This window comes from Drosophila hydei, unplaced genomic scaffold (genome assembly GCF_003285905.1).
Source record: "Drosophila hydei strain 15085-1641.00,03,60 unplaced genomic scaffold, DhydRS2 tig00000330-arrow-arrow-pilon, whole genome shotgun sequence".
NCBI classification, from domain to species: Eukaryota; Metazoa; Arthropoda; class Insecta; order Diptera; family Drosophilidae; genus Drosophila; species Drosophila hydei.
Window position 1 is genome coordinate 135,188 of NW_022045710.1, and position 288,358 is coordinate 423,545.

At 37.3% G+C, this 288,358-nt stretch overlaps 13 protein-coding genes across 69 annotated transcripts in view; 5 read left to right on the plus strand and 8 right to left on the minus strand.

Moving 5' to 3' along the window:
* The first annotated feature begins 31,307 nt into the window (after window positions 1–31,307).
* LOC111593720 lies at window positions 31,308–49,848 on the plus strand. The gene is made up of 10 exons (XM_023306691.2): window positions 31,308–32,306; window positions 35,795–35,872; window positions 42,507–42,795; window positions 46,528–46,712; window positions 46,915–47,080; window positions 47,262–47,549; window positions 47,616–47,683; window positions 47,909–48,589; window positions 49,016–49,054; window positions 49,139–49,848. The coding sequence occupies exons 1-10, from the start codon at window positions 31,320–31,322 to the stop codon at window positions 49,772–49,774; spliced, it is 3,417 nt and encodes a 1,138-aa protein (XP_023162459.2). The 5' UTR covers window positions 31,308–31,319; the 3' UTR covers window positions 49,775–49,848.
* Window positions 49,849–51,505: 1,657 nt separating this feature from the next.
* Window positions 51,506–60,434, minus strand: LOC111593702 (host cell factor). Of its 4 annotated transcripts, none has more exons than XM_023306650.2 (14): window positions 60,301–60,434; window positions 60,132–60,205; window positions 59,606–60,072; window positions 58,335–58,644; window positions 57,876–58,087; window positions 57,621–57,809; window positions 57,396–57,541; window positions 55,859–57,013; window positions 54,555–55,793; window positions 54,258–54,489; window positions 52,915–53,078; window positions 52,594–52,848; window positions 52,147–52,507; window positions 51,506–52,063 (listed from the first exon to the last, which is right to left on the minus strand). In XM_023306650.2, exons 3-14 carry the CDS (start codon window positions 59,952–59,954, stop codon window positions 51,921–51,923), a joined length of 4,755 nt encoding a protein of 1,584 aa, XP_023162418.1. In that variant the 5' UTR covers window positions 59,955–60,072; window positions 60,132–60,205; window positions 60,301–60,434; the 3' UTR covers window positions 51,506–51,920. The 4 variants fall into 4 exon arrangements, with proteins under 4 accessions (XP_023162418.1, XP_023162416.1, XP_023162417.1 ...); XM_023306648.2 differs by having other exon boundaries at window positions 57,390–57,541; XM_023306649.2 differs by lacking the exon at window positions 60,132–60,205 and having other exon boundaries at window positions 57,390–57,541.
* Window positions 60,435–62,065: 1,631 nt separating this feature from the next.
* LOC111593718 (plasma membrane calcium-transporting ATPase 1) lies at window positions 62,066–91,557 on the plus strand. Of its 14 annotated transcripts, XM_030223966.1 has the most exons (19): window positions 62,408–62,496; window positions 68,391–68,559; window positions 68,636–68,830; window positions 68,912–69,198; window positions 69,319–69,529; window positions 70,132–70,173; window positions 70,881–71,278; window positions 71,349–71,591; window positions 71,869–72,110; window positions 72,190–72,634; window positions 72,755–72,842; window positions 72,912–73,225; window positions 73,401–73,599; window positions 73,664–73,875; window positions 74,384–74,535; window positions 77,145–77,283; window positions 81,070–81,081; window positions 89,519–89,587; window positions 90,829–91,557. In XM_030223966.1, the coding sequence occupies exons 2-19, from the start codon at window positions 68,403–68,405 to the stop codon at window positions 91,048–91,050; spliced, it is 3,627 nt and encodes a 1,208-aa protein (XP_030079826.1). In that variant the 5' UTR covers window positions 62,408–62,496; window positions 68,391–68,402; the 3' UTR covers window positions 91,051–91,557. The 14 variants fall into 14 exon arrangements, with proteins under 14 accessions (XP_030079821.1, XP_030079826.1, XP_030079827.1 ...); XM_030223961.1 differs by lacking the exons at window positions 62,408–62,496; window positions 89,519–89,587; window positions 90,829–91,557 and adding exons at window positions 62,066–62,123; window positions 86,692–87,198; XM_030223967.1 differs by lacking the exon at window positions 81,070–81,081.
* A 65-nt stretch (window positions 91,558–91,622) lies between these two features.
* LOC111593710 (zinc transporter ZIP9) lies at window positions 91,623–93,587 on the minus strand. The gene is made up of 3 exons (XM_023306673.1): window positions 93,435–93,587; window positions 93,019–93,361; window positions 91,623–92,963 (listed from the first exon to the last, which is right to left on the minus strand). Exons 1-3 carry the CDS (start codon window positions 93,531–93,533, stop codon window positions 92,446–92,448), a joined length of 960 nt encoding a protein of 319 aa, XP_023162441.1. The 5' UTR covers window positions 93,534–93,587; the 3' UTR covers window positions 91,623–92,445.
* Window positions 93,588–93,954: 367 nt separating this feature from the next.
* On the plus strand, window positions 93,955–95,168 carry LOC111593712 (RING finger protein 11). The gene is made up of 3 exons (XM_023306677.1): window positions 93,955–94,052; window positions 94,501–94,612; window positions 94,670–95,168. Exons 2-3 carry the CDS (start codon window positions 94,511–94,513, stop codon window positions 95,021–95,023), a joined length of 456 nt encoding a protein of 151 aa, XP_023162445.1. The 5' UTR covers window positions 93,955–94,052; window positions 94,501–94,510; the 3' UTR covers window positions 95,024–95,168.
* A 1,068-nt stretch (window positions 95,169–96,236) lies between these two features.
* Window positions 96,237–98,278, minus strand: LOC111593709 (UV excision repair protein RAD23 homolog B). Its single transcript, XM_023306672.2, has 6 exons — window positions 98,104–98,278; window positions 97,925–98,003; window positions 97,163–97,846; window positions 97,008–97,102; window positions 96,605–96,937; window positions 96,237–96,435 (listed from the first exon to the last, which is right to left on the minus strand). The coding sequence occupies exons 1-6, from the start codon at window positions 98,167–98,169 to the stop codon at window positions 96,325–96,327; spliced, it is 1,368 nt and encodes a 455-aa protein (XP_023162440.1). The 5' UTR covers window positions 98,170–98,278; the 3' UTR covers window positions 96,237–96,324.
* A 610-nt stretch (window positions 98,279–98,888) lies between these two features.
* Window positions 98,889–133,486, plus strand: LOC111593704 (protein unc-13 homolog A). 11 transcript variants are annotated; one of them, XM_023306658.2, is made up of 25 exons: window positions 98,889–99,084; window positions 100,281–100,465; window positions 100,561–100,924; window positions 101,171–105,633; window positions 116,221–116,352; window positions 116,599–116,607; window positions 118,262–118,336; window positions 119,011–119,230; window positions 119,287–119,407; window positions 120,003–120,109; window positions 125,064–125,205; window positions 127,236–127,560; window positions 127,625–127,897; window positions 128,002–128,160; window positions 128,229–128,354; window positions 128,736–128,903; window positions 128,986–129,267; window positions 129,845–130,066; window positions 130,185–130,351; window positions 130,414–130,705; window positions 130,770–131,127; window positions 131,195–131,293; window positions 132,013–132,175; window positions 132,786–132,912; window positions 132,982–133,486. In XM_023306658.2, the coding sequence occupies exons 2-25, from the start codon at window positions 100,460–100,462 to the stop codon at window positions 133,141–133,143; spliced, it is 8,562 nt and encodes a 2,853-aa protein (XP_023162426.2). In that variant the 5' UTR covers window positions 98,889–99,084; window positions 100,281–100,459; the 3' UTR covers window positions 133,144–133,486. The 11 variants fall into 11 exon arrangements, with proteins under 11 accessions (XP_023162426.2, XP_023162431.2, XP_023162429.2 ...); XM_023306663.2 differs by having other exon boundaries at window positions 101,225–105,633; XM_023306659.2 differs by having other exon boundaries at window positions 99,009–99,026.
* Window positions 133,487–138,575: 5,089 nt separating this feature from the next.
* On the minus strand, window positions 138,576–178,835 carry LOC111594139 (transcription factor SOX-6). The gene is made up of 8 exons (XM_023307306.2): window positions 178,821–178,835; window positions 165,908–166,352; window positions 165,477–165,655; window positions 165,126–165,422; window positions 163,223–163,337; window positions 140,530–141,069; window positions 139,909–140,487; window positions 138,576–139,639 (listed from the first exon to the last, which is right to left on the minus strand). Exons 2-8 carry the CDS (start codon window positions 166,349–166,351, stop codon window positions 138,770–138,772), a joined length of 3,024 nt encoding a protein of 1,007 aa, XP_023163074.2. The 5' UTR covers window position 166,352; window positions 178,821–178,835; the 3' UTR covers window positions 138,576–138,769.
* A 7,219-nt stretch (window positions 178,836–186,054) lies between these two features.
* Window positions 186,055–187,896, minus strand: LOC111594143. The gene is made up of 2 exons (XM_023307312.2): window positions 186,877–187,896; window positions 186,055–186,792 (listed from the first exon to the last, which is right to left on the minus strand). Exons 1-2 carry the CDS (start codon window positions 187,894–187,896, stop codon window positions 186,094–186,096), a joined length of 1,719 nt encoding a protein of 572 aa, XP_023163080.1. The 3' UTR covers window positions 186,055–186,093.
* A 13,445-nt stretch (window positions 187,897–201,341) lies between these two features.
* Window positions 201,342–211,906, minus strand: LOC111594135 (GIGYF family protein CG11148). Of its 3 annotated transcripts, none has more exons than XM_023307301.2 (9): window positions 211,821–211,906; window positions 210,379–210,828; window positions 210,136–210,309; window positions 209,789–210,071; window positions 207,040–209,715; window positions 204,476–205,450; window positions 204,327–204,401; window positions 201,662–201,816; window positions 201,342–201,595 (listed from the first exon to the last, which is right to left on the minus strand). In XM_023307301.2, exons 2-9 carry the CDS (start codon window positions 210,784–210,786, stop codon window positions 201,470–201,472), a joined length of 4,872 nt encoding a protein of 1,623 aa, XP_023163069.2. In that variant the 5' UTR covers window positions 210,787–210,828; window positions 211,821–211,906; the 3' UTR covers window positions 201,342–201,469. The 3 variants fall into 3 exon arrangements, with proteins under 3 accessions (XP_023163069.2, XP_023163067.2, XP_023163066.2); XM_023307299.2 differs by lacking the exon at window positions 211,821–211,906 and adding an exon at window positions 211,402–211,494; XM_023307298.2 differs by lacking the exon at window positions 211,821–211,906 and adding an exon at window positions 211,122–211,136.
* A 700-nt stretch (window positions 211,907–212,606) lies between these two features.
* Window positions 212,607–219,072, plus strand: LOC111594136 (mediator of RNA polymerase II transcription subunit 26). The gene is made up of 7 exons (XM_023307302.2): window positions 212,607–212,728; window positions 213,283–213,430; window positions 213,536–214,439; window positions 214,506–214,850; window positions 214,924–215,214; window positions 215,286–215,375; window positions 215,689–219,072. Exons 2-7 carry the CDS (start codon window positions 213,365–213,367, stop codon window positions 218,874–218,876), a joined length of 4,884 nt encoding a protein of 1,627 aa, XP_023163070.2. The 5' UTR covers window positions 212,607–212,728; window positions 213,283–213,364; the 3' UTR covers window positions 218,877–219,072.
* Window positions 219,073–219,798: 726 nt separating this feature from the next.
* Window positions 219,799–276,968, minus strand: LOC111594130 (twitchin). 29 transcript variants are annotated; one of them, XM_030223934.1, is made up of 48 exons: window positions 276,877–276,968; window positions 273,469–273,834; window positions 272,957–272,987; window positions 272,356–272,518; window positions 271,979–272,120; window positions 270,281–270,422; window positions 269,824–270,024; window positions 269,395–269,696; window positions 268,399–268,622; window positions 267,757–268,159; window positions 267,023–267,684; window positions 265,056–265,697; window positions 264,810–264,851; window positions 263,489–263,611; window positions 263,344–263,403; window positions 263,079–263,177; window positions 261,946–262,260; window positions 261,696–261,821; window positions 261,419–261,457; window positions 260,748–260,921; window positions 258,498–258,725; window positions 257,042–257,215; window positions 255,613–255,648; window positions 254,350–254,382; window positions 253,462–253,500; window positions 252,060–252,207; window positions 251,168–251,541; window positions 250,522–250,599; window positions 249,258–249,383; window positions 248,292–248,991; window positions 247,859–248,212; window positions 245,432–247,144; window positions 241,913–242,812; window positions 241,084–241,847; window positions 240,841–240,976; window positions 239,693–240,583; window positions 236,961–239,627; window positions 236,374–236,655; window positions 235,927–236,226; window positions 226,387–235,860; window positions 225,258–226,236; window positions 224,335–224,676; window positions 223,218–224,260; window positions 222,868–222,924; window positions 222,073–222,203; window positions 221,866–222,010; window positions 221,187–221,489; window positions 219,799–221,106 (listed from the first exon to the last, which is right to left on the minus strand). In XM_030223934.1, the coding sequence occupies exons 2-48, from the start codon at window positions 273,779–273,781 to the stop codon at window positions 220,472–220,474; spliced, it is 27,255 nt and encodes a 9,084-aa protein (XP_030079794.1). In that variant the 5' UTR covers window positions 273,782–273,834; window positions 276,877–276,968; the 3' UTR covers window positions 219,799–220,471. The 29 variants fall into 29 exon arrangements, with proteins under 29 accessions (XP_030079794.1, XP_030079793.1, XP_030079792.1 ...); XM_030223933.1 differs by having other exon boundaries at window positions 263,079–263,174; window positions 264,810–264,854; XM_030223932.1 differs by having other exon boundaries at window positions 264,810–264,854.
* A 1,518-nt stretch (window positions 276,969–278,486) lies between these two features.
* LOC111594134 (paired box protein Pax-6) overlaps window positions 278,487–288,358 on the minus strand; it is a 17,356-nt gene continuing 7,484 nt past the window's right edge. The window contains exons 4-9 of the mRNA XM_023307297.2: window positions 288,081–288,261; window positions 284,914–285,673; window positions 280,488–280,661; window positions 280,105–280,368; window positions 279,394–279,730; window positions 278,487–279,324 (exon numbers count right to left, since the gene is read on the minus strand). Of these exons, the coding sequence (XP_023163065.2) occupies window positions 278,751–279,324; window positions 279,394–279,730; window positions 280,105–280,368; window positions 280,488–280,661; window positions 284,914–285,673; window positions 288,081–288,261 (2,290 nt within the window). The 3' untranslated portion in view covers window positions 278,487–278,750. The remainder of the gene's footprint in view (window positions 279,325–279,393; window positions 279,731–280,104; window positions 280,369–280,487; window positions 280,662–284,913; window positions 285,674–288,080; window positions 288,262–288,358) is intronic.

Below are 288,358 nucleotides of genomic sequence, written 5' to 3' on the forward strand. Positions count from 1 at the left end.
CTCGACTAGGAGATACGATGATCCCAGTCCTATCTGCGTTTTTTATTATTTTTCGTAGTTTGTTTCGAGTAGATTTAGAGTTAAGTAGCAGCTGATAATTCAAGCAGTATTCAATCGTGACGCTGCTGACATATGCTTTTGCAAATTGGCCAAACGTTTTGTTTAATAATGGATTTCACTTTATAGATTTTAATGAAATGGTTTGGTTGAGATGCAAAGGCCCTCATATAATGGCCCTATTTCCAACTGAACTTAAATTTTAAGAATTTGGGGAAATTTGGAGCTGGTATCCCAAATCCAACAAAAACCAAAATTTCATAATATATGCATAAAACTAAATACAAAATTTGGAGGCTCTAGCTATTAAGACGTCAATTATTTAAGACGACAATTTATTAACGGCTTCTTCAGGAATTAATCGCACACCACCCCGGCAATGCGCATCTTCCCTACCAACACCGCCACTGCACTGCACTGAACTGCTTGCACGCTAAAGGAGCAGCCGGCAATGCAAACACAATTCAATCGAAGTTGCGATTCTATTAATAGAATGCGAGAGAGAATTCACTCATTTGAATGCATATATGTATGTATGCACACGCACAGAGAGAGATAGAGACTGCGTGCGCTTGGCATTTGCTTTTCTCTTCCATAACTTCTGTGTTTCTAAAGTAAATCCAATCAATCAGCAAATGATCCATGTACTTATTGTAATGAATATCTGTCAATTTAGTCAAAATGGAACTGTTTCACACAAGAATTGTTTCACCATTCGTGTCGTATATCCAAGATATACAAAAAGATCAAAGACCAAATATAGAGACCTAAGTGAGAAAGATGAACAAGTTAAATTTAATTTGAATTGATTACGTTGAAAGGGGACCCTTATATGCGTCGCCTCCTTTTGACGGCACTCATATTCAAGAAAACTATTATATACTAAATTCCAAATCACAAAATAAATATATCAATTATATTTCAATTGCAGTTCCTAATTCTGAGTCTAATTAAATTCAAATTGAAGTAATTGGATAAATGAATTTTACTTATTTGAAACATAAACTATTAAATTTAGCTTAAGTTTGCAATAAAAATTATATACATTTCTGATTTGTATTTTGTATGTGAGTCAAATTGACTTATTGAATACTTTGGAAGCGCCTCGAAGTTGACCGATATGAGACAGAAAGAAGAAACGAAGTTGCCGACGCAACTTCAAGCTTCGAATACAAAATAATGATTCGAATTATCCACGGATATGCCACTTCCTAATGTTGGAGAGATCATAATCATATCTCGCAGATGAATAGAGCTGCTAAACAGCAACACAGTAAACAGCAAACAGCAATAATCGATCTGCCACGCCCCCGTGGGCGTACATATAGACACGTAGGATTTTATTATTATTAATATATTATTAATATTATTAGTGTTCATGTGGCAAAAGATCTTACACTTTATAAGTCGAGGGGCATGCGGACGAACAGACACTGAGAATCATATTCCACACAAAGCATACAATATATAATATTATAGAATTCTTTTCACTTGAAAGTATACATATATGAAAAACAAAACAAAACCGTCAATGAGCAAATTCAAAACAGCAAAAGCACTACAAAATCGAGTTTCATCTGTAAAGGAATGCCCCAAGCTGGCAAATATAATCCGAGAAATCGTAAACCTATATATGAATACCTCATTAGCTACATCCCCCAGCAGGCGTGGATGGATAGAAGATTCATCTGACGCAGGTGTACTGAGAAGGAGGATCTATTTATACGTAATATAGGATATATGTGAAGTCGTCAAGTTAACAGTCTTTAGCTTCAATAGCGACTTATGTAAGTATCGATTTCCGTGGGCACCACTTTAACATAACTGAATATAGTGCACGATGCGTATACGTTCTCTAAGAGTCTCTACAGGCAGACATCTTTATCTATTTATCAGGTAGGCAAATCAGTAGTTGACGATATGATGATAAATTATGCTACGACTATATTTAATCAAGTCAAAGTTCCCCCAACGTTAATATAAAACTTATACTGAGATAAGCTCGTCACATCGAAGCAGACAACACTAAAAAATATAATTTTTAATTAGTTTTTTATGCACGCTTCTCATAAATATAGACAAATGTATACACCTATACAGACACAAACACATATACAAAAATCTATATATATGTACATATGTAAATGAACCTCGCACAGAGCCATGTATTCTACATGTATAAACACATACAAACATATATGTTTGTATGTGTAATATTATCCTTTTCTTATCCCCAATGCTTGCGTTAATTTTTCAAAAGTTCCGTTTTCTGTGCCTTTTCTATGGTTGTATTTTTGCCTTTGTCGCTGAGTTCGCTGCTCGGAAATAGTTCGTTCTCTCTCTTTCATACTACCACAGCGCTAGCCCGTTATACACGTAGCACAACTCGTTCCCACTCCCGCTTCACCATTCCCATTCCCATTCCCATTCCCATTCCCATTTACCATTCCCATTCCCATTTCTAGTCCCATTTATATCAGCATCTCTTCGCCCCACCCACTTCTCGTCGACACCATCAGCGTCTCCGCCATCGCCCATTTTACTTTTGGCATTTTGAAACTTAAGCTGCCACTTGAGTGGGTTGTGTTCCATTAAAAAACGAAAAAAGACCAAAAACAAAAAAATAGTGTTAACTAAAGATTGACGACTAGCTAATACCCTAGCAAATGCCTAATCGGATATAGAACTTATATTGTTCAAATTTTAATAAAAATAAATTTATTAGGATATTCTTCTACATAAATTGTATGCATATTCAAGCGTACCTGTATTTCACGTGTGTTTATTAAATATATTAAATATAAAACTTAAGCAACTTACCTAATCTTGAACCTTCGTCATGCCAAGACGCAGTTGCTCACAAAATGAGAATTTCGCTGCTATGCAAGACTGTAGCGCAAGAACAGCTCCCACATATACACACTTACACCCACTCACTCACTTGCTCACTCGTAAACGTATATGTACACGAGCTGTGCATACATAAGCAAAGCAGCATGGAATGAGCGCAATGAGAAACGATGAAAAAACTCTAGCTGGCGGAGAAATTGAAGAAAAGTTCAAAAATATTCAACAAAAATTCAGCTACGGCATCTGGAGTGTGGTAACTGTGTGTGTTTTTGTGTATGGGGCTAGGGCTGGGCTGGGGCCGGAGGCTGGCGCTGGCGCTGGCGTTGGCGTTGGCGGTGGTGCTGGGGATGGGGCAGGGGGTGGTTTAGGCAAAAGGACTTGTCGAAGGAACTAGTGGTTGGCTCCAATGGCTGATTCTGGGGTATGCGCAGTGTGCGTGCCTTTGTATATGGCACCGTCACCATTTCCGTTTTTGCGCGAGAAATTTAGTTGCCGGGACACCAACATCTTCTTACTTGTATGTTGCTTCCAAGAGACCCAGTGGAAAAAAAGCTTACGACACTTGACATAAGTGATATCAAAAAGAATCCGGATATATTTTCTTATTACTTAAAATTTATCTTTTGTAATCAATGTTAGGAACTAATATTTAATTCTTAATGAATGAAAACTTTCATTCAAATGTTAAGATTGAAAATTGTTTATTTTATAATACAAATTTGAGATATTTTCAGTTAATTGTGTTAGTTCTTGCTCATGTGATATAAAATATAGCTATTAAATCCGAATAGTTTAATTTTACGTATAACATTACCTTAAAATTTATATTCTTATAATTTTCACAGCATCTGACAGCTTGTCAGATCAAATTTACCACTAGGTGTATCAACCGAAATTTGAAACTTCTACTATGTGCTATTCCGTATTCCATATTTCGTATTCTGTATGTATCTTGCTTACTGAGTTCAAAAGGAGCGGCTGTGGGCAGGAGCTGAGATGGCAATGTATCTGTACATAATGGAGCTAAGGGTTTTCTTGTAGCTCAGGTCTTTTCATATGGGCTGGCTGTACATACGTACGATGCTACGGCACAGAAGATGCTTGGGTGGAGGCTACAAGTGAAGCAGTGGGCCTCCAATTAAAGACTACTTCTCAAAAACGGGCTTGCTACAGGAGAAAAATACCTTCAAGATTTGTTTTATAATATTTCAAATGAAAATATTCAGTTGTCATATACCTGTATTTCTTCAGGTACTAATTCCAATTTCATTCAATATTTACCAGTATTTGTCTGAGATATAGAATTCGATCTATTGTTGACTTCAGAAATCACATACACAGAATTATAAATATTTTAATGCAGTTATTAAAAATAATAAATAATGCACTTCTCGAACCCATCGAAGTACAAAGAATGGGCCTACTGGAGGTCAGCTTCCACTTATAGCTATTCCTGAGATGTTGGAAACCCCCTGTTTAAATATTTGACTCCTTAGAGAACAGTTTCATGTTCGGGAATGCCTGGGTCACTCATGATCCACAGGAGATCTATTGTTTTGTAAATGTGCTCAAGCTATACAATTGATATCAATGGTAACACGACAAAGTATAGAAACGAATAGTGCTGTTTTACTTCTATACACTATAACTATATGTACTATATACTAGATTTTCAATGCTTAAAGCAATAGATGTCGCCCATGGCCTGTCGAGTTTTAATGTCACAATCGTCGAATTCCTGTTTACTCTGACCCCACACAGTTTATACTCGCGTCAAGGTTTTGACCAAGTGTCCAGTGTTCGTTAACTCTCAGGTACTTAAAGCTCAACATGCACACATTTATTACCATATGGCCTCGCGCTGACTTGAAATTGAATATATAACAATGTGTTTATATGTATGGCTTGCTAGAGCTAGAGTCCTAAAGTGATGGAGCTCCTTTACAGAGAGACCCATAAATCCATAGATTCGTCTATTGCCTCTGATAGATCGGAAAACATATATTTTGAATAATTGTAGAACGCTTTTCTGCAATAGAGCTTGAATAGATGGAAAACATCTAAGTAGTCCTTAACTACGCACAAACTGTACTCACAAGCTGCTGCAGACGGTTGAAAAGGGAAAAAATTGTTTTCTTAATTTTTAGCATAAAAAGAGAGACGTATGCGAATCGCAATGGAGAGTTGGTTGTGGTGGTGGTGTTGGCGGTGGTGGTAGGGGTTGGCTCTTATTGCTGCTGGTGACACCCCCTAACTACATGAAAATGGCGGCTGCAGCACAATAGTCGCTCCGAAGGGTGGGTTGCGGGTGATTTTTCAATGCAGGGCTTCCCAAAGCCGAAAATAAGGCAGAAAACACAAGAGTTTGCCCGATAAAAACCAACCCTTAACCTAATGTTGATGCTTACTCACGAAGTAAGTAGCTGAAGTGAATATTATTTTGGGCTTGACAGTCTGAAGTCTGAAACAAAAAATGTATCGATCTATATATATATATATATATATATATATATATATATATATATATATTTCTATATGTTTATATATATATATATTTATATATATCTAGCTACGTATTGGGGACAAGCACTTTAAGGGCTTACTGCTGACCTACTGTGGTAGCATTCACAAATCGAAAAACTAGTATAACACAGTCGAGTGGATCCGGCACTCGCTGGCAATGTCTAAGGAAGAACGGGCTTTGCGCTGTTCCTCTGGGGGAGATATAAAAATCCACCCTCATATAATTAGAAGACACTATGTATGGTGACTTTCCTTGTGAACAAATCTTGAGATTATTTGCAAAATGTGTTGCCTTACTTCCCAGCCCATACATATCCATCCCAGCTCATCTACATCTAGTTGCAACCACGATGACTCTGACCCCATTGACGAGAGAAAGAGAGAGTTGGGTCAATGGAATCATTTCTGTTTATCTTTCTGCGTTTGGCTATCGATGACAACTATTTGGAGCTCTTGCGATTGAGATTGCACTCACTAAAAGTGCAACGGTATATTCCGCTTATACTTAAGGCATTTTGGGTTATTTCCCCACTGCCTCATCACACATCGGATAGCAATACTTCTATAAATCCACTTACGAAACTGAAGTTATAGAGAATAAATCAGCTCAATAACAGGTAATTAATAAACGAAAAATCCTGAATTCGCATTTTCAATGTTAAAATGTGTGTAACAGGCAGAAGTAGGCGTGGCAGAATCGATTAGGTTCTGTCCGTCAGTCCGCCTGTCTGTCTGTCCATTTGGAATAGCTAGAGACTTGAACGTAGACCCTTCTAAATATCAAATAATCGATAATAGTTAATAAATTATATATCGTACTGCTTAAGTGCTAAAGAAGAGTCGAAGCTGCGATTGCGATTATCAGCTGCCACTTGTGTGTCGGACGGACAACTGTAGCCTCTGCCTTTTTGATTACATTTATTTTTATTGATAGCAAATTGCAATTCAAGTATTCTTGTTTGAGTTGTCAGCTGCGACTTTCCTTTGGACCTGCAACTTTTCGCTCAATCAGTGCAGTGACAGAGTTCAGGGCGTCTCCTAGTCGGTCATCCCGACTTACTGGTGCCTATTTATGATAGATGGAAGAATCGAATTTTGTAGGACTCCCAAGATGAATTTAGTATACTACGTATTTCGTAGCTCCTGGTCGGCCTACCCCGACTAGAGCACTTCTACTTATAATACCCTGATCCCATTGCAAATGGGTATAATGGTTTTATGCAAATGTATGTAGCAGGCAGAAGTAGACCCCATAAAGTATATACATCCTATATATATATCAGGACGACAAGCCTAGTCGATTGAGCCCTGTCCGTCCGTCTGTCCGTATGTGTAAACGCATCGATCTCAGCTTCTATATATAGAGTCTACAGTTTTTGTAGGTCCGTGTATAGCACGCGCTTATCGAGTTTGTTTTAAATATTCGATACCTATTCGCATTTAATTGTTATCGAAATGCAGTTAATAAATTATATTTCGTACGTCTTAAGAGCCTCCAGATTTTGAATTTAGTTGCATGTATATTTTATGCAATTTTAATTTTTTTTTGGATTTTGGATATCGGCTCCAAATTTCCCTAAATTCTTAATATTCAAGTTCTGTGGGAAATAGGGCCATTATGTGAAGGCGTTTGCATCTCTACCAAGCCAATAGAATATGTAGATCACATGCAGAAAATTTCATTAGAATCCATTAAGTGAAATCCATTATTAAACAAAACGTTTGGCCAATTTGCACGCATTTTTCCTATGCGTATATTCTTTTCTATTCGAAGAATCGAAATTGCGATTGAATCAGCTGCTACTCAACTTCAAATTTGCAGCTCTTCTGTCGTACTGTCGATTTTTTTTGTACAAACTATGGAAAATATTAAAAAACACAGATAAGACTGGGATCTGGGTATCTCCTAGTCGGGCACCCCGACTAGAGCCTTCTTACTTGTTAGAGTTCGTTTTGTGATAACCTTAATAAGTCATATTTTGTCTTCGTGTTCGGAGCACAACTCGTAGACCAATGAGAGTAGATACACTAGATTTGTTTTTGGATACCTCACGCCATCTGCTCGGGGCTTTGATATGTGAGCCGCAATCCAAATGCGACCAAATCGAATCAGTGCGTGCTGCCTGCAAGGCAGATGTCCACTCTGCCCGCTCTGTCCACTCTCTCCAGTCGACCAGCAACATAAGTTAATCCTTGTCCATGCGCTCGTGTTACACAAACAATTATGCAAATTAGAGCGAAGTCCCCTAAAAAATCCATACAAAATTGCAAAAAAGTGCAGGAAACCCATGGAAAATAACAGAAAAAATAAGCAAAGGGTTGTTCTTCGATTTTCAAAATTGAAAAAACCCTCCAAAATGAAAATGAAAATGAAACTGAACCAGAAAGCTCTAGTCGGTGTGGCCGACTACAAGATACTCTGATTGTATCGTAGACACGAGGACACCAAGACTCGAGCCGACCAACTCGAACCAACTCCGCTACTTCATAATAAGGATGTACGAGACATAATTCAATAACGGCATTTTGATCATGTTTTTAATCGATAACAATAAAACGAGAATAGCTAATTTTTATTTGAAACAAACTTTATGTCAAGTCAAGGCTCTGATATCCCATTTTCAATGGGAAGGAAGGAAGTTGGAAAAATATGTTTAAGCGCGTAGAAAACCAGCTGTGTGTACAAATATGTGGGAAAACGTGCCTTATTTTTGGGACAGTTTTTTATGTGTGTCCAGTAGCAAATTTTATAAACGGGTTTTCTTTCCCAGCGCTCTAAACCAGTTGGTCATTTGACAAGGTATAGTTGACCAAATGAAGCTAAGAGACTTGGATGGGCTCATGTCCACCATGTAGCGACAGCTCCGCTGGAAGGCCAGTGAGTGAACAATAACACAAAGGAATACTGACCGTTGGTCAAACAGGAGACCGGAATCCTTAATGATTACCCAGGCCACCTCTTCAACGGAACATAACTGAACAGAACACACCAGAACAACCCCTTTTTCTTCCAATCTGTCTAAAGAAAGCTATTGCGTTACATTCCCAATTATGTTCTTTACCTAAAGCCTGTTTTTCTGACCAGCTTGAATAGCGCCTTGACCTACGATAAGCCTATGCAAAGATATATTATGTCGAAAATTAAATTTGCTAGAGTACTTCAATATAGCTTAGAAGCAAAGCCACTTAGCGGCAAAGAAACAATGGAGACCAAACTGACCGGAAGTGGAAATATGAAATCAAAGAAATTCATCAATAAGATTCGAGCTTGCATCTGGACAATCAAATGCCTAATTAGGAACAGTGTTTTGAAGTCTCGTCAGGATTCAAATCTGAAACTCGGCAACCAGAGATGCCTCTACATACCCCCGCTGACAATCCAATGACAAGTCCTGCAATATATTCATGCAATCGTACACGTAGGTCTCCCTGAGGCACGCGCCAATTAAGATCGGTTCAAATAATCGATCTTTCATGTTGCAATCTTTAGAATTGAAGTTACGAAAGAAGAAGGGTTCCCTTTGCTCACAAACTTAAATACAAAGTCTCTATGGAGACTAATACGTGTACAGCTCGTTGTTGGTAACGTTATCGATATCCGTTGAGTAATTATAAAAATTGAAAAGATCACGACGAAAATATTATTTTTGTTCAGGAATTGTTTTATTCTATTTGAGTCGTGAATGATTTGAGGGTATTCCTAGTCGGGCATTCCCGACAGTTAAGAGTTCTGACTCCTCTCTTCTTCTCTGCTCTCCCCCTGTGTTTGAATCTTCTATCACCGACCTCGTCACTTGTCACCAGATACTTATCACTTATTGACCCCCACTTGAGCGCTAAAGCATCTGGATTAACGAGCGATTAATTAAATTAGCAATTGAAGAGCAACCAAAAAAAGGAAAAACAGGGAAACAAGCTAACAGATTGAAACCTGTTACGGCTCTTTCTCGGCCCAGTCACATTAATTTTGTTTCGTTATACTCGTTCAAAAAGTGGTCAAAGGAGGCTACACTGGATCCTTTTGTTCACTGGGAGTCACTATATCTTCCAAAGTTGTAAGGCAATTGGATTCACAACAAAATGGGAATTATAAATGGGAGATTCGGAGGTCGACTCCATGAGCAATTCAAATTTCAATAAGCCAATTCTATCATTTAGTCATATATGGTAAGGGTTGAGTTGCACTTAATTTATATCTAGTTGAGAGTAAATATAATGAAATAAGTAAATAAATATATACTTACTTATTTTAATATATATACTCTCAATTAGAGAACGACTTTCAACGGACGAGTATTATGCAGTCGACCACACCCGACTTGAACGTTCCTATTCCTTTTTTCTCCATTTGAGTCCAGTCAATGGCTGTGCCGGAATTACTGCTGAGCCAGGAACGAGCCCAATGGGTGTGCGGCAGTTTATGAGATAATTGTTGGCCAGATGTGCGGCTGCATTGGGGCTGGGGACACTTGGGAACGGGGATTGGTATGCCAACCATTTCGTGGGCAGCGAAAAAAACTGGAAAACTGGAAAAGCAGCGGCAAAAAAATGAAGAGATAATGGATACAAAGTGATTGACAACAACAACAAAAGCAAGCCAATAACTAAGTCTTCACTTGCCCGACTAGAATATACTCTGCAGATGAGATACATATTCCGGTAACTAAAAGAAATACACTTTCCCGTCTTAAGAGAAGTGCTGAACCTTGAATGTGGTTTTATTTTTGCAATTTTTAAGAAATAATATTTGAAAATACTTCTGATTTGAAATATAGAAATAAATATTTCCAATTTCAAACATTCAATATCATTATAGTTGACACCCGGCTTAGCGCTTTTACAGGGTAGTGCAATACACCGCAAGGGACATGATGGCTATGCGACGCCAACTACCTGTTGGCCATAGCAGTTGATATGGAGCCTTGCGGTCCCAGCTTGCAACTCTGTCGTGGTTAAGGTCGTCGTCATGTTCCATTCATTGCATCCATTTAATTTCTTTCAGTTTAAATTTTGGGACAGGGTATGGGGTATGTTTGGCTTGGAGGGGGCTATGGCGACAACTATAATACCGGAAGTTAGTTTTGTCACACAGCTCTGCGGCTCTTCGAATTCATGACTAGTTTAATTTCCTGACTCCGGTTTTTAAGACCTGATGGACCTTGTCAGAGGAGGTATTGATGGGGAAACAACTACCGATTGATCGGCACAAACTTGACAGCAAGATATTCGTCAAATACCACTTCCTTAGCGCAGGTCTTAGGTCGGGCATAACCCAATATTGCAGAGCATCCGGTTTCCCACAGGCCTCTACATTTTATGACCCGCCTATTGGGGCATAATATCGCCAATTGTTTCATTAATTTGTCAAAACATAATGTAGAAAATGATTTTCGATTTTTTAACAGAAAGGAGCCCAAACTTCAAAATCCGCCTCTTGTCCGTGCTTTCTTTAGTATGTATGTGTGTCACCCGCTGCCCGCATGTGGTGAACAAGCTTTGCAATCACTGATGCACTTTGTTCTAATGTGGTGAGTATGCTTTCACCCCACGTCTATATGGTGAATATGTTTTAAAATCAGCTGGTCAATGAGACTGAAAGTGGTGAGTATGCGTGAGAAACGAGTAGAATACCACTTGCCAAACTATTTCAATTGCAAAGAAAGAAAAATGAACAAAAATACTCCAGTGTAGCGTTAAGTATATATTGACCTTGTGCAATATAGAACCACCATTTCATTTGGAATAAATATATATACATATATATGTGCACATGTATATAAAAATACGATAGTGTATAGGATAAACATAAAAAGGTGATCATGCTAAAGGCATCTGTCGATCAAAAGCCAAACTAATCGTTAGCGCCATCTGGTACTCAAAATTAAATCACTTGTACTGGATCAGGGAAATTTGTCTTGTAAATTGTCTTTAATGAATTCGCTTAAATTGCTAATGATTCAAATCAATTAATTCAAATAATTAAATTTTAATAATAATTAAAGGGTAAGCATAATTCTTCTAAGTTGTCTCCGTATATGCTCGCTTTTCACAAGGTACACGGTATTTGCTAGTCGTTTCTGTTTTCTGTTTCCTTTTTTATTTTTTCGCTTTTTGCATTTCTTTTTGTGTTATTTTTTCCTCATTTTTTTTCGCACTTGCGAATATGTACAAAAGCAACAAGCAACAGGCGACAGGCAACAACTCGTATGGCAAATGGCAAATGGCAATTGGTTATGGGACTGAGATCGAGTCCAGCTCTAAGGTCCAGGAGCTTGAGCCCGAGCTAAAAAAATCGCTCCTGGCCGCATGTTAATTAACATGACTTTGTGGTCGAATGCCGGAGTGGCCGTGTTCGTGGCCGTGGCCGAAGCCATGGCCATAGCCATGGACGTGCCAGTGTAGCCCATGTAACCTGTGTCTGAGGTCCGCGCGGTGCCGCACAATATTTGTCCAACAACGTAATGTGTTTGTTTAAATGCCAAAGTGGCCAATCTGAATCCCATTCCGTTCCCATTCCCATTTCCATTCCCCCTCCCCCTTACCCTTCCCCTCCTCAAGTACAATGTGAGAATAAAAACAAGTTAAAAGGCGGCAAATCGCGGCAATTATGTGTCCTGATCCCCTGGGAATTTGCACGTACATTTTTTACGCATATGCTTGACGGTACTTTTATTATTTCTTCTTTTTGCTCAAATCTAACACTTTTTTCAATTACTTGCAAATTGTTTTTTCTGTTTTTAATACCTTTTTAAGTACTAAAGCGGATTCGTTTAGAGCAACCCTCTGGGCAAAAAAAAAATAAATTAATTGCCTTGCGGCTTTCTAACTTTTTAAATCAATTTTTTTTTTATATTATATTTAAGCATTTGATTGGCAATAGGACTTTGGCCTGAGCTGTTGAATATGATTATGGGAATTGGTTTGAGAAGGGGGCGGGTGTGCGGCAGTCTCGATCTGAGCGTACAGTGTACGGAATTCAACAATTAGTCACAACCACAAAAAGCAAATGAACGCAGAGTGGTAGTGCGACGGTTCGTTCATAGATGTCGCTATTGAAATGTACCAAAGGGGAAATTTATTATTTCAGCTCTCTCTTTCATTGTTTCCGCTCTTTTTAGTAAAGTTTCGAGTAAGACCACGTTAATAAATGATGAATTCCTAAATCAATTAATTGTAGTTAAAGCATTAATTAAAGAAAAATAATATATACATTTCCTTATAAGATCTCATTTAATTTGTATAGCTGTTATTAAACTTCTATGAACTGTTTTAGAGACCAGTGTTCCCAAACACCACAGCAAGCTACTGGTATATATATAACTATGTTTATATATAAGACTATGTAAGGTGGTTGTGTGTGTATGTGTGTGCTGGGGTGCGTAAATGGATAGGCAACACCTTTATTGATATTTGTTCACTTTTCAGTTAACCAAATGCCAATATCCCGAGGTCTATTAACCGAATGGGCAAATCAAGCAGCCCCGATGCACCCTTTGCCAATGGCCAAGTTACTCAATCAGTTAATAAAGAATAGCATAGAATTAGAATTATGGGACCCAATAATCTAATAAGTTATCCAAAACATCCACTTCTTCACCTCGAATACTAATAAACAATTAACAAGGCTCAACTCACAAAATGTGAGCAGATCGATAGTCAATAATCGATAGTGAGGTCTGCCGATGATACTCTGTATATACACTATATTTAAGGGAAGACAAGCCTTAAGATAATTGACTTTTACTTTATCATTAAATGATATATATATATTGGATATTACCAATTTGGAGAGACATGTATATAATTGAAGAAAGACATTAAGCCAACTAGTTATTATGCTTCAAAGATATAAAAACTATGTCTATATACCGCCGGCTTCCTTGAAAATATAAACAAATTCATAAATTCCATCTATAGTTAACCATTGAAATATATATATAATTGTATACAAATTTGTAAAAATAAAAAGTTTCAAATTTGATTTTGTCTTCTTTTTTATCTTGAATTTCCTTATACAGCTTTTCACACTGTCAACTTTTGAACAAGCTTTATAAAAGTTTTGATTACTTTTTGAGCAAAGCAATCAAAACCGTACGAAAAGCAGGTGAGCGAAAGTATCGAAGAATCAAAATACAAACACAATTAATTATAATTATATATATATATATATAATTATATAATTATATACATATATATATATATATATATATATATAAAAGCCAAAGCTTGCCAGAAGAATACCATCCAGACATAGACAACAGTTGTATTCTACGTTCGCTTCTTTCTTGCGAACTGCAAGGCTGTTCTAAGCCTACATCTCGTTACTTAGTTTGTGTAGTGATACGAATGCAATGCTTCAAGCTTCATAACGTAATTTATATTTTGTAGCTGATATTTTAAAAAGCAGCATATTTAGTGCTCAATAATACAATTGCAAAATATAAGCAAAACAGCATTTACCGTAATGAAATGGTATACGAAGCGGTCATGATATTTCTTTGCAACTGTTTATTGACACAAGTGTCAGCAACAAATACAACGATTGTCGATGCAGTGGCCGTTGCCGTTGCCGTTCCCGTTAACTTATTTCAACAAAGGGTGATGCAGCTTTAGTGAAACGGGCACCGACTGAAGGAGAGAGGAAGCGGGACAGAAACAAAAGTCAATCGGCGGCTGAGGCAGCAGCAGCGGTCGCGGCAGCGGCAGAGGCAGCAGCCGACGCGTCGGTCAGCAGACGTTTTCACGGTAGAATGCGCGATGCGACCGCGTTAACGTTTCAAACTCTGTAATTAACATTATATCATGCATTCACACACTCACACAACGCAGTCGATGGTATATATGTGTGCGTGTGTGTTGGTTTGTAATGTAAAAAGTGCGTGAAAGGGTTACAAAGCGAGGGCAAAAAAAAAATATAAAATAAAAACTCCACTTACCGAAAGGAAGGGTTTCGAAATTGTAATTTATATTATTATTTCGAGTAAGATACCAAAAAAAATGAAGTATATAGTTAAGTGGTTAAAGCTGGCGTTGTTTTTTCTTTTCTTTCCACTTCCACTCCTCTCACGCCAGTTACAAGTCCAGCCTTACGCACTATTTGGCAAACTTAACGGCGGTTTCAAATTGTGACCACAATTATTTGTGGCAGCTTCCTCGTTTCCAAATTTCTCAAATTTTCCCCTACAACATTTAATTAAAACAACTCTGAAATCTACTGTTTTCGAATATATATATATATATATAAGAAAATATATATATATACATATATATACGAGTAGATTTCTAACGAATATATAAATAGTAAGATATAATTATATTAAATTATAACACATATTTATGGTTTACTATTATTCTTATGGATAGATTTCCTACAATGTGTAGATCACAGTATTCACTTATATATACAATGGAACAATGATCCTAACTGTTTCTCTCCTACTTGATACTTTTGACTAATTCATAATACTATATATATTATTACTATATATATATTATTATTATTAATTTTCTCATAAACGTGTATATTTACTTTTTTTTATTTATTTACTGTATTTATTTGTTTCATTTTATGTCTATCTATCTATTATTTATAGCACTATACAGGGTAGCAGCTAGATGAATACTTCTTTATTGTTGGCTTTCGAATGTTTCTTTCTTCTGCAATGCAGTTATTATTAGCCACTTAAAGCTCTTTCTTCCTCTTCCTCTCCCACTTAAAGGCATACTCCCACTCTCACTTTAAGCCTTGCTCGGGCAATTAAACATGGCGAAAACAACGAGCAAGAAAAATAAGAAACGAAAGAAAAAAAATGAATTCGAATAACTGTCCTTTTCATGTTGCTTTACTGTGAAGACGAATCAGCAAATACCTTTTGCGAGTATATACATATATATATGTGTATATATCTAATACTATTAGGTTAATATATAAAGCAGTTATAATATTGCGTTCTCGAAAGTCCCAGGTCTTTTGTTCTCATTGAAAATGTTAGGTCTGTTTATACCTGATTATCTGCTACTGAATTAACCAGACTCAAAATGCTCGAAATATTTTGTTGCTCTAATAACAGTTAAGTTTGTTTATAGACAACGTATAATAGAAAGATTCAGAAAGAGTGGGAACGAGAGCAGCTTGCAAGCTTCTGTGCGAGTTGGATGTGAAACATAGTTACAGGCCAAGTACGGGTATTCGAAGCTGTAGGTATAGGTAATACTATTCTAACTATACATTTCCTTTTAATCAGAGGAGCCTTCAGTAGAATCTTTCAGAAGGAGGAATTCTATCTTATCCTATCTAATATCCATTAGAAATGCTGAGTTTCAGTTGAACTGATAACGTTATTATCTGGAAGCGGACTGGGCAAAACTATTATTATTAAGAAATATTGAAATTTATATAGTTAGAGCTATATGTAGCGGTATAGATGTAGAAGTAGGTTCTATTATTCGAACTATTCCGAACATTATTCATTTCGGTTTCAATCAGAAAAATTTGTAGATGAGAAAATATGGTCTTCAGTTACTTTGTGTGAAATTATTCCTAAAATCGCAAATATCACTTAGAGAGTTTCGTCTAAACAAACCAATTATTGAACTCAACTGAATAAGAGCGAAATATTAACACTTTCTCACATGCAGTTGGTATTTAACAGTATATATAGAGTATACATCCGACGTCCTCTGACTCCAACCTATCCCAGCCCCGCCCACCAACTCTGTCCAAGCGGGTTTTCCTTTTTATCACTTCAATTTTTGTTGATTTTCTTCTTTTCGAGAATATTAAATTCTAAATTTTTGTGCGCGTAACACAGAGAGACAGGAGTGAGAGAGAGAGAGAGAGAGAGAAAGGGAAACAGTCATGGAGAGTGGGAGGGAGAGTGTAAAAGCTCAGATCCTAAGGAAAACCAACCACCACATTCCACGCACATCTTGCACCTCCTTGGGTCTGGGCACTGGACGTGCCACATTCGGTCGGTTCTCTCCTCAATTAAATTGTATTTGCGCAGGATCTTTGTGTTCTGTTGCTGTTGCCGCTGTTGTTGCTGCTGCTGCTACTGTCTTTGCCCATAGCTATCCGCGACCAAAAACGAAGCGTGGCCATCGCTAGTCACCGTCCCCCGACCCCAAAGTTGAGGCGGATGCAAAAGTGCTATACCAAAATCAAGATACAAAAAAACAGAATGTTGCAATCGGGTGCGACCAACTACTCAATACTCGTTCTCAGTTAAAAGTATGCAAAGTTTTGGAAACAGTGGAAGTGATTTGTCAGGTCTTTATAATATATTATATTATATATATATTATATATATATTATTATATAAATATATTATATATATATTATTATATATATATATTATTATATTTCAAATGTAGAGTCTGTAGCACATGTTGCGGTCAATTTGTACTAAACACAATTGAGCCAGCCTCGATTTGCCACGCCCCTACATCATAGAATATTACAAATTGAGACCACTAACTAGTATACGTCCAAAATAAAACCAGAGAGACGACCATTGCACAAAGCCAATATACTATGTTCACTCTCTGAAAGAGTATGAGAATAACAAAAATAATAACAAAACGAAAAAAGACTAACAAAAAATGGGCAACAACTTCCTTCGGTGGCGACTTGGCGGGGGTGCCACAGCAGAAAATAAATAAAAGAAAAAGAAAAAGAACAAGAAAAAGAAGATGAAAACGGACGCCCGGGAACTTTAATGGCCAGCTTTAGCCATACGCCAGTGCTGCGAATTTAGCTCCCATTGTAGCATTTAACGGGAAATTAAGAATTATTTAGCTTCGTGAGAGAGAAACAGAGAGAGAGACTTAAGAAGGCAGTTTGGCCTTTTTTATGGAATAAATCTGGCCGTTTTAGAGAGCCAACAAGCTAAGTTGACAGCACAGTCATTCACACAAACAGCTATACAGATACAAAAGCAAAAATAAAAACAAAAGCAAACACATGTAAATGAAATGGCAACGTTTTCACTTTTCTTTCACACTTCTTGCCATGTTTTGTCTATAAGAATTTTTTATAATTATTATATTTCTTTTCTATTTTTGTTGTTTCCCAGTTTCAGATTGTTCTGAATTGTTGGCACCACCCACCCGAAAACGGAAGTACAAAAATCTCCATTCTGGACAAACCACTTTTGACCCAACTTCCCAAACCCTGGTCTTACTCCCTGCTTTCTCCTGCCATCGACTAAGCATTTCTTAGTTTTTGTTGCTTAACTTTCTGAATTTCTTTTACTGCCTAACTTGCCAAATGATTGATTATATTCATTTTTCCTTTTTCTGGGCAACACAATTTGAAGAGCAAAAAACACTTGAGCTGAACCGTAGAGATAGCGAGTAAGAGAGAAAGTGTCCGACTAGTAGATACCCTGTAAAGTATTATGCTACTTATTTTTGTACTATTTACTAATTAATAAATACAATTAAATAATAATTATTCGAAGTAGAGGAGGAAATTTACATGAAGTTTATTATTTATTTTTGATATTAACAAATGAAGATAGATGAGGAACAGGTCTATTATTTTCCCTATACATTGGGACTTTGTAATCCATTCTCTATCTACCCAGATATATTTAAATATATATATATATATATAGTATAGCAATGAAATGGTTTAAATTGATTAACCTATTAGAAACTGTTTTGAATTGTGTAGGTAATACAATGAGATCTAATATGAATCCACGCAATGTCTCAAATTTAACATAGTACTATTGATAATGCTAGGCATGCCACTAAGTCAGCAATTGTGCCTCGAGTAACTCATAAAAATGGTTATCAAACAAATATTTTGAAAGACATACATATATTTATGTACATGCGAACACCCTATGATCATATGAACCTAACGACTACGAGTCGGACAGTCGAACAGTTGAACAGCGGAACAGCCGGACAGGAGACAAACAAAGTTATGCAAATGAGACTGTAAGGGATGGGCAGGAATGGCGTGGCACCAGCTGTCGGCTAACCCGATCCGAATGACCGAAAGGTACAACGGCCAAATCAATGTCTAAACCCTTTTGCCGAGCGTTACCTGCTCGATTTGAGCTGAATGTCCTGTTCCTCTCTCTGTCCGTATGGATATGCCGTGCGTGAACTTAGCAGCTGACAGCGAGATCACTCGGTCCCATATACACGTTCTGCTCTTTACCTATGCAAATCACAGCCTCATCCGCAACATCTGTCAAGTAACATTATTCATATATATAAAGGACAGAGGACACAGTATAGAGGACAGAGATACAATATGATAGTTGATAACTTGGAGCTGCGTTGCGGCCCCTTTAGCTTTAGGGTTGACCACTGTTCAAAGCAGGGGTTGCAGTCCCTGCCGAGCTAGAAACCCCTGGAAAAAAGAACAGGCAGCGCGCAGCCACAGCTAGAAAAATCTTTTCACACAGTAGTAAAGTATAGCTGGTCCTGGACCTGAGTTTGTGCCTTGGGCCTGGGCCTGGTTGCTCATTATTATTGTAATGTGCGTAGCCAACACATACGTTAATCTTTGAGACAGACGACGAACACAAGCACTAGCACAAGCACAAGCACAAGCACAAGCTCAAGCACAGGTGTAAGTATACAAGCGGGTGTAAGCACGATCGTCTCTGACTCGTTGATACCCTTTCCCAAAAAAGTGCGTGTTCGCGTGGCAAACGCCTCGACTGGTAGTCAATAAATGATCGAGTCTATATATATATATGTGTATATTTGAGCCAGATCAATTATATATTCCGCAGACAGAGAGAGTCAGCTCTATTGAAACATGTCTAGGTACTTCTTACAGTGTCATGGCCAATTATGAGAGTATTTAAACTTCACTATGGCCCAGTGTCCGGCTCAAACTTGTCTTATGGCCTCCAGATACAAGATACAGTTGTGGCAGACGGGGGCGCAAATGCCTCTCACAGGTATGTGTATCACCTGTGCTACATAATGTATGCTTCTTTAACAAGATCTCCGGGCCAATTGAGTAATGTAAGCCATCTGCTTGATCGGCGCGATCGATTCGCGAACCCTCCTGAGCGGACAACAACTGAATGTAAATTGCATTCCCCGCACTCAATTTACTGGAGTGCCCTACTACCCCAGTGCCCCAGTGCCCCAGTGCCCCTATGACCCTATGAGCGGACCATGCAATATTAATAGCTCTGTCTGTGAGTCAAGTCAGGCGATCCGCTACTGACCCTTGGCGATTTAGTTCTAAAACTGATCAATAAATTTCTGCGACTTGGCATGGATCTATCAATCCCAAGAAGCAACTCGCATTAACTAAACTGACCTGCTGTAGAAGATACACATTATTCCGATTGTCAAGGCGCCTTTCCCAACTGTCTCATAAGAACTTTAATTCTTTCAAGTCTCTAGCTTGATTAGGGCTTCAAATTAAGACGTTCAAGTATTTTTGCCCCAACTAGAACAGATAGACTGATAGATAAATATGTATATATGTATATATATATATATATATATATATATATATATACACATATATATATATATATATATATATATACCTATATATCTATATATAGGATATTTCCAAGTTGCTTATTAACATTTTATTGCACCTTTTTGTTCTGGCTAATTTATATCAATAATGAGGAAAATCTAGCTACATATATGCTTAAGTATATATACTTATATACTTGTAGCAACCTGGATACATATGTGTACATACACTCATGTACATACAATTGTACAGTTTCCATTAAACATGCTGTCGCTAAGAGGGTAATTTTATTGCACGGACATTCGGAATGCATTAACAATAAATTGCATTATTATATATGCGTATATGTGTGTGTTATGTAATACATATAAACAAGACATGTGTGTGTGTGGGTGTGTGGGTGTTGGGTGTTGGATATATGCAGCAAATATGTATGCATAATGTGTGTTTATTCACGAGCTGCATCTCCATCTGCTTTGTTCAAATATCAGTGTGTCGTGCAGGTAGGCATGGCCATAATAATCGGCACATATACAACATATATACAACATTGATCTCAAATACTGAAGTCAAGAGAGTGCCAGAATTAGCTGTCTGTCGAGCCCTTCAAGTAAATTAATATTACTACTAAATTATATATATAATATCTCTATTTAATTGTGATTTTCTAGCTTATAGTATATAGTTTACAAGATCGAAATCTATAGGCTCATTACATACATATTTCCATAGAGATATCTAAATACTCCCTCCCCCCACACACACTCACAAATAAGCTCCAGCATGTACCTACTGGTTTGCCCATTGGTGTACGTATGTGTAAAGATGAATATATGTGCGTAACCTCGCCTCAGCCTACGCGCCAATTGCAATTTCCCTTGCCTGTGAATGTATATACTTATCTATATATACACACACATACATACATGCATATATATTTTACTCGTATTAACATTGTCAAAAGTAAATATATGCGTATGTATATATATATATTTATATATATATATGTGTGTGTGTGTGTGTGAATTTGCATATGCAATGCACATTAATTTGGATACACACAGGCACATATCCGCTTGAGTGTGTGTGCGCGCGACTGGACATTAATTTGTATACGTATTTAGCCATTTGTAATTCTATTGTATATTATGTGCGTGTTTATGTGCGCGTGTTCGTGTAAGTGTAAGTGTATTTGTATTTTAATAAATTCTATATACAAGAATCTCTCCTCGATAATTATGCCCACATGGCAGACAGAATTGGGAGTGAAATGGGAGTGAGTCCATTTGATATATATGTATGTATGTTTGTGTGTATGTGCCACGTACATCAAATGTACCCTATTCTCATCTCTTTCCTTTTCTTCCCTTGACACGCCTTTTTATGCTTTTCTTTTCGATTCCTTCGACTCTTCTCGATTGTTATTGGGTTTACTATATCGACTAGCCTTTGTCCAAATAGATAACTAAATGCTGATTACAAACAGGACATTAATCAATTGCTATCGTCGACTGTTCCCGCTGTGAACAGACAAGAAGATGCCAATGAAATAGCACTGAGAACAGTGTAAAAGGAACACATTCATGTTGCTCTTTGGACAGACAGTAGGACGACGGAAATGTATTGGCATTGGAAAGAGTTGGAGAATTCGCAAATAATCTAAAAGATTGAAAAAAGAGGGAGAGGGAGAGGGAGAGGGAGAGGGAGAGGGAGAGGGAGAGGGAGAGGGAGAGGGAGAGGGAGAGGGAGAGGGAGAGGGAGAGGGAGAGGGAGAGGGAGAGGGAGAGGGAGAGGGAGAGGGAGAGGGAGAGGGAGAGGGAGAGGGAGAGGAGAGGGAGAGGGAGAGGGAGAGGGAGAGGGAGAGGGAGAGGGAGAGGGAGAGGGAGAGGGAGAGGGAGAGGGAGAGGGAGAGGGAGAGGGAGAGGAGAGGGAGAGGGAGAGGGAGAGGGAGAGGGAGAGGGAGAGGGAGAGGGAGAGGGAGAGGGAGAGGGAGAGGGAGAGGGAGAGGGAGAGGGAGAGGAGAGGGAGAGGGAGAGGGAGAGGGAGAGGGAGAGGGAGAGGGAGAGGGAGAGGAGAGGGAGAGGGAGAGGGAGAGGGAGAGGGAGAGGGAGAGGGAGAGGGAGAGGGAGAGGGAGAGGGAGAGGAGAGGAGAGGGAGAGGGAGAGGGAGAGGGAGAGGGAGAGGAGAGGGAGAGGGAGAGGGAGAGGGAGAGGGAGAGGGAGAGGGAGAGGGAGAGGGAGAGGGAGAGGGAGAGGGAGAGGGGTGCATTCGGTTTTATTTGCCGCCTACTCCCGACTGTGCGAAATGCGACGCCATCTTGTGTGCTGCAAGGGTGCGCAGAGCAGTGGGTTGGGATGGGGGTGGGAGTCCATATTGCTAGTGCCGACCCCTGGCGGGTAAACATGGGTTGCGGTAGCGCTCGATATATTTGTTTAAGGGTGGGTGGATATATTTCTTTACTATTTGCTGTGCTCCTTTCTATACTTCTGTGGTCGTATTCCAATATACCTATGTATATAAAATGTATCTAAGATAAATCACTTTGCAGATACAGATATACATAAGCATACATTGTGGCAATTTGTATATGGATCCATGAATCATATATATTTATACACGTATATTTATAAGATGTGAAGATCGACGTTTATATGATCCTTTGTAGTGGATAGCATCGCTAGGTACATATATATTGAGCGCGATACAGGCTATATCTACGTTTTGGTTTTTATCAAAAGTTTTTGGTCTTGACCATGACTCCTTGTGCTTATTACAAGCCAACAAGTAAGAGTGCTCTAGTTGGGACGGCCCGACTAGCTAATACCTGTAGGCTTTCAGCTCGAGGCATACTTTATTTATGTACATAGTTTTCTTTTGATAGCTCTTCCCGTTTGTTTATTATTGTTACAAATCGATAACTTGATTTGGAATTGAAGCATTACTCAAATACCACATCAATAGTTTCCAGAAACTGCCCCTGAAGTTAGAAGCAAACGTATTTCTAAATATAGTAGAAAAATTAGTCAGACTAATTTGTTTGTGTGTGTGTGTGTGTAGAGGTAAAGGTAGAGGCATAGTATGATTGCAACACGCACTGCTTACGCAGGGTATATCCTGGTCGAGACTCTCGACTAGTTTTCAATTGAATCAAATGGAGGCTAATGCACACACATACACGCACGCACACACAGGCACACAGCCTCAGACACACTTAAAAGTGTGTTCTTTTGAAAACTAGCTAACTGTTCTTCACACGCATACTTTGAAGGGTTCCCTCTCTCTCTCTCATTGACTCTCTCTTACTAAAGGAGTTAACTGTTCTTCCATGCCATCCGCTTCGACTCGTCGTCTCTGTTGCTGCTGTAGCTAAACGGGTCAGCTGCTGCGCTCGGCTCCTTGCTAAATGTAGAATTTGAAAATCCGAATGAAAATGAGAAAAGAAGCAAAAGTTCGAACGGGGGAGATGGGGGCTGAGTCCGGCTATGGCGTCTTTCCGTTAGTTACCGGCAAAAGCAGGAGTCGACTCAACTCGACAACCTTGACATAGGTTTGGCCTTCGTCCTTCTAGCACGTCATTGCAAATCTCAATTCGATGCCTTTAGCTTTATTGTAATTCGAGTTTCTTTTTGCTCCTCTGCTTATGCTTCTTCATCTTCTACTGCTTCTGATTCTTTAAAAATAACATTCTCTCAGGCAAAGCACAAAGCTCTAAGCTTCCCATACGAACGGCACTTCAATGTATATCTGTTCACAATTGTGCATTGGCTATATATATATATACATATATATATATATATATATATTACACAGATTTATATGGTTGTAATAGTTCGAAATGAGCCTAAGCAGTAATAATAATAGTATTGAGGCTAAGCCAGGTGGCAATTCTTTAAGGTCTGTCAGCCTGGTCGTTTGTTGGGGCTTGCTGGCCGACTAGGAAAAATCGCTCTTCTTTAAGCATCTTTGTCTGCGGACATTCTTTCGAGTGGTCGGAATAATTTGGCCCTCGTTCGACCATCACTTGGCCGATGGAATCCTCAAGACTAGTGTGCTTTGGACCGATAACAACGGTCTCCACCTTCTGCTCGTATTTCACTCCCATATGGTAGATTTACCTACGTTGCCCACTATTTCCTGTAGTGGGTCCATCAACATTTCTTAGTCGACTCAGAGATCGAAGTTGCCCTGCAAGCTGAGCTTACCGTCTAGTCTGGCGCCTAGAGAGGTCACTGTTCTTTTATTCCGTATCATATCTCTGTTTAGTCGCAGAGGTAACTCTGTTTTTCGGGCGGCTGACTAAAAGCGTCGGGAGCTAGGCCACGTCTGAGTACATATCATTACTTGGTAAGATCAGCCACCTCCAAGATTTGCTAAGTCTACCTGGAGTAGTCAAGCCGATGGGGACGATAAGAAAAACCGTAGAAACCAGCAGAAAATACCCGCTCTAGTTGGGGATTGCTTGACAGAGAGTTACCCGGAATCTCGCACAGAAATATTGTTTCAATCATTATATACCAAAGCCTCACTATAAGAGCGGAGAGTGGAGTGTGGAGTGGTGAGATTCATTACTACGTAACTTCCCCTAAAAGCCCTAAGACTCGACTCGTTTGGTATACAAATAATTTAAAGTCTAGTTTTGGGCGAGGATAGATCAAATCAGCTCCAGAGAGTTTCCCTATAGGCTCTTTTACGTCTGCCTGAATTGCTACTTTCCACGGCTATACAAAGCATAGATGTATAGTATATATATTGGTTTCCCCAGGGAAGAATCGAAAGTTAAAATGTGAAATGTTTCAGATGATGTCCGATTGACCACTACGTTTAGCCATAGTCATCTATAGTAATATGGTCTTTCTTTATGATTTTGATATATTGACAGTGTCAGGTCCTGAACTGATATATTGTAAAGCCCATTCATAGCCCTCCATAGCGCTAGCAGATTATTTTGAGCAAATCAATAAAGAGTCGGATTGTCTAGCCGGCTAGTCGAAAATCGATGTCTAAAATGGACGTTAAGCATATACTGCATGTCCATGCAAGTATGTATGTCTGTATGTTTGTATATGTACATTAACGTAACGTATGTACAGCACCCTTATATATCTGGATACACGTATATGTATGTGAATGCATGAACATTCGTTGCATTTCGACATGCACATGCAACTGCAGACCTAAGTACGTGAATGCATCAGTATGTACATAATTAAGTATGTGTGTGTGTGCATGTGGAGAGAAGTGCAATTGCACATAAATGCAGTGCCGTAGAAACAAGCGGAAATGCATCGTGGCACACACACAGACACAGATACATGTGCATAAACATAAACAGCCCAGACAGCCGTAGAACGGGTGAACGACAGATAGATAGAATGAGAGAGAGAGAGAGAGAGAGAGAGAGAGAGAGAGAGAGTGGGCAGGAGCGAAAGCGTAGTAGATCGAACATGCAAGCGTGAAAGAGGCAGCAAAGCCATGGGAAGTAAACATTAAATCGTGCACAAATTCGCAAGCCAGCGACCTGCAGAGCAACAAAGCAGAGCATGGCGAGAGCGAAAGAGAGAGAGAGAGAGAGAGAGAGAGAGAGAAAGAGAGGTGGAGGGACAGCAGAGAGTATGAGCGCTGGAGTTGGGTTACGGTTGGGTATCGTTGCTGGCCAAATAAGGGTTGTTACTGTGTGTGTAGAAAGTGCAGCAGAAGCTGACTGCACTCGAATGCAACTGCATTCGGGGCTGCATTTGTCGTTGGCGTTGGTGTTGGCGCTGGCGCTGGCGCTGACGCTGGCGTTGGCGTTGGCGTTGGCGTTGGCGTTAGCGTTGGAGTTGGCCAAAAACTGCACTTGACACTGCAATATGGAAACGTGTGTGCACGTCGGGGTAATGCGTGAACCGGGAATGGGGCAGACGACTTTTGTGGTGTGCTGCTATAACAGCGCAGACATCTGCGGCTGAACCCATTCGCTTACCGAAATATACAACTGCATCTGCAACGGTAGCTGTAGCTGTAGCTGGCCAGCGCGACGTCATCGGCGTCGTCGTCAGCGTCAACGTCAGCGTCTGTCTATCGTTGGCCGTTATCATTGTTGCTGTTGGCCTTTTGGGACGAAATGTTTGAGCAAAATATCGAGGTCTGCAAAAGTTAGTTTGACTACCGAACTATTTATTATATTATTGTAATATATTATTATAATATTATTATTTTCCATTTAACCCCAAATACAAAAATACAATCTACGCCAGCGATAATTATTTGTGCTGGGGAAAAGCTTTCAACAATCAGGCCGACACCTCATCAGGCCATATATATATATATATATTGGTAAAAATCGATTTACAATTGGAACTCTTAATCAAAAGCATCTATAATTTTTCAACAATTCAACATTGCATGGGATATTGATTACATTGACAAATAACTGTTAAAACGACTCAGCATTGATACTCGAACGTACACTAACGATTCACCAACGAATGCCAGCGGCTATCATTTCTCACCAATGCTAGGGATAGGGACGCAGCCGGATCCAAGACCAGGCGCTGCTGCTGCTGCTGACGTCGGGGACGTTTTGGGGCGCTGTCACTGCAGCCGCTGTTCGCGCTGACGTTAACGTTGACGCCAACGCTGGCGCCGCTGCCATTGCTGGCGTCATTGTTGTTGTTTATCGCACACACCATTTTTATCTTATAATAAGCCCAACGAACGCTGCAAAGCTCTCGACCTGGACGTCGCACACATCGACGCATCCACTGCCAAATCAATACATATATATATATATATATATATATATATATATATGATATAATATATATAAATGATATATATATATAATTTGCAGTAACAGCAGCCAATTTTTATCCTTCTATTATTTCTTTGGCGACGCAGTCACCAAACGGAATAGTCTATGGAGTAGAACAGCCGACTGCGGATCGTCAATTGACCTCGCGGAAAATTTTTATTTCTCAAACGTGAATATCAACAGTGATTGTGAAACAACAACAACAAAAGCTTTATGATTTGAATATTTCCTCTTTGTTCTTGAATTTATTCAAAACAAATAATCTACAAGAATGGATCTATCACGACAGTTTCTGTGAAGAGTCCGACTCTACCTCAACTATAACTGAAATTACTATGTTGCAGTGCCCTGCACGTGATCGATAGGCGATAGACAAAGTATCGATCTTTCAAACAGAGCTGTGATAGAGCCATTCAAGTTGTTGCCAAGCTCCATTTACTCAAAACCGAAACTCCCTCCCCCATCTCCCATTTGCCACTCTCCTTCTTTCTAATTGCAGATCATCATAATTTAAAACAACAAAACAATAGACCAAACAACGTTTTCAAAGCCAAAAACATTTGCTAATCTGAAAGCAGATATAACAATAGAACAAATGCCAACTCAACCATAATTCAGTTTTGAAAAGCAATAGAACGGATACAGTTAAAGCCTCAGTTAACAATTTTCATAAAAACAATAATAACAAGCAACAACAATAATAACAACAATTTAATAACTCGAACCCAAAGCCAACCCAAAAAAAGCGACAACAAAAATGTGTTAATGAATTAGTAACTAAAATTATTAGAATATTGCAAAATTGAAATCAAAAGTACAAAGTTAAACTAACTACAGAACGCGAAACGAAACGAACAATTCACAATTAACAATTTTGATAACGAAACAAAATGCAAAAATCAAGTAAAAACTCAAAAAAAATATATATATTTTGAAAAACAACGAAAGCAATTTGTGTTCAATTTTATTTTAGCAAAAATCAGTCGAAACTTCGATCAAAAGGTCGCAAAAAATATAGATAATGAAAACTAAAGCTAAGGAAACAAATCAATTTAAATAATTAAAAGATGCAAAGCAAATAAGAAATATAAAAATAAACATTAATTTAAAAAATAATATATATAAAAAATCGTAAATTAGACAATAAATAAATATAATAAAATACAAATTCAACTCTTAATTAAAGAAAAAAATAAAAATAATAAATTCTAAATTAAACAAACATAAATACATATAGTTTTCATTATCGTTTAGAACTTTGTTTGACACGTTTTCTGTATTCGTTTACGAAAAGAAGGAGAAAGGAAATCAGAGAAAAGAAGAAGCAGCAGCAGCTAAGGTTAATACAAACAACTAGCATAAGCATCAGTAACTAACTAACTAATCAATAACTAACCATAGCTAAGCCCAGACTCTAACGGCAATTTGCAAGTGCAGCCCAACGATTAGCATCAAAATAACTCCACTCTATGCAGATCGAGAACACACTGACACCGGAACAAACAGTTTTCAGTACCATTTACCATATAGCTAGCATTTACACACACACCCCGCCACACCCTCTCACAGACACACACACACAGACAGAGGGTCATATATATATATATATATCTATATATATATATATATATATATATATATGAATGCAGAAGCATCGCTTGAAAAAACCATATTATTACTACGACAAAAAAATGAATTTTATACTAAATTAAAAAATAAGTCTAACTTAAAATACATAAAAAAATTAAGAATAAAACAAACTGCAAAAAGGAATAAATTAAACTAAAATTATAATACTCTAAAATATACGATATATAAAATATATAATAACATAGAAATAATAAGACTAAGTGCGTAAAGTAAACAACTTTCAGTTCAGTTTAACTAAGAAGCATAGTAAATGGGATATATCTAAATGAAGATTTATCTTGGTGAACATTGACAAGTTAAGGAACCGCAGCGAGAGACAGAGACAGAGAAACACGAAACACAACAAAGTCAAATAATTTGGGTGATATTTTTGGCCTAAACAAAATCAAAAACAAAAACAGAAACAAAAACAAATTGTGATCATAAATATAAAAGAGAAAAACTATCTAAAGTAAAGAAGAGAAATTTAAAGATACAAATTAAAAACGATCTTCAAATAATCAAAAACAAAACAACAAAAAACAGACGAAAATATGAAGAAATTACGATATTGCGAAACGCAACGTGTGCCTTATATTCCGGCCTTAAGTTCAAATTAGTTTCAATAAACCATAATAATAGTAGTACTTAAAAAAACAGTAACTCTAGTATGAGCCTCAACATATAGATGCAAGGTACTGCGATATCAAGGAACTGCGCGGCGCACTAAGGTTTAGGAATGGTTACAATTCCAAGGTAAGTTCCATTCACAAATGATAATTATATATTTTTGTACTTCTCTTTACTATAACGAATAACATGAAAAAACCTGATATATATAAATATATATATATATATATCTATCAATAGAATAGATATCCGACTAGTTTCACAGGCCGAGTGTGGGACTTTTTAACATGTTATGTTATCACGGAGATCACAGAGCACTGTTATGTTAATGCATACGAAGAATGCAGTCGAGTCTAACTTGCTCAGTTGTATTTAGCAGCTGCATTTACTGTTACCTTCCTTGGTGTTACTCTCTGCTAGTGGTAGTGACGCCGCTGCTGCTGCTTCTGCTGAGTAGCAAGGCCACAACAGTTGAAGCCAGTGGTCGTAACTGTGACTGTGCCAGCGCCAGCGCCAGTTGCCGGCTCGCAAGAGTAAAGTTTAAGAGAAAGCGCACGTGAGTCAAGACTCTTGACGTTGGCGTCGACGCTGGCGCTGGCGTTCGCCACGAAGACGTTGCGCCATGTGCCGAAGATGGCACGGAACATGGGCCACGAAGACGTTTGACTTACTTTGCTCTGCCGCTGCGAACGTACCAATATATAAGCGGCTCGCGTTTTGCTTTTCCTTTTGCCTTTTACCGTTAACGTTGCTGCTGCTCTCAAGTTCTATTTCTAAGCACGCAAAGATGCCTGTGTTTGTGCCTATGTGTGTGTGTCCTGCTTGCGAACCTTCAGCGACATTCATATTTATACTTGTTCGAGGCAGCGACAAAATTAGTTTTTCAATGACTCGCGCACCGCCAGGTTATCCTTATCTCCTGTCTCTTGTTGGGAACTACTGTATGTAAAAGAGCCCGTTAGCGAAACTCAAAACGCGTCTGTTCCGCAAGGACTGTGTAACTGTTCAGTTCAATTGAGTGTGTGAAACATGTTTCGATTTGCTGATTGCTGGCCGCACAGATCCATATCGTATTGCTACGATCTTCAGCGCGATTGGAATTAAATCGAATATCGTGTATCGTATATCAAGCGAGTATGTCCCAACTCCAATCAAAATAAACTCTCATAGATCAGTGTTCAATACATATTGTGTGTGTGTGCGTGCGCGTGGGTGTGTGCGTGTATGTTAGTGTGTGTGTGCGTGTGTGTGTGTGTGCATGTGCTCAAATATGAACTGACTAATAATATAATGTTATATTTCAAGCAATAATCTTATTTGAAACTTAATATTTTTCACAATGTATTTGATATATAATTTATTTTATATTATAATTTATAATTTTAGCTTTTATTATTTTGTTCCCTATTTTGAACCTTTTAAATTTACCTCTGCTTAATTAGTTACTTTTAAAATATATTTTTGTAATTTTTTTTATTTTCATTTTTATTTTAATTTAATTTTTTGTAATTTTAAATTTTTGAATTATTTTTCCATTTAATATACGAATATATATTTAATTAAATATTATTAATATAATTAATTTTTATTATTAATTATCATTAATTTTATTATTAATTATATTACCTTTTATCTGTTTTTAATAAAAATATATTTTGGTGAATGATCTTAAAAATTCGTGTAAACGAAACAATGCGGAAGAAACAATACCCTCCTGAGAGACTTATGGGTCAGAGACATACATATATATATGTAGAAAAACAAGGTGAAGTATATAAGATGGATGGAGATAATTTCCGAGGCGTGATATCCCAGTTTTGAATACGTAACTCGCTTCGCAGGCTTCCGCAGGACACAACTTCAAGAAAATCTTATAATAGATATAATTGGCATAATAATTAGAGTAGTACTATCGCAGTGGTAATACCAATACCAGTACTAGTAAGGTCTAAATAGTCTCTCAATCTCCGGGCAATACTATATGAAGAAAATAGAGTTAATAATTTAGGCATATATCATTAAGAGACTTTAGTGTATTCAATGTGATTATTTTTGGAACTTTTGGGGTTAACATATCGTAAAGTTAGCTCTAAGACAGAGTTTGTAACTGTTTTTTTACCTAATTGTATTGCAGGTCCTTGGAACATATCCAACCCAGCCCTGGATCCCGAGGAACTGATATTTCGATCGCAATTAAGGATCGACGAGTGGCTACTGCTGCAGTTCAACAGCGGCCAGCGGCAGGAGCAGCAACGCAAAGCCAGTCTCCGGTTCGAGGAAACCGACACGGACACGGACACGGACACGGAAACGGAAGCGGAAGCTGAAGAGCTTCAGCTAAGGCCGTTCAACAAAATTCCTTTACGTATGTTTAAAATGGATGCCGCTGATTTCTGGCAGCAAGCGCGCGCGCCCTTCTCCCTGCACCATCAGCAGCAACAGCAACAGCGACAGCAGCATCAACAGCAACAGCAACAGCAACAGCAACAGCAACAGCAGCAACAACAGCAGCAGCAACAACAGCAGCAGCACCATCATCAACATACGCACCCGCACCCGCATCCACATCCGCATCCACATCCGCATTCGCACCCCATAGCCGCTCAGCAGTCGTCGACCGCCAACAATAACCACCTGCCATTGCATAGCAAACTGGAGCAGCAGCAGCAACAGCCGCAGTCGCAGCTCTCGCCCTCACAACAACAGCAGCATGTCGATCAGTGCTATAGCCAAGAGGCGTTTGCTGTGCAGCAGTCGCTGGCAGCAGCGCCAGCAGCGGCGTCGGCGCACCTGAGCAATCATCACTTGCTGTTTAATGCAGCCGCAGCAGCAGCCGCTGCTGCGCACCTGAAGACAACGGCATTGAATAATAGCTCAGGCATTAATTCCGTTTCCGGTTCCGTTTCTGGCTCCGGCTCCGGCTCCGTTTCCGCAACCGATCAGCTGGACAATCCCAGCAATTGCAACAGTATCGGGAGCAGTCTTCTGCCCGTAAAAACCAAGCAGGAGCATCAACCGCAATCCCAGCAGCAGCAAAAGCATTCCGACGATCCGCATCCACGGCAACCGGAGCAGGCATATGCCACGAGCTTTTTTGCCGCCTCCAGTGAGCAGCATCCGCAACAGCCTCAGACGCAGCCGCAGGCACAGACGCAGCCACAATCACAGTCGCAGTCACAGTCGCAGCATCCACATCAGCATTCGCAGCAACCGCCGCATCAATCACACAGTCCGCTGATCTCCAAGCCCATCTCACAAGGTCAACAATCGCCGCAGCATTCGATAACGCCATCTGCCGGCAGCTCGACGCCCGATATTAAGTACAATAACGAAAAACTAGCCAATGAGATTCAGGTAAAACAATCAAAATGAATCTAAAGACAATCAAATTGGTAAGTTAGACAGCTAAAAGTTAAACAAAACATTCAGCTAAACCTGCCACACGACGTGATCCTGAACAGACTGTTGAAATCACAGGAAATTAAGCAAAGCTCTGCAAGAGCCGAGCCATTTGCTGATATTCAAATTCAAAAAGCCTTTAAGAGAATCACAAATGCATTTCATTCGTTAAGGGAATTTATACTCTTGAAAGCGTAAGAGAGAGAAGAGCAGAACATAGTGTCGAAGAGACCAAGTCTCTTAAATTGCCCACACGTATTTACTAAATATGATTCCATGTATCTCATCCTTACCCCTTTACTTAGAAGTCAAAAGAGCTGAACGAAGAGAGAAGGGGTACGCGACGATGAAGATGTGTAGTAAAGAGAGTGAGTCAAAGCTCTCTTATTTTACGAGCCTTCTAGACATTTTAAATTGTGGCTATAGTCCTCTGCCTGCTTGAGAGTTAAATTTGGTCTTGAATTTTCTTCTTTGCTGCTAACAATTCCACCTAAGGTGGGAGATTTGGAGGTGGGGGAGATTGGTGATGTGGGCAGCAGCAACAAATTTCCCCTCTTAAAAAAGCGAAATTTTCAATTACCTTTTTGTCTGTTTGAAATTATAGGGACGGCAGCGTGAACAACTCGGAGAGTGAGTGAGAGAGAGAGAAAGAGAGAGTTGAAACATGAAAGGGACAAAATTCTTATCGCCTGCTTAGTTTTTTAGGTGGCTTTTTTGCCAAGTAACCCCAATTCATAAACGTCGACGTTGGCTATTTCTCCTCCTTTGTTTCTCTGTATGTGTGTGTGTGCGCCTGTCTGTATGTTTGACTGTGAATGTGTTTTGTGGCTGGGGTGGAATTTAATCTATGAGTTGATTTTGGGGTGTGAGTGAGCGCAAGTTTAGTTTTATACCACTACACAATATACATATACAACGGACACACACATACAGAGAGTCGTTATTCCTGTTCTTACGTCGGACGCTGTCCGCGGCCACTGCTGTTTCTGTTTTTGCTTTGCCTTTTCCGCGCCACATGCAGCGCGCAAGAGAGAGAGCGAGTGCTTTTGTTATTTTTTCTCGTTCTTTGCTTTGTTTTTTATGCTGGTTTTTTCCCTGAATGTAACTCACGCATAATTTCTTGAAGAAAGCAATAATAGTACGAGCACACACACACATACAAACAGAGAGATTCAAAGCGATGTCGACGAGTTAGAAAGAGAAGCACAAGTTGACGCAAGTAACGGGACTCAGAGCAGAACCGCTGGCGTCGACGACGGCGACGGCGACGGCGACGGCGACGGCAACGGCAACGGCAACGACGACGACGACAACAGAGCATAAGACGTTGCGACTGGTATCCCGTTTATGGATAAGGCGAAACGTCTGCCAGCAGAAGTTCAAAGGACATCGGGCCGTCAGGTTGTGTGTGCCTTCGCGTTTTGCTACAGTGAAATATCGTCATAGAAACAGAAACAGAAACAGTTTGTCAGTTGTAGCAAATAGGCGGTCGCGCTCTAAGTGGTATTTAAGCACCTATAATTCCAACTTATGAATCACTCAAAGACAAACGGTTAATAATCGAAATGAGTTTAGTGCCAGCCCCCAGTCCATCCAATCAAACAAAAAACACCAATCGTTGCCTTTCGAGCTTTAAAGCCGGCTTCTGGTGCCCTCGAAAATAAGCTCACACATACACAGAGACAGAGACAGACACAGACACATATAAATACATGGACAGGCATGTTGATAAACAGAGATGTGTGTACACATATGAAAAAACAGTTATTTCCACACCCACACCCACACACACACACATGTGAGTTCGTGAAGTAAACAAACAAATAATTTGACAAGGACACCGCAAGAGCTGATGAAGCTGATCCAAAGGACTCCAATTGGACTCACAGCTCTTAATCAGGTCTCCACTCACACACGCACACGCATCACGCACACACATGTCAAGTGTGCACTTGCACAGATATGCAGAGACGTGTAACGGAGCCAGCAACAAAGATAACTAAAAGCAGTCGACGCGCGCGCGGCAACAAATCAAAATATATATATACATATATGTAAAACATATATCCACACATATATATATATATATATTATTTTCTTTGATTTCCAACCTCGACTCGAACTCCTTTTGCAAAAAAAAAAAAAACAAAAAATGACTCTTGACTGTGAAAAGGAGCACGATGTAATTTTGTTTTCCAATTGAAACTCTGTCAAAATTTTAACTAACCCAACCAATTATCTATTTAGTTCTATTATAATTTCAAATTTTGGTTACTCTCTTACTCCATGAGTCGGTCGGCCCGCATTAGATTTTTAGATACAAAGATTAGAAGAGAAGTGTTGTTAGCACTTATGACTTATGATATGAAGATAATATTACATTGTTCAACGAATACAGAAATTAAACATTTCCAGTGAAAAATTCAGTTTGAACATCTTCTCCAATCCTATATCTTTTACATGTTACTAGAGTCCTGTTAGGGGAAACTCTCCAGCTTAATGGAGGGCAGATTGTCAAAGAGAAGAATTGATCGGGCAGCGACCATCTTTGAGGCTTCCCATTTTTAAGTTATTTTAATTAATGAGCTTTATTTTAGCCCAAGTTTAAAGGGCGAAACAAAAAAAATTAACTTTCTTTGAATTATATAGTAAATGTAACTGTAAATGTTGTAACCCGACTAACCGCTAATAGAGAAACGCACGTAATGTTTATTTCTTTAACTAGAATATTTCATAAGCATAAATTAAAATATAATTTATTGGTTGGCTTCAGGCCAAGTTTATGGATTTGCCAGGTCTGGACAGGTCTGCTTCACCTTGCTCCATGAGGATACTCTACGGGCTTAACTTCCACACTACGACTCAAGAAACTCTGTGCTTCGGGCCTAATCGACCTTAAAACTATAGAAATATTGTAAATGTAGTGGGCCAGCAGTAAGTCATCTGTCCGATTTGTGTACTCCGAGCCTGGCTGGAACATGTAGTTAAGACATAGTTTAAAAATCGGATTGAAGATAATAATTTAGCGAGGACATCCTGAAGGATTGACGCGCGCATGTGTATGGGCGAAGAGACGGACGGACGGACGGACGGACGGACGGACGAACGGACGGACGGACAGATGCAGGAACGGACGAATAGATGCTATGATGGCGGAGCGAACGCTCTTTCTCCTTCTTTCGGTCAACTTTCAAGTAAATTTCTGACAAAGGCAGATTTGACTTTCACAGTGAAGCTCGCATTTGATGTCGCTGTCTCTTTCTCTTATTCTCTTTGCATCACTTTCTTAATGTTGATGAAGAGATAAGTGAAGCAGATCTCCTTCTTTCCCTTCAGTAGTTATTTCTTTTCGTTTTACTGTTGAATGCCTGGAATATTGCTAATTATGATATAAAGGATATACACAACTTAATTAACTGTTTCTTATATGCATCTCTTTGCAGCTTCAGCTTTCGAGATCGAGCAGCGCTGCCGCAATCAGTGAACGAACCCTTGAAGAATGTTGGTCGACCCTGCAACGAGTGAGTTGGCATCTCTTCCGTTGTGTATAGTACTCTTCCACGTTGAAGACACAAAACACACACACACACACACACACACACACACCCCCACACCCACTCCCACACCCACACACACACACATACAAACCAGCAACTAAAGTCACATGTACATGCATATCCAATACCTTTAAGTATCTCATATATTTGAAACATATCCTAAGTTCGTGGCAAGGACAAGACGAGTCTTGACCTCTGGCTATTTTAGTTTTTAAAGTTTCTTAATGTCTATGAATATATATATATAGGTGTGTTCGAAAAGCATAGAGAGACTTCCAATCTACTTTTGGTAAACCTGATAAGGGAGTCTCCCCAAGTCGGAGGGGTCAATAGACAGTTTAAGTTTCTAGCCGTAAGACTGTTGAGTATCTATAGTTTTACCCAATTTTCCAGATATTTCATAACAGATATTTAGTCTAGGGTCATCCCCACGAGTATACCTATGTATATATTACAAGTATTCCAAGCAAATGAATCACATTTGGATGAGAGTAATTCGAAGTGGCAAGACTTGGCATTAGCTTTTCTTTCGAATGGGTGGCAATAGGGGAATCTGTGGATAATCTTAATGCCAAATCTGAAATGGATATTCTAAGTATCCAAACAGCAAAGACACGCACACTTACACACTCAGAGTTACAATAATCCGTTTTAATTTGCCATCATCATCAGAATCCGAAAGGATCACGTAGTCAACAACTGCAATGCTTACTGTAGTTTTGTTTTTAAGTCAATAAACAATGATTTTACACATTTTATGTTTTACTTTGTTTTTCTTAAATTGTTCTTTTCTTATTCAAGTTGCTCGTTTTTTCTTGGTTTTCTTAAACTTTGTTCCAAATCAACGGTAAGTTTCGAATATTTCATTTGTTTTCTTTTTTCACATAGCGAACAACCCTGCTACGACCCAAGTACACGCCCAACGCCCAACGCCCAACGCCCCTCCCACATGCGCACACACACACTTGCATTTACATTGTGCTATACGTAAAGGTGTTTGTGTGAGTTGAATGCCTCGATAGATAGGGAAAAGTGCATCATTTTTCGTGACGTCACACAACTTCGCTCTTGTGTACAGCTCTGATCGCAGAGCTGGCCAGCTGGAGCAAATATATATTATATAAATATATATATATATATTGTTCGGCTTCTCAAGACGTTTCGACTCTATTAATAGAGCTAAATGTGACAAAGACAGCGGTGCACACAGCCGCTAGTGCTTCTTCTTCCTCTTCAGCATGTCTTCGTGAATATGGTTGGAAAGCTGCATCGTTCCTTTCCCACATGTTCCCCTTTGAACTCATTAGCATGAAATGAGGCATAAGATCTACATACATATATTCACATATACACTCCTCGGCATTAGGTTAGCGCCATCTTTTTACTCTTTTATTCGATTTTTCCAATTTCTACTTTCTGTTGCACGAAAATTTTTTTTTTTTTGAGTTTGTTATTCTTTTATGTGATCTGTGACCAAAAAACTTTGATAAAATAACTTTTATATTGCTATACAATGTTGCTCTATTTTCGTCAAAAACTCTTCATCGGCAGGGGACGGAATGACGTTCCACACTGAAAAATAATTTTACTCACACTACTTTTGTGTAGGAATCAAAGAAAAAAATGGTCGTAAGCCAAGTTTTTAAAATTCTAAAGATGTAGTTCAAAAGCTGGATATCTATAGAAACTAAAACTTAGGAGCAAACCACACATAAATTTTGGACAAGTCAATATAACTCGGCCTTCCCAGTTCAAGTACTTAGATTGATCATATGAAAAAATTGTAATTTGGAACTCCCGGAGCTCTGTAAAGGGGAGCATCAGTTCCGCTTGCTCAGCCGGATTGCAGGTACGATGGTGTGCGAAGCCAGCTCTTGTATTGGTTCCTATAAATTGCAGCTTTTAACTTTACAACAAATGTCAAATGTCTTGAAATAGTTGGCCAAGAAGGTGTACGAGTCTGGAAATCAATATAATAAAAAAAAGTTAATTAAAAGCATCCCAAGCTTAGTTCGTGATTTCATTAAACTTCATTCTTTGTTTATACAATGCGATTCCGAATTCAAATATTCAAATTACAGCAGCCAATTTTATTTTATTTTAAGAAGAATTTATGGAAGATTATTTGTTAAATATTGCGGAACTATCAAATGATTAATTTTGATAATATGCAACAAAAACAAAGCATAAAAGTGGGCGTTAAAATAACGCAAAGGAGTGTATATATTTCAGAGAACATATTTGTCTGGACTTACATACATACATATATACACAATGCTGATCAGGAAAATATGTATAACTTTAAAAACGTTAACACGAAACAAAACTCAAGCTAAAATGAATGAGCACAGGCACACATACTTACATATATACATAACTACAGATAGACACACAATTACATACACTTGTATATAAACACATGTGGATAGATATATGTAGTGAAGCTCATGAAGATGCCAAAGGACGCACAGACATATCAAAGGAACGTTCAGAGTATCCTGAGTGTGTGAACGGGTATGGGTTATGTCTGGAATTGTGTTCCACCCTCGATGCTCAGAAAAAACTGAAAGAAAAACATGAGATGCACACACACACGAGCAACATTTTTTTTGCAACCATTTTTATTTTGTTCGCCTTCGACCACTATCTTTTTTTCTTTTTCTTCTTTCTTTAATTCCCTACTTTTTTGTTTCGTTCCTGCTTGTATTAGCTGTGGCATACGGCGACACCGGCAAGAAGCGTTTGGCTGCTTCGTCTTTCCCTCGTGCGCGACACACACTCACGCTTCCACGCACACACACTGCCTAACTGTACATAGCAGTACATCCCCTTTGCAACTCTCCCTCGTCCTCTCCCTCTTCCTCTCATTCCATGGGCGTGTGTTGAAGAATTAGAAAAAAGGTAACAACAAAAAATGCGCTACGGTAAAACAGAGAAAGAAAATGGTTATAAAAAACTTGCAATAGAAAAAATATATGTACGTATATGTAAGGCAGCATATGCACTCGCACAGTCGCATATAAAAGTATTCATTCACATATAAATTTGAGTGCATATATACATATATATACATATATATGTACGTGTACTTAGTAACTTAGTAGTAGTTTCTATAAAATATATAGATTGCCTTAAGTATTTCCATTGCGTTAAAAAATCGAATAATTATCTGAACAGCTTTGTCTTATGAATTTAGAAGCAGTTATATTTGCATACATACATACATATACATATACATGAAGTATATGCTGTATATATGCATGTAGGTGTGTGTGTGAAAATGTGCACTTTTAGGGATTCTGTGTTCGGTCTAGTCGTAGTTCCCCTCTTCTCCAACAACCATTAGCAACTGACCCTCGTCCATTTCGCATTCCATATTCACATTTCTCCTTACCCCTTCTATACGCACAGACACAGACACACACAGTTGCTATTATCGCAATCTCATTTGCCCGGCGATTCGCAGAACTGCCGTTGGCTGGCTAGTGGCTGGGCAGCGCCGCCAGTGTGTGTGTGTGTGTAGTGCTCGCCATTTTTATGCGAGCGAAGGAGCTCCGGACTAGCGACCAAATGAATTAAAAAAAAAAAACAAAAAAGTGCAGTTGCAAAGAGTCTCGGCCAAATGACGAGCAACAGCAGCAACGAATCGGCGGGAGTGCAAACAAACCGTTTGGCGACCAACCAACCAGAGAACACCGCACGCGGGTTGTCTCACTGGCTTGTCCGCCCTGACTGCCTGCCACCTGCCCGACTGCCCGACTGCCCGACTACTCGACTACCCAACAACCCGACCGTCTGACTGCCTTTGCCAACTCAGTGTGCGCCTTCGTTTTCTGCGTTCTCTTTCCTTTTACTCGCACCTACTACCATATTTCTAGCGGATATTTAAGGTGTTTATCGTTGGATACTTGTCTCTCTCTCTATTTCTCTTTCCATTTAGCCGTACAAGATATAAATCTCTTCTTATATGTGTTTAGACTATAACTTTACGTTAGGCGAATTTTCGCATCCCGAAGATAGCACGAACCGCTTCCAAAGTCCGTGATTACATATCTGTACTTAGCTAACTAGTACTGCTTTTGATACCCATTGAAAATGGGGAGTCAAGGTATACAAATGTATGCAACAGGCAAGTATATATATTCTTGATCAAGACGATAAGCCGAGCCGATTGAGCCAAGTCTGTCTGTCCGTCTGTCTGTCCGTATGTATCTCAGAATTACAGACTTGTAAGTCCGTCTATAGCACGCGCATATTAAGTTTCTACCCAATAATCAATACCTATTACCGTTTTATTGTTATAGATTAAATACATTATTAAAATGCAGTTATTATATATCGTACAGGTTAGATCATATGCTGAAAATGTCATTAAGATCCATTAAATAAGACAGAAGTTATTAAACAAAACGTTTGGCCAATTTGCAAAAGCACATGTCAAGCAGCGCCAAGCGTACGAATTTTTCCTATACATGTGCAACATACACATATGTACATATTTCCTATTCTAAGAGTCGAAATTGCGATTGAATTGAGCTTCAATTCTCAGCTGCTACTTAAATTGATATTTGCAGTTTCTTGCAGCATCAGTGCAGTGACGGTGTTGGTCGACGGAAACAAAACTTGATAGAAACTATTGAAAGTATTAAAAAAGAGAGATAGGACTCTGATCAGGGTATCGTCTAGTCGGGCACCCCGATTAGAACTTTCTTGTTTTAACTTATATTTATTTAATTTGAGAAAAATTCCATACGCGACCTTTACCACTCATTTCAGAGTCTCATTTTTTTGCCCACTTTTTTGTGCGATTCTGTTTTTGCTTCTGCAGTTTAATAAAAATCAGCAAAAAGTGGATTTCGGTTGATACGATCTAAAATGGCATATATGCATATATATTATGCTTAACAAATAATAAATATAAATATGTGAATATTACATACATACCATATGCATCTATGGATTACCAAAGGACGCTATATATACATAAATATCAGATCACAAATATATATATATATATATACATATATATATATATATACATATATATATATATATATATATATATATATATATATATATATACATGTATATATATATATACATGCCTTTTAAGATTTGCTCAATTTCTACTTTTATTAAATATATATATATATACATATATTTAAATCGTTTTTAAAAAGTAAAAAGTAAAAAAATTGCCATGAAAAAAGAAGACAAACTTAAAGTGTTTTGCTGACTTGTTTTCGTCTTGTACAACATGCAACTGTACACATTTTTATAGTTGGCCTCAACAACAAAAAACAATAATAAAAAACAATAATAAGCAAAAAGAATTTTACTTATATTTGGCGGATAATCTATAAATAGCACCAGAAAGCTAACTCCAACAGCATTTTCTGCGTGAAGTTAGTAGACAAAAGTCAAATAAATTCTCCCTCCACATAGTAAATACATCATATATATATATATATATATATATATATATATATATATATATATATATATATATATATATATATATATATATATATATATATATATTATATATATTTATAAGCTACTTACCAATTGGAGCAGAATCTTGACAATCGTTACAGAACTAAGTAGAGCAACGGCGAATCGTGTATACAAACTGAATATGAATAAATTATAAAATATAATTTGGAACATATCAAATATAATGAGGACTAAAATTGAAAAATGTATTTATAAATAATATTGAAATAAAACAAAATAAAACATATATAAGAAATGTTATAAAAACATTATTATATATATAACAAAATAAACAAGTAAATTAAATGAACTAAATAATGTTAATAAATTAATAATGTAATCATTTAAGATATTTATCTATTCAAAAATATTTATAAATAAATATAAAAGATAATATAATAAAATAAAAACAATATAAAATTATAATATCCAATAAATCTAAATATATTTATTTGTGTAACAATTTATAATAATAAATTTTAAAAGTAAAAATAAATAAAAAGTGCATTAATAAAAATTTTAGAAATAATGACTAAAATAGATATCAATTGAAATATCATAAAAAAAATATAAAATATTGAAAATATTTTATTAATCACGAAAAATATAAAAATATACGCAGATCAGATATTTGTCATCACCCTAAACACACACACACACACACAATCAACCACATTCTTATTCTTGAAGTGTTCAGGGTGAATCGAATAACTTAAAGGAAAATTCGTGAACTCCAGACTAGCAACTAGGCCAGAGTCAGTTGAGGCAATCGGTAGTCCTGTAGCTGCTACTGTAAAACGAGACTAGTGGGAGAAACTCACTATATATTTACAAATCTTCCGACTAGCGAGGCTTTACTGTAAGTAGGTCAGTTCTCTATGTTATCTATGCCTAGTCTAATTGAAATAGATGATAAAGTATAAAACCGACTAGGCTTAAGGACTCTAGCTTGGAGTTTGCAACTATATATACATATATGGTATGCATATATGTATAAGAACATACTTAACGGTGTCCGATCTCTTCTAACCGGTATGCTCTCTCTCCCTTTCTCTCTCTATCTCCTACTCTGTTTTTCCTTCGCCCTATTCGAATGGTTCAGCTTTTCATGCACAAGAGCGCCATGCAGCAAATCCAACAGCAGATACCACGAGTCGGACTGGGTGCCCATGGCGTGGCCAGTACTGCCAGCATTGGGGGCAGCACGACACCCGGTGGATCGGAGACAAAGCCCCATCAGTGCCACCAGTGCATGAAGAGCTTCTCCAGCAACCACCAACTGGTACAGCATATACGCGTCCACACCGGAGAGAAGCCCTACAAATGCTCCTACTGTGATCGTAGATTTAAGCAGCTATCCCATGTCCAACAGCATACGCGACTCCATACCGGTAAGTATCCATATACATTTATACACATATACATATACATATATATGTATATGTATATATTTCTCAGGGCCTCGAACCGCTCGAGTATATTTTCCGAATTTCAAAAGCAATCCGGACATTGCAGAAACCCAATATACTCATATCACCTCGTAGACGAGTATACGAAAAGTACAGCCAATGGCGAGACTAAAAGCCCTTGCTTAAGATCAAATGCAATTTGCAGTTTTTCCTAATTACAATTTGGATTTTCTCTGGTCCTAACTTGAATTCATATTATGTGCTTATTACTTATTATTTTTTTTTCGTCTCATAATTACAACGCTGATGAAAATGTTTGGTACTTGTGACAAATTAAAACGGCCGTCACTTTCTATCGCTCTCGCTCCCACTCTCGGTCTCGCTCTCGCTTTGCCTGCTCCACCTGCAATGTGGAACAAATTCATTCTTTTATCGTAAAAAACTGCAAATTAAATTCCTCTGACAGATTGACGTTAATTTTTTTGTTGATTAATGATTTGAAAATGAGTGTTTTAGTGCAGGGTATTCTAAGGTCGTTCACTCGTCTGTTTTCTTCACGTACATAACTTTCACATCAATGTCAAACTGTTTTGGTTCACTGTGCGCCGACAACTAGAGCCCTTAGCGGCTCTCCTCTTTCAAATGTCGAACTTGCTGGACTGTCAGTATAATTCGGCCATCTCGCTCACACCAATGCCGATTGCTCTGTGCGCCATTCCACATTTACTGTTTCGCCTTGCATTGCATTTGCAGCAATCGTTGTGTCCGGACGCACGACAAATATTTATATTACGCACACAGCCAACAGCTAGGAAACGGCAGACGAGCGAATTGGCGAAATGGCGAAATGACAAAATGACAATGATAATTAAATAAACTTTGAGTGCTTTTTGTCGCGACTTTTTCGAGCAGCACCAGCTGCGAACTGCAACTGAGTAAAAATACCTATGGGAATAGTAGTAGCAATATATTTTATTCAGAATCAGGATGGGATTAGGGATGACGGAATGGCTGGCGAAAATTATTCAGCGTCATTAGCTACATTGAAAGCATTTTTTTTAAACATTTTTTGTGTCAAAGGATCTCTCCACCTCTTAATTGAAGTAAGTTTCTTTCACACCTGATTGCAGGATTACAATTAAATATATTTTCGTCTGGTTTTCTTTTTGGTTTTTTCCTCAGTTTTTATGCATAGTTTTGTGTCACCACTCACTTCCCTTCTTCTCGTAATGCAGAAAACAGAAATCAAATACGTTTTAATTAAAAACCAGTTTGCACCCTGCCAAAGCCAAACCCAAATCCAAACCCAAACCGGAAGCTGCCCGACGACCTTCAGCTGTGTGTTTATGTAGCGATTGTTGTCCTGGTCAGGTCATGTCTTGGCGTGCACAGCAAGAAAAACTCGATCATTTCGTACCTCTATGTGCATTCGTGTTGAGTGCCAGAGGCAAAGCACCCTTTACAAGGTACGGGTTGTACCATTGCCCTCATAAACGACAGATTTTGGTACGCACAGGTGACAAGCCTCTAATCCCAAACGGACTTCCATGCTACATTGTTGCAAGACTGCTACCTTCCAACCACCTGAGGCAGCTTGTACGGTTTAGTGTACCATTGATTTAGTAAAGTAGCAACTCTGGTACATCTGTCCAATCCATAGATCTGGATGATTTGAACTCAAATATTTGATGATGTTTGACTATTGTTAATAGTGAGACCTAACAAAAAAGAGGTTGAACTTCTCGCAGTGTGTGCTTCGGCTGGATAATCAGGCATTGCAATGGTAATCATTCATTGTCGCTCTACCATCTAACCGGCTAACAGGTTAGCCAGCTACAAACGAGCATCTCCATCCGCATCCGTATCAGCCTCAGCATCTGCGTTAGCGTTAGCGTCCGCGGCATCATCAACAACTAAACTCAAAAGATAATGGAGAGGCTATTAAGCAGTCGACCACAGACCCTTGTCCTTGTCCTTGTCGCCTGCACCCGATCAACCCGTTCTTGTATATAAGTAAAAGGCGCCGAAGCGCGCGAGTCACGGAATTCCTCTCGGCTAGCACGTATTCTCAGGCGTTGCATACTTTAAGGCGCTATAAGTACGCTTGGCCAAATAGAAAGACTCGACATTGTGCTGTTAGGTGTGAAGTGGCGTCGTGGGCACATGGAGGGGGACATGGAGGATAGAGCTGGGAGTGTTCTAAGGAATTCCACTGGCAACCGCAGCTTTCGTCTGCCCTGACTGCACTTTGCTGGTATTTATTTGCATTTAGTAGTAGGTGTCGCTAGCCAGGCGAAGTGACTGTAAGTAGCTTAAACGGTTTTCTTCATTTTCGTCCTTTGGCACCTTACGGACCCGCGCTCACTATGCTGACCTTCCATGTTTTCATTTAATTGCGCGTTCAAATGAAATTAATTTTCGAGCAAATCTGATACACGTAATTGCCGCAAAGCTGCAACTTTTTAAGGCAAAAAGCAACGAGCAACGCACAACGCGCAACAAGCCACTGCAACTGGGACGACCCTAAATAATTCCTACTCATTCAGGCGGCGAGCTTGCGCGAGGTTCGACATCATTTTCTAGCGTTTACTTTTTAATCTCGTTAAATGAAGTCAATCAGTCAATTAGCATCTGAGACGAGACGTTCAGCACTTAGACCCAACGTCCAAGTGTCTTCGCTACAAGATTCCTCCTCGCTCAGTTCATATTAAAGACCTATTATTTTGGAGCCAGTTTATTTTATTTTTCTCAATTCCACATTCCACATTCCACTTTCTCAACTTCCGATTTAACATATATAGGCAATGTAGCCAAAATGTGAAAGAGCTTGCTCTTCTAATGATAAGCCAATAGACCAAGCGAATGCAGGCCATTTGAAAATCCTTTGAAATCTGTTCGATTGCACAGATGCTAATAGCAAAGGGTTTATAATAAGTGACTATTCTCTCGAATTCTATTAATCGAATCGCAACTGCAACTGTGTTACGTAAAGTGTAAAGAATGTTTGAAAACGCAAAGCGAGCTGAGGTTGGGGTATGTCGTGGTGGGGCACTCCCGACTCTTCCTTCTCTCTCCTTCCTTGCTGTGTCATTAACGCATTCTGCCTATCGCAGATATAGGTAAACCTGTAGAGGTGATATCAAATATAGAAATATTTTGTAAATATAGACTTGATCAAAGAAAGGCTATTAAGAGAAGACTAAGAAAAGACTGAATATATACTACCAAATATCTGGCAAGTCGAACTCAATGGAACGACTAAGTCACTCCGAAACCCGAAGCTCTGAAACTATATCTCCTAAGTTTTCGAGCTGGGTATCCAGCAGTTAGGATACTTGGAGCCCGTTCCCAAATACGGGGCTTGGAATGAATGAGAGATGCTTTGCCCATCTTTCGCTCAAGAGCATAATTGGCACACAGCTTAGATTGCCTGACTCTGACGGTGGCTAGGCAGACTGTGTCCGGGTCGATGTGCTATGGAGGGATTTCACTACTTCGAGTTTGCATTGCGGGAAAGTTGAAATTGTAATGTTTGGTGAGTCCAGATGAGCGCAACTGAGAATAGATAAACTCGACTACATTGATACTCTGTACTGGCTTCGCCCTCTAATCTTTACCTTTTGGCTTCTGAGTTTACATCTTCTGGCCCTTGGGGGCTCGATGAAATACAGTTTGATGTCCCATATATATGTTATCCGAATTGCATTCTTCCAGGAGAGAGACCGTACAAATGCCACCTGCCGGACTGCGGTCGAGCATTCATCCAGCTATCCAATCTGCAACAGCATTTGCGTAACCATGACGCGCAAGTAGAGCGGGCCAAGAATCGTCCATTCCATTGTAATATTTGTGGCAAGGGATTCGCCACAGAGTCCAGCCTGCGCACCCACACGTCGAAGGTAAGTATTCTGACACTGACTAATGGACATCGATCATAAACAATTCCACAAATCCACAATTCATAACTTCCCAAAAACTCAACTCAAAAAATGTTTTTTTTTGTACTTTTGTCTGCTGCCAAAAATAAAAACGCACCTTCATCACCATCAATTTATTCGACTTGCACGGTATTCTCATTGATCTGAACTCGCCTCAACTCAGGAGCTACAGCTGCATCTTGGTGTCTTGCAGCAGCATGCGGCACTCATTGGGGGACCCAATGCCACTTCATGCCCTGTATGCCACAAGCTCTTTTTGGGCACCGAGGCGCTTATGGATCACATGAAGCATGTCCACAAAGAGAAGTCCTCGCCTCCAACCGAACCACGTAAGAACTCACACCAAGTCGCCTCCTCCTCCTTTCCGTTTTGGATTCACCAATCCAAAGACCCAAGGATCGATTCAAGATTCACTGAATTCAAATTGCATTTTGAGTTCACTGAGTCTGAATTGCCTCTTTGATACTTACCAATGACTAATGAGCTCTTCGTCACTCACTCTGGGTTAAGCGGCTCAATTCGGAGATGGTATCCACGGAAGCGGCTCACTTGCGGCGCAATGCGCGTCCGAGTTGAGCTGCGCTCAACCATCGACCACCAGTGGATCAAGTTTGAATGACAGCTACCTCGGCAAGCGGAGAACCGCCAACCATCCCTGTCCCGTCTGCGGCAAGCACTATGTCAACGAGGGTTCCTTGCGCAAGCATCTCGCCTGCCACGCGGAGACCTCCCAGCTGACCAGCAGCCTGCGCATGTGGCCCTGCTCTGTTTGTCAGGCAGTATTCACCCACGAAAACGGTAGGTGCACGGCTTGATATTGCTGGATGTATCGCTATATATTTTACTGGATCTCCCAACTTGCAGGTCTGCTCACCCACATGGACCATATGCGTATGGATCCAAAGCATCAGTTTGCTGCACAATACGTTCTGGTATGTACCTTACCTACACAGAGGACTTAACTTTCACCTTCATTTCAACTGTACCTTCACGCTGCTTTATTTCAATTGCATAATACCCTAATACCCGGCTTTATCCTTTATACTTTGCTGCCTTAAGATACCCCTTTCTTGTCACGATATCTTCTGCTTTGCGTCTTGAGTGTACCTTTTTTGTAATGTACCTACATGTGTACCTCTTTTACTTTCTTACTGCAGTCTCGAGCGGCAGCCGAGCAGAGGGAACGAGAGTCCCTGTTGGCAGCCACTTTAGCTGCCTCCTCGACCAGTAGCGGAGTCCGAGACCCGGCTGGACACCTGTTGCCGTTGGGCGTGGGCGTGGGCGTGGGCGTGGGTGTAGGTGCGGGAGTGGGCGCTACACCTGGAGGAGGATCCAACTCGTTGTGCCCCTCGCCATCCGCGAACTCGGAATGTTCATCGAATGGACGACTCTCTTCGTCATCCACATCGGATCAGGATCAGGACCAGGACCAGGACCAGGACCAGGACCAGGACCAGGACCACGACCAGGACCAGGGCTTGAGCGAAAACGAGAACAGCAGTCACAACAATAACATTATAAGCGTTAACAACAACAACAATAATAGCATTAACAATAACAACAACAACTGCAGCTCAAACAAACTCAACTTGAACGAGCTGCGTCTGCCCAGTTCCAGCCAGTACAGCATGGACGCCGAGCTGCACGCGAATCGCATGTCCCTGATGGCGGCAGCATCAGCTGCCGCTGCAGCTGTCGCAGCATCCGCAGGCTCCCGGTCGCAGGACGGAGCCATAGACGGCGTCACTGCCGGCGCAGGCAGCGCCGTAGTCCAGGCGGCAGTCGTCAACCTGGCCGCCGCCATGCGCATGAACAATCCCGTAAACCATCAGCCACAGGTAAGGACTGTAATATTCCTGCATACATATCTGACAATGGCTGTTGGGAACTCGGCAGCAGGGCATCTAGCCATCTGGGCAGTTGTTCCATTAGCCTAAACCCTTTGATAATGGGAATTCAGTGTGTAAGCTCCTAGTAAAATCGGAGAAAACTCAACAGTCTCTAGCTCTAAATCTAATAACGAATTCTTAGGTTATGCCACGAGCTATCGAAGATAGGATCAACTTGTCTTACACTGCTTTATAGCTGAAGAGGAAGGATCGACTCAAGTCGACATCTTCGCCCTGGTCATGGGGTTATGGGGTCTGAATTTGGAATTTCAATGGGTCAAGGTGTACCTCAATAAGATTTAACTTTAACAGTTGAAGTTGATTATGGCAATGGCAGATGATATGATGTTTGATATGTGTTTCTTTCACTTTTAGCCAAGCGAGCACCAGGTACTGCAGCAGCAGAGCCAGCAACAGCCACAGCTCCAGCACCAACATCAGCATCAGCATCAGCATCAACATCAACATCAACATCAACATCAACATCAACATCAACTCCACCATCAGCAGCAGCTGCCTCTCTTGCCACTGCTTTCGCCGCTTGGCAGCCAGCAGAGCCATGCGGGGGGCAACAATGGCACGCGACGATCGCCGACTATAAACGTTCCTAGTTTGCAAATGCAGAGCGACACATCGGCTTCGGTGATGATAAACATGATGCGGGGCTCGCTGGACTCCAGCTTGGGCGGCATGCATCAAATGGAGGCGCTGCATCATCAGCATCATCAGGCGTCCAATTATTCGCAGCACGCTGTGACGCCCAGCTCGCAGCAGGCGTCGTCGCATCCCCAGCATCCACATAGCCATCATCCGGAAACGGCTTTGCGCATGCATCAGCAGGCGGAGGCGATATTGCGCTCCCACACAGAGGCTGCGTTTCGTCTGGCTGCTTCGGTGGCCGCCACGAGCGTGACGCCTTCCAACACTGGCGCTATCAAAAGCGAATCAACAGTGGGAAGTTCAGCCGCCGCTCAGCAGCAGCAGCAGCAGCAGCAGCAGCAGCAGCAGCCGCAGCAACAGAGGCAGATCAATGGCAATGATATGCACGCATCGCCGCATAGTTTCCCAACAAGCGCGAACCAAGCATCCCACAGCACCCACCCGCAGTCGCAACAGGAACAACACAATTCATGAAGTCTATGAGACTTGATGCTTGCCACGAATCAGCAGCAACCATAGCAGCGATAGATTGCCGTACCGAGAACCTAAATCATTAAGCTACATATATGTATATATATATGTATATATATACATATATTTATATATATATATATATATATATATATATATATATAAAGAGAGAGTGAAAGAGAAAGAGTAATGTCACGGTTTTCGCACTGTAATGGCAGCACCCAGTACAACGAACTACATCTGGCTCCTGTCTCTTTGCTGTGACTAAGAAGGAACTTAAGCAACCCTTACCTTCTCCCACCCCACCCCTCTTCCGTACGACTATAAACAAACATCAGTTTACCTATTTATGTATTTATGTATGTATATATGTACGTATGCATGTTTGCATGTGCGTGTGTAATAAGCAACATGTGCATGTATTGTACAAAAAAAAAAAAAATATATATATATATATATATATATATATATATAGATACATATGTGTGTGTGTAAATCAAATTCGGTATTAGAATATACTCCAGTAATCTTGTGTACACCTCTCCGATATACACACGCTCACTCACCAGACGTTGCACCATGGAAGAGGGTATTTTTTTAAAATATTAAACAATTTTGTACATTTTGAGTAAATTTCCGATTAGTTAACAGTATTCCATCGTCTCATATGTGAATGGATAACCCAAAAATCCACTACAAAAACAAATACTCCAGCGAAAAAAATAAATTTTTGTCGGGGCTTATTCTCTTATATATACACTATTTGATTAGATCTCCTCAAGCATGAATTTTTTGAGAACATTTTCTGAAAACCTATTAATTTAAGCATTTGAGATCAGAGAGCATTCAAAAAAGAGTTCCAATTAAATTTCAAAATATTTAAACAGTAACTGTTGTCAAATACACATGTGCATGCATAAATCATATATATATATATATATCATCTATATGTATGTATGTAACGGGAGTGTTTATGAAGAAGATAGTGGGAGACTCTCTGAGATGTATGTGCGTGTGTATATACATTTAAATAAGACTCTAAACTGAGTGGTATACATGAATGCTACGATATTAAGTGTGCTGTCTTGGGATTTCAGTAATTGTCCTTCAAGACCGCGCCCCTCTCCCGAGAAATTGAGTTTCTTAACACTCCATGTGCAATAGATTTCAAGTTTTTACTGTAGTTAAGTATTGCTAGCAGTATTCGGAAACATTTTGAATTTGTATAAAGAGGGTATACTATAAGAGTAAAATTATGTATATACCTTATAAGTATATATAATGTAATTAAATCGCCAAAAAATCAGTTCGGATTTGTGTTTCGACTTTATTTATTTCTCTTTTCCAGATCTGGTTTAGCATCCGCAATATTAATATTGAAATCGAAAAATTTCCATAAGACCGATCAAAGAATCCACTTTAACTTCTTAGGTATTTTGAATTCAATTATTTTCTTAAAGAAATAAATAAATAACAAAGAAGCAGATAGCACATAGATTAATTATCGATAACAAATCCCATCTCTGTTCTGTGATTCACAATTTTATACGATTTTAATTATATATGGATATTATTCCAGACGAATCATATCGATATTCCACACAAAAACGAACAACACTAGTTATTCCTATTATTATTTATTATATACTTTTAAGTAAAATTGTATATATATATATATATATATATATATATATATATGAAATCCAACGTATTTCAGAATTTCATTTCTGTTTTTATTCCCAAAATGGATACAAGTGGTGAGTGTATTACTTTCGACTTTCAGGACTTAAAATAAGTTAGGTGTGTGTGTGTGCGTTGGTGTACGTGTGTGCATTTGCGCGTGCTTAGGTGTGTTAGTGTTTGTATGTATATATGTATATTTAGCACATAAGAGTATACTAATTAGAATCTAATTACTCCAACCACGCCCTGCTTTTGTCTATTATTACGATGCTGATGATCCTCAACTAATGGAAGCATTTCCAAGTGGATCCGATAAGCTAGACTAAGCTGAAGACACTGTACAAATAGATCTCTGAAGTAGCTTTCATATGTATGATGCAGAGCAGTATCTGTTCACTTCTTAAAGAAACAGTACATATAGAATTTCCAATAAGCTTTCAATTAGATACGTTAGATGACGATACACTTATTCAATGCTATGCAACCCAGTGCTGCGGGCACGCTTCTGCGGAGAACTGTAGCTGCTTGTTGAGGAAGCTCCACTCTTTTCCTGGGTTCGCTTTAAGTTGGCTGTATTTGCGGCGCCTTGTAGCTTGTTTGTCGTTGGATCTACAATATAGGATAGTTAAACACAGAAAGCACACTAATGTATGCATTTATATTTATATATATATATATAGATGTATATATACCTTGAAGCCATCTGACTTGCGTCGCTGGGCCGTAGCCCTTTTGATTGCGTGCAGCGATACGGAAGATAATAGCTGGCTTATTAGAGCAGTCGACATGTGCATTGGATAGCGACGCATTAGGTACTGTACATTGATTGGCTGCGCCCACATAAACACGCACAAACGCCAATTGTGGCGATGATACCTTGTCTTTTGTTGTTGGCTTGACAGCCAAATAAACCGAGTATTCAACTATTTCCTTGGTCTTTTGCGCCGGTGGCGGTTCCCATGTCAAGTGTGCACCCTCCTTAACATCCTTGGATATCTTGATAGCCGATGGTGCACCCGGGAATCCAGGTAAGCACGTCTTAAAGCTTGAGATCTACAAATACAAATATTGAATACAACCCAATTATATATATACATTTATATCTGTGATGTTTGCACAAAGACATTGTTAGCACTAACCTCTCCCCATTCGCCCCGTCCACATGTGTTAAGGGCAGCCAAACGAAAACGGTACGCGGTACCCGGATCCAAGCTGATGCGCGGATATTGAGATAAATCGGGTAGATTATCGGCATCATAGTTTTCAAGTTGAGCCTCGTTAAAGTACTTATAGTCGATATAGCTGGTAACAGTATGGGACAGATCTTTAAATATGCCCACCGTATGCCATTTATCACTGTCGTCAATTGTTGAATTGGAAACGCTGACTGGTAGCTGAAATAAAATAATGATTTAAAACTGATCTGCATGATATAAATAAAATACAAAGAAGACATTTACGTTGTTGTCAATGCAGCTTTTGGGTTGGTCAATCGACTTGCTGATTATATGGCCAGCAGACAAGCTATCCAACAGGTTCCTATTTGGCTTACTTGAATCTGCTGAAGCGGTGGCCGCTTGCAAGACAGCTGCCGAAGCCAAAGCGTCCAATTGAGAGCCGTCCACTGAAAGTTTTTCGAATAGAAACATTTTTACTTTTCAAAATTAAAACTGCTTAGTGCCAAACTAATAAATACTCTGTACTAAGGGTTGACCTAATTTTTCTGTATAAAAACCTAGGTATCCAAAAACAAGCCAAACAAGAAATACCCTGATCCTAGTCCTATCTGGGTTCCTTAATATTTTTACATAGCTTGTCACGAGTATAAAAATAATAAATAAATAAAAACCGACATTAGGACGCGAAGATTCGAAGCAGCACATTTTCCGTAGTTTGTATCGAGTATTCAAAAAAAATAAAATAAAAATAAAAATAAAAATCGACAGTACTACACCGGGATTCAAACCCACTATTTTTACGCAACGCGCACGATCTCTACCAACTCTAAAAAAAATTCCATCTCCACCGGTCTCGAACCCTGGGACTAGCTGCTTACAAGCACCGCCTCTACCAATGCACCACTTGCAAGATGAGTTGCAAATTTGAAGTTGAGTAGCAGCTGATAATTCAAGCGTGTTCAATCGTAATTTCGATTTTTCGAATAGAAAAGAATACACGCATTTGAATGTATGTGTACACACGCATAGGAAAACTGCGTGCGCGTGGTGCTGCTGTCATGTGCTTCTGCAAATTGGCCAAATGTTTTGTTTAATAATGGATTTCACTTAATAGATTTCAATGGAATTTTTGCGTATGATCTACATATTCTATTGGCTTGGTTGAGATACAAACGCCCTCAAATAAGGGCCCTATTTCCAACTGAACTTATATTTTAAGAAATTGGGGAAATTTGGAGCCGGTTTCACAAATCCAACAAAAATCAAAACTGCATAAAATATACATAAAACTCAATACAAATTTTGGAGGCTCTAGCTTTTAAGACGTCCGAGATGTAATTTATTCACTGCATTTCAATCATGTTTTTATTCGATAACAATTAAATGCGAATAGTTATCGAATATTTGAAACAAACTTGATATGCTCGTGCTATACACGGACCTACAAAAAAAGTTTCAAGTTCTAGCTCTTATAGATGCACAGATCGACGCGTTCACACATACCGACAGGGCTCAATCGACTCAGCTTGCCGTCCTGATCAAGAATAGAAGTATTTACAATCTATAGTCCCTATACAGTTGGACAAAAGTTTCGATCGACAGGAATGAATATGAGCTAAACAAACCATTTTGATGATGATGCTGCCTTATAGCTGATATCGATAATTGGCTGTGAGGTACATCCGAATCGCTGGTAGTGGATATGGCGGGGTCTTTGAATATGCTGCTGCTGCTGTTACTCCCAGCTAAACCGTCGCCTGATTTAATTGTAGTTAATATATTTGCAGCCTCAGTCTCCGAAGCAGTTGTCAGATTGAAATCCGCTGCTGTGGTTGTAACTGAAGCAGTTAAGCCAGTCTGCAAAAAAAATACGCAAAAATCGTAAACAAAAAGAAAACACGTTTTTCCTTTCAAATGCTTACATTCGAGTCGATAATATCGTTTTTATCTCCAGTTACATTCGGACTTGCTGTTGCAGTTACAGTCATGGTAGAAGTTTTCTGTACATCCGTCGTACTGCTTACACCGGAAATATCATCAATAGATTGATCTACCAATCGGATGTCTGTTGATGTATCTTCGGCTTTACTTGACATGGCTGCAGCTGGCACTAACGTTGATGTTGCTGTTGATGTTGAAGATGTGGCAGCAATTGAATTCTCATCCCTATCTTCAATATCTTCCGGTACTTGTTGATCCTTCGTTGGACTGAGTAGGTCGTCAGCCCCATCCAGTTGCTCAATGATGTCATCAATGGTATCCGTGTCAGCTATTGTGGCTATAGTAACTGCTGCCTCAGCAGCGCTATTGTCCTGTTTCTCCTTTACCTGCTGTACGGTCGTCTTTACTGCCGATGCCGTCGGCCGGCTTGTCAAGGCCAATGTGCGTTGGCCGACCCCAGTACCACTCGCCCCACCAGCATTGAAGATGTTCACAAAGCCTTTTCGTGCAGCCGTTGCTCCGGGCAACATGACTAACTTGTTGGTGGAACTCGTGCCGGGCGAGCCAGATATGCTAGAACTTGCGCTCATCACAGTCACCGACTTGCCACCAATATAAACGGCGGTCTTTTGCTGTGCCAGCTTTTGACCAGCGGCTACGCTACCACTGTTAACAGAGGTGAGTGTAATGGGTCGGCCTGTTGTTGCTCCTGCGGCACCCTGTATGTTGCGCACCATCTTAACATTATTCTGACCGGTTAATACTGTGCGCTGTCCACCCATCGCAATGGGCGTAGCCGTTGTACCAGTTGAACCAACGATACTGACAATGCTCGTAGATCCAGCACTGCCAGCACTGCTCATCACAGAGCTAGCCGGCACAGTGCGCAAACTAGCTCCAGTTGTAACAATTATTATTTGCTGATTGCCCAATTGAGCGCCTTGTTTGTTGGTGATGACAAAAGCTGGCTTGCCTCCCATAACATTGGGTGTTACCTTGCCCATTTGTAGTATGTTGGAGTTCTTCATTATTAATTTACCACCAGACATCGTATGCGGTGCAACAAGTTTTAGGACATTGCCAGACACAATTGACTTTTGTTGCTGCTGCTGCTGTTGTTGGTGTTGTTGATGGCCACTTGTCGATGTCGAAGTCGTTGCCATCACTGTCGTTCCACCAGCCATTACTGTCTTTGGCTGCACACTTGAGCCCGATGCAATCTGATACAAAGCGAGAAGCAGAACAAAATAAAGTAGCTCTAATATGATATAAATAATTGGCTTACCTGTATATGTGCCGAACCAGTGCTGAGCTGCTGATTGCAAACAGATATGGCCTGAGACTGAGCACCACCGCTGCTCTTAGCAATATTAAAATTAACTTTCGGCAATGTTTGCACCGTCATGCCACCGCAACTAGTCTTCACAAACTGCAACTGGACATTTGGTGCCAAAGTGAGGGGTTTCTGAATGAAATACTGCTTGCCGCCAAGCGATGTAGTTGTTGTTGCCACAGCCGGCGAGCTGGTTTGCACAGTAGCGCTCGGCTGTGATGTTTTCAGTATTGTCGTAGTGGTTGAAGCTCCACCGCCGCCGCCGCCACTGTTGCTATATGTGGCAAGGCGTAGGGGTTGGCCAGCAGAGACACCTGTGCTGGTAGAGACGCCAGGTATAATTCGTAATGCTCCAGTTGATGACTGCGAAGTGGTAAGGACAAGGCCACCGCTGGACGCCGTGACAGAGTTTGCACCGACACGAACAGCCACATTTAGGCCATCTTGGCTTGCTTGGGAGACACCCGTTGCAATCGATGTCTTGACAATTGATGCACTGGCTCGAAACTTTTGTAATATCCCACCACTACTACTGCTAGTTGTTGTGCTGACTCCTGAAGCGGAGCTGCTAATGATCGAAAGTTGCGGTTGTTGCTGAACAGTAACAATCGCAGGCGTTACGATTGCTTCCGTCGCTACGGACCCACCTGAAGATCCACTTGCCGCCTTAACCTGCGATTGTGTGACATGAACAGTCGACGATTGAGTCGACTTGCCAATTGCTGTAATGGTGGGCGGTGTTGCTGTGCCCACAGATCCTGCAGCTGGCGATGCAGCTGCCGGACTGCTTGTCCCAGTAAGATGCAAAACTGAAATTGGATTCTTTTCGAATTTGAGTGCAGCCGAAGCGATGAGGGGAGTGCTTTCTGATCCATTAGCGTTACTCGTTGGCTGTTGAATTAAAGTCTGACCTTGACTCTGGGCCTGTTTTGTATTTGCTACAGGTGGCGCTTGCTCAATTTTTTGAATTTGCAGCACATATGCAGCAGCAAAGGTCGTCGCCGTCCAAGAAAGCTCAAGCGCATGCGTCGATGCACGAACCAGCGCCACTTTAACCGCATAAAGCGGCTTGGTTACCTCCAGATACCACAAATCCTTACAGCATACCTACGTAAAATCGCAAAATAGAAAACAGTATCCTAAAATTGTAATCATTCTATATATATAATATAAATATTTTAAACTATATGTAGGAGATTATTAAAGTTTTTATCGATAACACGTCCTGTTTATTATCGATAATAATTGACGATTTCATCACAAGCTCTCAAATTTATTGTGTAGGTTCCTCTCTGACTTATTAAGTTAGCTAGTGGGATAACAACAAACAATATACTAACAACTTTTGGTATTATGATTGACCTATTAAGGTTTTTCGGGAACATCGATAGGCAATATTTTACCATATTACTGCACAACAACTAAAGTTAAGGCACTTTATATATCCACTTTATGATAGCAGTGATAACAGATCATCTCTCACCCTAACCTGGTTGTTCCATGCTTTGCGATAGCCGTCTCGACCCGACCATACGTACAAACGACTTTGTATACCAACTGCACAGTGCCCAGCTCGAGCTCTGGGAACGTTCTCCTCAACCGTATCCAAGGTGATATTCTCCCAAATCATTGAGTCTGCAGAGAGAGTAGATGAAAGTAAATTTAATAAATTATTATATTTTTTTTTTAAGTTATCAATTAATTTACGATCTACCTAAATCGAGAACAGCTAGCGTATTCGTGCATTTCCATTCCCGTTCTGTGGTCGCTTTGGAATCGTTGATCACCAATGGGACCCAGCCGCCAAAGACATACATCTTGTTCGCAATCATTGTGGAGCTGTGAAGAGAACGCGGCAGCGGAGCTTGGCCTCGAGTACGTGGTTTTTCCCAAGTCATCGAATCTGCAATTATATGGAGTCAACTTACTATCGATCATCGGCTAAGAAAAAGCGCTCTTATATGCGTACCTGTATCAAGCAACCATAAATCGCCCAAACGGCATCCACTCATACCGCCATAGACAAGCAGACTTAATTTACCAGTTTGTCTACTTGTGAATGATATTCCCGTGTGAGACTCGCGTGGTGGAGGACTGTCGCCAAATGTCTTGGGAATTATCCATTTTCCATTGTGACTGTGCACTCCCCGTGTATCCAATATATACAAGTCATTTAGATATCTGTTGACAAATAAAGAATGAAAAGATCTAAATATATCGATATGAATACTTTATGCAAAACTTTGCCGAAGTCTCGCAAACGGAAAAGTAATCAATGATTTGAAACTATGTTCAACATACATACAACATACATTTTTACAAACGAATTACACCCTGAATTCTCGTTTGCAATTGTATCTTATAAAATGTGTAAATAAATAACAATAATAAAAAGACAATATTGGAAAAATCAATAAGTGTTACCTACTTTGGAATATTGTTTTTTGGATCATCCGATTCATTGGCTAGTCCGCCAAAGAGAAATATTTTCTCGCCCACCATAGTGAAGCTGTGACCGAGTCGGGGACACGGTGACGTTCCATTGTCTGGCGATTCTGGATACATTTTCCTCCACTCCCATTTGGTGGCCTGTAACTCATAGAGTTCATTCGAATATTTACCATATTCGATCATTCCGCCAAAAACAAACATGCGAGTTCCCTCAACAACAAATCCGTATGCCGCACATCCATTGGGTACATCACCCTTCAATACGGGCACATACCATTGATTAGTCACTGAAATAAGGGATACAAAATTTCCATATGAAAAGAAATAATTTCGTAAATGACTTATTTATAATCCTAATCCTAGCTTAATGTTACAAATCTCTTTTATCGGCTGCTTACGCTTCTTACCCATGCAGTTTACATACTACAAATAAATCGTACATAGAATTACTACCCAGACAAGGCATAGATGGGTCTTGTATAATGACCTATATATAAAAGCTCAGGAGTGCAAGGGTGCATCAAGCTTCTAATTGCCCAAATACACATCACAAAGGATCACTCAATGATTCAAACCAAGCCTAAATAATATTATATGCAGACTATCGAAAAGCTTTCAAGGCACATAAATGAGCTTGTTCGTATCTGTCCGCGCCAGTCGAGGAAGAGTATTTTCTATGCGCATCAACACGTTTAAGCTCTTATAAATATTAGTTTGGTATGAGCGCGGCAAAATCCTTATATGGTTTGTTCTTTACTCTTTTATCTCGTGGTAATTAAAAGATTTCTGAGAGAAGAGTATACAGAAGCAATGCTCTTCGGATCGACTTAAAATTATATGTCTTTGGAAATTGAAATTGGTCTATATTGTTTTTCTCGTATTATAGAAATATATACTCATATGAATAGATCATTTCGATCAAAGCGACCATCGCAAATGAAAATTCTAGATGATCCATCTATAATTATCATAAGTGATAAAACAATAACAAAATTCTAAGCAGGTGTATGCGAAAACTTTAGAATAAAATATAAAAACTAATTAAAATAACAAGTAGAATAAAATCACATTAATCGTTTAAATAACTAACAATAAATACATAATTAAAAAGAAAATAGATTATTTTTTAATCAATATATATTAATAAATAACATACTAATATAATACTATATATATATATATATATATATATATATATATATGCCCATCATCTATAAGCCACCCTGTATAAGATACCACAACAAATACCTGTATTATAAACATGGAGTTCGTCGACAATTCCCTCATTTCCGCCGCCAAAAACAACCATAAGTTCTTTAATATTTATGGCTCGATGACCGTGCCGTGGACGAGGTTGGGGACCTGTTGGATTAAGGACGCGCTTCCATCGAAATCCAACCGATGGACTGTTTGTCAAATTGTGATTGATCCCGACTTCTGCTTGATATGGATCCAAATCCATGTCGACGCGTGCCAAGCAATTGCCGCCCGATGATGATTGAATGCTAGCAGATCGTATAATCTGTTCAGAATTGAGTGCATCGGCCATAGCAGTTCCCAACGAACTATTCGATCCAGCAAATTCTGTGCTATCCATATTTAAATACCGCTATATATGGCTACTTTTCACTTATTGGAGTGAATATTTGCGATGTTTATTTTCAGTGGGAAAGCTTAGCTGAACCAATGCATGAATGCATATTTGCTCGTAGACTCTGTAAAAATAAAAAATAAAGTTATATTATGATGTAAAATTAAGAAACGGCAAAATTACTTTTAATGCGTACTGTATTTGTACATGTATGCTCGCAAATTTATGTTGATCTGGCAATGCTGTCAATGGACGCTCTACAAAGTTATCAATTTTTAGTACCATTTTATCACTAATATTAAATAATTCAATTAAAACTAAGTTGACGTTTGTTTTTACTATGTACACTTACCAAAGGAATAACTGTTACGTCCGCTGTAACTTAAGTTAACAAATTTCTTAAATACAGCACAATCTAATACACAATGTGCAAAAAAAAGCCGAAGAAAACGACAGCGACGCACACATAGAAAATTGTCGCAAGGGAACCGAACTAGATCGGCGTACAAAAATCAGGGTTGCAATAATGCACTTTTTATTCAGATATCGATGTATCGTTATTAGCCAGTAAATACATACAATGCACATTTAAATTGAATACTACGTAGATCATCTTCAGGTATGAAAATATAATTTCTTCTTTTCTTGTATGTAATTGATAACAAATATTTTATATCAATTAATTCGATGATTATTTTTGCATACTTGTATATCACGCTGAGTCAGACATAATGATTGTTGCTGTTGCGGCAGTTGTAATTGTAAGCAGCTAATTGCTATAAATTTATTATGATTAATGGAAATAGCTTATTGCTATAATATTTTTTTTACATTTACTAATTAATTAAATTATTTTCAGTGAAAAATTATCTACTGAAACTTTTGAAAGGTGTTAGAGTTGTGCAAATAACAGCATATTTAATATTTATCTTCACTTTAAAATAAATAATAATAATACAAGTGGCTTATACATTCATATATATTAAACTATGTAATAAAATAAGATATGACCAATAAAAAATACTGGAATAAATGTTGTTCTTTTTCAAGCCCCTGAATAACAAAATATAAGTGCGGCGACCAAAAATACTAGAGTCGGAATGTCAGGTAGATTGCTGCCAGCAGTTTTGTAAACAACTCTAAGGGTTGACGATAGTTCCTTGGTAAACAAATTATATCATATGGGAGTATCGATACTTTGATATTATACAGAACAGCTGCGCCACTACTAAGGATGTGTACAAAATTGTAACAACTCGATTTCTGTTATCGATAACTTCAGTATTAATGGTGGGCATCAAAATCGATTTTGCCGATGTCTCAAAGTATGCAATAATTAATTTCGTTCGTTTAATAGGCTCAAAAGTTAAAAGTCAAATTATGTTGCAAGCATAGCCTTAAAATTGCTATTTCGTCAAGAAGTGTGGAATAATTTTGAGTACAATTTGCGGCGCTCTAAGCGGTTTCTCGGTATGTGACCAATTTCTAAAAATAAAATAAAATTAAAATTTCAACTGATGCGATTTATTTCTCAGTGTGAAAGTACATAATTAAAGACTTTAACCTTGATACTTAAACATATATTTTATGTATATTACGTTCACTATATATTAATTATTACATAATGCTTTCTTTGGGCTTAATGGGAGTCGATAATCGTATTTTTTACTTATAAAATTATAAATACGTTGTTTTAAAGTGATTACTAAGTAAAGCAAATTATTGTAAGGAATAACTAGAAAATTCTCGAACCGTGATTAGATCTAAGACTTAAAGAAGAAAAGCAAATATGACAGTCGAATATAGGTGGATAACAGCCGCAAGTATAAAATAAAATTCATCAATGGATGCATACAGATCTGGGTAGATTATACGCATTGTTTAACATATTTTGTGAGCTTATCACTGAGGTAGCGGTAACGCCGCAGTGTTAACGTAATCAAGTCAAACATACGACTGATAACTTCAGTTCTGCGATAAGCAGGACAAATATCTTACTCGACTACCTGTTCGTTTGCTTCGGATTTTTGTGCATGTATTGTACACAGACACGCACACTAAAAAAGAAAAACACTTAAAAAGGCTATAAATAGGACGGCAACAAGCAAATCACAGTATTCTGATTTAGTTAGTTAGTTGCAGTTATAAAAATTTCGTGGGTGTTTGACTCTTAAGGTTCGTAATATATCGAATATTTTAATGATATACGCCTGGTTTACAGTATTTTAGTACTTGTTAAATTTTGTGGTCTTTGTTGTGCATAGTGCAATAAAAATAAACAAAAACCAAAGAAAAAAATATTGTTTCGACTTTAAAATTATGTTTAGTATTTTATGTCTTAAAAATATATAAAATATTATAGGACTTCCGTATACTTCTGATATCGAAATGTTACTAAAATTTGTCGAAAAGTGAGCAGACATCGATTACCCAACGTCTTCGATTAATAGTGAATTTGCCAATTGAACAGTTTGGCCATACTGTTGAATTGTGTATACCATACTAGTTATCCGTTGTGTTGGCAAAAATAAAAATACTAGCAATTTTGGTAACGAGTTTAATTCTTAATTTGTTGCGAAAGGATCTTCACATAGAAAATATAAATACAAGCTAAATTTTAAAACGATAAATTGAAATTGTATTTATAATAATTTTTATCGCGTTGTGTTCGCCTTTTTGACTGTCTGGCTGCTTGAACCAGTAGATAGTTAATTAGTTGTATTTAAATCGCGTGGCAACACCCATTCAACATTCAGTATCAAAACTCAATTAAAATTCAGTAAATAAAAGATTAATAATTAATATATATAAATATATGTATTTATTTTTATATATTTAAATCGTTCCACGTGTTCAGTGAAAGTAAATATACATAGTTCAGTTTGTTAATATAAATATGTTTATGTATAAATATATATGAGCATGATAAATGATATTTGGATACATACACATGCACAGCTAGGAAAGTTGCCAATATGTACATACTTATGCATATGAAAAAAGTGATATCATCCCGAGGCTTGAGACTTTGCCGTTATCCACCAGCTGCTTCAGTTGCCATCTTTGTAGAGTGATAAAAATTTAGCAAATAAGGCGACAAAATCAATAAAGTAATTACTGGGAATAGTGTATGGCGTATAGTGGCCCCACATAATTATACATATATACATATAATACACACACACACATATATATATATATATATATATATATATATATATATATATATATTTGTATTTATATTTATATGTACTTGTCGAGTCGTGTCTTCAATTCCAACTCCATTTGATTTGACAATCCAAAGAGAGACGGAGCTTCAATTGATTCTAGGAATACCAATATACCTACATACATACATATGTACATTAAATCTGTGTTCAGCGCTGGTATATATGACGTAATTTGTGCTCCAAGCTGAAAATTTTGTTTTGTGAAGAGATGGTGAGGTAGTGATGTGTGTTAAAATTGTATACAAACTTGATCGGAGCAAACGCGCTTGCATTTGAGGCATTCTCAATTTTGACCTAGCAAATGCTGTATTTGTAATGTCTGGCGTCTATATGCGCGCATGTCCGCATTTGTGTGCGTTCTTGTGTATATACCAGGCATATATTTTCTCTCACTCGCTCTCTCCCACTCGTAGCTATGCTTTTGTGTGAGTGTGCCAAACTCTAAGAGAATTGTACTCACCAAATTACATGTACAGTTACATTCACATAGATTCCGTTAAATATGCCTTAAAAACCCAAGTGGCATTAGCATAGATATATGAGCATACCTTCGCGTATGGCTAATTGAATTTAATTTTCTTATGCCCTTGCAAATTTTCATATATATATATATATATATATATATATATATATATATATATATATATATATTGAACCTTCACGAAACTTAAAGTATAAAAGTTGTGTCTATCGCACACGATCAAGATTTGTTTAATATTATTGACACCCGTCCGTTGGGTAGACATATACAAAATGCGAATTTAAGCCTTTCAATTATTATTGTTTTCTTTTGTTTCTGCGCAGATATTTGTTTTAGAGCTGTTAATAAAATTGATGTATATGGGAATAGAACTTATTTCACATGTTTTAAATGTTTCCGTTTGGTATACTTCAACTTAGAAATTGGAAAATCAATCAAAAGTAAATATACACTAAAGCAAGAAAGAATGTTCTAGTTAGAATTTTCGTTAATGTCAACTTTGAAGGTCTGCCCGAAACTTTGAGTCATGATCTTCTCAGATTTGCCACTTCCTTTAGAGGCAAACATATATAATTTTTTGTAAACTAAGGTCGTTAAATTTTGAACTTTTGAAGAAATTTCAGCTCTAAATCTAATTATACATATAATATAATTTTAATAGCCAAGTATAATCAATTGACATGATGCTAAAGATTCAATGTCTTGATGCAGTTATCAAGTTGTATGAATATTACTAGATTCTACTGGATTGTTGATGAGGTCACAATTTTTGGCAGGTGACGAAACATATAAGATTGAATCATATTAGAATCACGACAAAATCTATTCGCTTATGTCTTTGAACTCAAAATTAATATTTACAATGGTTCCATATATCATTATCAGACTATTGAGATATTCTTAACAATAAAGAATAAAAAAACTTATCAGCAGAAATGCGGTCAAAAGCAAGTTAAATCCACTTTTGGACAGAAAGGGCTTACGTCATAACCAAAGACGTCATTGCATGCCTATCTTGACTGGTTAACCACACACGCATTCACAATTATACAGCTATATATGTATAAAGAAATACGTCTTGAGTTCTTTCATATATATTATATACATATATATAATATAAATATATTTACAGATTCGTCGACTTTATCATCGTTTGAGGGGCGACAAATTTATAGATCTGCGAATGCTACTCCAAATATATGTTATATATTATAGATAGACAGGTTATTAGGAATCTCATGCATGAGCTACATGTACACGTCTAATTAGCTTGTGTAGAAAACTCAACTATAAAGTATTAACGCTAGCTTCAAAACTTTGAAAAACATGGTTTTTCCCGATTTTTTTCGATTATTATTTTAGTAGATTAATAGAGGTTTTCAGTTCTACAACTATAGAATGTATAGTTTTTCCCGAATTTCCTCGTCTCCAATGGACGTATACATCCATCTTTTTGATCATGGGTTTCAAGTACAGATATAGTATTTCCCAAAGACTTTTAAGAATATTTGATCACTATTTAGTTATTGGAGAGCGCGAAGCTCTTAAGCATTACATTCACTTCCTTTGACTTTCCATACAGTTCTCAAATGGTTACATCTCTACAAGGCAACCAAGTAGATCTTCGAACCGGCAAGTTTCTGCCCACTACTTTTGATTAGTAGTAATAGTAGACATCAATTGTAATTAATTAAATAATCAACTTTATTTGAACCCAAATAAACAAATGTTATTCACTTAAAGTCAACGGGAACCAGTTTTGCTTTTGTCATGTGAAAGTCCCAGCTACCTAACTTGAAAAATGATCCAATATATTATATAAATATACGTAAAGGGTTTGTTGTTTGTTACATAAATAATAATAAAAATTTTTATAATTAATCACCTCGAATTATCCTCCATATTTCTCCAGTAAAAATTTAATAGTGTCTATTTATTGCCAAATTAGGAATGCTGCTGAATTCCTTTTGAGTATGAACTTTAATGCTATTTTATTTAGTTTTTTCGCTGAGGTCGACATCGAACTGTAATTCCTATTCGCCCATCATTACAAGCTCTCTTTGCTTGCTGCTCAGCATTTTGCCCAGGCGCATTTTTGATTTATTTTCGAAATGCGGATGCTGTACGAATGTGTATTACAAATTCTGAAACTAAACAGTTGCTTCTGTGTGTGAGTGCGTGAGTGTGTGTGCGTGTGTGTGTGCGTGTGTGTGTGTGCGTGTACGTGTCTATACATACACGAATAACAAAATATACTTGCGCGTTGCATAGGAGTTGGTGTTTTACTGCAGACAATAATCGCACAGGCAACAACAAATTCTAAACAATATATAATTATATTCAAATAGATATAGATACAGATACATCCCCTCATGCACATATTAACTAAAAATGTGCGTTCTTACTCTCTCTTTCTCTCACACTACTCTGCCGCTCTCATCCCAATATGAAACAATCTATCTCAATGTGAGAACTGTTGCCAATTCGCCTGGCGGCAATTATAGCTATATTGAATAATGAAATGAAACTTTTGATAAACAATTGATAGCTGCCTGCTCATATCTTGCCACACTTTGCGAACAGATTCCTCGAATAAACTGCCAAAAATGACAATAAGCATACAATCGCCCAAAGATAAGCTTCAGTTTTATTACACAGAAATTTGAGTGTTGTTTGACAGAGCTGGAGATTTGCTTAATTTTACTTGAATATTGATATAGAGTCAACAAACCCCATTATACATTCTTTCTAGTGTTTTGGCTGGTCTTTTTTTGAGGCACTGGAAAGTTCGCAACACAATGTGAGCTGCAGACAACAGTTGGCAAAGACGCGAAAAATTCTACACAAAATATCTAATTATATTCAAGTTAACATATATATATTATATATTATATATATATAATCTGTCTGTGCGTATTTGTTTATGTATATATATGTCGAAGTGAAAATTATCTTCTAGTGGCCGTTTAATGTCCTCCCTGTCCATATTTCTCTCTCGCACTATAGACGTCGGGCTCCCAAAACTATAATTACACATATATATCTACTATGCATGTCAAACTATTATTACACTCATATATACCATGCATGTCAGACAAACGCATGCAAAGAATTATATTTGAGGTATCAGTTGAACATATAGATCACATTAAATGTAATTTCTTAAACAAAAATCAATAATAAGAGTCAAATATTATGAATGCTTCCAATCTGTTCATGTAGTCCAAAAATGTAGTTCATGGAATAAATCTGGCATTTAGGTCTGTGTAAATATAATATTATAAATATAATTTTAAATAATTTATGTTTATGTTATACTTTGAATACCGGCTCCAAATTTCCCCAAATACTTTAAATTTGTGTCGGTTTCTTTTTTATACCCTGATCCCATTAAAAATGGGAAATCAGGGTATAATGGTTTTGTGCAAATGTATGTAACAGGCAGAAGGAGGCGTGGCAGACCCCATAAAGTATATATTCTTGATCAGGACGACAAGCCGAGTCGATTGAGCCCTATCCATCTGTCTGTCCGTATGTGTGAACGCGTGGATCTCAAGCATCTATAAGAGCTAGAGACTTGAATTATTTTTTGTAGGTCCGTGTATAGCACGCGCATATCGAGTTTGTTTCAAATATTTGATAACTATTCGCATTTAATTGTTATCAAATAAAAACATGATTGACCTGCAGTTAATAAATTATATCTCAGACGTCTTTAAAGCTAGAGCATCCAAATTTTGTATTTAGTTTTATGTGTTTTATGCAATTTTGATTTTTGTTGGATTTTGGGTACCGGCTCCAAATTTCCCCAAATTCTTAAAATTTAAGTTTAGTTGGAAATGGGGCCAATAGAATATGTAGATCATATGCTGAAAATATATGCTTAAAATCTATTAAGTAAAAAAGAAGTCATTAAGCAAAACGTTTGGCCAATTTGCAAAAGCACATGTCAGCAGCGCCACGCGCACGCAGTTTTCCTATGCGTGTGCACACATACATTCAAATGCGTGTATTCTTTTCTATTCGAAGAATCGAAATCGCGATTGAATTGTGCTTCAAATTAACAAATTAACTTCAAATTTGCAACTCATTTTGCAAGCAGTGCAGTGGGTGCGTTGGTGGAGGCGTCGCTCGTAAGCGGGGGTTCGAGTCTGGCGGCGTTGGGACATTGTTTATTGTCTTATTTTTTAATTATGAAGTGGCGGTGTTTGTAGAGTTGGTGAGCGTTACGTAGAATTTTGGTGTCATAATGTCGATTTTTTTTTTGGTTTTTTTTTTGTTTGAATACTCGATACGAACTACGGAAAATATTAAAAAGCGTAAATAGGACTGGAATCATGGTATTAGGGTAGTCGAGCACCCCGACTAAAACTTTCTTACTTGTTTTCTTTGCGATTTTTGTATATCGATACCTAAGCTCGCTTACAATGTGTACACAGCGTACTTTGCTTTTTTGAGCAACATCCGAACTAGAGTCCGTCCGTCCGTCCAGAGAAGTGTCTTGTATATTTGTATATGCATGCTTGTACCCTTGTCTTATGACATGCTATGATGTTCTTAATACGCTCACTAAGGACAAATCGGAAAATACTGTTAGAAAACTATGGTTTATCCTTGTATGCCGCGCCCGCGACAGGTGCGGATACGGATTGACAACATCCAATACTCGCTTTGTTCTGGTTAATTTGTTGATTGCTGGAAAATAACCAAAAGTTAAATTTTTTCCTATAGATATTATAACCAATGGCCACAATCGATGGAAGACCGGCGCAATATGGGATATCACTTAAGCAATTACGAGAGCTCATGGAGCATCGAGGAAGAGAAGGTGTAAATAAAATCAGTGAGCTCGGTGGCATTCATGAGTTATGCAAAAAATTGTACACATCCCCAAATGAAGGTATATGCAAATACTTAAAATGTACTAGGGAAAAGCTTTTTACTAATTATTCATTTTCTGCTGGGTTTCTATCCAGGTCTTAGCGGGTCGAAAGCTGACGAGGAGCATAGACGTGAAACGTTTGGCTCAAATGTAATACCACCGAAACCCCCAAAAACATTTTTAACGCTAGTCTGGGAGGCGCTTCAAGATGTTACACTTATAATATTAGAGGTAGCTGCGTTAGTATCACTTGGTCTATCGTTTTACAAGCCAGCAGATGAGGATGCGCGTGAGTCTAAATATATAAATAAGACTTAATTTCCTATATATATTATATTTTACATATATAAATATATTGATTTAATTGTAGCTCTACTTCAAGAAGAAGATGAACACCACGGTTGGATCGAGGGTTTGGCTATACTTATTTCGGTCATTGTTGTTGTGATAGTGACGGCTTTTAATGATTACTCAAAGGAGCGACAATTTCGAGGTCTCCAGAACCGTATCGAAGGCGAGCACAAATTTTCAGTTATTCGAGGCGCCGAGGTATGCCAAATATCGGTCGGGGATATCCTAGTCGGTGATATTGCACAGATCAAATACGGCGATCTCTTACCAGCTGATGGTTGTCTTATACAGAGCAATGATCTAAAGGTAATATAAATGGAAATGGAAAATCCATTGTAGTTTTTATATTATTATATTATTTTGGTTATATAAATATATTAAATTTTTGATTTAACATTAATACAAATATTTGTGCACATTATTGAGGTGGACGAATCTTCATTGACTGGCGAATCGGATCATGTGAAAAAGGGCACAGATGCCGACCCAATGGTTTTATCCGGCACCCATGTTATGGAGGGTAGTGGCAAAATGGTTGTAACAGCCGTTGGAGTTAATTCACAGGCTGGAATCATTTTCACACTGCTTGGAGCTGCTGTAGATGAGCAGGAAGCCGAAATTAAAAAGATGAAAAAAGGTATGTGTTTGCAATAATATCGTACAACACATAAGACAGAAATAATTGTAATACACACAAATTGTAAACCAAAGGTGCGAGAGCAAATAAATTAGTGTATCTGCCAATAACTATATAAAAATAATATATATATATATATATATATATATATATATATATATATATATATATATATATATATATATATTTCCTATAACACATATTCGTACTTTACCTAATAAGAATTCTTTACTACCGAAACTCTTTAATTTAATATCGTTTATTTTTTATTTTTATTTTTTCATATACCAAATGTCACGTGAATTGCATGATGTGAATTGATTGACCCATCTTTGAACTCCTTCATCTACCTAAATATAAAAAAATGTAACCAACCAATCAACCAATCAATCAATCAACCAATCAACCAAACAACCAATCAATCAATCAACCAACCAACCAACCAACCAACCAACCAACCAACCAATCAACCAACCAATCAACCAACCACCATCTACAAACACCAAAAAAAATAAAATAATTAATTGCTTTAACTTAAATTGTTAATGGATCGAACCGAATGAATCGAAAAACAACAAAATATTAAAATTTCCATAACTTAGAAGCTAAAAAGGCGAACAAACAAAAGAGTAAAAGCCAGACAGGTGAATTACTAATTACCTTGTGTCTTGTTGTGTGTAGCTTCCGTTAAGATATTAACATTCTTATATGCGAATCAAACTTTTCAAATGGGGCTTGCGCAATTCTTCTAATTTTAACTTTTTAACTTAAAATACGAGTTATGATTATGAGTAAATCATTGAACATTAAAGTCGAGTCGAGTCGCATTAAAATGTTTCAGTCTGGCTTGCCTCTACTAGGCGAAATTAAGAATCCATTCCAATTATCCCTCGTAATGCAGGAGTATATGTATCACATTTTAGCTATTCAAGCTGCCACCCACAAATTGAAAGTAGCTAGAAAATACTGCACTTTCTTGATTACTTAATAATTAATTGACAATTAACGTTAGCAAAGCTTAGCCTTTAATTCTAAAGTTAATATCAGTTCTTAATTTGAAATATGTATCTAGAATAGATCCTCTATATAACCGTATCACTCAATTACAAATTATGTATGACTGTTATTGATATACATATAGATATAGATATAAATATCTTTTTACCAAGCCTATATATATATATATTAATGTGGGAAAAAATATTTTCTCCTCGAGTGTATATATAGTTGTAGTACAGTCACTAAAAAAGCAAGGGTATATAAACATCAAAAAAGTAAACTTAAAATACCATAAAAGAAAAAAGGTATATGCAACATATTTAATGTTAATATTATTTTGCGGATCATGCAGGTGAAAATGATGGCCGTGCGCCAATGAAAGAAACATCTCATGCGCCAACTCAATATGCCAGCGAGGCCATCAAATCTGAATCGGATGGAAATCATGTGCAGCCATCTACATCAGCTGCTGAAACTGGACACAAGAAAGAAAAATCGGTGCTACAGGCGAAATTGACGAAGTTGGCAATACAAATTGGTTATGCTGGTTCCACGATAGCCGTGCTCACCGTTATTATACTGATTATACAGTTTTGCGTTAAGACATTCGTCATCGATGAGAAACCATGGAAGAACACCTATGCCAATAATCTGGTCAAACACTTGATTATCGGTGTCACAGTATTAGTTGTGGCTGTCCCCGAAGGACTTCCACTGGCCGTAACGCTATCTTTGGCCTATTCGGTGAAAGTAAGTAAAGTCATAATAAATACATAATTTTCTCTCATTGACATTGTCTTATCCCTGCGCTGCCAAACAGAAAATGATGAAGGATAATAACTTGGTGCGTCATCTGGATGCCTGTGAGACAATGGGTAACGCAACGGCTATATGCTCCGATAAGACAGGCACGCTAACGACCAATCGTATGACTGTTGTACAATCCTACATTTGCGAAAAGCTATGCAAGGTGCTGCCAACGCTTGCCGATATACCACAGCATGTCGGAAATCTAGTCACTATGGGCATATCTGTCAACTCGGCTTATACCTCCAACATAATGGTAAAATTTTTCATACTTAAACACAATTATAAAATAACTATAGGGAAACAAAGATGTTAAACGATAAGCTAATTAGTCAAATCTAGATGAAATTATGAGTTAAAATGTCGCATTACTTTTGTTAGTTGCTAAGTCCTGCTTTCCAGTGAAATTAGTTTAGTTCAAAGTACAAATAATTCGTGGATAAAACTATACTTTATTTTTCTAACACTTATGTTTTTGGAAATCAATGAAAAGAGGATCAAAATATGATACAATATTGTAAATTTTTTTGCAGCCTGGTCAAAATCCGACCGACTTACCAATTCAAGTGGGCAACAAAACGGAATGCGCTCTACTAGGATTTGTTCAGGGTCTGGGCGTTAAATATCAATCGATACGCGATGAAATACCCGAGGATAGATTTACACGTGTTTACACCTTCAACTCTGTACGGAAAAGTATGGGTACAGTAATACCTCGGCCCAACGGCGGCTTTCGATTGTATACCAAGGGTGCTTCCGAGATCATCATGAAGAAGTTTGTCTAATAATTTCACATCCATACATTCATTAAGAGATAATACCATCCATACATTCTTCTTTATTAATTATTGCAGATGCGCCTTTATCTATGGGCATGAGGGCACATTGGAAAAGTTCACACGCGACATGCAGGACCGTTTAATTCGGGAAGTAATTGAGCCGATGGCTTGTGATGGGTTACGTACTATTTCTGTTGCCTATCGCGATTTTGTGCCCGGCAAAGCGGCAATCAATGAGGTGCACATCGATGGAGAGCCCAATTGGGATGATGAGGAAAATATTATGTCGAATTTGACCTGCCTGTGTGTTGTGGGAATTGAGGATCCCGTCCGTCCCGAGGTACCGGATGCCATACGGAAATGCCAAAGGGCTGGGATTACTGTACGCATGGTTACTGGTGATAATATTAATACGGCTCGTTCGATTGCCAGCAAATGTGGCATTTTACGACCCAACGACGACTTCCTCATACTGGAGGGTAAAGAGTTTAATAGACGTATTCGCGACAGCAATGGCGATGTAAGTCCAATAAGACCAAATGTATACCTTAATGCAATTTATATATATATATATATATATATATATAAACATATATATATATATATATATATATATAAATAAATGTTTTTTCTTCAACAGATCCAGCAGCATCTCATTGACAAAGTGTGGCCGAAGCTCCGCGTGCTTGCACGCTCATCACCTACAGATAAATACACTTTGGTAAAAGGTAATCTCTAAAAGCAAAATTTATTAACTAATTCATTGTTCATTAAACGTTATTCATTATTATTTATAGGTATGATCGACAGCGCCGTGACCGACAATCGGGAGGTTGTTGCCGTTACTGGCGATGGTACAAATGATGGTCCAGCTCTAAAGAAGGCCGATGTTGGATTTGCGATGGGTATTGCAGGAACGGATGTTGCCAAAGAAGCATCTGACATTATACTCACTGACGATAACTTTAGTAGCATTGTCAAAGCTGTTATGTGGGGTCGCAATGTTTATGATTCAATTGCGAAGTTTTTGCAGTTCCAATTGACAGTAAATGTCGTCGCAGTCATTGTAGCCTTTATTGGTGCGTGTGCGGTACAGGATTCACCTCTTAAAGTAAGTATGGCTATAAATCTAATTAAAATAAATTAAAAATAAATCTTATTAATCTAAGTTGTTTAGTTACTTTTATACTTTGGTGGATCCTTGTCTTAAATTAGACTGTCTGATCTCTTGTATATTTAATTTCTTATTACGACTTTCCTGATGGATGTGCAATTTTTATTCGCAGGCAGTGCAAATGTTGTGGGTTAATCTTATTATGGATACACTTGCATCTCTCGCTTTAGCAACAGAAGTACCGACGCCTGATCTATTGCTTCGTAAACCATATGGACGCACAAAGCCCCTTATATCACGCACAATGATGAAAAATATATTGGGGCAAGCTCTGTACCAGTTGGTAATCATATTTAGCCTCCTCTTTGTCGGTAAGAATACTTGAGAAATTTTGATAATTCAATTGGAATTGATTATTTTCTTGCAATTTATCAGGTGATTTAATACTCGACATTGAATCTGGTCGTGGACAGGATCTTAACGCTGGACCAACCCAACATTTCACAATAATCTTTAACACTTTCGTCATGATGACCCTTTTCAATGAGATCAATGCCAGAAAAATACACGGCCAGCGCAACGTTGTTGAGGGTCTTTTCACAAATCCTATATTTTACACCATCTGGATATTCACAATGATTTCTCAGGTATGTTCATTTGTATATATGCCGTAACTTATTTAAACATGATAATATTATTTTAGTATATAAAGATAGTTTAATATATATCTCAGAAACATAAGTTGAATTCATCTAAACTATAATCTCACAAATTACAAAACTTGTAAATTTTCAATTTCCATTGAAAACGGAAATTTAGGATATAAGATTTTGTGAAAATGTGTGAAAGAGGCATATGAAGGTGTGGCCACCCGAATTAAGTATGTAATATATTGACCCTGACGACGAACTCCGTCGATCTAGCCATGTCCGCCTGTCTGTTCACATGACTTGATATTTTGAATACATCGTACGAGCTTATCAATTTGTTCGATAATTCATCCCATTCGCGATTAAAGCCGATCATTTGATTTTGGGCTTAAGCGTAATTCAAATAAAACATAAGATGGGAACCTAGAATATATTATTACTATAGCACTTTTAACTGTGTTGGCGAGGTCCATTTATATCTAATCATTTGTATTTTGCAATCTAGGTTGTAATTATTCAATACGGGAAAATGGCCTTCTCAACAAAAGCGCTGTCTCTCGATCAATGGCTATGGTGCATATTCTTTGGAATCGGAACACTAGTCTGGGGACAATTAATCACTTCAGTGCCTACAAGAAAATTGCCTAAGATATTATCGTGAGTAAATTTTTGTTATTTGTGTTAAAATTTATTTTTGTTAGTTTGAATGTTAAATGTGAAATCCCTAAAATACGCAACAATCTGAGTCCGAATCCTTTTAAATCTAACAGAGATTAACAGTATTTTAAGTAAACATGTTGTATATATTTATATTATGTTAATAATGTTTTTGTAATTATATACTTGTGTTGTGTGTATTTGTTCTTCTTTAATTAAAATGGCTAAAAATGACTGTCCTTTTTGCCTTTCCTCTCCTCTCCTTAGCGCTGCTGACTAACGCTTAACGCTTCAGAATGCTTTCCTATTGGGTTACACACACAGTTCCACACAACAGCCACACACACGCACACCCAAACAAGCACACACACACACGCACACCCAAACAAGCACACACACACACGCACACCCAAACAAACATACACACACAACCACACACACTCACTCACAGACACACACACACACACACACACACACACACACACACATACACATACACACACACACACACACACACACACACACACACACACATACACATACACACACACACACACACACACACACACACACACACACACACACACATACGCAAACAAACACACACAAACAAACACACACACGCACATGTAGTTAATTATACAGTTTATTTAATATACTTGTTTATAAATAAAAATTTTTTATTTGTTATGCAATAAATGTATTTTACGTATATTATCCAATATAAGTATATAATTGTATTTATTATTCACCTAAGTATAAGTATTATTATTATTGTAGTAGTAAGTATTATTATTATTATTGATCATATATATAAGAAATTGGCAGATTAAATGAAGTGCATTAGATTGGCATGACAAGAGAAAAGTAGATATAGATGAAGGTCGACAACATAGGAGACCGTAGGAGAAGGGAGAAGATGGGAGCTCAAATAGCAAGAAGCTGGATATCTCACTATACCGCTCGATAAAACTAGTTGTCAATTGCAATTGTTAAGGAATACAAATAGCAATGGGCAAAGTGAATGAAGCCAACTGGTTGCTAGTCGCCAATATAGTCTACAACAGCAACGGACAGCGATAAATGACTTTAGAAATTTATGTATGTATATATATATATATATATATATATATATATGTGTGTGTTTATGTTTCTATGTGTACAACATTGATCAAAGAAAATTTGTATAATCAGAACTCATTGAAAGTTAGCTTCACGTTTACTGTGTAGCCCTTGTGATGAATTGGCCTTCTCGGCATACCTCCTCTCAGTCGACCAAATTATAGCTTAGTATATATATTATTATTATTGTAGTAGTAAGTATTATTATTATTATTGATCATATATATAAGAAATTGGCAGATTAAATGAAGTGCATTAGATTGGCATGACAAGAGAAAAGTAGATATAGATGAAGGTCGACAACATAGGAGACCGTAGGAGAAGGGAGAAGATGGGAGCTCAAATAGCAAGAAGCTGGATATCTCACTATACCGCTCGATAAAACTAGTTGTCAATTGCAATTGTTAAGGAATACAAATAGCAATGGGCAAAGTGAATGAAGCCAACTGGTTGCTAGTCGCCAATATAGTCTACAACAGCAACGGACAGCGATAAATGACTTTAGAAATTTATGTATGTATATATATATATATATATATATATATATATATATGTGTGTGTTTATGTTTCTATGTGTACAACATTGATCAAAGAAAATTTGTATAATCAGAACTCATTGAAAGTTAGCTTCACGTTTACTGTGTAGCCCTTGTGATGAATTGGCCTTCTCGGCATACCTCCTCTCAGTCGACCAAATTATAGCTTAGTATATATACATGTACTTATATAATAATATAATGATTCATAATATATGATATATGATATATGATATATGATATGTGATATATGATATATGATATATGATATATGACATATGACATATGATATATGATATATGATATATGATATATGATATATGATATATGATATATGATATATGATATATAATATATGATATATGATATATGATATATGATATATGATATATGATATATGATATATGACATATGACATATGACATATGATATATGATATATGATATATGATATATGATATATGATATATGATATATGATATATGATATATGATATATGATATGATATATGATATATGATATATGATATATGATATATGATATATGATATATGATATATGATATATGATATATGATATATGATATATGATATATGATATATGATATATGATATATGATATATGATATATGATATATGATATATGATATATGATATATGATATATGATATATGATATATGATATATGATACATGATATATAATATATGATATATGACAGTGAATTAATTGCATAAATAATTTCTAAAAATCGACATGATTAGTTCGTTAAATAATATATTTAGATTTAATACAATATCATAATGAACTGTAAATATTTTTATTGAGACTTTAAATATTTATATTTGTTTTCATTTCAAAGAAACTATCTTCGGATTTCACGATAATATCTACCTTTCAGATACTGCCGTATATATCTATAATGTAACTTGTAACAATGATAATTTGTTTATAGATGGGGTCGTGGACATCCTGAAGAATATACGGATGCTATGAATTTGGGTGAGGAGCGCTTTGATTCGATTGACTCTGATAAAAAACCAAGAGCTGGACAAATCTTATGGATTCGCGGCCTGACTCGTCTGCAAACTCAAGTAAGTTTTTGTTGTTAGTCCATTTTATATATATATATATATATATATATATATATATATATATATATATATATATATATATATATATATATATATATATATATATAGATATCTTAAACAGAAGAAACAAAGAAAAATTGAGTACTGAATTTATATATATATATATATATATATATATTTATATTTATATATATATCTATATCTATATATATATATATATATATATATATATATATATATATATATATATATATATATATATATATATATATATGTATTGTTTTGTGTTTCTTTTTGAGTTTCTTTTCTTTTTGTCATTATTATTTGTAAGCTATCATTTGATTTGAATTCATAACACAAATTTCAAATTAATAGTGGGAAGAAGAAGAAATGAAACAGCAATAATGGGAAAGGGTTAATAATTTTCCCCTGGCTGGCAGCAAACAAACAAAGTTAGTAGTGCAATGTTCTAAAATGCAGTTATCATATATATTTGTATTGCTTAGCAATTGATCAAAGTAAAAAGAGAATTAGGAACATTGGAAGGCTTAGCAATGTTGGAAGCCCTAATATTTTCAGATACTTATTTAGGACGTCAATACTTCAAGGACAAGGCCTGCACATCATATTTTTTGTGAAGATTAAATATTGAAAATCTATAATCAGCGCCTCATCAAAACCCCTATTTCTATAGCTGTTAAAGCAATATAGTTTGTGGATTTTGTACTTGTAAGCGTCGACTGCGTAAATCCAAAATAGATACTTGCATAAACAAGCGACTATTTTTTAGCCCTGAACCCATTGAAAATTTGAATTTTTTCGAAGATGTGTGTAACAGAAACAACAGGGCTTTGCCAAATGCCAGGATGTGTGTATGACGCTATCTCGCTTTGCAAATGTAATAAGAAAGGGTTTCCGATAGTCAAGCAATAGGTAATTGGTTAACTTTGGTGAAGATCGCATTGCCAATATCGATTATCAATACATTGATCAATATCAATGGCTTCTTTTTGAGATTAGTTTATCCGTTTACGTGCACCACAGAAAGAAGAGCATTAAGTAACAGTTTTTATCACATGATCTTTTTACCACTCATGTCTTGTCTCTATATACTAATTTCTGATTTCTAAATTTTTTTTTTAAATTGGTTGTTATTTTTTAACATTTATATAATTTCAATCATTTCGTGTTCCAAGTTTTGGTAAATCACTCTTTATATATTGCTCCAGTGCTAACAAGCTGTGACATACATTTCAATCGGACCAATTGTTCTCCTCTGAGATTGAGAAAATATGAAAACAAAATCAGAAATATTTTCAAATAGTCTAAACTGAAAGTCCAAATGCCCCTTGACCACACTGCGTAATTAATAGTAAAATTTAGGCGTTCCAATCAGTTGAAAAGCGATTGTTCGAGGAAATTTTGAATGGGATGCTGTCAAACTAGTATATATACATACATATATATATATGTATATATATGGATATGAGTAGCCAACATGCATATATAGTTTGTTTTTGTAGTTAAATATATTTAAAGTAGAAAACGATAAAAACAAATTAAAAAAAACCACATATCTGTCTAAGCTTTTGTTGTTCTTCTCATTTTACTCTGCCTACCTCTCCATCTCAGTCTCTCTCTCTCGATCTCTATATCGATCTCTATCTCTATCTCTTCCTCTGTCTTTGTCTCACCTGCTCTCTCTGGCTTTGCATTTTTTTGTATATCTTTAAAGCTTCGTGAAACTTTCAATCCATTCTTGTCTTTAAAATTTTGCTCTTCGAGTCTCTTATATCAAATCGTATTTGTGTCTAGATTTATAGGTTTACATGAATGCGTATTTCAATGTATATTATATATATATATATATATATATATATATTTGTGTTTATGTCTAGTGTGCGAGATCATGGATGCTTTCACCGGATCGTTTTACTTGTACCTTTTGTAATAACAATTTAAGCATTCAAATCCGAAAATTGATAACTTAATATACATATATGTATATAAAGAAAAATAAAAAAAAAATTAAAAACGTAAACCTAATTTACAAATAAAAACATATATCAGTTTTAATTTTTCGTCTTCTGAATTTCAATTTGCTAAGCTAAGTATAATGAATGAATTAATATAGGAGCTTTGTTCGCATATTAAATATCAAAAATGTATAAAACGTACGCAAAAAACATGAGATTTTGAATGCACAATTTCTGTAGGTCGGGTCACAGTTATATTTCGCGATAAACTATACTTCTTCCAGAAAAATTTCCCTCGCTTCCTTTTCTTCTTTCCTCGCTGCAAGTCGCGTTTTCTATTATAGAAATTATTAACTTATCTTTTAGACCCTGAATATTTTATATATATTTTTTGTTATTCTGTATTTCTTTTATATTTGCTTATAATTTTTAAATTACCTATTATATATTAAATACCAATCTCCAAAAACAATTTGGTTTTTATATACATATAAATCTGTATTGTTTTTCGAAACTTTAAATTTTTCTGTGACACTCGCATGCGAATTGTAATCCATACACGAAATCGTCCTTAGCTTCTTCTCTTCAGTGATTATAATATATAGAATACTACATACTTTAACGATACCTCAAAACTCTTTTTATCATATACATACTTCTCTATAAGAATACACTGTATACTGCATTCCCCTATATAGTATATATTGGACATGGCTTAGGTTATCCTATCTATTCCGGGTTAAGAAGAAACCATCTACAATGCACATATGGTACAAGCTTTTTAATGTAATACACGAATATATATATATATATATATATATATATATATATATATATATATATATATATATATATATATATATATATATATATGTATATATGTTCATGTAAATGCTTAGCTTTTAGGTACTCTATATAACATTATTCCTTTTATTCCCAAAATCAAAGGAGCTTTGCCATAAATATTTGGACAAGTACCTGAATAAAAATGATAATCTAAAGTCAGAATGTTTGAGTCGGGCGTGACCAACTGCGTAACATTCGTTCGCAGTCCAAAATCTGTTAAATGCAGTCGATTGCAAAATTCGATTCCAAAAAAATTTAAAAGTTTATCTTCGTCATATCAACACAATTCTGCACTAACTCAGTCGCCCAATTTAGAATTTCAAGTGTTAAAATTGCGTAGTATGTACAGTTTTCCCCAACTTCCCACGCCTTCATAGAATTTGATAATTAAATTTTTGTTCAAACTGTGGCGTAGGCTCCAACACTGCAAGATACCGTTGTTCCTTTGTTCAGTTTTTCCTCCTATAAGTAGAGAGGAAGTGCTCCGATCGACCAAATGAGGAAAAATATATTGACTACAAAAACAGATATTACGATAAGAAAACAGCAGAAGCAAGAACCACTAATTAACAATTACTACCATTGTATTCCCCTTTTATATGAAAAAAACGATTGAATATAACAATTTTATAATACTCTTTTCATTTTTTCGCTCTCCTTTTATTATATAATATATGCTTAAAACCAATTCTGAACGAACGAACGAATGATTGAATGAATAATTGACGTAAAACGCCATCGACATTACAAACAAAATCAAAAATATTATAAATTATAAATGAACAACAAAAAAATATGTATAAATATCCCAATCTATATAATATATAATATATCCATTTACATATATATATATACATATATATATATACATATATATATATATATATATATATATATATACATATATATATATATATATATATATATATATATGTTACTCGTAAACCTCAACTCTCACCTCCAGATTTCAGTGCCGGTAAGAAAAAGTGTATATTTCTTTAATTTATTGGCAACTAGACCGATGTTTTTGTCATATATATCCCAGCTTACATACCCGTATAACCCTAGCCCCACTAAACCCCATCCTAACCAAAAAACACAATTTAAACACACTTTTCACTTTACTCCTCCACTCCAAGATTTCTTTCTGTTGATCTGTTTTCATTTCTTTCAAATAGAATGCTACGCTATATGGTACTTACATATAAATATATATATATAATATATATATATATATATATATATATATATATATATATATATATATATATATATATATATATATATATATATATATATATATATATATATATATATATATTATTAGAGTCTGTACTACATTACAAGACTACCTGCTGAATTTTTTAGTTATATTCAACAGTTTAATTTCCAATGTTCTAATTTTATTTTAGTTGTTTGAATGTGTGTTTGTAGTGCTTAATGTCAATCGTATTTGATCTCATATCTTAACTATATACAAAATGTACATAAAGGAAGTGCACTCTCTATTCATTTTTTTCTTTTCGATCCTTTCGATCTGTTCGAACTTTTCACAACTTTCCAATCGAAACTGAAATAAGTAAATTCCCCTTGTTCGACTATTCGACATTGGTGGCATCTACTTATACATGAATGTATGTATGTATGTGCGTATGTGTGTGTATACATACTATATTTATATATATAGAATAAGCGTTGCGTTATGCTTATGCAACCTGGACAGAACTCGTTTCAGTCAACAATTTTATTTACAGTAAATAAGTCTTATGTTTTTAAACGAGGTCCGAACTGATTTTCTCGACCCATTTATATATATATATATATATATATATATATATATATATATATGCTCATTACCTTTAAGTTTCCAACTATCCTGTCTTTCCACAAACTACAATTTCATAATGTCACAGTTTGAAAGTCACTGCTTAGTCGCTATATATAAATATAGACAAATTGAGATAAGAATAGGCAACTCCAATAAGAGACATCGATAAGAATATCGACAACTATCGTATAAACTAGGGTCAGATCGTTGCGCAGTTATGGAATCCGTACATAATGTTTTAAGTATTATTTTGTTGCTAATTTTGATTAACTAATTTAATTGTCTCATCTGTTTATCCATCACGAAGACCGTTATTCAAAAATATATTTGTTTCTTTTTTTGTTTAGAATTAAGATTCCCATCTCATAAGTATATACATTTATTTTTATACTTAACAGATCTTTTCTAAAGGTTGAATTAATAATGTTCAGTTGTCCACTTTATTTTTGTTCGTTTTTCCTAATATTTTCTTTTAATTTTTTCTCTCTTCTGTTTGTCTGAAAAAGTAAAATATTTATCAAAATTGTCTTTCATATTCTATTGAAGGTCGCGCTCGTAATCGTGTCCTAAGTTAAATTTTATTTTTTTAGTTGTTTATTCAGATTTTACGTTCTAATTTCTTGTTTTTATTAATTTCTTTATTTTTATTTTCTTCAAACAAAATTTAATATTTTTTCTTTTTATTATATATTATTTCTTTTCATATCATTCTGATATATATTTATATATATATATATATATACTTAAATACATATTTATACATCTAATATTTTCAATAATTTTAGTGCTATTTTTATAGATAGATATATAAGAAATAATTATTTGTTTTTCTTCATTTCAATGTTATTTTCCCAGCCGATTTATGATTGGATGTTGAAATATGTTCATGTCTTTCTGTTTGATCTTCTTATCAGTCATTCTCTCTATTTAGATCTCTCTCACCTTGTCTCTCTCCCATTCTCTCTCTTCCTCTCTCTCTCCCTTTCCCGCTCTCAATCTCTCTCTGTATCTGTCTCTGTCTTTTGCTTTCTTTCTCCAAGTCTATTTTGGTTTAGTTTTTCTTTCTGTTTAGATTTGGATTTGTAAGCAAAAATAAAAACAGAATATTTGTTTTGAAGAGCATTGAGTCTTCGGCTTGGCCGAAGTGAGAAATAATTTACTTTCGTATTATTAGTTCAATATAAATAAACAAACAGACAACACCAACAATGCAAATTACACATACACACATACACACATACACACATACACAGAGAGCCATATTCGTTTATAAAAAGTTTTGAACTAGTTTTACTTTAATCAGTCTGATTTGATTTATCGACTATTTTACTTTGATGGCATACATAAACAAAAACAAATACACAATTTAGCTTCCAACTTGATTTAGTTATTACAAAAGTAATTATTAGATATTTGTTGTTGATTTTTGTAATTTTTAAGCCGGCGGAACCAATACGAGAGACTGAAGTGTAAATTGACAATTTGCAATAAATAAACATCAAGAACTTATGTATATTGTAATGATGTAATACTCATACACCCTCAACTATACCAACAAACACACACCAACACACACACACACCAACACACACACACCAACACACACACACACACACACACACACCAACACACACACACATGCTCCCAACAAAGTGCATAACCGAGAAAAAATGTTAATTGAAAGTATTTCTGTAATCAAAAAGAGAAGAAAAGAAAAGCCAAGAAATCCTAGGGCAGCACAAGTACAACACCCACACCCACACACACACAGAGATGTTTACGTACATTCAATCTATGTGCAACATGTATTCTAAGTAAATATTTCCCAATCAAATGGAACACGAGACAAACAGATTAACAAACAGATTAATTATATTAAGAATATTTGTAGTTAGAGCCAAAGTCTTAGCTACTTACATATGTATGTATGTATGCATGTATGTATGTATGCAAGTCAGAGACAATACGGATATGAAATACATCAATTATCATTAAAATATGTCCAATGTCAATTTTGTTTCAAATAGTTAAGAAAATAGAAAATAGTTCGTGATAACACTTAACTTAATAGCCAGATTATTTCGATGCCCGTAAATACCCCTATAATATAATATAATAATACCAAATAAATCAACTATTGTAAAAGAAACTTATTTACACAGAAGAACATATTTGGGGTGCAGTGGATCTGCTATATATGAATTAGTTATCCTTAACACACATACACACACAGCCACACCCAGACACACACACAGACAATCAAACAAACTAAAGAACAAAACCAAAAAGCAATAATTAAAGAAAAAATGAAATAAAAATGATTAGAAAAGCCACTTGAAATGCAGCTACAACAAAAACCAATACCAATACCAATACCAATAACAATACCGATGCCAATGAGAGGCATAGATTAGACAAGATACTGTATAATGTAGCTCCGATTGTTTGAATGGCGCTAAGACATGGTTATCGATAACTTCGGCCAATATTAATCATATATCGGCAACAAGAAACAGCAGCAAGAACAGCGTCAACTATCGAGATCTATTGAAATTAATATAATTACATCTATTAAAAATTCGAAAAGCAACAAGAACAACAAGAGCATCAACCAAACAAGGTCTTCTTCTTTCTGCTACTATCCACATATGTCTATGAAAATAATTATATTCTACAACTACAAGAACATCAACTACTACTACTACTATCTACTACTATTCTACTATTATCTACAACACTTCTAACGAGCATTGAAACGTATGTAACTTAAAATTTTCAATTCTGTCTTAAACCCCACCTCTCAAGGTAGTTAACAAATCAGCACGTAAATAAGTAAATACAATGCGTATGTACCAAATCAATATTGCCTTCATGCTACGCAAGTCAAAAACTTATATATATTTTTGTTTTTTGTTTTCATTATTTTTGACCTGTTTGAACGAATTTCATTTGCCCATAGTTTAGCAGTCTAAAATCTATTTACTTTTTTTAACACTAAATAATTAAGAAAGAAACATTTTGACTGTGGCATGAGCACAGTAACCACTTATATATACGTACTACGATCTCCTATACATGCATATATAACGCCTATATGCGAATGTAATAAGAGACCCCTATCTATTCTTGCTGCCTAAGTTTTATATGTATATTCCTCTGTGAGCACTCTGCGATATACATACATATCGAATAGATTTTTGTCGTGGCTCTGACGTTCCACTGCGACTTAGCTTTTCACATCCACGATCTATATTTAATAGGAATACACAACTATCAAGAAACAAAAACGAAAACGAAAATAATTTGAAAAGTTTTTAGCCCATTAACTAACACGCTAATGATTAATGATTAACGATTATCGATTTCCGATTGTAAGGGTAGCATTGCCAGATCATTCGATTGCAATTAGGTTAAGTTGAATTATTATTAGATCATCTCACAAATATCCAGCCACTCCGTACAGGAGCTGAAATATATATGAAATATATAGTGTATATGGTATATATCTTATATGGTCAGCATAAACCACTAGTCGTTGCAATACAAATCATTTAACATTTTCAGGACAATGTATGTTAGTCGAGTATGCCTGCGGCTGATTGAGATAATGTGTGTGTGTGCGTCTATATTTATTCTTCGTTAAGAGTTACTTAAGTTGAGTTTTTTTTTACTGAAACCAAACACAAAACAATCTTTGCTGTTGGTAAGAAATTAGCTAAAGTTAATTGTTTTTTGCTTGTATTTTTATTGTAGAAGCTTTGCATACATATAAGAGTCTATGAGTGTATGAGTGTATCAGTGTATGAGTGTGTGCTAGTCAGCACTTCAATCTAATCGATATTTGTGCCAACCACACATGTGTCGATGTACCGCTTGCCTGCCTTCGGACTAAGTGTAAATTAACATTATTTATTCAACTTTTAAAGTTTTTGCATTTTGTTTATTAAATGTCTCTGCACGTACAATATACCTCTAAATATCAGCATCACATGTATGCTTATTCATATGTGTATATAATGGCCGTATACATAAAAGACCTCCTAGATCTCTAATATATACAAAAAATAAATACAATTTTTAAACCTGTTTTCCTGTGTCTATTCTATAATGCCTAATTGCTTTCACTGCTATGCTTTTTTCTGATCTTATTTCTGCCTTTTCTGAATTTGAGTTTATACCTACTTAAATTGCAAATGTGGTTTTAATAATAACAATAACAAAATATAAATAGAACTGATAAATACTTGCCCTCGATTGTGTCCGAGTGTTGAATTGGCTTTCGTCCGTTAAGAATTATTTAAACCTATAGAGACGTCGACTGTAAGCTGCATGCTATGAAACGGCAACCAACCCCGCCTCTTCCCCGCTGGAAGCCACATTTGAGCTGTGTTTTTGTTTTATTACTTGTTAATGTTTCGTTGAGTTTCGCTGATTTGGTTTTTTGATGTGAACGTACTAACAAGTGTATGCGTGCTACATACATACATACTTCATGCATTAGTGTGCATATGCATGTCTATGTATATGTCGATATACAGAGACTTACGTGCATGATACGCATGTATGTGTGTGTGTGTGTGTGTGTGTGTGTGTGTGCGTGCGTGCGTGCGTGCGTGCGTGCGTGCACATGCAAATGTACTAAATGCAAATGTTTGTAGTCTGTAAATATTGAGCCCTTACATTAATTATGCTTATTGTTTTATGTGATTATGTTATTATGTTTCTGTTCGTTTGTTGTCTAATTTCGTTTGGTTTCAGTTGCGCGTGATTCGTGCATTCCGCTCGACCCTGGAAGATCTAAACGAACGGCGCTCAATGCACAGTTTGCATAGCTTGCGTAGCCCCCGGCCGGGAATGCCTACTGGCAGTGGTGTACACCCGCTCTACAATTTAAATCTATTGAGCCCCAATTATAGCAGCAAGCAGCAGCAACAGCAGCAACAACAGCAACAGCAGCATCATCAGCAGCAACAACCGCAGCATGCAACTCTGCCTTCCGATATATCGTACATTGACGAAGATCCACAACAACAGCAGCAGCAACAGCAACGCACTTTACAAAATGGATCAACATCCACATCTGACACACACCCATCGCATTTACCATCTACTCACTCGTCTGTTCGCTCGGGTGGCAGTGGCTTCTCTGACGTTGTCCATAGTCTGCAGCAGGCTAAACATGGGCAGAACGAAACACGAATTTAAGTCACATTTAAGTCACAGCCAGACAGACAGCCAGACCCTTCATATGCCAAAAAAAAAAACAGATTTTAATAATTGACATAGACGTACAGACTCTGTATGAATGCGTATCTGCACATCAGTGCTGTCAACTATGCTGTGATAAATAATGCCTTTGCAAGCTGCTAGCAAAGATGGAAAACAAATGCAAAGATGCAAACGGAGACCCCAAATATATTGTTAATTATTCTTCTGTTCTGTTTACCATTCTTTCGAATTCAAAATAGCAAAATGCAGCAACCAGGCAACCAAGCAACCAACAATTGTCGGGTGCAACAGGATCAAAATCGATTTACTTCCGCACAGAAACCGGCGAGATTGGCAGCACTGATGAGATCGTATATTCACATTCCGCGCCCTTTACACATATCATAATGAGATTCACTTCATGCATTCGAGTGTACATGTACATACACGCAGTCATTGACACACACACACACACACACACACACACACATATATATATCTATATATATATATCTATATATATATATATATAATATTTATATATACATACACACACACACACTCATACACATAGATATCGATATTGATATGTATAACGTGTTTGCCGTATCCCGATAATTATCTACTGTACTAAGAAACCTAATTAACGCTTAGCAAATGTTATTTAAACGCATGATTTTGTATTCTTTTTAATTTTTGTATAAATTAATATTACACTCTTGTGGTACGCGTATTACTAACTATATGAGAAATCAAAAAAAAAAAAAAAAACAAACAATTGTTCATAATTTTTGCTTTTTTTGCCTGTTTTTGAATGCGATTGCATTTGTGGTTGCGACTGCGATTGTGTGCGTATGTGTGAATGAACGTTGAAGGATCAGACACAAAATGCTTAAACACATTTGATCCAAAAATGAGAAAACCGAGTATTCTAGGGTGGATGTGGAATCCGAAGTTAATGTGGCAAGTACTTAACCCAACTCCATTATAAGTTAATATGTATTTGTATGTATAGCAAATGTATTATTTAAGTGAATATTTGACGATCTAGACATGAATGAATTGAACCACTATGAGAGTAGAGAAACATACAAAATAATACCTAACTATCATTATAATTAAGGTCACACTTCATACGTACAAGCGACCCATAGATAGATTTTTCAAAATCTTACTAAGGCTCACCAATACAATGACGCTCTCTATTGTTGTATGTACATGTTATTCATTGCCAGTTCTCTTCATTATTTTCTTTTCATTTATAATATTCAGTTTGATAATCATCGTATATGTTTTTATGATCTTACCTATTTAAGTTATGTACTCATAACATCCATTGGAATTCATGGTCCTGATTTTGTATCCACATCGATAAGCTATTTAAATCATCGAGGCATATATGTACATACATACACTTCTTACATACATACATGGGAAATAAGCATTCGATATTTATGTTTTGAGAGTGGCATTTCAAAGATGTTATCGGCCGATATACTTGCAATAGCATAGGCTTAGGTATGGAATGTAGCCATACAGTACAATACAATAAATACAATACAAACCTACACACCCATATATAAATGTATAGACATAGATACATACATGTGTACCTAATTCCAAATGGTATTTTGTTATCCGACATATTATTCATTACATATTCATAATTGTTTGATTTTTACAGTCCCAGTTGATGTATCCAAACACAAACATACATACATAACTACTTATACGCGCAGACACACACACATACCCTTTATTACCCTTAATCCAAGCCAATATATATATATATATATATATATATATATATATATATATATATATATATATATATATATATATATATATATATATATATATACCTATCTTAATACTATACTATACTATACTATACTATTATTCTAATGAAATTGATTAATAACGCTTATTCTTAATATATGTATATACTGGCGCACATACATTACACACACACAGTCACAATGGGTTGCGTACAGCAGTCTGTCGACTCAGCAGTGTGGCGTGGCCATATTGGGAAATTGATCGTCTGAAGGTATTGTGCTCGCTCTGGTCGAGTGCGCGCCAAATTTTAAATGTGAAATTGAAATCGGAAAAATGCCGCCCGCATTTTGTGACTGATGCAAGAACAGCTCTTTGCGCAACCTATATTGTGACTTAATGTGAACAAAACTTTTGATGTATGTATGGCCGTATATATATTTATTTATATAGGATGCATATACATACATATATACACTTATATGTGTGTATTAAATCCATGCAGTATCTTTTATGGCAACCACACTTAACTGACTTCAACCTGTATATTTCTTTTCCCACTTATTGTTTTCCTTTTTACTTTTTCTCTTCAATTTTAAAGGTAATAGGCGGCGAGTTGCAAGAACGCTTGATACCGGTTCCCTATAGCAAGAGCAACACTGATCAAGCTGTAAGCCCTTCTTTATTTTTATCTAAATTTATGTACACAACGCCAAGACCATGCAAAGACTAAAACATCAATTTCACCAAAAACAAGAGCGGTTTCAAGTTAGTTTCGTCCGATTCGAAGACACTGAAGATATTAAAGCAGTCAGCTTTCGATAGCTGCTCCGTATGTTATGAGCGATTCATCGTTCAAGCACTGCACGGATATCCGTATTGTCTGCTTGCCTTAGAATGGCAATCGACAGAAGTTTAAAGATTTTACCTGTAAAGTTATTAAGCAAGAAAAAATAATTTCCTAACTGATATAACGACAAAAAATGATTTGTTTGGTGATAGTTGACAAAGTGTAGAAGTTCGGCCGTGCCGAAGGTCCTTTTAATGTTTTCATGATCATCCGCATTGGATGCCCTGATTTATCTAAGAATCGCTCGTCACTGGCATAGCATGGCCTGGCATGGCATGGCACGGCATGACATGGCATAGGATTGGACACCATAATGGATCCCGTCTGTATCTTCGCATTGCATGCTCTTACAATTAAATGAAATGGTGTGCCAATCCTGCAGCTAAGCTATTCGACTAGCTTTAAAACCAGTTTTCTTTTGATGCATTTTTAATGTATTCTACTCGAATGTTACTGTTGGCAATGTAATTTCAACCATTTTGATTTTATTTTTCGAATTATTCTGCTGGCTACTGCATGTATTAATTTTTTCATTCACTCACTCCCTCTTCGCTTGTATTGTATGTACATATGTGCTTAAACATATCCCAAACTGTGCAGAGTTTACTCTGTGGCTCTATGTCCGTCACACACACACACGCTGACACACTGACACGTGTATATATGTATGTGTATATATGAACATATGCACGTATATCAATATATATAGCCTGCAAAAGCGATCGCCTCAAACGATAGTTTTTGATAGTCATGCAGCTTTAATACACAAGCAAACGGACACACGCCAATACACACCCAAAAACACACGTACACCCATTGCTGTGTTTATGTTACATTTCTGGTTTCCATTTTTTGGTTTTTATACAAATATATATAAATATATATATGTATTAAAAGACTATATACATATATGTTACGTGTTTTGCATATGATTTTTTCAGTTGAATGACAACTAAAAAATAATAAAAAAATAGTAGTATTCTTTCTTATACTGTTGTTTCCTGTCTATCTTGTCACTGTTCTCGGTGTTGTTCTTTTCTTTCTAATTGACTTGTGCTTAGATTCGTGTGGTGAACGCCTTCCGGCAAGGTCTTGACGCCCGCTACGGTGAGCACACCAACACTTCGCTGGCAGAGGTGCTGCGCAAGCAGACTTCGCTGAGCAAACGCCTGTCGGAGACATCTTCCATTGATTATGCCGATAACATACCCGATGAGCTGACCATACCCGAAATCGACGTTGAGCGGTTATCATCGCACAGTCACACCGAGACTGCTGTTTAGATGGCAAAACGACAACTGTTGCACTAACCGTTACCGTTACAGCCACACTAATACAGTCATCCAATTGCCTACCAATCATACACACACTTATACCCACATGAGCATACACATATGTTGCATACACTCGTAAATAAATTCATCATTGAGCATACAAATTAACATCTTTAAAGCAACAGATATAATGAAAATACTTACAGCTAAAACAAACAAAAAATAAAAATAAGTACAATTTGTGCACACATTATGGTTTAGTAAGCGAACTAGACATTTTGGGAGTACAATTGGTCAGGTTTGAGAGCTCCAAGACAAGACAGCGTCAGCATTAGCAGCAACAAGAACATGTTTCATCCGATAACAGCGCTCGACAACTGCCACAATAACTTTGGAATTCAGCATATGATGTAACACGCCGCACTGTACTAATTCATAGTGGAATATTCGTATACATATTTATTAATGATACAATAAAGAAGTAAATACACACTCATACAAATACACATACACACACACACACATATATATATATATATATATATATATATATATATATATATATATATATATATATTATATATATATATAAATACATACATACATACAAATGTAAGCAACAAAACTAAATTCGAGTGGCCTAAAAATACTGAAAGTTTAATAACTTATACATTATCCATACATACATACACACTATGCACACAAACATATGTATGTATATGTGTGCGTACATAATGTAACATTGCCATTACACATTACACACCCGACTCCCCAGCCCACGACCCACACAACAGATAGACGATTGAAAAAAACCAAGTGCGTTAAAGCCATGTCGCCTAAAATTAAGTCATTAATATTATTATTACATACATATAACGAATAAATGATCAAAAACGAAACAGCCTTGCTTGTATTATTTAATGGAATTATCCCAACGGGAACAACAGCAACATGCATTCGCAAGTGCTTGCCCTTAACCATAGCAATGCTCCTTACATCAACAGAATTGAACATATGTATGTATATACATTTTGAGTAAGTAAAAACAGCCATGACTACGGTTAAGAGACTTAGTAGGTTGCGCAACTGTTAACTAACAGTTCTGCTGGTCCCGTCACAGTTTCGATTTATGTTATGCTAAAAATGCTGCACATCATGTTTTTGGCAACTAATGGTTATGGATAGTGGTAACTCATCCATATTGAGTACAATGGTAGAAAGAAGTTCTAGAAATCCCGTCATGTGTTGCATGGTGAATGGTATAACTTAACATTTCTATTGAATTAACAGTAAATTGTACAATTAGCCTTAGCTTAAATCTTATATACAAATTATGCATTAGCCATAGAAAGTCTACTTAGGCTATAATATAGTTAGGCTAGGCAACTAATGCTATTGCCAGTGCTAATGTTGATGGCCGAATGTGATCACCAGTGGCAGCAAAGCTCCGCAAATCATGATTATTAGCTCACTGTACCGCAGACCTTGACTGACTGTGGGCAAGTCACAAGGAGCGGGTGACTCTCGAGATTCCTCTAGCATATGGTATTCGTGTTGGCCCTTACGATGAAGATTGCTGTTGTGCCCGCCTTGCATCAGTTCGGGCAATACGTGCACCGTTGCCACATACAAAAAGGTGCCAGCAGAGAAGAGCATCGCGATTCCAGTGGCATTCACAGAATTAAGTGTCTCCTTTTGCTCCTGCCCTATGCCAAAATAGGTGAGCAGCGTTAGCAGTGGAGCTGATAATGAGAATATGCCCAGATGCTTTCGAATTTGCTGTCGTTCCACTTTGTCGTGCAGCAAAAAACTAACCAAGCCGAATGCAGCTGGCGCCTTATGCAGCATTATGGCTAGGAAAACAATTATTTCAACATCCTGGTGACTGGTGGTTGCAGCAGCACCTAACGCCACCCCATCAGCTGAAAACGTCAAAGGTCAGAGGAAAGGGGTCAATTATAAAATATTTGATAGCACCTGCTGCGTGCACCACTAATCCGAGAGTAGCCGTAATATTTTTCTCATTTTCGTTGCCTTTGCTGCTTTTACGTTGAGAAACTTGATCCACGAGCATCATAAAAACAAAGCCCAACACCAGAGATAATCCAATTGTACGCGAATAGTCGTGTGCCTTGTGTGTCTCATTCACGCCGGCTGCATTAAGTTTCGCTACATCATCCATTGGTGCAGCTGCTGCTGCTGGGGCTTGTGGTCCATTACTGTCCATATATAAAGATCGAATGCCTTCTGGTATAATTACTGTTAAAGCAGTGCCAACTAACAAGCCAGCGCCGAGTACTGTAACGAATTTCAGTTTTTCCTGAATTGACAATGTAATCAATGTTTTTGATATAATCTGGCTTGAAATATCATATCTGGCAATATGTATATACCTCACTTAATTTCATAACAAGGGGTATGCTTCCTGCTAGATAGGATCCAACTAGCATCACAATTACCAATAAAATTAATATAATTGTTTCTTCAGTCATTTTGCACTCTCTGTTTTATGTTTGCCAACTCAACTATTTGTTTTTCTTTTAAGACAGTATATTTTCAAATGAAACTATTAGTATTTTATTGTTTATAACATGCAGTCACTTTTAAAATCGGTATTTTCACAATGAAAATATAGTATTTTATTTCCGACATTCCAACGAAAACCACATTGGTGTGTACTTAAATGAACACAGAAAAAAAAATAAATTAAAATAAAATTAAGAAATTTAATGCACTATTATATATTTACTGAAAAAAATTAGAATTTATTAAATACGCTGAAAACATTCAGTAAGTGCAGAGACTTTTCCCGACATTTCACTTTGTCATCGCTAAAATGAATGTGCCGTATTATTTACAATCGATGTCTATGAATAGTAGATTTAAACACCATTATCGTTAATGTTATCGATGTTTTTTCAACTTTCTGACAAAAAAAAATTAGCAGTCGATTTTAAAAGGCAGTGTTTACCCCAATCCTTGGTAATAAGGTGAAAATTTTGCGCGGATCTGTAAGTTTCAACATGTGCAAAAATATATATATTTCAATATATGTATATATCTATCTATCTATAAGTAAAATATATATTCCTGTTAAGTGTGTTTGTGTGTGCGTAAGTAAATGATTAGCTATTTATTTACATTTTAAGTTGTTCGCAAACAACTTTAAATGTTGGTTAAGAAACTTTGCAAATATCTAAAATTGCAGACGTATGTTAAATTTTTGCTAAAAGAGTCGGTCCATACGTTTTTAAATATATAAGCATACATATGCACATATCTACACACATGCATACTTTTTTTGCAGTTCACTATCTGCACGTACATAAATACGTATATAAACATCAATTCATTTATTTCGATAACAATAATAATGATAATTATCAAAAATGTTTTACATGAATTTACAAATAGAGCGTATATATTTATATGTATATTTACCATTATTTTCTTTTGTAGTTGAATTACAATGGGTAATTGTCTGAAAATTAACAGTTCCGATGATATTTCCCTACTGCGAGGCAGCGACAGTTTTATCGGTCAGGATGGCGGTCCAATGCCAATTTATCAGGTATGATCTTGATGATGTTGATGTTGATGATAACAATTTTTTAATTTTTGCCTGCAGCATGAGCCCATAACCCAAATGTTTTACCCGGCCTCATCTAGCAGCCCAGGGGCTGTTGCTGCTGCTAGTGGTACCAGCAGTCACTTGCCAGAGGAAGATCAGATAAAAATAGCAAAGCGCATTGGACTCGTTCAACATCTGCCCATTGGCAGCTACGATGGAAACTCGAAGAAGGCACGCGAATGTGTAATTTGCATGGTGGAGTTTTGTGTAGACGAGGCTGTGCGCTATCTGCCTTGTATGCACATCTATCATGTCCACTGCATCGACGACTGGTTAATCCGGAGCCTCACCTGTCCCAGTTGCCTGGAGCCAGTAGATGCGGCGTTATTAACTAGCTATGAAACAACATAGCCTACTCAACACTATTAAGAAATACAAGGTTTTTTTTAAGCGTGAGAACTATATAATTGTTCTGAAAAAAATCAACAACTGTTAACATAGCGCCAGACCGTATATTATACCGTCACACTCGTGTCTTTCGAAAAAATGTCAAAAATAGCGGATCTGTTCTTAGTGCAACCTACAGACAACAGTCACGTGACACTTACAAGTTAATCGAATTAGAGGTCACCAAAGTTTGTGTTTCCTTTAAAAAGGATGGCAACCAGACTGCGCGAGCAGTTAGCGGTTAGCTATTGCTTTTAATAGGGGGAGGGAGGGGGTTATATTATTCTTATTCTAATATATTCTGTTTGCAATCAGGTTTTAGTTGTTTAATTTTTGATTAGCCTTGATTTTAATTTGACAAACATGTATTTATGAAAAATAATATCAGTGATAAAATCGGTGTACATATATAATTCAATAATTGTTCATATGTATAATTCAATAATTGTGTAAACCTTCTATACAATGTAGATATAACTTATACATTAATAAATATATAAATCCTTTACGTATTGAAAATAATTTGTAATTTAATTAAAACAAAATTGAGTATTTTATTTTGCATTGTCTGTCGAACCGCTCATCTCTATATGTGACGATTCTCTATGCATACATGGTAGCACCTAATCGTGTCACAACAACAATAATCGCATAAGAAGCGAACAATCGTATGTTCTTCGTGTATTTCGTTTCTCATCACTCTCTGCGGTGCATTTTAACAGTTTCTTATTTAGCGAAATAGAGTTATTTGCCTTTTTTCTCATATTCACGCTTTTGTGTTTAAGGGCTTTATCAGTGCCGACGGACAAAGTAAGCATAATATTTGAAACGAATAGTTCTATCCCAGAATAGTTAAAGCAGGACTTGATTTTTTTTTTAATTCAGCAGTTTATATATTTTTTTTAATTGTTTATCTGGATCCGTTGAGATGGTAAAAAGTCCCCATTTACAAAATGGTTATTGCCCTCTTGCTTTCAGTTTGTAAAATGCGCAAGCATTAATATGACTCAAATAACGCTTAGCAGACGTTATTCATAGGCTGAGGAGGTATTAAATAATTCTCATGTAAAAATGTATAACAAAATAGGCTCCTATAATCTGAACAAACTGAGAAGATTGAAGGCAGTCAGTCTCGCCATGTGTATCTACATTTAAATATAGTCAATTAGCCAAAATGTTGTTTTTAGTTGCATTTTATTGTAACGACTTTTGTATAGGGATATATATTTATATATATGTGTGTAACATGTCAGCAATCGGTTCTTTTAGTCATCAAAACTAGATGAAAGCAAGAAATTAGCAGCAAGCTCCTCATCCTTTTCACATGCAAAGTAGGCTTGCAAAACAAGCGCTTCCGGGAATCCAAGCGCCTTAAGCTGGAAGAATTGTGTTAAGATTGTAAATCAATGAAAAATGAATTATTAGAATACACTAAGCTGCAACACAGTGTGAAAATAAGAAACACACAGATAGATTAAATATACAGAAGAAGAAACTATTGTGCATCGTAGTCACATTTGCCTCTTTTTAGTTAATACTACGTACCCGCTCTATAGCGTCTTGATCTTGTGGTGTTAGACGAATAGTTGCCAGGTTTTCGGTTTGTACATTTCTTCCCGTGGCAACCGAATCATCGCCATCAGCGGCAATTGCAATTGAATGGTTATCGGAGCCAGCAGCAGAGCGTTGACCTTCTGCAGTTGCCTCTTGGCTGGGGTTGGTTGCGGTTGAGCTCTCCGTTCGTCTTGGATTCGATGACTGTGTTCGACCACAGTCACGCCCGCCCGCCTCGTCGTCAAGGGGCTGATTCAACATATTTAGAAACGCATCTTGGTTCTCAGAAATAAGTTGTAGAAGAGCTGGGTTTGTTTGACCAATCTAAGGTAAAAAAAAAAAATAAAAAATAAATCGCAATTGAAAGTTTCTGATATTTGTGTGTGTCACCTACCTGTTGCAGAACAGCATGTAAAAGGTGTGGATTTTGGTATATTAAAGAGCGCATCTGTAGGAATTGCGGTTGACTGCGTAGAAACTCGAATGGATCTAGAATATAAGATCATATAATTTATTATATTGTATATGTAGATGTATTTATATATTTACCAGCTGGCGATTCAGCCGGCAAATCACTTGCACCACCCTGAAGAAGATTCCTTTCCACTCTGGCAGGTTCTTCCTCATCACCTGGATTAAATAAGTTCTCATCCTGTGGTATGCCGTTAATTAAATATTCGACAGCACGTTCGGGATTATTAAAGCTGGCTGCCATTGCTCGTTCAACTTGCTCCCGGGGATAGCCCATTTCGACCATTGAGGCAACAGTGCGGTTGAACTCTTCGCCCATTAGTAAGTTGGACTCGGCGCGTGTTTGTAGTGAGGCATTTGCTAGTTCACCAACTAAATCAATGCTTGAATAATCAGTTGTGGCAGCCGTCGAAACAGCTGAAATCGGAACTGAAGCGGCAGTCGGTATTTGAGTTGTGGTTGAAGGTCCAACTTCGGTGCTTTCTATCTCGACTCCTACAATGTCACTTGTCATTTTATTAGTCTTTATTCCCATCTCAGTTGAGGATGCACTTGTGTTCTGCAGAGCAGGTTTCTTATCTATTTTGATATTTGATGAGCTTTCCATTTGCTCATTGGACTGCTTGCGCTGTTCATCGGTATTTGTTTGGATGCTGCTGCTACTACTAGCTCCGCTTATGTCGCGACTGAGCATTACTACGATGAACTTTTTTTCATCCACTTTATATGAACTAATTGTTCGCTCATCTGTTAGTATGACACCTTAAAAAAATACATACATATATATAATTGTATGTCCATTAGTTAGCGTCAACAAACTAGTTAGTTAGATTTTCATACCAGCATAAATCAATTTTTGCTTCTCCACAAAATATTCTGTACCACGTTCATTAAAAATTTGTTTTTTAAGCTCCAAAACCTATAGAGGAGACATTAATACAATTGTATATATGCACATGTGTATGTACGTATATATGGTCGGACAATTGATTCGTGTGCGAAGAAAAAATGCAATTTACCGTTTTCTCGGGATCAAAGTCAATTGTGAACGTTTGCTGCTGAAGATTCTTTACTGTAATAATCATTTTCTAAATGTTTTTTTATTTTAGATTAAATTGTTATTTTTAATTTTCGCCTTGCTCTCTTTTTCTCACAAAAATGTTTGTCATCGACACTAGGGATGGCCTAAAATATAATATCGAATATCAAATAAACCGATAATATCGAGAATGTCACATATATAAATTTAAAAAAAATATATTTGACGGATGTCCTTAAGATATGAAAGGAATCGCTAATAACTGTCATGTTTACTAACATATGATTATATTGACCATCCCTGTTAGTAGAAAAATATCGTATTCCTTTAACTCTGGCAGTACTGATGTTACTAACTGCAGTTTAAATACTAAACTATATTTGTACCTCAAATATATTGTCCCTTTAAATAAGAAAATACTGATTTTAATTACATATTTGGAATATATTAATATAAAAACATATTTAATTAATAAAGTAGGTATTCATTAATTTAGTAATTTGTATAAATCTGAAAATACTGATTTTACTTACAAATTTGTAATATATTAATATACAAATATATTTAGTTAAAAAAGTAAGTATTAATTTATTTATTTATTATTTGGTATTTTTATTTATAAATAAGATTACAAAAAATAACAGCCTGGTCACACTCAAGTAACTATCAGTTGGTTATGCTAATTAACTGTTAAAGCGAGTTTTTTGGCGCGCATGCGCCAATTTACGCACACAGGCAGAATTATACAATACAAAATAAGTTTTTCATCCGTACCGAACAAGTGACAAAGAACAAGCTTAATTTTGAATTGTTAAATTGCAAATAGCAACGCGCAGAGTTAATATGCCTAATACATTCGTATATCTACAATACTTGCCTTCAAATGTTTTTACTAACGATACGGTAACGGTAACAAATCATTTTTTTTGCAATTAAGCAATCCAATTTTTAATCTCGAGCAGTAAGTTTACATTGTTAACAAATCAATTGTTTTATATTTGCATTGTGCGTATCAACAAACTTGCGTGCTATTAACCAGTGGGTGGATAAAACTTCCACCTAAACTAAAAGTGATTAAAATATGGTTATCTTAACGATACATACTATATACATATATATGTATATATATAAATAAATATACATACATATATATACATATACATATATATATATATATATATATATATATATATATATATATATATATATATATATATATATATATATATATATATATATATATATATATATAACAACGCATGTATATATAATTTAAATTTAAAAATAATACAAAATTGAAGTGTAGTCCTAAATTAAATATAAATTTCAATAAATAATGTTATTCTTTTCTAATATAATAATAAAACATATTGTTTGCAAATATAAAAAGAAAATTTGCAATTAAATGAGTAAATTTAAGCATAAATAAAATAAAACAGAGTAACATAAATAAACACAAAAATATAAATAATTTTTTATTATTAAATAATTTGTCTTGCAATTCAAAATTTTAGCATACATTAAATTGAATTTATTTTGTGAATGTTATTTTTAGTGTCAATTGAGTTAAGATTTTATCAAAGAAACTAGGTAAGATGTAGTCTTTTCAGATGTACTTTTCCTCAGTAGGGGAGTGAATATTAGATATTTAGAAATTGTTAACAGTCTACGGCGCCTAAGCTGCCCCCAAGCTTTCAAAACATGACGTTTTTCGTGGATATATTTTGGTAAATAATTATATCTTTAATGATAAATGTAGCATACATCTATCTTTTAAAAAATCACAGGTCCTGTGCTAACCGCCACTCAGTCATTTCCGATTTTCTACACCTTTCGTAGGCATCAATAAGTTGCTGAGGTCAACAATAATGTACTTCCGAATCGCCATGCTTCTAATCGGAGAAGATATATATATCGACTATAGATTTGAAGTCGGGAGCTCTTGGCATTAGTATGTACGGAGGGCCATTATTGAGAGTCAGAGAGTGTTTGCACTCATTATTTTGTATATAGAATAAAATTAGGTTAAGATTAAATATCATTTTTATAAATATATATATAAAGGGTATATAGGTGCAGATCTATATTTCTGATTCTTAACATATAAAAAAGAAGATATTCTAACACTGAGCCTTTGCCTGATTGATTGATTTGCAGAAAGTTTTCTGATGTCGAGTAGGCAATAAGATGCCATATGCTCTTCTTGAATTCCAATTGAAGAAAAAGTGTCTGAAAGAGAAGCAGAAATTCTTGGATGAGTTCGATGAGAGCAGAGCACTATCAAATAACTGGCTGGGCCTTAGTGTTTCAATAAGAGTACAACTACAACATAAAACATGACGGTAAGAAATGTGCACAAAATGCAACTGGCACAGATACATATACATATATATACATATATGGACATACATATATATACATATATACTTCATTACAGCATTATGCATGGGACGAAGCATGTTATCATAATAATAAAAACGATGCCTTATCCACTGCTGACAGCCGACCAATTAATAATAGCACCTATAATTATGATGAGTTGCAATCAGGTGCATATGCTGCTTATGACGAAGAATATGGTGTTACGGAGGAGGATTACGCTGCCGACAGTGAAGCCTTTGGTAGCTTCAATCAGAACTATGCGCCCTATGCAACAACGACAACAACAACATTAGCTACAGATAATATGGCAACGGGCGGGGCGGACTATTGGCAAAGTAGTTATGGAGTTATGGAAGCGTCTGGCTATGGGTACAACTCAACAGGAGCCTCGCTGAATGGTTCCACAATGCGAACTGAAGGTACGTACTCGAGAAGAGGTAATCGCGTTGGCTGCCGCTTGCCAATGGCCCCTGCTATCGATAATTCCAAATATCGTATGTTATCGCAACCGATTGCCTATACCCAAAATGTTTTAAATGAACATGCGGTCTATGCAGACGAGAGAATAGGAAGTTTTATCAGTTTGCCAGCGGCGGCGCCAATGCGAATGTTACCCGATCCCCAGCCGAGAGTACGCAACAACACCTCACAACGATTATTTGAAGATAACAACAGCTTAGGCTGTATATCAACAACAATAACAACAACATCAACCACAGGGACCAGTCAGACCTACGATGTCTTTAGTCAAATGTCGCGACCCTACACATCTATGCTGCCCCTCGATTATGGCGACTATTCGGACTATGCTTACAATTCGGACAATTTGTCGGCGTACAGCGACACACCCCCCATGAGCAATGCCACACAGCTTAAGCTGCAGCAACAACGCAAGATTTCACTTATGTTAGCAATGACAACAGCGTCTGTGATAGCATCTGGAGAGACAAGGATACCCGTACAGCAACAGCAGCAACAGCAACTACCCAACTCATCTAGGCGCAATGATAATAATAGCTATTCAATATCTAATCGAAATATGAGCATTGCATCAACTTCGGCTAGCACAACAAACTCCTCAGTTGCCTTTACCAATGATACTACATTAACTTCAGCACGATGCTCAAATACAACGACGACGGCTACGATGACAGCCACGACGATGACGACGACGACTTCAACTAGAAAATTGCCAAAACGTCTACCGTCACCTGCCGTACCGTACAAATCATCGTCATCAATAGCACCCGAAGTCCTTACATGCAATCCACTAGTAACTCCAACTCAAGCTCCAACTCATCGAGCAAAGCAGTTACCCAAGTTGCCCACGCTCAAAACAAAAGCCACTCCTAGCGCAGTTCCTATCCAAGATTCAGCAATTGTTGTTAGCTCATCGCCAGAGAGATTGACCTCTATGATTTATATTGATGATACCAATAACTTTGCACAGCAGCACCTGCAAGAGCCACAGCAGCTGGACCAAGAGAAGGAGCAGGTGGATCACGCAGTTAATAAGAACTATAGCGAGAATCAATTCGATGAACAGAGACATCAGAGCGATGTACCTAAATCGTTTGACTCCTTTAGAACCTGGTCCCCAGCCTCTTCAACATTACCCGATTCGCCTGCATTGCATCCCCGTGACTTTTCTAGTCTGCTTGAGTGTAATGTAAATGCCTCATCCCAAGTTAAGTCATCATTAGAATCATCTCTAAAGCAGCCCCTCTCAATATCAACCAGAAGTCATCAAAATTCGATTTTCACAACCACAGCAAAAACAAGCTTAACCGAAGCTAAGAGATCATCATTTGACATATCTGAATATTTAAAACCTTATCAATTCGATTCCCTTAAATTAACATCTGAAAACAAAAACGAAAACGAAAACGATAACGAAAATGAAAATGAACATAAAAATGACAGTCAGACCATAATTTGCACTGGCCCAAGGAATACATATGATGCTAGAAAGAACGAATCATTGGAATCATTTCAATTAAACTCATTGGAAACACAAATGCCAAATTTCAATACAAATCTTAATTCAAATTCAATTACCACTTGGATAACTAGCAGTCCCATTAATATTGAAACACCATTGAGTGAATCTTCATCCAGTGTATCTTGTCTATTAAGCAAACCCGTATTAATCATGGAACAGGAAAGGGAAGAAGCTAAACAGTCTAATTTAAAACTTGCTCACGGTACAGTCACAACTCTAAGCCACTTGAGTAACGTGTTCACAACAACTGTTATTCCGTTTAGTCTATCGACAATTGATATTACTAGCACTAGTTCAGTATGCAATATTGTCGATTCGCCTACGATATCCTACGTAGATTATATGAAAAAGTTTGAGCTACCTGAGCTACCGGAGCTGTCGCCAATTTTTGACATATATAGCGTAACAACGACTCAAGCTCAGTATGTGCCCACGCTAACAGACACATTGACACCAACTCTAACCGCCTTGACTACTCAGAATAAGGATATAGTTTCCAACAGAACAGTAGAGTCAGCAATTGGACAGCAGCAGCAATTGGAATTGAACAGCTTTAAGACTAATGAAAATCAAGTTGAAACTTCTAGGTGGCCGCCGCCTAGTCTAACTACTCCAGCTAGTCCCTCGATAAACACATCTTTAGCTGATATAAACCTAATAAACTCTGAGCTCAGCTCCACAGTGGATACAATTAGCTCCTATTCACAGCAGTTCGAATCACAAACGGAAAAGTTAGTGGAAGAAGAGACAAAAGAAACTTTGTTTGGCACAGGTCCTCTATTCAGTCACTCTGAGGAGCCCTTAGTAAACAATGTATCAGCTTTTGACGATAGCTTCTATGATAGTTTTAATGTTGATCTGTCGGCATTAACGGCAACAATAGCTCACATTGAAAGCGAAACGTTGTTAACGCCAGCTCCGAAGCTAAATAACAATGACGCTTTAAACGATCTAACGACCTCCAATAATTACATGAATTTAGGGGAAACGAATATTACGAGTGAACTGAATGAGCCTCTCGGCGGATATTATAAGCCACCCCAAAAGCAGCTGGATGAACTGCCACAAACACCACCAAAAGCCAAGGTATCCAGTGTCCTGGGTGGCCTGTCGAAAGGTATTAAAGGCGGTTTGGACGGTGTGCTGAGCGGCGTTAGTTCAACCATGGAAGCAACTAAAAATAATCCAGTTAGTGTCAATAGTAAAAAGGGTTTTGGCTTCGGACTGGCCTCCAAATTGGTGCCAAATGTTGGGAGCTTACTTGTGAGACAAGTCCCAACACCCATGACAACCTCCACCTGCACCAATACTATGATGTTGACGGATAGCACCCCGAAGACAACAACTTATGGATATGATTATGTCTTGGAGTACGAGCAATTTCCAGATAATGTAAATAGAAATAAAAACACGGACGTCAGCGCACCACTCACACCTACACTTGACTATCTCGGCTCTAAGTCGAATTTAGATTTTGACTGTATCGGAAATGATGACTTGTCTCATAACTGCTATAATTACAGTGATTATCCAGTAACATACGCTGACAATGCGCATCCCTACTCAGATGCATATAAAGTAACTACAAGCCTTCATGAACTAGAATTGAGCTCAAATGAAGCTGGCATCAAAGTCGAAGCACCATTTAAGCCCCCGCCCCAAGTAGGAAAACCTTCGCTTACACCAGTTAAGCAGAACATAAAGAGCGCATCGGGTGGTGTGTTTGGTTCCATATTTGGTAAAGCTGCAGCAGCTGTACAATCCGCGACACAGGCTGTTAATCAGGGTGCCTCCTCGGTTGCATCAGTCGTGGCTCAAAAGGCAACAGCACAGCAGATCCCCTCAGCAACCGTTGTTGAACAGATCAAGATTATAGATGCACCAAATACCATTACGACGACGTCGTCGTCTTCCAATCATATGCCAGCTATAAATATGTCGTACGTCTCCAGTATTGAACAGGCAGCAATGGACAATGATAATTTTAATGAATTACTTCCTAGCCATGACTCGACCTATTCAACAGCTGACGATGATTACGAAAATAGCAATACACATATGCCTATCCATGATGATAACAAGGCATACTCTATGTACTATTCCAACGATCAGAGTCAGAACCAGAATCAGGGTCTAAGCGATGAGATGCTAGGGAAATTGAAGGTATTACCGACGGTGCCGTCAGCAGGATCCAGCGGCAAAAAACTGCCCACCATTAATGGTAAATCGGGGCTGATGCTGATTAAGCAACAGCCAACTGAGATCTTTGATGATGATGATGACGAAGTCAATGAATCGGATGATGATCTCATTGACAATTTGATCGGTCGCACTGATAATCCGAGTTATTGCATGGATAGTGAGCAGAATGATTACTATACGGATCATCAGCAGACGACACCGTCCAATAGAATTGCTAACGATTATTATGAGCACGTCGGCACGGGTTATGATTATCGAGAGGATTTCTTTAATGAAGAGGACGAATATAAGTATATTGAGCAACAGACTCAACAGCAGCAGGAGCTCCAGCAAGAACAACAACAACAACATCATCCTTATCAGAATTCACATAAAATGTTGCTCAGCCATAAGCAATCTTCGTTAGATTACGTGGACGATGGACAAAACGACGACTACTTAAACGAGACGTACCCAAGTGATGAAGACTGTGGCAATTATCTAGATGAAAGCTCTAGTGGTAGTGTTGGCATTACTGAAAACCGGAAAGCACATTTGAGCGGCATTAACACAGCTCCTGTTACCGTCTCAATGGGACATTTGGAGCATCAGCTTCAGCATCAGCATCAGCAAATCAAGAAGCAGGATAGCATTATTATCGAAGAGGATGAATCCAGCCCGATTGACTTGAATGGCGATCGTAGTCTCTCAATACACAGATCACCCGAAGGTGAGCTGGGTGATCATGATCATCTTAGTGTCGATGATGATGATCAACTGGCCGATCTGCTGCCGGCTAGAAGCAAGTCGCAAAAGAAAAAGAAAGTCCTTATGCGCGGCGAAACGGAAGAAGTTGTCAGCGGTCATATGCAAATCCGAAAACCAGAAATTACAGCCAAGCAAAGATGGCATTGGGCCTATAACAAGATCATAATACAGCTCAATGTGAGTACTTCATTTTTCTCTTATACTCTATATATTATATGCGTATACTATTATATACTTCATATAGTATATATTGTATATATTATTATTATATATTATTATTATATTATAATTATTATTATTATATTATATTGTATACCTGATTGTTTATTCAGCTGTGTGTAATTGGGAGAATAAGGCTTGCCCGACTCAACTAAGCCGGCTGTCCGTACGTCTGTTTGGCCTGAATTAATATACTTCTGTAAGCGTGGCTGTTTACCAGCCTGTTTGTCCATACAATATCTCGAGATTGAACACTTAAAATATATATTATCGTTTTTGTACACGGAAAACGCTGCTATACTCACTCGTTCATGTAGTGAAAACTTTTGTCCAAAGCTTTCCGTCCGTCCGTCGGCTCAAACTCGGAATACCTTTTTGCTACTCCTGTCCTCTGCAACCACAGGCTCTTAGCACTACAGCTTGTCGGATACTTTCGACTGTATTTACTTCTACATGATCACTTGTATAAGGCCACAAAATTATATATATATGTATACTTAACTATTCTTATAAATATTTATGCCTGCTTATACGTTGACCCATTGAAAGTGCGAATTCAGAGTAAATTGATTTTGTGAAAGCGTATGTAACAAGCAGATCGCGGCAGTCAATCTGGCCATGCCCTATGCTAGATCTACAGATGTCAACAGAAAAACATCTTTGAAATTCAAGCTCAAAAGGGAAACTCTAAGGGGGGAAGGGGGGTACAGTAATAGCCGATTTCCTATATTGGAATGTGTGTTCGCCCAACTATACAAAAAGAGGCGATAAATGCCGCATTCACTCACTTTCGTTAATGATTTCTGTGTTTCTCAACAGATTTCAGTGAAATTTTCCATATATTCACAATAAAAGAATTCAAAAGTATATAATATATAGATGAAAGTATCTAGCTCCCAGACGTAAGAGACAACTTAACAATGAAGTCAACTTTCAAAACCAACTGAATGACATGCTGTCTCACAAAACCAGTATAACCGCATTTCGCATATTCAGGGTATAATAAAATGCTAAGTACTACGATGCGCGCACATAAGCTGAACGGACTGACCGAAGGCCACACGCATAACAGTGATAGTGATAGAACGGCATTTACATTCTCATTAATTAGCTGATATGGGATACTTACATATGTGTGTCACGTATATGTGGCAACTCAGTGCCTGCTTGTGTGTATGCCAACTTATGCCATACACATGCACGTTAATTGTTAATTCTTTATACATACATAACTCTGTTTGATTAGCTGTGTGTTTATTTCAAACTGTGCCCTCATGCACACACACACACACACACACACACATCTATACAGCAATACAGTGGTTTTTTAGGCATGTGCAAGTTCAGAAATTAGTTTGTACGTTCATACCACACAGTGCCCGTGCGCGTATGGAAGGCCCACACCATGAACCTGGTATACGGTTTGTTTAGTAACCGCATCTGGCCCGGCTTTATCCATGTTAATATTGTCAAATCTCAAAACGAACCGTCTTGCGGCCATCAAACGCTAGTAGCCCCATCTGTGGCAGAGCGAACGCGAAAGTTCAGCTGCCTTCTAAAACTTCAACGCGAAAGTGTCGTGTCTTACGTGAGTAGCTCTTGGTCGGGTATCTTTGCTACAGCCTTATATTTCTTTAGTTATGAATTCGGAATGCAACTCGATCTATTCGATACCTTCCGATGATTCGTATAAATATTTCATAACAAAAATATATATATATATGTATTTATATATTATTATATTATTTATTCATTAAATATTCTATAAATATAGTATATAAGTTGTTAAGTTTCTTAATTTTTAAAATATTAGTTGAGCATACTTGTTAGAAAAAATTTTAATTTCTATTTTAAATAATTTGCTTTAAATAATTTTTGGTGTTAGCGAATATAGAATACAAGCTTAATAGTTTTTTTGATAGCTTTGTCTAAGTTCTTATGATAAACACAAAATTATAATTTGATTTGGTTCTTGAAGCGTAACTCGACAACCCAAAAAGCTGGAGATTGAAAATTTACTGTGTAGCCTGTAATCTCTTGTAATCAATAAAATAATGAATGATAATGATCTATTCGGATTGGGGACATTTCTCTGTAATTACCCACAGTGTGGATAAACAGAGATTTGTGCCTTTGCAAATACACATAGATAGTACAAAAGTCAGTCAAAATTTAGTTACCCAAGTAATACGTCATATTACAGCATAACCCAAGGACTTTTGAATCATTGCAGCTATTCGCAGGGCAGAGGGTATCTTCTAGTCGAGCTTTGTCGCCTAAAGCAATCTTAACATACATCGTACTATCGAATTGTGATCTGGTTACAAAAGTTGAAAAACGACAATAGCCTAGTCAGCTTAGCGAGCAACCACTGTCCTTATTAAGCTCTACATAATAAGCTCTCTAGCTCTCTCTCTCTCTCTCTTCCTCTCTGTGTTAGACTTAGCAAAGCTTGAAAAAGCTTCACCCAGAAACTCCCTTGTAAGCTGTTTTGTAAATCGCATGCGTAGTAAACCGACCCGAACATAACCCGACTTCCAACTGCGGCTCATCTATTGCTCTCTCTCACTCTTTCTCTCTCTTTGCTTCTCTCTCATTTTGTGTGTGTATTCCATTTCAATACAGATGAATTTTATGCACTCCCGTTGTAGCTGTTCCTGTCCACTATATATTGCTAGACACAAGTTCTGTGGGAATACACACACTCGCATAAGCAAACGCGCACACACAAACACTTTTAATCGAGAGAGCGCTTGTGAGAGTTGTGAAGGTGCCGTTAAGAAGTAGAGTTTACTAAGATGTAGTATACTTTTCAGCGTTTTCCAATTCACACCGATTCAGTGGCAGGCATTTGTTAATAAGTGAAGACTTGGCTTGAAAATATAAGAGCAATTTGAATTTTATTCAAAAACCCTTTAGTTAGAAGAACAAACTGAAACTAGTAAATAGCTGTTCAATAGATTCAAATTAAAATTATTTAAAGGAACATCAACACCCCGAAGTGAATTGAATGGAAACCAAACCAAAATACGTATACGCTACATGTTGTTATACATACTAATGTATGTGAATACATAAAATGTATTAATTGTGTCACATGATGACACTGCCAAACATATCTTTCATACATGCATTATGCGTGCGCAATATATATATATATATATATATATATATATATATATATATATATATATATTGTTCATTATGTGCATTCTATGAAAATTGGCGGCTGTTGCTGGTGTCTGATGGACACCAGTGTACTCATGCCTATGGCCATTTGTTCGATTTGTAGAGCTGTCAATCAGCATTTTTTTGCCTGATGTCGCTAAAACTGTCTCCTTTAAGCTTTTAGATATCTATGATAGCTAGGATAAGGTAGAATTTTTTATAGTTCAAAATATTTGAGAACTTTCAGTCAGCTGTAAATTGAGATATACGAGGTTTGGTCAAAGACTTGTGAACTTAAGTGTATTTCGATGTTTGACTTAGGAAATATTCATGTTATTTTCCTAAACATAATACCCGAACGAGTTGCCGAATGAATAGTTAATTAAAGAGATACTTGACGGCTGTAATAATAATTAGCCAAAGGATAGACATTACTGTAATTTCTATAAAAGTTTCTTTTTTAAAATCAGCTAAACGAACTAAAATTTACTGCAATTGGCAATTTTGGGACGACAAATTTAAAGTGCAAAATGTATGTATGCACAGCGTTGATATATATTTAAATGTATATAATATTTAGTCGTGATGTCAGCAACAACAACCACTCCGATCCCGTTTAAGTCTTCATCAGATGCTGACACGGACTTGCTGCTACAGTCATCATTCGCGATGCCAGCCAACAGCACCAGCAGCAGCAGCAAAGCCATGAATCTAACTGGAATAGAAGGAGTCGACTCCAAAGCGGAATCCTACAGCGTGGCTGCCAATGCGTTGCACAGTCAATTTAAGATCAAGCAACAATTAAAGCAACATCAGCAACTGGAAGCAGCAAAGCCGAAGGAGCTACAAAGCCATCGACATCATCAGCAGCAGTTGCAGCAGCAGCAGCAGCAGCAGCAGCAGCAATCACAATTGAGTTTGTTTAGCGATAATCTGTCCATATCCATGTCCAAATCGAATCTAAATAATGGCAGCATGGCATCGATTAGAAGCGAACAACAGCTGTGTCAGCTCTACAACTCACATCAGCATTCCGATTATATCATTTCGGACTATATGGATAAAATTGCGACTCGAATCAGTCTGCTAGAGACTGAGCTGAAATTTGCATGGCGTGCTCTAGATTTGCTGTCGAATGAGTATGGCAAGATTTGGACAAGATTAGAGAAATTGGAAAACATATCTGTCGAACAGCAATCCGTAGTTGGAAATCTAATGGGCCTAATTCAAGCCAAGCAACAACAGGAACAGCAGCAGGAAAACATCCAAATGCCATTCGCTACATTTTTAACGGAAAATCAACTGTTGCCCATGGAACTGGAACTGGACGGCAATATAGATATATTGAACGAGTCAAAGCCAGAAAAGTCCAACTTTCGTCACATTTTAGAGGAGTTGAAAGCGAATCATGATGATCTGTACTTAGATGAAGCCGGCGCCTACGCCTTAGACATGGATAACAACAGCGACAGCACCTATCTTCAGGATAGTACTAAGGAGCAGCTGCTGGATGAGCATCAGCAGCAACTGGATGAATGCGATTGGCTTGCAAATGCAGCTGATATGAATCAAAGCCAGAGCGCTGCTCGCGTCCGATCCCGAGCTAAGCTCTATTCCGAGTCGGATCTATTGATGTATGAACAGCAACAAATAATGGCAAATAATGCTCGAGCCGAATTACTGCAGGAGTTTCTAAATGGCCAACGCGTGCTGGAGCAAGTGGCTGCATCGGCATCAGCATCGGCGTCGGCATCGATTACTGGGAGTCTGCGCAATATACAGTGTTCTAAGAGATCGTCACAGGAAATGTTAGCCGACACCTCCAATGAGCTCGATCAGCTCGTGGATGACGTGAAGTTTTTTCGTTTAACAGCCGTTAAAACCGGTCAAGGGGGGAACGAGATAGTACCCATAGAAGACACCGGGGGTACGACCTCGACGATCGATTGTCAAATCAATGAAAATTTCTACAAGAACTTAAATGAAGCATATCGCGACAACAACATGGCCACGGAAATATGCAATGTGGAGCGTCTGCTTCAGCAGTCTGAAATAGCTCACGAGTCCTTGACTAATGAGCAGTCAGCAGTTTCGTTAATGATAACCGAGAATGCCAAGAATCTCAGTATAGAAACAACGGAGACAACTACATTTAAGGGCAAGGAATTGAGAAAGCATCGGAAGAAGAAACATCATAAAAACGAAATGGATATGATAAACAATTTGAAGCATATACTAGCCCAAGCATCCAGTACTGCGGAAAAGATACCTGATTCAAGTATAGCCTATAGCAAGACAGAGTTCGCTTCAGATAGAGATTTTGGAAGTACAACTATTTTGTCGTCTTCGGAAGACACGAGTCAAGAGAGTATCGCCGTCTTAGATGCCATGACTGATGTTATAATAAGGGAAATAAATAAAATAGGCGATCTACAATCATTATCAGGATCTCAAATTCTTAAGCTAAGACAAACAATCAGAGCTGAGCAAACTTTCTTTGAGAAATTGAATCAAGTGGATAAAAATCTAACGCTTCTTCTCCTTAACCCCGTCACCATGGCCGAAGAGCTGAGACGTTTGCGGGTCATGGAAGTCGATGAAAAGTTCGAGCTTGTGATGAAGAAGTTCGATAAAAATATAGATACCTTAAAGAAATTAGTTGGCAATTCATTTGAGCAATATAAAATAGAAAAGAACTCACATTTAAATTCCAATTCCAATTCTAATTGCACTGCAAAATCCAATACCAAATCAAAGTCTATTTCAAATTTAAATATTAATAAAAATAGTTGCACTTCACAGACTTCAGCTTCTTCAAATGAATATAGCGCCCATTTGTTACGTAATAATTCTGATTTAGATGAACAGCTGAAGTTGTTGGAGACCCAGGAAATAGAAATAAATCGTAAAAAAAACATTGATAAAATTACAAAAATTCGTGAATTGGAATTGAAAGCGGACAAGAACGGAGAACTTTTAATCTCGAGTCCCAGTCAAGACCAACAGCAGAAGCAGCATCAGAAGAATTTTAGTTTTGCTGAGCAGCCTTTAAGGAGTATTTATAACCAGGATGAGTACATAAGATCACTAAAGAAAAGCCTCGAAAGGCATAATAGCATGTTGTTCCTATTACATCTACAAAATCCGGATAAGCATAAAGAAGTCGCTACCACAGACTTGGATGATATACTGCTGGGACCAAGCGGCTCAAGTCCGCCCCCACCAGCGCCCAATGATAATGTCTTTGACCACATATTGGACATAGCTGGTGTCAATACCTTTGCCCAACAGCTGCTGAAGCCCCATCAGCAGTCGCAGTTGCAACAACAAGCTAAATCTGACTCTGGGCTGTCGTCGATGAGTGGCTGGTCGCCAAGTTCGAATGACAATATCAATTTCAGCAAACGCAATGATATGACCATGGAAATGATGCAGATGATGATAGCGCTGCAGTCGAGTGACAACATCGAACTGGATCAATCGAGTAAAGTTAACAACATTGATGTGGATTCAAATGTCGATTTGAACATGTATCATCAGCCTAAATCGGATAATGAATATATGCTCAACGAGGAGAACCTCAACTATATACATGAGTTATCGAAGAATATTCCAATTTGTTCAGCGTATGAAAATAAATCAATGTTCGCCGAATCAAATCCAAACGACAATGAAACAATTGCTACAATTGATGAAATGCTTACATGGGATCAACGACAACTTCAGCCCAACAACAGAACAACTCAACGATTTTCGGACAACAACAATATGAATGCACGTTCTTCAAGCATGAGGCCCTACATAATGCCTGATATTTTGAAGAACGAATTATCGCAGAATTTGGAAAAATCATCGACATCGACAGTGATATCGATACCGATATCACAGAACTCTGGCAATATGGAAACGGATATTGATCAAACGCCGCGACGTCACGCTCTCTTAACAGATCGTCTCGTCTACTATCCCACATTCAATGGCATCGCTGACTACAACAGCAGCAATAATCTGGATTATTTGGGACTCGGCCACCAGCCCAACCATCATGCGTCATCATCACCATCGTCTTTGCATATCAGCCAACATCAGCAGGCAACCTCAAAGAAATTAGCGGACTCTCAAACGCATCCTTTGCAACGATCTAGCCAATCGTCTGGCAAAAATATTGAATCGAAACCACCCAAAGTCTGGAATAAGTTGGCCAATCTATTGCCGGACAATCTAAAACTGAAGCGCTATACCAGATACAAACGGTCTCAGTCGCTGCCTGGCTGCGATGCCGTTGTTGGTCAGCAAAGGTCACAAATGCAGGTTCGTGGTCAGGCTGGTTCGTATCCGTTTGCCAAAACATCTGCCTCTGCCACTGCTTCAATCAATCCAATGCGAAGGCATCAGAATGACCTAACCAGGCGCATACAGAAATTACCAATGCGCATTATGCAACGGGAAGCTGAATCAAGTGCCTATGCTAATACTAAGCAAAAGAAGCGTTCGTTCTCCAATAAAATGAATAGGATAATGCAGAAGGCGAAGTCATATAAACGGCACAGCTTTAACTTGCGCCACGGATCTAGCATTTCAGACACCGAATTAGATAATACAAATTTTACAGCTTCCGAGGAGGAGTCAACTAATAGCGAATTTGAGGTCACCAGACATACGGACAATGATTATGATGATGATGATGGGGATGGGGATGGGGATGGGGATGGGGACGGGGACGGGGAGCATGACCACGGTTGGCATAGCGCCTTTCCAACTCAAAATGGACGGCATGAGTCATACATTGAGAATAACAATACCGATGCTCGGGTCAAACAGGATAATAATCTATTTGCTGTTGTCGGGGACCTAAAAAGGAATTCTCTTATATCAGCTGATGAGCAGCACTTGCAGAATTTAAACAGCATTGAGCGCCCTCATGATGACAATTTAGAGGAGAATATGGCAAATGTCAATGCTCAAGCAATAATGAAAGTTAGAGATGATGATGGTGTTGCTGCTGCTGTTTCAGCTATTTCATCAACTTCTGCTGATGTCTCAGTGCCTACCCTACATATTGCCTCAGCTGTTGCTCCAGCTTACCCCCTCGACCTTTCTTTAGATGTTGCTTCGGAGAACATCAACAATTGCTTGCAGGCCACTTGTGAGCCGAAAGTATTTAACGTACCCTCTCTTATGGTGGCAATCACGTCGTCGGATACTACGGAACCCATTCATTGCACAGTAATTATGGCACAATTGAGTGAGCAGCATAATATTCATCATCAACAGCAACAGCCTCATCATTTGCAATCGTTAGACATACCAAACATTCTCAATTATGGCTCAAGAGAGGACGATGACAATCGCAGTCAACATTCCGGGCGAACCTTGTCCTCGTCACGTCGCCAGAGCACGGAGGATAGCATTGACACAGATGACGAATATTTCTGCTATGAGCTGCGACAATTGGAGGAGCTCGAAGCTGAAGCTTTGGCAAAAGCCGACGCAGAGCAAAACAGTTACGTAAAGCATTCTGACAACGAAGTGCTCTTCTCACAGATAGGTCAGTTGGCGATGAGTGATAGCATCTATTGTACAGGAGATACGGAAGTTGACTATGCGCCAGATGAAACGGTTAAGCAAAGGATGTTTGAGGTGTTGAACGAGCTTAGATGCGTTGTTCAACTGCAGCCGGCAGATACAGATGGTCGACCCACAAAACCTGATGATTTCGAACTATTGGGCAAACAGAAACAAAAAAAGTTGGTTCAAGTCTCGGATATGCACAGCGCTTGGCAGGATGTTAATACTGAGTACCAGCTGCCTAGCAGCTCCAACTCGCCAGAGGCAGTTCTAGCAGCATTACCAGCATTACCAGAAACACAACTCAATAAAAAAAAAAGACGAAAAGGCGAAAGGTCAAAAGTTACAAATCAAAGACAAGACGAGTTGCCATGGACATCCAGTTCATCCTACTCATCAAGCGACGATGAATACGATTACGAATACAAACAAAAACAAAGGTCGAATCCTCCTCCTACGGATCTACAGCTTGATAATGATCAGGCGATCGAATCATCCAGTGCTACATCCGGTCCAGATACGCCAGCGGCTCTCAGTGATGAAATGGATGAGAATTTGGTTGAAAATGGAATTAGAAATGCCTGCGAGCCTGTTACTGATGGAGACATGGAGCAGATCGCTGTTGCGGAAAAAGATTCTGTGCTCGCAGTTGAGCTAGAAGAAACCTCCGACTTAAACGACTTACACAAGAGCTTAGTGAATGCAGGAGCTGAGAGTAATTGTCAGCAAAATGTCTCGCCTCATAAGCTAATTTGTTTAGACTCGAGTCTCGATGGATCTCAGGTGGGTGCCCCAAATAGCGCTGGGGCCAACTTGGGCACCAGCAAATGGAAGTTGTTGAAAACTTTGAAAGAGCGTAAGATCGAGGAGAAAAACAATCAGGATAAAATGAAGGAAGAAGAAATGGCTAAAGACAAGGAGAAGGTACAATTTTCAAGTGTATATATAAAAACATTATAAATAAAAAGATTTCTATTATATAATATTCAATTAAACATTTTAGTGTGTATGCTTAAAAGCTTTATAGAAACCTAATATGTTATTAATATTATTATTATTCTTCCTGAATCGATAAAAATCGATAATTTAACTTTGTTGTTTAATATTGTAAAAGCTGGAGACTTCAGAATGAATACAGAGACTGAAGATTTCGGATTTTGAATACCTCCTCCTTTTCCGAAATAAGCAACAACTAAAGACTTATGCTTTGGCCTATCTGTGTTGTATTGTGGATATCATCATTATGTTCAGAAAATTTCATTAAGGAGCAACAGTTGTTCAGCAATTAATTGCCTATAGTAAAGGAGAAAAGCCCAGCCAGTGTGTGTGGGTGTCTACGCGTGCGTATGTGTGCAATAGTTGCTTTAATGTATGTATGAAATAAGCGTGAATTGATTGGAATATATGCGCAGGGTTCAGATATCTCCTAGTCGGGCAGTCCCGACTAGAGCCTTCATACTTGCTTAATACTTATATTTATTATTGAATATATAGCTTCATTTGATTTGAGATGATGCTATATGAATCATAATTTAATAATCATAATTATTGTTAACAAATTATTTTTCAAATTTAAGTATTACATATTCCACTCACAATTATAATATATATCTTAAGTGTTTTATTACATACTTATATATAAGTTGTTTTTTTGTGGTGTGGGTTATTATAAGGCAACTGAACAATTAGACTGGATAATAATAATAATAATAATAAAAAAATAAAAATTATAATATTATATATATTAATATATAATATTAATAATAATAATCATAATAACAATAAAATAATAATATGTTTATTTTATAGAATGGGACCGGCACAGGTGACGTGGGCCTACGCTCCAATGGACATCCGAGCGATAATCCTTTCTACAGCAATATTGACAGTATGCCGGACATACGACCACGGCGTAAATCCATTCCCCTTGTTTCTGAGCTGGTAAGTTCGATTGTTCGTCAAGAAGCGCAAATCAAAAGACAAACGGATATGTGTATCTCTATAATATATATATACCTTTTCTATCTTGATTTCCATATACCCACACATCTATATCATCTAACATATATCCCATATATGTTCGTGTTTGCTTTTACATTTAATATTTAAAATTTTATGATATTTTATACGGATGTTAAACTTTTGTTTTCTTTTGTACAACCAAAATTAATTAAATGTGGATCACAGGTGCTCAAGGTATAAAACGATAATCGAATTCTCAACATTTTTCTCAAATTTTCAATTTCAATTTCAAATTGTTTCAATTCACCTATTGTTAACGAGTTTTACTTAGTATTTGCAATTTTCGCAACGTTTTGCATTAGTTTTTATCAAACTGTAGTATTTATACACATATATATATACCTATATAAATAGATACTTATATATAGATATATTTATATATAGATATAAATAACACGAATAAATAATACATAATTTACTGCTTCCATATGATTTATTTATGATAAATTTTACCTAGACGGTTCAAGCTAGTTCTATGTTTTATTTGATTGCTTACATTTATTGATTTCACACTCGTAGTTTCTTCAATGGAATCTTTGAAACAGCTAGAAGTCAAATATCGTAGTCTTAAATTATCATTTTCATAATGAGAACTGACAAAAAATTGAATGTAGGAGTTCGGGGTATATTAGTTTTGTTCCATTGTATAAAAATAAATATTTATAAGAAATTTTTAACTTATTTTGCAGACATATATATCAAATAGTTTCATATTTCATAAAATATGTAGATAACACATTGAAAAGCGCATTTAACCAATGCTGAAATTATTAAAGAAAAGCCACGTGGCAACTAGTACAGTGCACACAGCAAAAAGCAAAAAGCACGCAGCACTAAGCACTGAGCACCGAGCAGCCAGAGCGGCTCCCTGGCTAAAGATATTAATGAAATAATGTTTGTGGCCAAGACATGGAATCCCCTAGATTGATGGCAAAAGTATATATTTGTAAATAGTATTTAGGCTCATATAACTGTGTCATATGTTTATTCTTTATTTTGTTTATACGTAGTTAACACTTACAAAGTATACTTATATCACATTATTTAGTCTTGCAAAATATAAAATATTTTATAGAAGCTTTTTAGCATCGTTTAATTATGTTAGGTTGACACTCATCAGAGAATATATCTCATAGCTTAAAGCCAGTGTAAAAGCTGGGAAAACATATAAAATGGGTTGAGTCAAACTTTTCTAATTGTGTTTTAGCTCATAAGCTGTAGGGTGTATTGAGTTGATCCTGAAAGCATCATTCAGAAATAAAGAAAATATATAAAATTGGGCTTATAGTTTGCAAGTAATAATACACAGATTGTTAAGGCTTCAGATTTTCAATTTCACTTGCTCCAAAAGCGAAAGAACTAAATATTCAATTAGTATCGATCTACTAAACATATACATCGTAACGAATCACAGATATTGATGGGATTATAGAAATATATATATGTATATATGTATATTAAAATCAAATATCAGGTTTAAAGTCGGTTATTATCGACTATATACTAGTTACTAGATATTTGATATTTTATATTTACGGTTACTATATATACACAATACATGCACTCTTTGCCAACAGTTAGTTAAAAGTTGATTTTATTTGAGTAATGGAATTTGTTTGCATTCGTGGAAAATGTTTTGTTTGGATTATTGAATTTTTAATTATAATTAAGATTGGCATTTATGTACAATAACCGAAAATTAATAATGCTACCTTAGAAATTTGGTTAGCAATTTAGAAATGCTTTTCTTATCTCTATACTATATATATATATATATATATACTATATATATATATATATATATATATATATAAATCTAAATCTGTAGACAATGGCAGCCACTAAACGCAATGCTGGACTCACATCAGCCGTGCCCCGAGCAACGCTCAATGATGAAGAACTGGTAAGATATATATAATATATAATATATAATGTACGCTAAATATAATAATATAATATAATATATATATATATACAAAATATATATATTTATATCATTTAAGTTTATTTAAAAACTTGAAAACAATTGGGAAACCTGCCCGCATGTGTTACGCGCGATCTCAGCACCAATAAGAGCTAGATACTTGGATATCGTACGGCTTAAAAGCTAGGGTCTCCAAATTTTGTATTCACTTTTATGTATATTTTATATAATTTAGATTTTTATTATATTTTGGATAATCAAAATTTGCCCAAATTTTTTAAATTTAAGTTCGGTTGCAAATAGAAAGATTTTCCAATCTTACTAAGCTGGCAAGTACTTCAATAGAATCGTAAATCCTATGCTGATATTTTATTGAAGTCCGTTAGGTATCAGCTAGTCGGACAGATCGGACAAGAGCTTTCTTACTTGATTCATTTACTTAAAATAATTAAGCATGAAGAGAGAAAAGTAATGTATATAGATAAGAAATCTCTTCTGCATTCTACATATGTCAGAATTATATTCCTATTCATGGATATATGATTCTTAAATTCATGAATCAACTGTTCTTCGAGTACATGAGTATAAATATCCAGGATTTATCGCTGAAAATAATCTCTTTTAATTTAATTCATTTCAATTCTGGCTTTTAGAAAATGCATGTCTATAAGAAGGCACTGCAGGCGCTCATATATCCAATATCTTCGACGACTCCGCACAATTTTGTATTATGGACGGCTACCTCGCCTACGTATTGCTACGAGTGCGAGGGCTTATTGTGGGGCATCGCCAGGCAGGGAGTGAGGTGCACGGAATGCGGGGTCAAGTGCCACGAGAAGTGCAAGGACTTATTGAACGCCGATTGTCTGCAGCGTAAGTATAACTCTTAGTTTTCCATTTTTGCATTGACAATGTGTACTTATGTTCAGGTGCCGCTGAGAAGAGCTCCAAGCATGGTGCTGAGGACAAGGCCAATTCGATCATTACAGCAATGAAGGATCGCATGAAGCAACGTGAGCGCGAAAAGCCGGAAATATTTGAATTGATCAGGTAATGCTTTGAAAAAAAACCTCATTTGTGGCTGGTGCGGATATTCATACTCATCTATATATGATACATATATACTTAAGTGCTCTGTCAATTGACTTTAATTGGATAGTTATCGATGACATATTTTAGCATTATGCCAAGACTTTGTTAGTTATGACTGATTTAATGATCGATTTTTTCATTTGGATTCTACAATAAAATGCTGCTGTGCCAATCAACACATTTCGACCATTATCAATATCGATCTATCAATTATATATATCTAACAAAAGCCTTAAAAAGCCCCATAGCAATCAATTCTCAAGTAATAGTCTATCAAATGGACGAACTTTATTTTGAAACTGAAACACATATATGGCAATCGAGTCGCGTCGATGATCAGTGAATCGCTGATTGATAATAGTTATACTTAAAGAGTGGTCAGGTATTTCAATAAGTTTATCGACTATCCAATGTTAGTATATTTCGATGTATCTCGATAACTAACGATTTTCGAACAATATATACTGTTCCCCAAATGTAAAGATCAGCTTTATGACACGATATGACCTCTCACACACTGTACTACATACCCATCCATATATAACCTATTTAGAGCCGTGTTCAGCATTGAGGAGAAGAGCCATACTGGCCATATGAAGGCTGTGAAGCAGAGCGTCCTGGATGGAACCAGTAAATGGTCAGCGAAGATCGCAATCACAGGTTTGAAACTCCACATCAATGTGAAAATGTGACTTAACACAGTTATAAAAAACATTTGCATTATTCCCTTACTAATTGTGTATATGAATGTATGTGTTTGCAATTTCGATTTCGATTTCCATTATCTAATATCTAATGTATACAAATATATATATATATATATCTATATATTTATATATTGATATATATATATATATATATATATATATATATATATATATATATATATATATATATATATATATATACATATATATATATATATAGTAACAAATAAATATCTGTGTGAATGTACAATTAATGGTATGTGTGCATGTATGTATGAATGTTTGTAAAGTTGATCGTACAAGTACACATATACTTAAGAAACTCATTAAGCTCATATACAGCCTACATCATATACAATATAGTTCATACAGACAAATATATACTTAAATGTATATGCGCTTGGTGTTTGTGTGTGCGTGAGTGTAAAGTATGCTGCTTATACCTGAAATGCTCTATTTATAATATGATACCTGACACAGGGCGTCGAACGAACAAACTGTGAAATGCTTTTTATTTGAATGAATTGAGTTCCTTGCTCTCTGGCGAGTCGAAACTGCAGAGTGTACCCTTTGTAAGAGATCGTTGTATTTAGTGTTACTTGGTTCTTGAGCTGACCAATATATCTTTTTTCCATGAATTCTATATATGTATGTTATGTACTCTATATAGATAGACTAAGTTAATAGTGGATGGATTTTCAAGCGCACCAGCCTAGCCGAAAACAAAAAAAAACAAAATTAAATAAAAATAAAACCAATATATAAATCTTTAGTGTTAAGTTATTTAACGGTTGGATTATCTTATCACACATATATCTGCAAAATCAATTCCAATTCCACTTCAAATTGCAATTCCAATTCAAGGATGACATTCGGTGTGGATCCAGATACACACATAGATTCATTAGAACAGGCTGAGCACGCAACTGTTGAGGGAACATCTAAATGGTCATGCAAACTAACAATTACAGGTACACAGGCAAAGCCGAAACGGTATTTGCGAGTATATCTTATGTTTTACAAACATATTTATTTACATATATATATGCATACTCTGTACCCACTTGCAGTTGTGAAATTAAAAAGCAATTCGGAACAGTAGTATTCAGAAACTCATATTAATGAATAACAATTAAATCATAATATCAAAACTTGCACAAACTATACAAAAATGTTAGAATCTATATATGCATAGATATACTTTTATTTGTCTGTCCATGAGATATAGTTCCTCAGGAGCTACACTACATCCACTTTTAATCTGCACAATATCTCTTATGGTTATAATTTATTTATTCTTTCTTAAATATTTTATGTTAAATGTTATATGTTAAGAAAAAACTGAATTGGGTACAGAGTCGCGACGAGTCGAGTGCCATCGACTAGATTATTTTTCCTTGATTTTTAGTACGTTTTGTTTTAGTGGTTCATTCCCATAAGTTGTCCACTTTAATGACATTTATTCAAATATATACCTTTGCCACAGTAAACGACAGTTGTGAACTATCTTCCATCTTTCCCTTAGTATTCAGATTATACATACTACATATATATTTTACAGTTACAATTGGCTAACTTCCGCCATGCAGCATGAGTTCCCAAAAAGTCCTCAATAATCGCACATATCACAAAAGAGAAAAGAATATTGGGAAAAGTTTGGGAGAAATTTAGCTTCGATTTCTGATTCAGATTGTTAAACATATATCTTTATGTAAAGTATACCATGCACCCAAAACAACTATATAACTTGTCTTATTTCAAGTAATCAAATCAAATCAAATCAGATTTATTGAGTCCAATGAAAATCCAACTCCCCAAAAAACTCATCATTGATAGATATAACGCTTTAAGGACTCAAATACTGCACATGTTCCATGTCTCTCTCTCTCTCTCTCTTTCTTTGCCTCTCTCTCTTTCTGTCTGTCTCTTTCCTCCTCTTTATGTTTGTGCTAAAAGTGTGTGTAGAATAGTAAATTAACAACGCTTCATTTTGACTTATACAAAATTTTCGCTCAACATATTATTCGAATACACACAGATATATATTTATATAGAACATATCTTCATACTCGATCACTAAGCGAAAACTGTATATTGGTTTCTGCAATGCCCAATGAACGTCCTGAGTCTGTGGTTTCGCCCGCTCGTCCGTCCGTACCCACATACTATTTCAGTGCTATCAAAGCCATAGCTAGGCTGATACGTCTGCTGAAAAGATCTATGACCATCCATGCCTACCAGGGGCGTTTGGGCAGCTGTATCTGCCAGCTAACTAATACCTGTATAGCCTCTCTGCAAATTGATCATTAATGATCCAAGCATTTGGACGACGCAAAAAAGAATTGAAAATTTTTATATTTGATAAAACTAAACTGTGTTTGGGCCGTGAACTAGTATTAGCCAGTCAGCTGGGCCAGACTGCCATATTCTTACACGTTCTTCATTTGCTTCATAAACTAAAGAATTTACTTTTATACTAACCACACAGTCCACAAAATCCACACATTCCACACACTAAACTATTAAGATGAAAAGATTAACTAGTTGTATTATAGACAAATACTCCCCATCGATATCCAAATGGTTTTTATGCATTCCTTTCAGATGTTTCTTTCATAGTTACGATTTTTATATATTAATAAAAACAGTTAACAAGTGCGAGCTCGGTATTTGCTAGCATATATAAGTCACAAATATATTGGTAGGTACTCATATAAACTATTTCAGAGTTCTGATATCAGTTTGACAGTTTCAAATATTTGGATCAATGATCGATAACGGACTTAACATGAGCTTGCTTTCTCTGTCTCAGTTGCTACAAAGAGCTACGGAGACTAGGGATAGTAAATGAGAGGGCTTAAGTCTTGCCAATATTTAGTGTGACATGTGAGCTAATTTCATAGCTCCCACTTGTGGAACACCAAGAACTACTTAAATTAAAAATTCAAATTCAACTATGCACAAAAATAATTCCTGAACGATAATTTGTGTTAAGACTAACAACTTATATAATGTTTTGCATGCCCAGTCAGTCCAATATTTGTTATGTGTGCCGCTTAATGGATCAATACTAAGCGACTGCTCTTTTGTTTATCTATGGATCTGTGGAGTCTCAGATGAATCAATGCTTAAAAAGCTCTACTCTATGCCAGAAGCCTGTCATTTTTAAACACCTTATATATTATATAGATCTCCAATTTCCCCTAACCCACTCACCTGTTTGCTCCCTCTGCGTACCTCTCTCTCTCTCTCGCTATCTCTATCTCTTCTTAATTCTTAGCTTTCAGAAGGAAAAACTATTGTTGTTTCATTCGCTCAGTACATTACTCCCATGTAATTTGATCTTGGCTATGCTTTAGCCTAAAGATTTTGTCCAAAAATGCCAAGCGCCGTCCATCGTCTATATAATATTGATGCCAACATATTGAGTATATAACAAATATATATTTAAATATATCAACGTTCGGCTTCTAGAACTTGCTGTAAATTTGAGGAAAATGATGAAACTTGAATTCATCTGAACTCTTGGGCTGTTCTTTTACTTGATATCCTGAATCTTTTTCAGACATAGAACTGCTCCGACTTTTATTTTGAGCTAGGGATAATTGAAGAAATATAGATCTGTGTTCTGGTTGGATTTTCACCCATTTACTATTCAGCTTTGGAACTGTATACAGCAAGTCATCAAATATTATGTACATAGTCCTCAATTTATCCACAAACGAACACCCTATATGTACATAGATATATATATATAATACATTTACGGTGCACAAAATACTCAACCCAAGCCTGCTCAACTCTACCTTTGCCTGTCTAATCAAAAACAACTAATAGAATCACAATCGATCAGTTTGTGATCAGTTAACTGCAAGCATTTGAAAGTGCAATTGATTACGTATAACTAACTGTACGAATACTTATAATACTGTATATCATATTTTGCACGCTTAAAAAATTATTCGAAATTTTGTTGATTTCGGAAGGTGTTTATTTTTTCATTTTATTTTTGTGTTTTTTTTTTGGCTGATAGATGCGTGAATCCGAGATCTTATATTATATTTACTATATATGTAAATGTATATACATATATATATATAGATATATATATATATATATATATATATATGGGTGTTTTTTGTTTGGTATTGTTAATTTGTTTCTTGTCCACTTTTATTGTGAATGCGTAAATGTATTGTACATAATAACAGAAAAACAAACTTCCTCACAATATTTGTGCCGTTGCAATTTGTAGCTTAGATCATGATAAAAGTGCTCTCTGATCAGAATCGGTTGGCTTAAATGTCTAACTGGGCTGCCTAAGCATTTTTATTGCAAGCTCTTTTCTTAAGAATAAGCAAAAGATCATTAACTAAATAAAATACCAACCTCCGTTTTTTCTCTTCTTCTTTCTTCCTTGATTAACAAAACTGAACAAACCACAAATCAAAAAAAAAAAAAAAACCGAAAACCAAAAATTTAACAATTTGAAATGCACCAACAAATCATATGATATCAAATCAAATCAAATCGTATCGAATTAAATCAAATCAAAACCCAATAAAATCTTGCTAAACGGTCATGTTCGTTTCAAACCTCAATAACAAACATATACACATACACATACACACACCAACACATTTAAACTTGAACTCGAACACTGTGCAACACACAACATTACATTCTCAACACTATCAACGTTATGAAACCAACACTAAAACAACAACAACCCCTCGACCGAAATAATACTTATCAATATTTGGACTTTTCTGGGGGTTCTTCCGGTTCTGAAACGAATGAACGCCAATATATATACATATATACATTCATATATAAACATGTATATGTATTTGTGTATATATATATATAAAATATATCCAACAACTTATCTGATCTCAACTGTACAGTGATTTGTGCTCAAGGCCTGATAGCGAAGGATAAAAGCGGTACGAGTGATCCATATGTGACGGTGCAAGTGAGCAAGGTGAAAAAGCGAACACGCACAATGCCCCAGGAGCTAAACCCTGTGTGGAACGAGAAGTTTCACTTGTGAGTATCTTTCAAATGTATTTTGCGCTTTCTTTGTGTTTTCTATCTTTGTATATAAATGTATGTATGTACGTGTAATTCGTATATATACGTTCTCCCACAACTGCCTATTTGTATGTACATACTACCCACACGAATAGTACTTATATAACACATGCACTCTCTCTCTCTAATCCTTAATAATTTTCTCTATGGATATGTGTATCTAATGTATGTATAATTTATTTACTTTTCACTCTGTTTCTCTGTCTCTCTCTCTCTCTCTCTCTGTTTAACCCATCGATTTCTTGCTGTTTCTGTATGTGTATGTGTGTGCGTGTGAGTGCGAGTTTGAGTGAAATATGTTAAATATATACATACATGCCGACACGTGAGTGTGTCTATATATAGATACACATACATATGCACACTTGAGCGGAACTTTGATAGTGTGTGCGTGCGTGCGTGTGTATGTTTTTCAAATATTCATACACACAAATGTAAGGACGCGCGTGCTTCTATATTTCAATTGCTGTCCCTGCTGTTGGCTTTTGCTCACTCTTCTTGCCCTTGCTCTTATTCCATTCCATAATACGTACAGCTATGCATACATTAATAAGTGGCGCTCACATAGAGCTTTACTGCTCTTTTTCTCTACTCTTTTCTTATTCTTATACTTTGCTATGGTCGCTTTGATCACTGCGCGTGTCTCTGTAGCTTTCCAAAGCTTTACGTTTTTTAAAGAAACAGTCTCACTTCAGATCGATAGTGCTCTTCAAAAATAAACTAAATTAAACTATAAACAAAGTTCAACAAAGCTCTGTCATGTATTCTTCTCCTTAATTTCTTTTCGTGAACCAAATTTTGCATGGCTGTCCGATCGTGCTATGATCTAACGTATACATGCTCTTTACAAATTCATATAAACAATATACAAAAACCCAGTGTAATCTGTCTATGAATAGTTTAAACCCATATATTTATGGATTCTATGGAGCTTTTATATACATTAATACTCGGTCGGGCTTCTATGTAGCTTAGCCTCTTGGGGTAGGTCGATAAATATTTAACTGCCACTTCTAGTACCTGGCTTTGGAGTAAAGGTATCTACATAAAGATATCTAAAATTGGTATGCATTGTTCATTGGTGTAACAATAAACCGATTATGTAAAATTCAATTCAAAGTTATGTTCATTATGTGTATATATACTATTTGACGGTTTAATATTCTAATATAATATAATATGCTTGATGAATTTTACCGAACAAACTTGTAAGTATAATATCGAAAACAGAAAAACAATAAGTAAAGCAATCCGTATGCTCTTGTTTGATTATACAATGCTATGGATATTAAAGCAAAAATGTAATTGCTTAATCTTCATATTCCATACATACTCTTTGGGCGTAGGTGATTTATCCTTTTCTTATATTTAACAATATTTATTTAAGTATGTTCTCCAACATTTTCGTTTTATTTCCAATTCAATCGGCTACTGATATACTATATCAGCTGAATTGGCCTAATAAATATACTATATTTCTCTCATCACAGTTCATTTGGTGATCATCAATTCGTTCCTCTGTTTGCTCGTACCTACAATCTGTACATTTGCCCATGTATCAGATATTTGAACACATATCCAGAAAGAGTTAAGATCTGGTTATGAGAAAACATATTCACTTCACCAAGAAATATCTCTCTAAAACATATTAAGTTCTTAGTTTCTCCCTGTTTTTTTCACTGTGCACAACATTTACTTATAAATATATTATACTTATAATATGTATATTTATTATAAGGTTTAAGGGTTCTCTACCCGATGCATGTAAACAATGTATAAACACATTTGTCTGTAGGTTGCCCTTTAGATGCACAATTTTAAAGAACTGAGTATATATATAATTGTATATATATATATATTGTATATATATATATATATATATATATATATATATATATATATATATATATATTTGTATATAATATATATATATTTATTTACGTATATATATGTGCGTATTCCTATATTATTGATGGAATATGCAGCGAATGCCACAACTCATCAGATCGTATAAAAGTTCGGGTCTGGGATGAGGATAACGATCTGAAGTCAAAATTGCGACAGAAGTTGACCCGGGAATCGGATGACTTCCTTGGCCAAACGATAATCGAGGTACGAACTCTATCCGGCGAAATGGACGTCTGGTATAACTTAGAGAAACGCACTGACAAGTCGGCCGTGTCGGGTGCTATACGACTCCATATTTCGGTTGAAATAAAGGGTGAGGAGAAGGTTGCACCTTATCATGTCCAATACACCTGCTTGCACGAGAATCTTTTTCACTACCTGTGTGAGGAAAATATCGGCATGGTAAGTGATAAGTTTTAGATGATCGTAGTGCTTATATATTTGTATAAAAATATATATTTTATAGGTAAAGCTACCCACCCAAAAAGGGGACGATGCATGGAAGCTGTACTTTGATGAAATTCCTGAAGAGATTGTTGATGAGTTCTCAATGCGTTATGGTATCGAAAACATATATCAAGCAATGACTCATTTTCATTGCCTTTCCGCTAAATATCTCTGTCCGGGAGTTCCAGCCGTAATGAGTACCCTCTTGGCTAATATTAATGCATATTATGCCCACACGACTGCCTCTTCTGCTGTTTCAGCCAGCGATCGCTTTGCAGCGAGCAACTTTGGAGTACGTACATCTATGTATATGTATATATATAATATATCTATATATTTATAAATATACTTTGCAATATTTAACATAATGTATTCATTCAACGCTGACTTTTGTAGAAAGAAAAATTTGTCAAATTACTTGATCAACTGCATAATTCGCTAAGGATTGATCTGTCGATGTATCGAAATAACTTTCCGGCTTCAAGTCAAGAAAAACTAATGGATCTCAAGTCAACAGTAGATCTCTTAACCAGTATTACATTTTTCCGGATGAAGGTAAGCTTAAGCTCAAGTTTATTTAAATATATATATATTGAATGTCTAACGATGTAATGATCCAATAGGTACAAGAGCTGTCAAGTCCTCCAAGAGCAAGTACAGTTGTCAAGGATTGCGTAAAAGCTTGTCTTAGATCCACCTATCAATTCCTTTTTGAGAACTGCTACGAGCTTTACAATAGGGAGTTTCAGGTAACTTATACACATACATATAAATGGGTATACTCAAAATACTGATGTCATGAGATGCCATTATACTTTAATTTCTTTATAACTAAAGTACAAAATTAATCTTATCGATAGCTTGGTTTGGGCTCGTTTTGCATGTAATAGAAAAGACGCTAAATATTATCTCCTTTTTGAAGTGTTTCTGTAAAGAAGTTCAACAGAGAACTAACTACACATATTGGAGATTCTAGCTCAAAAAACTGTGGAAGAAGTAATCTTTATTTTAGATTTGCCACATAAGGATTGTGCTGTAATAGGATTAGTTCTTTATTGCTGATGTGTATATCTGACGAAACTTGGGTCTGTAGTGATCTGTGTGATTCATAGTATAGTATTTACATTCAGGTGGATCCAAACGAAGCGAAACGTGATACTGATGACCATGGCCCAAAACTAGATAGCGTTGACTTCTGGCATAAGCTAATTGCATTGATTGTGTCTGTTATCGATGAAGACAAAAATAGTTATGGGACAGTGCTTAATCAATTCCCCCAGGAATTGAACATTGGACAGGTAAGTTGATCTATATAACCTATACAATATACTATGTTATCATATCAATGATCAAATCTGATTGACTTATATTCGGCCACAGCTATCGGCAGCTACCATGTGGGGCCTTTTCGCCGTAGACATGAAGTACGCGCTTGAAGAGCATGAGCAGCATCGGCTTTGCAAGTCATCTGCTTACATGAACTTGCACTTTCGTGTCAAATGGCTATATAGTAACTATGTTAAGGAAGTACCACCCTATAAAGGAGCTGTACCGGAGTATCCAGCCTGGTTTGAGCCATTCGTCATGCAATGGCTAAATGAGAACGATGATGTCTCGTTAGAGTACCTTCATGGCGCATTTAATCGTGACAAAAAGGACGGGGTAAGACCTTTAACTAAATAGTATATAAAATATAACGTACTATTATATTTTTGAGTGTTATTAAATTGTCAAATGTAATGTATTATTCCTCAAATCCTTATTCTCAAACACTGATTATTAAATGAAGTCATAAATTGGACCCCAAAACGAGATGTGTCCAACTAGCATATACTATGAGCCCGTTGCAATTGAGAATTTACAGAATAATGACAAGTTGTATTTATCAGGCAGAAGTAGAAGATGTCGCAGAGACCATGCAGTATATAGATGCACAGGACGCCCAGCTAAGCCAATCAAGCCTTCTCCGGCTTGTCCGACAGTATTGCTAGATGAATTCTTGTGCACAATTCTAACTTACATTGATCAATTTCTCCTTAGCTCATCTCTTTTTCACATTTTAGAAAAAGTCAATAGTTTGATTCGCAAAGAATATAGATGTAGCTGTCAATTTAATAGAATTTTTGGGTCAAGCAGATCTTTTCAGCGGGCTTAAAAGAGTGTATTTGCTGGTGGGACAACTCCGACCTATAACTGATATATAATCGCTTTTCATTCTGTCTGTATCCATCCAAATCAGTTCCAAAAGAGTAGCGAACATGCGTTGTTCTCGAATTCTGTAGTCGACGTTTTCACACAACTGACGCAATGCTTCGATGTTGTTAGCAAGCTCGAGTGTCCAGATCCAGAAATTTGGAAACGTTACATGAGGCGTTTTGCTAAAACAATCGTTAAAGTGCTAATTGCCTATGCTGATATTGTGAAAATGGAGTTTCCAGAGCATATGAGGGATGAAAGAATTGTAAGTACAATTGCCATTAAACCGATCGACCAAGCTATCGGCAAACTGTTCAATAAATATATATGAATAAATGTAAATTGGGATTTTCTCACTGATTTTGAGTCTTCCTTTATCATAGGCCTGCATTCTAATGAACAACATACAACAGTTAAGGGTCCAATTGGAGAAGATGTTCGAGTCGATGGGTGGAGATAAGCTGGAGGAGGACGCAGCCAACATTTTGAAGGAACTGCAGCAGAATTTAAACTCGGCCCTTGATGATTTGGCTTCACTGTTTGCAATAAGGTATTTTGCCTTTAACTGACAATTACCTCGACGTATTCATTCATTGATTTATTCACCCACAGCTTGGAGCCACGTATAACCCAATCGGTGCGAGAGCTTGGCGACATGCTTCTTTCGATCAAGGGAGGCAGCGGCAACCTCACAGCCGTCAATCAGACAGTCCAACGGAACGCAGTGGCTGTGGAAGCCGATGATGTGCTGAGACCTCTAATGGATTTGCTGGATGGATCTCTGACTTTGTATGCCCAGTCGTGCGAAAAGACAGTGCTCAAGCGTTTGCTCAAGGAACTTTGGAAAATAGTTATGCGAATTTTGGAAAAGACCATTGTACTGCCACCAATGACTGACAAAACGGTGAGTGGGACAGCAGCGAAACCCCATATCCGATCCCATATCAGCTCTTTATATGTCGATATAGATGATGTTCAAGCACTTAACGGACAATGCAAAGAATCTGGCTTCAAACGCCAAAATAGAAGACATGGGACGTTTGTTCAAGTCGCATATGGCGGGCAAACAGGATGTTAAAAGTGCTCTTAGCGGCGTTATGGATATATCAAAGGAGGTCGAGAAGAACCTATCCCCCAAACAATGTGCCGTACTCGATGTGGCCTTAGATACAATTAAACAATACTTCCATGCCGGTGGCAATGGACTCAAGAAGACATTTCTAGAAAAGTCTTCGGAGTTACAGAGTTTGCGATATGCCCTTAGCTTGTATACACAAATGACAGACACTCTAATTAAGACCTTCATTTCGAGTCAGGTGCACGAAGGTGAGTTTACTCAATTATGGTGTAATAGCTAGCGCGAATCGTATTGATCATTTTTATATATTCTTAGTTGATCCGGAGAACTCGGAAGAAAGCGTTGGTGAAATATCCGTGCAAATAGATCTTTTCTCACACCCGGGCACTGGCGAGCACAAAGTGAACGTTAAAGGTAAAAATTAGAGTATTATTACTTTAAGCAATTTACAATTCTATTTATTACTATTGCTTACAAATATTTTCGTATAAGTACGTCATTGCAGTAAAATGTCCCGATGCTTTAGCAGAGTCTTAGTGTGTCTGCTATTAAGTCGCGTCCAACTTTCTTGTATCTTATTATAATATGCTATAGACTTGAAATTCGGAATATACACTTGGGAGTGTGGCATATCGGGAAATACTAAATCGGGTATGTCGGCACGCTATTAGTTAAAGTGATATAGACTTGAAACAAATACTCGCGTGGACTTCCCGAGATTTAAGAGATATCACGGACATAACTACCCCCAAAAATCGCAAAAAAATCTTATGTCCACTCCTAGTAAGCATGTGACAAATCGCTGATCTAGATCTGATTCCATAGTGTTTTGTGAAAATCGGCTATACTCCCGAGTATAGCCCGCATCTTAAGTTGTGGAATATTAAGTTATTGTTGAGCTCCCCTATCGATGCGCCCAAACTAAACTTTACTTTCCTGTGGAGGCGCGTCATATAAAAAATACCTCGGTTAGATATGTAGACAGGTAGACAGTAAAGATTTAAATGGGATTGGCGCCGCTTAGACCGTGATTGAGTATTGTGCAGTCGGTAGCACCCGATTGCAAAGTTTTTCTTGTTTACATTAATAAAATACAAACGATCGTTGTTATTATATTTCGTTTTTGCTATTAGTCGTGGCTGCCAATGATCTGAAGTGGCAAATACCGTCAGGCATGTTCAGACCATTCGTGGAGATAAATCTTATTGGACCTCATCTTCAGGACAAGAAGCGGAAATTTGCGACCAAATCAAAGTCAAATAACTGGTCTCCCAAGTACAACGAATCCTTCAGCTTGTAAGTAATTTAGCTATTTTATGTTCAGATCAAAGCTAAGATATGATTAACATAAGTTAATATATGTTTTGAGTTATGTTGTAGATTAAATTGCATTTCTGAATGTGCATTGCGGCACTACGGTCTCTATCTCTATCATTCTATATTCATACTTTTTGTGGGAATAGGGAACTGTCTTCTGCGATTGGGTTGACCCGTATAAAAATAATATCGAATATCAACTAATTAAACTTTGAATACATAATAATATTTTGAGCACGCTTCACCCTTAAACCTGATTGTGTGTCTGACCCTTAGGCAATTAATATAATTCTGTTTAGTTCCACAGACTATCAGCAGTCGTTAGACAAGTGACTTACTAATTGTCCATGAATATAATGTTTCGAATAACTGAATTCACTATTTGATCTTAAACAATTTCACTCTAATCTCCAACTTTAATACTCAAAGAAATGTCTTAAGCTCATGATTGCGATGTCAATATTCAATGTTCAATGTTGAAGGTATCTCCTAGTCGGATCTTCCCGACTACTCAGTTTTGTGTAGACTTGGTATTTAACATATCCTTCATGTGATAAGTGAAATTTTTTGATGAATTTTCCATTTGTAGCACCATTGGCAATGAAGAGCAGCTGGATTTTTTCGAGCTTCACATTTGCGTTAAGGACTATTGCTTTGCCCGGGACGATCGCCTTGTGGGAGTCGCAGTGATACCATTGAAAGATATATCAGAAAAGGTCTTAGCTTTGTGTATCATCAAATTTATACAAATTCTTAACAATATTTATATGTATATATACATCTAGGGATCAGTTGCGTGTTGGCTACCTTTGCAGCGTCGCATCGAAATGGATGAGACAGGTTGGACTATTTTGCGTATACTTTCACAGCGAAATAACGATGAAGTGGCCAAGGAATTTGTCAAACTCAAATCAGAGATACGTCAGGAGCCGACAATGGGTACTTAAATGGACTGGATGGATGGATCTCCACACACACCACAGCCCCCACAGCCCCACGTACACACACTCACTCACGCAGATTCCGTATACAATATATACATTATTTTAAGCATCTATATATATATGTTTTTTTAGTAGCATTATCCCTACATAATTAAAATACATATACAGTACAAGAAATACGACAAGAACATATATAGGTGTGTATCTAATTTGTAATCTAGTTTCAATGATATTATTTTGAAAGGCACGAGTGGCTAGATCATACATAAATATATACATATATGCCAATGTTATACACGTGTATATATTTGTATGTGTATGTGTGTTTGTTATTAAATGAACATGAAGCGCCTCTATGTGTATATATATATATATGTATATATATATATATAAATATATATATATATATATCGGCTTTATTTCCTTTTTAATAGCCAACACACATGCACATAAAAAAAGAAAAAAACGGATCATTTTGTACGATAAAAAGAAAGAATTTTCAAACTTACTTCCCAAAAGAACCAAAGGACAAAAACTCCCAAATTATCATCCAAAACATCTCAAATGTAATTTTGTCATTTACGCACATTCCTATTTTTGTAAATAAGTACTGACCTATGCAAAGGTGTAAATCTGATTTGTATTACTGTCACATAAATTTGTTAAATATAATTCATGTGCATAATAATTATAAACAATTATTTTTTCTATTGAAATAATAAAAGAGTAGCCTATTATTATTATCAAACAACTCTGCATATATCTATATTATTAATATTATTAATCCTAGGTGGCATATTGAATCTTAGCTGACCTGCGACCTTCAAACTTACTAAACATATATACATTCAATTATTTTGGCTACAAATACTTATATATTTAAGATAATTGGATAAGATAATTGTGTTATCCGCATAGGATAACACGAGAGCATACACAAGCCCAAACTTCGTCTCCATCAGGAGCTCGGATTTGTGTATGTATGTATGTAAGCGCAAGTTGCCATGAGTAGAGAGGAATTAAGAGAAAACACGAAAATGAATGAAACGTTTTGTTACCGTTGTTCTGCTTCAGTCTGTTGCCTACAGAAGCAATGTGAGTGCGGCCGTTAACATAAATATTCCTGGTTTTATGAACGACATTTTTATACCCTGATCCCATTGAAAATGGGAAATCAGGGTATAATGGTTTTGTGCAAATGTATGTAACAGGCAGAAGTAGGCGTGGCAGACCCCATAAAGTATATATATTCTTGATCAGGACGACAAGCCGAGTCGACTGAGTCCTGTCCGTCTGTCTGTCCGTCCGTCCGTCAATCGAATAAAAACGTTATTGAAATGCAGTAAATAAATTATATCTCGAACGTCTTGAGAGCTAGAGCCTCCAAATTTTGTATTTAGTTTTATGTATATTTTATGCGATTTCTATTTTTGTTGGATTTTCGATACTGGCTCCAAGTTGCCCCAAATTCTTAAAATTTAAGTTTAGTTGGCACTAGGGCCAAGGCGTTTGCATCTCAACCAAGCCATTAGGATATGTAAATTATATGCTGAAAATTTCATTAAAATCTATTAAGTAAAACAGAAATTATTAAACAAAACGTTTGGCCAATTTGCAAAAGCACATGTCAGCTGTGCCACGCGCACGCATTTTTCCTATGCGTGTGCACACATACATTCAAATGCGTGCATTCTTTTCTATTCCAAGAATCGAAATTGCGATTGAATTGTGCTGAATAATTGGTTGCTACTTAACTTCAAATTTGCAACTATTCTGGCAAGAGGTGCAGTGGCTGCGTTGGTAGAGGCGGCGCTCGTTAGTGTTTAGTCTCGGGTTCTCAACCCTCGCGGCGACGAGACTTTTTTTATTGTTTTTTTTTTTTTAATTATGAAGTGGCGGTGTTGGTAGAGTTGGTGCACGTTGCGCAAACAGTTCGAGTGCGAAGCCTAGTCGTGCAATGTCGTTTTTTATTTGTTTTCTTTTTTATACCCTGATCCCATTGAAAATGGGAAATCAGGGTATAATGGTTTTGTGCAAATGTATGTAACAGGCAGAAGTAGGCGTGGCAGACCCCATAAAGTATATATATTCTTGATCAGGACGACAAGCCGAGTCGATTGAGCCCTGTCCGTCTGTCTGTCTGTCCGTCTGTCCGTCTGTCCGTATGTGTGAACGCGTGGATCTCAGCATATATAAGAGCTAGAGACTTGAAATTTTTTTTGTAGGTCCGTGTATAGCACGCGCAGGTCAAGTTTGTTTCAAATATTCGATAACTATTCGCATTTAATTGTTATCGAATAAAAACATTATTGAAATGCAGTAAATAAATTATATCTCGAACGTCTTAAGAGCTAGAGCCTCCAAATTTTGTATTTAGTCTTAGAATTTAAGTTTAGTTGGAACTAGGGCCATTATGTCAAGGCGTTTGCATCTCAACCAAGCCAATAGGATATGTAGATCAAATGCTGAAAATTTCATTAAAATCCATTAAGTAAAACAGAAGTTATTAAACAAAACGTTTGGCCAATTTGCAAAAGCACATGTCAGCTGTGCCACGCGCACGCATTTTTCCTATGCGTGTGCACACATACATTCAAATGCGTGTATTATTTTCTATTCCAAGAATTGAAATTGCGATTGAATTGTGCTGAATTATTAGCTGCTACTTATGTTCAAATTTGCAACAGCTCGCGTAAGAAGGGCAGTGGCTGCGTTGGTAGAGGCACCGCTCGTATGCAGCTTGGTCCGGGTTCGAGACCAGAGGAGATGAAATGTTTTTTATTGTTTTATTTATTTTTTTTTTTTTTTAGTTATGAAGTGGCGGTGTTGGTAGAGTTTGTGCACGTTGCGCAAATAATCCGGGTTCGAATCCTGGTCTCGCAATGTCGATTTTTATTTGTTTTCTTTTTTTTTTAATACTCGATACAAACTACGGAAAATATTACAAAACTCAAAGGACTGGGATCAGGGTATCTCCTAGTCGGGCACCCCGACTAGAGCTTTCTTACTTGTTTTGAATACTCGATATGAACTACGGAAAATATTAAAAAACTCAGAGGACTGGAATCAGGGTATCTGCTAGTCGGGCACCCCGACTAGAGCTTTCTTACTTGATTTCATTTAAAAAGTGTCAAACAATTGTGTTGTCAAGCAATTGCTGCTCAGTCTACTAATAGTTTTGGGAACGTTGCTTAAGTGTACAGGACACTGTATAATTTTCGAATCGTTTTCAAATGATATTTGCATATAAAAAGCTGGTTATGAACATTAAAAAATATTTATTCGTTTGCTTCCAAAAAACAAAACAAAAAAAATTTTACGTTCTTGCATTTAGCCAGAATACTGCGGAGTGCGCTCTAATGTTAGAGGCGCTCATCACGAGTGGCTGGAAGAGGACTCCAAATCAACAATCAAAATAATATTTGTATTATATATTTATATTTAAATATTTAAAAATGTATTGCACATTAATAGTAACACTAATTCTAATACACATTTTTAGATAAGTATACATGCTTGTGCATATATGTATGCATGTATTTGAATTCAACCAAGGAATAGCTAGAACATATTGCATCATGTATTTCTTCAAGTACCATAGAGTTATAATCATTTAAGAGCTTGCCATTAGTCTGAATATTGTTCTAGTACGATAAGAATTTGCTACTTAATATCGGTGATCTACTTAAGCTCACAAAATAGTAAATACTTTACTTTGTGTATCGTGATACCAGCCAGAGCAATCTAGAGCAATAGATACCGACAAGCAGATACCCAGTGAAAAGGCAAGAGCTTCCTTGCCTTCGAGTTGCTCTTAAAATGTGTAAAGTTCAAAAGGAGTAGACTAGAATTCAACATCCAAAGTTAAAGTCGAGCTAATCCAACGGAGGAGAGAGAATATTTGATAAATATGGTTCAGAATGTTGTTTTTTGTGTTTTAGCACATCGAAATTATAATGCTTAAGATTTTGTATCTGTATTGTGCAGTAAACTTTCCACTTTATGGAGAGTTTGATTTGAGAATATATGTGTTCCGGAATTTACTGGGAACATCCGTGATCAGTGGGACCAAAGTGGCTTACGGACGGACTGCCAAACGGTGGAAGTGGGCGAGGATCAGGGCTAAATGGAGCCAAAGGAAGATGTCCGTAAAGTATAATATTTCTCTCGGGTAAATACCTTTACCCCACTTTGTCTCAAGTTTGAAATAGAGAAAAGCATCTTCGGGAGTTGCCTATTGAATGTGAATAGGCAAACCCCATTTGCTAGTCGGGCACACTCAAATAGAGCACTCGTACCGCACGGGCTACACTTATGACACTGTATTGATCTTGTTCTCTTGCTAGAATTTACAATTATATATATATATATAATCCGGAATTTACTGGGAACATCCGTGATCAGTGGGACCAATATATATATATATATATATATATATATATATATATATATATATATATATATATATATATATATATATATATATATATATATATATATATTGAAAGACGCAGTACGAGCCGAAAGACAATAAAAATTAATCACAACCTCATTTTATATTGTTTTGTATTTATCATTAGATCCGTTGAAGCAATAATAATCATAGTTTAAAAGTACTTACATTTATTTAGATAGATATTTAAGTACTTTTAAAGTACACACTCGAATTAATTTATTTACAAAATTTGCAAGATGCGCAAGAACATATGAGATAATTTTGTATGAATGTGTGCATGTATATATATATATATACATATATATATATATATATATATATATATGTATATCTCTGTGTCGATGTAATGTAGTTGAAAACAATACAGTGTCATAATTTGTCTATATACCCATATCCCTATTCGAATATAGTGAACCAAAAAGGATAAAGGAGGAGAGGCGTTTCGATTATGTGACTAATTGCATCCGTGAAGAGTATCTAAGCATCTAATAGATCTAAGAGATGCTGATTCTTAGCTCTTAAGTATGTAGAAGAACATGATAAGATGTCTATCAATCTACATGCATACATCATTTTGTATTTGTGTATACAAATTTAATCTCTATATATTTATATATATATAATTGCAGCCCTTACATACACTTTATATATATACATATATATATATATATTTGTTTTTTCTCGATTCGTGCATATACTATGTATATAAGAATATAAATATGTTAATATAGAGACGGATACGGACCATCCTAATCGTCCTAATAGCTAACTAATAACTAAGTAAATTAATATTTTGCTATGGCATTGGTGCATAAATGGCACAAAAATTGGAGCGAACAATTCTCGTCGACTACGAAACACTTATTCGAAATCATATATATATATATATATATATATATATATATATATATATATATATATATATATATATATATATATATATATACGTATATATATATAATATATACGTTTATGTGTGCGCGCATGTGTGTGTGTTTGTGTTTGTGTGGGTGTGTGTGTATGATGGCACTTGAACTGAAACTTAAAGACCTATACAAAGATTCTAACTTGTTTTTTTATATTTACAAGCAAAAGTAAAATTTATCTTAATCCGGCCGAATTGCCTTTCCTTTTGCAACTGTCTTGGCGGAGGTTTGGTTATAGACAGGCTGCTTAATCTTCATCTCGCAGTGATGCTATTTCCATATCCTCAGACGAGAAACCCGATGGCGATAAGCTTTCCGGTGGATAATAATAATTGCTACTGCTGCTTGCGACGGGTCTGGAGTCTAGCAATTGAGCCGGCGGCGGTGGCGTCTCACAATCGTCAACAATGGCTTGGGTCATCTCCTGCAGATGGTAGGCGGCAGCAGCGGCCGCTGCTGCAGCCTGCACGGCGGAACCAGCCTCTTGGCTATGGCCATTGGAGCTGCCACCTGCCGGACCGCCGCCTCTACACCAAAGCTGTCGCATTTCCGCACGTCGATTGCGCATTAGCACTTTATACTCGGATATGCGCATCTTTTTGCCATCGACAATGCAAGTGCGTTTGGGGCGTGGACGATAGCGATAATCGGGATGCTGTTCCATATGCAACTTGGAGAGACGCGATTGCTCCTCGTAGTAGGGCTGCTTATCAGCGTTCGACATCGCTTTCCAGCGGGCGCCCAAGATTTTCGATATATTTGAGTTGTGCATGTCCGGGCAGGCTTTTAATATTTTTCGCCTCTCGTCCTTAGCCCAGACCATGAACGCGTTCATTGGCCTCTTAATGTGAGGCTTACTGTGGCCATGGCCATGTCGCTGCGTCTGTCCACCCAGTTGGGCATGGCCATGTGCTTGGCATTCTGCATCCAATGCAGCCGATCGCTCCGAGCTGGTGCCACAGCTGTTTAAGGAATCACGACTTGTCCGGGCTACTCGAGCACTTGACCCTCCTACCCTTCCCCCAACGACGGCGACGCTGATGCCGCCGCCACCGCCGCTCGATAAATTGGGATTTGGCTCTGGGCCACTGCCAGTGCTTGCACTCCATAAGCGACCCTGAAAAAACACATTGAGTAAATTGAGGATGGGATAGAATGATTAGCATATTTAATAACAATTGAATCCCATCAGTACGCGAATTCAGTTATAGTTGGGATCTAATATCTGGAGTGCAGATTCTCCTGAACTCTGGATATCAACCCCAACTAGCATCAGACTATAGTTTCCCAAAGTATTTAGATATATTGGAATCAAAGTATAGTCTAGGGTCCTCAATTCGGCCTGTATAATTGCTTGAGGGATACATTTGGAGTAGTCTTACTTACGCGGCTTTGTAAGTAGCTAGCCTCGACATCGGCGAATAAGGAAGCGGATGCGGATTGCTGTGAATGATGGGGAGTAACTGAGACCGCTTGGCCTACCTGCTGCCAGTTCAAAGGTGGGCTGGGAACAATGGGTGTTAGGCGCTCACGCTCTCGCTCTCTCTCTCGTTCCCGCTGATGCCTCAGGCCGGCGCTAATCGGGGACGAGTCAGGTGAACCCTTAGGCTTCGATAGGTTAAGTGGTGCATCCATTTCAGAGCTTAACGCTTCAGACTCCTTGCTTCGATGTTCCGCCGGCGATGATGGAAACTTTATTGAAATTGAACTATCCAACGGGCTGTGCGTTGCCAGACCAGGTGAGTCCGGTGGCGTATTGTGGCTAAATGTGTGCACGGTTGAGCGATCTCGCAAAGGTGAGCCCGACCTAGATGCAGATGCAGATGCTGATGCAGATGCTTTAGTCTCAACAACACATTCGGCGCCAGCCAGCTCCAAGGTATCCATCGAGCTCTGATCCGTTGCATCGGCAATTGAATATTTTGCGCTGCTATTGCTGTACTTATTATTACTATTATTCGCATTATTGTTATTGCAAATATTATTATTATTATTATTATTGTTACTGTTATTATTGTTGTTGTTGTTGGCGGTGGTGGTGGCAGCCACGGCTGCGGCAGCCAATGCTGCTTGAATGTGAGCCGCAGCAACTGCCGCTGTAGGCCACATCGGCTGCATTGTCAACTTATGGGCGTGGGCGTGGGCGTGGGCGTGCGCGTGGGCGTGGGCATGGCTGTGTGCATGGGCGTGGCTGGGATTGTGACTGTAATGCGATTGGGCTGTCGCCACGTGACCAGGCATTATGGGCACAGGTGGACGCAAGAATGGCAAAAATGGCACTAAATTGCTGGGCAACGCAGCCGCAGCTTGATGTTGATGCTGATGCTGTTGATGATGCTGTTGATGATGTTGTTGGTGCTGCTGTTGATGCTGCTGTTGATGCTGCTGTTGATGTTGCGCAGCGAATCTGCCTGTACCGAATTGAGCGCTCAGCTGCTGATGAAGTTCCTGCAGGCAGTTCTCCTGGTGCATCCGTTGCACATTCTGCAGCTGTTGCTGTTGCTGCTGTATGTTTGCCTCAATGTCGGTCATGCCTTCGAACTGTGCCTGCAACGAAAATCACAAGAAGGGGTACCAGATTGTACACATATACTTATATACACACACACACAATATTGTAATGGAACTAAATTTCTCGAATGGAACTGAGATCTTATGCTTGTGTAACATAGAGTATAGCATATAGAGAGGCATTGAGACAGAAACACATTGAAAGTGGGAGAGAAAAAACCTATTATCTTATGTCTTCAAATTTTTGTAGCTAAACGGTAAAAGATACTTTTAAAGTAAAATAAATGATTTTCAGTAAAATGAAGAGAGTAAGACCAGACTAAGATAAGTCCTCACTGCTTCACGATAATTTCATATATTCGCGGGTACAGATGGAGGGACATTTCTGGAAAATATATGCTATATATGTTTAATATATGTATATATATTATAGCGTGTCATATTTCTGCTCATAAGATATATATACATATGTGTTTCCATCTACACATTGTTTAGTTTTTTTCAATTCGTTTCAAAAGAACTTTCTACATACTTGAGTAAATAAGATATTAATTGCACTAATGTATTAAGAGAAATTCGTATATGTTTTAAAGCACTTGTCACTAACTTTGAAATAAGCTACATTTGTACGTACGAAATCACGACATAACAATGACCCGCCGATCATACATCGACAGAGAAACAGTCGCACATGTACGTATGTCAATTGCTCAATTGTCTTCCGTGGAGCTCGCGTGTCAGGGAGCACCTCGCGCTAGCTCCTCGCGTGATTGGCTGAAACACTGAAGTTGCTTCAGTTCCAATTCCTTTTGCTGACGCTTTTGTCTTTTCCAACACAATAAAATATCCATGCCGACGCGAGCAGCGGTGAGACGAGACGCGCCTCCGTTTAAAACCCAACTATTCGTGCGCAAACCAACGCTTATGTCAAAGACAGAGCCAAAACGTTTTACGTTCTGTCCCTTAACTTTTGCTGTTGTGTTGCTCTGTGTTGTACTTTCCCGTTTCCACAGCGCCCTAGCTCTTACTCGCACTCGCACTCGCAGTCGCTTCGTGTTCGCATTCGTGTTAGTATTTACTGTTAACATCGACACATCGCAGAGAACTGATTCCGACGCCATGAAAATTTTTGTTGCTCTGATAGAGCACTGTAATTATCTTGCTGCCTGGTTACTGCGCATGCCCATGTTAGTGGGAGTTAGAGCAAGATAGAGATGGAGAGAGAGACAGAGAGAGAGAGACAAAGAGAGACAAAGAGAGAGAGAGAGAGAGAGAGAGAGAAAGAGAGAGCAAGGGAGTAAGTCTAATGTGTTGTCGCCTTTAAGAGTAACCTTTACTATTTGTTTGTTGAATTTCAGCTTACAGATTCTCAATATGTACAATGGTCCGAATTGTGTGTGTGTGTAAGTTTGTGTGAGTTAGATGTATTCATAGTATTGTGCTGGACGATAGAGAGCGAGATAGAGAGCGAGAGAGAGAGAAAGCGAAAGAGAGAGTGAGTTAATAACGTGCGCAGGGGCTCGTATTCTGATCTTCTCTCGAATGAATGGGCGTGCATTCAATGGTTGGTACGCGATTTCATTGCGCACACATTGTTGCACGAATTACGAGCATTCGCTCTTTTCTTTGGTTTTCTGGGTTTATGTGGTTGGTGGCGCATCTTTTCGTTTTAAGCATATACCTATATACATTCACCCACGCACACTTATATATAAAGACATACACAGTACACTATATATGAATATAACTGTTCATATACACATACATATATATATATATATATATATATATATAAATAAATATATATACATATATATATATATATATATAAATAAATATATATACATATATATATATATATATATATATATATATATATATACATATGCATATACAAATGTTCATTCACATGCTTAAGCGCGATGTATATATACATGATTGTGTATGGGTGACTACGTACATATTTGTATGAAATCTGTTGGCGAGCAAAAACAAAAATAAAAACTGAAACAAACACAAAAACATAAAGGGAAACATCGCCGCTGTTCCGTTCCACCCAGTTCAAAAATCAATAGAATGCGAATGCGAGGGCAGCGCGAATGCGAGAACATCAACGGTACAAAGGGCATTGTTTCACACAATACGAAGCTGAAACTGAATCTGGAAGCTCCTCCCATTATCATGCATCGTGCATTGTGGCAGAAGCCGAGGCAACCCTTGATACGGCAGCCTCGGTAATGCCTGGTTTGTCTCAGCCAATTGTCTCGTCAATTATTTTCCATTGTGGCCACATTGCATTTCGGTTGGCTGACAGCGAAAGAGGGACAGCCATACACAACACTCTTAAACATCTCCACACAAACTTATGAATGATTGTATATATATGTATGCATGTGTAGCTTATGTATATATATATATATATATATGTGTGTATATGCATACCTACAAATAATACAAATAGGTAAGCATTGCAGGTTTGGCAGTGTGTTCGCGCACAAGTGATTCTTTCCCAGATACATATATATGTGCATTCATGTGTGTATGTAAGTAAGTATGTGTGTGCATATTGCGCATGCACATATATACCTGATACATGGGTCGCATTCTAATATAAATACTATATGCTAGGTGTCAATGTATTTGTAACTCACATATCTATCTATATTTTAAGCTTTCTACATGCGTACGTGACGGGCTTCCATCTTACAATTAAATGTTAAGTAAAGTATGTACAAATTCGTATCACAACTTTTGAACTCATTGTTAAAATTGACCAAAGGTTCCAGGTTTACAAGATTACAGGATCTTGGCCTTAATCAGATAGAAAACTTACTCTAATTAATGAGGACCGGTAGATACTACATTCTGTCTATAGTCTATGGCAAGTTCGATTACCGATGATTTCATTCAAAAATTTCAGTTCATTGTGTATTATTATACTCAGAACCGGTTGGAAATGGGTAATATATTTTGTTAAAATGCATGTAGAAAAAAAGGCAGCAGGACGACAAGCTAATTCGATTTTGATCTAGTGAACCAAAAAAGATAGGGACTTGAAATATGAAATGTATAATCGGCTTTTTTGGACTTAATATCGAGAAAAACCGAGAAATCTTAATCGTTTTGAAGCTTCGCCAGAACACTGTAAACGTCGAGACTAGCAGTGATTTTCAAATCACACATGCACACATACTTGAGTTACGAGCTTTACTATGAGAAATTAATTGTTGTTTTCTTCTTGAGCATCTTTCTTAGTAGAATTTTTGTAAATTTGAGGAGGACGGAAGGGAAAGGTATCCAAAATATACATAGTGAATCTGAACTGTCCAACATTTACGGTATAGCGCTCAAATAAGCAAGAAATCTCTAGTCGAGGCGCCCGACTAGGAGATACTTTGATCCCAATCCTATCCATAGCTTGTATCGAGCATTAAAAAACAAAAACAACAAAATCCGACATTAGGACACCAAGATTCGAACCAACATCGCCAACGTAACGCGCATCAACTGAAGGTATGTCGGCTCAGGTAGAGGAAAAATGTATGCGCTTGGCGCTGCTTGCCACATGCTTCGGCAAATTGGCCCCACGTTTGGTTTAATGACTTCTGTGCTCAATGAGAATTTCAGCATATGATCTTCATACTCTATAGGAGTACATAACAAATGCACATATAAGCTAAACTAAATACACAATTTGGAGGGTCTAATTATATAATTTAATAGCTGCACTTGATATGCGCGTGCTATACACGGACCAACATATATATACTTTGTGGAATCTGCCACGTCTCCTTCTGCCTATTAAAAAACATTTAACTCCAATTTCCACTTTCCCATTTTTAGTTCAATTTGTAAAAAGGAAGCGATTTGAAATTTCAAGTCTAATTTTTATTAGATCGACACGTTTAAACATATAGCCAGACAGGCGGGCTAAATTGACTCAGCTCGTCGTCCTGATGAAGGGTATACATTCTTTATGACGTCTGGCATGCCTCAGACTGATCCCTTATGACCCGATTCCCCATTCTCAATGGGTTCAGGGCATATGAAGTAAAAGCGTTGCAGTAATTGACTTGTTAAACTTTGAGTTTATCATTGATGAAACGTTCCTAGTAGGAGGGACACATAATTTTCAGCTAAGCCCTAGAGGGGGTCAATACTAACTAATTGGAGAATTAAGTCTTAGGCTCCAAAAATTTAAAAATCACAGGGTGTTTTCTTCATGTTTTGAGAACGATAGAGGGGTTAATAAAAGATGAATAATGAAATTTATGTGTGTTTAGCGTTATCATTTTATAAGACATCCATTATTGCTGTTTGTCACATCGTCTATAATCGGAAATATAAAAATATATTTATACTCTGATCGCATTGAAAATTTAAAATCAGAATATAATAGTTCTGTACAAATGTATGTAACAGGTATAAAGAGGCTTACATACATATATATACATATATACATATATACATATATACATATATACATAATTACATATATACATATATACATATATACATATATACATATATACATATATACATATATACATATATACATATATACATATATACATATTTACATGTTATGTTATCGATTAAAAACATAACATTTAGTTTTATGTATATTTTCTCAAAATTTCATCAAATTCTTTAAATTTAAGTTCAGTTAGAAATATGGCCAATAAGTGAAGGGGTTTGCATTTCTGCCAAGCCAATAAAATATGCAGATCATTAAAATCCATTAAGTCAAAACTAAATTATTAAACACAACGCTTGGCTAATTTGCAAAAGCACATGTCAAGCAGTGCCACACATACATTCAAATGCGTGTATTCTTCTCTATTCGAAGAATCGAAAGAAAATTGTGCTTGAATTATCAGCTTAGAGCTTTCTTAATTGTTTTAGATACGGGTTATTCTTACAAGTATTTCGAATTTCAGAGGTCCAGTATCAAACGGTGTTCAAAATTGACCAGAATTTGTAAAGGACCCTATATAATCAGATCCGATTTGCCATGTTCGCAATGGGCGTATATATATCCCCCATACCTTCACGGATATTTAACGCGAGGTCTGATAGATATTGTATTTCGCTACTTGCCGCCTTTTTCTAGACGAGGGTATCCACAAGTATGGCTCCAAGCTCCTGGGCAGACGGACATTAAACGAAACCAATATACTCCTTACCTTCATGAATGATTATAAATAGAAATTCATAAAAATAGTTTTAAAATATTCCAATAGCATAATAAAAATAAAAGATACAGTCAAAAATAATAATGCACTTAGAGAGAATAACTAACTCTAGAAAATACGTATTATACTAGAAAGGCTTCGTTTTCATTAACCCATAAAAAGTATAAATAAATAAATAACGTTTAATTAGCATAGAGCCATGCGGTTGGCAAAAAGATAGCACTCTACCTCCAAGCCACTGTTTAAGGGCGGAAATTTTGGGATTCCATTACCCCAGACCACCCACTCTGCCCAAATAATGATTGGCCCTTGTTTAGTATATTGATTATACGCGCTGTGTTTATCTTGGCAAACGAATCACAAATTACAGAGAGATGAGTTTGATGTGATTTTATTGCGTTCTCGTTTTCGTTTTATTTGTTTAACTTGTTAATTTCGGTTATAGCCTCAAAAGCAGCGACAAAAACAAAAGCAAAAATAAAAACAAAAACAACTATGTACGAAAATTACGACGATATGGTTGGGATTCTGTTTGTCCTGGCAGTCTGTTGGGTGGATGGTAAAAAGATCAAAGGACAATTTCCTGATTGTTTTATTCCGTTATTTTATTTTGTTAGCTGTTGTGTGCGCTGCTGTTGTTGTTTCTTGTTGTTTGCTCACATTTGGGTGCGTGTGTAGTCTTTGCTTATTCATTTCTCTTCGTTTACTTTAGGAAGCGCCGTTGAAATCTCCGCCATTACCGCCTCTTTAATAACCTGTCCCCGCCCGCCATATGACTAGTCCGATTAATGTTCCGGTACATAAATACATATATTTATATAGCATTCGTTTGTTTGTTTGATTGTTTTGTTTTGAATCGTACTTCATTTGTATATTCCATTTCGATTCATTTCGGCCTGGAGATCCCTGATCTAGGGCTGACAACTTCAAAGACATAATCCTAATTGATTAAGTGACAATGATAACGATCTCTTTGTTGTTCGTCATGTATTCGACCTTGCCCGGTGGCTCTCCTTCCACTTTGGTGGTGGTGGTGGTTTTGGTGACAGTTAGAGTGGTAAACGAGGCTAATGGTAATTATAGTCGGATACAGCGAGCGATGAACTCCTGACTCTGCACTCATTAGCATAGAGCTTTCTCCTCTTTCAGTTTCTTGATATGCAAATCGAGAAGAGCGACAGACTGGGCCACATTGGATGTAGATATCCTCTTATATACTGTTCAATCAGTACATAAATGTATAGCCAACAAAGAGGTTCAGGCTGTGTAATAAATGTAAAGAGCGCATGTGACTCGCACACTTACTAATAGGGTATATACAATTACCAGAGAGCAAGCACCTCATTAACGGGACGAAATGCAACACAATAACAAGATTTGAAGTGGACATTCAGACATTCGGGGCGAAGGGGAACAGCGTTTGCCTTTGTTGTGGCGCGGCTTTGTTGGTTGCATTCGGAGAATTGATAAAGAACGGCTCTTTCTCTTGCTGTTGCTGTTCCTGCTCCTGTTGCCCTTTTCCTCTTCCTCTTCCTCTTCCTATTGCTGTTGCTGTTGCTGTTTATGTTGATGTTAATGTTGAAGGAGATGGCACTGGAGTATCTCATTTCATATTCATTGACGACGACTGCCACAAAGGACACAGTTGACGAGGGGACCCTCCCCGCCGCTCGCTTTTTTATTTCGCTAGCCCATTTGCACAATAGACGCAGATAAACCTTGCAAACACATTCGTAAAGTATATGCAAGTGAAATTGCTACACGAATAAACAAGCAGATATACTGTTTTCGTAGGGAGTGCTAGACTAGTTAAATACTTATTAGGGTTGTCCCTTAATACCTAGAAAGGCAAATCTCATATATATTATTATTATACTATCTATTCTTCACGGCTCAAAAATCTATACTCTATCTATTCATCAAATTTTTTTATTTTAACATTGTTGTGTAAGACGTATTAACTTTATTGATCAGTCTCTTTGATAGGTAAAGGTAAGCATGAGCTTAATCTGCAGTATATACTGTACGAGCACAATTCAACGGAAGAACATTTCAACCGAAAGTCGTCACAGTAATATGAAGTCTCCCATTCCAGTGCACACACATATCGCGCTATGGTCCTTTTGACGTCCTCGCGCCGTGAATCATGCGACGCGAGGGTTGCAAAAATTGCAAAGCTGCGAAGGAGTTGTCCTGGATGTCTTTTTTTAGGACCTAAGTGTCGAGCTGCGCTTCGCTGCAATTTACTTTTTTATTGTTATCCTCGTTATTATTGCGAAGCAAACACGAGCGGCTGTACCGGCTGCAGTGAGTGTGACAAATGTGCCCGACTCCATTCTCTATTATATAGCCTGTAATAAGTTAAAAACCATAAGAACGGCTATAGGAACCTTTATATTTTTCCCTAAATAAATCACAGATTATAAGAAAAGAGTACTTTTCATATGTCTTTTATTAATAACATAGCTTCGAATCGACAAACAAGATTTAGTAATAACAAAAGGAGATACCCTGATCCCAGTCCTCTGAGTTTTTTTTTAAATTTTCCGTAGTTTGTATCGAGTATTCAAAAAAAAAAATAAATAAATAAATAAAAATCGACATTGCGAGACCAGGTTTCGAACCCGGATTATTTGCGCAGCAATACAACAATAAAAAATGTCTCATCTCCACCGGTGTCAAACCCCGGACCGATCTGTATACTATTGCCGCCTCTACCAACGCAGCCACCGCTCTGCTTATGAGAGCAGTTGCAAATTTGAACATAAGTAGCAGCTAATAATTCAGCACAATTCAATCGCAATTTCAACTCTTGGAATAGAAAAGAATGCACGCATTTGAATGTATGTGTGCACACGCATAGGAAAATTGCGTGCGCGTGGCGCTGCCGACATGTGCTTTTGCAAATTGGCCAAACGTTTTGTTTAATAATTTCTGTTTTACTTAATAGATTTTAATGAAATTTTCAGCATATGATATACATATTCTATTGGCTTTGTTGAGATGCAAACGCAGTCACATAATGACCCTATTTCCAACCAAACTTTACTTTTAAGAATTTGGGGAAATTTGGAGCCGGTATCCAAAATCCAACAAAAATAGAAATTGCATAAAATATACATAAAACTTAAGGCGTCCGAGATATAATTTATTAACTGCATTTCAATCATGTTTTTATTCGATAACAATTAAATGCGAATAGTTATCGAATATTTGAAACAAACTCGATATGCGCGTGCTATACACGGACCTACAAAAAAAATTTCAAGTTTCTAGCTCTTATATATGCTGAGATCCACGCGTTCACACATACGGACAGACGGACAGACGGACGGACGGACAGACGGACGGACAGACAGACGGACAGGACTCAGTCGACTAGGCTTGTCGTCCTGATCAAGAATATATATACTTTATGGGGTCTGCCACGCCTCCTTCTGCCTGTTACATACATTTGCACAAAACCATTTTACCCTGATTTCCCATTTTCAATGGGATCAGGGTATAAAAACGCTCTATCGATACGTATCGATAGTATATATAGCTATTGTGTGGGTGTGGCTCTCATTAATGTTGATCAATACATATCGATATTTCCTTAAAATTATCGATACTCGATAAATAAATATTTGATGTAAATATGCTTGACCTTCAAATCAAAATTATAAGTCATGATAGTCTGAAAATGTTTACTAAATTATAAGTTCTTATCATTGTAGATATATACAGCAGCTTAGTATATACTCCTCCTCGATATTTCGGTCTATATTTTCTGTAGAAATTAGAAGGTTGTCAAGTTAGACGGGGACTCTGTCGAGAACTTTAAGAGAGAGAGAGAGAGAGAGCGAGAGAAGTAGAAAATCCTGTTAGTATCAAGTTCAAGTGAGCCGTATTTACCCATTCCGTCATCGGGGTATTTTCTAGTTGAACGCCTCTGAAGAGTGGCAGCGAATATCTTTTGAAAATCTTACAGTACTTCAAATAGATTAGACCAAATTTTGTTAGACTCGACCAATAAAGACGCCCAGTAATCATTTTCTTTAGAGTTAGTTTAATACGAGTGGAATTGTTTCGCTTTTTAATCGACGTATCTCTCCGGACTTTACATATTTCTTTTACTTACCGAGACCAGGTAATTGATTTTTTAATAATAAAAAATTAAAAAGGCATTACAAGGCCCGCAAAGTACAAAGCAAAGGCATCCACAGGGTACAGTCACGAGGTAAGGGCAATAGAAAAGTAACAAAATAACAATGGAATATTGTTCCACAAAATTGATGAATATTTGTTTTGTGGAGAAAAGTTTGTGACAGCGAATGAGCGGCGGAGCCCCTCCCCCAGCCTTCCTCACCAGCGCAGCACTGCTCACCCAAAAAGTCAGCCGCATTTCGCAGTAGTGATGCTTGAAATTCACAGCAAAAAGGCTAAAAAATTAGGAACATTTGAAAAGTGACAGAAAAATGTGTTAAATTTATCTCGTGTTTTTATTATTGTTTATTTATTTTTAAATATTTGAAATGTAAACAATTTATAGTATCTGAGCGGAGTTGGATGTCTGTCAATTATTTCGATTGAGAGCTGTAGTTAGGAACTGAAATGGGAACTTCAGCAGATTTACTGATTAAATTAATAAGACGTAAGAGTTCTCTAGTCGGATACTCCCGATACTCCCGCAAATATTCATTGATAGTAGATTTATATATACGATGTTCCAGTAATGGGATAAACACCATGCAAAAATATACATTTTGATAAAATAAATACAATGAGTTATCAAAGAAGGTTTCTACTTGGAATTGTATATATTTAAAATCGATTGAATATGATTGAATATGATCGATTGAGTATGAACAGAAAAGGAAGAACAGGGAATGGGGTATTGTTCAAAATGCTATATGTAGTCATAAAAAAGCCAAATAAAAGTTATTGTCGATTAGTAGATAAATAAATATGTGTGAACGCCGAAAGGTATGTAGTAAGATGAAAAAAACGGAACATTCAACTGAGTTTTGTAGACATATTCTTCCGGCCGAGTCAGATCTTGCCACGAAAAAGCCAGATGAGCAACACTGCTAAGGCAGCACCACCCGCCGTGACCCATTAGACGAGAGTAAGTCAATGAAGCGATGACACAGCGTGTCATCGATGTAATTTGCAGCCGCAGTCAAAGCCACATCCAGAGCCGCAGCCTCAGCAACCTTTCAAGGGATTTGCTGTCCTCCTCGGGGATTGATATGAATACATACATACACAAACATATATATATATATATATATATATATATATTTATATGTATATTTATATGTATGTATGTATAACATTATATATATAATATTTATAATATTACTTGGCGCTTTAGGCGACACTGACAGCGACACGCGATGACAGCGACATACATTAGAAGTGGCATTAGAAACGGCCAATTGGGAATCGTCGAACAAAAACTAAAGTCGCTGCTGCTTAAGCCTGAACGCGGATATAGATGTTGATATGAAATGGCTTGTTAGGGTGTCAGACATTGGATTCTCACTGCTGTTGTCCTGCTATCGGTCGATGCTGGCTTGTGGATAGGCTTATCAGATTTATCTTTGTCTGGCCGGTCGGTAGGGCGTGCCAATGAATTTTAATAGCAGTCGCAGCTGAATTTTCGGCGGCTGCGAGAATTTCACATTTCACATTCCCCGATGTAGACAACATGATAAGAAACCGCCCTAACCTCACATTCAAGACCGTCTTCGAACCGTCACTCCTTATCGTAGGACAATACATTATATTAGCACAAGGTATATGCGCATCATTTCGAGCCACAATATTCAGGAATAGATCACGAGGGAAGTATATATCGATAATATATAAGGACGGACTGGGAAATATATAATTCTGATTTTTGACCAAGTTCAGTTAAGACGAGGACTGTGTTAGAGAAGATATAGGGAGCGAGAAGTTTACAAAGCTTCAAAATTCTGTAATGAGTAATCTCTAGTCGACTACTATGAGATGTAACGATATGCGCAAATTAAATTAGTTAAAGTATTTTCATTTTTAAATACATATATTGCTTGCTTTCCAACCCAAGAAGATAAAAAATTTTTAAATTTTATAAAATATTTAATTCAAATGAAATAACAAAAATGCAATATATAACTGAATATTCAGATTTTCATTTTCGTTTTCATTTCCATTTATTTTCATTGAGGCTCAAAGTGGCGTTAAATTCAAATGAGTTCAACTCAATTATAATAATAAACTGCTCGCTTTTTGCTGCTCCTGCTGATGCTGATGCTGATGCTGCTGATACTGCGGCTGTCGATGTACTTTTTGTTTGTACTTTTTGTTTTAGGCTTTGCAACTTACTTGGTGTAGCTTGTGCCTTTGAATCGAGAGGAACAGGGCGTGGCGTGGGCGTACTTTTCTCTGGTGACGTTCTAGTCAGGAGTGTAAACTGTTTGCTCCAATTCGAAGAATGGATATATACTAATTACACATAATCAGTATTCTCATTTGCCATATATATAATAAATATAGAGATGGTAAATGATATGTTGGATCACATTGGGTGTCGTGGTATCGGCCAATAGGCCTCTTGCGTAAAATTGTACACTGATCTCGAGCAGATTTGAGGCGTAAATCCAAGTTTAATTGAGTTCCAAACACACATGCACTTTTTCAAGCCATGTTGCACGTGTCTGCCCAGGGAGTTAGAGAGAAAACGAAAGAGAAGGAGAAAGGGAGAGGATTTTGCGATGGGGTGGAACCCAAGAATGTGGACGACGGCGCGTACATTGATCCACTCGACAATTTGCTTTATTCTAATTATAAATGCCCATTCCGAAAGTCGGGCCGGGGGCCACCCGGCGCGCAAACAATGTCAAGTGCAAATATTACGGGCCCAATTCCTGATGTACATATTGTACATCACAATATGTACGTATGTATGTAAGTTGCCAATGAGTAGGACCGCCGGACCACCCAGCGTGCTACATGTAATTGTTTTTCTTTCTTTGCTGCTTATTTTCTTGACTCCTTGTCCTGCTTCTACTCTTATGTATACATATATATATATATATATATGCCTGCCGTTTCTTTTTCAGGACCTGCTGCATTGTGCATCCTGCGTCCGCGTGAATTCAATTACAAGTTACTTCACGTTCGCACTGACACTGAAGCTGACGTTGACGGAACACGCATGTCGAGAATCTGGAAGTGTGGAAGGCTGTAGCCGGCAGCCCTCCTATTCGCGGCCAGGAAATTTGAGCACAAATTGGGGAAATTAAAATTTGAATTGAAAATATGATTTGTACAAATTATTATGGGGCAGGCAAAGAGACACAAGCACACACATACACCCATTTTACACACACACATATTAGTGGGGGATAACAACATTTGTCCACCCCAATGGGAAATGGTCCACGTTCAAGAACTTGAGCTTCCTATTCATATAAAGGAAAACAATGGCGACTCTAATGATGGGAAACGAGCAGAGCTCAGTGCTCCAGTCCAAGTTCAGTGTGCAAGAGATGATTAAATCTAGGATAACAAAGGATAAAATAGCATTCAAATTAGAAGCTCATTGTCGTGCGTTTTTGTTGCCAAAGCAGCATGCAGAGCCAAGCAGAAGCAGCTTTGTTCCGTCAAACAATGGGGACCCAAATGACGACGGCAGTCGTTGTTGTTCTTGTCCTTGTCCAGGTTGCAAATGGATCGGCAAATGTACAGAAGCAGCTTCTCTGTATTACTATCGGCAACTGCCCACCAAAATGTTGCCTTTAACCCATGTGTTGCAGTACGTAGCTTTCGCTGAACAATGATACGGATAATAACGATCATCAATAGGAATCACCATCAATCTTCATCCATTACAATGAACAATAAATGTCTAATATTTTTTACATCAGACATGGTAAGGGGCGCAATCATTCCCAGTGGCATAAGCAAGCAATGGAAATGGAAAACTTTTTCGCCCCAGCATGCGAAGGAAAAACACACTACAAACAAGTGCTTTCAAAACAGGTGCTAAAACGAGGAATTTCCCAGCGCTGACGACGAACAACTTGTCAAAATTAATTGCCTGGGATTGTTTCTGTTTTCGCTAAACTAAGCCCCAATACCCCAATATAATCCAAGAATTAAAACAAAATGAAGGGAATAAGCAGCAAAAGCAGGAAAGCAGGAAAAGTCTGACAGCTATATTTCTGTGTATTCCGTTTCTATTATTCTTTTTTGTAATTTTCTGTGTCGACTTCGAATTTTTGATTTCCATGCGCGTAAGGCTGTCAGAATAATGTCACTATAAATAATGTTCGTGTCTAAATATAACATTTATGATTGGCCCCAAAATAAATAATTTATAAGAAATCACAAATTTTTGACAATGTACCCAAAAGTTCTAGAAATAAACCAGCCCTATAGCCTCCCAAACAGACAACTCGACTCGCGATCTCTCTCTCACTCTCATTCCCATTCTCAGACATAGGCGTTCGATAGCAATAAAATCGGAACACTTAACCAACATATTTCTGTATAGTTTCAGTACAGCAGGAAGACCTCCCTCCCCTTCTAATACCAATATAGCACAAAGTTGGTATTTCGCATTGCCTTGTCAAGTTTCTTAATATGTCTACTTTGTTCGTCATCTATCCAATTCCATTAAATATATTCATTATAATTCTGAAAAGTCATGCAGAGGGATATCGGTTGATTTAAATATTAGTTCTGCTTGTAGGCTACAATTTTTTTAAATTTTAATATATTTCATTTTTGTATCGTATCATTTAAAATCATATCATATTTATTTACCATTGCAAATATGATTTTTGGCTAAAAGGGTAAATCTTATTCAGAATGAAGTAAGACGGCTTTTGTCGGGCTGCCCGACTAATAGATACTCTGACTCCTGGCTCCTGTAAGCAGTAATAAAAAAAGAATAAAAACTGATATAAGGACATCAGGACTGGAATCATATATGTAAAGTATATGTACAAAAATACAAAAGAAAAGCCCAACGTTTGCTGGAATTGGACGCAGAACTCCTCGGCAACAAGCGCCTCCTCTGCCTAGACCGTCACAGCACCCACTAAAGTATAAGCTGACAATTCAAACACTTTTCATTTGTAACGTATTTGAATGTATGTGGGCTCATGTAGAGGAAAAATGTGTGCACTTGGCGCTGCTTGACACGTGCTTCGCCAAATTGGCCCAATATTTGGTCTGACTTACCCAAAATATAAAATATATAAAAAGCAAAATTATACAATAAAACAAATTAAAGCGTGCATCAATATTGCAAATATTTAATCGATTGGGAAAACCCGGAATTAAGCCCTAAGTTAAAGCGGAACAACTGGCCTCAAACTGAAAAGAAGTTGGAGCTGTCGAGAAAATGCTAAATTGCTGCACAGCTGGCCAGATGTGTGTTGGGTGTGTTTCTGAGTATTCTAGGAAATGACAATTAGAAGAATCGAATGACAAATTCGGATCGATGCCATTAGAATACGTAATTCATACGTATATATTTACTGTGCTGTGTGACCAGTGTGCGGTTGCTGAGCCTTATAGTCCTCAGTGGCTTAGTGGCTCAGTGGCTCAGTGGCTCCGTGCTGAGCAGGGAGATTGTGCTTCTCGGCCTGTTTGTGGTTTGCTAGATGATGTGCATGCGATTTCGCCACCGATTTATTTACCATTTTAGGAGTCATTAACTACGCAATAAACATCGCCTCGCCACCAACGCCGCACGCACTGTGACCGCATCGACAGCCATTGACAGCCCCTCAAAATTACGGGCAATTAAAGCGTTGCCTATGGGTGAGACTGCTCAGGAAGTGGCTTTGAATAGATAGCGTGGAATGGAATAGAATGTGGTTTGGGGAGTGACGTCGATTCCTAATTAACCGGCTATTGCCACTGGCTATTGGCACTGTCCTCTTGCCATGACAGACGTACGTCCCAATCCTTGCGGCATCCAAGTCATCAAAACTTTCTCTTGCATAGCTCTTACGATTGTGCTTAATGTGCACATATACATTCATAAGTATTTCTACTCGTATGGCAATCTCGTTATTATCCAGGGCTTTAAAAGCCATGCGCTCGTAATTGCAATTATGTAGGTCGGACGCACGGCAGTGAACGTGTTGCTACTCCATCTATCCCATCCCACTCATTAATCCATCAGAGAGGTGGCACGCTCTCAGATTCAAAATTCTTGTTGTAACAGTTAAAGCTACAGTTCATGCTTCGACATTCGGGTTTCCAGCACACACGCCATACCCTTATATCAAAGCAAAAAGAAGCACTCTATATTGAGTGAATGTACGCTCAAGCTGAGACAATTTTGTGCTGTCGATAGATTCAAATATATATATATATATATATACAAATACACGTCTGTGTTCAATTGGAAAACACACCGGAAATGCATAAAAAAAATTTGCCCGCAAAATTCTAATATTAATCAAATTGAGTTAACCTTGCCTTGGCCTGCCTCGACTGGGTTGCTGCATGAGGCATATTTATATATAATTATATATATATAAATATATAGAGAGAGATAGACAACGGAATCGGGACTTGCATACATAGGCTGCAAGGGCTGCATCGGAATCCGACGGGATGAATGAGCATTCTATTTTTGAAAGCAAAATTTATGAATGAAAACAGAAACAGATAGAGAAATAGAAGGAGACACAGAAAAAGAAACAGAAAAGCAAACAGAAGCGGGAATATAAATCGAAATGAAAACGGATGGGGCGTTGGCGTTGTATTTGGAGTATATAGACTGTAAAGAGTGAGCATTTTAAAGGAGGTGTGGGGAGGGTATCTTTATCGGACCAACGATGTAAACTTTGTCCAAATCCGATTATGTCACAGCAACTCTGTAATTTGTACACCGGAAAAGTGTTGACTCTTGGAATGGAGCCATCGACTGCAGTTGCATTAGTTTGCATTCTAAATAAAATAGGTGTATGAAGATGTAAGTGTCTGAAGACAGGTACTTTACCTGTTAAATTCAGTTCAAATATACTATAAAAATATTCAAATTGAAAAATTTAATATTGAAAGTCTTGAATATGTGTCTAAGCAGATAATTTAACCACACGTCTCAGGTCGCCTTAGTTTCTTACGAAACATCTAAATTCCTGTTACATTAAGATGGCATAAGGACAATTTAAGGTGTCGTGTGCACCCTGAAAAACCCTAGGAAAAGTGCATTCTGAATGACCTGAATAATTTGTGAATTGTTTTCGTAGCAATTGAAAGTGTGATCCTGGTATCAGGATAGTTTGCCCTATGCCTGTAATATCAAATTATGAATGCACTCTATTCCATAGCCACACTCACGCACACACAGTCGAACCGATGATAGCTTTCATAAATAGAACCATAAGGTCCAAAATTATTTATACATGTATATATTGTTGGCAATTTATGATCTCTTCACTTGGCGGTTGCCTCGTCTCTCTGTGGACTGCGAATGTAGGCGGCAACGGCAGTTTCGTCTGGAAGTACCATGCTCCGACACATCTCTCATCCAAATTGACCGGCTGGTTCATTTTTTATATGCACGACAACAGGAGAAATGTTCAACACATGCATAAGTGTCATCAAATTCATAAATTTCTATTCTATAAAATATTCATTGTTTATTTGTCTGGTAGGCAACGCGCGTCGATTTGGGGATGTGGTTCGGTGAACATCCCGGGGTACACGTGAGTGATAAAGCACACAGGCACACTCGTAGGCGGAATGGAAAAAGATCTTGATTATGATCGAATGCGTAATTTTATTTGATTGTGCAGCGCAGATCATGCCCAACTAAGACTAAGAACCATAAATAAAGTTACCAAATGCACATGCACACCGCTATATTGATGAACACCCTAGGGCATATTATTTTGCGAAAAATATGAAAATGTGGGGGGCGGGAGTGGGTGTCGACATTATGCGCGGAATATGCGGAAAATATATTATATTATATAAATATATTATATTTATTATAAAATTAGAAACTGTCAGAAGGCTTTTAAATTCAAATAAAGAGAGGACAAAAATACATTTGAAACAGCAGCAGCTGTCAACTCCCGGACAGCCGGACACCCAAACACCCGGACACCCGGAATCTGTATTTCGCCAGGTAGCAACATAGAGAAAACTCTACGACTTATTTTGAGACAATAGACAATAGAATACAATGAGACAATAGAAGGCTTGAAAATGTTGCATATGATCTAAGTGGATATATATTTTTGCTCTAAAGTAGGACACATAAAACGGCAAGCTATCATTATCATTAACTTGTAGATATCCACTTGCTGTTGTTAGAGATCACTTTCCATCCTCGTGGAGTACATAAGCTTCACGACTGTAGCATAGCCTACAGTTGCGGCAGCCATTGGACTTTCACAAGGCTTCTTAATGAGGTGAGAAATGTATTTCCATCATGATATATGTAGCCTTGGATCAGGGCCGGCTCTTAACAGATTCATAGTCCTCTCCTCCATTCACCATTCACAATTCAGTTCGCCCCGATAGGATCGGGTCAGATCAGAGCAGTAACCTATTCTTAGAACTGGCGCACTTCAAAAAAAAAACGGAACAGAAAATATACTCAAAAAAAAGTAAGGCTGCTGCACTCTGGCACGACAGACCGTATAATACTCGTTCGCGGTCCGAAGAATCTGATATTCACAGTTTCAATATCTGTGCAGACAGACAAAGTACGAAGCCGATATACCCCTTTTGCCTCGTGCACAATTATAACAACTCGCAAACTAAGTGGAGTGCCCCCATTATAGAGGTTTTCAAACGCGACAGGGCATATGTTGAGATTGTCGATAAGCGAGAGAAGTATTATTTTAATTATAACAATTATAATACATTGTCTAATATAATAATTATATAAAACATTATGATAGCAGGTATTCATGCGATTATATAAAACTACAACTTGAACGCTTTCTATTGGAAATATACTCTCCTCAAACTATGTCGTCTTCGATATCTATTTATCTTCCCCTCGTTTAAATTTCATTCAAGAACTGAAATGAGTATATCAGTTTTGTGCAATGTCCGTCTTGCTGTCCGCCCATTCTCCCATCCGCACATCCGACCACAGCCCCCCACCCGCCCATCGCCCTTTCGCAAGAATGTTAATCATTTGGCCGCTATTAAAACTAAGGGTTTTTAATTTATAATATGTACTTGTGAGTACCCTTGTCTGATCAGGTGGTAACATTTAGCCGATACATTTACTAGGGGCGTGGCGAACGAGGGAAATACTATTTCCGGTATCTTAGAAACGCTGCTATTTAAAGTGGAATGTTTATTCGCATTGAAAATCCAAGATCGAAACAATAAAACAGAGCGAGAGGCATATAATTTTGAACTTGAGTTATATTTAGTACAAATCGTATTTTGAACTGCCAATTATGGGGCGTGGCAAATCGGAAAACAACTTTACATTCCAATGTTTTGAAGCTAACATAGTGGGCAGTGCTCGGCTACAGCGTTGATTGTTTAGTTTAAATATCTCTATGACATGGTATGTAATTATTTATAAAGGTATAGAAAAGAGGGATGAATATGATGCAACTGATCAGCAAATGCGAACCAACAGATGATAAACATGTATTTACGATAAAGCTATACTATTTTCATGTTCAGATTCGGATTCACATCTATTTATCAGAAGATAGATAGAAGTGACGTAGTCTTTGAAGAATACTACTAATCTGGGAGCTGAAATCTGAGGTGTATATCTTCTTTAAAGACTTCATAAAGTATAATTTAATTTTGTATCATTTATATAAATATATCCTTTCTAATTACATATTCATAATTAAAAAGAGATTCAAGAAATACAGACTGACCGTTATAAATGTAAATATTTATATTTAATAAAGCATTGATAAGAGTTCGCTTCAATGTTAGGCATTATTTTAATACCTTTCATAATGAGAATATGTAGAGACATGCACACATTTGTGTGTATATAAATGATGGCAAGTAGAGCTATTACCTACATTCATAAAGAGCTTTTATTACCTTGTGTATTTATGATTACATACGTATACCTGCACACACCCACACACACGCACACTCGCACAGGAAAGCAAAAAACAAGACATTTGAGTGAGACGGCAAAAATGATTTATTTTCTATTGGCAGACCTATGAGAATGCTTTCAGACTTCCATACCAATACAGTTGCACACGAGCTGTTGTTTGTTGGTGGATTATGGCAGAGTAGAAGAGTCCGGAAAAGGAGAGAGAGACGACGGTAGAAGAGCAACGTCGAAGAGTATCAGAGAGAGAAATGTGTGACAGAATGCCTCCACTGTAAATATGTGTGTGTTTATGCGTTAGTCTTTAGACTCTGCTTTTCCCATTATTTTTACATGTACATCCAGCACTACAGGTGTGTGTATATACACACATGTGTGATTACGCATGTATGTACATACTTAAAAGCCCAGAAAATAATACATCAGTTGTGTGTAAAAAATCGAGATAACGATATTTGAATAAATATATCTATTTTTATTTTATATAGAAAACTTTATCTCGAATAGTTGATTGCGTTCTTAACAAACGCAATGACACCAAAGTCTCTTAATAGGTTTGCTTTTTTTTGGCGAATATTTTTCATGTAATGAACGAACCGGTTTGGAAGATTATGGGCTTGAATTTGTCGAATAATGTTTAGAAGGAAAACGTGTTTTTAATAAGGACCATTGCAGTACTTTGAACCACCGGATGCTATCAATTTTCGACCTGGTTGTCTGTTTTTTTTGTGGTGTGTGGATGAAACAACCCCTAGGAAATGCAGATTTTGTTACACTTACATTAGATAATCTTAGACCCATCATGCTAGGGCCATTCTGCTCGATAAACATCACATTAACGTGATTTTGAAGCCGATTAGCTAACCAACGCCCAGAAGTTGCGCACTCATCATCCGTGGAACTGCTACCTCATGCTTTGTTATGGAAGTGGGTCTCGCAAGAAGGATGCTTTGAAAATACCTCAGCGACGCCACGGTGGGAAGGATTACAACATGCGCTGCATATACTTATAATCGAAAGAGCTACGAAGCAGCCAAAATTCTAGTGCTTTTGTCAATTATAGATAAATGATGATAGAGAAAAAAATTGAGCTGAAAACAAAGAAATTCTAATAAGACCAGTATTTGTACGGATAGGAAGACTACAATTGAATAATATGATCAAAAAACATTTTTGGAAAAATGTTACGTTGAATTTTTTTAAACAATTAATGAACTCAGAGATAACGCCTAACTTGTAGAAGCCTTTCCTTCTTTACATTTTTTTTTAAACTAAAACTCTTACTTAAATTTCAGATCTCATTACTTGTGTACTTAATTCGATCTAGAGCTTTGGACCTATACGGAGATAGTTTCCATATATCATATCATAACTGATTTGCTAAGACCTAAAAACTCGACGATCAGAGCAAATATCGAAATCTTTCAATATTCGATTTAAGCTAAAACCCTAAGAAAAATTAACCCAGTTGTAATAAGTGTATATAAAGCTTTGTACAGATCTAGATTTAAAGGAGAAAGACCAAGCGGAAAAGGCAGATGCAGAGGAAGAGGAAGAGGAAGAGGCCGGTAGGATGAGGACGTTGGCCCACTCAGTTGTAAAAAATGAGGAAAACGTGAAAGCAGAAAGAAAAGCTTATTGTTCAAAGCTTGAATGCCAAAACGTAGCATGAAAGCGATTCAAAAGAAAATTTAAGCACAGCAAAAAAGCTGAAAGAGGATTCTGAGGAGCAGAATAAAATAGAATAGAATACTCACAGAGACTACACAGACACAGATACAGATACAGATGCACACACACATACAGACAATGGAGAAAAGCGGAAAAGAAAGGAAAACAGAATAATACAACTTTTTGTGTTGGCACAAAGCCAGGCAAATGCAAAATGAATGTAATGAATAGAAAATACCGAAATGAAATATGTAATAAAAGCAGAAAAGAAAAGGCATTCATAAAACACACAATCATTTCCTACATACATAATTTGTTCACGTATGAAGTTTCACATACATGTACACATACATCGCACCTGCCTTATCACCCTCTCAGCAGGTGCACAGGAATGGAACGAAGTAACGAGATTGCGGGCCATATCCCAGCTGGGAAATATACTAATTTGGATAGTTCTGCCTTGCTATATAAGTGCTATATAATACTGAATTATACAGTCTTAACTTTAACAATTTGATTTCTTCAATTTCAACTTTAATTTCAACTTCAATTCCACTTAATTTTTTCAGTTTAATTTAGTTACATACTTTAATGATTGCCTTGTCTGATTTACACTTCAAAAGTGGAAATGGACCTATCAGTGGATTTTAGATCAACAACTCCGTTGTATAAAGGGCGTAATTTCAAGAGACGGTTATAGTAAGCTAAGGTGTCAAGGGTTTTTTCGACTTAATCAATAGGGGAGTTCAGCAGTATCCATAGAAATTTTGTCGAAGGCACGCCCCCAATATTAATAAATACAATTTATATTTATATATGTTCACCTTTATAGTTTCATAATATAAGTAGGGTACTTGCCAGTCTAGCATTTGAGAGTTGTCTGTGCTTACGTGACTACTCTTTGGAGTTTTCATATTCTAATTTCGCACAAAGGCGGAGTGACCTGTAGAGAGTAAGCTTTGAACAATGCGTACTGTTAGCTGCATTGACCAAAGAACAATGTCGCCTGTCGAGGCACTAAAATTAAGCGAATTTCGAATACATTGATTTTGTAGGGAAGGAAAAGAAAAAAACTTTAATTTATTAATTATATATTATATATAAACGTAGAAAATACGCTTTTGCTTAAGGGCTATACAAGCCTATGCTGAAGCTATGCGGTCTTAATCGGCAATGTTGTATGTGGACAAGAATATTGTCCCTCAGTTTTCGAGCTTAACTAATTGAGAATCGATTTGTAACTTATTATTGATTTCTTAGTTACCTGGCTGATCAATCTGCTTCGAATCAGCTGCAGATGGCGAATCATTTCCGAGACAGTGCGATCCTTTTCATATGTTCGCTGCGATTGTCCTCTTGCAATCAACGCGGCATTATCACTGTAATAAAATCAAACATTTTAAAAAAATATATATAATTTACGTTTCTATAAATGAAAATATTTCATAACTTTATTTTAAGTAGATACTATTTTCAATAATATACTTTTTTATATACTTTTTGAAATATCACCTCTATATGAGCCATTAGATTTACTAAATAAGTTTTTAAAACTCTTAAAGACTCTTTAAGAATTTGTCCAAGAACCTCTACATGTTCAAGTTTATATAGATATTGTACTAGAAACTTACCTCTGCAAAGAAGTCTATGAAGTATTCAAATTATTAATCCTAACATAGCGTCCTCCAAACACAAGTAATTCCATTTCTTTTTATATTTTTGCTCCCCTAATGTACCCGGTGAGCCACAGAATGATATTGATTCTAGAGGATAATGTCAAAGTTTCTGCGATTACTTGATTACTTTTGACTTCCTATTGCAAATTACCGAAGCTAATTCTATTAAATGTGCACACCTAGCAAAAACTACCAAATAATTTTGTGGCAAAGGAGCTGCGGGCTAAGTCAACGTACATTGGTTCATGTCTCTCATGATGCGACCAATTTTAATATAATTTAATAAATTTCAAAAGCAAATAATATTGAGCTTACCATTTTTTTAGGTTAAAGTATTAAATATAACCAAAATAACTATTTTGTTTTGCATGAAATGCAAATTGAAATATTTTATTAGCAAATATATATATTAAATTCGGCATTTCATTAATTTTAAAATGCATTTGATTTTAGTGAGCTCATCGATATATTTTTGTTGAGTCAAGGTTATACAGCCTTTGGTCCCACTGTGCCCTATTGGCACGTTCGCTCTGTTGCCCGTCTAGGATTGCTGTTAGAGTTTCGGCTGTAGACTATTTCTAAATAATTGAATGCTACAAACGGAAATTGCGAATATATAGTTGGAGCGGGCACCAAATTACGACCACAAACATCTGTATCCACACCAATCCAATTTGATTGGCTCCCGCTTCATTTGAAAGTGGACACCCAAATTAGACTATAGAAACACTTTGAGCCACCAATCAGCAGTCTTGTTTAATAAGTTTATAGTCATATATTGACATGCCGTCGGTACAGGTAGGTATAATTGAGGGTTCTATTTGCAGACGCGGGAGTAATAAATGCGTTATCGCAATTTTATGGATAAAAACTTTTCGTTTAAAAATAAAAATATATCATGTTTCAGAGTATTAGACTAGAGTAAACTAGAGTTAAGCCTATATACTACTCTATATGTCAGAGTGGTGCATTGGAATAATAATAATAATAATAACTTTCTTTCAGATATAAACCAGGAGAGTATATAACCATCTTGATAATGCTTGTCTTGTCTAAACCACTTTAAAAACCGAAAGAGCTATTACATAAGGAAACATTAAGATAAAACAAAGTCATACGTCTCCTAAGAACGTGAGTAGCTTTACACAGAGACACCGAAATTAGTTCAGTAGGTCAGTTTTATATATATATATATATATATATATATATATATTGAAAAAGAGATTATTTCCTCATTCAGATCACCTCATTTTGCTGGTATGCTAATGGTGACCTCCTCTTCTCGTAAATCTAAATGATTTGTCAATTGGCCACTGGTCAGATTAACCAAATTGGATAGTGGACGACTTATTCCATTCCATTCTTTTTATAAATTCCGTGCGTACAGAGCGAGACGTATAAGGTTTCCAGTTTCCAGTACAGGGCAAGTTGCCAAAGCTCTTATTTTGGATTGCATTAGACTGTTAGAAATATATAGAACGGGGGACTCACCTTAGAGGCTTAAGCATCGAGGAGCTGTCGTCTGAAAGACTTTGCTTGCCAAAGGTGTCCATGTCTGAAGAAGCAGGAGGGTCACTGAGAGTTGGCAGTTCCGTTCGGTTGGGTGTATATTGCTCGCCATCCAAAAACTTAGAGGTGGAAACTGGATTTCGAGTAAGTGGTAAGTGATGAAAATGACGCTGCTGCTTTGCGCCGATAACATCCTGATCCAGATCCATTATTTGATCTTTTGCATCTGTGTCCGGCTTATCATTCAGTTCTTGCTTTATCAGACCACTATAGTGACTCCTGAAAATAGCAACACTTGCGTTCTCAACATTGTCATTAGTTAGTTTGACTGACTCATCATTGGTGCACTGCTTCGAGTACGTTGAAAGGGTATCTATGTTAAGAGATTTTTGATCATGCATGACCTGAATATCGATCTCAGGAGCTGGCCCCATCTTCAAAATGCCATTTAGTAATCGCGACTTTGACGTTTTTTTGATACGTTTCTTTGACGTTACAATTTCATGAGCTGACTGCAATGAAAGTTAATACAAATAAACGAGTTATTTCAAATATGAATTACATATATATCTGGAGCTTATTTCCGTACACAAGTTTTATAAATTCGCTTAATCGTAATGAGGTCAAAAGAGTATAATATTTTGTCAACTGGTTTTCTTGCTTTCCAACGGGCTTCTATTAAGGTGAGTCATTGTGAATAAATATAGCAGCCTTGAGCCGTCAAAGACAGCTGTCGGAAGTCGAGATAGTTGCGAAGTACTCACCTGACTAACAGTCTCAAGTTCCGATTCATTGGAACTAGCTCGTGGACTAATGCTCCTTGTGTCAATGTCCAAATATGTGAGCTCGCCATCGCTAGCCGATACTGGACCCATTCCTAGCCCCATAAATTCCAGACTCTTGCCCTCAACATCGACCTCGTGCTCATCCTCGCCTTCGCCCTCGTCGTCTTCGTCGCCGTCGCCGTCGCCGTCGCCGATGCCGTCGCTAGTTTTCAAAATATTACAGCCGGATATATCATTGTCATTATAATTATTGTTATTGTTGAAAAACTGTTGTTGCATCTTAGCAGCGGAAAGTGCAATTTCGCTTAAGTTCAACTGGAAACTGAATTCTTGTCCAGTCTCTGTTGCAGCTCCTTCAAAGTCTTGTGAGCTATTTGAGTCGCCATCAAATTTATTCGGTGGCGATTTGCGTTTTCCCGACATTCTGTGAAAAAAATAAATAATAATTTCACATCAATCTATGGAAGCCTGAATATAAGAATAAGAATATATCGATATCGATATATTTTTGTTATAAAATGGGAAATCAGGGTATAATGGTTGTGTGCAAAAATATGTAATGGTCAGAAGGAGGCGTGGCAGACTCCAGTATATATATTCTTGATCAGGACGACAAGCCGAGTCGATTGAGCCCTGTCTGTCCGTCTGACCGTATGTGTGAACGCGTCGGACTCAGCATCTATAAGAGCTAGAGACTTGAAATTTTTTAGGTCCGTGTATAGCACGCGCATATCAAGTTTGTTTCAAATATTCGATAAATATTGAAATTCAGTTCATAAATTATATCTAAGACGTCTTAAAAGCTAGAGCATCCAAATTTTGTATTTAGTCTTATGTATTTGTTGGATTTTGTTAACCGGCTCCGAATTTCAACAAATTCTTAAAATTTAAGTTCAGTTGGAAATAGGGCCATTATGTGAGGACGTTCGCATCTCAACCAAGCCAATAGGATATGTAGATCATATGCTGAATTCATTAAAATCTATTAAGTCAAGAAGAAGTTATTAAACAAAACGTTTGGCCAATTTGCAAAAGCACATGTCAGCAGCGCCAAGCGCACTCTTTTTTCCTATACGTGTGCACACATACATTCAAATACGTGTATTCTTTTCAATTCGAAGAATCGAAGTTGCGATTAAATATTGCTTGAATTATCAGATGCTACTCTACTTCAAATTTGAACTCTTTTTGTGGAAGGTGCAGTGGCTGTGTTGGTAGAGGCGGCGCTCGTATGCAGCTCGGTCCGGGGCTCGAGACCAGTTGAGTTGAAACATTTTTTATTGTGTAATTTTTTTTTTTTTAATTATGAACTGGCGGTGTTGGTAAAGTTGGTGCACGTTGCGCAAATAATCCGGGTTCGAAACATGGTCTCGCAATGACGATTTTTATTTGTTTTCTTTTTTTTTTTGAATACTCGATACAAACTACGGAAAATTTAAAAAAAACTCAGAGGACTGGGATCAGGGTATCTCCTAGTCGGGCACACCGACTAGAGCTTTCTTACTTGTTTTTATTTTAATTTTATTAATTGGACTTTAGTCAAAAATTTGTACGTTCAGATTCTTTGCTACCTTACAAAATGTCGATTTATTTTGCAATTAAGATATTATCTCTAAATGCATTTATTCTTTAAAGCTGCAAAAGCCCAAGTTCAAATCCCGGAGAAGTCTAATTTTTGTAATTTCGTATTTTGCAAACGCAGATCGGCGGTGGTTCAGGGAATCGCGCTAGATGGGCAGCCAAATACGAAAAATATAGTTCTGTCGTTCTTTCCGGAGAATACATATCAAACAGAGTATATTTATATTTAGCGAAATCTTTCAGCATCAACTTCCGTTTATGTGTCTCACTCCCGTGCAATTCCCTCTCCCTCTCCCTCTCCCTCTCCCTCTCCCTCTCCCTCTCCCTCTCCCTCTCCCTCTCCCTCTCCCTCTCCCTCTCCCTCTCCCTCTCCCTCTCCCTCTCCCTCTCCCTCTCCCTCTCCCTCTCCCTCTCCCTCTCCCTCTCCCTCTCCCTCTCCCTCTCCCTCTCCCTCTCCCTCTCCCTCTCCCTCTCCCTCTCCCTCTCCCTCTCCCTCTCCCTCTCCCTCTCCCTCTCCCTCTCCCTCTCCCTCTCCCTCTCCCTCTCCCTCTCCCTCTCCCTCTCCCTCTCCCTCTCCCTCTCCCTCTCCCTCTCCCTCTCCCTCTCCCTCTCCCTCTCCCTCTCCGATCTTCTTACTCCGATCGTGATATTGCAGTTGGAGTAGCACGTATTGTGTGTTGCATGCAACATATGCAGCAAATCTTTAATTTTACTGTGGAGGGGGTGCTCTGTGGGTGACTTTGACTCCACTCATGCAGTCCTCTTTAGTTTCGATTTTTTCGTTTTTCGTTTTTAATTTTCTTTTGAATAAAATGACAAATTAGTAACAACATGGACTCTCGTATTTATTTTATACACATCGCAAACGCAACAACGATAAGTGCTATTCAATGAATACTATATATATATTTATGTATATATATATATATATATATATATATATATATATATATATATATATATATATATATATATATATATATATATATATATATATATATATATATATATATATATATATATATATATATATATTTTTTTTTTTTTATATATATATATATATATATAAAATTAAATAATTTCGATTGAAATGTATTTGATCAAGGTAGCTTATTCAAGCGGTTGGTGATTGTGGAAGGAGTGCCTCAGTGAGTCAATGACTGTTTCAATGAGATGAGATCGCTCTGCACGCAGCGGACGCATAGTAGGAGAAACTGGCACAGGCTGATCGACTACGCTAAGTTTTCACAGAGAGCGTGTTCCCTAAATGAAATATTGGAATTTGAAATAGAGCAGCGCTAGATAAAAAAATAGATATGTTTAGGCCAGTTGCGGTTGTGACAGATCGGGATAAAGCTTATCTTCCACAACGAATGGTCGGACAGAGCTACATGTTGGAGTGTAGTCCCCATCTTAAGTGCAGAGACAATCAGCCCCAGCAGTCAGCCAGAGAGCAAAAGAGGAAACAGAGCTTCGGTTGGGGAAGCGACAAAGACAACAAATGATTGTTTTTGCGATTTGCTTTGAACTGAACATTTTATTTATAATGATGACTTCCGTAACTCGTATGAATAGACGCGACACCAACACACGCACACACATAGTCATCAATTCAAATATTGACATGAACTCTTGCAAATAGCTTCCGCAAGTTGACTTTAATGGGCCTTTTTGGCAGTTTTGGATATGTTTTCTTATTTTTACACATACGCACACACATACAGATGCACATACATGAACGGACAGAGCTTATAATACGTGTCAAGCATGTGTAATAAAGATACTAAACAGTGTGGGTTTAAAACTTAACTTTTGTGTGGATAAAATTTAAGTAATTCTCATTTCTATGACTTGTTATTATATTGTTAAGGTATTATTGTAAGTCAAGCAAAACTGAAGCAGATCGATAACAAACTCATCAGAATCAGTTAACAAATCAATTTGACGGACAGACATCCAGTGTAATAAAGTTCTTAACAGAGGAAGTCTTAATCTGCCGAAGCTTATCAGAATATGTCCTTTGAAGATCATGAAATTTAGAGGCGAATTTTTATTTATAATTTGCATATTTGAGGAAAATATTTAAATAGTTGAATGCCCATGGCGTAAGACAAATAGTATCCAATAAATAAATAAATAAATTAGTTACGGCAAATGCTTGAATCAATAGACACAACCGCGACGTAAATAAACAACCTCCAACTCCTCATCGATTGTCGCTGCTGCGGGTTGTTTCAGTTCTACAATATGGATTTGGATTCCGGTTAGGAATCGGATGCACATTCGGATAGAGATTCAGAGTAGAGTGAAGTTGTTGCTCACTTATCCTATTCGAATGCGAAGGAATAAGCTCGCATCTACTCAGCAAAGCCCACACAATCAATAAGTAGTAAGAGCATACATAAATGCAATAAGAAGTTTGACTCTGAAGTCCGATATTAACAATCCAAAGTGGAGTTCACACCAAACCACCGTTTGCCTCCATTAGCGAGTATCAAAACAACTCGACAGACGAACGGTGTGTGAGAGCACAGTCATTTAGAAGTAGTCGGAGCCAATATTCTTTGCGTCCATTTAGATGATTTTCATTACTTTCTATTTCTTGAACCATTTATCATTTGAGGTCGAAGCAAGTGCCTACAATTTGTCCGTGATACTCGTAAAAAGCCATCGACACAGTTCACGAATTGGGGGAAGACTTTTCATAGCTCAGCAAATTGAAATGGGAAGGTTTGCTTCAAACATTTACTTCGCATCACTCCTTGCCTTGACTCGAACATTCCCACATTTCCAAGTATGAACAAAAGCCCACAACATATATTCATAGCTTTATATTAGAAATATAAGTAGATGTGCAAATACAAACGATTTATGCGTGGGAGTGTGACGGGGGGCTTAAGGTAAATAAAATAAATATTATTCTTCCTTTTTAAGCACCGCAACCAAACAACATGAAGAACATACAACATATACAGAAAATAAAAAAATAAAAAAGAGAAACACACACAAATGCCTGGGCGCAATAATGAATTTTCAATTGAAATGCCCAACCACCTCTTCGGGAGCTCTGGACCTGGACCCACGACCACTTCCCATCGACATTTGGCATTGTTTACGAGCCCTCGGCAGTAGCCTTCATGTCTTTGCGCACGTGCTGGCATTAAAAATGAATTTGGTTAACCGAAGGACCACCGGCGGTGGAATAGCTCTAATGGGGTCTACTTATTTGAGAGAATGCCGATTACCACTTTGCAAATTACCAACTCGAAAGGCGACTCCCCGAAACGAATGCTGAATGTGAAACTCAATCTCTGATAGCTCTGATAGGCTACGGACCAATCCACTTTCACGTTTACTTTCTTCGGGTTGACTAAAGGTAATTGGACATACTGCGAGAAATATAGCGAGTAGGGCTTAAGTCTAACAATACATTTTACCTTAGTATGTTGTATTGTAAGGCTGTATAGTTAGTGACTTTAATCGATCAAATTTGTTTATACTGTCGGAAGACTGTTCAGTACTGTCAGTAATCAAACATCTGCGAATTTTCGACAATATATGCTCAATGGCATATACATATACAGAAATGCATTCTTTATGCTCATAAACGCCTTAATACCCTTTCCAAGACATATCATGATTTTGCTATACTCTTCTCTCAGAAAAAAAAGCGACCTCTATAGTCTACCATTCAGAAATGTAGCTTCGTTCAATGCCTTGATTTGTATACTCTGATCCTATCGAAAATGGGAAATCAGGGTATAATGGTTTTGTGCAAATGTATGTAACGGGCAGAAGGAGGCGTGGCAGACTCCAGTATATATATTCTTGATCAGGACGACAAGTCGAGTCGATTGAGCCATGTCTGTCCGTCCGTCTGACCGTATGTGTGAACGCGTCAGACTCAGCATCTATAAGAGCTAGAGACTTGAAATTTTTTAGGTCCGTGTATAGCACGCGCTTTTATCAGTTAATCGATAACTATTCGCATTTAATTGTTATCGAATAAAAACATGATTGAAATGCAATTAATAAAGTATATCTCGAACGTCTTAAGATATAGAGCCTCCAAATTTTGTATTTAGTTTTATGTATATTTTATGCAATTTTGATTTTTGTTGCATTTTGGATACCGGCTCCAATTTTCCCCAAATTCTTTAAATTTAAGTTTAGTTGGAACTAGGGTCATTATGTGAAGGCGTTTGCATCTCCAAGCTAATAGGATATGAAATATGCTCAAAATTTCATTAAAATCCATTAAGTAAGACAGAAGTTATTAACCAACCGTTTGGCCAATTTGCAAAAGCACATGTCAGCAGCGCCAAGCGATTGAATTGTGCTGATTTATTAGGTACTACTTAACTTCGCGTAAAAATTCTGGGTTCGAGTCTTGGTGTGGTAATGTCAGTTTTTATTTGTATTTTTTAATACTCGATACAAACTATGGAAAATATTAAAAAACGCAGTTAGGACTGGGATCAGGGAATCTCCTAATCGGGCGCCCCAACTAGAGTTTTCTTACTTGCTTAAGGTTAAATAGTATCCAAATGTATTACATATTTCCCATCAGTTCGCACCATTGTATCTGAAAATTTCTATCTTTATGTTTATGACGGTTGTGAAATTGTTAGCTCATTCCGAGGTCACAGATGACATACTATCCATTTATTATCTTAAAAGACATACCAATAAGGGATTGACCACTTCCCGTTTAAATGACATTATAACTAAACTGCTTCTGGACCGTGAACGATCTCGTATATAATATATTTGTTATTTACTATTTACTATTTACATAGACGTACATATATACTTGGGCATGTCCAATAACTGCACGGCTTTTAAAAGTATGGTTCTTTCAAATCGTAGTTCAAAGGAAGCTTTTGTATTTGTGGCCAGTCTTTGTTGTTGTTGTTGTTATTGCGCTTTGTCTCTTTGTTGATGGCGCACTTGTTTGGTCAAAAGGGCGCATACAAAAGGTCGACTGCAACGTGGACGGAGGACATCGTGCAGCTATATAGCCTGGACCATCTGTACCATCTGCTGGGGGTCATCCGCACACATACAATTCGAGAGACTCGTCCATTATTTATGCCTATTTATGCTTGTTCATTTTTACATTACACTTGCCGCAACGTCGAATGGGTTGCCCTTTAATGCTCGCAACTCTCTAAGCACATGACTGTGTATGTGTGTATGTGTGTATTAGTGCTGCCTATTTAGCCTTTTTTCGTAGAGACCTTTTTCTGCTCGAACTCAGCCTCTTCTGGTAATAAAGGTAGTACGTTTTTTTATCAATATATCTATATCTATATCTATATCTATATCTATATCTATATCTATATCTATATCTATATCTATATCTATATCTATATCTATATCTATATCTATATCTATATCTATATCTATATCTATATCTATATCTATATCTATATCTATATCTATATCTATATCTATATCTATATCTATATCTATATCTATATCTATATCTATATCTATATCTATATCTATATCTATATCTATATCTATATCTATATCTATATCTATATCTATATCTATATCTATATCTATATCTATATCTATATCTATATCTATATCTATATCTATATCTATATCTATATCTATATCTATATCTATATCTATATCTATATCTATATCTATATCTATATCTATATCTATATCTATATCTATATCTATATCTATATCTATATCTGTAAATGTGTCTGATCTGTATTTGTATATCTTTTGGCACAGTGTAATCAATCAGAAATGATGTATCTGTATCTTTATTTGTATATCTTTCGTCACAGTGTAATCTTCCTGAAAAGATGTCTTGAAAGGTTTCCCAAATTTTGTTAAAGGGCGATTATTACACTTGTCGCACTCTATTGTGTCTGGTATCGTGATGGAGTAGGTACTAAGAAACATTACGGTGGAGCTTGTATTATGTCTACTTAATGTTGCAGACAAATATACACTGTAATGTTAAATTCGTTAATCTTAGTAGCGCTTGCACTTTGTCACTTTGTCTTTGACACTTTGACGAGGATGCTGGGTCTGGGCAAAATATTGATTCATCTTTTAAGCATAATCCGCTTAAATGTCTATAATGGCCATCTCCTTCTTAGCCAACATACGACTAAAGCTGCCGAAATCCACTGCTCAACCAAAACTTATTAAAGGACAAACAGAATAAGCATAACAACTTTTTAAGTGTATATAAATTCTTCACGCCAAAAATTTCCTTTTTTAAATATTATACATATTATAAATATCCCAATGATACGTCGGTTATATGAATATAATTTCCAAACTTCAAGGGGAAAAATCACGAATGGGGAGAAATCTTTGTTTCAGGAAGTTTTCATTAAATGATACTAAACAAATATTCTAAAATGATTTTTAAAGTCAGTCGAAAGAAGTCAAAGCATAAAATACGTTTTTTTCCGATTGTGAAAAATGCTGTACATATCCTCATGAGGTTTGTTTTATATGACAGCATTAAGCTACGAAACAAATCACGTCTCAAATCGAATGTCTTGCATTATATTTTCGAATTCATTAGATATATACACATGTATGTGTGTGTGTGTGTGTTAACAATTGGCATACATTTTATATGAACATGATGATACGCCTAACGATTGCCGCAGAAGGGATCGTCTTTTTATCGTTCTTGAATTACTCTTGAAATGTGACCACTTGACCAATCAATGAATATTATATGTTGTCCTCTGTATGTTGTAGTAATGTTAAATGTTGAATGCCTACATCGTCACCCTTGGTTGCTCCCAATTTCCTGCTTCCCAGCCAGCAGCCAAGCTGTCCAAAGGAAACTAAATTGGTACAGCCAAGCCACACCACCAACACGAGTAAGAGCGCTCGAGTCGGGAGTGTCCGACTTGGAGGATTCACTGAACCACGTGCTCAACTTTTCCAAATGAATTCCATTCATTTTAACAAACACATGCATTTACTCATGTACTCAAACAGACAAACGGACACGCAATGTTACAAGACACTAAAATATTATACCCTCTTTTAACAATATACAATGGGTATTGGGTATCAAAAATTTTGATCCCAGTGCGCCAGCAGATAGCTTTGCCTGCTTCACCCACTGTTTTACTTGATTGAGTCGCCTGCATAAGTGATTTGAACGTTGGTATTAAATTTGGGTGTTTCCATTTGATCTGTATTGTGTTGTCTGACCGTATCGCTCGGATGACAAGTGGGACACAGCCCGTTTTTATTTTATCTGCTAGCCACACTTATGTTTATGGGATATTCATATATATTTAATCGCATCTCTGACTGACTCAGAAATAAACTCTTTGAGGAGTCTGCCGACGTCGACATGGGAAGTGTAAGTAGCTCACGTCACAGAACACAAAACACAAGACACAAAAGACAAAAGATCAAAACGTCTTTGACAATGAGATTATGACACAGGCGAAACATCTGAACCACATCTGGCCAACACATGCAGTACAGAACAACAGGGTCCAAATTCCTATTTCGAATATTTAGTGAATTTAGCGTTAGATTATAATGCATCTATATCTGTATCTGGACCGGTATCTGTATCTTTATCTATCTGTATTATCTGTATACCTATCTGTGACCGTATCTCAGTTTGTATATTTGTATGTGTATCTGTATTCCATGCATGACATTATATCTGCATCTGTATCTGTATCTATAAACACATACGGGCTATGCAGCCAATAAAATCAAAGGTTGTGCTGTTGTGATATGATTTTTCGCTTACAACGTAACGACATCCAAGGGTCGGAGAATGATACAATATTCAGCAATGATGTTTACCTCCATAGCTTGCTCTTGCTCTAGATCCGACTATTACAGTCGAAAACTTAAATTATAAGAAACTGGCCTTATTGCATGGATACGTCAAAGGCCTACGACTCCATGCGGCACATTTTGTGGATCGCAACTGGATTGCTTCAAGAACTGACGTCTGCGAATTGATATGGGGATGGGAATCGGAAATGGGGCTACTGCGTGAAAAGTGACTTTGCCTCTCTTTAGAGGAATGACGATGCCAAGCAACACACAACATGTTAGTTGAAGCGCATTTGAGAGCGAGGCTCGGCATCAAAATCGAGGCCAAGTTGTTAACTCGCATTTTTATTTGTTTATTGGATTCGCTTTTTCTTCTCCTGGTTGAGTCCATCGAGGCACCATGCACTATAAGTACTTATGAAATCTGTTATGACTGAAACCCGATCTTCAGCTATTTAACATAGGTCCCAACCTCTCCTCTACCTCAGGCATAGTTTCATCTCCTTATACGAAAATATCAAGTTAATAGGGTCCAATTTAAACGAGTCAATTGAATGCCTACAAGAGTATTCAATACATTGAAGACATCAAATAGCTGAATTTACAGTATCGTATATAGTTTTCTAAGGTCGATACAACCATAGCGCCTATAAACTTATATATATATATATATAACTCTGTACTCCTTAATTTACATATAATAGTTATTGATCGAGGAGAGTTCGATTATTATTGTCCAAGAGACTTTTGGATTGAATCGATAATTTTGTATGGAAGATTATATATTCACCCTAGCCTTAAAAAATATCTAAATGAAGCCACCATTCCTTAAGAGTGTTTATTATTGCTTTAGCAATGACAATTCAGAACGTAAGCTGGGAACTTAGCAAGTGGCCGATGATTGTAATCCAATTGCAAGTTTCACTTGCAGTTGCAGCTTGCAATTGACAATCTTTGCCCTCTACTCTGCTCTGCTCTGTTGCACTTAGCTTTGAGATTGGTCAAACTTGATGCGAACAAATAAACAAACACTTCGTCTGTTCAGCCAAACAGCAGTCGGTCAATCCTTTGTGTTATGTTTTACCCGAACACAAACACAAACAATGGACCTATTGTTCCGGTCATGGGCCGACCCTTCTTCTGCTTGCGCGCAGTAGGCGTTAAAATTGAGATACTCATGAATACGTTAGGCAATAGTGTACTCTGGTAACTGAATTGCAATTAGGATACACTGAGTGAAGTTCAGTAAGTCTAGAAGCTGCGCTTTTCTTTTTCCTCTTGTATGCATGCAGACAAACATGGGACAGGCATCTGGGTTGTATTCAGATATTTATGGAATTGTAGAGCTCAATTTTGATGAGTGTACTATAGTGAAATATTTGCCATTTGGTTTCATGTATATCTTCTGGATTTGGTTTATACGTTCTGTTTACCAATCAGGGAGTTCAGTGTATCTTAGGGTCGGTCATTCAATTTTTCTTGTGATGGGATAGATAATTTGTGAGGCACTAGTCCGAATTCGATTACCATTCTTCGGCCGTCGCTCTAGAGCCTTAGACTGCGCCACGGCTAGCAGCGCTTAAATCGAGCTCTGATAACAACAGTAGAGGCAGGTGGAGGGCATTGTACAGTGGGCTGTGTGGAATAAAGGCAAGTCAAGCAAAGGCGCACGCAAGTGCGTTGCGAACCAGCCGACCAGAACCGAAAGACGGATGAGACGGGCAAGACGGACAACGGACGAAAAGAAATGCTAAGATCGAAGAGATCGACTGAGTGGCTCGTATACGCGGTATGTCTCACAAATGATAAACACAGACAGAGAAACACAAGCACATACCCACACCCTCCTCTACTGCAGAGCAGAGCCTTCACCTTTAGCTGTAGCTCCAGGTTTTGGTCAAAAGAAACAGGAAACAACAATGTTGTATGAGAAATTTGATTTCTTGTATTCGCGTTCGTTTGCGTTTGAATTCGCATTCACCTGTTGTTATTTTCAGTGTGTTTATTTTTGCGACGACAGCGACTCCAGAAACGGGTACAACAATCACAAGAGCAACAACAACAACGCGACACCACAACTAGTTTTCCGTGTTTCGCATCGGGAGCATTCGCATTCCGACGAAGTCTTCGTCTTCTTCTTCCCTCCCTCTCCCATGAAGAAACCGATCTTAGCTCGGCACAACGGCGTGCTCGCAGGCACTGTTGTCTCTTCAACCGGAGGGTCGGCGCCGCGATTCAGATTCGGCTTTATCTATCTACTCCAAAACACGTTTTCGAAGCATTTTCCCAATAGACTAGTACACGCAAGCACACACATCTAGACACACACACACACACACTCGGTCATTCGCACATTCGATTTTTATGCGTTATGCGTAACAAACGCAACCCCAGGCCCCTGCCCAAGCCGATTTTTAGCAATTTTGAATAAACACTTGCTTTTGGTTTTTCTTATGGATGACAGAGGGTACCTGTACAGGTGTGTTGCTAAGCTAAGCAGCATACATATTAGATCAGAGACACCATTTGCCAATGGAAGGGGTATGATCCAAATGGCATTAAATTAGATAATGAAACAAGTTTGAATACCGTCTGCAGTAACCGACTCTATGATACTGAAAGCCACTCGGCTCGGCCAGGTTAACCCTTGAAGCTTTCTGGCTAGTATCTGCCCATACACCCGAAACCTTTGATTAATATGTTAATATTAAAAACAAACAAAACTTGCATCCTCAAGATCAACAACAGATTGACTACTTCAGTCGAAACTAAAACATCGGAAATGGAACTGTTAAGGAGAAAACTATACCTAAAATCAAATGCAAAATTGAGATATGTATTTAAAATAGGGGAAAGTCAGTGACCCCAAACGGTAATATTTACGTAATGGGATCAAGCTCGCCTCGTTTGGCCTTCGCCTTATACAGACATTTGTAAAAGCCCTTTATATCCTGAACTCGAATCTCCAATGTGTTCCGTTAATTATATACGACTCTGTGCACATCGATTTTCTCACTCGGTCTATCAATTTGCCGAAAGATACTCCAGATTTGAGTTAAGCTAGAATCTGTTTAAAAACGCAGGTTCATTTGCAAAGAAAACGCTATTCTTATTTTGTTTTATTTGCTTTCCATAGTAGCCGTTGTCCAGTTTAACCAGATCCCCAGAACTGGATAAAAACCTGTCGCCGTTTCCCTAGCCCCCTCCCATCCCTCCCCGCTTAACACCACCCCTCCCCTAAATGTCTGGCGCAGTTCTGTTTAGCTTAATGAGCATGCGTGCAAAGCACTGTCTGTGTGAGTGTGACTGCCTGTATATGTATGTGTTTGTGTGCGTGTGCGTGTGCGTGTGCCTGTCCTTATGCCTATGCGTATGTATGTATGTATCTTCCGGAGCAGATTGAAAAAGATATTACTGCATACAGCATAGACCAAGCATAGTGTAGCCATCTCATTTTTAGGCATTTGAGGACACACACTTGACTCTCGGAAGCGGGGCATAACCTCACCTTTTTGAAGCCGAAAACATGATGGTATCAGTAGTACAATGAAGGCAGCCAATCAATTAGACTTAACTAGGATTTCAGGTTACATTTAGAGAACATTACTTCATTTGGTATAACCGATCGTCCACTGATGCTGATGTCCCAGGTAAACAGTAAACAAATCGCTAAGTACTCCGTAGGACGGACACGTGGCCTGGGGACATCCCGCCAGTGCACATTGCTTCGCATTTTGTCATGATCTCATTTCATAATTTTTTAGTACTGATGTCTTTGCTTGAATAGCCGAACTCTGGCGCCGTTTGTCAACATTGTTTTTATGTAGTTTCGATGTTTTCACATTTGGCAATTGAGATTAAATTTGACATGCAGACAACACGGCGCCAAACATAGCGTTCAAGGGGCACTGCCTAGGTAGCAAGTCAGATATTCGAATAGTCAGCATAGCTTATCCGCCTACAAAGAACAATAAAGACACGGAAGGATTTACTGTGTTGCATATGATATTACATGTGTATATCTGTTATAATTAGGCTGCTACTAGTACTAGAAACACTTCCTTGAAGAGACAGATTTGGAAGTTAGATCTTAAGCCGACTTTTACCGATTTAGGGGAGGTCTTCCTCACTCTATGCTCCTTCAGTTCCGGATCTACATGAATATATATTTTAGGTTTTAAGTCCTCACTGCTCATAGACAGAGCTTTATGTCTTCGATACTAAACTTAATTCTTAGCTTTTCCTGTGAACAAGTATTACGCAGTCTCTTACATCCAACTGTAGACTTTAATTTATTTATTTTGTACTTTGTCGCTCCTTTGTGCTGCTGCTGCTGGTGCTGTTGTTGTCATCGTCGACCACTTATCGGACACTTGCCAGCCGCCTCCAGGTTCTGGCTTTCAACTCGTACTACTGCACAAATACTTAAATATATATATATATATATATATATATATATATATATATATACATATATATATATATATATATATATATATATATATTCACACTTATATACGTATGAGTGTGTGTGTGTACGTATCTATTTTCATTTTGTTACTGTCGCTGTCGCAGTATGTCATTGTTTTCCGCATAGACGCGTCTTTGGCAATATGCCGCCTTTGGACATTTCATAGGCGCTCCTTACACTAGAACATTTAGTATATGGGGCTTACGTCTGTCTACATCTCCCAAGAAGAGATGAGAAGAATGCTTGAAGACATCGCTGCTGAGTGTGTGTGTGAGAGAGTGTATGTGTGAGAGAGTGTGTGTGCATTCGATTCATTGTTTCGTCTTGATTGTCTCTTTGATGTGGCCCGTGGCCCTTATTACAAGCAAATACAAGGTCCGAGTACACAATTTATGGCGTTTCTCGATGACACTCTCCTTCGAACAATCGACTACGAGCAGCCGGCCGAACAACAAATAGTAACAAACACAAGCCCTCTTGACAGATGTATGGAGGTAATATCATTAGGGAACCTAGGACTTTGTCTCAACTAAAATAAATAGGTGTGCAAAGTAGCTCGGCTGTGCCATACCCTGTACAATTTCAGCTCATGATGAAATGATTTCCAAAGTTTTCACACCTATGGAAGGCTCACGCAAATGCAAGCTTTTTCTAGCTTTGTGTTCATAAGATCGGACTGTCCAATATTCAATATTCTACAATGAGGACTGTGTAGAAAGAACCAAGGCATTCAGAGTATTTCGTAGTCGGGAACTCCAGAGGCACTCTAGCCTGATCAGAACTAAGAGATCGTTGATCATATGTACGCATGAATGAACTCTCATTTCAGTGCATCTGCAAATCTTTTTTGAACACATAAAGCAGAGCAATGCGGACTACCAGTCGAGTTGAGAGTGATATGTGTGATAAAGGATTTCAACCGGTCAAGCTAACTGCATCAATAATAACAATAACACCAACAACAACGCCACCAAAAACAACAACGATACAAATCAAAACACGGACCAAGTCAAATAAAACAAAGTTAACCGCATGTCTCCCCGGTTACAGTTATGTATATGTAAGTAGTTAGCTTACGAGTCGGAACGAAGCGCGACGCAATGAGTCGGACTCGTTGGCTTCGTCTTCGTGCCGCAGTCAAACGGGCGGGCAAGTTTGCAATTACAGAAAAAAACAAAAAACAAAAAGCAAAAACGAAAAGAAAAAGAGAAGAGAAACCAGTCACCGTCTTCCCATCGACCGCACGATCTAACTTAGGAGCTGAACTTCGGCTAAGGCTTTTCCCATGCGAAGAGATGTCTGCGTGGCAAATACACCTGTCGCAGTCAATGCTTGTGCGCGCAGCCAGTGGCTAGAGCTGCCAAGTGCAAAACAGATCCGCAGCTCAAATACTTCGAATCGCAGTTCACAGACCTCTCAAAGTATAACGGAAAAATATTTTTGTTCTTTCGAAACATAAATCCATATATAAATATCCCTATATATACATACATTAGTAGGCATACGACTAAAGTCCTTCGTTATCGTAAAGTATATCTATAACTGTGATATACTTATTAATTTCACTATCAATTTCTTAATAGTATTGAGCATTAAGACTTTAACCTATATTCAGAAATGGTTCTATCCGGCTACCTCTCGCTATTGCTAGGTAAATCTATTAACAATAGCGGCAATTGCATCTCTTCATCTATTGATTTCACCTCGACTTACCTTTGCTTTTGCAGCTTTATCTGTGTATAGTAATTCCATACATGAATATACAACGTTTCTTCTATCTTCCTTTCCTTCGTATCGATTTGACTAGGTCCACTTATTAGATATTGATTATTCAAATCTATAATATATATATAATATATATGGCACTATTTGGAGAACTGTTCAATCGAATCACTCTTGAGTCACATTTCACATTTGACAGAGTCTACTGCATGCACAGGTTAGACGAAAGAGAGTATTGGCATGGAACATATAATGGGGCGGCGATCGAAAGGCTTGCAATATTGATCAATGCAACAATTTCCCTAGTGGGTCTGCGGCATCTCTCTCTCTCTCTCGCTCCGACGTCATAGTTGACAACATCAAAATTCTGTCGATTAGCCGACTCGGCGGCCGGAGACACAGAAACACATTTTAGTTTGTTGTGATAAGTGTTTGACCTTTCATAGCCAGTTCAAATTTAGTTTTGTAGACCGCGTTTATGCCAGTGCGCTTTCGCTCTCGTCTTCTCTCTTCCACATCCACTCTCTCACTCTCCCACTCTCTCTCTTTCTCACTAACTTTGATCACTGCTAATTGTATATACGCACATACAAGCATATAAATACGTATGTGGTCACAGGCATGCACACACATATGCGTTAGACATCCTTTTTGCGCCGCTATTTGCCTCAAATATATTTTAATTACTGTAATTACGAAAAGTTCGATTTCGATTTCGATTTCGATATCGTAGTACACGCGGGTAATGTGAAACGGACAAGCGGCAAAACGGTTTACCGACAACTGCAGCAGCATTAGCAGCAAGAGCAGCATCAGCAGCAACGTCGACGATAACGACAAAAACTGTAACAGCGACGCGACAGCCTAACCACCACTACCATCACCACTGCGTGGCAATGTTCAATTGTCACTGATTTCAATTGGATTCCACTTCTACTTCCACCTTCAGCCGATCCAACGGACTGCAATGCGATGCGACTGCAAAAGGGCTACTCTTCGGCTCTGCGGCTCTTCGGCTTCACATCTGATTTAAGAGATGCTGCTCCATTCGGGTTTTAATTTTCGTTTCGGTTTCGGTTTCGCATTTGTCTTCGTATTACTATTCGTACACAGACTCGGGATGTTATTGTTGCTGTGCATTTTATTATTTTTCACGAACATCTCTTTAGGTTTTGTCTCTTCTAGCAAAAGAGCGCATATTGCGTAATCAATGTTGGAGCTACGACGGCAGAGAGCGAGAGAAAGGGAGAGAGAGAGAGAGAGAGAGAAGGAGAGCGAGGCAGACAGCAATCTAACCAATAAGAGCTCGCACTGGCCATTGACGACCAATAGTTAGTTTATTGACATCACTTGGCCACGCCCAGAGAGCGGGTTGTCATATACGGCATGTATGGACTCTTGGAACCGGTTTTTGACCCTTTGCAGAGGCGTGAATAGTATATTTATCCCTAAATTATGAAAACACTGTGATGCATTTAAGTACATTTTGCAAACATATCTTTAACTAATTGTATCAAATACTATACATTTCCCATTTTTGAAATTCAATAAAGGGGCGTTATGTAAATACCGTGCGCCCAGAATATACACAGGTGTATGTGCATATTTGCATGCATATTTAGTTTTGTCTAACTGGACTACCATTTTTTTTCCAGGGATTTCGATCCGATGTCAGCGTAGTTGGGTATATGCTGCGGACAGATAGACATCGACTTCCAAACAACTCGTTCGACTTGAAAGATTAGTTTGCAAATAGATCAGCATACGGACATATGTATACGGATATATATAGTCCTATAGTTATTGCGAGTACAATTTCAACATTACCTTTCAGTAGAATTCGGTATTTTTTGTCAGGTGGCAACGTTGGACACATTTTGACTGTGCCAATCAGGGCGGTGTAGACCTCATCTGGCAAATGGCCGACGTATACATAGCCTTCCATGTATTCCATACCTTCTACCTGAACTATTAAATTAACTATAGCTTGTTCTTGAATGTGCACTACATAACTTCTATTTTTAATGTCTTTCGTTTTCTTAGCCACCGTAAAGCGCTACCTGGCGGCAACATTATCTAGGGCACAAACCCTATATATTTAAATTTGTAGATGGTAGTTTGTTCAACAAAGGGTTCGAACCTTCGATAAAGTACGGAACTTTTCTTATTCACAGTAAAAGCGTCTATATATCAGAGTTTCAAACCAAACATATTTTTCTGTCTATTTTGAAAGTGAAACAGTAGCCTTGCTTCGAATCATAGCTATCGTGCTAACAAGCCCACAAAAAATGTGCACTATGACTATATGGCTGTTTTTACCTGAAATACTTATCAACTTCGACATTATTTTAATTGTTTTGATTGTATGTAGCCACTTGTGAGAGCTCGAAATTCAAATATAATAACAGAGTACAGAACTGAGCTGTTAGTTCACATTGGAAGCAACTCGTCTGCTCTTTCCAACGTAATGCGCCGCCAGCAACTTCGTCCATTACACAAATCTTACGTTTTGCTAAGAATGTTAGGTTTGAGTCTTCGATATGCCGCAGAACGTGTACTTTTTATGTACCTTTTAAACCTACATTAATATACTCAGTAAAGAAACATATACTTTTATTGAGTTTGAGCACCTATTGTTTTTAATATATATGCATCAAATGTAAAGAAGAAGTATTTAGATGGTCTTGGAGAATAAATTACATTGAATGCAACAGTAAATAAAATTGCTATCTTAAGTGCATTTAAACAAACACTAGAGAGACTCAGAAGCTGATTAAGATGATAAGATGATATTAAGTAAGATGCTGTTAATACAGCCGTTACCAATTGAGCTACACAATTGAACATAAAGATCTGTTGAGTTGACGGTATGACTGTACCAATAGCCAGAGCTCGGAGTAGGTACGCGCGTAATCTCAAACCTAATAACAGAACACAAAAGATATATGTAAGTTCACTAACAGTTTATTATCACCCACTTACAGCGTTGCCATATACTTAACAGACATAATCGATACATAATTAGCAGAAGTTAAGTCTTTCTGCTAATTATGTATCGATTACATACATAATCGATTCATGCTCAACAGAAGGACTTTACAACTCGGCCAACCTGATAGGGAATCGACCCAGATTCTACATATGTTCAGATAGGATTCGGATTATATTTTTTGTGTTGTCTTCGATATGCGATTTGTCAAATTGGGGTTCACTTGACTGGTCTTATGGAATCAAGTGGATTAAGGACAGTAATGAGCTTCAAAGAGTAAACGTTTATTTAAGACCATGCATCGGTCTCCAGCTAAAATCATTGAAAATTTGTAGGACTCTTCGGCAGAACACTGTTTGCTTGAAGATGCCTATGGCATGTTGGATTTTGCCCAGGAATACAAATCCATTATTCCCTGGATCACTGCAATTCAGTGGATGGGAGTTGATTTCAGGAGAGATCAGCAGCTATTTGTTCAATCAAACGACCGCAGGTAACTAAAGGACTTCAGGGTATCCTCTAGATCTCGGATCCATTTGGTGACATCTAAGGCTCAATAGCTTCAAATCCGAAACTTGCAGCTAACAGCAAGTTGATCAGTAGCTTATCAATGTCTAAAAGTTAAAAGTTGCAAACTTCAATATTTCAATTTTAGCATCTGCCAAGATTTCCAAAGCTCTTTCAGGCGGATTATATTTACCTTACATAATGTCTTTATGCTCAGTTGAATTAACGTAAGTGAGGATTGTTCATGCGGAAAACGCAGTTAACTCTGCCCGTTAACGACTGTTATCATAATGTTGCCTGCTTCTGCAGCAGGGCCTTAGCCATGGACTGCTTATTTTATGAACTGATCATTTTAATGACGCTGACTTTTGGAATTCGCTGATAAATACTTTATTTTGATTGCTTTGGAGCATTTGGCGGAATTCTAAGAGCCCGCTAGACATCAGATGAGAGACGTGTGACATCACAAAAAACTGTCAGTTAACATTGCCAATTGAGTCAGTTAAGTTAAATGTCTGCTTTGCACAATCTGTTAATAATCTCATTAGGCTACGCAATGAGCAGCTCCGCTTCTTTTCTCCCCTCCCTCTCCTAAAATATCATTATCTCTTCAGCCGTAGAGAGAATGCAATGTAAATATTAATATAAAATACACTAACAAAAGACCGCTTCGCGATGCGTGAGTTGCTTGACAACTCAATTGGTGCTGTTAAGGATACTCGACTTGGCATTTTTTTTCGGCAATGTTTTAATAAAACTGCAGAGTTGTTCACATGAACCGTTAGGGCTAGGAATTTATTTATACTTTTCACATGATTCTTTTAATAAATGAGTTCGTTTTGAATGGCCTTATATATGTACATACCCATATATATATATATATATATATATATATATATATATAGACATATAGATGTGTGTGTGTGTGCGTGTGTGTATGTACAGGAGCTGAGTATCAAACTAATATAACAATAGAATTAATTAATAACTTTAATTTACATTTATTTATTTCTTGAGTGACATTCGTGTCATCCATTGAAAACTCCGGGTGGGTTCTGTGACTACTTCTTGTGTATGTACGTATGAAAAAGTCTAGGATTTATTAGGTAACAGTTCAATGGGCGGGAGCTGAGGCGTTGGCTTTGCCACATTTTTAGATTGGGCTCTGGATGACGCCTGCAGAGTGGCGCGCCTAGCTGCGGCTGCCATATAGGTTCCATAGTATCGGCTCAAGATCTGTGGATCGACGTTATTAAGGGACAGGGACATGGTGGACATGGTCGAGGACTCAGGACTAGATGTGGCCCCGGGTGGGCATTCCTCTAAAGAATTGGAATCGTGCTGGCTGCTTGCCACGGAGCTGCCCAAGGTTGGTGAAACGGAAACGGGGAAATGATGTGGCTCCTGTTCATGTTCCTGTTCCGGTTCCTGTCCTTGCTCGGCAATGTCCGCATCGAACAGTGATTGCCTGGCATCGCTAAGGTACGAATTATTGTCATCAGGCGAGAGCAAACGCTGCCCTCCTCCAGACTGCTGCCCATCTCCATCACCGTCTCCATCCACATCAATATCTGCATCCACATCTGCATCAGCTACAGTTGCAGCTGAGCTTGGATTTGGATTCGGATTTGGTTGCTCCGCAAGCAACTCTCGATGGATTAGTTGTTGCTTCTTTACTTGCACCTTTGTGATTACCGTATGCTGAGTCGACGAATCCTCATCCTCCACTATGTCCACAATGTGTACATCCGGCGCTAGCAGCGATGCAACATCGAACTGACGTTTCCGCGTCTGCGAATATAAATTTGCAATTGTCGTCGTCGTCGTCGAATTGATATACGCAATATGTTGATGTTGATGCTGATGCTGATGCTGATGCTGATGTTGATGTTGATGCGGAACCTGATGCGGCATAGAATGGGGATGTGGATGTGAATGCGAATGTCGAATTGGATGATGCTGATGCTGGGCTAGCTGGTAGCCGGGCTCCAGGCTCTGCTGCTGAGCGCCTGTACCCTGGCTGGAGTAGGGAGTGCGTCCAAAGAACTGACCAATGTAATGCTGATGATAGGGATAGTTGAGAGCCGCTAACTGAATTGACGCTTGCGCTGCAGTCGCTGGCGGCAAGACAGGGGGCGGCGTGGTCAGGTCCAATGGCGGCGGACTGGGCGAATCTGTGCTGGCATCGTCGATAGATAAGCCCATGTGGCGACGCACTTTGCGCTGTGCCTTGCGCCGTCGAAAGTCGCCTTTGCGGAAGTCATCCATGTTGGCCGGATGTATAGCCCAGTAGTGACCTTTGCCATTTGCGCTCCGGCCCGACTTGATGAAGCAGTCGTTCAGCGAGAGATTGTGCCGTATGGAGTTGCGCCAGCCGGGACCACGTGTTCGAAAGTAGGGATAGTTATCCAGTATGTATTGATAAATGTCTGATAGCACCAGCTTCATCTCCGCGGAGCTGAGGATGGCCATTGCAATCAATCCAATGTAGCTGTGCTGCGGCTTCGGCTCCTCCGGCTGAAAGATGCGCTGCGACTGCGGGAACAGCGAGATTGTCGAAAGCGTGGCCAATCGGTTGCCGCCGCTCCCACCAACGGCATGCCCGCTGTACGGATGCAGCCATGAGGGCAGACCTCCCGCGCCCGTGACTCCGGCTGTCGCGTACGGCGGACACCTTAACCGCTCAATGTTCAAGGCATAGTTGTAGAGCTGCAGTCGATACTGCTCCAATGCCATGGACGTTGCTTGTGGAGACGTCTGTCGTGTGGGCGCCACAGGACTAGATGCAGTAGCAGTTGCATAGATCCCACCAACAAAGTGTGGCTTGAGATTTAAGTCTTGCTGCACGCCACCGGGCGAAGAGGAACGAGATTGAACCAGCTCTGCGTTTGCCATCTGTTCTGTGGGAGTTGTTCTACGCGCTTCTCTTGTTCAGTTGGGTAACATTTTCCAGTTGAGTGTGTCCCTCCCAAATTCTCCCAGTTTATAACTGAAAACAACAAATCCCAACAGAAGAAAAATAAATTCTCAGAATATATCCCACTATTATTGAAGACAACTTATTCTTAACCCATACTGTCCTTAAATATGCTTGAAAATATCTCAAATTTGAATATGCGTAAAGCGCAGGCGAGATAAAAGAAGAATGAGCCGATCTTTGACTAGTCTTTGAATGGGTAATGGCAAATTCTATCCACCTTAAGACTGAAAAGAAAAAAAGAATTGCGACATGGCAAGAGAATTTGAATCGAGACCTCGACCAAACATTTCAGCTTTTACTACGACTAAGAATTACCCTCAGCCCAGTTCGATCTGTTTTCATATGATTTCCCATAACAATAAAACCGGTACAGTTATTCCAGTCTCTAGCTCTTATAGGTGCTGCGATCGACGTGTTCATACGGACACACGGACAGACGGAGAAACGGAAGAACGGACAGAGAGGTTAAGCTAAAGCGATTCGTATTTTCGTCCTAATCAAGAATATATATATAGTTTATAAGGTACTGTCATTATACCATGATTTCCAATTTTCGATGGGTTCAGGGTATAAAAATTTATTTATGTTTGTGTGTGTGTGTATATGCGATGGCCACACCTTTGCCTCATTGCCTCATTAAGTTCTTCGATCACGAGTTTATAAATTTCTGAGTGTTTTTTTTTTTTGAGTGTTACATACATTTTCGTACTATTACTATACGAAACTAATAGCTGAATGCAGGATAACGACAACGATAATCGATAATGTTCCTAATCGATATCATAGAAATGTGCTACCGGGCTTTCTCATCCAAGTTCAAGGCACGAGCTCACAGAGCAGTGGAATAAGAATAGATAGAATAGGTCACATTGAATGAAATTTACTTCATTGAGTATTTCTTTCTCCATGCGCCATACTCAATGCTTCGCTGCTAGCACACTGTTGCCCTATTCCCACACCCCTGCCCTGTCTTCGTCTCGAATATGATAATCTATGTTAGCTTAATCTCAATGTTTGCGCATTGGTGTCAGTCCTAATAACATAGAATTCAATGCATTATATCAAAGAACAATCAGCAAATCTCTATATACTTGTTTATATTCAACTATTATTATTATTCCTTTTCCTAGATTACTTAATTCTACTCAGTCTACTCAGTCTGGTCGGCCGGTCGGTCGGTCGCACCTCCGTGTGGGGGGTCAATGGATTCAAGATACCAAAGATCAATCTTGCTCTGTATATCTTCGGTATATTTATGTTAGTGAGAGCTCCACTTGATGTCACTTGCAAAGTGATGGCCGTGTTTCTCGTTTTAACGCTTGATATAATAAAAACACACTTGAAGCCTCTCTCGACGGTTATACATGGCCGTCTTTCCTAAGTAGTTCGTCAGCATGTTCAGTCGAACATTGTCTTTATGTATTATAATACATATACATACATCAATGGAGTATCAGCATTGAATGCACAACAATTTGAATGCTCAGAGGTGCGTTTATTGTGTTCTTCTTTTATTATTATTATTTTTATGCTAATCGTTTTGAAGTTTCTTTGAATATGTTGACTATCTGGCTTCGCTTATTATTTTTACTGACCCACCCACTCTTCTTTTCGGACTGTACTTCAGTTCCAATGTTTCCCTGCCAGCTGGGATCGATCTACTGTGGTAATACCCTGCGTACCCTATACTAAATCACCGAACAGAAGTACTTTATTGAAAGCGAGGACAGAACCATTAAGACTGGAGATCGGATTGGGCTTATGTGGACGGTCAGACAGAGGAACAGACTCTGGGGTGTATACAAATTCACAAATTCTTTTCAGAAGTTAACGCCTGATAGCTGAAATCAATTTAAGGTCAAACCTGTAAAGTTTACCAAAGGAACACATATATACGCATATAATATATGTATGTATTATAATTATAACAAATTAAAATTATAATTAATATATTGTTCTATGCTGTAGCAATTTACTCAACCCTCGCTGATAGATATTGAATATATTAGTGAATATAATACTGAATAATACATTGCAACGGACTAAATATCCCATGTAATTTTCATAGAGCGTCATCTAATCTATATGTATATGAATAGATGAGCATGAGCTCATGCCTCCAAGCCTAACATGCTTATAGCGACATACGCTGCTGGTACCACCATCCCGTCGCGTGATTACTCTCCAACTTTGGAGACATAATTTCAATCCCAAAAATTGGATCATAACTATATAAACGAACAATAGCTCGAGCTTTCAGTCTAAAATATATATTATTATATTAGATTCAAAGGATACTGGCTGTTAAATCAAACTTAAAGCCAGCAATGCCCAACTGGGAGGACCCGGAACCATGCGGTGCGATGGAATTTCACTCACTCTTTGCTTTCTGCTTACATTTGTTCATATGCTTGTACGTCGTAACCAACACACCATGATGCCAATGTGGGGAGGTATCAAAAACGATATACTTGTAACAATGCGCATATTTCAAGCAAAAGAAATAGTACAGATCAACTCTGCACTTTGTTCTTATCAGGAATATTGACTAGCTAGCCTAGACTGGACTGGATGGGACGGCATACTGAGAGTTTTCAACATGTCGACGTGTTCAACGACCAAACTTTAACTATACATATGCATATATGCTATATATATCATTTTATTTATCGCAATTGGAAGCATAAATATAAACATAGTAATATGAAATTTCCATTGATAATATTTTCACTGTTAATTATTCGAAATCCAGTTTTTAGCATGCTTAACATATAATTGTTCAGTTATCTTCACTAAAGTCACTTAATATGCTCAAAGTATTACATAATTTATACATAATATGTATACACATAAATATATATATATATATATATATATATATATATATATATATGCATGTGTGTGTAAATATAATTTTGAAATTTGTTACTAATTCTTAATTTTAATTCACTGAGATATTTGACGCACCATATATATATATATATATATCACTGTATATGTATCACAAGTCTTATCGATCGGTCGAAAATTAGTTTGCAACTATCCGCGGTGCAGCAGGCAAATAATAGACAAACTCCGACAAATAACTTGCATTCAGCTGCAAAATTGTGCGTGTGTTCGGCACTGAGTTTCAACTGGGTCTGGGTGAGTAAGCCAAAATTACCTTGTGCCTGTGCGTTTGAAAAATGGATAACAGGCCGCACGATTTACTCAGGGTTGCTTAGTATATATGGTCGCACAAGCACCGCCTACATTCGTCTGCATGGTATGTGATTGGCGCTCGCATTGCCTGCCGCACAGGGCTACAATTCGTGCAGCCAATCACGTTCGTTTTCTCCGCTTTTACTCACACAAGTTCACGCACAAGCACACATACACACATACTCGCAGCTGAACGGTTTGAACAGTACACACAGCTGAACGTTTCTTTTCACCCTTGACTTTTGTCGCTGCTGACATATTGCCTCTTGCCTGTGTGTTTTCTATATCTGTCTCACTTAGTCGACCACGCGTTGACTGCGCTGTATTGTGTGAGGAACAGGTTTCAAAGAGTCGAAACACCTTAGGGTAAAATATTATAAGCATTTTTATCAATTACACAGCCACAGTCTAAAACAAGCAATCGTGCTTTGACTGAAAGTTGCTGACTAGGGGATACCCCGCACCCGATAATATTAAATAGCATTTAATAAGGAGTTCAAATATTATTATTATTTTTGTTATAAATATTATGTCGTTAAAAATGTTCTTAACAATATATTTTGATAACCAAATAATATATATAACTATACTCCACTCTATTTCCGTAATGAGGGGAGATATTACTGTATAGAACTCAGTAGTACACCTAGCTCTCTATTCTAATTCTTAGGTTGCAGATGTTGCAGATTTGGTTGTTTTGCATTGATTATTTTTAAGTCCTCTATCGAGAAGGGAATCGGTTACAAACTTGCTAATCCAATTTTGAAGATTTGACACGCTACTTTCCTGATTACCCATTTTTCCAGAGGGCGTACGCAATGTATCTAAACAAATTTTCGGATGAGTTTATCGACCGTTTAGTACGTCCTCTGCCTCCAATAATACCCAATAATGACAGACATGAGACAAATTGCACACAATCAATATACTCTGAGCTCACTTAGTTAGCGGCAATATAATGTTCATATAAGAAGCTAGTCCTGAAGTCCAGTCGTTTCGTTTAAGATAAAGATAGGAAGAATGTATCTATCCTTATTGAGAATAAGTGGAATTACAAAATGGGATGCAAGTCCATTTGGTAGTGCAATAAGTCAAAGGGAAAACAAAGAGAGGCTTAATTTTGGCGAAATCTCAATCTTATCGACTGTTTGCAAAACATTTCAATTTCTCAATGAAGGATGACAAGGACAAAATGAAAAACCAAATGCGTCCCTCTTGACCAATCGACAACACAATGCGATTAAGGGATTTCGATTTCGATTTCCAATTTCTGCTTGGCTTTGGCTTTGGCTTGGCATCGTGTCTTTCCTGATCCGCACTCAATACTCATAAACGCAACATTTTCCAGGAGAACCATAAAACACATTTCTCTCCTATCATTGTTGTTTTTTGTTTTCCTCACTTAAGGATCCTAGGTGTTATATTTTTCTTTTGAAACCCATAAGCTGTTCTCTAAATAAGGTAACCATGGGATTTGGCAAGGAATACTTCTGATGTACACACTTATATCTAATAGCAGAAACCACTTGAGTGTCGCATACAATCTGCACACCTTTGCGCACCTTATGAAGCGGTCTTGCCTAGGTCTTTCCTCTCTCTTTGATAATGCTGATTGTGATAATTGGCTTTCGCTCATACTTGTACGTTCTTATTCAAATATTCAGAGTGTAATTAATTGAATATATGATAAAATATCTAATATTAAAACCAAGACTTTGTGATTTGAAATTTGTTTTTGTTTTTGCTTTAATTTTGAGTGTTAGTTGAAATTAATGTAGAAGTCGTTCTATTAAAACTAAGATACTTCAAATGTGGATCTTTATCGAACACAAATTTATAACTTTATTTATAATAAATGGAATAAATTCGCAGCTTTGATATTGTCTAATCTTTTGAGAATAACACCCGACTGTCAGCTGGCTGGCAAATCCAGCTTGGATTGAAGTAGCTCGTTGTCTTCATCACGAACATCCATTATTGATGGGATCGCTACCGTCTTTTGCCACGCCCAGATATAGTAACACATACATATGTAACTAAGGCTTAATTTTACTGTCAGCTGTCGTTGAAACACAAGTTAGAGAAAAAGGAAGATAATTTCTAATCTTATTTTATTGGAATTCAGACAATAATACTCAATAGATGTGCTCAGTTATTATTAATATATATTGAAATAGCCATTCAGAATATAATGCATTTGAAGAAAATACATATGACAGACAGAGGACGTTGATCTTAGAACCTATAAGAGCGAGGAACTTTTACTTCTGATATTTTTGCAAGTTCCCTATAAATCGCTATAGATATTCCCGTTTCATTGTAATCGATAAGTATTTGGAACTTGGACCAAATGTTCCACAAAATTCTTTGAATTGAAACAATGTAGCCAATATGTAAAAGAGTTTTCTTAAGTTGACTCAGATCCAATAGAATTTTTAAATATCTAAAAATGTCTTTGAAATCCGTCTTATAGCCAAATAATTATCGCAAATCCGCTTTCAAATTAAATATATATGTGAATCCCTTTCGAATTCAGGCCGACGTCATATCATATCATCATATGCGTCACTTTTTCGTGTGTAAGTGTAGTAGAAGCTTTTGTTCAGGGTATCTACTAGTCGGGTACCCTTTCTTCTTTGTGAAGTCCGCAAAAAAAAGGGAGAGAGGAAAATAAAAGAAGCCAATAAAAAGTAGAGGACTGAGCACATAATTATTAGATCTATCTGTACAAAAGGCTAACACAGGGACAGTGGGTGATCATCTGCATAACCCTTACCCCTTTTTTTGTTCTCCACATTCCATGCTGTAATTTAATAGCCAACTCCGAGGTGCAACAGCCCCAATGGCCGTATATATATATATATATATATATATATATATATATATATATATATAGTTTATTATAATATATGTGGTTTTTGTCTACACGAACACATATTTAAAAAATCAAAATCCTCAATGCCCTAGTGGGGTGCATCAAAAGCACCTACATCCATTTTCCATAGTTTAGACGTGTAAGAAACTTTTCATTTGAAGAAAATATGTATGGATTCTTTTAATAAAGTGTTGTGGAACCCAGCACACCTGCATTAAATATCCTGACCCGGATCTTAAAGATTTCAGCCGATTACATTTTTCCTTTTCACACATTTCAAAATAGCCAAGTTCAATTCTGAAACGAAAAAATAGATCGAGGAACCCTGATAGTAATAAAATTTGAGAAGTCATCTTCTTTATATGCAGTGTCTGGTTGTGCGTGTGAGTGTGGATTTGTGTTTGTATTCTTTAGCCCACAATTGACGCGATTGAGCATAGCAATCAATGAGCCACAATCAATAACGCCAGGAACACCTCTATGCCGATCATCCCCCATCCGTAACTGCTCTCTCATTGGCACATTTGTTCTTGTGTATCTGTGTGTGTGCGTGTGCTTCTAACAAGAAATGCTAGGTATGTGCATTTAAGAAAACGGTAATTGAATCAGCACTCGGCACAAAGTCATGCCGCAAGTTGCAATGAGAAAACATCAGAGCAACCAACACACAGAGTATGAACTTTCCGAATCATCGCATATTTGACAAACATCGCACACACACACATGCTCACACACACAAACACACGACATATAAGTACGCACAGCGACTGCGCTCGGGCTGCAGTTTGGGCTTTACCATGGGATCCTTGATGGTTGGATAACTGTTGTTCTACGTGCAATTTGTTGACATTTACAGAGCGTAATAAAGAACTCTTATCCATCCATATATCTAGGCGTTTTACACTATTTAAATTTATTCTATATATAAATTCTGTGTATTGAGTCTAGTAAACTTCACTGTAATTAAATAAAATATTGCCTAATTATCGATTACTATCGATAATAATGAAATGTAATGAGTTTGTTAAATTTATATATATATTTATATATATGAATAGACAGATATAAATATATATATATATATATATAAATAAATATATATATATATATATATATATATATATATATATATATATATATATATATATATATATATATATATATATATATATATATCACATACATTTTAAACAAAACCAATATACTCTGAATTGCTATTTTCAATTTGTGCATAAAAACTGAAGCAGAGAGATATTGGAATAGCTAGATAGAGAGAGACAGATAGATGGATACACATATATATATGTAGATAGAGATAGAGAGAAAAAGAAAGATAGAGTGAACTAGAGAAAGCAAGAGAGAAGAACTAAAGCTTGGAATGGGGCTCTTCATTAATGTCTAGCTTAGCGGGCTTCTGTGGTTTCAAATCCCCATGGTCTTTATTATTTTTGATAAACGGATTACGTTGTACCAGTTGCCAGTCAACCCAAATACAACGGCTCATCAGGTTGGGCGCATAATAACACAAACTCTTCTCGCTTCATTCAACTAGCCTCGAGTCGGGACATATAGATTCTGCGCTTGCAACAATAACAACAGCTTTATCATCATATTTGCCGATTAAGTTTTATTATCGCCATTCATCCCATTCCCTGTCCATTTTTCTCTTCCCCTTTCCGTTTCACAGAGCTCGTGTTCTATTTATTTAATTACAGTTCCCATTCTTAACGTCGCGTTGATCCCCCTTATTGTTGGAGTTATCCTTGCATGGCTGCTGTTGCTCTTGAAATAACAAATTTTTGTGGTTGCTTCCTGTTGTGTGCGTGCGCCCTGGGATTAGCTGTTCCACTCCCATTCCAGTTGCAGTCCCAGTACCAGTCCCAGTCCAACTGCCAGTCCCAGTGCTCGTATTGCTTGTTATGTTTAAATACCGTTTAACATTTTCCCGTCGGCAAGTTTTGTACATTTTTTTCCTATTGGGTCAAAGAAAGTGAACAAGAAAACTTACACTAACAACTACCCTTGTTCGCCGAGCTGTCTGCTATTTACATATATACATACATACATATGTATATGTTTTTGTACAACTTAAGCTCGTTATGAAAGGCAATTCCCTAGAGTTGGTGATTTTCAAGCAATTTGCGCGCATTACGGCTACTTATTGCATGAACATTGGCATACATAGATACAAGCGTGCGTATGTATGCATGTATGTATGCAAAAATCTGAATTGCAGCAGCAATAGTTCTTTGGTCGTTGCGTTTGTCCTCATGATCTATTGTGGTCCCTTCTCTGCCAAAAAATACGAGGAAGTGTTATCATGTTATCATAATTTTCAGTATCCAAAGAAGGCCAAGCCCACTCAATTTTAATTCTGGAAGCAATTGGAAATGACAGTCATAATCTGTTTTGAGCTCGTCAACCTTAACGCTTAAAAAACAAATCAAGACATCGCTTTTTATTGACTTTAAGAAAAAGTTATGAAATGTCCTCCCATGGTTTCACATGGCTTTCTAGTTACAACTCTTACACTAACCAACATTAAATAGTTCATAAAACTAAATTTTCTCTCGCCTTATAAATTGTATTCCTTTTTTCTCAGAAGAAAAGTTGCGGCTTTATGAAGACATTAATGATTCACTGTATATACCTTCATGGATCAAACACATCGCGTCCTGCGTGTTACATACATTAGCAACAAGCATTATATACAAAATGATCATTTTCCATAGGTATACAAAGAAAACTGTTCTGCAACAACAAGAATTATGTGCTCTCTAAGTTTACGTTATCATTGCTGCCTCACTGCTACTACTCTCTTCTTCTGTGTAGAAGTGAGATCTTGTGAATCCGTTAAATTAGTTCCATTAAGTTTGCATGTCTATCTCTATCTCTGTCTCGCCCCATCTCTTCTTGTGTACACAGTTCAACGTGCACTCTCACTGCTTAGTATAGGTTCTTAGCACACAGCATACACATCTCATAGACAGAATGATTTCATACATAGGCACATAAAAACTAATATATGTGAAAGAGGGATTGTGAGCAGTGCTGTCCACTCTTCAGGACTTGGGGAAGCCAGAAAAAGCTAATCAAATATTGTAAATCTATAGAAAAGCAGCTGGCTTTGATTTTATAAGAATTTGTATGTCTAATCAAATAATGTTATGAACTTGACTAGGTCAGCATAAATGTATTCTCTCCTGTTTTTAAGCATTTTAGCTACTTTTCAGGTACTTTATAATTATGGCTACATTTACTTTACGTAATCTATATTTATATATATATATATATATATATATATATACATATATATATATAAATATATATATATATATATATATATATATATATATATATATATATATAAAATTAATATTTCAAAATAAATAGATTAAAGAAATATAAACCTTATGTGCTATTAATTACGAGCCGTTTCTAGATAGTTGCTAACTGCAGTCCAAAAACCAATTGTATCAAATTTTTCCCATTTATTAAATGGGATGGTACTATGAAAATTTAACACTTCTTCAATTTCGAACGTTCCTTGGTTCCTTGATTTTCAGCATTTTACTTGGAGGTATTGTCCGTAAACATAAAATATTTCGAAACACTGATTTTGAAAGTATGACTTGATAAAGCTAGGACGCAATCGTCGATAAAGCTATCGATTAGAAAACATACAAGACTCAGATTTTGTCAGTAGTATTGTTAAAAATAATACAAAACAAGTTCATAACTCAGCCGCGTCTGTTTTTGTAAATTCCTGTGAGCCTGTTCGTTACGAATGATAAAAATTTTATTTAAGCGCAGCAACAGTTTCATACGCTTTCGAAACAGAATGATCAGGCAAGCCCTTTCATAATTTTTCTATGCTGCAAATCAGAAGGTAAGATTCTAATTTTTGTGCACTAATTTCTAATTTCTGCACAAGCCCAAGCTGCAGCTGAGACAAAAACCGCAGAGAACGCGTGTTCTAGATGGGTCCGTCCCATTTATGTGTGGTGTGGTTAGTTTCTTTTGTAAAGCTCGCCGTAAAACATGGGAGCGTGCCTAAAATATATAAAATAAATTATTAATGATAAGTAATTTTGTTATCAATTGTTACAAAATATTTTCATGGCCCATAGGATAGGAATATGGCACTGTGTGAGCAAATAGCCATTGAAACAAAACGTTATTTAATGGCAGGGGAACAGTAAACGCTAAGAGCTGCATTTGAGCTCGACAAATTACAAAAAAGAACCAAATGTGAGGACTGTTTGCGTTGCTGGCAACTACCACCAGCTAACCGTATAGCCTGCATGGGCGAGAATAACCAGCTCAATCAGATAATTTGCAGGTATCTGGTTACATGGGATGTTGCTTCGGGGGCTGCACCAACATCTGTCGATTCGAAGTACATCTAACTCAATAAGATAATTCAATTGGCAGCAATAAAAACGTTTTCATCGTGACAACGATACGAATTACGTCTTATATACATAAAGCCCTAATCTTATATAATATAATAAGTTTATAAAACGTTACAGGTGTCAGTTCACAATCGCAATCACAATCGAACATTTTATCTACTTAATATATTTCAGTTCTGCATAAGTACTAGCTGATAACTAGTTACGATCGCTCATTTGCAGAGTTACATTCGTAAGTGATCCGATATTCCAATAAAATATAGCCGATAATTGGCATGTGTGTAGTAGTAGAGTATACGCATAAGTAAATGTCTACACCTACACATTAGTATAGAGTCACTATACTACTTATACTTATAGGTAATCTTTCTTACATATATCTACTCACACATATATTCTCTCATATTTATGGGTCTATATGTACACAGACCTACATCCAACTTCCAAGCCAAGTAGAGATATTCTTAATAGCTTGATGAAAACGTACATATCAATTCGAGTATATAACATACTCGATTGATAAGTTCATTCTGCGTTTGAACTTGTCGTATATTTACTACCAAGACAAGCCTGTTTTTTATAAATAATAATATATGTGTATATTCTTTGCTGTCTATATTTAAAGTTAATGCTGTGTGTTATTAAGCATTACTCGAGTGGAAAAGAACAAAAGTTGTTAATTTGTTTATTGGATTGCGCAATGTATACAGTTTGGGCTTACAAATGCACTCGAGAAAGACCAAATAATAACAGTAACAACAAAGGCGCGAACATGTCACACGCCACCAGCACAAAGCGACAACCATTGTTCATTTTTACCTCACCTCCCTACTCCTTCCGCTATCCCCTCTTGTCTTTCGCGCACGCAGCGAAAGCCAAGGCCTGGGGCTATTCTCTTTCAACCCTCCCCATGTAAAATTCTGCAATCATTCGGCTGGAAACTCCCGACTCGATTTTCAATTTGCCAATGCTATTGCTAACAAAGCTGTATTTACGCGCTGACTCTCTTCTCTTTCTGTCCTTATATATATATATATATATATATATATATATATATATATATATATATATATATATATATATATATATATATATATATATATATATATATATTAAATAGCGTTTTGTCGATGTATGAATGAACATGTATGAATAAACATCTATCAACTAAAATTTAAAATCGGCATATTAGCAAATTTTCTACTGGGGTGTCACATTATGCCGTCACTTTCCCACATAAGGTATTGCTTGCTCACTGTTAAATACATGCGCATATGATTTATGTATATATATGTATATACACAGAACACAGTTACTGCTGCTATACATGTGGCCACTAAGCGCAAACGCGAACAAGAAATCCAAGTGGACCAACCCAATTCGCCGCCTTCACTATTGGGAAGCAACAAGCACGGACCACAGCAAACGTGTCTTGAATGTAAGTTCCGGCGCAACGGAACAGAGGTTTCAAACCGACGGCATAAAACAAGGAATACACAAAAACATAAAAATTCCCATTACTCGGATAGTTTTCAAGTGTGGATCGACGAAATAAATGAACTGTTTTACATAAAAAAAATGGGAAAATTATACTAAAATGCAAGTCAATCAGCTTCGTAGCACCGGTTTACGGTTTCAAATATGTGTTAACATATAATGGTGAACAACAATATTTTAACAAAAAATTGCCAAATTGAAAACTATTTATTACTGCAGACTGAGAGAAGTAACGGTATTATTTTAATTTTTCAGTGAGAGACTATATTGAAAGCTTTAAGGAACAAAGTCACTAAGTATAATGTAGGTATTTCCATAGAATACCTTAGCAGATTATACCACGTAGCTAGACAAACAATTTATTACCAGATAAACAAAAAAAAACAAGTAAGAAAGCTCTTGTATCGAGTATTAAAAAAAAAAAAAACAAATAAAAATCGACATTACGACATCAAGATTCGAACCCACAATTTTTACGCAACGCGCATCAACTCTACCAACACCGCCACTTTATAAGGAGCACCACAATATAGCAATTAGTAAGAAATCTATCGAAAGACGGCTACAGGATTCGATTTCAGCAAAAAACAAGCGTAAAAGGTTACAATTTGCCCAACACTACATAAACAAGCCGCAATCGTTCTGGAAGCAAGTTTTATGGACAGACGAAAGCTCTTTAGAGTATCATGCCTCAAGGAAAAAGATTAACTACAGGTTGCCAAGAAATACTCGCAAGAAAGTGCGACCCGTGTACGAACGGGTACCACATGGTGGAGGATCAGTAATGTTTTGGTGTTGAGTGTGCTTCAATGGATTGGGTGATATGATACCCATTGATGGAACGATGAATAAGGATAAATATTTACGTAGCCTCAATGACCACGCATTCACTTCCGGCGACAGGCTCATTGGAGAGAAATTCATATTGCAGCTGGAAAACGCTCCATGTCATAAGTAATTACACTAGATTGGTCTTTTTTTGTAAAATCAATTCCTAGATGCTTACAAAAGGTCATTGATGTCAACCGGAATTTGTTATTAAAAATTTTGTTACTTTCACCAAAGTTAACATTTTGTTATTTTTTTGAATAAGTTTGAATTGTCAAAATACTTTTGTCCAGCCAAAGAATCAAAAATTGGCACTCAGATAATTGGGAAAAATAAATGGGTCTCTTAAAGTTTTCAATAGTCTCTTTCTGGAAAATTAAAATGTTTTCATATTTTTAGGATATAAGCATATGTAAAGCATATAAATATGAACCATACGTATATAGACATTTTGAGTCTGCAGATACAACAGTTTATTGTTATTGTTATATATATATATATATATATATATATATATATATATATATATATATGAGCTTTTATTTATAACAGATTTATTACCACATCCAATTGTGACCTGTTTTTCAATTCAAATTCAATGTCAATTCTATAGCTAATAACTTTTCTCGTTCTTTTTAATGTAAGGAGCTGTTCTTCTCGTTCTTCTCAAGGTTACGGGCCATCAACATAATCGCGACCTCCAACATTAATGCGACCCTCCGCAGCAGTTACCGAGAAACCAAGAATGCGAGCATCCATTTTGGTCATTTTATTTTTTTTAATTTTCTTTTGTTTGTTCTGCAAATAGACACAAATTAAGCAGCTTTATATATGTATATTAAAGTTGAAATCAAATCGGATTACCTTGTTATCTCCATTATCATTGCACGACGGCGTTATAGCCGGAGCAGGCTTGCACATATCGTCGTTATGCGCGTTTTGCGCACGCTGCAGGCTCTTGTATTTGCTACGTCGCTCCAAAAATTGTTTTGCAAATTCTGTCGACTCTTTGCCTTCACCTGAAAAGAAATTAATACCGATAAGCCTGATTCGTCCTTAACAAAATAAAAATAATTTTATATCTCAAACTTAGATAAAAACGGAAAACTTACGAACGAAACGATATTCTAATTATCTAAAATTTAAAAACTTATATTATGTATTTAGAACGTAGTAGTAATTCTTATTAATTTTCCCTGTAATTCACAGGCTTTAACTGCAGATGATACTGACTATATAAACAGTAATATTTACAGTTGTGTCTGAACATTCAATCATCGTTACGTCAATTCATGTTGCGATTGGGAAAAAAAATTAATCAATAATGATTAACAATATCTTGTACAGTTTTAAAGCTAGAAACTCAGAATTAAACGATTGAAATGACCGTGAGTGAGTATTATGTAGTGGTTGAGGCCCGCAGGCAGGATTCGAACTAGGTATTATTATCACTGCCCTGATCATTTTTAGCATTGCTAGATTATTATAAACACCATTAAAATATTTATCATGGTTATTAGCGCCCTTCAAACAGATAGCATCCCGTTATGTGAACTTGTTCAAACTTGTTAAACAAACTCGCCTAATTATTTTTTATTTTATATTTGATTCAAAATTATAATATAATTTATATTTCTATTTAGAGGCCTATTTACGGTGACGCACCTGCACTGTAACTCTGAAATAAATATTTGAATTGTTATCACATTTTTGAGTTTTTAGCTTTAAGACAAGTTATTCCCGTTATTCCGATTTGCCGAGTGTCTAACATGGTCAACCTCATATATATAATTTATTATTTAATTCCCTATTTGAAGTGTATGAAATAATATACATATATTATTAATAAGAATAATTATTAATATTAATATCGTACCCGTGGATTTGTAAAAGTATATAATAGGACCTTGACCAGAACGACAAGCTTGGTCGATTTACCCATGTCCGTCTTCGCCTATATATGGATGCGGTGATTTCAGAAGTTATTAAACAAATTATTTGGTCAGTCAGCAAAAGTACATGGCAAGTAGAGCATTTTCCTCTAAATAGGCACATATGTCTTGAAAGGCGTGCATTGTTCATATTCTAAGAATTGCGATAGCAATTGAATTGGGTTGGACTTATTGATTGAATTGATTTAACAGTTGAGTGGTGATGTGGCGGTATTGGTAGATGTGTTAAATGTTGGTTTGTGTCCTGATTATGGGCTTTCTGCCTGACTAGGGAATATCCTGAACTCTGCAAACAGCTGAAATTCCAGTCAAACTGCGCATTTTTATTTATACATTGCATTGCAAGCAACACATTTATTCATATGTAACCGTCTTGATTACTCGCTTGGATTGCAGACTGCAGAGAAGCTAATTATTGAAAAACCTCTATTCTTGATGGACTTTCATATTATATTAGCACCCAGTTTTGCCCCCATAGGTATCCAGAATCCAAAATATACAATGTGCGTATTCGTTACAAAAGGTCACACAGTAAATTGGATGCTTATTACCTTATGATATTCAAGCTAAGCTTAAAAAAACAAGTCAAATGATCAATTTTTATCTACAAGTAAATGAGATGAGTTAACGAAAGCAAATAATAAGCTCGTATTGGGTACAGGTATATTTATTTTAAGCTTCAAGGCTTTGGTTCTTATGGCTTACGAGATCGCTGCGTTCACTCGGTCGAACACGGCTAGATAGACTCGGTACGTCATTCCGATCAAGAATATATAAGCTATATGGGCCATGCCTACTTCTACATAATGCAATGCCTACTTCTGCGAACTCTACTTACACCGCCACCACATAATTAACAAGTATAAAAGCTCTAATCGGGGTGCCCTATCGTTTTTTTTAACATTTTCAATAAAAAAAACAATAAAAAACTTCCCTTCGCTGCCGGACTTGAACCCAGCGATTATTGATTGCAATCCGCCTCTATCAACACTGCCACTGCACTGCTTGCAAAAGAAGTAGCAAATTTGAAGTTAAGTAAACCATAGGAAAAATGCCTGCGCTTGAAGTTGCTTGCCACGTGCTTTTGCAAATTGGTCAAACATTTTGTTTAATAACTTCTGTCTTACTTGAAGGATGGATTAATGGAATTTTTAGCATATGATCTACATATTATATTGATGTAATTGTCAGCTAGTAAATATGCGAACTCCAAATATAACAAAAATCAAAATTGTTAAAAATATACATAAAACTAAATAGAAAATTTTAAGGCTCTAGGATCTTAAGGTTCTTAAGCCGAACGATTATAGTTTAATAATTGCATTTCGATTATGTTTTTAATTGATAACAATAAAACGGGAAAAGTTATCGATTATTTGAAACAAATTTGATATGCGCGTGCTAAACACGGACCTCCAAGTCTCTAGCTCACACATACGGACAGATGGGCTTGGCTTGTCGTCCTGATCATAATATATATACTTTATGTGGTCTGCTACACCTCCTTCTGCCTGTCTGACACATTTTAACACATTACCCCGATTTCAATGGGATCAGGATATAAAAAGGGAACATACCTAGATATATGCGTACATAATCCTTGACTTCATAAGGCGCTTCCAGGTCTTGCAAAAAGGAAACAAATGTTGGCACTGTGAATGGAATATTTAGAGCATTTTGATGTTTAGCTGATTATTGTGACCTGTATATAGAAGGTTCTTCTTACCATCGACTTTAGCAGACATGTTGTCCAGGTTTTTCATGCACCAGGATGTAAACTCGTTCTCATACTCGTTCACTTTGCTATTTGTGGCATCGCCACTCTGCTGCTGTGCACTGGCCTTGACAATCGACTTTCTCTCCTCACCAACCGATACTTTGATCGTTGTTTTACTTGAAGCCGTTTTACTATTTTTCTCCTGCTGTGTGCTCTGCCCAGTTGCAGTTCTGACATTCTTTGATAATACATTCTGCATAGTCGGCAATGTTTGGCTCTTGCGCAAATTTCGAGGTGATGGCATTGCAACGCCACCGGCTGTTGATTTCAGCTGTGTTTGTGATTGCTGTTTGCTGGTCGCTGCCACTGTCGCTGGCAATCCTGCGGCAAGTACCGAAGCGGCAGTTGGGGGCACATACTTCGTACTGGCAGCCGCTGGTGGAGCGCACGTTGGCTCATCCCAGAGGCCAGTGCCGATTGGCGCTGGACTAGCAGTTGCACTCCACGCCTTTTTGGTATTTCCCCATATGTTGGAGAGGCCACCACCGCCGGAGACGTTCAGATTAGAAGATAACACCACTTGATGTAGATGCTGCTGCTGCTCGTGATCGCGACGACGCTGTTGATCAAGCATTTCATTGTTCAGACGCTTGGCCTCCTCGGCCTGTATGTCAACCAGGCTCATTACGGGCGCAGGTGCCGGCGATGCCTGCCATTTGAGCAACGCATCATTAGCCTCGGCTGCTGCGGCAGCTGTGGCACGCATTTGCCTATCCAGTTGCTCCTGCTGCCGTTGTTGATCTGCCCGACGTTCCCGACGTTCAGCCTTCTGAATTTCGGCCAATCCTGGTGCGGCATTGTTCACGCTTGGTGTCTGTAACGACCATGGGGCAATTGAAGTAGCAAGCGATGAACGATTTCCTTGATCAATCTTCAAGCTGCTTGCCTTATTGCCGGTCGCAGCTGTTGGAGAAGCAGAAGCACCTGACCAAATATATGAAAAAATTATATACTTGTGATAGTTCTAAATTGTTGATTTTAGCACGAATAAATATAAAACAAGTAAGAAAGCTCTAGTCGTGATGCCCGACTAGGAGATACCCTGATCCCAGTCCTATCTGCGTTTATTAATATTTTCCGTAGTTTGTATCGAGTATTCAAAAAAAAATAAAAATAAATAAAAATAAAAAACGACATTACGAGACCACGATTCTCTACTAACACCGCCACTTCCGCTAACGGACGCCGTTTTTACTGCACTGCCTATGTAAGATATTGCAAAATTTAACTTAAGTAGCAGTTAATAATTCAGCACAATTCAATCGCAATTTCGATTCTTCGAAGAGAAAAGATTTAAATGTATGTGTACACACGCATAGGAAAAATGCGTGAGCTTGGCGCTGCTGATTGGAAAACGTTTTGTTTAATAACTTCTGTTTTACTTAATAGATTTTAATGAAATTTTCAGCATATGATCTAAATATTTTATTGAGTTGGTAGCGATGCCAACGGCTTCACAAATTGGCCCTAGTTTCTACTAAACTTTAAATTTTGGGAATTCACGGAAATTTGGAGCTGGTATCCAAAATCCAACAAAAATCGAAATTGCATAAAATATACATAAAACTAAATGCAAAAAATGCTAAATGCTCTAGTTCTTAAGACGTCCGAGATATAATTTATTAACTGCATTTCAATCATGTTTTATTAGAAACCAATTAAATGCGAATAGTTATTGAATAATTAAAACAAACGCGTGCTATACACGGACCTAAAAAAATTTCAAGTCTATAGCTCTTACAGATGCTAAGATCCACGCGTTCACACATACGATCAGACGGACAGACAGACAGGGCTCAGACTCGGCTTGTCGTCCTGATCAAGAATATATATACTTTATGGGGTCTGCCACGCCTCCTTCTATCTGCTACATACATTTGCACAAAACCATTATACCCTGATTTCCCATTTTCAATGGATCAGGGTATAAAAATCAAAGCGAAACACTCTAATTCCAAAACTAAATTTCCTTTGATTTCAGAGACAAGAGGTCGTAATGCCATCTAATACTTTTAATCCTTAGGGAATGGTATGAGATATACATGTACACATATATGCTAACCGACGAAACGAAGCGCCATGTTCAAAAATTGAAAATTGATTGCGGGCGGTAGCTTTGCTAAAATGTATGTAACACGCTGGATGCCGAGCTTAGTCGACGAGTTTTAAAATTTCTTCGAAACTCCATTTTTCTCATTTCCTATTATTAAATTTTGAGTATAACTAGAAGCAGTAAATTTACTTTGTAGATCCCCGATATAAATATACAGCTTGTTAATGTTATGGATTTTGGGGATTCGGGGTTCTCTTGTTCATGCTCTTCCCACTAAAGTACTTTTACTTGTTTGATTTTATTTAAAGGGGTTAAATCCGATTCCGATAATAATAAAAAAAATAGGTTTAAATCAGATCTTCACACATTTTCCATTGCGGACTATACATTATCGAAAATCGAGAAAAATATAGATCGCATCGAGCAAGGCATTAATTATTATTAGTTATGGGATCTTTACCTGTTGTGCCGGTCGTGGCTTGGGGATTATTGCTAAACAAAGCCTTGCGGCGTTGAGCTTGTATTTGCTGTTGTCGCTCTTTTTCCTCTTGTTGTTGTTTATTCTTTTCCTCTTCGGCTAACAAGGCACGTCTCTTCTCTTCCTCTTGCTGTTGGCGCTTACGTTCCTCTTTGATGCGCCGCTTTTCTTCGACCTGCTCTCGACGGCGCTCGTCGTCGCTTATTTTCAGCTCTGGCTGTTTTCCATGCTTTTGACTTGCCGTCTGTTGTTGTTGTTGCTTGTTGACTTGTTGTGGCTTGCCAGCAATTCCTTGGACTGAAAGTTGATCCTTGTTGTGTGTATTGATGTTGTCCAGTGCTGTTGGTTGCTCTTGAAGTGGTACTGGCTGCTCAACTTTTGGGTTGCACTGATTGTCACTGCCCTGGTGCTGCTGCTGTTGCGCTGCATCGAAATCCAAATGTGCAGCAGCTGTGCCGGTGTTGCTGCCATCTGGTCTGGAAAGATATTGCTTTTGTTGCTGCTGTTGCAGCAGCAATAGCTTCTGACTTTGTTCCTCCTCCAATGTAGCAACGTCCCACAAGGTGACCTTCGCATTCTGCATGACAGGCCACGACGACTGGCTGGTCTGCTGCTGCTGCTGTGGCCATATGGGCATCATAAGATTTTGGGCCAAAAGCTGCGACTCGGTTATAAAATCTACAGTGGAGCTGGGTTTGATTAATGGAGCCGACTGTTGTTGATGCTGTTGACTGACGGCTGCGGCTGATGACGGTCCTCTCAGCAACATTCGCAAGTTGTATTCGTTTAAAATATCCAGATCGTTAGCGTGCAGTTCATTCAATTTGTTTACATCCGAATCAGTGCCAAATTGATGCTGGACTTGTTCGATATTAGCTGGCTCTGGATTTTGTCCTTGAGTTTGTTGATGCATTAATTGTGCATTCAATATAAAATCATTGGCAGCATCCAAGAAGTTGCCCTCTGGTCGCTGTTCAGCGCTGACCGGATAAATCTTCTGTGGATCCTTCTTGGCCTGCTGGGCAATTGCATCATACAATTGGCTACCGGCAATAGGATTTAAGGCTGCCAGCGAATTGCTTAAACCACTAAAACTACTCAGATATTCTGGCAGTACCAACATCTGAACCTTGCTACGGACAACGGCTTCACGTTGCGCGGGATCCATACGCTGAAAGCAATCGCTTTTCGATAGCTCCGATAGTATCTGATACTCCTGGTGTTGCAAGTACTGATCTTGCAGCATTTGGAAGCGCATGGTTAGCATGTGGGATGTGTCCATTGTGTGTGCGCTCATATGTCCTTTAACAGCTGCACTCAAAGAATCTGCAGCTGCCGTAACATTTGCTTTCAATTGCTCATCAATGCCAGGACGATGATGATGCTGCTGCTGTTGATGATGTTCGTTGAGTGAAAGGGGCAATGCATGCGCCGAGGGCTTTCGGGGCGTCAGATTAATTTGTAGATTATCCAAGTCAATGGGCGTAGGTAGGAGATGGTTGTGCGTAAACGGCATATTGCCATGACAAAGCTTAATCAGGTCACCAAGTGGTCTGAAACGACTGTCTGAAATGCGGCGTACAAATAGATTCTCATTAAAGTAGCCGGCACGATACCATTCAGTCATCTCAATGGCACTAAACGGTCCCTGTACATTTGACTGAGGATCGCGATAGAACCACAATTCGTTTGGATTAGCATTCATCACATGCGGCAGCACGGGTAAATGGTGCTGTTGCAAATGATGCTGCTGCTGTTGTTGTATGCCTAGTTGATCGTTGAATGCTTTATGGGATAATTCTGTGCCATGCATTGTAGTCGCTGCCGCATCAGGTGCCATGAGCTGATGCTGCAATAGACCAGGATCCACAGCCGAACCAGGCATTCCATATCTATTACTACTGGCTCCAATACTTGTTTTGCTATTGATAGTGGCACCACCATCATCATCCATAATTAGTTTCACAACCTCATCGGCCACCTCTTTAAAGCGTTCGGAAATATCGCCATGGCCAACTGCCTCCGCTTTGTGCGTGGGTGTTGATTCGGCTGTTTCCGATCTTTCATTCTGTTCGTTCTTAATACTGTTGTTGTTGTTGCCAATTACAGTTTCGATTACATTAGTGGCCGTAATATTTGTTGTTGAGCTTGAGGAATGCGATTCAATGCCCGTTACACTTGACTGTTCGATTTGAGTTCGAATTGATTGGTCACTTTTGATCGAGGTAGCTGTTGCGAAGCTATTGGAATCATTTGTGTCCAAGTCTCCTTTATGTGGCGTTCCACTATTTGCCTTACCAGGCTCGGCATCCACCAATTCGCCATGGAAAGCACCAGTCGAATCAAATGTGCCACCCATTTCCGATGGATTCTCCATTGCCCATTCCGGCAAGTTATCCTCACCATCGGGATTAGCAGAGCAACCGCTTCCAGGCCACGATTGATTTGCTTTGGAGCTCATAGAACGATTTGTGTTTGGTCCACCTGATCCAGCTGATCCAATCTGCGATTTACCGACGACCGGTCGTTCATTAGTCACAGTTCCAATTACGGAAATAGATCGTTGTATATTAGCTATGGTCGGATTTCCAATGAAATTATTGCCATCCAAATTCCCACACTGCATTGACTCCTCGTCGCGCCAGCTGGTTGAACGTCCTTAAATTTATAAGAGACGCAGTTGCCAGATTGATTTTAGAACTTGTTTTTTTTTTACGTGTTTTGATCTTACCCCACCGGTGGGCGCCCCCACTGCGCCATCCAGCAACTTCCGAACCAACTGCTCCGCCTGTATTTGGGCCGTCTCCAGAACCATCTTCGTTGCGATTTCTGCGCCAGTTTTCCATGTTGCGGCTTTGGCTTGAGAAGTCCTTCCGTGGACTAGAGCTCGGTGTACCATTCCAATCTACACCGGGGCCCCCGGCAACACCGCTGCCACTGCCACTGCCCCCACCGGGGGCACCGATAGCTGACGAATCCCCAGTACCATTACGTTCGCTCCAGTTTCGATCAGGCTGTAAATAAAAAAGCGCAATATTGAGTTAGAAAATTAGCAGCTGCTAAATCAGTAGGCTTTACCTTCATTGATATAGCCGAGAGACTGTCATCGTATATGGCGCTCGGTCTCTGGTATATTGAGTGATAAACAGATTTACCACGCATCCGACCACGATCAACGGTTCCACTTCGACCAGAGCCTCGAGACGGTATTCCAAACCCACCCGGCGAGCGCTGTAACCAGGCAGGGCGTGACTGTGGAACACGGAAGTACATTTAATCTTTGAACCGAGTATAAGGAATTTATTATTATTTAAGACTTACACTACTGCCCAGCTGGTTTTGACTGTTTATTTCCTCTTCAGAGCTCGGCGTTAGAGCAAGCGGAAACTGAACTTTTTCAATAAACAGCTTTTTGAACGATGGCAGAATCTGGGGCAGCAGGCAATTTCGATCGAATAATGATAACATCTCCTCCCGACCGTAACGGTACTCCGGAAACATATTACGATTGGCAGCTGTATGGCTTGGATTGGCCAGCATATTGACTCCACCGACAACGCCTCCTCCGCCACTACCACTACCACCGACGCCACCACCGAGGCTGTGTAATGTAAGGCCACTGTTTATCCCGCCGCCCGCAGTGGCAGATAGATTACTAGTTCCAACGTTTGAGGGCTCCGCCGACATATTGCGCAACCACTCGGGTCCGAATTTCATTGAGTCTGTCATTTTCGTCAACTCTTGAGTTTTGTTTTCTTTAATATTCTGTCGCTGAAATGTGAAATAAACAACAATTTGGACCATTAGCATTGGTTAGCAAACACACACACGCACTATCGCTATTTCAAGTTCGATTGCGATTTTGAATCTTTGTATACTAAATCAAAATACGAACAAAAAAATTCTAACTTTCACTGCTTACGTACATATACATACATATATATATATATATATTCATATATATATATATATATATATATATATATATATATATATATATATATATATGAACATATATACGTGTATATATAATATATATATATGTTTAATACAGTTATACCCATAAAGAACAATATATAAGCGTGCAGGTGTGCGTAACGCAAAAATTGAAACAATAACATCAGCGGAATAGGAACAAGGAAACATAACCTATAAAATGCGGGCTGAGTATTGCACATGAAGTTTAAATCGAAACCAGAATTCATTTCAACTGCACAAATTTGTTAAACCTGATTACAGTTAATATATATATATATATATACATATATATATATATATATATATATATATATATATATTTTTTTTATAGTTATCTATAATCTATTTTCTAATTTTTCTACCTACATGAACTGATAATTAATATATGACTTTATATTCAGTAAATAGTGTTGCACTTGGTAATTATGTGTACATATACTCCTATAAATTTTTATTCTGACCAAATATAGTGCTTTATTGCACGTAATGTCGTTATTTAGGTCTTTGTTTTGTTGTATCAAGTTGGCAGTCCTTTCCAAAGACTACTAGTAGTAGTACCGTGGCACCACATGCATACACACCTATACATATATACACACCCTACCATATAAAAATGTACTTATCCCAAATGCATATTTGTCTGTTTAATTCCTTAGACCTCATTTCAATAGACGACGTTTCAAATTAATTTTCCAAGCTCAAATGTTATCGACAACTCAAAATGAAACTATTATTTCTTGTACTTTTATGAATTTTAAAATATTAATAGTTGTGTTGGCACTCACATATAGTGTATGTATGCAAGTGTTGTGTATGTAAATCTGAGATGAGCGTTTCACAAATACGTGTTAACTGTGAAGAGTATCTTAAAGTCTTTAACTATCGAAATTAGGGTTACGTAACGAAACTTTATAATCATCGATGGATTCTCATCGATGAGACACGACGCTACCATGTTTCGATTCTTAACTTAGCTATAGTAATCGTAAGTCTGAGTTCTATATCGATTCATATATCAGTTTTATGACTTTACATTATATTTGATGTCTAAAATATTTTTATGATGACAATATTCTCAAATTTATTTCGACTTATAGCTGTTTTAAATCTTGGTAGCGATGCGTATGATTTGATATTAGAGTACAGCTTAAAATCAATTTGCAGTCTTAATTAAAGATAAGATAAATAGATATTATATCATTGTATATTAAAATATTAAGATAAAAGTAGATAAATATGTATTTGCTCTTATAAAACAGATTACATTATTATTTTAATTTTTTTTTTGCATTTCACATATTTTTAGACACATCTACGTAATTATTTCTATTCTATCGATAAATTTCAGATATCTCATACAGATTTGACTGGAGAGACACCGCTTTATGATCACATTGATGTTTTCGATGTATCGAATTATAAAATTCGATTTCTTTAAAGTTACTTTATATGTGTATTATGAAATTGTAATTTGAATTTAATTGGTGTTAGAGTTGGGGCAAAAATTCGGATAACATGGATAATTGAACAGTGTTGGTCGGCATAATTATCGATGTTTCTTCCAGCTCTAATAGTGTTGCATATATATACCTTTGCACATCTCCATATCAAAAAATGGCGAATTGTGTTGAAAATTATTAAAAAAAAAATAAGTTTGATCGAAACGGTTCCTATAAACACATAAACGCAACAGGTGTGTTAATTATATATAAAAGTTTGATGATCTAAGTTATTAAAGTTATTTGAAAACATAAACTACAATATTTTGTGTGAAAGCGTGTACACGAGTAAATTCGTGTGTGTGCTTGTGTGCATTGTGACCCGCAGTCACTAAATATTATATTTTTGTGTTGGCGTGAAGCATTTTAATTGACACTAAAACCAAAAGGGCAAGAACGCAAACAATATGTTAAATATTACAAAAAATGCACATTACAGAAATAAAACAAACGCAGCACGCAAATATTTTACTTAAAAACGTATGTTTCCAAAACTCTACGCATATTCACATATATTTGTGTGTAAAAATAAATATGTATGCATGCACTTATATATTTTATACAGATATATAAATATGTGAGAGTGTGTGTGTGCGTATAGTGTGTATATTAGTGAAGTTTGTATATATTGTACATAGAGGATATGTTTAAATTACTTTATATATTTTTAAACTTTTATGTATATATATTTATTATTAAATATATGTTGTATTCAATATATTTTGCAATTCGTCTTGACTCTTTGCAGCTGATGCAAGTTTGGGCTGTGCGAGACATCTAAGTTCTATTTGCCTCTCCTTGGATCAGGTAGGCTTGGTTATCTGGCATAAATGAACCAAAACCAAATCCAGCAATTGACCTCACACCTATCGCAGGCACTTGATCAAAACTATGATGTAAGTGAAACTGTTTATCGAAGGAAAGGATATAAAATGACTATTTATGCAAATATATTTATATATATGTGTTTATGTATGCTAATATCAATTAAATAATTTAAGGTCGTTAATATGGAGGCAGTTCTCGCTGTTATTTGTGCTTTGGAAGGTACAACGATTACGAAAGAGCAATTGGAGGCCACCAGATTGGCCAAATACATAAATCAGCTTCGGCGTAGAACTAAAAATGATCAGTTAGCCCGTAGGGCTAAATCGCTTTTAAAAAAATGGCGTGAAATGGTGGGAATACATCAACAGACATCAATTGATTCTCAGCCCCAACAAGTGGATCAGTCGGCATTTAAGCCGACAGTTGAAACAAATCTAATAGAATCCGAATCGAACGCAACGGAATCAGGTCTACATACACTTCAATACACTTCACAGTCTCTGTGCCCTACTTTACCGCGTGCTATATCCAATTTGCACACCAATATTGATTCCTCAGAACCACAACAACATCATCCAATCAACTTCTCAAGCTTGATAAATAATAACATAAATATGGACAATAATGACGAATCGTTGGCTGTCGTTAACAAACAGTTTATTAAGCAACCGAAAGCTAACGAATACAAATCTCAAAAACCATCAATATTTATAAATGAACATTCGTCAAATTCTGTATCAAATGTGTTAGTGGCTAATGAGAAATTAAATCAGGCTTCTATTGTAATTGATATTGTCTCTGACTCCGATGAGAATGATCCAGGCACTCAATCAGTCAACAGTCAACAAAAACCGGCAACAGAATCGTCTTTGTCGTTAGCAACGCCCACCAATTATTCCAGGCCTAAGAAATTAAAAAAGGATAAAAAGCGCAAGGATAGAGATGGTCGAGATAAATCCTCTTTATTAAATTTCAAAGACGAAACTCCGCAACAGTCTAGAAATGTGAAGAGATCAAATTTGCATCGCACATCCATGAAAGAATCAATAACACCAAAAGTATATTTAACTGATCCCGGTAAAAAAAATGTTTTCCTTTTTTACGATTGCAAAAAGTAATAATTTTCTTTCTGATTATATTCAGATATTTTGTCATTGTCGAATAGCTCGATGAGCTCCATCTTATCTGGAGATGCCGTTTCTGGAAATTTCCAAAGTCGACTTCGCACTCAGTCAGCAGATTTGACTTTTGCAGGCAGATTTAAGTCTGTCTGTCGACTGGAAGGTTCCAGCGATGTGGATTCTGTGCAAGCAAATGGCCAGCAAACTACTATGAGCAATGTTAGTGAACCCACTAGCATAGAGTTACCAACGCGTCCAATTTATGAAGATAATAATGATTCAAGTACCTCGTGTAGTCGTCTATCGCCGTATGAAGAGTTAGAGGCGAAGCTGGGCCAAAACCATTTTAAAACATGCGACGAAACAAGTAAGAAACAATTTGTAATACTTTCACTTTTCATCGAAATTATGTAAATTCCAATATATATAAATATTTCAAGTTCCAAAAAAGCGCGGCCGCAAAAAGGGCTCTAAAGGTGTGGATTCACTAATTGCCAAAGAATCAAGTCTATCGCAGCAAATATTCTTTGGATCTGGCGTTAAGAAAGTAAAAACAACAAAAGAGCTATTTAATGAGATACAAAGCAGAAAGCTTAGTATTTCATTCAACCGCGGCGAAAACACAATGCCAGCAACATCAGTAGCGAATAGAATATTAAATAGTAGTTCAACTAAGATTCGAAATTTGGAATCCCGATCTTTGCATACGAGACCAACATCATCTTGTTCAGGTTTGCTCCATTTAGTTAATATGTTGTGTGTATTATTTAAATATATTAGTAAATCCATTTCATTTTTTCAGAAACATCAATTCATTCGCCGCGTACATTGGAAGCCTTCTCAACGAATGTGTCTCTAGCAGGAACCGAGAAACTTTCAAATACAATAGAAGGTAAATTGCTGAAATTGTATGAAATTAACAATTTTTCGTGTACTGCACTAAAAATCACCTTTTTTATATGGATTATGAATTATCATACATTAGGTACATATACCCTGAAATTATGGATATTATAAATAATTACTAATTTAACATACTAAGTCATTTTTATTGACAATATTTATATTTTATGGGTGTGTACATGCATTTGAACTAATTATTTTATCATCTAAAAACTTATGAACCTTTGAACTTATAAAAACGAACGGGTTTTCTCCCTTTTATTTGAAATTGTTAAATATATTTTATTTTACTTGATTTGTAGACCCTGGAAATACAGATAGTGATACGATTACATCAGAGCCTTCACGAGACAGTAAACCGCGAAACATGAAGAGAATACATTCTCTGGATAGCAACAGCAATTCCCTTCAGCAAACATCATCGGCAAAGAACCCGGAAGATTTAGCATTGAAAACGGACTATAACGATGTTACAACGCAATTAATGCATATAATACGCAGTTTAAGCAGCCCGCTAAGTGTTGAAGAGACTGAAAAACGGTATCTGGCTGAAATGGTGCCGTGCACTTGCATAATTGTTGAAGACATACCAAAGGAATCAGTTGAAGAGAATAAGGAAAGTCACATCGATGCTGAACCAGATTTTGTAAATAAGGATACAAGTGATTTTGAGATTTCTGTCGATAAAATGCACAGTGATCAGACGGCTATAAAAACTGAGAACTCTGCCGTTGACATTGCTGAACCGACTATTGCTCAAAAGCCAATGAAATCCATTTTTGATTTAGATTTTGATGACGACGATGATCCATTGCAATCGATTATAAAAAATATCTCGCTACCAGAGTCCAATGTGCAAGCGACTCTTGATATTGATTTTGATCTAACAGAGACTAACGCAGTTAGCGCATTAACTGAAGAAGATATTAATAAAGACTTGAAACCAGCAGTTAGCGATATTTTTTCAGCAGATCAAGAGTCCAGCAATGTAATGCCAGAACCTGTTTCTGTTTACACTGTACATGAAGATCCCGAATGCATTGCAAGGCAACGGTTTGATGTGCAAACAAATGATGTTACAAATTTTCATATAAATGCATTGCATAACTATTACATACCAAACATTAATGGAAATTGGAGCAGCATTGACTCGTCATTAGTGCTAACTTCATCCATAACGGAATTTTTACACACAGTGGATTCCTATATAGTTAGCGATGGAGCTGATGTTGTGCCTAAATATGGTTCCCTCACACATGGGCAACGGATACGTAAAGATCTAAGCTATCTAAAATGTGTTCAAAATTATAAATCAAAAAGTTTTAAAGCGTTTATTCAACCGTTTTTGGGTGTTGCTAAGTGCTTACCAACGTGCCGCCTGGCAGCTAAACGGCTAAAGGATAAAACGAAAGCTATACCAACAATAAACAGTGATAATACGTTAGTAAAACAGGAAAAGTCTGAAATGTATTGTAGTTATTTTGAAAATAATCAAAGTAGCCCCAATCCGCTGAGAGTTGAAGTCAACACAAATGAAACACAAAACTACAATGAAAATCAAGTACGATATTCCGATGATAATCCAATAGCAAACAACACTGCATTTAGTTACAATTTGCTAAAGCTGGTTAATAATGATATTGATAGTCGTGAAGGTAGTGAAAAAACAGATGGTTCTAACATTGGATTAGAAAATGTGAAATTCCGTCGCCGTAGAAGCAACAGTACTTGCAGCAGTGCCAGTTTACAATTGACTCAAGACTCAATAAATGAAAAACCAAGAAATCAAAGGACTATAGCTTCGGAAAAGTCAGAGCAATCCGAAAGTAATGTCGAGAGAAACAGAAAAAAACGTAGAAAAGCAACAAGACAAACGTTTGACGTCAATGATGATAGCATACACTATGATAAACACAATACGCATAGTTTAACATTAGAAGAAAACCCACGTATCAAGCGCATTAAAATTGCCATCAATGGAAATATTGCCACTCACAGACAGATGTCGCTCATTAGTAATAGCAATATTAGCAGCAGCGATGAGGATGAAACTCATATCGAGATGAGCGATAAGCAAGCAGGTTACGATACCACTGAATACTCTCAGTGTGCTCAGGCGGCAAGTGATGATGAACATGAGTCAAACAGAAGTCATTCAACGACCATTGATAGCATATTGGCGGAAGAGGATGGCCATATGGAAAACGACTATGAGAATAATAGCAATGACGAGGAATATGCAATCGTTCAAAGGCCCTTGGCTCATGGCGGTGGGGGTAATAATCATATTGTGTTGACAATAAAGAAAACACCCAGTAAAATTAACTCACCGGCTAACTCTCTATCAGCAATATCTCCAATTGTTGTTGGAGTCGCCGCCGGAGCTGAGACTACAATTGATAAAGAGTCCGAAACTGAAATAATTGAACCGTATCAGCCCCAAATCTCTGTGGAGGCAGAGGATGAACGAAATGGTTTGCAATCAATTTCGATATCAGACCCCTGCTACGATAAGTTGGAGAAATGTTATGGCTATCACCACCGTTGTCGTCGGCTACGACGTCGACATCGACATCGAAGTCGACAACAGATTTGCCAGAAAGAAACAATAGATTTGGAACTAAGACATTTATTTAACCATGTTGGCCGCGGTGCACAGCCGATGGTAAAAACGCATCGAAAATTGTTTTTCACAAATGAATTGTGCAGACAGGACAGGGCGGGAAGAAATGAGCGCATCGTTAATTACAGCAGCAGCAGCAGTAGTAGTAGTAGCTGTGGAAGCAGTAGTTCCAATGAGGAGGATGATAGTGAACGCGAGGAAAGGAATCAGAGTACTAAGCAAGCTGAACACTGTCAAAATGCCTTTTCAAATAATTATAAATTAAAGAATGAGACTGACCCAATCGCGTCTGTAAGCATTGCCGGAAAACACGATGACCACCAAGAGGACTTTTACTTCTATTCTAGTGATGAATCCCTGATTGATGTTGAATTCGGCAATCAAAATGACGATGCTGGCAAAGAAGAAAAACTTAAAGATATCAAGTTAAATACGCTAAGTGAATTACCATTAGACAACAATGGCATGCTGCCGTCGTTCAACTCTATTGGTGCGACAGATCATCAGCCAAAGCTCACATCTGTAGCAGATCTGAATTTTAATGATGCTAATATATGCTATACTAACGATAATTTAAGTGTTATTAAATCACATAGCTTAGACTCTGTGAGCGATGCGAGTAAAATGCAATACGTCATTAATAATCTAACATCAAATGTAATGTTGAAAAGTACCGAAAATTGTAATCAAATAATATCGCAGCCGACCATTGAATATAGAAGTGGTATTCGTGGTGTTGTCGACGAATCTACCAGTAGTAAATGTAGTAGTCGAGTCCAACAGTTCAAGGAGTGGCACCAAGTTCTCCAGCTTCAATCCTATAATAATGAACCATTGATAGTTTTGCCATACGTTGTCCTGGAATGAACCAATTTTGAATACGACAATATGTGTGTGGATCACTTAGTATATTTGACAACTATTATTTGATAAGCCTTTATAAATCAGCAAAAATGTTCGGATTATATAATATTTACATGTGATAGGAAGTTAATACCCTCCCCCTCCTCCGCCCTCTCCTGCCCTTCCTCCTCCTCCCCTTTCTCCTCCTCCTCCCCTTCCTCCCCTTCCTCCTCCTCCTCCTCCTCCTCCTCCTCCTCCTCCCCCTCCCCCATACAAAGAACACCATTCTTAAAACATGATAAACGGAAAAATAATTGTAATAGGTATTCTATGCTGATCCTACCATATAATATAAATATTCGTATGAATATTAAAATCGATTAATTTAAGCGCGAGTCACTATCATAATGTACTTTTTTTTCGTTGACTCGGTTGATATTCAAATATATTTATAATTAAAAATTAAAAAGAGAACAATGAAGTTAAAAAAAATTTGCTACCAACTAGCTGAAGAAATGTCATAATTAAGTGAATATCAAATATATTTTGTTACATTCTATCGTTATTTTGTTCGCATCTTTATATAAACTTTTACATATGCTTATGTATATGTGATAAAAATGAAATGTACATGAAATGTAAATAAATTAGACTTACGCTGACGTTTTGAAGTTTTACTCACAGTGTATATTACATGCCTGGTGTATAGACCCACCATATCCACTTTTCACACCGGAGACTTCTGTATCTAAAGGACGTGTGACAGCAGATACAATATGGAATATATATTAAGTTGTTTATAGGCTTTTCGAATACTATATTTCAATTCTCATTCGAGTGCCCCCCCCCCCCCCCCTCTTCCTTCTGGGTATACAGGGTATCTGCAATCAGGTTATAATCTAATTGATTTGTGCTAAATATATAAGACATTTTCATTATTCATTGCATTACGTCGTTTATTTTGAATTCGATTTTAAAAAATTTGAGTGTCATATTTTTGGGTCGATAGCCGTTCACATTCCACAAATACATAAATATCAAATTTACATCGGAGACGTAAGTATGTATGCATGTATGTATGCCAGTAGTTAGATGTACAGTTGCAGCAGAAGGTAATCCATTATTGGGCTACTTCGCTGACTTGTGAATTTGTTTGATGGTCAGTGAGGATGCCAGCGGTCAGAGAAGTGGCACAACACATGGATTGGTTCACTGCTTCCATACATCATTCGTGATTCAGTGAGTTTATTATATATTGAATATATATTATTATATATTGAATATATATGATGTATATAAATAGGTACATACATACATTAAATAAACGTAAACATAAATGGATACAACTGAAAGAATTATAAATTATTGTACACTTTGCTTATGCGTAAGTATGAAGGCAATATTATTTTATCTCTAAAGTATTACATATATGAATAGGTTAGATACGATTCGAAGAGGAGGGCCATATCATATTACATGGCACAGTCCTCCCAGGTGCTTTGTTGCTTCCGATTTTCAGTATTTTCTTTAATTTTTTCATATGAAATACTTATAAGATGATATTTTTTTGATGAGCAGTCTAATAAAGTTTTTTTTGCATGTGCAAAGTTATTTGAAGTTTAGGCATCGGAGCTGAGGACATTTACCGAAAATGCGCTCAAGGTTTCACCCTTCTTTGATACAGCCTTTGCCTGATATTGTCCCACATCATCTAAAGTACATTTGTTTACTGCAAACTTGTATCGATTGCCATCCTTGGTGAATGAGTATCTAGTACGTGCTTCGTCAATAGGTTTGCCATCCTTTAGCCAAGCTAGGCTGACCAGCTCTCCATCAAATTCACATTCGAATTGGGCATTCTCCCCCTCCGTTACGGAAACGGAAACGGGAAATTGGATAAATGTCGGCTGCTTGGGATCATCGCCAGGTACTGTGACATTAATCGTGCAACTACTGAATGATTCGCCTGCATCATTGAACGCCTCACAAGTATAGGTGCCGCCATCTTCTGGGAAGATTTCAGCAATCTGCAAACGGTAAATGTTTGCCTCGTTAGTATATTGGAAGTCTTTGCTTGGCTTGATCTCTTTATTGTTGTGCAGCCAAACGACATCAAAATGATCAGCTCCAATAATGCGACAGGCCAATGTGACCGCGTCTCCATCCTTTACAAATCTGGATTCCAAGTGGCTTACTATTTTCGGTGGCTTGTCGCTACCAGTTGCCTGGCGCTTGCTTGACTGTTTATCCAGAGCTGGGGATAGAGGGATGGGATGAGTTAATTATGCGATATTTCCAGCCAGTTAGGATAAGGATTTCATTTGAAACACTTACGTTTGATAGTCAGCTTGCACTTGGTTTCGATAGCGCTAATTGAGTTTGTTGCTGTGCATGAGAATACTCCTTCATCTTCGGGGAAAACTTCGTGGATTGTGAGCGTAGCAATACCGTTTTTGTATTTTAGATCCATTATTTCAGATGACGATATCGACTTGCCATTTTTGGACCATGTGATTTGTGGTTCCGGGTCTCCCTTGACGTGGCACACCAACTGCAACTGTTCGCCATCGCTAATTGTTAAGTCGTGAAGTGGCTTAGTGAACTCCGGCTTACACATTAAGGAATCGTCGGGCGGAACTACAAGTACATTTTTGAGCTCTAATTAATCTAATTTCGTAATTATTAATTAATTGTAACACGAAACGTGATACTGTTTTTGAAGAGATTTCTGGCTACGTATCACCTAAAGATTTAGCTATCTACTTTAGATACGATGTTTCCCTATCAATGTAAATGGATTTAATGATATTTGTGGTTCTTTAATATCATAAAACAATTAGTTATAGTTAGATAACATCAACCTAGTCACCAGTCAAACCAGTTTTTATATTTAAATAGCCTTTATATGCATCTACCTTAAAATATCTTGAAAACCTGACGATATATTCGGTTTAATTTTAGTAGGTCAATTTTTGTCTTAGAGTTTATAGTTTTTCATATGTAAGCTACGTACGTATTAGCTCTTTAGTAGCACTACGAGATCGTGATGGGCTGCCGGGTGCCTGTAAGCTACTGGCTGCATATTTCTTTTTGCCTGAAATGCTATTCTGTGTCGTTGAGGAACTTGTGCTCTGTGTCGAGTTGATGTTGGTGACAGTCTACAGGAAAGAGTTATAAAATTAGTTGGAACTTTTCTTCGATTGTGTCTCGATACACTTACATTAACGTCCGACATCGATCTGGTGCTTGATGACTGATGCGAGTTGCTGGAAATATTTGACGATGTAAATTGCCGTGTCGTTATAATCGGTGGCGGAGCCGGCTTGATGGGTTGTTCGATGTACTTGCGGTCTGTATTAGAAAATAGGGAAGTCCAAAGAAATTGAGACAAATTAAATATATTGCATCCTAAGCAGCGATAAATGGACTCTTCTATAGCTTGTTCAACTATTTTGATAGAGGGAGAAGGCAGGTAGGTAGGTAGGGTAGGATACGTTTAGTAATTTTTTTTTAAATCTTAATTTATATTGACGGTAATACACAAAAGTAAATAAACAAGTAAGAATGCTGGAGGCCTTGCACAAAAAATGATTGCATAAAACCTCTCTCGGTCAAATGAAAAGGTTCAGGATATAAAAATACAGTCATAGCGAAATACAGAACTCATGTTCCGTTAAATAATTTAAAAAGTTGTTTTAGATAGACTCTTAAAACCAATAGCTTCCAGCTATTCATTTCAGAAGCCCCATTTTAAATTTGAGTACCAACGACTTTTTAATATAAACCACCTTTGTAACGTCCATTAGCGATCAAGGTTTTTAATATGGAATCAACTCGATCCTACATAACATGCATATGAAGCACCCTTGTTATAAATTTAAAAGTGTAATTCCAGATAGCTAGGATAAATATGTATGGGTATACAATTATGCATGCGTAAGAGTAAAAGTATAGATAAAATTATAAGTAAAAGTAAGTGTAAGTTTTAGTTGAGAGTTTATTCATAAACAATTACCTCCTGAGTAGAGGAAGTTGTGTGCAAGTTCTGCCTGCTCAGGCGTAACCCATTCTCCTGGAGTAAAGTAATGGAGTTGTAAATGCAAGAAATCAGATGTTTAAAAGTTGAAGTTAAAGCTCAAATTAAAAGTGAAAGAAAACGTTTATATATGCTATATTTGTTGTATATTTATGCTACAACACGCCGTCCGCATATCACATAGAGAGAGTATGAAAATATATAAAGAAGATGCGATGCTATGCTTATATTCAGAGTTCACTCTGAGATATTTTCATATTTGCATACGTAGAATTTGCGATATACGGTAAATATTTGAAGGCTGTGGTGTTAGGTGAAGTTAAAATTACCTTCGACAATAACGACGCACGTCGTTTCATCTGTTCCATGACAATTCGTTGCCTTGCAGCTGTATTTTCCGGAGTCTGAAGGTTTGCAATCAATTATTTCCATTGTGACAACTCCATCGGAGTGGGTCATTGCGTATTCGTATTTGCTTAGCTCACGACCATCCTTATACCACTTAACAGTAGGAACGGGCTTGCCGCTCAGACAACAGAGGAGCTTGCATGTGTCGCGGGCCTGCATGACGCGTGGACGTAATAGGAATGTAAAACAGGGTGCCGATTCCGATTCTTCCTGCCAGAAGGTGTAGGGCAAGGGTTCACGGCGTCGAACTGGCGTCGATTCGGTTCTATATCTTGGTTGTTCTTTTGGCAGTGGATGTACATTGAGGAAAACAACTTCCTCTCTGGAACCATAATGGTTTTCGGCGCGAATTATATACTCGCCACGATCGTCTAGCTTCACGCGATTAATGATAAAGTAATAGTCATCTCCTGCATACCGTTTCATAAACTTGACGCTCTGCCTTAGTTCGATATTGTTGTGCAACCAGGTAAGTGTGGGCGTGGCAATCGCAATGCATCGGCAATAGAACTTAACGCTCTGTCCTTCATAACAGAACTGTGACGAGGGTCGGATGACAAATCTTGGAGCGGCTTGTCGACGATCGAACACGGCATCGTGTATTTTATATTTCTCCATTAGCAATTTTCGTAGTGACGAATACTCAGATAAGCGGCCAATCGGCAACAGATATTTGCCAAAGTCCTCGTATTTCTTTCGCAATTTCTCGCGATATGCCAGATAACGATCGCGAGAGATTTTTTGGGTTAGCTCCCTATGATCCCCTGTTAACCATGGATGCAGCAGGCATTCGTGGGCAGTCATTCGTTTCTCTTTGTTGGCCATGAGAAGCTTGCGTATGAAATCTTTGCCCTCATCGGATATGTGCTTAAATGCGTCCACATCAAAGTCCCAATCGCAGGCTTTAACATTTTTTAGAGTCTGTATATCGTTATCCCCAGCGAATGGTGAAAGTCCACTCAGGCTGTATTATAAAAAAAGCAAGCAAGCAATTCTGTTAAGTTTCAGACTATACAATTTTATAAAAATAATACTTACAGCACATAGGCAAGCACGCCCGTAGCCCACATATCCGTATAGAAGCCAACTGGTTCTCTATTTACAATTTCAGGGGCTGCGAATTCGGCTGTGCCTGTAGTAATTTTTACGACCTCGTTGGGATCCAATCGTGTGGCTAATCCGAAATCAATGAGTTTCACGTTTGTACTGCTACGTGTCTGGCACATTATATTCTCCGGCTTTATGTCCAAGTGAATGATATTCTTCTCGTGCATATGTTTGATGCCCTCGCAGATCTGTCGCATATAATTAACAACTTCGGCCTCGGTCATGACGTAACCTTCAGCAGTGATGCGTTCAAACAATTCTCCACCAGATAAGCTATAACGTATCGACAATTATATAAGATATAAATAATAATAAATATAATTATAAAGAATAATATTTAATATATTTGTGAAATATGGAATAAATTCAATTCGGGAAATATCATATCTAATATTTTAATTGCAAAAGGCTTGAAATATGATTCATATACTCGCGATGACAACGCATTCGTTGTCAACACGCGTTTTACTGTTAAGATCCTATACAGATCAGCGAAAAACAAATAAGAAAGCCCGATAAGGAGATACCCTCATCTTAGTCCTCTCTACGTTTTTCATATTTTTAATTGCTTTTATCGAGTATTAAGACTCGAACCAACATTGTCTACGCAACGCGCATCAACTCTTAAAATAAATTTAATGTAGGAAGAATATACGAAGATTCGATCCGTATCATTACACAGTGTTTAATTTGGGTGTAGTAAATCAGAAAACACAGTTAAGGCGCTTAATTCAGGAAATTTTAATTATAAACTACTGGAGTCTTCTTTCAAGAATGTTATAATCGACTGTTTAATACACTTTAGGTTTTAAGACTATTTAAGGTAGTAAATTGTGAAAGTTTATTTTACTTACAATTCAAGTATGAGAACCATTTCGTCGTCGTCTTCGAACGCATCGTGGAGGTTGATCAATTTTTGGTGATGCAACTGATTCATAATGTCAATCTCGCGTCGAATTAAGTCTTTCTCAACAGCATGTGATACGGGAATAAACTTTGCAGCGAAAATATTTCCAGTGCTTCGCTCCCGGCATCTGTGCACAACACCAAAGGCTCCGTTACCTATCTCCTCGAGTATATCGTATCTATCGTAGACGCTTTGGTGCGAAATTTCTACGGGCTGTGGCACGAATTTCGAGTATATATCGAACACGTATGAGTCGTAGTCTTTGATTGGGCCATCAGCTTTGCCGCGTATCCTTTTACCGTTTTCATCCAACTCCCATTTGCGCTCAGTTGGCTTTTTCTTAATCGAATCTTTTGTCTTGATTAGTGTGCTTATTTCTGAAGCATCAGATCGTCCATAGACGTTATCGGCAAATATGCGGAAGTCATACTCCTTGCCAGGTGTCAGACCGGTAACGGCCATTGAAGTGAAACGTGTGTTTCCAACACGTATCCATGACGAAAGTGGATGCTCGCGGCGCTCAACTAGATAATTAGTAATGTCACTGCCGCCATCCCAAACAGGCGCCTTCCAGCTCAGAGATAACGAGTCTGTGCCAATACTCTCGACCAATGGGAAGCGCGGCGGATCTGGACGATCACTAATTTGCACTTGAATTACAGCCGTATCCGACCCAAGTTCGTTCTCTGCCGTTATCCGGTATGGGCCAGAGTCAAGCTGTGATCCATCACGAATTGTTAATACGGCATGTCGGTCCTTTACTTCAACATTGTAGTGTCCACCAGATTCAATTTTCTCGCCATCTCTTATCCAAAGGATGCGGGGCTTGGGGAAACCAGTGAATGGTATTTTAATAACAACGTTTTCACCGTTGTCAAAGTATGCAGTGTCTCTGAATCGTGGTGGCACATTCAACTTCGGCGCAGCTGTAAATTGTCAATAAAATAATTTTAATTACATTTATGTATTAAAATCTGTTTTCGATTACTAACTGATTGTGTACCGAATCGATATACCTTAGAAAAGTCAAGACAATTCAACATAAAAAGATAACTTATTGGTAATGAAACACTTACTCATAATAGCGAGAGCTGCACGAGTTGACTTGGCACCGGCTTTGTTTACGGCACGGCAAACATATTCATCAGCGTCCTCGCCAAATACGTCGTTAATGTTTAAGAAGTGGTTGTCGCCCTCGGAGTAGATATGATAGCGAGCTCCGCTCGTTATCTCACGCGCTCCTTTATACCAAGTGATGGTTGGTCGAGGTACTCCGGTGATTTCACATGTGAATTGCGCGTTATGATTTTGTATGCAGTTCGCATCACGCAGGGGCTTCACAATAAGAGGAGCTGTGGCGGCCTTTGGATCGATGATCTTAACAGCTTGCGATGCGGTCGATGCTTTCGATAGGCCTGCAATATTTTGTGCGAATATGCGGAATTCGTACTGACGACCTTCGATCAGATGATGGCAATTGATTTGATTAGCAGCACAAATAATTGGATTAACTCGTTGCCAGGTATCACTGCCAATTTCTCGTTTGTCGATCCAATAACCTTGTATGTGGCTACCACCATCCGACTCCGGCTTGTTCCACTCCAAATGGGCAAAATCGCCGCCAATCTCTGTAATGTCTGGAATGCCCGGTGGTGATGGGGGATCGATTGGTGCTTTGGCACGAATTGGATTCAAGCCTTCTAATGGTGCACCAATGCCGTTCTCATTTACAGCCATTACGCGAAATATGTACTCTTGGTTCTCGATTAGGCCTTGCACATTGAAGTTTGTGTCCTTGCAGGTGCTGGATACAGTGATCCAATGTGGTGACGATATATCCTTCCGTTCAACCACATAATGCGTTATTTTCAGGCCACCATCGTACGCTGGTGGACGCCAAGCCAATGTACATGAGTGCTTGTTGATATGGGAAATACCCATTGGTCCAACGGGCGTTGATGGCAGTCCGGTAATACGCGCATCAAAATGTCCAACTGCATTACCAGAATCATTGCTGAGCTCAATTTGATAGGTGCCTCCATCGGTCTTAACGATATCGCGAATAAATATAGCAATATAATCATCAAATATAGTATATTTAAAATGTGATTCATCAGCTAGATTGGAAATTAATTCGTTATTTCTGGTTATCTTCACTGAAAGTGGCTGATCGCCAGAATAGTATATTTTTATCTTTGTATTATCACCCTCCGGTAAGTACAACTCATTGGGGCAACGGTTTATGATCGGCGGTGAGCCGACTTTAAGATAACCTGATGTATGCACAAATCCAAGTGAGTTAATTGCTTCGCAAGTGTAATCACCATCATCGCCAGACTGCACATTTGTGATATGCAAACGGAAGACACCATCTTTGCTGTCACATGTAAATCGTCCTCCAGATTGCATCTGGATTTCCTTGCCATTTTTCAACCATCTGGCTGTAGGGCTAGGCTTACCAGAGGCAGCACATTGTAAAGTAAAATCTTTGCCACAAGGTGCGATCCTGTCTTGTAATCTCGATATCCAATCTGGTTTCTCGCCGCCCAAAACTTCGCACACCTTAATGGGCATTGTGCAATGGCTAGGCTCTGAGCGCCCAGCAGCATTAAGAGCAAAAATACGGAATTCATAATCACCCATTTCGATTAGGTTAATAACTGTGAATTCAGTGTCGAGGACATTGTAGTCATTACATTTAACCCAAACAGCCCCGCCAATATCTCGGCGTTCTATTATGTATCCGGTAATGCGCGAACCTCCATCGCTGAGTGGTTTCTCCCACTTCAAATCGACATAATTTTTGCCCACTTTCGTTACCTGGGGCGTGCCTGGTGGCGATGGTACATTGAATTTACCCTTCAGTTTGAATCGCATCGATGGAGGTGATGGCTTACTGAAGCCAGCAGCATTCTTCGCCTTAATACGGAATTCATATTCGCTGCCATTCGTCAAGTTGTACAACTGATATTTAGTATCTTTGATTAGATACTCATACGTATTCCACGATGAGTCATTAAGGATGTCACGGTATTCAATTTGATAGCCCTGAATGCGAGAGCCACCATCACTGGCTGGTCGAGTCCATATCAATGTCACGTTTCCAGAGTCCCAATCAATTACCTTTGGCTGGCCAGGTTCATCAGGAACAGTGAATTGATGCTTAGCGGTTATGGGCTCAGGCATGTCCAGCGGGTCGGATAGTCCATATTGATTCTCAGCTCGTACACGGAAATTATATTTGTGATTGGGTTCCAGGCCCATTACATCATAATGTGTATTACGCACAAAACTGCTTACCTTTACCCATGTACCACTGGTATCGAGTTTCTCAACTACATAATTTGTGATTGGCGACCCACCATCATCTAGTGGTGTTTTCCATGCGAGTGTGCACGTATCGGGTGTGATATCATAGGCATTCATTGGACCTTGCGGTACACCAGGTCTGTCAACAACAGTCACATGACAGGATGCGGTGTCCGAGCCCTTGCTATTTGTCAGGGTAATTGTGTAAGACCCAGTTTCCGAACGTTTAGCACATTTATTGTAATAAACTGAGCTGTAATCATCTGTATCAAACCGAATCCGCTGATCGGTCACTACATCGTTGCCATTGATATTCCAAGACGGTGTTGGTCGTGGATTCGCGTGATATGGCACTGTTATATGGAATTCCTCGCCGGCAATTACAGTCATGTCTCGAATAGATAAGTCAGACGTTATCTTGGGGGCATGTGGTGGACGGCGACAGAATATAAGGTCGCTTGAAGCGCTAAATGGCGATTGACCCGCCGCATTGACAGCAGCCACTCTAAATTCATATTCAGCGTTCTCAATTAGGTTGGGTATCTTACAGTTAAGATCTGGACAGAGGGCATGAACAGCCTTGGTCCATTTGTCTTCACTCAAAAGTCGTTTCTCGATTATGTATCCGGTTATTGGCGATCCACCGTCATGCTTGGGCTTAGACCAGGCAATCGTAATACTATCCTCTGTGGAATCAATGCCGCGAGGTATGCCAGGAGCATTTGGTACATCGAACGGATGTCTTGCTCTGATTGGCTCAGACGTATTAGCCGGATCTGATTCGCCATATTTATTTTCGGCAATTACACGGAAGTCGTACTCTTTACCAATTGTCAGATTGCGTACACGTACAAACGGTACAGTGCAGTAGCTGCTGACCTTGTTCCACGTTGAAGAGCGGGCTTCCTTTTTCTCAACAATATAGTTCTGAATCGGGGAGCCACCATCATCTTTCGGCGGATTCCAATATAATGTCAAAGAGTCACCAGCAAATTCATCAGCACGTAAATTGCTTGGTGGTCCGGGTCTATCTAAGACTTTTACGTTAATAGTAGCCGTATCATAGCCATGTGGATTTTTAAGCTGTAAGCGATACTGTCCTGAGTCCGATCGCTTTGAATTCTTTACAACAAACGAAGCAGCATCGTCAGTTAAGTGTTGGTGTACACGTTGGTCGTCATCCAACACAACATCGTTTGAGTACCAGAATGCAGTGGGCTTTGGGAAAGCTACATATGGTACGTGAATGCTGAAGTCGTCCCCGGCACGGCAAATAATATCGCGAACTCCGCCCAAGTCCATGCATGGCTTATTTGGTTGTTCTTCTATTTTGATGGGCTGTGATGGCTTGGATGGATCTGAGCGTCCAACATCATTTTCGGCAATGATGCGGAATGAATATTCCTCGCCTTCCATCAAAGCCGGTACCGTAAATACGGTAGAACTAATTGGTATGTCATTAACTGGCTTCCAATCTTTTGAATTTTTAGGTCGTAGTTCCACATAATACCCCTTGATTTTGGATTTGCCATCATTACGCGGAGGTCGCCAGGACAATGTGACGCTATCCCTTGATATGCGATCGGCCTTTGGAGGTTCAGGTGGATCGGGACGATAGCGTTGTAATTCGGCAGTCATAGGATCTGATGGCTTCGATGGGCTGCCAGGACCAGCTTCGTTGACCGCAGTCACACGGAACTCGTATTTAGATCCTTCACGCAAATCGGGCACAGTATAGCTTGTATTCGGCGTGGGATAGTTATTACACTTAATCCATTCACCGCCACGTTCTCGTCTTTCTACAATATAACCCGAAATTGGCTTTCCACCGCAATATTCTGGTGGATGCCATTCCAATGACGCTGAGCTTGGAGTATAACCAACAACTTGTGGCTGTGTGGGTGCACCTGGTGGATCGAATGGAGACTTAGCCACAACTGGCTTACCTTCGAGAGCTTCGGAAACACCGTAAATGTTTTCAGCCCTAACACGGAACAAATATTTTTTGCCTTCCGTAAGCCCCTTGACAGTGTAATTTGTTTTTGGGCAGTAGCCGGGCACAGGCTTCCAATCATCAACACCAAACTCTGTAAATTCAACGATATAGCCTGTAATTTCACTGCCACCGTCATCTTTCGGTGGATGCCATTGCATTGAAATGTGATCAGGTGCTGTCTCAGTGTAAGTTAGTGGACCTTCCGGTGGCGTTGGTTTGTCAACAACTATTATTTCAACATTAGCAGAGTCTTTGCCAAATTCGTTGGTAGCTGTAACCTTATATGTTCCAGAGTCTTGCCTGGTTGAATCATCGATGCGGAAAATAGTACGCTCTGAATTTGTATCGTATGAAATTTTGCTACCCTCTAACAATTTGATGTCACCGCGTTTCCATTCAACCGTCGGCGTTGGGGCACCAGATATCGGAATATTAACATTGACTGGTTCCCCAGCACGTACTTTGATACGCCTGCCGTGCAAGCCATCCAGATGCAGTTTTGGCTTCTCTCGCATGGGACGCGCACTTAGTGTACATGATGGCTCTGACGGTTTGCTATTTCCGGCTGCATTAACTGCCGATACCCTGTATTCATATTGATGATTTGGTGATACTCGATCGTCTCTATATTCTGTGGTCGGAATTGGTTCTCCATTAATTTTAATCCACCGACCAGTATTTACATCACGACGCTCGATATCATAGCCAAGTATGGGTGAGCCGCCGTTGCTAATAGGCTGTTTCCATTTGATAGTAATATGATCCTTGTCACTGTCCAATAATTCAGGCTTACCTGGTGCTCCAGGAACGGTGTATTGATTTTTGGCTATAACAGGCTGATCGGATGTTAATGGATCGGAACGGCCTTGTAAATTCTCAGCCATTACTCTAAACTCGTATTTGGTACCTTCCAAAAGCCTTGGGACAACTGCATGGTTATATTTAGCATTAACATAGGTAACAGCAGGTACCCAACCTCCGCCATGTGTTAAATCACGTTTCTCGATGACATATGCAGATATTTCAGAGCCGCCATTATCTTTTGGTGGCTTCCATGATATGGTCACAGTGTTAGCAGTAATTTCTTCGTACTCCAACGGGCCATCTGGAGGGCCGGGACGATCGAGAACAATCAGTTCAAAGCTACCCTCATCGATGCCAGAATCATTACGCAATAGCAAATGATAAACTCCTGAATCTGTGCGTTGACAATTAACAGTATGAACAACCGTATGGTGTCCAATTGTGGTAACGGTTGATCTTTCATTTGACTTCAATGCATTGTTCTGGTGCGTCCATATAGCTTCTGGTGCTGGTTCGCCGATGAAATCTATATCGATGTGAAATATAAGACCTGCCTTAATACGTACTTCGCGTAATGGTGTTATTATCTTTGGTGCCAAATAGCGCGGCTTAGCCATTATCATATCAGATGGTTCGGATGGCTCGGACTGACCAGCTTGATTAACAGCGATTACTCTAAACTCATACTCTTGTCCTTCGACAAGTTCTGGTACAGTTGCTGCTGTCTTATTTGGCGGTACGTGGACAACATTTACCCAGTATGGGCTGTTCTTTTCTTTCTTTTGTATAATATATTCGGTAAGGGGAGCACCGCCATCCGATTTTGGTGCGGCCCATTGCAGATCGACATGGTCGCGATCCCAATCCGTAACACTTGGTTTACCAGGTGCATCGGGTTCATCATACTCATTCTTGGCAATTATGCTCTTCGAAGCTTCCAATGGCTCAGATTCGCCGATAGCATTGACAGCCTTAACACGGAATAAATATTCTTTGCGATGAACAAGGCGGATAATATCATGAACAGGATGGGTACTCATGCCAGCATCTGACCATGTTCCTCTAGACAAGTCCATTTTTTCAATAATGTAGTGCAATATTGGTGAGCCGCCATCATCATCGGGCACTTGCCATCCTAAGTGGCACCCATCCCTGGTTATCTTAGTGATGTCCAGGGGTCCCTTTGGTGGTGATGGACGATCGAGTACGGTTGCGTGTGCCGATGCATCAAAGGAACCGTGTTCGTTTTTCAATATCAATGTATATCGTCCTTCATCAGATCGAAGCGCTGATGGTATTTCGAATGTCAGCTCATTTTGGAAAAGATTTGATTCGATTCGTGTATTTGGCTCAATTTCCTTGCCATTGTAAAGCCATTTGATTGTTGGTCGTGGTGAAGCTTCTATTGGTAGCGTCCAGCCCAGTCGCTTGCCAGCATGGACAGTTATATCGTTTAAGAGAGACTTATCAAAGAATGGAGCCAAGAAGCGGGGCTTGCAGATAATAGTTGCAGATGGATCCGATGGATCGCTCTGACCACCTCGATTTACAGCAATTATGCGGAACTCGTACTCTCCACCGTCAGTCAGATCGGGAATATGGGCTTTCCGCTCGTCTCCAGGTATAACAGCAGCACGTTCCCATTGTCCGAACTTAGGTCTCTTTTCGACAATATATGAAGTAATAGGTGCACCACCATCCTTTTTAGGTGCAGCCCATTCCAAGTCCACAAAGTCCTTTCCCCAATCAACAGCTTGTGGTTGACCTGGTTTATCGGGATGACAGTATGGATCCTTGGCTGTAATGGCTTGACTAGTTGTTAAAGGTTGTGATTGTCCTTGCTTGTTAACAGCACGCACTCTAAAGTTATAATCATGGTTTTCAATGAGATTGTCTGCACGAATCTCAGTGCCAGCACATTCTCCGACGGGCACCCAACGCATAGCTTCATTGTCCATTTTTTCAACCACATAGTGCGTTATTTCGGAACCACCGTCATCTTTGGGGGGTCGCCAACGTAATGTCATTGAGTTTTTGGTCACCTCATCGCCTCGTAGAGGACCTTCGGGTGCAGTTGGGACATCTAGTACAGTGACTTTCACTGTGTGCTTATCAACACCATTAATATTGCGGGCAACCAAAGTGTAGACTCCAGTATCCGCCCGCTTAGCATCTAGAACACGCAGTTTGGTACGATCATTGTAATTTGAAATCTTAACACGATCTGTATTTATAACCATGTTATCTTCATGAGTCCATTCCTTGCTTGGAATGGGCTCTCCAGTCACGGGCACATCAAATTCGTACACGTTGCCTGCACGAATCTTAATATCCAACATGTAATTCCTATCGATTCTAGGTGCCAAGTTTTTAGCACGCGCAACATGCGGCTCAGTTGCATCGCTTGGTACACCGGGACCGGCTTTATTTACAGCTCTTACACGGAATTCATATTTAACGCCTTCAATCAAGTCGGGCACATGACCGCTTGTTACATCGCCATCGACTTCAGCGCACTTCTCCCAATCTGGTGAGTATTTGTCACGTTTTTCAATTATGTAACCACTTATAGGTGAGCCCCCATCACTTTCTGGCCTTGTCCATTCCAAGTCCACGAAATCTTTGTCGAAATCTTTAATAGATGGAGCTCCCGGTTTGGTGGGCGCATCGTATGGATTCTTAGCTTCAGTGGCGTGAGGTGTGGTAAGTGGATCTGATGTACCTTGGCGATTCTTAGCACGCACTCTAAACTTATATTTATGTCCTGGCGTTAGACCCTTTATATTCAAACTTGTGGTTGGTCCATCTGTCTCGCCTGCTGGTACCCAACGACCAGTTGCTTCGTCCATTTTCTCCACCACATAATTATCAATCGGCTGGCCGCCGTCATCGTCAGGTGGACTCCATTTGATCGTGCAGCCCTCTGCATGGACATCTTCCACCTTAAGTGGTCCATTCGGTGGAGATGGTTTATCAATAACAGTTACCTTAACATCAGCACTATCGTCTCCGTTGGTGTTTTCAGCACGCACAGTATATAAACCAGAGTCGGAGCGGGTCGCATTTGTCACTTTAAGCTTGGTATTATATGGGACATGGGTAACTTTAATGTTATCCTTTGAATACACTTCTTTCTTTTTAAGTAGCCATTTAGTTAATGGCGCTGGTTCTCCGGATACTTTGCAATCAAATGTAAAAGCTTGCCCAGCCTTGATACGCACTTCGATCAAGTTAGAGCGGTCAATAACTGGCGGCTTGTTGCGTGATTTTGCGACAATGGGAGTTGTTGCATCAGATGGCTCGCCTGGTCCGGCGGCATTAACGGCGCTAACTCGGAATTCATATGCTTGGCCTTCAGTTAGATCAGGAACTGTGGCTTTGCATTGATCAGCTGGTACTTCTAGAGCCTTCTCCCAATGACCATATTTATCTTTCTTTTCAATAAGGTATCCTGTGATTGGAGATCCACCGTCGTTAAGTGGTGGCGTCCAGGCCAAATCAATGTGATCCTTATCCCAATCAGTTGGCCTTAAGTTTTCAGGCTTGCCGGGCTCATCAAACGGATTCTTGGCAATAATTGATTCCTCGCCAACTAATGGAGCCGATTCTCCCTCAGCGTTTACAGCCGATACTCTAAATTTATATTCATTACCAGGCGTTAGACCTGTAATATCGGCCTGAGGTTCGATTGATCGCCCACATGGTAGCCAACAGCCAGTTTCGGGATCTAACTTATCAATTTGAAAGTATTCAATGGGAGTGCCACCATCATCGCTTGGTCGTTTCCATTTCAGATGGCATCCTTCCTTATGAACATCAGATACCTGAAGTGGTCCATTGGGCGGCAAGGGCTTATCCGTAATATTTACATTGATCAGGACACTATCTTTGCCAGAGCTATTTGTTGCTGTTACCAAATATTCACCAGAATCACTCCGTTGAGTGGGGCGTATAACAAGCTTGGTGTAATAGTCGGGCGTTTCAATAGTTGTATTTTTTCCGGATTGCAAAGGATAGTTAGAAAATTTCCATTCCACTTTTGGTGCCGGCTCACCAACAATAACAGCGTCTAACTTAAGAGCTGTTCCGGCAGATATTGTTACATCGCGTAGGTTCCTTCGGTCTATTTTAGGTGCTAGGTAGCGTGGCTTGGCTACAAATGTTTTGCTGGCATCAGATGGCTCTGATTGTCCGCCCTTGTTTAGGGCAGTTACTCGGAATTGATATTCATTTCCTTCTATCAGTCCGTTCACTGTGGCGACAGGTGTAGGCGAGTCCGTTTCCAATGCCTTTTCCCATAGTGGGCTATATTTATCCTTTATTTCAATAATATATCCAGTAATTGGCGAGCCACCATCGCTAGCTGGTTCATTCCAAGCAAGTTCTACCTTATTGGCTGTCCAGTCTGTTGGCTCTGGGGCGCCAGGCTTAGATGGTGCCGCTGAATAATACAAACGATTATTAGATTCAAATTTCATTAGATGAAATAATATTAATTAAAACTTACTGAATGGATCTTTGGCGATTATTGAACCCAATGTTTCCAGTGGCTCAGATTCGCCTTCCTTATTCACAGCCTTTACGCGGAACTTATACTCATGACCGGGTATTAGGCCATCAACAGTCATTTCTGGTACATCACTCTTGCCAACAGGTAACCAAACGCCTGTATCGGGATCGAACTTTTCGACCAAATAACTATCAATAGGCTCCCCTCCATCATCTTTTGGTTTTTTCCACTTAAGCTTGCATCCGTCTTTGTGAATATCGGATACTTCTAGCGGGCCTTCCGGCTTGCCAGGCTTAGCTGCAAGGGTTTGTATATCCAATGTAAGTATAATACTATATTTGATTAATTATAGAAGTTGTATCGGATAGATATTGACTGACCGGTAACTTCAAACTGATTTAAAAAGTATGTAAAGTATGTAAGCCCATAAAAATATGTACTTACTTATAATGTTTATCTGGAATTCGACTTGATCTTGACCATAAAGGTTATGGGCGGCAATTTTATAAAGTCCAGTGTCTTTTCTCTCTGGCCTACTATTGATATATTTTGTATTGTAGGGAACTGTTTCTATGTGGCTTGCGGATGTGGGATAAACGCTTTTGCCGTTTTGAGTCCAGCTTATTTCTGGAGCTGGCTCACCGCTGACATTGATGTCTAGGAAAATCGGCTCTCCAGCCTTAATATTGTATGTGCGTATATTTTTGCGATCGATCTTTGGTGCCACTGTATAAAGAAGACAAAGTGTAAAATAATAACAGATTTTAGATGGAGTGTAATGTAAGTCTAATGAAATAAAAACATATTTCTGGTAATTGAAAGAAATCATTTTGAAATGGCGAAGGTAAATATAGCTTTAGTCTATTTACAAAAAGGTAAATTATTCTTAAACTTTACTTAAGATGTTTTAAAACAGAATAATGTATTAATAAAAATAGATTTCATTATGAAATTAATCATTTATATTTAGCTCTCTGTGCGAACAAATATCGGATGTAGGAACTTGTAGACTATGCCAATGGATTACTTACACTTTCTTGGTTTCGTGATGACAGATTTGCTAGCATCTGATGGCTCTCCAGGACCCGCTGCATTAATAGCTTTTACTCTGAACTCATATTCGCAGTTTTCGTCAAGATTTGGCACAGAAGCTTTGCATTCTTCGCCAAATGCCGGAGCAGATATTTCAGCTCCCTTGATCCATTTATCTGTGCCTTTTTCACGTTTTTCCACCACATAGCCAGTAATTGGGGAGCCGCCGTCATTGTGAGGTGGCCGCCATACCAAATCCACATGATCCTTGTCCCAATCAACAGGCTCCGGAGTTCCTGGCTTACCGGGCTCATCAAATGGATTCTTTGCAATTATAGATTGCTCTCCGGATAATGGTTCCGATTCGCCTTCTGTATTTACAGCTAATACCCGGAACTTATATTCATGACCAGGCTCTAGGTTATTCAGTTCAGCGAATGGTTCTTTGAAACGTCCAGAGGGCACCCACCGTCCCGATTCCACGTCCAGTTTCTCAACAACATAGTGTTCTATAGGCAGTCCACCATCGTCTAGAGGTGGATTCCATTTCAGTTTGCATCCCTCTTTGTGAATATCCGTTACACGCAGTGGACCCTCTGGTGATGCTGGCTTATCGAGAACGGCCACTTCAAATGATGCTTCATCATGGCCGGACTCATTTTCGGCCTTAATGGTGTATTTACCAGTATGTAATCGTTTTGCAAATGGCACGGCCAGCTTGGTGCGATACGATTCCATATCGATGTTGTAGTCATCATTTTCGATACGAGCTTTGTTATGGAACCATGTCTTGGATGGTGGTGGTTCGCCAGAAATTTTAATGTCGTAGCGTATATGTTGGCCGGCTTTGATGGTGATATCCTTAATATTTGTTCTATCGATTTTGGGTGCTGCAAATCGATCTTTAGCAATCATTTGGTCAGATGGCTCCGATGGCTTACTTTGACCAGCTTTATTAACTGCTTTGACACGGAATTGGTACTTAGTTCCTTCAATTAAATCGTTAACACGAGCCTTGCAATCGGGTGTATTTGATTCCATAACTTTCTGCCATTTTCCAGTGTTATTGTCTTTCTTTTCGACAATATATCCTGTGACTGGTGCACCACCATCGTCATCGGGTGCCCGCCACTTAAGATCTGCGTGATTCGCCGACCAATCGACTATTTGTGGCTTACCGGGTGTATCTGCGGCATCATACGGGTTCTTGGCAGTAACCGGAATATCAGTTACTAAAGGCTCCGATTCACCTTCAGCATTAACAGCCTTAACACGGAACAGGTATTCTTTTCCTTCAGTTAGGCCAGTTACGTCTGCTTCCGGCGTTTTAGTTGTTAGGACAGGTACCCACCGACCTGTTTCTGTATCCATACGCTCAACAACGTAATGCTCAATGGGCTCGCCTCCATCATCATCGGGCTTATCCCATTTCAAATGTACGCTCTCAGCTGTCACATCAGAGACGGCCAATGGACCCTTCGGCTTGCTTGGTTTGCATAGTACCTCAAGTTCGACTTCAACGGTGTCCACACCAGAATCATTTTTAGCTGTAACTATGTAAATACCTTTATCGTTACGTTTCACTTTGGGCATGATAAAAGTTGTTTTGTAATCTTCATTTTCAATCTTAATTTTGTCGTTGTTTTTTATTTCGGCTCCATTGTAGGTCCAAATTATTTTAGCTGGAGGCTCGGCCTTGACAGCTGCATCCATGTGCAACATTTGATCACTGCGCATAACTTTCTTTTGTAGGTTCTTGCGATCAATGTGTGGTTTCAAAAAACGCGGCTTTGCCACAACACATTTGGAAACATCACTAGGCTCACTTGGTCCTGCTTTATTAACAGCGACAATGCGGAATTCGTATTCGTGTCCTTCTTCAACAGCGGATACAGTGCCCTTGGTCTTGTCACCAGGAACTGTACCGGCATCTACCCAGGCGCGACCTGACTTGTCACGCATTTGAATTATGTATTTTTGAATAGAGGCGCCCCCATCGTTTTTGGGTGGATCCCAAGCTAAGTCGACAAAGTCCTTATCCCAATTGGTTGGCTCCGGTCGACCTGGTTTATCTGGCTCATCAAATGGATTCTTAGCAATAATTGGCTTATCTGATTCCAAATCTTCAGATTCGCCCTCTTTATTGACAGCGCGCACACGGAACTTATAGGGTTTTCCTTCGTGCAAGCCGATTACCTTAGCTTCAGGCTCGGAACTCTTCCCGCATGGTAGCCATTGCCCGGTATGTGGATCCAGTTTTTCTATTTCATAATAGTCAATTTGAGCGCCACCATCGTCATCAGGCTTTTCCCACTTCAGCTTACAGCTGTGTTTGGTAATATCATTAACTTGCAAGGGACCCTTGGGTTTACCTGGTTTGCCCAGTACGGTCACATCCAATTCAGCGATGTCTTCGCCAACTTCATTTGTTGCCTTAATGGTATATTTGCCACTTTGGGGACGTTTGGCTCTCATAACAAAGAATTTTGTATTATAATCAACATTGTCAATTTTAATACCTTCTTCATCACTGAGCACAGGTAAGTCATTAAACAGCCATTCCACTTTCGGAGCTGGTTCACCTTTTATATTAATGTCCAAGCTGATGGATAAGCCTGCCTTTACAATAACAGGTTTTAAGTTTGTTCTGTCAATATGTGGTTTCACTGTTTAGAATAGAAAACAATAAATCAATATCAATATGATAAATATAATTTATAAAAAAACCTACGGAAGCGCGGCTTGGCAGTATGCCAATTAGTTTGTTCTGATGGCTCAGAGGGACCAGCTTTGTTTACAGCGCGAACGCGGAATTTGTATTGCTGACCCTCTTCCAGTTTTTTAACAACTCCCTTGCAAAGTGGTCCTTCTGTTTCTGCTGCTTTAACGAACTCTCCAGAATCTTTGTCCATAACTTCAATAATATAATTTGTAATGGGAGAACCTCCATCGCGGATTGGTGGTTCCCATTTCAGTTTAACATGGTGCTCGTCCCAATCCTCAAGTTCTGGTAGTCCAGGAGGTGCAGATACATCGAATGGATTCTTAGCAGTAATGGCCGAATCCGTTTCAAGAGGTTCCGATTCACCTTCTTCATTAATGGCTTTAACTCTGAACTGATAACGATGATTGGGATCCAAGTTTTTCACATCAAGTTCTGTCTTTTCAGGATCAACAGTTCCCACAGGGACCCATTTACCAGTTGCTGTATCCATTTTTTCAACGGCATAACCTGATAGAGGCACTCCGCCATCATCTTTGGGCTTCTTCCATTTCAGTTTGCAGCCTTCCTTATGTATATCCGAGACATCCAAGGGTCCTTCGGGCCTAGCTGGCTTGTCCAATATAATGACTTCGACTTCAGCTTCATCAACACCATTAATATTCTCAGCCCTCAGCTTATAAACTCCAGTATCCTTTCGTGAACTATCCAATAATGTGAGTTTTGTGTTGTAGTCCTCGTTATCCAAACGGAATTGTCCACTAGGTGTTACTTCCTTATCCTTGTAGAACCATGATAGAGTGGGGGCTGGCTCACCTTTAACATCTACATCAAACTTAACCGTTTGACCAGCTCGTACCTTGACAGGCTTCATTTTCTCGCGATTTATAAATGGCTTTACTAAAATTGTATTGTATTTTGTATTAGTTTAGATTCGTTTCGCATGCTTAATATAATATGGACAATTGTTGAAATATTAAAAAATTAAATCAATGTTTGGCTTAACATAAAAACAAGCATAAGCGTATACGTACCAGAAATGAAATAAAAAGCAACTAAAATAATATTATTAATAATAATACAATAACAAATAAGCGAATTATTTTCCCACTTTCCATTCTAAATTTGATGCCAAAAAATTTATGATGAGTTCTTACGGTTTCTCGGTTTCGCCAAGTGAGGCTCTGTTGCGTCGCTTGGCTCACTGGGGCCAGCCTTGTTGATAGCGCGAACACGGAATTGATACACGTTTCCTTCGGTAAGGCCATCGACTGTTGCCTCAGGTGTAGGTGACTATATATGGCGGGTAAAGGATTTAATTAGGCATAACTTTATATTTATAACTTTAATTAATGAATTAAACACAGAATATGCACACAGTGTCTAATAGAAATACTTACATTAGTAGTAAGAACTTCATCCCATATGGGTGAAAACTTATCCTTTTTCTCAATAATATAGCCAGTGATTGGCGCACCGCCATCATCCTTAGGTGGCTCCCATTTTAGCTTGACCAAGTGTTCATTGTAATCATCGATCTTTGGTGTACCTGGCTTACTGGCAGAATCATAGGGATTCTTTGCTAATATGCTGCTATCGGTCTCCAAAGGTTCAGATTCACCTTCCTCATTAATGGCCTTAACCCGAAACTGATACTCATGGCCTTCCTGAAGGCCCTTGACATCAAATTCGGTATCATTGCCAGAGGTACGACCGACAGGTACCCAGCGACCTTGTTTCTTATCGAATTTTTCGACTTGGTAAGCCGTAATCGGCTTACCACCGTCATCTTCAGGCTTTTGCCATTTTAATTTGCAACTGTCTTTGGTAATATCTTTGACAGCTAGGGGACCCTTCGGTTTACCAGGAGGTGCTAAAACGTTAACTTCAACGGTTGCTTCATCTTCTCCATGCTCATTGACAGCTCGTATTTTATATGTGCCCGTATGCTTTCTCACAGTGTCAATAATTGAAATTTTCGTATTGTGCGGAATATTTTGAATCTCGCAATTGCTTGGCAAGTCCGCAGGCTTCAGTTCCTTATCGTTTTGATACCATATTATAGTAGGAATAGGTTCGCCACGTACATTCACATCATACTTAATTGGCTTTCCAGCCCGAATAAGCAATGGCTTCAAATTGGTTCTATCAATACGAGGTTTCACTGTTGAATGAAAATTTTTAACATATTGTAAATAATTGCGACTTGTTATTTTTCTAGATACTTACATTTTTTGTACTTGGCGATTTGTGAAACGCTCGCGTCTGATGGTGGCGATAGACCAGCTTTATTGACTGCAATGACACGGAACTGATATTCACCATATTCTTGGAGACCGGCAACCGTTGTTTCTAATTGATCGCCAGGGGTTTCGAGAACCTTTTCCCACTCTGGCTTATTCTTATCCTTCATTTCAATAATATATTTTTGTATTGGAGCTCCACCATCATGATTGGGCGGTGTCCATTTTAAGCTAATACTCTGATTGTCATAGTCGGTAACTTCAGGAGTTCCTGGTTTATTGGGCTCATCGAAGGGATCCTTGGCAACAACACTAACGAGCGTCGTCAGTGGCTCGGATTCGCCCTCCTCATTTACAGCTGACACCCGGAACATATACTCAGAGCCGGGATTCAAACCTGTAACATCAAAAGTAGGTGGTTCTTTTTCGCCTGGAGATCGTCCAACCCTGATCCATTTGCCAGTTGCTGTATCCATTTTCTCAACTACATATTCCTTGATCGGTACGCCGCCATCATCTTCAGGTTTTTTCCATTGTAACTTGCATCCAGTTGCTGTGACGTCGCTGACAGCAAGAGGTCCTTTCGGAGAACTTGGCCTACCAAGAACAACTAATTCAACGGTCTCGCGATCAACACCATTCCGATTTTCTGCCTTCAATGTGTAAAAACCGCTGTCTTTGCGCTTGGCATTCGTTAAAACAAAGTCCGTGTGATAATCAATATTATCGATATTAATGCGATCCCCAGTTGTCAGTGGAACGTCGTCCCGCCAACTCCAATGTACCTCGGGTACCGGCTCCCCGGTAATGTCAACCGACCATTTGTGAGTACGTCCACTTTTGATTGTGACGCGTTTGAATGTCGATCTATCAATTTGCGGCTTGACTAATAAATTATATACGATACAAAGAATTAATCAAATCCGAAAGAACGTTAGTTGCAAGCACACATTGTATTGAAAAGGATCATTTCTAATTTAAGCAGATACGTACATAATCAAAGCGGTAGCAGTAAGTCTTTTGCGATATGCTGTAAAATAGTTTTTTGAGCTAGCTATTAAATGCAATAATTTAAGTTTTATATTAGTTTATGTCCATCTGCCTGTCAGTGTGACCATGTAAGCAACGTAAGTTATTTTGCCGATGTTAATATTGAGGGCACTATGAAGCTGGAGACATCGAACTTGAAATATATACTTGTTCAAGCATTAACATACAACATATTTGAGGATTCTAAACATGCCCTCTGCGCACTCAACGACTAGGAGCTAGTACAATACGATTAAAACAAAAACACTTCCAACAGGTCAGCCCAAAGATTAAATCAAGAACAAATTTACACAAGCAAAATGCTGTCGACAAAACTCTTGAGTTACTCAAAAAGCAAACAGAGATTTATGACAAGATCCGGCAGAGCATCGCAAACAAATTGGCAACCAGCGATATCTTAAGGAGAAAATGGTATAATGGAAAACATCAGGAGCTTTGTAGAGTCTCTGATGAAAGTCGAAGTTGCCGATTATGCCGTAAACACCGACCGAACAGCATCCATCCAACCAAAGACATCCAAGGTACAACTTAGGCAACAGAAAATAATACTTTTCCAAAGAAGCTCGAGCCCAATTGATTTGATGGTAGACCTTGTGGACAGAACAGATCTAAAAGTAATTCAACACATGCAAGAAGTGTATGCCAATCTAGAGCTCAGTAGCCAAGAAGAAATCCTTGACTATAAAGGCAAGTTGATTTTCCTGTGGAACAAAGTTCAGTCAACGCTCACGGATTTAGAGGCAAAATATGAGCTGGAATGCAATATCAGCATACCAACAAGAAAAAGAAGACTTTCCAGAGCTACCGAAAGTGGATCATCCTCACTTTAATGGATGGCCCAAAGAGTGGCCAACGTTCTTCGAACTATTCTCCGAGGCAGAATCCGCAGTTCTTGGACACAGCAACAGAATGCATTTTCATCTTTAAAGAAAAAGGTCATTTTTTTAATGAAACTCATATTCTGTTGCGACGATTCTCTACGGAAGTCCTACAACCTTACTATCAGCATGTAAAGAAGGCTACAGAAATACAGTCCTTCGACAATGTGCTGAAGTTTATTAAGCAACTGTTTAACTCAATAGACTCAGTGGAAAAGAGTTCCGTCCATACGTCGATAAAAGCAAAGACAACGCGCTACAGAATATGCCGTTTTTGCCAATGGACTGGACATGAGATAACCAGGTGTCAGAGATTTAGAGCTGAACCTGTTAAAAAGCGCAAGGAGTTAGTGAATAAATATGTCTGTACCCATTAAAGATTGCAAAAAGAATTTCTCTTGCCATCAATGCAAAGCACACAATTTGCTTCACGAGGATGGAAATAATAAAGAGACTATCAGCAGCAACTGTCTAAATGAAAGTAAAGGGTAGAATACGTTGCTGGCGACTACGTTTATCCAGTTTAAAAATAAGTCTGAAAAATACGAGCATCTAAGGGCTCTTATCGATGGAGGCTTGCAAAAAATTTTATTATCTGAAGAAGCCGCACAATAGTTAAAACTGCGCCGAATCAAACGCAACGTTTAGATTTCAAGGAATTTCTCAAAATGTGGAAATTCTTAAAAATAGCGTTTGCTTAACAATCAAACCCAGGCCAAAACTTCAGAGAGCTCTACCGATTAAGAAAATTGACATGAATGTCAATAAGGATTGGATGGGTTGCGAGCTAACAAACTCACATTTTAACGAGCTCAGTCATTTTGATGCTGTTATTGGTGTCGATTTAATAATGTTGGAAAAAATTGAAGAAAATCAACAATACACTGGGAAAAATTTTACACTTGGATGCATTGCCTTCGGCAATATAGGTGGATTATCAACCAACAAGGTAATAAACGCATAACCAACGATGTGCCTGGACGTCCCAGAAAACTCTGGTAAGCATAGAAAAATTGAAATGTTACACAGAGGGCGACACAAACAGCATTAAGAGGAGAAACCAGAAACTGCTACTGTTTGAGGATTCTAAGCATGCCGTCTACGCACTCAACGACTAGTGCAATAGCTCAAAGGAGTAAAGATTATTACATAACTGAACAACACCACAGTCAAGTGTAGTCACATACTCGTATTGAGGACCACCGAAAGACAAAATTTATATTACAAATATCTACGCCCATTCTAATGTTCATTCTATGTTCTAAATCTTATAGCTAAGATTGATCGAAATATATATATATATATTTTCTTGAGTTTTGTAGTAAAGATTTTCAATAAATAAATGCGACGGATTGCATCTTTGTTTAATTTAGTTACATAACAATGTAAGTACTAATGTCACTGATATAAAGCTTGTCGTGTTGTTCAATGTTGTATGAATGTCATTCTGAAAGAATTATTTGTATACATATGCATTGAATGTATGTTAAGCCAAAATCAAATTAATTTAATATGCTTTATACAGATTATGGATTATGCAATAAAACTAAAAAACAAGAATAAGTTAGATAACTTACGGTTCTTATGCTTGCAAAGATGATTGTCTGTGGGCTGAGACGGTTCAGATGGGCCAGCCTTGTTGACTGCCCGCACTCGGAACTGATATACCATTTTTTCCTTTAGCCCGTCCACTTTGCATTCGGGTGTTGGATCTTCGGTTTTGGCAACTTCACTCCATGTTGGTGAAAATTTATCCTTAATTTCAACGATATAATGAGTAATAGGACGTCCACCATCAGATGGTGGTCGTTTCCATTTAAGCGAGACACTTTTGTTATCATAATCATCAATAACGGGTTGGCTGGGTGGACTTGGCGGATCATAGGGATTCTTAGCAAGAATTGCATCAGTTGTTTCTAGTGGTTCTGATTCACCCTCTTTGTTTATAGCTTTCACACGGAACTTATATTTTTTATTTGGTGTCAAACCCTTAAAGTCAAACGAGGTTTCGCCGGGACCAACTTCTCCAGCTGGTATCCAACGGCCAGTCTCTTCGTCCATGCGTTCGAGTGCATAGCCCGTGATTTCACAGCCACCATCATCTTCGGGTCGTCTCCATTTCATTTTAATGCGGTGAGCTCGAACCTCTTCCGGCTCAAATGGCCCACCCGGTGCAAGTGGACGATCCAATACAATAACTTGGGCTTCAGACTCAATAGTACCCGAACTATTGGTCAAAACTAGCTTATATTTGCCAGTATCTTTGCGTACAGACTTTTTGATAGTAATCGATGAGTTCCGCTCTAGTTGCTCCAGACAGATGCGCTGATTGTCAAACTTAAGAGGCTCATTGGACTTAAGCCAACTAGCCGCTGGCTCTGGTTCACCGTCGTATTTAATATCGTAGCGTACGGTCTGTCCCTTCTTTACAGTTATATTTTTAAGACCATCACCAACAAGGAATGGTTTAACAAAGCGGCATTTGGCAATAATGGCTTTAGTCTTGTCGCTAGGCTCGCCAGGACCTGCCCGATTAACAGCACGGACTCTAAATTCGTACTGTTGGCCCTCTTTGAGCTTATCAACGGTGCCGACCCTGGCATCTCCCGGCACTTCTTTTCCGGGAACCCAATCATTTGAGAATTTCTCTTTATATTCAATAATATAAGAGATAATCGGATCGCCACCATCACTATCTGGTGCCTCCCATTTAAGGTCAGCGTGATCTCTGTCCCAATCTGTAAGGTCAACGGCTTTGGGTTTGCCCGGCTCATCCCACGGATCTTTTGCTAGTATTGAGTTCTTAAATGTAGCCGGATCAGATGGACCAATTTTGTTTACAGCACGTATACGAAATCTGTACTGCTTCTTTGGCACTAAGTCATCGATCTTCTTTTGACAAGGTTCACTTGGTAGAACCTCAGCGACAGGCTCCCAGCCTTGTTTTTTGCTCAAGTCTTGACGCTCGATAATATATTTTAAAATAGGAGTACCGCCATTATCTGCCGGGGGCTTAAAGTTAACCACACACGATGTTTGGAAAACATCGGTTACATCAACATCGAGTGGCGGTTGTGGAACGTCTTGGCAAATAATGTTAACATCTTTTGTGTCTTCGCCTTGACCATTTGAAATTTTGATCTGATATGGTCCTGATAGGTCTCTGGATGGTTTCTTTAACTTAAATGTGACCTTATCATCCGTTACCGCAACCTCAACATCTTTGACAGGCAAAGGTTTTCCGTCCTTAATTAATTTTGCCTCAACTGGAGATTGCTTAGTACCGCTAACTATGTATAAATATATAAATTTAATTTATATTGTTATTGATTGATTTGGGAAAAGAAAATTAATATTTTCTTTTATTTATTAGGTTCAACAATTACAATAAGAATAATTATCTTAATATATTTTAAAAAGACTAGCTCATAGCAGATGGCATTTGTGTGGACTGTAAAGACTGTATAACTATATTTGTCATGTTATTAACTTAGACTTTATCTGACAGTAGATATTTAAGAAGCATACGTTAGATTTTTGGAAAAAAAATTATTAAAAGAGGGAGGGGTACAATGTTTAAGCTTAGCCATGTTACTCCGCGTACAAAGACTCTTGGAAACTATAAAGAAAATGACTACTGAAAATGATAATAAAATAGATACATATGCACCTCCATAGAGAAATTTGCGTAATATTTGCATTGTTAAGGTTATTTGAATGAAAACTCTTATATATTTCCTTTCAATATATCATTATTTCACGTCCCTACTACTCACTACTCGACCTGATTCGAATAGAGATAACCAATTTTAGTTTGCTTTTCTTACATATTTGGATGAGAATTTTAGTTGAAATTTGAGTTTTGTGTAAGAAGCCCTTTTGGGATTTGGTAAAGACTATATATACATCAGCCGCTTGGCTAAAAAGGTTGCCTTTATCCTTATCTATTTATACTATAATCAATTTGATTGTTAGTATTGATTTGATGAATTAATTTGACTTACCTTTGAATGGTACCTCAACAATAACAGGCGCACTTATTGGTCCAGCAAACTCATCCCGACAGTCAATATTGGGCCTGCTCTCGCCCTGGCGCACAGATAGATTGCACGTTGAGTTGAGCTGACCAGACTCACAGGTGATTTCACCTGCATCGGTTAGCTCTAGATTGTTAAAAACAAGCTGGTGCTTGCCACCGCCTAAGTTTTTAATTTCAATACGCTCATTTGGCACTATTGGTTCGCCATTGAATTTCCAGTCGCAAGGAGCTGTCTGGTCCTGTAATTCGACATCCAACACAAGTTTCTCTCGCTCAACAGCATCGGTGTCCTTAAGTTTCTTGTTGAAACGGTTTTGATCTGCAATGGAACTCATTAGATCAGTTGATCGAATATCAAGTGTGTATTTGTCTGCGGACTTTTCAAGCTTCTCACTTACAATTTATAATAATCTCTGCCTCAGTCTTATCAGCGTTTGTCGTACACTTGAATTGACCAGCATCAGTTACCTTACAATCCTTGATTACCAGTTTGCGTTTGCGACCTTCCTTGATGACTTGCATTCGCTTGTCTGGTTTGATTTCCTCGTTGTTGCGGAACCACTGAACTTCGCCTTGGGCATCATCGATTTCGCAGGATAAAGTGACGGTGTCCTTCTCAATGCATTGCTGTGATTTGAGGACTTTCACAAATTTATATGGATACTCGACTATCTTTAATGCCGTTTCAGTTTTATCTGGCTGCTTGTCCAATTGACACCTGTATTGACCGCTGTCCTCCAATAGGGACTCCTTGATAATTAGCTTTAGATTACCATTTATATCTTTGGAGATCAAGAAACGTGGATCATCCGATTCAATCTTCTTATTGTCCTTAAACCAGTGAACATTCGCCATGCTACTGCTAACGGCACACTCTAGTGTGGTCTCATGTTCGGTAAAGCCTTCTAGTTTCTTTTTAAGGGGCTTTGTAAATGTATATGTGGGATCAGCTTCCTCGACATTGAGGAATGCCGTACTGGAGACACCTCCGATCTCAATTGTGTATTTTCCCGTGTCTTCCACCTTAGGTCCGGTTATGATCAATTGATATGTATCATTTTCTTGCTTGAATTTGAATTTACTGCCTGTAAACACCTCCTATTAAAGGGTTTAAATAATATATTAATATATGATTTTTAATTCAAACATTTGTTGTAATGGTTGCTGTTCTTCTAATTTGTATTCTTTAACACCTCCAATCAAGAAGATAAATCTGTTGTTAACAGATTAATGTTTACATATTTATTATAGTTTTTTCAAAAAGGTTCAAGATACTTTCCGAGTAACAGCAAAATGTAGTTCTTTTTAATTTATTATCATTAATTTTATTGTTATTGTTATTATTATTTTAAGTTCATACTTACATCCTTGCGGAATAACCATTTGGGCTTGCAATTAGGTTTGCTGAATCTGGCCTCAAATACAACCTTTTTATCCTTGCCTTCCTTGGCGAACTGGTCGATCAATGGACTAAGGAATGATTCTACCTTCTGTTATAATCACGTTGTTTTTGTTGTTGTTGTTGATAAGTTTTATATTGTTTTTTTTTGCGTTGTCAAAAATGGGTAAAGACGTCAAACGACAATAAATTTGATATACGATTACTTAGTAGAAAATTCAATTTATAAATTAATAATAATAGTACAAATATGTTGACATCCAGATTAGCCAAGCTTTAGCTAAATTTTTGTCACAGCAGTATTTGTGCTATTATTATAGTAATTAGAAGGTACTGGTACCAATTAAAATAATAATAATTAATGCAAAACAAAAATTAGAAAAAACTAAAACTATTTAAATAAAAAATAGTGAAAAGAAAACAAAGATCCCAAAAAACAATATCTCTTTTGATATAGTTTGTAAGCAAAGCATTGCAATTTTTAATAAGAAAGTACCTTTACTAATATTTTATTTTTTGCGTATTGCGTAAATTATCGTGCTCAATCACATATGAATAATCACATGAAAATGAACCCGATTTATGAGTGAAGATATATATATATATAAATATATATATACTTATTTAATTTGATATGATCTTTAAAATAAAGTACAGTATTACTTGTGGATTGTTAATTTAATTTGCAAAATGAATATTAGTGAATCTGCATATATTGGACAAAAAAATAATAATACCCATTGGAGTAATTTCGTATATCGAATTCTGAGTTATATAGATAATCAAGATAACTGACAGCAAATTGTTGAAAACATAATGGAAATCATGATTGATTGACAATTATATATGATCAAAATATTGTATGTGTGTGAATCTTTGTCAAAATAGACATACATTGTATTGTCTTTATGTTATAGAATATAGCGCCATATGTATAGGTAATAACAAAATTCAAATTCCCTATCAAATGCTCTACGAGAGAGAAGAATAAGTAGATTTTAAGGATATCGCATTCCATTCAATTCCATATAAATACATTCGGAATCATTGAATACTAAATCGATCTGAGCTTGTACAATTTGAAAGAAAAAGGAAAAAACGGCATCAATCCAAATCGCCAAAAAACAAGCTTTTGCCTTGGACTGTAAAACTATTTTGTACATAAAAATGTAAATTATTGTATTTTTGTTATAAGTATTATAAGTAAATAACTCAGAAGTAAAGCACACCTCCTCACGGCGAAACGGATGCAACGTCGGCCAATCGGGGATCAGCTCAGCTAGGGATGGTCTACGTAGTGTTGGCGCCTGTGTTGCATTACACATACATATACACACATGTTCATAAAGATCAGATATAGATCAAATATATACTTATAACTTTATCAATTGATTTTGAAATTCATTTCGGGCATATATTAACCATAACTTTTTAATTGATATTGTGAATCGGTTGGAAAAAATAATTTTCCATTTGACTATATGCCCTTATACAAGTATATTTTCTCTATCTTTTGTCATAATTTCACCTAAATGCGTTAAGCTACCTTTTTTTGTTTGCTACTTGATATGGAAGTTTTCAGAAACATTATGAATGAGAAATGGTGCGAAGTGAAGCTTCCTAAATGAAAATTGCTACGAAATAGAAATATACACAAAATTTCTAAATCGTTTGTATAAGAGAATAACGAAAGATCTTAGACTGACAGGCAATTAGTTGGCCTGCAGTTAAATACATAACAGTGAAATGGCCAAGCATGCTATGTGATTATATTGCTCAGTCAACTTTAGAAGGATATTATCACCACAGTATAGAGAGCTCTATAAGTAAGTGGTTAAGCAAATGATAGTAAGCCGAGAACAACCTGCTTCTTACCCTTTCGACTTTCTTTAAAGCCGGCAATGGCTTTTCAGTTTCTTTAAGATCGCCCCAATTGGGGTCTTGTTCTTCTTTGTCCCATTTTTGATAACGACGTTTCTTTAACATAGCACGGAAATCCATGCCGCTGGAATCGGAGACATATAACTGCATTTCGGCCGAGTCCTCGCCGTGTATATTCGACACGACAACCTTATATTTGCCCTCATCATTGGGCTTGCACTTTCGCATGCACAATGTGATTGAATTTGATTGTCCATCTGTAAGGAACTTGTAGCGACCACCTTCAAGAATCTCACTAACTCCTTTGTAGAATTTGAAAGTGGGGGCAGGATTTCCCTCGATGGTCACAGTAAGGTAGGCCGTCGAGTCTACAAATGTGGGTAAAGGGTACAAAGAACACAAGAAGTATGTATACACAATGTATTATTGGTTAGTCACGCGACTTCATAATGATATCAAGTGAGAGTGCTCCAGTTGGGAGGGTGCGACTAAGAGATAGCCTGTACCCTGCAAAAAATTGCTGTTTCAATTACTATTCGAAATAAACTACTTGCAATAGATGCAGAATTAAGTGCAGAGTTTATTAATTGTCTTGGGTCAATATTGATTTTTATTTATAATAAAAAATAGGAATCGAATCTTTAAGATTGTAAGTTTCTTGCACCACTGCGGTCGTACGACAGACAGACAGACAGATGTAGGCATCAATCAAATTTACATTGTGTTTACAGATACAAATACAGATACTGATCTAGTGACAGATTCAGATACAGACACAGATACAGAATAACAATAATACGAACCATATCATCAAAAAAGACTGCAGTACACAGACACATACATATTTATACATACATATATTTAATTGGGTAATAGGGACACATACCTTCGACCACTGAGTAGGACTCCTGGACATCAGTAATTGATGGTGGACCACCGTCGCCGACATCGCGCAATGGCGTGGATGGCTTATTGATAAGATCTTCCAAGTCCTGAACGCTAGGTCTACGCACGTCAATTGAGGGACGTCTCCGCTTTGGTGGTGTAATTTACGACGATTATGGGGACGATCAACAAAATTGTTTGACACAACACGACAAAATAAATATAAACATAGACAAAGATGTAGATAGTTAATACATAAGTTTCTTTTCACATGGATAAGAGCTGTTTTTTGTAAGTACATTTGCAGATTCAAATTGTGAACACATTGTTATTCACTCGTCTAAGATACGGATTATATACAAACGCAAATTATTAAAACGCATACTGCGGAAGAAAGGTTTTAAGGAATGTCAACTACTAAACTGAACTTCAACATCCATAGTATTACTGATCATTAAATAATAAATACTGTACCAGAGACACATTCGAAGTGACTTTGATAATATGAATATGTGGCAACTAAACGCGACTACAAATTCAAAAATATTGATGAATGGTTAAAATTAAGAGTTAAGGTTAAGTCAAGAGTGAATGAGCATTAGTAGAAATGTGGAATGTACTTTATTAATTACTGATGTTAACATATCAATTACTCTAAGTTAATCAAACAGTGTTTGTGTTTTTAATTACAAATCTTTTGTGCTGCGTCTATGTAACTGCAGCTAACTAAGTTCCGCAGTGTTCATTCGCCTTAATATCATTAAATTTCCATTAAGTATTCACTCCCCGAGCTCCCAAAACATAGAAATATTTATGAATGTATTATTTACATTTGGAGTGTTCAACATTTTGCGTCAATCGCTACTAAATTTAAATATATACACTATACAAATCAATATATATATAATATAATTTAATATGATATACATATATATAGTTGTTTGTATACACATGTATATATATATATATGTACATATATCGTTTTGGTATTTGTAATTTGTTGGTTCTATATTTACAAATATATATCTTAAATGTTATTTACGCTTTTCATAATACTTTCAAATGCTTTTTAATACTCGTCCACGAATTCGAATAATTATATTTATTGAAACTAAAATTTTTAAATTTGTGAGTTTGAATACTCAGAATAGCATAAGACACAAAGAATTAGAAAAAGTTATACCTCAGGGTCCTTGGTTCTTTTGGGTCCTTGAAGTTGTAAACAATTAAAAAACATACATTTTGAATTGAAAAATATAATGCTGTGAACGAGTATTGTGCAGTCGGCTAAGTCCGACTGCAACTTTTTTACATATCAGTCTTTTTCAAATCAGTCACCAACAAGAACTCAAGCGTAAAAAAATTGAATATAAATATGTGATCGTTCGATCGTAATTAAAGACCTGTTTCGCATCGCCCATTTCGCCGGGTCGCTGTTGTTGCTATCGAGATCAAAAAAAGGATAAATTTAAATGCCCGATGGTAATAAAAAATTATTACTGTGAGTATATATTCATGCACTACTTTTAATGAGGCCAAATAATTTGTCATTTGAAGCCGTAAGAATATATCTCATCATATGCGTAACTATTTTTATTTTTCCTAATAAAAGATAATATCAGCTAAAAATGTTATCCTCTGTTCATTTTAAAAACCTCTTCTGTTTTCAGCTAAAACTTTTTATTTGTAGACGAGGCCAATGAAATATGTATCTACTGCTTTATTTATTAAATCAAATCAAAAAATCATATACAGATATCGAACTACACATTATTAGAATAACGGCAGACACACTAAAAGTTTGGTAAGTTTTAAAGAAGAGTACAAAATCTAATAAATTATTGTTGATCAAAATAAAATTTGTGTTTTACTTAGTTCGTCGCGAGCATTCACAGAATATAGTATATTAGTCGTAAAGCCCACTTTCTGACAAAATGTATTATATTTCGGAAAAGATAAGATTAGATTGGATCTAATTATTCATATTTAAAAACATTTTGAGCATTTATTTAAGAATATCTAAATAGATAGGTGAGTTTTTGTTATTACTTAATAATATATGTAAGATTTGATAGATGATATGATATGTGATAGTAGTACTGTTTGTATTCTGTCTGGTATACAAATTTTCGAGCTCGCAAGTCATATGCAAGTGATGTATAATGTTTTCAATTGTGGTGCGGTTTTTGAGAAGTTGAAATAATCCGAACAATCTCAGAACAAACGTTTTTTTGTTAAGAGAAATGTAACCAAACACTACGAATGAATCGACAAACACAACTAACTCTCACCTGTCCTTCACCAACCTCGCCTGGCCTCAACAACTGTAATATTGGGTTTAAATAAAATTAAAAACGCTGGACAACATACATTTGCATTTCAAATTATTAGTTAGTTTGCTTAGTTCGTAAAAGGCCTTCATTCTGATCTGGGTATATAATCTTTATATATATGTGTTTGCTGATGCGTATGAAGAAATGTATTTGGATTGAGGCACTGGTTTGATCAATTTAAATTGTTGCATGAAGATTGCCGCAAGAATAATTTCATGTACGGAAAGAATATATATTTTGTAGTCTAACTTATATATACATATGCGTACTGCTCTCGACAGACCTTGCGTAGTAATTAACTATTTTCTAAAATTAAGCAACTCGAATATTACGCGACTGAACTGCACCCGACTATATATTTAGCTTTTCGCTCGAGGCAGACACAACTGAATGGGTTTCATTCAGCACGAGTTGAATCTTTTGAATCGAGATGCCCCGACCATGATGCGATTTTATCTATCTAAATACATATTACACACTTACATATTTATTGCAGCCGTTCACTTCGATCTAATCGTCTTACATACAAACATGTATATATGTTATATTTATGAATACTTATGCAAATATTTGTTCTTCACAATGCCAAATATATTTATTTAGTATCCTTGACGTCATTTCTTTTGAAAACGTCTGCAGCTTCAGCGTTTCTTCCCTCTTTCTCTAAATGCTAATATCTATAATGTTCTTTTATTTATCGCACATAAACCAAATATTATGTGCATGCATAATTACAATTGTAGATGCGATTCTTTGGTAAAAAGATGTCTCCTATATGAAAATTATATACTCAAATGTGTGCAAATGTATTCTATACGAACTCACGAGTGTACTATTATTAGCACTCTAAAATGGGTAGACAAGGAGAAAGTCATTCATACATTTAGTGTGTACTATGTATATATATAAAAAAAAACAGAATGACTTTAATTCGTTCGTAATAAATTATAGTAGAAGTCTCTAGGTATCATGTTACAGATTTTGGATATCATTTCAGATATCATCTACCACATATTGAAATATATATATATATATATATATATATATATATATATATATATATATCAAATCATACACATTTTTATACCTTAACTTATATACATATATATGTTATTAAACATATATTTAATATATATATGTTTTCTAATACATACGTATATAACTCAAAAGCATACAAAATTCTGTATATTGTACGGTTTTAGCATATTTGGAATGTCTTACCCGTGTATCCATGACTTCGCCGGGGCGGAGTTTCTTCTGGGGAATTTGTTTGTATTTGTTGGATGGCATATACATATACATATATGTGCGTGCAGGTGTGGATGTGCGTGTGTGATTGTGGTTGTGGGTTGATTGAGGGCGGTGGAGATGGTATTTGGAGTATTTATTTGACATTGTTCGGTCGCGTTGCGTTCAGAAGTGGGCACAATCAAATGGTAGTAAATAGTGTATGTTGTTCAGGTGTTGTTGTTGTAGTTGTTAAGAGGACAGTGTTCATACATGGTACATAAAAAAGGGGACATAGGAAATATATATGTGTGATTAACAATACGTATTATTTACATTTACTCGTAACAAATAACATGAATAAAATATATATTTAAGAAAATAAATCGATATTACATACAATCAGTCAATCAATTAAGGACAATACACTCAATTACTCATACAGATAGGATAAGAACGTTTCACTGTTTATAAAACGCGTCACTATAAACAGTCGACTATATATATATCTATCGGTCACTACAAAATCCTAGCCACACTTTTCATACACATAGTCTCTTAATATATTGTGCATATAAATGCTTCAAATATATATAGTTTTTTCTATATTTAACAAAAAAATCATTTAATATTCAAACACAGATGCAATATTTAAAAATATATATATCTATATATATTTACTAAGCACTTCATTGATTGAATGAAACTTGATGATTTCATCCAGTACTACTGGAACTACTACTACTACTCAAAAGAGAATGTAGCTAAAATAGAAAACAAAATTGTAAAATTGCAACACTTTTTCAATGATCACAAAATAAAAAAATATTATAAACAACAAGCAATTATTACAGTATATATATTTAATTCTAACGGATCAGAACTTATTTGAATGATAAAAAAACGCGGTAAAACGATGGTTGAATAATTCACCAATCTGAATCTCAACTTAAGTAACGCTTAAAAACGGTCGCACGGTCTGATCCGGCTTTAAGATATATATAAAAAAACTAGCCATTTTATTGACAAAGAAGAAGATTTGTTAAATGTAGAATGACTTTAAACCTAGTTCAAATGTGTATGGAGTATTTACACACAAGCCGTTTAAATGGGAATTCTAAAGTAAGCAAGGTCTACCGTGAAAATATTCCATAATTAGGAAAGAATGTACATGAAAAGCATTATGGGCACATGAGCACTATTTTTGTAAATTTAAAACTAAGCGTTAAATAAATATTTCAATTTGATATTGCTAATCTCCCATGAAATTATAATATGAAGCAATAATCATATTATAAATTATTCAACTAAATTATTATCTGAGAAATATAAAATACTTAAGAGAGGATAAACCACTTATTGGATCATTGTTTTTGGAAACTTTTGCTTTTTGCTACCTATTATATGGGGAGCAATTAATTACCTCGTCATTAATAATAAGCGATGGTCGGCGACCCGTGTCCGCTGGGGGAACTAGAGAGCCGCGTCGGCTGGGTGGTTCTGGTGCTAGGGACGGACGTTTTTCTCGTATCACCTCGATCTTCGGTGGCTCACCAGGTGCTGGAGGTTGCATCTTAGGTACCTTAGGCTTGTCATCCTAAGCACAATAAATTGTTAATGAATGTTAATAAACAAATAAAAACCTTAAAACATATGAAAATTAAAAATTATTAATGAAATACTGGGCCTTCATTCCTGCGGAACAGCTCAATCTTTATATACTTGAATTCGTAAATAACAAGTTTTAAACGTGTTTTAAATATATAGATATATTATTTACATATTTACATTATTATATATGTTGTATATGATGTGATTTGATATATCTAGTTCGATCTATAAATAAATTGTGTGATTGCTGGACACAGCCCCATTTATAATACGCACCGCAATTACAGTCACTTTAATGGTGGTTGACATTCTTGATAGAGAGTAATCCTTTTCGTATTCTGTATACTTAATCGACTATGATATGGTGAAGTAGCAAGATTATTTTACAAATGCATTGCATTTGTATTTGAAGTTGGAATTTGGTGTATTTGATTTTTCGTTGACACGCGATAAAATGTGATAAAATTTAGACCGTTTGTCACGAACGACAAGAGGACACAAATATCAAACATTTGGATGGGTGTATATGTTATGTTTGTGTGGTATATGTTTATATATTTTTCACAAAAGATTTCACCACATTAAAATATAAAAATATAAATACAATTTTTATATATAGTATAAAATATATATATATATATATATATATATGATCATATAAATATACATTCATATTTGTGTATATTACACAAATTGAAAAACGAAACGAAAGAAACCAGCCTGAACACTATATTCACTCAATCTCGTATGCACATATTTCTTATGTAAATAGTTTCTGTACTGCATAGTAAAATAGAAATTATAAATAAATATTTTTATATATTTGATTGTAGGTATATATGTGTATATATGTATATATAATAGTAAAGAATCTATTTACTATACCGACATAAAAAATATTAAATTTGCTGCTCATAAAATACATTTTAATGCATAGAGCAAATATTAATGTATATATAAACATATACATATATAAATATAATCTGAAAACTGAATATTAAAATCTGTCAAAAACATACATACTTTATGGGTTCTGCCCAGCATTCTTCTGTCCACATTTTGTACCCTAAGTTTTCATATTCAATGTGTAAAAATAAAAAATAAGTTCCCAGTGAGCTATCCTGAACGAATACATAGATGCGTATGTATTCTATATTCTGTATTCTATATTGGTCGTATATGATACATATATTATATCTACTATACTGGCAATTTAATAGATTTTAGTTTCATAATTTTATTACAATGAGCACTCATATTGGATTTACCTTTGGATTTATGGCTGTTAGTTTGACTTCTGGAGGGTCTTGGTCCGGGATATTAACAACAGGAGTGGACTTCTCAGGTGTGGGTTTCTCAAAATCGAAACGCTGATATTTTTCTAACTGTGGCCGCTCATAATCATCTACAATGGTTGCTATGACTTCTGGTTTTTTCAGCTCAGATATTTGAGCCTTGGATGCTTTTGTGGGATTAAACTCTTCCGTTGCATTTGCCTTTACCAAGCGAATAGAGTTTTTTTGAACAGGTGAGTAAATACCGTTTCACGAATGGCAATTATTCAATTTTATGCGGCCAGCGATATAGGATTAAGCGATAGCAAAGAATTATATATATTCACGGATTGCACGTGAAAAAAATAGAAGGCTTGATTATGTAGATTAAAGAAGTTCTTATTGACTAGTATAAATTATCATAGTGTCAATTTTCTAATAGATTTTATTCAAATAGAGAATGAAAAGAGTAGGCAAAAATAAGGAAGGAAAATATCAGGACATAGTGAGAGAGTGAATTAGGTAGAGAATAGATAAAGAGAAAGACAGTAAATAGTAAAGCTTCAGAACAGTTTTCAAAAAATTATACATGGAGTAAAAGAGCAAAAGAATGGAGCAGAGAAAGACCAAAAGACACTAAAGGAAAAGACTACAAAGGAAATGAGAGAAAGATAAATCCATATTTAACTTTCACATGCTCATTCGCATCTCAGTGAACAATATAGAAAGTTAATCGATATAGCCCCAAAGATAGAGAAAAACAAGTAAGAAAGCTCTAGTCGAGGTGCCCGACTAGGGATACCCTGATCCCAGTCTTACCTGCATTTCTATCGAGTAAAAAAAAAAAACCAATAAAAATCGACATTACGACACCAATATTCGAACCCACAACTTCTACGCAACGCGCATCAGCTGTACTAACACCGCCACTTCATAATTAAAAAAGTAAAAAAGCCTTAGTCGGGGTGCCCGACTAGGAGATACCCGGATCCCAGTCCTATCTGAGTTTTTTATTATATTCCGTATCAAGTATTCAAAAAAAAAAAAAAAAATAAAAATCGACAGTACGACACCAGGATTCGAACCCACAATTGTTACGCAACGCGCACGAACTCTACCAACACCGCCACTTCATAATTAGAAAAATAAATAAATCAATAAAACATGTCTGATCGTCGCGGGTCTCGAACCCAGGGACTAACTGATTACGAGCGCCACCTCTACCATTGCAGCTACTGCACCGCTTGCAATAAAAGTTGCAAATTTGAACTTGAGTAGCAGCTAATAATTCAAGCAGTATTCAATCGCAATTTCGATTCTTCGAATAGAAAAGAATACACGTATTTGAATGTATGTGTACACACGCATAGGAAAAATGCGTGCGCTTGGCGCTGCTGATTGGCCAAACGTTTTGTTTAATAACTTCTGTTTTGCTTAATGGATTTTAATGAAATGTTCAGTATATGATCTATATTTTTCTATTGGCTTGGTAGAGGTGCAAACGCCTGCACAAATTGGCCTCATTTCCAACTAAACTTAAATTTTAAGAATTTGGGGAAATTTGGAAACGGTCTCCAAAATCTTACAAAAACCAAATTGCTAAAAATATACATAAAACTAAATACAACATTTTTACGCTCTACGAGATATAATCTATTAACAGCATTTTGATCATGTTTTTATTCGACAAAAATGAAATACGAATAATTAAATAAAAATGAAACAAACTTGATTTGCGCGTGCTATACACGGACCTACAAAAAAATAAATTTCAAGTCTCTAGCGCTTAAAGATGCTGAGATCGACCGACGCGCTCACACATACGGACAGAGGGATGGACAGACAGACAGACAGGGCTCAATCGACTCGGCTTGTCATCCTGATCAAGAATATATCTTCTTTATGGGGTCTGCCACGCCTTCTTCTGCCTGTTACATATACTTGCACAAAACCATTATACCCTGATTTCCCATTTTCAATGGTATCAGGGTATATATCAGGGTATAAGGTTTCAAATGGAAATGGCAAAATGAGATTATATAAGTGAGATCATCGAACAAATTAATATATTTTTTCAACTGAATTGAATAAAATAGAAACAGGGAAAGAAATTGAAGTTAGTAAATAATATAAAGAGTAAGAAAAAGAAATTCTTGAGGCTATTTAAGATAGAATTTGAAAGACAGATAGAAAAGTATACTTTATTGAAAAGATTCGCCACTTTGACTCAGAGCTTCGTTTTACCTTATGTAATTGCTTGGCTTGTTGGGGTGCAACCTGTTCTTTAGCATCCTTTATTACGGGTTTCAAAACTACACCGAGGAACGACTCGTTTTGTATGGGTTCCTTGGTCATCAAGGGTCTGACTGAGGAACGACGTCGTTGCTTTATTTTATCCATCAAAGATGGTTTCACAGCCTGAGAGGATTTTGATTTTAATTTAGTTTTTTATTTTTTTTGCGTTCAGAGTTAGTTGGCCCAGTTGAACTTTATTGCTTATTTATAATTTTTGTTGTAATACTAGACACATTTGTCAACCTCACAGATAAATAATTTCACTAATTCTCAAGGTATTATTATATACTTTTCATATCTCTGAATAGCTGGCAACAGTGTTATTTAGATGAAAAAGATGGTTATTCATTATGCATATAAGCATGTTTTTCCAGTGATGTAATTCAAATCATTTCTTTTATGCAAATTATAAATGAAATTTTACTACAAATTATATGTATTTTTCTGAGAAATCTGGTTACATAATTGGTTTGTAGTAATTTAAACTTCGAACCCTGCTGCTAAACATAAAGTATGAAAAATTGGATTGCAAAACACAAGAAATTACTACACGAGACTATTAATATATGTAAAGCGTATAGATGATTCGCCGAATGTTAACGAAATGTATTTGCACTTACCTCCTCCGTTTTATCATCTCCTGATTTTGGTTTATCTTTCTGTTTAGCGAATGTATGCAATTGTGTTGGTGGGTTTCAGATGGCAACGAAAAAAGGTAAAGGAATGTTAAATATAAAGGTATATATTTACACAGATCATGCTCAATCAGACTAAATTGAGGATTGTTTATTGTTTGTTAGCACTAGTTTTACGTCAAAATTGTATTGCTCAGATTTGCTCAGAATTTACTCAGAAATTCAAGAATTTCCTATATATGTATATAAAAATATGACTTACCTCTGGTTCAACAATCACAGGCTTTAGTGTGGCACCATCTCTAGTATCTTCGTCATCTGGTAATTTACCTTTACCCATTTTTAGAGTCTTTGGCTCCTCTACAGGTTTTTCAATTGCCTCAGTTTTCTGTGATATGACCGCGCATAACATCAAACATATAATAGACATTGTGTAAACAAATAATGAATTAATACATTAAATTATGTTTTTATTAATGGAGCATCCATGTTAATGTCGCTAAACACTTTACCTTTGGCAAGCCATTCTTTTGTGGAGCCAACTCTGCTGGCTTTTTGGCATTGTCCACTACTGGCTTCTCCATTTTATTTGGTATTTCTAGCTCCCTAGCAAAGTCTGTGGGCGTAAACTCGGATTTTTCATATTTCTCGAGCTGTGGTCGCTCGTAATCTGGAATTTCTGGTAGCTCCTCATATTTGGGCTTGCCCTTGGGCTTTGATTTGACTTTTGGCTTTGCAACCTCTAGTTTAGGTTCCTCCTTTGGCTGTGTAATAGACGTTTTGCGGAGCTTCGGAAGCTCCTCTGAAGGTTTCGGCTCTTCTATAGTCTATTTTGTGCAAGCAGAGGGCATATGGGTATATCATTAGTATACACATATTAAAATGTTAAGAAACGACAGAGTATGCCCATGACAGTCATGCGGTCATTTATTGTTATACACATATATAATTTTATGCATATATATATATATATATCAATTTAAGAATTTGAGACAGATAGATAAATATATATAAAGATAAATAGACGGATGGATAGATAGAAAGATAAATATATATAAAGACTATTAAACAGATAGATAGATAAAGAAATAGATGGATAGATAATTAGATAGCGTTAGTGGCAGTATCACATACAACAAAATATATTCATATATAGTAAGACATAGATGGATCAATTTACGGATGTCATCCTGCTTGTTCTTGAAAGGATACCATTTATATTCCATAAAATTCAAAAACTTCAATATATTTACATATATGTATACACATACATGTGCGTCTATACAGCACATAAAACTATCCGTTCTTCTTTATTACTTGATTCGTACAGAGACAGTTACAATGTTATTGTAAGTTTAAGTGGAAATGAGAAAGGTATATAGAAAATATTTGGGAATTTAAATTTGAATATAAAATTATTTGCTTTGAATCAAAAAAATTATTCTTGTTTGTATGATTTAAAGCTCATACTACTTCTAATCTACTTCCCACGGATTATATTTTGTAAACACATAGAAGCTTACAATTAGGCGTGAAATTTGAAGAGAAAGAAAGAATTAGAATCGTTGTTTTGCATCTCATAAAGTAATATATGGAGCAATGGTTATTGAGCGGTGTTCCATTCCACTCATATGTCATCGCTCACCTTTGAGACACGCCTTTTTTCAGCTGGCTTCAACTTGGGAATCTCTTCCTTAATAGAGTGTGGATTATTGTTCGCCTCAATTTTTTTGCTTTCAACCTGCTGTGTTAAAATATATTTATAAATCTATACTTAAGAATAACCTGCATTGTTAAATTCCATTGAATAACTTAAATATATTGAAAACACCTAATTTATTTGCTTTTACTTTAGATGTAATTCAGTAGACAATAATCAAATAAATAATACACATTTCAGTAATACATACCTCCAAGGCCTTCTTATCAACTACAGATAAGCGGCGAGATTCTGAAATGCTCTCTTCAGCCTTTTTACAGAGGAGTAGAAACATAAATTGGAAAACAAATAGGAAATAAATGGGTTAAGTCGGGATCGTGTTAAGTGTGCCTTACCGCAATTGACGATTTCCTAGATACAATCTTTGTGGCTTCCTCAGATGTTTCCCCGGTTGTTTTGATTATTGACTTACGACGTACCTCAGACTTGGATTCTTCATTCATGGATACAACACTGGCCTAATTTTAAAAATTGTCAACAACAAACAAAATGGAATATGATCACAAAGGTAAACATAAACAAGTAAGAAATCTAGTTTTTAAACATTGTTCGTAGCTTGTATCGAGTATTAAACAAAATACAAATAAAAACTAACATTACCACACCAAGATTTGAACACACTTTATACGCTACGCGCATCAGCTCTACCAACACCGCCACTTCATAATTAAAAAAATAAATAAATCAATAAAAAATATCTTGTCGTCGGGAGAATTGTACCTGAACTTAAACGCCTCTACCAACGCAGCCACTTCACTGATTCCTCAAGTAGTTGCAAATTTGAACTTAAGTAGTACCTAATAAATCAGCGCAATTTAATCGCAATTTAATCGCAATTTCGATTCTTCCAATAGAAAAGAATACACGCATTTGATTGTATGTGTACATACGCATAGGAAAAATGCGTGCGCTTGGCGCTGCTGATTGGCTAAACGTTTTGTTTAATAACTTTTGTTTTACTTAATGGATTTTAATGAAATGTTCAGTATATGATCTATATTTTTCTATTTGCTTGGTAGAAGTGCAAACGCCTTCACAAATTGGCCCCATTTCCAACTAAACTTAAATTTTAAGAATTTGGGTAAATTTGGAGCCGGTATCCAAAGTCAAACAAAAACGAAATTGCTTAAAATATACATAAAACTAAATACAACATTTGAAGGCTCTAGCTCTTAGTCCGAGATATAATTTATTAACTGCATTTCAATCATGGGTTTATTCGATAACAATTAAATGCGAATAGTTATCGAAAACGAAATTGAAACATACTAGACCTGCGCGTGCTATACACGGACCTACAAAAAATGTCAAGTCTCTAGCTCTTATAGATGCTGAGATCGACGCGTTCACACATACGGACAGACGGTCAGGAAAGGGCTCAATCGACTCCGGCTTGTCCGTCCTGATCAAGAATACATATACTTTACGGGGTCTGCCACGCCTTCTTCTGTTACATACATTTGCACATAACCGTTATACCTTGATTTCACATTTTCAATGGGATCAAGGTATAATTAATAATTAATTGAGAGTGCCCGACTGTTGTACTAGGGGCGGAGACCACGTGCTAACTAAACTCAACAGATATATGGAAATAATTTGTTTCGGGTCGGCTTAAAAGAATGCACATAAACTAATTAGCTTAGCATAGCTCACCTTACGCTCCATTTTCTTCAGACCAATTTGCTCAACAGGTCCCTGCTAAAATGTAAAAATTAAATAAATTTTATCATTGTTGTATTTTTTTTGTTAGTAGTTGTCTTGTAACAAGAACTGGCATGCGTTTAGCACTATAGTTAGCATTCTTGACTGCTTTTGTATTGTTTGTTTGTGTGGGATTCGGGTAGATCCATCTAGAAAAGCTTTTGATTCTATTTGTACGCTGGACATTTTCATCCTTACCTCTTCAGGTTGAATGCCGTTATCTGCGCTAGGTTCATTAGTTACATTAGTTTTGAGCTCGTTAGGCTTTGATGTTTCGGCTGCATTTGTTTTGGATTCTGCCGCCGATTTCTTTTTAAGTGGTTTCTTTATTTCTGGAACGATATCTTGTTTCTCAGCCTGCGGCTTATTATCAATTTCTTTTTTCTTCTCCAAGTCATTGAGTTTCACCTCCTTTTGTTTTGGAGCTGTCTCTTCTACAGGCGTTTCTTCCGTTTTGCTTTCGTCAACTTTCGTAGACTTCTTTTCGACAGCAGTTTCTTCGTTTTTAGCTTCAATATCTTTTGTTAACGCCTGTTTTTCCTTTGGACTCTTCTTTTTATTTAATTCTAGTGATGGCTCTGCTGCTTCTTTTTGTTTATCTTCCGGTTTCTTCTTTTCTTCGGGAACCCTAATTTCTTTCGGTTTCTTTGTGACTTCTTCTGGTTTCTTTTCATTAACAGACTCTTCTATGGTTTCATCTTTCTTGGCCTCCTTTTCCGCTTCTGCCTTTACATTTTCTTCAGTAGTCTTAATATCTTTCTGTTTCTTCGCAACTTTTTCATCTTTCTCTGCTTGAACAGTTTCTTCTATGATTTCGTCCTTCTTGGCCTCTTCTTCAGCCTTCGGTCGGTTATTTCGGATATATTTTGAGTGTAGGTTTTGGTGTAATGTGTATTTTGGTTGTTATTAACAAGATTTTGTAAAGAGAAAGACAAAAATTTTAGTTTGTGCAGACATTAGAAACCCAAGGTGGTTTCTAAGACCTCAATTAAAGTTAGTGTGAACTTAAGTTTCTGTAATCTTTTAAGTCTTAAAAGTATAAAGTTGTGGAAACAATATATGAATAAAATACACATATATACACATATAACTGTATTTAACGATAAATAATAGACACGAAACAAGAATCAAGAATTAGGGGTGACAGAAAATATCCAATAGATGAACCATACGTAGACTAGATAGAATATCCAACAAACATTGCAATAAATTTAGGATCAATTCACCCGGGAATACAGAGTTGAAAAAGTTTGAATAAGATAGAGAAGACAATTCTAGAGAAACAGCAAAGAGTGAAAGTTGAATTAGAAAATTCAAATAAAAAGAGAGAGAGAAAAAGAGGAGAAATATAATAGCATTTCTAAATTTGAGCAATATGTCAAACCTCATCAGCGTGAGCATGTTTGACGGGCATCAATTTTACCCCAAAGATATTTGTCTGTTTTGTTGTAGAAACATTGGTGAGTTGGTCCATTGACTTTCGCGGCTTAAGCTTAGGTATCTGGTACATAGTTGAGCCCGACTGTGAGGAATACAATAATAAAATTAACATACATTCTTACTAGCTAACGATTATAACTCAATATATATAAAAGGCAACTGTATTTTTGAAGTAGATCTACAGTTAGCAGTGAACTAGAGATGAATTAGGAGTGTGACTATATATGCAGATATTTGTGTATGTATATACAAGTTCGTGTATAATACATGCATAGGGTAAATAAAATACTTCCAGGAGCTTTGCTGGCTTGCTTAAGGAACGAAAATATTTTTTGAAAATATTCTTTAGGATTGTTCAGAATTTATTTAGGCTTTATACATAAGGAATTATTAGATGCACTAACCGTTGCTTGAAAAACGGACGTGGAGGACACCTGTTTGGCTTGAAATGTCTGTGAACTCTGTTCCTGAACTTCGGAACTAAAGGAAACTTGTGATTCGTTGACGAACTGTTGCAGTTGCTGTTGCTGCTGCTTAGTTTGCTGGACTATAAGAATTGATTGTTGCTCTTCAATCATAAATTGTTCGTGAGAAGATACACTGATATCCTGCTTATCGATTTGAGTTTTCTGGACCTTATGGGACTTTTCAACTTGTTGCTGTTGCTCTTTTCGAATGACTATCTGTTCTTCGTGGATCTCTTTTTCTTTAGTTTTTTCAATTACCTTACGTTTGTTTTCAGCTTCCTCCTTCTCCTTTTCCTTCTCATTCTTCTTTTTGTCCTTCTTTTCCACAGTGATCTTACAAGTGGACTCATCCTTACCGGCCTCATTTGTTACAATAACTTTATAATTTGATGTGTTTTCCGATTTGGCACTACTAAATGTCAATCGTGCTGTTGTGCCATCGAACGTTGTAGTTATATCCTTCGTCTCGCGGATGAGGGTACTACTCTTATACCACTCGATCTTGCACTTACGATCCGATTGCTTCAGGCTTATCAGAAGCTCGAATGTCTTTGATTCAGTGACCTTTTGGTCAACCAGTTTACGAGCAATCTCTGGCTTAGTGGGTTTGCGCTCTTCTTCTGGGATGTCAACGAGATTGACCACCTGGGACACGGCCTCACCCTTCTCATTGCTGGCCACTAGCTTATAGGCGCCCTTATCACTATCCTCAACCTCGTTGATCTCAAGCTTGACTGCAAATTCACCTTCCTTCGTTTTCTCAACTAGATAAACGTGTCGTTTGTTTTCGACAACCTTATTGCTTTCCTTATACCAGGTACATTTTGGCTCGAATTTGGATGCAACTACGCACTCGATGACAACAGTTCGTTTCTTGATTATTTTGATAATCTTGGGCTTGTCCTTTATAACAGGCACAACTGTAAATATATATATTGTTGGAATTGATTAGATGAATTCTTTAACCTACAATTTCTTATAAATGTACTTACTTTCAATATTGAGCGTCAGGTTAGCGTTCAGTTCGCCTAACGTGTTCTTAATGTTGCATTTGTAGAGACCTGAGTCTTCCAACTGTGGATCAATTAACTCCAATTTAATATAGTACTGATCGCCACGCGATTCCATGGACATTTTCAGTTTATTACTCTCTTTGATGACCTCTCCGTTGCGGAACCAAACAATGTCTGGCTTTGGATCGGCCTTCACCTTGCACTCCATGATCACAAGCTTACCATTATTTTCAGATATAATGCGTGGCTTTTCAACAAATGTTGGCCCTTCACCCTCGGGTTCGGGCTCTGCTTCAATGTTCAAATTGAGGTTCGCGTTCGATTCGCCGTACTCGTTTTTCACATTACATCTGTAAGTGCCACCATCAGTTGCGCCGGGATCCTAAGATAAAGTAATTTTAATTTTACAACAGATATAGCAACAAGTAAGAAAGCTCTAGTCGGGGTGCTCGACTAGGAGATACCCTGATCCCAGTCCAATCTGCGTCTTTTTATATTTTCCGTAGTTTGTATCGAATATTGAAAAAAAAAACATTTAAAAACCAACATTACGACACCAAGGTTCGAACCCACAATTTCCACACAACGCGCATCAACTCTACCAATATATATGCGGATTACCTTTATTTCCAACGTCAGTTCATAAGTGTCTTCCGCGATGACAGTGCTGTTTATTTTTATTTTTTTGCTCTTCTCCACTAAGTCTTGGCCCCTGTACCATGTGACAATGGGTTCTGGCTTAGCCTTGCATTTGCACTTCATGGTTATCAAAGTGCCCGTCTCATTTGGTATAATCCTTGGCTTTTCGATAAACGATGGAGCAAAACCATTTGCATCATTGGCGCCTATATATATATTTCAAAATATAGTATATATATTTTTATGATAACAGCTAAATCATTTTATGATTTAAATTATTATTAATTACTTTTTTACATATGTACATGTATACAAGGAAAAGTAAAATGACTCGAAGATAATTCACATATACATATATATCTAATACAAAATCCTGACTTAAAAACTCTTGTATAATAATACATAGATGTTTAGATTGCCTCGCATTTAATGGGAGTTAAAAACCAAATATTTGTTCAAAATCAAATAAAGAAATCTGAAATTTAACCAGCAATTCAAATGATCTTTACAAATGTCAAAATTAAAGATGTATTTGAATATATAAAGCTGTTGGGGCAAACTGACAGCTATGGATACGCTACGTACATTAGCATATGTGAATACAGTGATTAGATTGTAACAGATCTAGCTACAGTGCTTAAGCTCGCTTAGGAATGCATATTTTCAAGCTGTCCAATATATTAAGAAGCAAAATATTATCTACAGAATTGCTTGGTAATATTAAATAGTTAGCTGATGTCGAATGGTGATATTATGTCTGTGTATCTATGTAATATTCACTGTTCCATGCTACATATAAATATATATATATATATATATATATACATATATATGTATATATATACACACCATTTTTTTAAATTAAAGTACATTAAGTATATTGATTTCGGTTGGTGGTGGATTCAGATTACGGTGTAGTTGAAGTTCTTTTTGCACGTTCTGGTTAAGGTAGTGCTTGTAAAAATGGAATAGGTATACCTTGAAAATTAAGCGCTATATTTGCATTGCTTTCTCCATACATATTTATCGCATTACAGCGATAGTTGCCGCCATCATCTTTTGTGGGATTTTGTATCTCGAGTGTTAGGACGTAGCTATCTTTTGTTATTGCTTTTCGGGTCATTTTGGTTCTCTGGCTGTCTGAGATTTGCTTATCTGAGCAATACCACGTTATGTCCGGTATTGGATGCGCTTCCAGGATGCATTCCATTATTAAAATATCTTCCTCTTGGCGTATTGTCGGTTTTTTGGGAAATCGCGGTGATTTACCATCTGGAATTCTGCGTGTAAACAGAAGTAGAGTAGAGTAGTAGTTTCTTTTCTCATATATATATAAGTAGATATATATTATATATATACATACAATATATATATAAATATATATATAGAAAAAACATGTGGCCTTACTTTTTCGATCCGCTTTCGAAATTTAAATTAATTGTTGCCACGCCCGAGCCGTGTATGTTTTTCGCGTGGGCTTTATATTCGCCCTGATCATTGGAGACAACGCTGCTTATCTCTAGGCGCGCCATATGATAAAGTTTCTGATCCAACGTCAATGACATTTTATAGCGCTTACCCTCACTCAGCACTGTCTCGCCATGGGACCTTTGTAACATGATGGTACACAGAGGGAAATAGTTATATTATTCTTATTAGGCAATAGTTTTGCATGCATAATTGCTATAAGTCAACTATAACACAATTTTAAATGGGATCCATTCCGAATATCAAAATAATCACATACATATACAATCGTGTAGTATTCTCGGTTATCAGGCATTTCTCTTCTTCGTTATAGATACGATCGAAGTTTTAGGTGCTTTTTCGGAGATTAACTAAAATTTAAGTATGGATTTCGTACCATGTAACTGTTGGTGTGGGATCTCCAACGCATCTACATTCAAATGTTACATTTCCGCCATCTTCGCTTTGACGGATAACGGGGCGCTCGGTAAATGTAGGTTTTATTCCATCTGTACTCTCGGGTACGGGAGCCTCGTCGCCTATGAATTTTAAGTTTCTATGTTACACAAATTATGCAAATAAAAATTACTTACTTAAATCTATATATATATTACAAACAAATACGCACTACACAGATTTATATTTGTTTTAGATTTATTGTTGACACATAGGAACTCATATTAATTATTTATTATATTTTATTTATATATTATATTTGATTATTGATAAATACAACTACGCCATTCTTATATTTTGTATGCTCGCAAACGAAGTAGAAAGGGTATTTATCCGTCTTGCTGCCCGAAAATATTAAAGAGGGAGAATTGAACTTTGGAGCATATACTAGTGGGTTAAGAGTACCAAATATGTCCACTGGGTGCATGGAAAATCAGGAAACACTATGTCTCATGTTGATATAGATGCATGCCCATTGGCGGGATAGAATTATATTTTCCACAGTTTTAAAGGTAGTGTTTAAAACATCGACTTAGGTAGTTACGAATCGAATAAAAATTCCATTTTTGAATATACTTGCCGGCTAGGTTATATATCTGCGTCCATAGAGGGTGTGACAAATCGGAAATATATAGATACCCTCTAAGATTTTTGGCCATTTTAAAATTGAACGTCTAAGTACTTTTATTCAGTTCTATTGATTTTCCGGAAAACTACATAAGCATATTCCTCTGGGGGTATGGAAATCGAAAGAGCTATATCGAGAAAGAGCTCTAAAAATGAAGCAGTTAAGGTTTCTCCTTCTTAAGACTCCCCCTAAATGACTTGACCACCTTTGAGCCGTGAAAGAGTATTATATAGTCGGATGCGCTCGTTCGCAGCACATTTTTTCCCCACTGTTTAATTATATTTAATTCAAGGTCTCTAAACATCACGTTACGTAGTATATTTTGGTCTGGACTCTTTCTATATACTATTTACTTTTATACCAAATACCAAATAAATACTTTGAATGTGTGTAACATAAATGAGTTTTTAAGTGAATTTGTTTTTCAATATTTATATTAAAACTGAGGTTCCCGATGCGAGCCTTGAAACAAGAAGGCCGCAAGATTCTACTTTAGGAAAATTGTATTTTGTATATAATACATATATAAATATACGTTTTCCGCTTATTTCATTCAGCGAATAATCAAGTAAAGCCCTTCGACTGGTTGAAGTTAAATTTTAAACAAATATTAAGCTTAAATATATATAATATTAATATCACACCACTCCAAACAAATTATCTTTAACTGATACTTGGCATTAGTTTTTTAAAATTAATAACAAAGTTAGTGCGATTCAAATATATTAATTACATATATACTTATTTCCGAGTATATAAATATATACATGTCATTAGATTGCACGTTTCTGTACTTAAGTTAAGTTTACATGATCATGATGAAGCTTTATTATTATTATACAAGAAATTCCACTCCGTTAACTATAATATTATTATAATATTATTCAGGCTTTAGCTTGAAAACTCTACTATATATGCATATCGCTAGTATCTGGATTTGCCCAGCCAAATTAATTGTCTTTTGCTGAATTATTATTGTGAATTACATAATACAAAGAGATCAGAACTTACTGTCAAAGTTGAGGCTTATGGTTGCATTACTCTCTCCAAGTTCGTTTTTTGCATTCACTTTGTATTTTCCAGCATCCTCAACTGTAACATTTTGAATCTCAAGCGTTGCAAAATACGAGTGGACATCCTTATCGATGGTGAGCTGAAAAATATGAGAACAGAAAATTAAAAACTTATGTATGGACATCATATATACGCCTCAGTTAACAAAAAGGAGTGAACACTCGCGAACAGGCGGAAGTTTACGAACGGTATAAACATTTTTTCTTTCACTTTTCATAATGATCAGAAAACACAACGAAACCATTCCGCGTACGCTAGCGAAATAAATATATTATTTATGTGAACTTAAGTGTGAACCAGACCTATATATTTACCTTATGTCTGGGAGATTCCTTAACAGACGTGCCATTATGAAACCAAATTATATTGGGTAAAGGGTCAGCGTTAACACGACACTCGAATAGAAGTCGTTTACCGTCTTCCTCTTGTCGTATGGCAGGTTTTTTCGCGAATGTCGGCGCGAAACCGTCGATTTGTCTGTAAATCATTAGACACTTATAAATGCTTCAAATATCAATTTTTATGTATTAATCAAATGCAATTGACAACAATTAAGCAACACTGATATTAAGGCAAGCGTTATGAGAATATTTTCATCATTGATCCTTCAGTATAATGCAATTAAAACTGTTTTACTCGTTCACAAAGGGGAAGAGTAGATGCGTTTTGTTTAATGACCGTCCGTCTGTACGTCTATCCGTCTGTTCAAAGACAATCGGAAAAGGTGCAACTTTACAGCTAGAGACAATAATGTGATATTGAAATAAAGGTTGCCGCCCTCGATTGATTCACAAATCAGAAAAGTTTTAGCCTCCCCAGTTTTAGAATTGGTTTAATAATATGCAGGGCATAGCATAGATTTTTTAGTCAGACACAATCAACACAGAAAATGCTCGGAAAACACACTTAACTCACCTTGAATCATCGAGAAGTAAGAACTTGCCAACTTGTTAATAGAAAGCATCTTATTACATTACATTAATTATAAAGAAGTATAACTTGTCTTACTAACATAATAATTGAAAATCTTACTGTCTATTTGATTATTAAAATTGTTTAAGTTTTATTTTTGTTTTAGCTAAGATTCTGTCATGAAAAGATATTTCAGCTAAAGATTGGCATAATGAAAAGTATTTAGCGCAGCATCAGTTAGAGCAAAGAAAAATAAAATTGTATCAAAATCTAAAAAATTTAAAAAACTTGAGCTTACTTTTCTTTGGGTTCGTCAGCAGCTGATCAAAATAAGGTAAGAGCGTTTAAAATATATATGAGAATACATTATGTCACATATTTAACCATAAGGTGTAAGATTTATGGGGAACAAGTCTTTCAACTTGCTATCAACTCTACTCATCCAATTTTCTATTCATTTATATACTATCTATATGTGGCATTAGTTAACTATATTTGATTTAGTGTTTACTTACGTGTGAAATTCAAATTAATTGATGCGGAGACCTCGCCCGATTTGTTCTTGGCTTTCACTTTGTAAAGTCCAGCATCCGTTTCAACAACATCGTCGAGCTCTAATACTACCGTAAACTTGTTATCCCCGATGGGTTGAATTTTAAATTTGGTTCTGGCATCCTCTGTTAGTTTATTGTCACTGCGAAACCATTCTATATCCGGCTTCGGGGACGACAGCAGCTGACATTCAAATATCAACCGATTACCGTCATCTTCTTGATGCAGTTGCGGCTTCTTCACAAAGCTGGGAGCGAAATCTTCAGCCACCCCCATGCTGAGGATTATCGTTTTTCGTCTTCAACGGCTCGGCAACAGTCTCTTAAGCTCTGAAATAATAGAGGGTATATCTCTTCAGGATAAGGAGCATAAAGATGCTAATTTTGCTGTAAGCAAAAGTTTATAATAATAATAATAGATGCACATATGTGCATATATACATATACATATGTAAATAAATAACTTTTATACTATACTCAATTAATTTTAGAGCACAATAGGGACATAAACTTGTGTGTATTTGTTCAAGTCTTTAGTGTTTAACACAACGTTTCTTACGATTTTTGGGGAAAGAGTGTGTATTTAATTCACGAGCCAACAAAGTGTATCTGAAGTTTTCACATTTTTAAACTAACTACAGATTTTTTTGACAATTAGCAAATGGGATTAGTTATAAGAAAATTATAAATTTGTGCTGCACATATAAAGCAATATATATTTACAACTTCAATTCGCAAGTAACTTTTGACGGATACGCGGTTATGGCTAATACCAAATCAGCATCAGCCCGTTGTAAACTATATTTAAACTATTTAAACTCTCGTCCGTCATCGCCCGGAACTGAACCTACGACTCCTCGACCATACGAATCAAATCTACCATATTTCTCCCTATTTTACTGCACTCATGCATAGCGGCAAAATCAAACCTAAAATAGCAGCTGACAATTCAAATGCAATTAAATCGCAATTGCAATTGCCATTCTTCGACTAGAAGGAATGCACGCATTTGAAGGTATGTGTGCACCTGTATAGGAAAAATGCGTACGCTTGACGCTGATTGTCGCGTGCTTGTGCTAATTAGCTAAACGTTTTGCTTAATAGCCGCTGGGTAACTTAACGTATTTCAATACAATTTGCAGAATGTAATTTGTGTTCATTGGCTAGAACTAATCTTTAATTTAAAGATTTTAATTCAATTTGGGGCTGAGGTCAAAAATATAGCAAAATAAAAATCTACTGTGTAATTGGTAAGCTTAAATGAATATTTAAACTAATACTTCAATAGTTGCAGTTTGTAACGATTTTAATCAATTACATTGAAACGGGAATAGCTATCGAACTTCCCTTTCGTAAATACGGACAAAACTAGATCGGCTCAGCTGGTTGTCCTTATCAAACATAAGGGCATCCCCTATATCGTTTGCCACGCCTATTTCTGCCTGTTACACCCTGAATTCCTATTTTCAATGGGTTCAGAGTATAAAAAGAAGATCAAAATGATATAAGACATATGTGTATATGTGGAACTTGATGCAACATTTTAAATACTCCAGCTCTGAAGCCTTGACAAATTTAAATAACTGAGTTTATATATATATATATATATATATTGATAAATTGTGTCGCCACGAAACTCAGTTATTGAAATTTGTCAAGAGCTGGTTTCAGTTTATATGAAATAATATATGTGTAAAATTTCAAAGCACACATACATACACATATGCATACATATACATACATCGCTAAGTGTTAAAACCATAGTGTAAGGAATATATATATTCAAAATAGCTGTCAATAAGGACTGGCTAATAAGAAACTCATCATTGATTAGCATATACACTCCGTTGGGTTGGTTATGAAAGTTAGAGGGGTTGAAGTAACAGCTTGATACCAAATGAAGGTAGGGTATGATGAGAGTCGTACACTCCTAACAAAAGCACTATTACTCGCTCAAACGCCTAGAAAATTGTACTCCATAGGCAAACTGATATACATATATTTTGATTTGAAAACAATATGCAGTTTCGAGTTAAATTCGTAACATATATACATATATATTTTATATATACGTGCAGCGACAGTTGAGCGGTGCACACGACTCATCGATATTTTGGAAGATGGAAATTTGATCGCCATCCTCTCGGTCGGCACTAACGTTTTATTGGAAAAAAAATTCCCACAGAAAACGAAAATTTGAATGTGCTTCTCGTTTATTTTTAGTCTTTAGTAGTCACCATTTGTTTTTTTTTATATATGTATATATATCCACAATATGTATTTGCATATATATATATATATATATATATATATATATATATATATATATATATATATATATATATTTATATACAACTACACCTTTAAGTTTGCTTGAGCATTAATATCTGTACATAGTACATACATATATATATATAATAAGAATGCATAGACACATACACATTTATATATGCATACATATTTGATCGATGAGAATGGAATCCACATGTACCTAATCATCACGTATATATGTATTTACTCATATGAAATATATTTATGTGCTTGTGTGAAATTTATCTTTCAATACTCACATACATACATACATACACACAAGCACACACATAGCTGGATGTATGTGTGTTAAGCAAATAGTGTAAGGAACATATCCAAAGTGGATATTTTTAAACATCTCTACATTCACAATGTATGGTATACATAACATACATGCATAACCAATTTACTTTGCCTTTTGGCACTTGGCAAAGTAATTTCATGGTCGGTATATGTACCGACATATGTATGTACATATATAAAGCACTATTTAAAAGTGTATGTGTGGGAGTAAGTATATATTTTAATTAATTACAATTAATAATTAACAGTTGCATACATACAGCGAATAGTAATATTTAAAATAGATAAGCATAGCAATTATATATTTGTTTTTCAGTTCACTTTTTATAGGATACTTATTCAAATGAGCCAGTTCTATTTATATTCCCGACAACCGTTACACAATTCCACGAATAGACGCAGCTACATAAGCATGTAGCAGGTATGTAGGAATATACATACATACACATACAAGCTAGAGATATGCTTCATATGAATTTATTCTTATATTTTTAAAAATTTTTCAATTTGCATTGGGTTTATTAGTTTATTTCATTTCTCGAATGAATTTCTATATTAACTATATAAATATATAGTGTTTTATGATTTTATTTTTTATAAAATATATTTATTTATATATATGTTTATATATAAACATATAATATATAAAAATATATTTTTAAAATTAAAAATTTTAAAATTACTTTCACTCGGTTTAATCACAACTGAACCATTTCTGACTATAAATATATATATATATACATTTTGGTTGGTACATACAACTAGACTACAGATAACACAGTGCAGCCCACAGCAAGAAAAATTATCCTTCTGTGGAAACGAAGCGAACTCCACGAGTGTTGATCTATTACTGTTTCTTTTCAACTGAATCTTGCTGAGAATCAGCATCAGGAATTGGACCTTATCTAGCGAGTGCAGCTTTCGTTCTCTTTACGTTGTCTTTTTTACACTCTCTCTATCTCTATCTCTCTCTCTCTCTTCCTAGTTAGTTCTCATTGTAGCAGTGAAATTTCTGTGACTTTTATTTTTTGTCTAAATGGAAAACAAACATTTGATTCAAAAGTATTGACTAGAGCATCTGTTAGAGTCGGAAAATATTTTTACAGCAGGTTATTTATAAATATGTTTCATACATAAAAATATCTACCACAAATATAAATATGTATATGTACATAGCCGGCATTATTTTGTATTTATATACATGTGGTTCTGTTTATCTATAAATATTATAACGATGCTTGTCCCAAATAAATATCTGCGACGTGATTAACGCACTGTGTTACAAACTTATGGATTAATTAATTAATATTCAATTGAAAAACAACTAAGTTTGTTTTAAAATCGATATTTTTGGATTTGCCACTCGTCTCTGTTGCTCGTATTATTTATAGCTCTATTTATCGAGGTGATCTGGCGCTGTATTGTTCCGTATTTGACAATTATTGGGATTATAGCTTAATAATTTTGGTTTTGTTCAATGCCCATAGATTTGCTATCCGCTCGTTTTTATTTTGTTGTTAGCGACGTCTAAAGGAGGCGTGGGAAATAGTGGTTAGGAACTAAAAATTCGATAACTCAATTACTACTGACCTCTATTGGTGTTCCAAAATTAGTCTTCTAAACTCTAACTTTATTATTAGAACAGACGGACGGTCGGATTAATATATTGTTGTTCGTGTATTGTTCGTGGGGTGTACACATAATAATAATTCTGTTATGTGAGAATAATACTGATACGTTCAAAAACGAAATTATGCTTACAAACAAAACAAGGGTTATAATCCGTGTATGAATAAACGACTACGAATACGGATACAGGCGAAAAGTTTGCGCGAACGGTTTAACCCTGTGGTCTTGGAGGACCGCTCTCTTAGCAACCACTTTGTAATATTGTTTGCGTTTCAATGATCCTTCGAGTTGTGTCCCAAATTACAAATGTCTTGATAGCCCTTTCCAAACATAGTCAAGTTCATTAAAATATTTACTGAACTTAACTTTAACAAGGACCCTTGTGCATGCGACCAAATTTAAAATTGAAAGTTGAATTAAATGTTTTGCTTAAGCTAATCAAATGAAGATATAATACTCGTTAAACATGGCTATATGGCATATATATACATATATATATATATATATATATATATATATATATATATATATATATATATATACATATATATTATATACAATAATATAATTTTTAATGGCGCGATATATAAAGCTTTTACTACCTATTTATTTCATCTTTTTAGCTTCTAGATTACAAATTTCGATTTTGGGTGAAAAAATATACTTTAAATTTGGAAAACTGCAACCGAGATTTATAATTTGGGACCGTAAGTAAAACAGTTTGTTAGTTTTTTCTCAAAATTATATTTTCTAATCACACCAATTATCGTAATGATTGGTGGCATCCTTGGGCGGAAATACATACATGCATTTTTACAACCTTCATGCTTAAATCATATATAAAGTGTCCATTGAAAGATATGTTAATTCAATTTTGTGGGTGTCCGGATTGATACCTTGATATGAAAGATATGGCATAAACAATAGTTTGTTTGGTGGCATGAAAGCTGTTTTAGATAGGGATTTTTATTTTATTAATAATATGCACTGGAAGCCTAAGGCACCTAAGCCCAAGGCGAGTAAAAGCAGGACGCGAAAAACTGTTGTTTTCCCGATCCATGTGAGTTGAGTGAGTTGAGAGCGCCCGCCGGATTCGCGCCACCTGAGGACGCCACACTGTTGGCATAGTTGTAGCTCATGTGTGCATATGAAGGCATAGCCGGTGAAAGACTCTCGCTCCCAAATGCCGAGCCATGGCCCATTTGACTTGGACTACACGTTGATGGACGAGCTTCCATGTTTTGATGATGGGCAGCGGCAATAGCAGCATTGGCAACGGTCGGGGTTCCTAATCCCGAAGTAGGAGCTGGTGGCGGGGGCGGCAAACCATAGGCAGGTATAGACTCGTATCCAGTCGAATTGTTACTAGCTGCATTGGTCATGTTCACTGTGGGACTGCTGCTGACACTGGTGCTCTCATTTGTGGCGCCTCCAACACAGACCAGCTGATGCGGACCCAGGTGCGGCGGCCGTAGTGGCATGTGGCACGAGTACATTGAGGGCGGGGTTAGATCTCTTTGTTGTGCGATTGGCGAGCCAACTGTTGGGTGACTAAAGCTTGGCATCGACGAAACCGCACTAAACAGATTCAAATTTTAAAACTATATATAATTGTCCCAAGGTAAATAGAATACAAGAGTGGCTTACCCATAACCCTCACTCATAGATAACGCATTGTGATGCATATTCGAGTACATGGCGCTCATTGAGCTACTAAAGCCACTGTTAAAGTTTAACCGCGGAGAAATCGAGGGGACGAGAGTGTGAGGAACGTGATGATGATGTTGATGATGCTGATGCCGATGGTCCGTAATCCCAAGACCCGGCGTACATTCATTGCTAACGTCATGCGCTCCACTTCGAATCTGTGCGTTTCCTACTCCTCCCCCTCCTCCGCTACCAACTGGGTGGTGTGCCTCGGATGTCTCAAGACCACCAGTGGGCGTGGATATTGGATTGGGCGAGGACAAGCTGTTCAGCCCACCTACAAAAATTATAATAAGATCTTAATATAAATATTCAAATACATTACAAATTAATTACAAACCGTGATGAAGTACGAGATGCGGCAAGTAACCCTATTATTAATCTGAAATTTAACTTGACTTCACTTCCAATTAAAACCTAAAGTTAATCCATAATTGCGCTATTGAAATCTATTCAACGGACAGGTGAGGCTTACGTGCAAATTTGTAGACTCAGGCTCTAATAGCGGTGAATACTTGGCGTTCTTACAACCAAACGGACAGACAGACCAACAAATTTTCTTAAACAGGCCTACAGAGGTCTAACATGAAGTTATTGTGTTGACTGAAAATTTAACCTATTGGAAAAATTGCGAATATTAGGAAAACTTACTGCCCGCCGATCCGACCAATAGGGATGAGCAGCCACCCAAGCTATTGGGACTGTCAGTCAACGAGGTGGTAGCCGAAGTCGAGGATGAAGTTCCATTTGTGCCGGTTGAGTTTGGCGTTCGCCTCTGACTCCGCAGCTTTTCCTCACGACGCCATTTAGCACGTCGATTCGAAAACCATACTTGAATCCTTGCTTCAGGCAGTCCTATTTTGCCAGCCAACCGTTCCCGTGCAAATACGTCAGGATAATGTGTTCTTTCGAATTCTGAAATAAATTGCAAATCAATAAATAAGCTTTATCTAAAATATTTATCTCTCAAGAAGCCATTTGGCAGATATTGTAACACAATTACATTTAGTGATAGACTAGGTCTCAGTGTATACCTTTTTCAAGACTATCAATCTGATCATTTGTAAACGATGTTCGGTTTCTCTGCAGTTTTCTTTTCAAAATTAATCTGGCCTGGTCATCTTCGCTCGCACCTATATTGGAGGCGCCTCCATTCGAGTTGTCTCCCTCTCCGGAGCCTGTTTCGTCTGATTGGTGCCCATCGAGTTCTGAAAAACAATCGAAGCATTGGGCTTTTAATATTGTATAATCTATATGGAAATGGATGTGTTTAATATTGGCTTTTTAATGTAACAACTGTGGTTAACGCAGAATGCGATGCTCCTAAACTGCACAACTTGAAAAACTTGCATATAAGATACTTACACCTGTTTTTCAAATATTTAAGTCACATGGTTTGAACCAGTATTGGAATTAAGCAAATCAAAAAATCAGAGCATTGTTACTGCCACATCCAATTATACTTCAAACCACATCAATTCCCACATCTAAAACACCGCAGGCCGCATCATTTGGATCTCGGCTTGTCACTTTTGATATACCAAAGGCAACAGTCTGTGTCTGTGTATGTGTGTGTGTAACTGGCATTAAATGCGAGTGAATGTGACAGAGCAAATAGATGCTGATAGCTCTGAAACATGCCGCAGGTCTGGACTTAGGTCCAGTCCACAGCACACGTCACTTGCCTAGCAAACTGCAATGTGCTGACAGGCAACAACAACAAAAACAACAACAACAACAGCAACGAAAACATAAACAACGGCATAGCCAAGGGGTAGGGCTTGGGTAGGAGTATACGGTACACGATAAAGATAGCCGAACAAATACTACAACAACAACTACAGCACTCTGCCACGATGAGATGTCAGGCATAGGGTAGACGAACAGGGCGACAGAGTGACAGAGCGACACTCTTCCACAGTTAAATATGTTAGAGACAAACCAGATAAGGCTCAAATGGAGTAGAGCATGAGGTTTGCCAGATACGATTTTATAAATATGTATTTTTCGCTTTCTATATTTATGCACCCCATCAACACTCTCGGAACCGTATCGCCCCATCCCCAACCGCTGTCACCGCTGCCACCCCCACGAGTTTGGCGTTTAATGAAGTGTCATCGCCTGTAAAATGAGTCTGCAAATCGCATTAAAGTAACTACTCCCGGTTAGGGGTAAGCCTGCCTGCCTGTCTGTCTGTCGTCCGCCTGCTTGTCAGCCACGACAACAGTTCCCGGTGCCAGAGGCTGCAGATTAAACGGGCTACTGTTACAGTTACTTCTCGTGGCACACCCAAACAGTTAAGGCAAACATGCGGACGGGCTTCACGCACAGATTTTTCAAAAACTTTGGGGCGTATGTGGTTAAACTAATTAGATCTTTGTTAAATGTCGGCAAATTACATTTTGTTTGCCATGCCGTCGGCTGTATCCACTGCCAAAATATCCGTGTTTCAAAATACATATTTTTTCTTTGATTAATATATCTAAAAGATACATTGTTAGCAAACCGATATAGGTAACCAAAGCAGACGTTGCACTCCCCATGAATTTAGCAAAGACTCTGAGTTTAATACTAATATTTTCACGTCTAAGAAAATACAACATGCAAATCGATGCTTAATGCCTCGCACGCTAAGCCCCATAAAGTATATCGATTCAAGAGCACATACAACACGATGCCGGTTTAAAAAATCTATATTATTCGGTCAAGAGATAGAGTCTAAATATAAGTTGGCTACTAGTTCTTCATTTGGGGTGCACAAATTGTATTGTTTTCATATTTCTGATTACGGCTCTTGTTCCATAAAAAAGCATTGAACTCGATTTGCTATCAAACACTTTTGTTCACATAGATATTTATATATTTTGAGAATAATAGATTCCAGTCTGAGGACAGAAACGTGCACGGGGTCAGTATACCTTAGTATATACCAGTATATACCTTTTCAGAAGCAAGCAGATATTGTGAGACGCAAAATGCAGACTTGTCATGAATCAATTTAGCCACAAATACGCACGATTGACTTGGAATACTTCATGAATGCTCTCTAGTAGTGCCATGCCTGCATACCTCTCACCGATATGGGTGATTGTATTTTGCATATCTCAGTCTGTATCCGTGCCTATTCGATAAGGACGTCAAACCTGCCGTGCGTGCGTAAATAGTCACGGCACGTGACCCAGCGTCCAATACTTGATTGTCCTTTCCAAACTTTCTGTTTTACAGGATTCATGGTAGTTTCCCCTAGAGCTACAAATATTGTGTAATTCATGCGTTTATGACCAGGTGAGTTAAAGTTATTTGAACATTGCAAAAAATATAAATAAATATAGGGCAAAAAAGAAATTAAATAATCTATGTGCTTTTAGACTGGTCAAAAAATAATTTTATAGCAAATTGAAAATCTGTATCGTCTGCAGATTGAAAGCCAGAGTCAAAAGCTATAACAAATTAATTACAGTTGACTTAAAGTATACATCCCACGCCCGGGAGACGTGTCAAATCAAAAGAACCTAGATCTCATTGATTCTACAAAAATATAGTTACAAAATATTTGTAATTAAGGCTAGAATATTAAAATATTGAGCAACATCTTATTGAGCTGTGAGAACAAGTACAGTCGCTTCGTTATTTTTATTTTTAAGTTCTTAAGCTATTTTAGATAGAATTTGGCGACTAAACTCAGCTCAAGGATTTCCATAGTTCAGTTCTTAAAGAAATAATTAATTACTAATAGGGGCGACAAATAAAAATGGCATTAGGACCAAGACTCGAAACTCGACCCACGCATCAACTGTATTACACCCCACTTTATATTTAAATAAGTATGAAAACTCTAGTCGGGGTGCCCGACTAGAAGATACACCCTGATCCCACAGTCCTATCTGCCGTTTTTTAATACTTCCAATACTTTGTATCGATCATTAAAAAAGAACAAATAATAACCGACAATACGACACTAAGATTCGAACCAGGATTGCCAACTCAACGCGCATCAACTCTACCAACACTTCCACTGCACTGATCCAGCAGGAAGTTAAAATCTCAACTGAAGTATCAGCTGACAATTTAAGAATAATTCAATCACAATTTTGATTTTCGGATAGAAAAGAATAAACGCGAAACGGTTTGTTTTACCTAATGGATTTGAATGAAATTTTCAGCATATGATCTACATATTTTTTTGGAGTTTAGTAAAAATGCGTTATTTGTCCCTCTTTGTAACTGAACTTAAATTTAAACAATTTGGGGAAATTCGGGGCCGGTATTCAAATGAAAATATCCATAGAACTAAATACAAAATTGTAAGGCTCTAGGCTCTTAAGCAATGCGAGATATAATTTAATAACTACATTTTTATAATGTTTTTAATCGATGGCAAAACTTGAGAGGCGCTTGCTATACACGAACCAAAGATTTCAATTATCTATCTTTTATAGATGCTCAGATCGACACGTTCAGAAAGAAAGAAAGTACTCGAACGAAAAGGTCAAGTTATTATAGGGATTATTGGAGTGTAAAAGGAATTTTATCATTTATATATATTATTATAAAATAGAACCCGCTTGTGTCAAAAGCAACTGTTTACTTTTATACATAAACTGACAATAAGAATTCCGTTATTCAGACTGTATTATTCTGAAAATACGAGATGAGTTCTCTTCGATGCTTGCTCACAGATGCACTAATACAATTTTTTTTGTTTCTCGTTTGAATTTGGATCTCTTTATTTTGAAATCATGATATGCTTTACTAAAGATTCTTTATGAATTATACTTGATGTTTCCATCAACACATTATAATTGTACCACGGTTCAATAATATCGCTGGCCAAAAACAAGAAATCGCGCCTCAAACCTCAAATTGTAAGCGAAATTTAACCTTAGCAAATATTTGGGCTGCTTCGATTATAACGCATATATAGGGTTTTTCAGGAACGAAGTAAGAGCCAAACTTGATGGTTGTATGACGCAAGTCATCTAAGTCCGTCAAGTATATTGGGTCAATCTACAACTCTGTGTCATCGGATTCTATTTCAGACGTATTCTAAGTAGACGTTGAGAGTTTCGATATAGGGGCCTTCTCCTTAGAGATAATGGCATTGATATCAAAGACCTTTGTGTGCCGATATGAGTGAGAAATACAGTCTACTCGAATTTGGGGACACACATTCAAATGGCGACATCTGAAGCAGTGGAAATATTTCCTTAGGTTGCACACATGAAGGGCCGTATTCCTGAAAAATTTGGTTTTATTTGCAATAATTTAAAGGTAATAGCCTCAGCTTCTATGTATGTATGTAAAGATAGATCTATATATATATATATATATATATATATATATATATATAGGTAAGGCGACTCAATACCTTCTGTGGTCGCTTGTTTCAGCAAATGTCTCGTAAGATAAGATGTGGTATTCTACGTATAAATATATGAAATATGCAGATTAATGACTTACCCTTTTTTAGCATTACTTCGTCGACTGATGCAATGGAACAATTGTCCAGACGAACGGTGGGGCCACCAATGTTGATGAGATCATTTGGCGGGGTCAAAGGATGTCCCGGAAGCAGACTTGGAGCAGCTGACGCGCCTCCTTGGCCATATCCCGTTACCGATATCACTCCTGCAGATGAAGCCATTTCGCTGCCATTCAAGGGAGCCGCATACCAGGACCCAGTTGGGTAATGTCGCGAGGACCAACTCTGCTGCTGGTGCTGGGGCTGGTTATGTTGCGGCTGGTGCTGGCCATGGACATGGATCGGTATCGAGTGGCTTGCGTGGGGGTGCGGACTAAAATGACTGGGCACACTCGTCATCAGCTGTTCGTGACTAACCGGAGGCGCAGCTGGTGTCGATAAGGCCGGATCGAGCGCTGGGACATGTTGAGTGTTCAACAAGCGTATCTTCTCATAAATGGACTCCTGCTCACTGCCCTCTCCCGAGTTGCTAGCACCTCCACTTTCTGAAGAGTTCAACGGTGTTGCTGTCTGTATCAAATCATTTGTGCTAGTGTTTGTACCAACGCCAACACCACTTGCCCCACTCATGCTAGTGCCATTACTGCTGGCATTCTTATTCCCATTCCCAGTGCTGCTTCCTTGACTTGTGCTTGGATTAGGATTTAGATTTGTGCTAGTGTTGGAGCTACTTTGTCCACCACTTTGCTGTTCTTTTTGTGCTGCTAAGTTCCTCAAAACTCTGTTTATCGACGACACCTGGAAGATGTAAAAAACATCCACAAATGGACATAAGCATGAGTGAATGGGGCATCGCAAATATCATTCTCTATGATTTGCTGTTCAAATGGTAGAATCGGTGAATAATAATTAATTATCAAAAATTATTGCTGGGGACTATATAAATATTTTATAAAATGTCATTTAAGCCTATATATAATTTTATGATGCTCTTTTCCAATTTGTAATGGGAGCATTATTATATATGTTCACACACATATATATATATATATATATATATATATATAAATTTCCATATATATATATATATATATATATATATATATATATGTATGGAAATTTCTATTTTATTGAACTTAATTTTTCTATAATAAATGCATTATATTTAGTTGGCCATGGACTATTGGAATACTTCAATCGTTCTCAGCAGCTCGCGAAATATCGGTTCAACTCTGTGATGAGCGGTATTGTGATGTCGGAAATACGTTTCAGTGAGCCAGCGAGTCCTTTATATGTAGGGAATCAACTAGTCGTACACTACGGCTGTATTTTTCTATTGTTATTTTAGGGCAGTGCCTGCGCATGACAGCGCTTTTGAAATGAATTCAAAAGGCAACAGCAAAAGCGAACCAAACGAACGAAAGAAAGAACAAACGCGCAAAACATATAAATGAGCGAGTGAGAACAACAGGGAAAAGTGCAGTTGAGTGGAAAAATTAGGCAGACATGTCCTTTCGAGGGAACGAAAGCGAACGCTTGTATAAAAACTTATTTTAAAAATAAAATGAACGCCATCCCCGAAAGCGTCGTACTCACATAGGCACATGGGCTTGAATCCATATATGCATGCATATACATATACATATATATACACATATACATACCTTTAATATGCACTCGGATACCCCAACCCCAGTCCACGTACGTCACACAATGTTACAAACACCAATAGCTAGGTACATAACAGAGATTGCACACAAGCTTCCGATAAGAGACGGTCAACATACAGGCATAGCTTATCATCATGATAACTTACATATTTTATATTATTATATTCTCAATGTATATAAACTAAAATAAATATTATTGTTATTTAAAAGTTCAGACTTTGTTGTTTTTTGGTCTTTTTAAATATGTTTGGGTAGATAAAAAAGTAGTTCTTACTAAATTCACCTTCCTCATTTATGAATAATACAAGAAACTTTTAATTCAAGCTAAATATTGAGTTAGCTAAAGCATAAGGTCCTGGCTCGAAGGCTCGATTCCGCAGACAAAGTAGATGAAGTGACGTTATGTGTTATCTAGATCGAAAGGCCTTTGTTTAAAGCCTAAAATAGTGAATATTCTTTAACATCAAGAGATATCCTAGTACAGATATTAAAATAATATTAAAACGAAATCGGCGTTATTGAAACAAGTAAGCTAAGAAACATCAATAAATGTTTTTACTTACTTTCAGACGCCTGCCATTGACTGCCGGCTGCCCAAGTGCTTGGCTACGTCAAGTCCCTTGGACCATCGGAACAAATTAGAGCATGCGGCCAACATCCAACAATTTAATTTCTAACTGCCAAACACTAACGCTTTCACCCCTCAATGATTTTTTACGGCCTGGGGTCTCAATCCGAATCCCGTCCAATGGGTCGATTCTGTTTCTGTTGCTGTTTCCAGCATAAAAGGAAGCATCGGATTTTCCCTCGCGCGTGAATTTCAACGCCTAACGCTTTGTGGTGACGGGCTGGGCCGTATTTATTTAATATTGTACGTTTTTCATACTTTTTCTAGCACTGATTTCCCTTTTTGTCGTAATGTGCATAAAAGATTTTCCCTTCCATTCGAATGAGCACATTTTCCACACAACTGTCAATGAGGCAAAGCCCAACGCAGGCCATCGGCATCGTTGTCACAATTCATTCTCCTTCTCTGGTGCTTTCCTTTTTGGCATACTTAATAAACAATAAAAAATGGTATTGCTAACTAGATATAAGAATAGCAGAAAGAAAAAAAATGGCGCAAAGCTCACAAAAGACACTTAAACAGCGAAAAATTGCAAACAATAATGTGTTTCTTAAATCGTAAGAAACACTTGAAAGCTTGGAATATCTAACAATTCCTGTAGTACTGAGCAAATATTAAAAATATAGCCTGGTCTGGGCTGATAAAGTGACAAATATTTCTGCGTCTCATATATACGCAATCTTCGGAGCGTTAGAACGACATCCGAATGTATAACAAATCCATGACAAAAGAGGGATATTTCAAATTCACATTAGTGAATGCTCCTGAATTGAATGTATCGGATATGGCTTAGGTAAATATACAACATATGTATATATGTATGTATTATTATGTATTATATATGTGTGTATTATATATGTATGTATTATATATGTGTGCGTCATTAAGTGTAGAAAAGTATACTTACACTGGGAATATTATCATTTGTGCATACATTTTCCTGTAATAATCTATCTCGGATTTCCCATGCAAATATGCTGGGACATTCCCGTTTGTATTGTGAAATTTTGCTAACGACCTCTGCGGTGGCTACTCGTGGCTTGGAGCCTCCGATCGCACGTGGTCGAATACTTCCTGTTTCGTAATATCTAAAATAAAAATATTAATGAATGTAGTGTAACAGACCACCAGGGAGACATTCTAAAACAGATTCTTTGACTAACTGCATATATTCATCTCTTAAAC

Bases quoted from the DNA above. Each gene is read 5' to 3' on its own strand.
- LOC111594135 (XM_023307301.2), bottom strand. From the start codon at position 210,786: ATGACAGACTCAATGAAATTCGGACCCGAGTGGTTGCGCAATATGTCG. The intron at 209,716-209,788 runs GTAAGATCAAAA...TATAAATTTAAG, and splicing joins TGGGGGCGCCCACCGGTGGG to GACGTTCAACCAGCTGGCGC. The intron at 205,451-207,039 runs GTAAAGATCCCA...ATATTTGGTCAG, and splicing joins AGCCACGACCGGCACAACAG to GTGCTTCTGCTTCTCCAACA.
- LOC111593712 (XM_023306677.1), top strand. From the start codon at position 94,511: ATGGGTAATTGTCTGAAAATTAACAGTTCCGATGATATTTCCCTACTG. The intron at 94,613-94,669 runs GTATGATCTTGA...TTTTGCCTGCAG, and splicing joins GTCCAATGCCAATTTATCAG to CATGAGCCCATAACCCAAAT.
- LOC111594143 (XM_023307312.2), bottom strand. From the start codon at position 187,896: ATGGCAAACGCAGAGCTGGTTCAATCTCGTTCCTCTTCGCCCGGTGGC. The intron at 186,793-186,876 runs CAGCATCAGCAT...TTATATTCGCAG, and splicing joins ATCAACATCAACATCAGCAT to ACGCGGAAACGTCAGTTCGA.
- LOC111594139 (XM_023307306.2), bottom strand. From the start codon at position 166,351: ATGTCGGGAAAACGCAAATCGCCACCGAATAAATTTGATGGCGACTCA. The intron at 140,488-140,529 runs AGTAACAATAAT...TGCAATAACAAT, and splicing joins ACAACAACAACAATAATAAC to AATGCGAATAATAGTAATAA. The intron at 139,640-139,908 runs GTAAGTAAGACT...GTGTTTTTTCAG, and splicing joins CTAGCTACTTACAAAGCCGC to GGTCGCTTATGGAGTGCAAG.
- LOC111593720 (XM_023306691.2), top strand. From the start codon at position 31,320: ATGTTTAAAATGGATGCCGCTGATTTCTGGCAGCAAGCGCGCGCGCCC. The intron at 35,873-42,506 runs GTGAGTTGGCAT...CGAATGGTTCAG, and splicing joins GTTGGTCGACCCTGCAACGA to CTTTTCATGCACAAGAGCGC. The intron at 42,796-46,527 runs GTAAGTATCCAT...GCATTCTTCCAG, and splicing joins GCATACGCGACTCCATACCG to GAGAGAGACCGTACAAATGC.
- LOC111593704 (XM_023306652.2), top strand. From the start codon at position 109,429: ATGTCAGCAACAACAACCACTCCGATCCCGTTTAAGTCTTCATCAGAT. The intron at 127,898-128,001 runs GTACGTACATCT...TGACTTTTGTAG, and splicing joins TTGCAGCGAGCAACTTTGGA to AAAGAAAAATTTGTCAAATT. The intron at 130,706-130,769 runs GTGAGTGGGACA...ATGTCGATATAG, and splicing joins CACCAATGACTGACAAAACG to ATGATGTTCAAGCACTTAAC.
- LOC111593702 (XM_023306649.2), bottom strand. From the start codon at position 59,954: ATGGATAGCACAGAATTTGCTGGATCGAATAGTTCGTTGGGAACTGCT. The intron at 58,645-59,605 runs GTATTTGTTGTG...CCCTTATTTCAG, and splicing joins ACTCCATGTTTATAATACAG to TGACTAATCAATGGTATGTG. The intron at 52,849-52,914 runs GTAAATGTCTTC...ATTTTATTTCAG, and splicing joins AAAGCTGCATTGACAACAAC to CTACCAGTCAGCGTTTCCAA.
- LOC111593718 (XM_030223961.1), top strand. From the start codon at position 68,403: ATGGCCACAATCGATGGAAGACCGGCGCAATATGGGATATCACTTAAG. The intron at 69,199-69,318 runs GTAATATAAATG...CACATTATTGAG, and splicing joins TACAGAGCAATGATCTAAAG to GTGGACGAATCTTCATTGAC. The intron at 74,536-77,144 runs GTGAGTAAATTT...ATTTGTTTATAG, and splicing joins AAATTGCCTAAGATATTATC to ATGGGGTCGTGGACATCCTG.
- LOC111594130 (XM_030223932.1), bottom strand. From the start codon at position 273,781: ATGGGGGTGGCTGAAGATTTCGCTCCCAGCTTTGTGAAGAAGCCGCAA. The intron at 272,988-273,468 runs GTAAGTAAACAC...TCTATTAACAAG, and splicing joins AATTAATTTGAATTTCACAC to TTGGCAAGTTCTTACTTCTC. The intron at 272,519-272,956 runs GTGAGTTAAGTG...AATGATTTACAG, and splicing joins TTACTTCTCGATGATTCAAG to ACAAATCGACGGTTTCGCGC.
- LOC111593709 (XM_023306672.2), bottom strand. From the start codon at position 98,169: ATGATTATTACAGTAAAGAATCTTCAGCAGCAAACGTTCACAATTGAC. The intron at 98,004-98,103 runs GTAAATTGCATT...TCTCCTCTATAG, and splicing joins ACTTTGATCCCGAGAAAACG to GTTTTGGAGCTTAAAAAACA. The intron at 97,847-97,924 runs GTATGAAAATCT...TATTTTTTTAAG, and splicing joins GCAAAAATTGATTTATGCTG to GTGTCATACTAACAGATGAG.
- LOC111593710 (XM_023306673.1), bottom strand. From the start codon at position 93,533: ATGACTGAAGAAACAATTATATTAATTTTATTGGTAATTGTGATGCTA. The intron at 93,362-93,434 runs GTATATACATAT...TTGTCAATTCAG, and splicing joins TTGTTATGAAATTAAGTGAG to GAAAAACTGAAATTCGTTAC. The intron at 92,964-93,018 runs GTGCTATCAAAT...TGACGTTTTCAG, and splicing joins ATTAGTGGTGCACGCAGCAG to CTGATGGGGTGGCGTTAGGT.
- LOC111594136 (XM_023307302.2), top strand. From the start codon at position 213,365: ATGAACCAAAACCAAATCCAGCAATTGACCTCACACCTATCGCAGGCA. The intron at 213,431-213,535 runs GTAAGTGAAACT...AAATAATTTAAG, and splicing joins CACTTGATCAAAACTATGAT to GTCGTTAATATGGAGGCAGT. The intron at 215,376-215,688 runs GTAAATTGCTGA...CTTGATTTGTAG, and splicing joins ACTTTCAAATACAATAGAAG to ACCCTGGAAATACAGATAGT.